Source organism: Pseudophryne corroboree, chromosome 5 (assembly GCF_028390025.1).
Source record: "Pseudophryne corroboree isolate aPseCor3 chromosome 5, aPseCor3.hap2, whole genome shotgun sequence".
NCBI lineage: Eukaryota > Metazoa > Chordata > Amphibia > Anura > Myobatrachidae > Pseudophryne > Pseudophryne corroboree.
In genome coordinates this window covers 213677225-213965582 of record NC_086448.1, presented here as the reverse complement: position 1 = coordinate 213965582, position 288358 = coordinate 213677225, and the positions used below count along the sequence as shown (strand labels likewise).

The following is a 288358-nucleotide window of genomic DNA, read 5'->3' as shown; positions in this document are numbered from 1 at the left end:
TCACTAATATTGTTCAGCACAGCACTCACTGCACACAGCATATAGAGCAAATTTGAAGTTGAGGCTATATTTGTGTGGATTACCGAGCTCCTTCAGAGCAAACATGTCCATGATTTAGGTTTCACCTGGGGGAGGGTTGTTGATGTCTCTTACTTTTAATTGAATTCCATTTACTAATCCCTGGCACATAAAAGCTATCCAGTCCTCAGCAAGAAGCTAATATAGCAATATATTTGATATGTGAAAGCCCTAATCTCCTGTTACTATTGTCAGTTATTTCACTTGTTGTTTCGTGGTTTCATTGGGCATTACTTTTTCATTTCTTACAAGCGAATGTTACAGTATATTGTTTTGTTTTTAAGATTTTTGATGGTTTCATTTGGTAACATAGTGAAATAGTATTTTATTTGACATCGATCAACTGTGAAAATAAATATATATATATATACTTCACAGGATTTTACAGAGGTTATTTTTATTCTGGGTCATCCACCCTAATCTAGGTCTTCTGAGGATAGTATTTCCAGGTAGAGGTGTGTGTGTGTGTGTGTGTGTGTGTGTGTGTGTGTGTGTGTGTGTGTGTGTGTGTGTGTGTGTGTGTGTGTGTGTGTGTGTTACCACACTGTTCGAAAGGCCTCCACTCTAGAAGCCTTCAATAATAGATTCAAGACTTACCTGTTTACTCTAGCATTTCATTAATATTCCTTCTTAGGCGTTTTGTATTTTGTGTTGTAAAGGCAAATGTAAAGCACTATTGGGGGGAATGTAATAGGGTGTGAAAATCAGGATGTGAGATATCTTGTGAGAGTTCTCTTGGTTTTTTGGGGGGTTTTTTAGTGGCAATCAACCAGGTTGATTTTGCTATGTAAATTATTACCACTTTGAAAAAACAGGAATATTATTATTAGTGTAACCAGAACTTTGTGGGCCCCATTTAAAAATATTGAAGGTGCTCCTGTCCCAATGTTTTTTGAGAGACACCTCTCCACAGCAGTTATTAATTTTATGTGCCATAATAGCACCCTAGTTCATTTTCTGAACTATAGTAGTGCACTAGTTTATTTTATGTAGCACTGTAGTTCCCTAGTTCATATGATGTCACATTGTAGGACTACCAGTGCACATTATGCCACACAGTATCCCAAATTCATATTACAGAGCCCCCTGTTAATACTGTGCCACACTAGAGTGTCCTCCAGTTCATATTATGCCATATTATAGTGCCCAAGTTCATATTATGCCACACTATAGTGCTGCCTTTCATATTGTGCCACATTACAGTGCCCCAATTCATATTATGCCACACTATAGTGCCTCCTTTCATACTGTGCCACATTACAGTGCCCCAGTTCATATTATGCCACACTATAGTGCTTCCTTTTCATATTGTGCACATTACAGTGTCCCGGTCTTAGTATGTAAGATTATAGTGCCCTCCACATCAGAATGAACAAATCAGATTATGACACATTACAATGCCCTCCGGTTCATACTGTGCCACATTACAGTGATAACCAGTAAAGCCCAAAACAGGTTGGTGGTAGTGAAGGATCCCCCATATACCCAGTCAAAACTCCAGTGGCTGTTGCATTCAGCTGTCTTTTCTGGGACTACTCAGTCCTGACCAAAAATCGTGGGGTACCCAGCAAGTAGAATGACCAATCACAATACACAAGCAAAATGTTACATGTTGTAATCTCCTGCTCATGCATTCTATATTTTACATTGGTGAACTACATTGTTTTAGATACCTGGAACAATTGGGTGAATGTAGCAGCTCCATCTTGAATCGGGAAGAGCGGGGCATAGCCTTGTACTACTACTTTTAATAAACTTGAAATCCTTCCACATACATAAAAATAATACAATTCATGTCACAGAGGGGATGTATTAATGATGTTGACAGTGCCTATATCAATGGCCAGCACCAGTATCCTGACACAGTTGTAATGGTACTTAAAGCATTTTTACCGTGCACCCATTACAACTTTATACAGGCTTGTAGTATTTTTATTATTATTATTATTATTATTATTATTATTACATTTTATTTATAAGGCATCACAAGTGGGTTTTTTTTCTTTGCTAAACACTGAGCAACATCCCCAAAAAGGTAATTTCAACTTTAAACTTGTCATTTATTTTGTACGGTCTGGACATGGCTACTAATAACAAATGAACAGACACAATTCTTAAAGTTATGTGTGCAAATGCTTGGAGCTTGGGAGACAAAATTCCAGAACTAATTGCGATAATGACAAGGGATAACTTGGATTTTGTCGCAATTACAGAGTCATGGTGCAATGAGAATCATGACTGGAACATAGCTATACCAGGATACAATTTATTTAGGAAGGATAGAATAGGAAGAATAGGAGGAGGGGTAGCAATGTATGTGAAAAAAAGCATAAATGCTACTTTAATATAAAATATTGAAGACAAAACTGAGGCCCTTTGGGTCACCATAGAAACCGGGGAGAAGGACATTATTCACATTGGGGTGATCTATAGACCACCAGGCCAGGGCAGGATTTGGACAGGAACCTATTATTGGACATCACTAAAATGGCTTTAAAGGGAGAAGTCATAATCATGGGAGACTTTAATTTACCTGATGTAAATTGGGAGGGGTCTTTTGCAAGTTCAGCTACAAGTGGCACATTTCTACATTCCTTACAGGGAGCATCTCTTAAGCAATTGGTGAGGGAGCCCACTCGCAAAGACTCAATATTAGATTTAATTCTTACAAATGGTGATAGGATATCCGACATATATGTGGGTGAGCACCTGGGATCCAGTGATCATCAAGCAGTATGGTTTAGTATAAAGACAGGATCCAACTCCTGTCACACAAAAATAAAGGTGTTGGATTTTAGAAATGCTGACTTTGCAAAATGGGGAGATGTTTAAGTGATTCATTGGTGGACTGGAGGAACTCGGAAGGAGTGCAGGAGAGGTGGTAAAAACTGAAAAGTGCAATACTAAGTGCAACAGACCTTTGTATCAAAAGGGTTAGGTAAAACACCAGGAAAAGAAAGCCAGTGTGGTTCACAAAAGAAGTAGCAACTAGTGTGAAAGCAAAAAAGATGGCCTTTAGGAAATACAAACAGACTCAAAATAATGATAAAGAATTGTATCTTGACAGACGGAAGGATGCTAAGAAAGTGATCAGACATGCAAAAGCAGAAGCTGAGGAGAAAATGACCCAGTCAGTAGATAAAGGGGGCAAAACTTTTTTAAGTATATAAGCGAAAGGAGAAAATCAAATGGAGGAATAATAAGACTTAAGACAGAGAGTGAGCATTTGGTGGAGGGAGACAAGGCAATAGCAGATCACCTAAATAATTATTTTTGCTCAGTATTTACTACAGAGGAAGGGATGGGGCCACAGTTAAGTTGCAAGGACATTCATAAAAATAAGGCAGATGAAAGTACATTTACAGAGGAGAAGGTCCTAACAGAACTTTCAAAACTAAAAGTGGATAAATCAATGGGACCAGATGGGATACACCCAAGGATACTCAAAGAGCTAAAAGTTGTGCTGGTTACACCTTTAACAGAATTATTTAACCAGTCACTAAATACAGGTGCTATTCCAGAGGACTGGAAAAGAGCAAATGTAGTTCCACTGCACAAAAGTGGAAGCAAGGAAGAAGCAACTAACTACAGACCAGTAAGCCTTACATCAGTAGTAGGGAAAGTAATGGAAAAACTATTAAAAGAAAGAGTTGTGGAATATCTTAACTCAAACAACTTACAGGATCCAAAACAGCATGGATTTACTGGTGGGAGATCATGCCAAACATATCTTATTGACTTTTTTGACTCTGTGACGAAAATAATAGATCAAGGGGGAGCTGTAGATGTAGCATATCTAGACTTTAGTAAGGCATTTGACACTGCCCCACATTGCAGACTGCTAAATAAACTTGAAAGCGTGGGGGTGGATTATAAAACGGTTAAATGGATAAGAACCTGGTTGCAGGATAGGAAACAGACAGTTGTAGTAAATGGAGTTCAATCTATGGAGGGAAATGTTACCAGTGGAGTACCCCAGGGAACTGTACTTGGTCCAGTTCTCTTTAATATCTTTGTTGGTGACATTGCAGATGGTATTGAAGGGAAGGTATGCTTTTTTGCAGATGATACAAAGATATGCAACAGGGTAGACACACCGGGAGGTGTAAAACAAATGATTGATGACCTAGGTAGGCTTGAGAAATGGTCAAGAACGTGGCAACTACAGTTTAATGCTAAAAAATGCAAAATCATGCACTTGGGCAGTGGTTCCCAAACTGTGTGCCGTGGCACCCTGGGGTGCCGCGGGACACTTGCAGGGGTGCCTCGGGTTGGTGGTCCAGGACCAATTCAAAATATTTATTATCCATGTAATAGGAAAAACTAGTACTTGTGGCTGCCAGTCATAAAATATGCGTGCAAACAGAAGCAAATCTTGTCCCTCACCACATAACTGAACCTAAGTATGACATATAAACATAATTTACTTAATTTCATATTTTTTTTATAAATTTCCCAATTAAAAACTTTAGGACTAGGGGTGCCGTGATAAAAATTCTGATACTCTAGGGCGCCATGATTAAAAAAAGTTTGGGAACCACTGCACTTGGGTCTCAAAAACCCAAAGGCTAAATATAGTATCAAGGGTACTACAATGGAAACTACTGAGGAGGAAAGGGATTTAGGAGTCACTATTTCAAGTGACTTGAAGGCAGGAAAGCAATGCAACAAAGCAATGAGGAAGGCAAGTCAGATGCTTGGTTCGCATAGGGGGAGGAATCAGTAGCAGGAAAAAAGAAGTGATAATGCCACTGTATAGGTCATTGGTGCGTCCCCATCTGGAATACTGTGTCCAGTTCTGGAGACCATATCTCCAGAAAGATATAAATACATTAGAGTGTGTACAAAGAAGGGCAACTAAAATGGTGCATGGCCTACATGACAAAACTTACCCGGAAAGGCTGAAAGATATTAACATGTATAGTTTGGAGGAGAGAAGGGAAAGGGGGGACATGATAGAAACTCAAATATATCAAGGGTCTTAACAAAGTTCAGGAGGGAAACATTCTTCAAATGTAGAGTAGTATTAGAACTCGAGGACATACACTGAGACTGGAGGGGGGGAGGTTCAGGGGAAATGTAAGGAAAAATTACTTCACAGAAAGGGTAGTGGATAAGTGGAATAGCTTCCCATCAGAGGTGGTAGAGGCAAGACTGTAGAGCAATTTAAACATGCTTGGGATAGGCATATGAATATCCTTACAAAGAATTAAGGTTCAAAAGGGGTTGAGATTGCCTAAAGCGTAAAAAAAGGGGCAGACTAGATGGGCCTAGTGGTTCTTATCTGCTGTCAAATTCTATGTTTCTAAGGACAGTACAGGGAGACAAAACTTAGCATTACAGTAAATAAATAACAGAAATTAGAGTACAGGTAACAAAGAGCACCACAATTCTCAAGATATAATACAGCTAAGATGTAAGTGAGGGAGTGATAATCGTACTACTAGGGGCTGGTGGCCATAGATGGAGATGAGCCTTTACCAGAGGAGAAAAAGAGGGTAAAGGTGGTCACTGAGTAGGGGAGAGCTGCAAGTAAAATGTGTCGAGAAGAGGGCTTAGATAACAAGAGGAAAGAGAGCCCTGCTCTGAAGAGCTAACAATCTAGTGGGAAGGGTCGACAGACAGATGACATGAGGTGCAAGCAATTGGTAGGTAGCCTGAAGGCAGTATGTAAGCAAAGCTGAGATGTTCAAGGCATGAGGCAGGGGGATGGAGGAGCGGCCTCAGGAGTAGGTTATGCATCGGGAGTGTATGCTTTGATGAATTGGTGGGCTTTTAGTGCCCGTTTGAAGCTTTGCAAGGTCGGGGAGAGTCTAATGGAGCGGGGGAGTGCGTTCCACTGAAGGGGTGCAGCACGGGCATAATCTTGAACTCGAGCATGGGAAGCAGTGACCAGGTCAGTGGAGAGGCGACAGTCATTGGCCGACCATAGGGGGCGGGAGGGAGTATGAAGGGAGAGGATGTTGGAGATGTAGGGAGCAGTGGAATTATAGATGGCCTTGCATGTGAGGGTGAGGAGTTTGAAGCGGATTCTATAGGGGAATGGGAGCCAGTGTAGATTTTGTCGAAGGGGGAGTGGCAGATGTGGAGCGGTGGGAGAGGAAGATAAGCCTAGCTGCGGAGTTCAGGACAGATTGGAGGGGAGCAAGATGGGAGCAAGCGAGGCCAGTGAGGAGAACGTTGCAGTAGTTGTGTCGTGAGATGACCAGTGAGTGGATGATAAGTTTAGTTGCACTCTGGGAGAGAAATGGCCTGATGTGAGCAATGTTGTGTAGCTGGAACCGACAGGATTGTGCCAGAGCTTGGATGTGGGGTGCAAAAGAGAGGGAGGAGTCAAGAGTGACGCCCAAGGAGCGGAGTTGGGGAACGGGGGAGATGGTGGTGTTGTCAACAATGATAGAGATATTGGTAGGGGGTATTGCTCTGGATAGGGGAAAGATGCTGAGTTCAGTTTTGTCCATGTTGAGCTTCAGAGAGCACTCAGACATCCAGGAGGAGATTGCGGAGAGGCAGCTGAAAACTAGAGATGAGCGCCTGAAATTTTTCGGGTTTTGTGTTTTGGTTTTGGGTTCGGTTCCGCGGCCGTGTTTTGGGTTCGACCGCGTTTTGGCAAAACCTCACCGAATTTTTTTTGTCGGATTCGGGTGTGTTTTGGATTCGGGTGGTTTTTTCAAAAAACCCTAAAAAACATCTTAAAACATTGAATTTGGGGGTCATTTTGATCCCATAGTATTATTAACCTCAATAACCATAATTAACACTCATTTTCAGTCTATTCTGAACACCTTACACCTCACAATATTATTTTTAGTCCTAAAATTTGCACCGAGGTCGCTGGATGACTAAGCTCAGCGACCCTAGTGGCCGACACAAACACCGGGCCCATCTAGGAGTGGCACTGCAGTGTCACGCAGGATGTCCCTTCCAAAAAACCCTCCCCAAACAGCACATGACGCAAAGAAAAAAAGAGGCGCAATGAGGTAGCTGTGTGAGTAAGATTAGCGACCCTAGTGGCCGACACAAACACCGGGCCCATCTAGGAGTGGCACTGCAGTGTCACGCAGGATGTCCCTTCCAAAAAACCCTCCCCAAACAGCACATGACGCAAAGAAAAAAAGAGGCGCAATGAGGTAGCTGACTGTGTGAGAAAGATAAGCGACCCTAGTGGCCGACACAAACACCGGGCCCATCTAGGAGTGGCACTGCAGTGTCACGCAGGATGTCCCTTCCAAAAAACCCTCCCCAAACAGCACATGACGCAAAGAAAAAAAGAGGCGCAATGAGGTAGCTGTGTGAGTAAGATTAGCGACCCTAGTGGCCGACACAAACACCTGGCCCATCTAGGAGTGGCACTGCAGTGTCACGCAGGATGTCCCTTCCAAAAAACCCTCCCCAAATAGCACATGACGCAAAGAAAAAAAGAGGCGCAATGAGGTAGCTGACTGTGTGAGAAAGATAAGCGACCCTAGTGGCCGACACAAACACCGGGCCCATCTAGGAGTGGCACTGCAGTGTCACGCAGGATGTCCCTTCCAAAAAACCCTCCCCAAACAGCACATGACGCAAAGAAAAAAAGAGGCGCAATGAGGTAGCTGACTGTGTGAGAAAGATAAGCGACCCTAGTGGCCGACACAAACACCGGGCCCATCTAGGAGTGGCACTGCAGTGTCACGCAGGATGTCCCTTCCAAAAAACCCTCCCCAAACAGCACATGACGCAAAGAAAAATAAAAGAAAAAAGAGGTGCAAGATGGAATTGTCCTTGGGCCCTTCCCACCCACCCTTATGTTGTATAAACAAAACAGGACATGCACACTTTAACCAACCCATCATTTCAGTGACAGGGTCTGCCACACGACTGTGACTGAAATGACGGGTTGGTTTGGACCCCCACCAAAAAAGAAGCAATTAATCTCTCCTTGCACAAACTGGCTCTACAGAGGCAAGATGTCCACCTCATCATCATCCTCCGATATATCACCGTGTACATCCCCCTCCTCACAGATTATCAATTCGTCCCCACTGGAATCCACCATGTCAGCTCCCTGTGTACTTTGTGGAGGCAATTGCTGCTGGTCAATGTCTCCGCGGAGGAATTGATTATAATTCATTTTAATGAACATCATCTTCTCCACATTTTCTGGATGTAACCTCGTACGCCGATTGCTGACAAGGTGAGCGGCGGCACTAAACACTCTTTCGGAGTACACACTTGTGGGAGGGCAACTTAGGTAGAATAAAGCCAGTTTGTGCAAGGGCCTCCAAATTGCCTCTTTTTCCTGCCAGTATAAGTACGGACTGTGTGACGTGCCTACTTGGATGCGGTCACTCATATAATCCTCCACCATTCTATCAATGGTGAGAGAATCATATGCAGTGACAGTAGACGACATGTCCGTAATGTTGTCAGGTCCTTCAGTCCGGACCAGATGTCAGCATCAGCAGTCGCTCCAGACTGCCCTGCATCACCGCCAGCGGGTGGGCTCGGAATTCGGATTTGGGATTTCGAAGAATGCACAGTTCTTTGCTGTGCTGCTTTTGCCAGCTTGAGTCTTTTCATTTTTCTAGCGAGAGGCTGAGTGCTTCCATCCTCATGTGAAGCTGAACCACTAGCCATGAACATAGGCCAGGGCCTCAGCCGTTCCTTGCCACTCCGTGTGGTAAATGGCATATTGGCAAGTTTACGCTTCTCCTCCGACAATTTTATTTTAGGTTTTGGAGTCCTTTTTTTTCTGATATTTGGTGTTTTGGATTTGACATGCTCTGTACTATGACATTGGGCATCGGCCTTGGCAGACGACCTTGCTGGCATTTCATCGTCTCGGCCATGACTAGTGGCAGCAGCTTCAGCACGAGGTGGAAGTGGATCTTGATCTTTCCCTAATTTTGGAACCTCAACTTTTTTGTTCTCCATATTTTATAGGCAGAACTAAAAGGCACCTCAGGTAAACAATGGAGATGGATGGATTGGATACTAGTATACAATTATGGACGGACTGCCACGGTTAGGTGGTATAAAAAAACCACGGTTAGGTGGTATATAATACAATTATGGATGGACGGACTGCCTGCCGAGTTCCGACACAGAGGTAGCCACAGCCGTGAACTACCGCACTGTACACTGGTTGATAAAGAGATAGTAGTATACTCGTAACAACTAGTATGACACTATGACGACGGTATAAAGAATGAAAAAAAAACCACGGTTAGGTGGTATATATTATAATAATAATACAATTATGGATGGACGGACTGCCTGCCGACTGCCGACACAGAGGTAGCCACAGCCGTGAACTACCGCACTGTACACTGGTTGATAAAGAGATAGTAGTATACTCGTAACAACTAGTATGACACTATGACGGTATAAAGAATGAAAAAAAAACCACGGTTAGGTGGTATATATTATAATAATAATACAATTATGGATGGACGGACTGCCTGCCGACTGCCGACACAGAGGTAGCCACAGCCGTGAACTACCGCACTGTACACTGGTTGATAAAGAGATAGTAGTATACTCGTAACAAGTATGACACTATGACGACGGTATAAAGAAAGAAAAAAAAATACCACGGTTAGGTGGTATATATTGTAATACAATTATGGATGGACGGACTGCCTGCCTGCCGAGTTCCGACTGCCGACACAGAGGTAGCCACAGCCGTGAACTACCGCACTGTACTGTGTCTGCTGCTAATATAGACTGGTTGATAAAGAGATAGTATACAATACATACAACAATATACTACTATACTGGTGGTCAGGCACTGGTCACCACTAGTCACACTGGCAGTGGCACTCCTGCAGCAAAAGTGTGCACTGTTTAATTTTAAATTAATATAATATTATGTACTCCTGGGGGCTCCTGCTATAACAACCTGCAGTGCTCCCCAGTCTCCCCCACAATTATTATAAGCTTTGCCTTTTATACATTGATGTGCAGCACACTGGGCTGAGCTGAGTGCACACAGACTGAGTCACACTGTGTGACTGGCTGCTGCTGTGTATCGTTTTTTTTCAGGCAGAGAACGGATATAGCAGAGAACGGATATATTATATTAAAATAAATAAAAGTTAACTAACAACAACTGCACTGGTCACTGTGGTAAACTCTGTCTGACTCTGCACAATCTCTCTCTCTCTTCTAATCTAATTTCTAATGGAGAGGACGCCAGCCACGTCCTCTCCCTATCAATCTCAATGCACGTGTGAAAATGGCGGCGACGCGCGGCTCCTTATATAGAATCCGAGTCTCGCGAGAATCCGACAGCGTCATGATGACGTTCGGGCGCGCTCGGGTTAACCGAGCAAGGCGGGAGGATCCGAGTCTGCTCGGACCCGTGAAAAAAACATGAAGTTCGTGCGGGTTCGGTTTCAGAGAAACCGAACCCGCTCATCTCTACTGAAAACCCGAGAGGACAGAGGGGGACAGATCAGGAGAGGAGAGGTAGAGTTGTGTGTCCTCAGCATAGAGGTGGTATTGAAGGCCAAAGGAGTTAATGAGTGCACCCAGAGAAGAGGTGTACAGGGAGAACAGAAGGGGGCCAAGGACAGAACCCTGAGGGACACCAACAGGAAGGATAGTAGGGTGTGAGGTGGTGCTGGAGGCAGACACAGAGAAGGAGCGGTTAGTGAGGTAAGAAGAAAACCAGTCAAGGACAGTGCTAGAGAGGCCAGCGTTTTAGAGTGTGCGGAGGAGGAGAAGATGATCCACGGTTTCAAAGGCAGCAGAGAGGTCCAGAAGGATGAGCAGAGAGAAGTGCCCCTGGATTTGGCCGAAAGCAGGTCATTGGTGACTTTCACCAGGGCAGTCTCAGTGGAGTGGAGTGGACGAAAGCCAGATTGTAGTGGATCGAGGATAGAGTTAGAGAGGTAGCTTGTGAGACGGCTGTAGGCCAGTCGTTCAAGTAGTTTGGAGGCGAAAGCAAGAAAAGAGATGGGGTGGTAGTTAGTGGGTGATGAAGGGTCGAGGTTGGGTTTTTTGAGAGTAGGTGAGACCAGAGCATGTTTGAATGGTGAGGGAGTAGAGAGCGATAGGTTAAAGAGGTGAGCAAGGTGGGAGCAGGCAGTGGGGGAGAGGGAGCGGAGAAGACGGGAGGGAAGGGATATGTACAGCGATATGTTTAAAGTTATAATGCCCACATGGTTAAAATGCTTAAAGTAGCGTTACAACCATGTCTGGATACTGGTGCTGGCTTCCTCATGACTACATAGCCATTGTCGCCATAACATATGTGTGCCCTCGCAGAGAAGCAGTGTCCAGAATAGATGCAGAGGGTCTGAATACTCCATAAAATAGTGATGCCACTTTTATTTCATTGTGACTTCCTATTATATACACATCCCATTTGCCTATGATTGTGTTAGTTGTCACGATTTGCCACCCTTTCTATTTCCTCATCTGCGGTAAAGCAATAAAATTGTTGCCTGCAGAGTATTATCTTCCTATTTGTCTCTGTGTCCTCGAAAGTCAGGGTTGATAAATTATGTCATCATCTGGTTATATGAAATCTGATCTCACAATAGTCGTCCGCCTTCTCCGTTAGGGATATATTCAATATACTCTGCTTTTGCTGATATATTGCTTTTTTTTTTTTAAATGTTTTTTGCTTTATAGCAAAATGTGGAATTTAACAGCTAGTTTTCTAGAAAAAAAAATCAATTCCCCCAATTGTGCTTTCCCTATGGGGAAGTCATATCAGAGAACGATATTTCCCTTCTCTCCTGCCTTCTGACAACCAGAAAACATTTGTTTTAAACGTTAATGTTCAAACCAGTTTAAATAACACACAAAATCACAGCTATTAATAGATATGCTAAATTAGAGGAAAACAATGATTTATTGGTTATTTAATTAACTGGATTAAATAAAAAAAATCTATACAATTTAACAAAAACATTTGTATTAATTAAAGTGAATCTGTCACTATAAATAATTTCTTATTTATATGTACAGGTTGAGTATCCCTTATCCAAAATGCTTGAGACCAGAGGTTTTTTGGATATTGGATTTTTCCGTATTTTGGAATAATTGCATACCATAATGAGATATCATAGCAATGGGACCTAAATCTAAGCACAGAATGCATTTATGTTTTATATGCACCTTATACACACAGCCTGAAGGTAATTTTAGCCAATATTTTTTATAACTTTGTGCATTAAACAAAGTGTGTCTACATTCACACAATTCATTTATGTTTCATATACACCTTATATACACAGTCTGAAGGTCATTTAATACAATATTTGTAATAACTGTGTGTATTAAACAAAGTTTGTGTACATTGAGCCATCAGAAAACAAAAGTTTCACTATCTCACTCTCGCTCAAAAAAGTCTGTATTTCGGAATATTCCGTATTTCGGATATTTGGATATGGGATACTCAACCTGTATTATAATTTCGCCCTTCATAGTGTCGACATCAGAATGTTGACATTTATGGTGTCAACATGATTATGTTAACATTGTAAATGTCAACATCTGGAAAGTGTCGACATTACCATCAATGGTTTACAATAGCTGGTGATATGACAAGTGATCATTGATGATTGCCAACTATGCAATGGATGACGATCGATGGCTTCACTAACCGATGGTCCTCCCTGTTCTTTCACTGACTGGCTCAATCAGAAACTGGGGTCAGGGCTTCATGGGTGTCAAAAGCAGAGTTGTGCTCCTTGTCCTAGCACCTTTTTACCAAATTGTGTTATGCTGTGCCATCGGTAGAGGGAAGCCACTGGTTCTCCCTCATCAATGGCGATGGTATTCGACATTGGCCATAAACTATCAATGATTAGGAATTAATAATGGTCAATGGCCATCCCTACAAAGGGGGATTAAGAAAGGGACATAAATACATAAATAGAAGTGTGTGGGGGGGGCAGCTATTGGTAGAGAGAGATGAGACATACTAAGGGGAGAGACATGTGTCTACATACCCACATACAATGTGGTGGTACTGGTGGGGGAGGCAGGGGCACACATGGTGAGACAGACTTAAACAACAAACCTACCTCTATTGATAGCAGAGAAGGAGGGAAATCATGTCAGTCGGTCTGCTCTCTCCTATTCTGCAGTATACATCACCTTGTAGCTGACTGGAAACATCAGCTACTCACTATTACATTGTAACAGTCTTCCTGCTCCCATCAGATGGAGCAGCAGGTGCTTAATTAATACAAACTCTTCTCTTTGTTTCCTCTGCTCCACACACAGCAGAGAGCACAGTAGAGAGGACCAGTAAAGGAACTAACTGTACAGCAGCACAGCTCAGCCTAGTAGCACTGGGGGAAGGGGCCAGATGAAGAGCCACATGTGCCTGGAGCTGACAGTGATCAAGGGCCTATTGTGAGAAGCAGAGGAGATGAGACAAGTGCTGTGTGGGTGTGGCTAGTGCCACGTGCACATCATACTTGTCTACTGGAACGGCGAGGAGGCTCCCAAAATGTGTGCAAGTCCTCCCGCATCACACACAGATTAGTACGGTAATGTGAGCATTGTAAAGCGGGGGAGGGGGCATGATTGCTTCACCACACCCCCAGACCACCCCTTATTCCAGAAGCATGCTACCCTGTTGTGAGATCTGACTGCTCTCTCCCGGAGGGAGCAGCCATAAAGTCATTAAATGTGGTGAACATTCCCTATACCAGGGGTAGCCAACCCTGGTTCTCGAGAGCAGCCAACAGTTCACGTTTTCCTACTCACCTAGCAGGTGCACAGGTTTAGTCATTACTCAATGACACATTTTAAAAGATGCACAGGTGGAGCTAATTACTTCACTTGTGATTCTGTGAGGAGACCTGGAAAATGTTAACTGTTAGTAGCTCTTGAGGACCACGGTTGGCTTTCCCTGCCCTACACTATCAGCCCCAGTGTCTCCATAAATACCTAAAAGTTGGAAAGTTTTGTCATTTTGTGAGGAAAATAGAAATATAGTTGTAATATTTATGGCTGACCATTATGGTCATGCTTTCATGATGAGGGACCTGTGTTAAATAGAGGCCTGGAGCTGTAATCCCACCTGCATCATTGTTAATCTGGCCCTGCTGGGGGATAGAGGATGGGGGGTGGGAGATGCGCTCTTCGAATGCAGTAAGTGTGCACTAGCCTTTCTTTACCCACCAATATGTAGTGTGTGTGGAATGCTGCAGCCAACAATAGGTGGTGTCAATCCCAGCACAGGGAGTTTGTAGGTGCCTTTAAACCCCCCCTAAGTGCGCCACTGGAATGGATACATGAATTTTTTATGAATTTCCTTCATATGTCTGGTTTTTCCTCACTCACCCCAAAAACAAAATCGTTGGTTAATTGGCTGCTGACAAAAAGAGTCAAAAGACATAGGGGGTAGTTCAGACCTGATCATTAGGGTGCGTTTTTTGCAGCCCTGCGATCAGGTAGTAGCCGTCTACAGGGGGAGGGGAAAAGTGTTGTGCAGGTGTATGATCGCTTTTCTGGCAGAGCTGCACAAACATCAGTTTGTGCAGTCTCTGCTCAGCCCAGGACTTACTCTGCCACTGCGATGGATTGCTGGTGATCGGGGCCGGAGTTGACGTCAGGCACCCTCCCTCCAAACGCCTGAGCCCGCCTGCGTTTTCCCAAACACTCCTGCAAAACGGTCAGTTGCCACCCACAAATGGCCTCTTCCTGTCAATCACCTTGTGATTGCCAGTGTGATCGATTTTTCCGCACCATCCCATCGCTAGGCACCGATGCTGGGTGCAGTCGCCCAACATGTTGGCGCATTGTGGCGCATACGCATGCACAGTTCAGATCTGATTGCCCACTGTGCGAAAATGCACAGCAGCAATCAGGTCTGAATTAGCCCCATAAATTTGTATGTGTGTATAGGATAAGGAATATAGGGGGATATTTACTAAGCAGTGATAAGAGTGGAGAAGTGAGCCAGTGGAGAAGTTGCCCCATCAACCAATCAGCAGCTCTGTATAATATTATAGTATGCAAATTATAGATGTTACTTCATTGCTGATTGGTTGCCATGGGCAACTTCTCCACTGGCTCACTTATCCGCTCTTATCACTGCTTAGTAAATGTCCTCCATCGATTGTAAGCTCCAGGGACTGATGTGCATGGCCAAATATTCTCAGTAGAGAACCATGGAATATGTGTGTTCTATATAAATAACTCTTAATAAATAAATAAATAATAAAATCAAATCACAATAGCGTTATACGATAGTACACATATAAAGTAGAGTTGTTGCTTGTTGTTTTTTTTATTTAGTCTTCTTTTTTAGTATTTTTTTTTGTCAGAATCCGATTAACCTACCAGCATGTTTTATCATATACTGCAGTCAGATGCCTCTTTGGGCTTATGAGGGTATAACCCCATCAACTTTGACAGTACATAAAGAGAAATGCTTCCCAGTTAATCCTTTGACAAAAGTTGACAGACAAGAATATTTTAACATTTTTATGGAGCACATTAATGGTTCTTTGTATATCTTATATGTAATTAACATTAGTTACTACACTGTTAGGGACATGTCCTTTTTCTACTTTTCCTGATTACTTGGAACAATCAACCAAATTAGCATACAAAATGACAAGCCGTCACCCATTTATCAGGTCAGTGTATGAGAACTTGTATATTGGAAATCTCAGAATGTCGTTACCCCATGATATAATGACATCATTCAAACAAGATAAACTATTAACTTTTTACATTTGTACTCAGCTAAGTAAACCAATTCCTTTATATTTTTGCTAGACTGTCTCTTTGACATTATTTATCTTATGCCTTTAATGCAGTCTCCACTATATCTTTGTGGTGATGCCAACATATTACAGGTCTACTTGACATTAATGGCTTGTTTGGAAACACATACATATCTTTGTACACTCTCTAATCTGCAGACACCCTGTTTATTAATTCCCTTTAAATTTGCAAATTCCTCAACAGATTTTGCAGCCTGTGTAATGGAATGCTGTGTCCTGGAAACAGATTAGAAAATACACAGGGGGCAGCTACATAATTATATTTTAAAATTTATATGTGATCTTTATTTATTTTTTCCATAGAAAATTGACCTTGCTGTCATGGCTGTCAATATTTAATTAAATAGCTTATTGTTGTGCCCAAATATAGCTTTGTAACGACTGAGCTTTAATTAAAACACATTCTATACATTCACTAGAACAAACTTCCTTATGTTTCAGTGATGTCATTGGTTACTAGTGGATAGTCTGCACAAAATGGCTGCAAACATCATGCATAAGTGGTACATTTATCATGTGTGCAAGGGCGTAGCTACCATAGGTGCCGGCAGTGCAGTGGCCCAGAGCTGGGAGGGGCCCACCTTCCCTGTCAAAGTTACATGTGTTATATACATTTTTCACCATAGTTAGGGGTCCTTCCAAACTTTTTCTTTGGGACCTGTAATATGTCTAGGTATGCCCCTAGATTTGCTTTTTGTAGTGTGGTATAAAATGAACTGGAGGGCAATTTAATGTTATATAATATGAACTGGGGCACTGTAATGAGGCACAATATGAACGGTGAGAACTATATATTATAATGTGAATTAGGGGTACTGTGCGGCATAATGTGTACTGGCAGCTCTGAAATGTGACATAGGGTGAACTTAAGAACTACTACGATTCATAAAAGAGACTAGGGCACCAATATGGTGCATAATATTAAATGAGGCTCTACTATGTTTCAGAAAATGAATCAGGGCACTATTATAGGGCATAAAATGAACAAATGCTGCAGAGAAGTGTCTCTCTAGAAGCATTGGGATGAGGGGCCCTTCAAAATGTTGATATGGGGCCCACAAAGTTCTGGCTACGCCCCTGCAGTATGTACATATATTATTCTGCCATACATTCTGAAATGTATTAGGACTGCATTGTGTCTGGAAGTCGTGGTCATTTTTCATCTTCTAAACAAGTTTTAACAGGAGTATCTTTTTTAGGACTAGATTATGAATATGACATAGCCAGGGCTGGAGTAATCCTTGGGGGATTAAGCGGGTGGAGGGCACTTAAGAGAAGGGGCTTGGGGGGAAGGGAGGGGTTTATATATTAGATTGTGCATACCTCACAACATGACCCATTCCAGAAGGGACAAAATGCTCTCTACCGGGACTCTTAATATACTGTATGATTGGCGGCACATGAGTTGAACTATTTCATTTGATAGGAAAGGTATTTCAACACAGGTGATGGCAATCATAAATTAAGAGGTAAGTCCAAATAGAAAGTATTTTGTCCCTCCTGGAATGGGTCATGTTGAAAGGTATGGATTGTGTATATTAAATTTAAATCAATGGTGTATATTACATTTAAACTGATAGTTTAATATTGCTTATTGTTTATAGCTCCAAACAATTGAGCGACAACTCATTTCTAAAGTTTTCTTGTAGTGGAACAAAGACAACTTAACCTTAAAATACACATAGAAAAAAATATATATATAATTTATTTTGTCACATGCAAGAATAGCAGCAGCAGCCTCTGTACTACTTACACACTGGGACAGGGTTCAGGAGGACTTTCTGTGTGTCTCTCTCTAGACCCAAATGCTCTTATTATAAAACAGGGTACACAGGCCCCAGACACCCAGATGGGGAGAAGAAGAAGCGGTGATCCCTGGGTCACTTACAGCTCCCCCTCTCTCCTATCTCTCCTCTGGTTGAGAAGCTCTGTCAGTAGCCCATGAAACCTGATACTCATGTGCCTTGTGTCCTGTGACCTCATATGTTGGAATTCACTTTATTTATATGTATGTGTGTTTACTCCTAAAAGAGTTATTGTTATGTTGTGAATAGCTTTTAATGCATATCAATAAATTTCATTTGTTTTATAACTGTATATCTTTAAGAGTGCCCCTACAAAGAGTTTATTTTTTCTTTCTCCTGTGCAATTCCTGATTTAAACTCTAGCAGCGCACCACCAGAACTTTTACCCTTACATTCAACCCTGCTAAAAAAAACTTGTATGATATTAGTTCAAAAATAAGAACTTATACTCACCTCTTAGGAGTCCCCCATCGGCGGCAGAACCCCTCTACAAATCACAAGGAAAATGGCACGGCGGACATTTTCTGGCATTTTGTGCATGTGCAGTAAGGAATTCTCTGGGAAAATAGCCGCAATGTCATTTTCCTGGAGTTCTGCGCATGCACAATACAGTCTGTGCCCCTAGTGCTCAGACATTACTGTGCTGCCATCTAGAGAGGAGGAGGCCTGGATGGAGGAGGCTGCACACAGGCCTCCTACTCTGTTAATATGGTATGTGGTTAACATCCCGGCAGTCAGGATACAAACGCCAGAATCCCGACACCCGGCAAAATGCCGGCAGTTGCAATACAGACACAAACCCGGAATTCACCCATGGGTGGTGGTTCACGCCACCACCCGAGGGGGTATATAATAGTGTGACGACAGAAGGTTGCCACCAGGCCCTATGCGTGGCGAGCGTAGCGAGCTTGCCAGAGGACACACTGCGCTCACTGCCAGCATTCCACCTGTCGGGATCCTGGCATCAGTCTCCTGACTGCTGGGATTCCCGCCATCGGGATTCCATACCGATCCCGTTAATACACCCCTGCAGCAACCATTTTCTTGTAGCACACATCCCCCTTATTCTTCTGCCTAGTGTATCCTCCATGTTGGGTGGAGAGTGATGATAACATTAGTGTGTCAAGAATACCAAGCTCAGCCTCAGGAACACTGTTAGCATCTTTAGGGAGTCAGAGAGATCACAACTATTTCAAGCTTGCGAGCAGGGCCTTCCTACCTCTATGTCAGTCTGTTTTTACCCAGTTTTGTTCTATTACTGTTGTTCTAATTGTAAAGCGCAACGAAATATGCCGCGCTATATAAGAAACTGTTAATAAATAAATAATAAATTGTGTCTCTATGACTTCTAAGGGAGAGTTGGCATGTACAGGGAGAGCTGGCATGTACAGGGAGAGTTGGCATCTACAGTACAGGGTGGGTTGGCATGTACAGGAAGAGTTGGCATGTACAGTATGTTTGAAAGAGAGTAGCTTAATTATACATCTCCTTAAAGGTGCATACACACTGGGCTATTTTCCTGCGCCCAGCGATGCTCACGGGGGGGGGGGGGGGTTTGAAGCACTTTCCACAGCAGGAGACCATGGAAAGTGCTTCACTCAGCCCGACGGACGGCGACGGACAGCGATGATGTGGGAGCGCGCATCACTGCTCATCCACGCAGCCATACACACTGGCCGAGTTTGAGCCAAAAGTGAGCTGATCTGAGCTCAGAATCGCCCGATGTGTATGGGGCTTAACTCTTCTTGTTATTTCACTTCTTGTTATTTCACTGAGGATTGTAGCAATTGTATCAATGGCAGCATGTCTTGTAAAAACAAACATTTTGTAACTACACCCAGGTGCAATGGATAGAAAGTGTCCTGAAAAGATATTTAAATATTTAAAATATACCTATGTTTCTACTAGCACATAAACTCCTGAACAAAGCATATGTCATAAACTGGTGGATATAGGAAAAATACTAATATTATACATGTATTCATTATATAGTTTCAATATATTAGTTAGATGAATTTATTGAGCACAGTATGCAGTTATACGGTATACTATTGGCACTAGTATATGATAAGATCTGCATAAATGCCTTATTTATGCAAAACATGTATTATACTCCATGGGCCTTAGGCACTGGTATATAGGCCGTTTTCCACTACGTAAAAAAAAAAAAAACATAAAAAAGGGTTAGAGTAACTCAGGCTGCTCTGTACCTAGGGGGGTAATTCCAAGTTGATCGCAGCAGGGTTTTTGATAGCAATTGGGCAAAACCATGTGCACTGCAGGGGAGGCAGATATAACATTTGCAGAGAGAGTTAGATTTGGGTGGGTTATTTTATTTCTGTGCAGGGTAAATACTGGCTGCTTTATTTTTACACTGCAAATTAGATTGCAGATTGAACACACCACACCCAAATCTAACTCTCTCTGCACATGTTATATCTGCCTCCCCTTCAGTGCACATGGTTTTGCCCAATTGCTAACAGAATTCCTGCTGCGATCAACTTGGAATTACCCCCCTAATGCAGCCTTAAGCCAAAACCTAGGTTGCATAATGAATAACCTGGATGTGTATTTATATAGCAACAGAATACCTTAAGGACTTTTCAATTAGTTATAAATGATGTTAAGGAATTTAAAATGTCAATTTGCATTGTACTACTTTAAAAAATAAATGTCATTCATAAACAAGAAAAAAACCTAAAAACACTAAACAGTTTAGGATATGTGCTGTATATAATTTGTTCCTGTTATGCTTCAGTAGAAAAAATACGTACAGAAATTGAAACACAGGACAATAATATTGTATTTATTCTGTGATATGTTCACTATTTATTTATTTATTTATTTATTTTATTCTGGAGGACAGAATGCATTGTATAGTCTGAGAAATGAAAACACAGGACAATAATAATGTGTTTATTCTGTGATATGTTCACTATTTTTTTTATTCTAGAGGACAGATGGCATTGTACAGTATATGCATGATGGATCTAAACCCCTAGTCTGAGCCTGACCTCATTGGGGATGCAGTCAATTTACCTCCAATCAAAATCCCGACGGTCGAAATCCCGACAGCAATTGACCGACGGTCAAAATCCTGACAAGGTCAAAATCCCGACATGGACAAAATACCGACATTTAAAATACCGACAAGATCAAAATACCGACATGTAAAATGCCGACAGGTCAAAATACCGACAGGTGTTTTTCATGATATTTTTCATTGAAACCGACTTGTTCATACTTTACCATCCCAGTGGACCTGGAGGAGGAATGTAATAGTGTGCCAAGCGCAGCGAGCCATGCGAAGGGATGCGGTACACTTTATATGGTGTCCATGTTAACCTATGTCGACATACACACAAAAAGCCAATGAAAAACGCATGTCAGTATTTTAACCTGTCGGCATTTTACATGTCGGTATTTTGACCTTGTCGGTATTTTAAATGTCGGTATTTTGTCCATGTCGGGATTTTGACCTTGTCGGGATTTTGACCGTCGGTCAATTGCTGTCGGGATTTCGACCGTCGGGATTTTGATTGGAGGTATTTCATACCGATCTCCCTCATTGGTTTTGCAAAGGTTAACTAATTTAAGAGGTGTGTTTTAGTTATTTTCTGTTAGCCTATGGCTGTTTAGTTGGGTGTATTTATTGATTGATTGATTGATTGATTAATTGATTGATTGATTGATTGATTGATTGATTGATAATATATAGGTCATGTGTGAGTGGGCAGCAGCACCACCGGTCCTGGTGGGCCTTTTGTGCCACTGGAAGGGGACGTGAATGCCTTGAGTTGTGGTGATGTGCTGCCAGTTAGCCCCGATTTGAGCCTGAATGGGATTGGTTAGCAGATGTCAATATTGCTTGATTATTATTATTATTATTATTATTATTATTATTACTATACTTACATTAAAAACGTAGGCTGACATCAGACAATAGGGCGTTTATGTGATTCACATTCTCAGTAACCATTTGTTTTTCAGACCTTAATATTAATTTTTTTGGTTGTAATGTTAACTTATCTATTTCTATGTAATAACTGTGCTTAACTTTTGCACAGAGCTGCACATTTGCTGCAAGAATAACAAAAAACAAATAAAGAGCTAAACATAGTTTGGGGTTTCCTGCCAAACACTTCTATAGTGAATGGAGAAGGAAGAGGGATGTGTGAGCTCAGGTTTCTGTCTTTCTAAACTCCCTTGATACATGCTGTTTTAAGTCACTAGCTCACAATTAAAAACTACTTGGATTGATTCTTATTTGAAATATCGGATTCAGCAACAAATGATATACAAAATACTTTGCAAATAATTGTATTATGAGGCATGTGTGTGTGGGGGGAGGGGGGGGAGTGTAGTAGGACAAAAATGGCTGCCTAGCTTTCAAATATGATCATCTTACTGCAAAGCCAGAATTATTACATACATGCAATAATGGACTCTGGGCCTAGATCAGCTTCATACGCTAAAGTGCGGATATCGCTATTCTGGGATTTCCACACTTCTGCCATGCGAGAGGACTTAAATTGTGGCCGCATTTGATTGCAGTCTAAGTGCCGGCGGGGGGCAGTGTTGCAACATTTTGTGTTCGTCAATGTGGCATTGGGGGGGTCTTGGTCCGAGCAACAGAGGCATGTCCGGAACATTTGCAGGACATCAAATGCAGCCGCTGCGACCCAAAACATGCCTTCGTAGCTAGGCTGCGGAGGTAGGAGGATACCCTAAAGATGCAAGTGCTTCCTGGAAGGACCCGGCATGAGAGGCGGACTTGTCCTGTGCTGGGCAGCCCCCTACATGCTAGTGGAAGGAGTTGTAGATTTGCAAATTAGGCCGTCGTCCATTGCAACATCACATATATCATAAATGTGAATCATTACACACAAATATCAATTCATTCATATTAATATTCTCCTTTATAGGGCGCCACAAGAGGTTCACAGTGGTGGTTATAGTGTACCAAAATTACAGTGCAAACATAATAGGACAAAAACAATATATAAATGGCACTCAATAACTACACATCTGTGCATAGAAATAGGAAAATTTAGCAAACCTTCTCAAGAGTGTAGTAGTGGACAAGTTGAAAAGTTGACCATAACCAATCAACTTCTACTTATCATTTTATATAATGTACTTGATAAATACTAGCTACAAGATGATTGGTTGATACGGGCAGCTTCTCCACTTCTCCACTCTTTACACTGCTTGATACATCTCCCCCGTAACTGTAAAATCTGACCTTAACACCAAGTTGATGAGAGCAGTAGGTTAGGCAGCTTTAGAGCCACTGACTGCAAAAAGAATACACTGGGGAAGAGGGCCCTGCTCGTGAAAGCTTACAATCTACTGGGGAGGGGCAGTCAGACATGGGTGAACAAGAGGAGTTGGTTAGGAGTAGAGCTTTAAAAAATAATTATTAAGTGTTATTCATTGACTACCAAGTCAGGTATGATTTCCACCAATTATATTTAGGGAACATTGTAATTAATGTCTGTCATATAAAGGGGATCCAGTTAGCATACCGGCGGTCAGGATGCTGGCAGTTGACATACTAACGCTGGAATCCCAACACTGGTCAGAAGACTGGCGCAGAGACAGTGGCGTAAGTTTGTCCCAGTTGCCCGGAGGCAAGATACATATTGGTGCCCCCCTATTTCCTATATTAAGGTGTGTGTGTGTGTGTGTGTGTGTGTGTGTGTGTGTGTGTGTGTGTGTGTGTGTGTGTGTGTGTGTGTGGTCTGAAAAAAATGTATATACTGTATACATTTAATTGTCTTATTTTAAATCACACATATCTCAGCAGTCATACCCAGGATTAGAACCCATGACCTGTTACACTGACAGCAGACACTTTACTGATGGCATTATTTGCTCCTGTAGAGAAAGCATGAGAATTGTAACTATATGAAGTTACGTGTAATTGTCAGAGAAGTATCTTCATATAGTTAAAATTCTCATATTTCCTATACAGGAGCAAACAGCTTCATCAGTAAGGTGCCTGCTTCCAGTGTAATAGGTTGTGGTTTCTAATCCTAGCTATGACATTTGTAAAATGTGTGTATTCAGTATAATAAAGAGGGTGTGATTAGTAAGGTGCAGGGAACAGTGAGGAAGTCGGCCACTGAAAAGACAGCGGCAGCTATCAATTAACTTAATTCAATGGTGTCACAGAATGGGAGGAGAGGTGCCCCCCTTCAGAGCAGGAGCCCGGCGGCAGATGACTCCGTTGCCTCCCAGAGTTCTGCCTCTGCGCAGAGATCCCGACATCGCTCACAATGCTGGCCCAGGAATTCCGATTGTAAGTATGCCGAGGAGGGTTGGAGTTAGGCTGTGGAGGGGAGGTTAGGTTTAGGCCCAAGAGGGAGGATTAGGGTTAGGCTGCTGAGGGGGAGGTTAGGGTTTAGGCTGCGGAGGGTGGTTAAGTTTAGGCACTAGATGGAGGGTTACGGTTAGGCTGCTGAGGGGGCAGGTTAGGGTTTAGGCTGCGGGGGGGGGGGTTAAGTTTAGGCACTACATGGAGGGTTAGGGTTAGGCTGCTGAGGGGGCAGGGTTGGGTTTAGGCTGCGGGGGGTGGTTAAGTTTAGGCACTAGATGGAGGGTTAGGGTTAGGCTGCTGAGGGGGCAGGGTTGGGTTTAGGCTGCGGGGGGGGGGGGTTAAGTATAGGCACTAGAGGGAGGGTTAGGGTTAGGCTGCTGAGGAGGAGGTTAGGGTTAGGCTGTGGGGGGTTAGGGTTAGGCACTAAGAAGAGGCGGTTAGAGTTAGTCACTATGGGAGTATGGTTAGGATTAGGCTGTGAGGGGAGGGTTGGGGGTTCATCGGGAAGAGTTAGCATATGTACCTGAAAGGTGGTGGGATCCTCACCATCAGGATACTGCTGTTGGTTTTCTAACCGCCGGCATCCCAAGCATTGGGATGTGGTTTGCCTTAACATTACTTGCACAAATTTAAAAAAAAAAAAATCATTCATTTTTGAAGTTTAGGTTTTAACAGAGGTATTTTTGATAGCATTTTTGTGTTCATTCTACTGTCGAAATTGTTGCAAACAATCTTCTTGATTCAGCAATAAGTTTTACATGCATCCAGTGTTTTTAGTTACATAGGTTTGTGTTCTGTTTTATTATTTTTCAATATGCTGAAAGTATTCAAATAATAAGCTTCTCGACTTGATTATTTTGGCAGACAGTATGTTATTTTGTCCTGTGTGAGATTATCATTTCTGAGAGACTTCACTGCATTTTCAGGCCATTCATTGAGTCTATTAATATTATTTTTGGATCTTCTTCTGATTCATTTGGACCAAAGCACGATGAATGTTAAAGGAATTTGACAGAGAAAAAAGCAAAGAGAAAATTAATGATATTCAGTGGTACTAAAGTGTTTCATTTCCATTTTTAAAAAACAAAAAAGTGAAAGGCAAATACATTTATATAACTAGACAGTTTTAGGTAATATATATGACTGCTTGCCTGTCGCTTGAAGAAAAAAATATAATTGTATTATGTTTCCTTGAAATAAATTACACTTTATAGTATTATAGTGCATACCCTTTATATAAATCATACAGATCCTTTAGTTCTATTACTGCGCCAAAACAAAAACTCTGTATAGTGATTGGTGGTTTCTAGAGTACAATGGGGGTCATTCCGAGTTGATCGATAGCTGCCGTTGTTCGCTGCGTAGCGATCAGTGTAAAAAATGGCTAATCTGCGCATGCGTATGCACCGCAATGCACATGCACGACGTACGGGTACAGAGTTATTTGTGGTTTTGCACAGGTTCTAGCGAGACTTCCAGTCGCATGGCACAACGCAGGATGATTGACATGAAGTTGTCATTTCTGGGTGGCAACTGACCGTTTTCAGGGAGTGTTTGGAAAAACGCAGGCGTGCCAGAGAAAATGCAGGCATTGCTGGGCGAACGCTGGGCGAGTGTGTGACGTCAAAAGCCAACCCTCCAACGTTAGAATCAACGCACATGAAGAGTAAGTCCAGGGCTGGTCTTGTTTTGCACAAAATGTTTTTGCAGGCGCTCTGCTGCACAGGCGTTTGCACTTCTGCAAAGTGAAAATACACTCCCCGGTGGGCGGCGACAATGTGTTTGCACGGCTGCTAAAAACTGCTAGCGATCGATCAACTCGGAATGACCACCCATGTTTGGAGCACAACTCCTTGCTGCTGGACTGCATACTCACAGTTATGGAGTACATGGCGGTGTGAATGCATGTCTTGTCCAATCGTAAGCATGCAAAAGAAGATTTTCAGGTGCTGGGTTTTTTTGTGTGTGTTAAATGTTTTCTCGACCTTCCTTCTAATTCTTGCAACTCATTTTCTATATATTAGATGTGGCCTTGTCTGATTACCTACAGATCGAATTTGACTATTTCCTGTGCTGTAATTTGACTATACCTGTATAAACCCAGCTAGTGGATCATGACACTGTGATGCCTAACCTGTGTGAGAGGGGTGGTGCAGTGCGATGCCTGCTGGCATGCAGGTGTAGACTGGCAGCTTACTTGGTGCTGCACCCTCTCACCTTCAGGCCATATAAATCCTGAAGGACCTGGAACCTTAACTGGACCTGGATACGATGATCGAGTAGGATGGAGATGATGTGAGTGCCGCTCCTCCTGACTGCAGACTGAAATGCCCACCGGACTAAGATGGTTCCCACAATAGGGATTTTGGCCTTAGGTGAAGGTCATCCTTGGCACTTTTGGCCTCAGAGCCCAAATTATCACCTGTCGGCTCTTGCGCACCAGGTGAAAATTCAGTCTTGCACTGGAGTGCATGGCTCACTATATGCCTAGAAGAAAGGACAATAGATAGGGACAAACGAACGCAGTGACAAGATGGACGTAGATGTTATTCACAGTTGCTAAACTTGTACACCCTCCGCTTCTGCACTTATAGGTCCCTGTAAGTAAACAAAAACACCACAACAACCGTGCAGGACCTATACCTCACCTAGTGTGCATCCGCTACACTAGCGTCATTAACAGAGCCCTAAAACTAGCTCTGGGTTATGTGGTGCAGCACAAATTCTGCGCACAAACATCAAACTTCAAACAGCATGTAAACAGCACACATCACAATAACGCAGTGCAAGAATAAGCACCGCCCTGTCTATTTACATCCCTGCCTTCAAGCTGTTACAACAATCCCTACCTACCTAGGCTGGCTAACCCCTTTCCTATCCCTGGCTGTTACGGCTATGAGTGTGGAGCTGGACTGCTCCTCCACACAGTGGAATGTACTTAATCTACTGGGGAATTTACTTATACAACTGGGGAGTAGGCGCTGCCCAGCCTGTCCACCTCCCCATGCACTTATTCTGGCCCGCTGCCCAAATCGTCTAGGCAGCTAAGACTATTGCCTGCCTAAACGGAGCTCAGAGTGAGCTGGGCCTAAAGCCCAGATCACTTTAGTTACATATAGGCTCAGTCCTCTGGGCCTGCCTACTTGGGGCACACTTGTGATCTGGGCCTATTACCGAGATCACTCTGTCAATTGAGGGCACTGGCACAATGCCCACCTAACCAGGGCTAGTTGGAGTGACCTGGGCCTAATGCCCAGATAAGGACAACTTTATCAAGTTCACATTTCTGCTATATCTGATAATATCTCTGACCAGGACAGCTCACCTGTGTCTATGTACTTCTCACTAGGGTGGCCAGTCTTGGATAATGGGATTAAAAAAAGGTAAATCCCGAGATTCCTGGGATACCCGGGATTGGTTTGTTTCCTGTGTCAACACCGCCCTCTGCCCCACCCCACACACATAACTCACCACCATGATACCTGCGAGGGTGGGCAGGTAACTCCCTCCGGTTTGGTGAGGTCTGAGGTTGGTGGCGGGCGGCTGGCTGCGTAGCATGACCTCTGACTTCACATCATGCTGCTCAGGGGGAGCCTGGAGGAGGGAGCAGGGCTGAATCTGAGCCTCCTGAGGACGCTCAGTGTTGCCCGGCATTAAAAAAACAAAGGACCGTCTTATCCCGAAATCCCCAAGATTGGAGGTTTATTTTTGGCTTAAATCCAGGGATCCCACCGATCCTGAGATTGGCCACCCTACTTCTCATTTGATGAATCTTAAGCAGTCTCTTTACCATAGCAGGAAAATGCCCGCTGCTCATGTGACATCATGGCATTACGATAAGGGTGCACAGCAGCTGAGACCACGAAGCTGAGTGTACGAGCATCCTTTCCATAACTCCCACTAAACCTCCACTATTCTCTCCTCCCACGTACTTCATTTCTCCCCAGTTCCCCCCTCCTCATAGGGATGGTCATTTCACAAAATCCAATTAGAGGCCATTTTTTACAGGCAAAATTGGACCCACGATCACACGAAAACACATGGGATTGGGGATAAATCCTGACATCATGTTTTATCACAGCTCCGGCGGCTGCTTATAACGGATTATACTTTACATGCCTCGATAATAGCTGATAAGTGCCGGCATCGGGGGGAAATTACGCCGGCACCGGGGCTAATAGGATAACCCCCGGCGATCCTATTACCAGCTGTAAAGTACCACTGCTAATAGGATATCCCCCTTAACATGTAAGATCTCACCAATAGGGCCATCCTTCCTCATGTTCCGACTAACTTTTTGCATGATGCTAGTGCTCATTTCGGGATATCCTTTTAGCAGCAGTACTTTACCGCAGCTAATAGGATCTTTGGGGGCTATGCTATTAGCCCCGATGCTGGCACTTATTGGGTATTATGCTTCATGTGCCTCAGGCACACAAAGCATAATCCCCGATAAGCAGCCATCAGAGCCACAATAACACATGGGATCTGGGACTTATTCCCAATCCTATGCATTTTTGTGCGATCGTGGGTCCAATTTCACCCATTAAAAATGATCTCTAATTGGATACCGCAACAATGACCATCGGTCATTAATTGCGATATCCGCCCATTTGTAATGGCCAAAATTGCATTGGGGCTAATAGGATGCCCCCATTGTCTTATCTCCTAGCATCTTTCAGTGACATTGATTCATGTGCTCACTCTTCATTGGGTACAGACTCGTTGTGTCCTGAACTGACATCCCGGTAGTGACTCACCTCCCCTTGCCTGTCAAGATACAGTGAGCTTCTCAACCCACACCGCTGGTCCAGATGCAACTTAATGTCAGCCTATTGCTCCATGTTGTTCCAAAGATATGAATAATTACAGTAGCTGTGTCTTGTTTTACTGTTATATTGTAAATAGTTTCTATGACCCTCACATTATGTGATGGATTTCTTTGTAGCAACCGAAAGAAGCATGTCCCATTGCTTTAAGTAGCCTCTTCACCAGCCTGTGTCATGCCACAGCCTCTTTTTGAGACCATGTAGAAAGAATCTTCGGGAACTATCAGATGATGTACCCTGTGCTAGATGATTCATGTTATAACTATTCCTGTTGCACTTTCCATGGTCTGAGAAGTTGTACAGTCCTGTGGCTTCTCCTGACTCATATTGGAGTATGGGGAGAAACAATGTCCGTTCTGAGATGTTTGTTTTCTTTGTGCAGATAGGATTATTAAGCACTGACATCTTGCAAACTATAGGAGACACCTCAACGATTAACCTCCATGGAACGTCTCTTCATCTTTTCACTTTTACAACATATACAATATACAAACAACAGGCAGAACACATCCCAAAAAAAATGTTTACGTAACAGACTGCTAGTAAAGGATATGACTCAGGAAACCAAAGCCTTAATATAATAGCTCACTTGTCAATTTGTACAAGATACAGAAATAAATTCAGTAGGTCCTGGAAATAGCAACGGATTAAAATATGTTCTTGTTCAGAACTATAGGCGTTTCTAGAGAGGAGGGGACCCGTGTGCAGACTCTGTGTGTGGGCCCCCTCCTCTCCCGTCCTGTAGCCGGCAGCGGCGGCGCTGTTAGCGCTCTGAGTGAGCACTAGAGACTCTGGCACAGTGCCAGAGTCTACAGCGCATGTGCAGGTTTCAGAAAAATGTTGCGGCAGCCATTTTTTCGGAGACCTGCGCATGCACTGTAGACTCTGGCACTGTGCCAGAGTCTCTAGTGCTCTCACAGAAATCTAACAGCGCTGCCAGCTACGGGACTCAGGAGAGGAGGGGGCCCACACACGGACACCGATGGACACCAGAAAGGTAAGTATAGGAGAAATAGGTGCAGTGTGTGCAGTGTGGGCCCTCTCTGTACCCAGGAGCCCATGTGCACCGAACACACTGCACCCATTATAGATATGCCACTGTTCAGAACTATCTTAACACTATATTCCTATACTATTTATTAGGTTTGCCCATATAAATTCACTTTGACCCTCAATGTGAGGAGTCACGAAATATCTCATGCCTCAGTGATGTCACTGGTTCCTAGAGATGTCCTAGGCCTATTTCACAAAATGGATAATTCTCCCACGTGTATACTTTTATATAATGGTGTATACTTTTATATAATGAAATCTTAACACATATGGTGGCTTAATTTAATATTCATGGTAACACAATTATTAACACAACGGGGGTCATTCAGAGCTGATCGTAGATGTGCTAAATTTAGCCCATCTACAATCAGTTTCTCAGACATGCAGAGGGATGCCCAACACAGGGATAGTCCGCCCCCCATGTCTGGCTCTGCCCCCCTCCAGCGATGCTTTTGCACCCACTGAGTAGCTACCTGCCAGTGCAGCTCCTGTGCGCTGGCAGGCCACTACTAGCTGCGCCCCAGGTCGCAGCGGCTGCATGTGATGTCACGCAGCCGTTGCAGCCCCCCCCAACTGTCCAGACATGCCTCCGTTGTCCGAACCGCACCCCGCAAACAGCGTTCTAATGCCGTTGGCATGCCCCCTTCTGCTCCTCGACTGCCTCTGCCTGTCAATCAGGCAGAGGCAATCAAAGCCCAGAGATGCTTTTAGTATCTCACTGGGCTCCTGGGGTGCACACGTGCATTGTGGCCGTTGCACGTGCGCACACCATAAAAAAATTCAGACTGCGATCGCTGCCACTGCAGCGATACAGTCTGAATTACCCCCTATATTATTATGATGAGAAGACTACTAAAAAGAAGAAGTATTGTTTATACTGCCAGTTTTGGGAGCCAGAGGGGGCGGAGGAATCTACATGGATGCCTCGTCACACTTTGAGAGCTCTTTCCATAGGAAAGAGCGAGCTTACGCCATCTGAAGATGGTGTTATCTGTCAGAGTCACTTTCAGAGCTTGGCATCCGTATAACAACTGGGTTCCAGGACAATTTACCAGAAGAAACCTGCACCACCAAACAAAACTATTCTGTCGTGGGTGGAAATATTGCGGCAAACAGGGTCCGTGGCTAATCATAATAAAGGACACTCTGGCAGACCCTGCAGCACCACAAACAATGTGTGAGGATGGGAAAAAGATTCAGTTACTTTTTATTTATTTTTTTAAACACCCTGGGGTAAATTTACTAAGATTCGTAATTTCCGAAAAAAGGTCAAAGTTCAATCACGAATGACATCGACAGTGTAAAACTGCAACTTTTTGAATTGATTACGATGGATTTACTAAGCTGTCGTATTCGGGTTTTTCTTTTCTTCCGATGTCGATGTCATTCGTGGTTTTTTACCTATTTTTACGGCAGTGATTAGCAAAACACTGCCGACTTTTTTTACAATCAATCTCGGCCGGATCTGTGTGATCAGTGCTGGGGTTTATTTATTTTTTTTTTTTTATTAAACACTGTAAAATAATTAAAAAAAATGCGTGGGGTCCCCCCTCCTAAGCATAACCAGCCTCGGGCTCTTTGAGCCGATCCTGGTTGCAAAAATATGGGGAAAAAAATGACAGGGGTTCCCCCATATTTAAGCAACCAGCATCGGGCTCTGCGCCTGGTCCTGGTCCCAAAAATACGGGGGACAAAAAGAGTAGGGGTCCCCCGTATTTTTAAAACCAGCACCGGGCTCCACTAGCTGGACAGATAATGCCACAGCCGGGGGTCACTTTTATATAGTGCCCTGCGGCCGTGGCATCAAAAATCCAACTAGTCACCCCTGGCCGGGGTACCCTGGGGGAGTGGGGACCCCTTCAATCAAGGGGTCCCCCCCCCAGCCACCCAAGGGCCAGGGGTGAAGCCCGAGGCTGTCCCCCCCCATCCAATGGGCTGCGGATGGGGAGGCTGATAGCCTTTGTTGTAAAAGAAAAGATATTGTTTTTAGTAGCAGTACTACAAGGCCCAGCAAGCCTCCCCCGCATGCTGGTACTTGGAGAACCACAAGTACCAGCATGCGACGGAAAAACGGGCCCGCTGGTACCTGTAGTACTACTACTAAAAAAATACCCAAAAAAAGACAAGACACACACACCGTGAAAGTAAAGATTTATTACATACATCCACACAAACATACATACATACTTACCTTATGTTCACACGCAGGTCGGTCCTCTTCTCCAGTAGAATCCAAGGGGTACCTGTTGAAGAAATTATACTCACGAGATCCAGGGGTCCAGGCTCCTCGGGAAATCCAGGGGTAATCCACGTACTTGCATAAAATAAGAAAACGGAAAGCCGAGCCACGAACTGAAAGGGGCCCCATGTGTTCACATGGGACTCCTTTCCACGAATGCCAGAAAGCCACTCTGACTGATGTCTAAGTGGGTTTCTTCAGCCAATCAGGGAGCGCCACGTTGTAGCACTCTCCTGATCGGCTGTGTGCTCTTGTCCTCACTGACAGGCAGCACACGGCAGTGTTACAATGTAGCGCCTATGCGCTACATTGTAACCAATGATGGGAACTTTCTGCCCTGCGGTTGACCTAAAGTGACGTCACCGCTGAGCAGAAAGTTCCCATCATTGGTTACAATGTAGCGCATAGGCGCTACATTGTAACACTGCCGTGTGCTGCCTGTCAGTGAAGACAGGAGCACACAGCTGATCAGGAGAGTGCTACAACGTGGCGCTCCCTGATTGGCTGAAGAAACCCACTTAGCCAGAAGGCAAAGTGGGTTTCTTGCATTCGGGGAAAGGTGACCCATGTGCAAACATGGGTCCCCTTTCAGTTCGTGGTCGGGACACCGTTTTTTTATTTTTGGCAAGTACGTGGATTAACCCTGGATTTGCCGAGGAGCCTGGACCCCTGGATCTCGTGAGTATAATTTATTCAACAGGTACCCTTGGATTCTACTGGACAAGAGGACCGACCTGCGTGGGGCCATAGGTAAGTATGTATGTATGTGTGTATGTAAGTAATAAAATTATACTTTCACGGTGTGTGTGTCTTGTCTTTTTTTGGGTATTTTTTTAGTGGTAGTACTACAGGTACCAGCGGGCCCGTTTTTCCGCCGCATGCTGGTACTTGTGGTTCTCCAAGTACCAGCATGCGGGGGAGGCTTGCTGGGACTTGTAGTACTGCTACTAAAAACAATATCTTTTATTTTACAACAAAGGCTATCAGCCCTCCCATCCGCAGCCCATTGGATGGGGGGGGGACAGCCTCGGGCTTCACCCCTGGCCCTTGGGTGGCTGGGGGGGGGACCCCTTGATTGAAGGGGTCCCCACTCCCCCAGGGTACCCCGGCCAGGGGTGACTAGTTGGATTTTTGATGCCACGGCCGCAGGGCGCTGTATAAAAGTGACCCCCGGCTGTGGCATTATCTGTCCAGCTAGTGGAGCCCGGTGCTGGTTTTAAAAATACGGGGGACCCCTACTCTTTTTGTCCCCCGTATTTTTGGGACCAGGACCAGGCGCAGAGCCCGATGCTGGTTGCTTAAATATGGGGGAACCCCTGTCATTTTTTTCCCCATATTTCTGCAACCAGGATCGGCTCAAAGAGCCCGAGGCTGGTTATGCTTAGGAGGGGGGACCCCACGCATTTTTTTTAATGATTTTACAGTGTTTAATTTATAAAAAAAAAAAAAAACCCCAGCACGGATCACACAGATCCGGCCGAGATTGATTGTAAAAAAAGTCGGCAGTGTTTTGCTAATCACTGCCGTAAAAATAGGTAAAAAACCACGAATGACATCGACATCGGAAGAAAAGAAAAACCCGAATACGACAGCTTAGTAAATCCATCGTAATCAATTCAAAAAGTTGCAATTTTACACTGTCGATGTCATTCGTGATTGAACTTGGACATGATTCTGGAAAATACGAATCTTAGTAAATGTACCCCCCTGTATGTTTGTGTGTACAGTATGTGCTCTGCCCCACCCTCATTACAATCTAAATCCTGATATAATGTACAATGCTGTTACGTAATACATGAACAGCGTGACTACCCTCAAAGCTTGAGACAATAAAAAACTCCCAAAGTATTGCTTCCTCCAAATAGGCCATTTGTGAAATGATAACAATAACATGTGACCATGACACAGTATACAGCAATTACAAAAAGTGATTTTGAAACTAGCATTAAATATCACAGAGTGGTTTATCATGACAAGAAATAAATGAACTAAAGTTTATTTTTAACTTCCCTTTCTAGACATTTGCCGCAGTGGTCTGTGCACAAGTAAATCCTAACACATACACTGTCAATATCCCCACTGAGGCTAATAGAAGCATTTATTGCTCTGTGACTAGGACTCTTTGCTTGCAATATTTTCGCCAAGGGCTTTATTTGTGGAGAGCTAAAGGCCGCACACACTGAAAACATTTTGAAAGTTCAGTGTGATTTGTGCAAAGTGGAATTGTATGTGGTAAAGTTGTCAAGGGGAGAAAGAGTTATTGAATGTGATATTGCAAAACGTCTCTAGTTTAGTATAAGCTGTGTTCTTTATACTCCTAAATATGCCTAAATGATATCTACTGTTCCAGCCAAAGCTTCTGTGAAAAAAAAAGTAATTTGGAAATAAAATCCTTGCTGACACTTACAGAGAAACCATCATGAAAAAGTATGTTTTAATGTTTTACGTTTCTTAAATTTAGGGCACCAGTGTTTGTCATCCATGTTACAAAAATAAAATGGCAAGTTAATAGTTTTCTGTGTTCTATTGATTTAAAATCATTATGGGGGTCATACACAAAGCGTAAAATAGCCACAAATCGCCTTAATCATCCACCCAGGCATATGGGATTTCTGACCAAGATGGTGGCAGAAACTGACAGAGTCCCAATGTCTCCCTAATTACAAAAAAATCTAAATATTGCACCATTTCTCTAACGTCCTAAGTGGATGCTGGGGACTCCGTCAGGACCATGGGGATTAGCGGCTCCGCAGGAGACAGGGCACAAAAATAAAGCTTTAGGATCAGGTGGTGTGCACTGGCTCCTCCCCCTATGACCCTCCTCCAAGCCTCAGTTAGGTTTTTGTGCCCGTCCGAGCAGGGTGCAATCTAGGTGGCTCTCCTAAAGAGCTGCTTAGAAAAAGTTTTTTAGGTTTTTTATTTTCAGTGAGTCCTGCTGGCAACAGGCTCACTGCATCGAGGGACTTAGGGGAGAGAAGTGAACTCACCTGCGTGCAGGATGGATTGGCTTCTTAGGCTACTGGACACCATTAGCTCCAGAGGGAGTCGGAACACAGGTCTCACCCTGGGGTTCGTCCCGGAGCCGTGCCGCCGACCCCCCTTGCAGATGCCGAAGTTGAAGAGGTCCAGAGGTCCGGAAACAGGCGGCAGAAGACTTTCAGTCTTCATAAGGTAGCGCACAGCACTGCAGCTGTGCGCCATTGTTGTCAGCACACTTCATACCAGCGGTCACTGAGGGTGCAGGGCGCTGGGGGGGGCGCCCTGGGCAGCAATGTATTATACCTTTTTTATGGCTAAAATACATCACATATAGCCCTTGAGGCTATATGGATGTATTTAACCCCTGCCAGATCTCACAAACTCCGGGAGAAGAGCCTGCCGTTTTAGGGGGCGGGGCCTATTCTCCTCAGCACACGGCGCCATTTTCCTGCTCAGCTCTGCTGTGAGGAAGGCTCCCAGGCTCTCCCCTGCACTGCACTACAGAAACAGGGTTAAAACAGAGAGGGGGGGCACTTATTTGGCGATATGATTACATATGTGAAAATGCTATAAGGGAAAACACTTGTATAAGGGGTTGTCCCTGTATAATTATAGCGTTTTTGGTGTGTGCTGGCAAACTCTCCCTCTGTCTCCCCAAAGGGCTAGTGGGGTCCTGTCCTCTATCAGAGCATTCCCTGTGTGTGTGCTGTGTGTCGGTACGTGTGTGTCGACATGTAGGAGGACGATGTTGGTGAGGAGGCGGAGCAAATTGCCTGTATTGGTGATGTCACTCTCTAGGGAGTCGACACCGGAATGGATGGCTTATTTAGGAATTACGTGATAATGTCAACACGATGCAAGGTCGGTTGACGACATGAGACGGCCGGCAAACAAATTAGTACCTGTCCAGGCGTCTCAGACACCGTCAGGGGCTTGTAAAAACGCCCATTTACCTCAGTTGGTCGACACAGACACAGACACGGACACTGACTTCAGTGTCGACGGTGAAGAAACAAACGTATTTTCCTTTAGGGCCACACGTTACATGTTAAGGGCAATGAAGGAGGTGTTACATATTTCTGATACTACAAGTACCACAAATAAGGGTATTATGTAGGGTGGGAATAATCTACTTGTAGTTTTTCCTGAATCAGATAAATTAAAGTGTGTGATGATACGTGGGTTTCCTCCGATAGAAAATTATTGGAGGTATACCCTTTCCCGCCAGAAGTGAGGGCGAGTTGGGAAACACACCTTAGGGTGGATAAGGCGCTCACACGCTTATAACAACAAGTGGCGTTACCGTCTCCAGATACGGCCGCCCTCAAGGAGCCAGCTGATAGGAAGCTGAAAAATATCCTAAGAAGTATATACACACATACTGGTGTTATACTACGACCAGCAATCGCCTCAGCCTGGATGTGCAGCGCTGGGGGGGCTTGGTCGGATTTCCTGACTGAAAATATTGATACCCTTGACAGGAACAATATTTTATTGACTATAGAGCATTTTAAGGATGCATTTCTATATATGCGAGATGCGCAGAGGGATATTTGCATTCTGGCATCAAGAGTAGATGTGATGTCCATATCTGCCAGACGATGTTTATAGACACGACAGTGGTCAGGTGATGCAGATTCCAGACGGCACATGGAAGTATTGCCGTATAAAGGGGCGGTCCATCGGACCTGGTGGCCATGGCAACAGCTGGAAAATCCACTTTTGTTACCCCAAGTCACATCTCAGCAGAAAAGGACACAGTCTTTTCAGTCTCAGTCCTTTCGTACCCATAAAGGCAGGCGGGCAAAAGGCCAGTCATATCTGCCCAGGGTTAGAGGAAAGGGAAGAAGACTGCAGCAGGCAGCCCATTCCCAGGAACAGAAGTCCTCCACAGCTTCTGCCAAGTCCGCAGCATGACGCTGGGGCCATACAAGCGGACTCAGGTGCGGTGGGGGGTCATCTCAAGAGTTTCAGCACGCAGTGGGCTCACTCGCAAGTGGACTCCTGGATCCTACAAGTAGTATCCCAGGTGTACATTGGAAATTCGAGACGTCTTCCCCTCACAAGTTCCTGAAGTCTGCTTTACCAACGTCTCCCTCCGACAGGGAGGCAGTATTGGAAAAAAATTCACAGGCTGTATTCCCAGCACGTGATAATCAAAGTACCCCTCCTACAACAAGGGAAGGGGTATTATTCCACACTATATTGTGGTACTGAAGCCAAACGGCTCGGTGAGATCTAAAAGATTTGAACAATTACATACAAGTGTTCAAATCAAGATGGAGTCACTCAGAGCAGTGATAGCGAACCAGGACGATATGGTGTCACTGGATATCAGGGACGCTTACCTACAAGTCCAAATTTTGCCCTTCTCACCAAGGGTATCTCAGGTTTGTGGTACAGAACTGTCACTATCAGTTCAGACGCTGCCGTTTGGATTGTCCACGGCACCCCGGGTCCTTACCAAGGTAATGGCCGAAATGATGATTCTTCCTAAAAGAAATATGGACGCATTCCTGATAAGGGCAAGGTCCAGAGAACAGTTGGCGGTCGGAGTAGCACTATCTCAAGTAGTTCTACGACAGCACGAGTGGATTCTAAATATTCCAAAATCGCAGTTTTTTCCGACGACACGTCTAATGTTCCTAGGGATGATTCTGGACACAGTCCAGAAAAGGATGTTTTCTCCCGGAGAAGAAAACCAGGGAGTTATCCGAGCTAGTCAGGAACCTCCTAAAACCAGGAAAAGTATCAGTGCATCATTGCACAAGGGTCCTGTGAAAAATGGTGGTTTCTTACAAAGCGATCCCATTCGGTAGATTTCACGCAAGAACCTTTCAGTGGGATCTGCTGGGAAAATGGTCCGGATCGCATCTTCAGATGCATCAGCGGATAACCCTGTCTCCAAGGACAAGGGTGTTTCTTCTGCGGTGGCTGCAGAGTGCTCATCTATGAAAGGGCCGCAGATTCGGCATTCAGGACTGGGTCCTGGTGACCACGGATGCCAGCCTGAGTGGCTGGGGAGCAGTCACACAAGGAAAAAATTTCCAGGGAGTGTGATCAAGTCTGGAGACTTCTCTCCACATAAATATACTGGAGCTAAGGGCAATTTACAAGGCTCTAAGCTTAGCAAGACCTCTGCTTCAAGGTCAGCCGGTATTGATCCAGTGGGACAACATCACGGCAGTCGCCCACGAAAACAGGGCGGCACAAGAAGCAGGAGGGAAATGGCAGAAACTGCAAGGATTCTTCGCTGGGCGAAAAATCATGTGATAACACTCTCAGCAGTGTTAATTCCGGGAGTGGAAAACTGGGAAGCAGACTTCCTCAGCAGGCATAACCTCCGCCCGGGAGAGTGGGGACTTCAGCGGGAAGTCTTCCACATGATTGTAAACCGTTGGGAAAAACCAAAGGTGGACATGATGGCGTCCCGCCTGAACAAAAAACTAGACAGATATTGCGCCAGGTCAAGGGACCCTCAAGCGATAGCGGTGGACGCTCTGGTAACACTGTGGGTGTACCAGTCAGGGTATGTGTTCCCTCCTATGCATCTCATAACAAAAGTACTGAGAATCATAGGAAGGAGATGAGTAAGAACGATACTCGTGGTTCCGGATGGGTCAAGAAGGACTTGGTACCCGGAACTTCAAGAGATGCTCACGGAAGAACCGTGGCCTCTACCTTTAAGAAAGGACCTGCTCCAGCAGGGGCCTTGTCTGTTCCAAGACTTGCCGCAGCTGCGTTTGACGGCATGGCAGTTGAACGCCGGATCCTGAAAGGGCATTCCAGATGAAGTCATCCCTACCCTGGTCGAAGCCAGGAAGGATGTAACCGCAAAACATTTTCACCGCATTTGGCGAAAATATGTTGCGTGGTGTGAGACCAAGAAGGTCCCTACAGAGGAATTCCAACTGGGTCGTTTCCTACATTTCCTGAAAACAGGACTGTCTATGGGCCTAAAATTAGGGTCCATTAAGGTTCAAATTTTGACCCTGTCGAATTTCTTCCAAAAAGAACTGGCTTCAGTGCCTGAAGTTCAGACGTTTGTAAAAGGGGTACTGCATATACAGCCTCCTTTTGTGCCCCCAGTGGCACCTTGGGATCTCAATGTTGTTTTGAGTTTCCTAAAGTCACATTGGTTTGATCCACTCACCACTGTGGACTTAAAATATTTCACATGGAAGGTGAAGATTCTATTAGCTCTGGCTTCAGCCAGGCGTGTGTCAGAATGGGCGGCTTTATCATATAAAAGCCCTTACTTAATTTTTCATTCTGACAGGGCAGAATTGAGGACTCGTCCTCAATTTCTCCTTAAGGTGTTTTCTGTTTTTCACATGAACCAACCTATTGTGGTACCTGCGGCTACTAGGGACTTGGAGGACTCCAAGTTACTTGACGTTGTCAGGGCCCTGAAAATATATGTTTCCAGGACGACTGGAGTCAGAAAATCTGACTCGCTGTTTAGCCTGTATGCACCCAACAAGATGGGTGCTCCTGCTTCTAAGCAGACGATTGCTCGCTGGATTTGTAGTACAATTCAGCTTGCACATTCTGTGGCAGGCTTGCCACAGCCAAAATCAGAAAAAGCCCATTCCACAAGGAAGTGGGCTCATCTTGGGCGACTGCCTGAGGGGTCTCAGCTTTACAACTTTGCTGAGCATTTACTTGGTCAGGGGCAAACACGTTTGCTAAATTCTACAAATTTGATACCCTGGCTGAGGAGGACATGGAGTCTCTCATTCGGTGCTGCAGGGTCATCCGCACTCTCCCGCCCGTTTGGGAGCTTTGGTATAATCCCCATGGTCCTGACGGAGTCCCCAGCATCCACTTAGGACGTTAGAGAAAATAAGAATTTACTTACCGATAATTCTATTTCTCGTAGTCCGTAGTGGATGCTGGGCGCCCATCCCAAGTGCGGATTGTCTGCAATACTTGTACATAGTTATTGTTACAAAAAAATCGGGTTGTTATTGTGGTGAGCCGTCTGTTCAGAGGCTCCTACGTTTGTCATACTGTTAACTGGGTTCAGATCACAAGTTGTACGGTGTGATTGGTGTGGCTGGTATGAGTCTTACCCGGGATTCAATATCCTTCCTTATTGTGTACGCTCGTCCGGGCACAGTATCCTAACTGAGGCTTGGAGGAGGGTCATAGGGGGAGGAGCCAGTGCACACCACCTGATCCTAAAGCTTTATTTTTGTGCCCTGTCTCCTGCGGAGCCGCTAATCCCCATGGTCCTGATGGAGTCCCCAGCATCCACTACGGACTACGAGAAATAGAATTATCGGTAAGTAAATTCTTATTTTTATTAACAAAATAGAAATAACATTTTAATACTTATGATTTATGGCCGACTGTGTGTACAACAGGGGCTGGCTGGCAACTTTCATCCTGGGGAGCACACACACAAGCAAGTGGCATCAAATGTTGGAGGTGTGGTTTGCTTAATGTGGGTATAGAGGGACAGGGGCAGCAGGACTGAGTGAAGAGCGCCACCCATCACAAACCGGCAAGTGGAACACAAAAAACGGCATCCCTGGAATCAGGGAAGGGATGTTGTTACCATGGCGCCATAAGTGATGTAGCGGGACTAGGTTAAAATGTAAACAAAGAATAAAAAAAACACAAAAATAACAATAAATACTCAAAATGCTAATAGGACTGAAGCGGTAAGTTGTGTACTTTAAGTTGTTAACATTACATCAATACAGTATATTCTCTATAGAGTCTTTAAAGTTAAGCTTTCATTACTTTGAGTTGATACATTTTTTTTCTATCTTTTGGAAACATTTTAAGAAAGCTTGATTGTAATTTTCTTTCTACATTGCAGTGTAAAAATAAGGCAGCTAGCATTTACCCTGCACAGAAACAATATAACCCATCTAAATCTCTGCACATGTTACATCTGCCTCCCCTGCAGTGCAGCATGGTTTTGCCCCCTTAGTGTGCTTTTTTTGTTTGTTTGCTAACAAACCTGAATAACCCGCCTTGTTCTTAAATTTTGCCTTTCACCACATGTTTTCCACTGACTGCATGTTGGCACCTGTGTTCAGATTTACAAAGTTCAGTAATTAACAGAAGTGGGCAGTAGACAGGTAACGGCAGGTGTGGGCACAAAACAGGAGGCAGCTGGCAGATAGCAGCGGCAGGCACATAACAGGAGGCAGCGGGCCGATAATGGCAGCGGCAGGCACGTAACAGGAGGCAGCGGGCCGATAATGGCAGTGGCAGGCACATAGCAAGAAGTGAGTAGCGGACAGATAACAGGAAAGATAAAATTGCGGGCAAATCACAGGAAAGATTCCTGCTTGCCTGTGGCTCTAAACAGTTACATTGTACCAGTTCGGGGGGCAGATGACACCCTGCTTCCCAGCTCAGTCCACCACTGGTGTCCAACTAGGCAGCAAATCATCAACATACCACCATGACAGTGGGCCTATTTTTATGTGGAGGCTTGGAGCTATATAGCGCCATTCGCCCAATTGTAAATCTGGCCCTGAACAGTGAACTATGGGTAAAGTGATTTTTTAATCTTACTTTGGAATGCTATTATAAACCATATATGAAGATCAACAGCATGAGTTCAGGAATTAACCTGAAAAGTTATTTTTCTTGATAGAGATGTATGTAAAGTGGTAGAAGTAGGACTTTGGTGTGACCTTTACACATTGGCACAATGCCACCACTGAAGAATTTTCTGCCATTCCCACATCTCCCACCATTCCAAGTGAGGGGTACAGGACAGGTGGCACAATCAAACTACTGATGAGGGATATCGTTGTCATGTCCCATATCAGTCATGTCCCATATCAGTCTAAAGTCCCTTCCAATAACACTGTCACTGCACTGGTGCGCATTCATAGCTGTTCTGCTGGGCATTCTTCCACTTCATATTTCATAAAGTACTTCTTTTGATCGGTGCAGATCCACCGAGTTTCCTAAAATGCAGTCAAATGTTACATAGAGGCATATTTATCACTATCCACAGTTGATGTCATAAATATTTATTAATATTAATATTTTCACGCAGATTTCCCAAAAAATAAGAATTTACTTACCGATAATTCTATTTCTCGGAGTCCGTAGTGGATGCTGGGGTTCCTGAAAGGACCATGGGGAATAGCGGCTCCGCAGGAGACAGGGCACAAAAAGTAAAGCTTTTCCAGATCAGGTGGTGTGCACTGGCTCCTCCCCCTATGACCCTCCTCCAGACTCCAGTTAGGTACTGTGCCCGGACGAGCGTACACAATAAGGGAGGATTTTGAATCCCGGGTAAGACTCATACCAGCCACACCAATCACACCGTACAACTTGTGATCTAAACCCAGTTAACAGTATGATAACAGAGGAGCCTCTGAAAGATGGCTCCCTAAACAATAACCCGAATTAGTTAACAATAACTATGTACAAGTATTGCAGATAATCCGCACTTGGGATGGGCGCCCAGCATCCACTACGGACTCCGAGAAATAGAATTATCGGTAAGTAAATTCTTATTTTCTCTATCGTCCTAGTGGATGCTGGGGTTCCTGAAAGGACCATGGGGATTATACCAAAGCTCCCAAACGGGCGGGAGAGTGCGGATGACTCTGCAGCACCGAATGAGAGAACTCCAGGTCCTCCTTTGCCAGGGTATCAAATTTGTAGAATTTTACAAACGTGTTCTCCCCTGACCACGTAGCTGCTCGGCAGAGTTGTAATGCCGAGACCCCTCGGGCAGCCGCCCAAGATGAGCCCACCTTCCTTGTGGAATGGGCCTTAACAGATTTAGGCTGTGGCAGGCCTGCCACAGAATGTGCAAGTTGAATTGTGTTACAAATCCAACGAGCAATCGACTGCTTAGAAGCAGGCGCACCCAACTTGTTGGGTGCATACAGTATAAACAGCGAGTCAGATTTTCTGACTCCAGCCGTCCTTGAAATGTATATTTTTAAAGCTCTGACAACGTCCAACAACTTGGAGTCCTCCAAGTCGCTTGTAGCCGCAGGCACTACAATAGGCTGGTTCAGGTGAAACGCTGATACCACCTTAGGGAGAAAATGCGGACGCGTCCGCAGCTCTGCCCTATCCGAATGGAAAATTAAATAAGGGCTTTTATAAGATAAAGCCGCCAGTTCAGATACTCTCCTGGCGGACGCCAGGGCCAGTAACATAGTCACTTTCCATGTGAGATATTTCAAATCCACATTTTTTAGTGGTTCAAACCAATGGGATTTGAGGAAATCTAAAACTACATTTAGATCCCACGGTGCCACCGGAGGCACCACAGGAGGCTGTATATGCAGTACTCCTTTGACAAAAGTCTGGACCTCAGGAACTGAGGCCAATTCTTTTTGGAAGAATATTGACAGGGCCGAAATTTGAACCTTAATAGATCCCAATTTGAGACCCATAGACAATCCTGATTGCAGGAAATGTAGGAAACGACCCAGTTGAAATTCCTCCGTCGGAGCACTCCGATCCTCGCACCACGCAACATATTTCCGCCAAATGCGGTGATAATGCTTCGCGGTGACTTCCTTTCTTGCCTTAATCAAGGTAGGAATGACTTCTTCTGGAATGCCTTTTCCTTTTAGGATCTGGCGTTCAACCGCCATGCCGTCAAACGCAGCCGCGGTAAGTCTTGGAATAGACACGGTCCCTGCTGAAGCAGGTCCTGTCTTAGAGGTAGAGGCCACGGATCGTCCGTGACCATCTCTTGAAGTTCCGGGTACCAAGACCTTCTTGGCCAATCCGGAGCCACTAGTATCGTTCTTACTCCGCTTTGCCGTATGATTCTCAATACCTTTGGTATGAGAGGCAGAGGAGGAAACACATACACCGACTGGTACACCCAAGGTGTTACCAGCGCGTCCACAGCTATTGCCTGCGGATCTCTTGACCTGGCGCAATACCTGTCCAGTTTTTTGTTGAGGCGAGACGCCATCATGTACACCATTGGTCTTTCCCAACGGTTTATTAGCATGTGGAAAACTTCTGGATGAAGTCCCCACTCTCCCGGGTGAAGATCGTGTCTGCTGAGGAAGTCTGCTTCCCAGTTGTCCACTCCCGGGATGAACACTGCTGACAGTGCTATCACGTGATTCTCCGCCCAGCGAAGGATCCTGGCAGCTTCTGCCATTGCACTCCTGCTTCTTGTGCCGCCCTGTCTGTTTACATGGGCGACTGCCGTGATGTTGTCCGACTGGATCAACACCGGTCTTCCTTGAAGCAGAGGTTCCGCCTGGCTTAGAGCATTGTAGATTGCTCTTAGTTCCAGAATGTTTATGTGAAGAGACTTTTCCAGGCTCGACCACACTCCCTGGAAGTTTCTTCCTTGTGTGACTGCTCCCCAGCCTCTCAGGCTGGCGTCCGTGGTCACCAGGATCCAATCCTGTATGCCGAATCTGCGGCCCTCCAATAGATGAGCCCTCTACAACCACCACAGAAGAGATACCCTTGTCCTTGGAGACAGGGTTATCCGCAGGTGCATCTGAAGATGCGTGCATTGATGTACAGACACCTTTCCTGGTTTTAGGAGATTCCTGACCAGGTCGGATAACTCCTTGGCTTTTTCCTCGGGAAGAAAAACCTTTTTCTGAACCGTGTCCAGAATCATCCCTAGGAACAGCAGACGAGTTGTCGGCATTAATTGGGATTTTGGAATATTCAGAATCCATCCCTGCTGCTTTAGCACCTCTTGAGATATTGCTAATCCCATCTCTAGCTGTTCTCTGGACCTTGCCCTTATTAGGAGATCGTCCAAGTATGGGATAATTAATACGCCTTTTCTTCGAAGAAGAATCATCATCTCGGCCATTACCTTTGTAAAGACCCGAGGTGCCGTGGACAAACCAAACGGCAGCGTCTGAAACTGATAGTGACAGTTTTGTACAACGAACCTGAGGTACCCCTGGTGTGAGGGGTAAATTGGAACGTGGAGATACGCATCCTTGATGTCCAAGGATACCATAAAGTCCCCTTCTTCCAGGTTCGCTATCACTGCTCTGAGTGACTCCATCTTGAACTTGAACTTCTTTATGTACAGGTTCAAGGACTTCAGATTTAGAATAGGCCTTACCGAGCCATCCGGCTTCGGTACCACAAATAGAGTGGAATAATACCCCTTCCCTTGTTGTAGAAGAGGTACCTTGACTATCACCTGCTGAGAGTACAGCTTGTGAATGGCTTCCAAAACCGTCTCCCTTTCGGAAGGGGACGTTGGTAAAGCAGACTTCAGGAAACGGCGAGGTGGATCTGTCTCTAATTCCAACCTGTACCCCTGAGATATTATCTGCAGGATCCAGGGATCTACCTGCGAGTGAGCCCACTGCGCGCTGTAATTTTTGAGACGACCTCCCACCATCCCCGAGTCCGCTTGAGAAGCCCCAGCGTCATGCTGAGGCTTTTGTAGAAGCCGGGGAGGGCTTCTGTTCCTGGGAAGGAGCTGCCTGTTGCTGTTTCTTCCCTCGACCTCTGCCTCGTGGCAGATATGAATAGCCCTTTGCTCTCTTATTTTTAAAGGAACGAAAGGGCTGCGGTTGAAAAGTCGGTGCCTTTTTCTGTTGGGGAGTGACTTGAGGTAGAAAGGTGGATTTCCCGGCTGTAGCCGTGGCCACCAAATCTGATAGACCGACTCCAAATAACTCCTCCCCTTTATACGGCAAAACTTCCATATGCCGTTTTGAATCCGCATCGCCTGTCCACTGTCGCGTCCATAAAGCTCTTCTGGCCGAAATGGACATAGCACTTACCCGTGATGCCAGTGTGCAGATATCCCTCTGTGCATCACGCATATAAAGAAATGCATCCTTTATTTGTTCTAACGACAGTAAAATATTGTCCCTGTCCAGGGTATCAATATTTTCAATCAGGGACTCTGACCAAACTACCCCAGCACTGCACATCCAGGCAGTCGCTATAGCTGGTCGTAGTATAACACCTGCATGTGTGTATATACTTTTTTGGATATTTTCCATCCTCCTATCTGATGGATCTTTAAGTGCGGCCGTCTCAGGAGAAGGTAACGCCACTTGTTTTGATAAGCGTGTTAGCGCCTTGTCCACCCTAGGAGGTGTTTCCCAGCGCTCCCTAACCTCTGGCGGGAAAGGGTATAATGCCAATAATTTCTTTGAAATTATCAGCTTTTTATCAGGGGCAACCCACGCTTCATCACACACGTCATTTAATTCTTCTGATTCAGGAAAAACTATAGGTAGTTTTTTCACACCCCACATAATACCCTGTTTAGTGGTACCTGTAGTATCAGCTAAATGTAACGCCTCCTTCATTGCCAAAATCATATAACGTGTGGCCCTACAGGAAAATACGGTTGATTCGTCACCGTCACCACTGGAATCAGTGCCTGTGTCTGGGTCTGTGTCGACCGACTGAGGCAAAGGGCGTTTTACAGCCCCTGACGGTGTTTGAGGCGCCTGGACAGGCACTAATTGATTGTCCGGCCGCCTCATGTCGTCAAACGACTGCTTTAGCGTGTTGACACTATCCCGTAATTCCATAAATAAAGGCATCCATTCTGGTGTCGACCCCCTAGGAGGTGACATCCCCATATTTGGCAATTGCTCCGCCTCCACACCAATATCGTCCTCATACATGTCGACACACACGTACCGACACACAGCAGACACACAGGGAATGCTCTAAACGAAGACAGGACCCACTAGCCCTTTGGGGGAGACAGAGGGAGAGTCTGCCAGCACACACCAAAAAGCGCTATATATGACAGGGATAGCCTTATAATAAGTGCTCCCTTATAGCTGCTTTATATATATCAAGATATTGACATTAAATTTGCCCCCCCTCTCTGTTTTACCCTGTTTCTGTAGTGCAGTGCAGGGGAGAGACCTGGGAGCCGTCCTGACCAGCGGAGCTGTGAGAGGAAATGGCGCCGTGTGCTGAGGAGATAGGCCCCGCCCCTTTTTCGGCGGCTCGTCTCCCGCTATTTTGTGAATACAGGCAGGGGTTAAATATCTCCATATAGCCTCTGGGGGCTATATGTGAGGTATTTTTAGCCTTTATATAGGTTTACATTTGCCTCCCAGGGCGCCCCCCCCCCAGCGCCCTGCACCCTCAGTGACTGCGTGTGAAGTGTGCTGAGAGGAAAATGGCGCACAGCTGCAGTGCTGTGCGCTACCTTTAGAAGACTGCAGGAGTCTTCAGCCGCCGATTCTGGACCTCTTCTTACTTCAGCATCTGCAAGGGGGCCGGCGGCGCGGCTCCGGTGACCATCCAGGCTGTACCTGTGATCGTCCCTCTGGAGCTGATGTCCAGTAGCCAAGAAGCCAATCCATCCTGCACGCAGGTGAGTTCACTTCTTCTCCCCTCTGTCCCTCGTTGCAGTGATCCTGTTGCCAGCAGGAATCACTGTAAAATAAAAAACCTAAGCTAAACTTTCTCTAAGCAGCTCTTTATGAGAGCCACCTAGAATTGCACCCTTCTCGGCCGGGCACAAAAATCTAACTGGAGTCTGGAGGAGGGTCATAGGGGGAGGAGCCAGTGCACACCACCTGATCTGGAAAAGCTTTACTTTTTGTGCCCTGTCTCCTGCGGAGCCGCTATTCCCCATGGTCCTTTCAGGAACCCCAGCATCCACTAGGACGATAGAGAAATCCTCTTGCTAGCAGACAGGCTATGATAAATCTGGAAGTAGTGTGATAGGGTAATGCCATTGCTTCCTGCTTCAAGTCCCCTCTCAGCTGGGTTCCTGCATTTCAGATCACACATTGATAAGGCCCTATTTAGATGTAAGTCCTTGATACATTTATGGAATGTGATAGTATTAGGGATGTTAGGGACCCATGTGATGAAGTCACCAGCTCGCGGTACATGGGCCCGCATATTTGCGCAAATGTGTGCTAAGAACTTCAATTATATTCCATGTTAATTGTGAGGGTTTATTTAAATTATTTTTACGATCAGTGCTCTTAGTGCTAGGAGTGTGCATCTGCATTTCTCTTCTTCCAGCATCAGCATGATAGCACCTCTTGATATCTTTAGTAATAGGGTGTGCAGTCCAGCACCCCTCCACCCCCCCACCCCATTTTTTTTTCAAGTCCCCTCTCAATTAAGGTAGTCTGCTAGAGGAATTTGTGTAATAGTGGCCCATAGGCTACTAAAGAATTACCTATCCCCCCTCCCCATGTGTTACTTATCTGGGCCGAGTTTGGTCAAATCTGGCAGCACAGAAATCTGCATTTGTGGATGAATTGTAGATATCTGCTGCGATCCCTCCATAGTATATATTGGGACTCCTTCATTTTTGTTGGTACCCTGCAAACAACTGTTTTCTGGGAATATCCTGCAAATGTTTAAGGATAAATAGGTCCCATAATAACTAGAGATTAGCGGGTTCGGTTTCTCTGAATCCGAACCCGCCAGAACTTCATGTTTTTTTTCACGGGTCCGAGCGACTCGGATCTTCCCGCCTTGCTCGGTTAACCCGAGCGCGCCCGAACGTCATCATGACGCTGTCGGATTCTCGCGAGGCTCGGATTCTATCGCGAGACTCGGATTCTATATAAGGAGCCGCGCGTCGCCGCCATTTCACACGTGCATTGAGATTGATAGGGAGAGGACGTGGCTGGCGTCCTCTCCATTTAGATTATAAGAGACTGAGAGAGATTTACTGGAGCTGACTAGGAGGAGTACTGTTACTGTAGAAGTGTAGAGACTGAGTGGAGAGAGTTTACTAGTGAGGACAGTGCAGTTTACTTTATAATCCGTTCTCTGCCTGAAAAAAGCGATACACAGCACACAGTGACTCAGTCACATACCATATCTGTGTGCACTGCTCAGGTTCAGGCCAGTGTGCTGCATCATCTATTATCTATATATAATATTATATATATCTGTCTGACTGCTCAGCTCACACAGCTTATAATTGTGGGGGAGACTGGGGAGCACTACTGCAGTGCCAGTTATAGGTTATAGCAGGAGCCAGGAGTACATAATATATTATATAGTGAGTGACCACCAGACACACAGTGCAGTTTATTTAATATATCCGTTCTCTGCCTGAAAAAAGCGATACACACAGTGACTCAGTCAGTCACATACCATATCTGTGTGCACTGCTCAGGCTCAGGCCAGTGTGCTGCATCATCTATTATCTATATATAATATTATATATATCTGTCTGACTGCTCAGCTCACACAGCTTATAATTGTGGGGGAGACTGGGGAGCACTACTGCAGTGCCAGTTATAGGTTATAGCAGGAGCCAGGAGTACATAATATATTATATAGTGAGTGACCACCAGACACACAGTGCAGTTTATTTAATATATCCGTTCTCTGCCTGAAAAAAGCGATACACACAGTGACTCAGTCAGTCACATACCATATCTGTGTGCACTGCTCAGGCTCAGGCCAGTGTGCTGCATCATCTATTATCTATATATAATATTATATATATCTGTCTGACTGCTCAGCTCACACAGCTTATAATTGTGGGGGAGACTGGGGAGCACTACTGCAGTGCCAGTTATAGGTTATAGCAGGAGCCAGGAGTACATAATATATTATATAGTGAGTGACCACCAGACACACAGTGCAGTTTATTTAATATATCCGTTCTCTGCCTGAAAAAAGCGATACACACAGTGACTCAGTCAGTCACATACCATATCTGTGTGCACTGCTCAGGCTCAGGCCAGTGTGCTGCATCATCTATATATATTATATATCTGTCTGACTGCTCAGCTCACACAGCTTATAATTGTGGGGGAGACTGGGGAGCACTACTGCAGTGCCAGTTATAGGTTATAGCAGGAGCCAGGAGTACATATTATATTAAAATTAAACAGTGCACACTTTTGCTGCAGGAGTGCCACTGCCAGTGTGACTGACCAGTGACCTGACCACACTGACCACCAGTATAGTTAGTAGTATACTTATATTGTGATTGCCTGAAAAAGTTAAACACTCGTCGTGTGACTTCACTTGTGTGTTTTTTTTTTTTAATTCTATAAAAATAAAACTCATTCTGCTGACAGACAGTGTCCAGCAGGTCCGTCATTATATAATATATAATATATACCTGTCCGGCTGCAGTAGTGATATATATATATTTTTTATATCATTTATCATCCAGTCGCAGCAGACACAGTACGGTAGTTCACGGCTGTGGCTACCTCTGTGTCTCTGCACTCGGCAGGCAGTCCGTCCATAATTGTAATACCACCTAACCGTGGATTTTTTTCATTCTTCTTTATACATACATAGTTACATAGACATCTTCTCTTTATCAACCAGTCTATATTAGCTGCAGACACAGTACGGTAGTTCACGGCTGTGGCTACCTCTGTGTCTGCACTCGGCAGGCAGTCCGTCCATAATTGTATACCACCTAACCGTGGTTTTTTTTCATTCTTCTTTATACATACATAGTTACATAGACATCTTCTCTTTATCAACCAGTCTATATTAGCTGCAGACACAGTACAGTACGGTAGTTCACGGCTGTGGCTACCTCTGTGTCTGCACTCGGCAGGCAGTCCGTCCATAATTGTATACCACCTAACCGTGGATTTTTTTCAGTCTTCTTTATACATACATAGTTACATAGACATCTTCTCTTTATCAACCAGTCTATATTAGCTGCAGACACAGTACAGTACGGTAGTTCACGGCTGTGGCTACCTCTGTGTCTGCAGTCGGCAGGCAGTCCATAATTGTATACTAGTATCCATCTCCATTGTTTACCTGAGGTGCCTTTTAGTTGTGCCTATTAAAATATGGAGAACAAAAATGTTGAGGTTCCAAAATTAGGGAAAGATCAAGATCCACTTCCACCTCGTGCTGAAGCTGCTGCCACTAGTCATGGCCGAGACGATGAAATGCCAGCAACGTCGTCTGCCAAGGCCGATGCCCAATGTCATAGTACAGAGCATGTCAAATCCAAAACACCAAATATCAGAAAAAAAAGGACTCCAAAACCTAAAATAAAATTGTCGGAGGAGAAGCGTAAACTTGCCAATATGCCATTTACCACACGGAGTGGCAAGGAACGGCTGAGGCCCTGGCCTATGTTCATGGCTAGTGGTTCAGCTTCACATGAGGATGGAAGCACTCAGCCTCTTGCTAGAAAAATGAAAAGACTCAAGCTGGCAAAAGCAGCACAGCAAAGAACTGTGCATTCTTCGAAATCCCAAATCCACAAGGAGAGTCCAATTGTGTCGGTTGCGATGCCTGACCTTCCCAACACTGGACGTGAAGAGCATGCGCCTTCCACCATTTGCACGCCCCCTGCAAGTGCTGGAAGGAGCACCCGCAGTCCAGTTCCTGATAGTCAGATTGAAGATGTCAGTGTTGAAGTACACCAGGATGAGGAGGATATGGGTGTTGCTGGCGCTGGGGAGGAAATTGACCAGGAGGATTCTGATGGTGAGGTGGTTTGTTTAAGTCAGGCACCCGGGGAGACACCTGTTGTCCGTGGGAGGAATATGGCCGTTGACATGCCAGGTGAAAATACCAAAAAAATCAGCTCTTCGGTGTGGAGGTATTTCACCAGAAATGCGGACAACAGGTGTCAAGCCGTGTGTTCCCTTTGTCAAGCTGTAATAAGTAGGGGTAAGGACGTTAACCACCTCGGAACATCCTCCCTTATACGTCACCTGCAGCGCATTCATAATAAGTCAGTGACAAGTTCAAAAACTTTGGGTGACAGCGGAAGCAGTCCACTGACCAGTAAATCCCTTCCTCTTGTAACCAAGCTCACGCAAACCACCCCACCAACTCCCTCAGTATCAATTTCCTCCTTCCCCAGGAATGCCAATAGTCCTGCAGGCCATGTCACTGGCAATTCTGACGAGTCCTCTCCTGCCTGGGATTCCTCCGATGCATCCTTGCGTGTAACGCCTACTGCTGCTGGCGCTGCTGTTGTTGCCGCTGGGAGTCGATGGTCATCCCAGAGGGGAAGTCGTAAGCCCACTTGTACTACTTCCAGTAAGCAATTGACTGTTCAACAGTCCTTTGCGAGGAAGATGAAATATCACAGCAGTCATCCTACTGCAAAGCGGATAACTGAGGCCTTGGCATCCTGGGTGGTGAGAAACGTGGTTCCGGTATCCATCATTACTGCAGAGCCAACTAGAGACTTGTTGGAGGTACTGTGTCCCCGGTACCAAATACCATCTAGGTTCCATTTCTCTAGGCAGGCGATACCGAAAATGTACACAGACCTCAGAAAAAGAGTCACCAGTGTCCTAAAAAATGCAGCTGTACCCAATGTCCACTTAACCACGGACATGTGGACAAGTGGAGCAGGGCAGGGTCAGGACTATATGACTGTGACAGCCCACTGGGTAGATGTATGGACTCCCGCCGCAAGAACAGCAGCGGCGGCAACAGTAGCAGCATCTCGCAAACGCCAACTCTTTCCTAGGCAGGCTACGCTTTGTATCACCGGTTTCCAGAATACGCACACAGCTGAAAACCTCTTACGGCAACTGAGGAAGATCATCGCGGAATGGCTTACCCCAATTGGACTCTCCTGTGGATTTGTGGCATCGGACAACGCCAGCAATATTGTGTGTGCATTAAATATGGGCAAATTCCAGCACGTCCCATGTTTTGCACATACCTTGAATTTGGTGGTGCAGAATTTTTTAAAAAACGACAGGGGCGTGCAAGAGATGCTGTCGGTGGCCAGAAAAATTGCGGGACACTTTCGGCGTAATGGCACCACGTACAGAAGACTGGAGCACCACCAAATACTACTGAACCTGCCCTGCCATCATCTGAAGCAAGAAGTGGTAACGAGGTGGAATTCAACCCTCTATATGCTTCAGAGGTTGGAGGAGCAGCAAAAGGCCATTCAAGCCTATACAATTGAGCACGATATAGGAGGTGGAATGCACCTGTCTCAAGTGCAGTGGAGAATGATTTCAACGTTGTGCAAGGTTCTGATGCCCTTTGAACTTGCCACACGTGAAGTCAGTTCAGACACTGCCAGCCTGAGTCAGGTCATTCCCCTCATCAGGCTTTTGCAGAAGAAGCTGGAGGCATTGAAGAAGGAGCTAAAAGGGAGCGATTCCGCTAGGCATGTGGGACTTGTGGATGCAGCCCTTAATTCGCTTAACAAGGATTCACGGGTGGTCAATCTGTTGAAATCAGAGCACTACATTTTGGCCACCGTGCTCGATCCTAGATTTAAAGCCTACCTTGGATCTCTCTTTCCGGCAGACACAAGTCTGCTGGGGTTGAAAGACCTGCTGGTGACAAAATTGTCAAGTCAAGCGGAACGCGACCTGTCAACATCTCCTCCTTCACATTCTCCCGCAACTGGGGGTGCGAGGAAAAGGCTCAGAATTCCGAGCCCACCCGCTGGCGGTGATGCAGGGCAGTCTGGAGCGACTGCTGATGCTGACATCTGGTCCGGACTGAAGGACCTGACAACGATTACGGACATGTCGTCTACTGTCACTGCATATGATTCTCTCAACATTGATAGAATGGTGGAGGATTATATGAGTGACCGCATCCAAGTAGGCACGTCACACAGTCCGTACTTATACTGGCAGGAAAAAGAGGCAATTTGGAGGCCCTTGCACAAACTGGCTTTATTCTACCTAAGTTGCCCTCCCACAAGTGTGTACTCCGAAAGAGTGTTTAGTGCCGCCGCTCACCTTGTCAGCAATCGGCGTACGAGGTTACATCCAGAAAATGTGGAGAAGATGATGTTCATTAAAATGAATTATAATCAATTCCTCCGCGGAGACATTGACCAGCAGCAATTGCCTCCACAAAGTACACAGGGAGCTGAGATGGTGGATTCCAGTGGGGACGAATTGATAATCTGTGAGGAGGGGGATGTACACGGTGATATATCGGAGGGTGAAGATGAGGTGGACATCTTGCCTCTGTAGAGCCAGTTTGTGCAAGGAGAGATTAATTGCTTCTTTTTTGGGGGGGGTCCAAACCAACCCGTCATATCAGTCACAGTCGTGTGGCAGACCCTGTCACTGAAATGATGGGTTGGTTAAAGTGTGCATGTCCTGTTTTGTTTATACAACATAAGGGTGGGTGGGAGGGCCCAAGGACAATTCCATCTTGCACCTCTTTTTTCTTTTCTTTTTCTTTGCATCATGTGCTGATTGGGGAGGGTTTTTTGGAAGGGACATCCTGCGTGACACTGCAGTGCCACTCCTAGATGGGCCCGGTGTTTGTGTCGGCCACTAGGGTCGCTAATCTTACTCACACAGTCAGCTACCTCATTGCGCCTCTTTTTTTCTTTGCGTCATGTGCTGTTTGGGGAGGGTTTTTTGGAAGGGACATCCTGCGTGACACTGCAGTGCCACTCCTAGATGGGCCCGGTGTTTGTGTCGGCCACTAGGGTCGCTAATCTTACTCACACAGCTACCTCATTGCGCCTCTTTTTTTCTTTGCGTCATGTGCTGTTTGGGGAGGGTTTTTTGGAAGGGACATCCTGCGTGACACTGCAGTGCCACTCCTAGATGGGCCCGGTGTTTGTGTCGGCCACTAGGGTCGCTAATCTTACTCACACAGCTACCTCATTGCGCCTCTTTTTTTCTTTGCGTCATGTGCTGTTTGGGGAGGGTTTTTTGGAAGGGACATCCTGCGTGACACTGCAGTGCCACTCCTAGATGGGCCCGGTGTTTGTGTCGGCCACTAGGGTCGCTTATCTTACTCACACAGCGACCTCGGTGCAAATTTTAGGACTAAAAATAATATTGTGAGGTGTGAGGTATTCAGAATAGACTGAAAATGAGTGTAAATTATGGTTTTTGAGGTTAATAATACTTTGGGATCAAAATGACCCCCAAATTCTATGATTTAAGCTGTTTTTTAGTGTTTTTTGAAAAAAACACCCGAATCCAAAACACACCCGAATCCGACAAAAAAAATTCGGTGAGGTTTTGCCAAAACGCGTTCGAACCCAAAACACGGCCGCGGAACCGAACCCAAAACCAAAACACAAAACCCGAAAAATTTCAGGCGCTCATCTCTAATAATAACATGTCTTGTTCCATTTACTCATGCTACCATAGTCTATCACTTTACAAGTAAAAGCAACTAATAATAATGATAGTAATTATTGCTTCTATCATAATGAAAGTTGACAGGTCAATAAAAATCAGACAAGTCAAAAACAGCTGAGGCTCCATCACTAATTGATTTTTTTTTTATTTTTTTTTAGCTTTGCTAGCTCACCAGAAGCTGTAAACTATATGTCTCTAAAGGTTATGTTTAAACATAAATTAAAATTATTCAATCTTGATGAGAGCAGCCCTTTAAATGCTTATCCACGTCTAAGTGTGAATGGCAGGCTCATCATATTATAAAATAATAAAACACCAACAAGCAACACTATGATGAACCCTGCCAACAGCAAAAAGCACAAAAATGAACACAACGGTACTAAGCACAAGTTAATGAGCAATTACCACCAGATGCTGCAGTTATCTGTTTGTCATACTTTGCAGTTATTTACTGCCATGGTTAGTCATGAAGGGGCAGTTGTAAGCTGTTCTGCTGTTAGGAGGAGGGAAGGGTCCTGTGATCACATTCTGCACTTTACAAGTCACTGAACCGTGATGAAATCCTGCAAACAGAATTCAATGCATTCACAATTCACAGAAGGTCTGTTAAGACATGTTTGCTAAAAGGCTTTTATGTCATTGTTTCTGTGACTAAGAATAGTTGGTCAGACCATAATTAACATAGAACTTTAATCCATGTTATATGTCCAGGTTTTATCTTTCCTTTTCATTTCCAAACTTTTTCTTTTACATAAAAGACTCAAAACAAATTATTGTGGATCTTTAACCCCCAGTTATTCCCAGTCCAGCATGTAATCCCCAGGCTAACACAATATGGATTTTAAATTCTAGTGTTCCTTATTGCTCTTCTAGAATTCAATATCTGTGGCTGGGTCTGGAACCCTGTCAGAGCGTGAATTATGACAGAGCTGTCAAAGATTGCAGAGAATATTATATGTGTCTGAGTGTATATATACGTTTTACTGCAACTTCCATATACGTGCCTAAAGAGTACAGCTAAATGGCCGTGTCTGGCTCCAGAATTATTAGGTCCATTTTCTTCTTCCATTACAAGCCCATTTTAACTAAGGATAATTATTCTGCCTGAGCATATTGCTCCATACCATCATAAACAACAGGACAGGGAATCTGTTTTAATAGCTTGAAGTGGTGCTGGTGGATTTTATATACTGCAAAGCAATTTAACGTTACGCAACAATGAATGACCACGATGTTCCCACATGTACTCTTCAATAAATATTTTATACACCCAATGTAAAATACATTATTTAAGAATAGATTTTGTTGAAAAGACAAAGATCAAGAGGGAGAACGGGAACCCACTAAGAGTTTCAGTGACAATCCATGGTCTAAAAAGTTTTTTCAGTTTCCAGTAGCCCTAAATAATAATAATAATAATAATGATAATAATAATAATAATAATAATAATATCTGGCATAGGGAATGCATAAAATACAAGGCTGATGTCTCACTAGCATCTGTTGTCGGAGACGCAGGTGCGCTAATATGCAAATGCTATTTTCAGCCTCCCCATTGTATACATGCCTGCTCCTGAATCTGCAAGCCTTGTTACATCGACTTTCAGCGCCCAGGCATGCAGTAACATCGATGGTAGATGGAGACAATCTGCACATCATTGCATGCATGATCATCACATGCACTAGCTCTATGGCAGATGCAGTTTCCCTGCCTGTACATGACCTCTATGGAAGAGACTATGCATCTAGGAACCCAACCACTTTCACAGACACGTGTGCAGCACGCCCATAACACGCTTACGAGCTCTAACTTTTTTTGCATCCACTTCAGGCCACCTCCAGTAACCCCAATCTCCTTGCCTCCCCATTTCTGATTCCACATGAGCTATACGCACCTACACTCAGGGTAATGCACCAGTAGCAAACAATGAAGATTGGCATTGTGTAGGCTTTGCGAGCACCTCTGAATCAGGGGATATCTGTGTTGTGCCAGCGTCACTCCCCATATAGGTATATGATCAAAGATTGCTTGCCTTAACAAACATCGCAGAAAACTGAATTGCCCCTCAGAGTCTTTTACAAGAAAAAAGAAAAATAATAATAATTCTAAAAGCAAATAAAGCAGCGTGTGCTAGGCTGTGGAGAAGAGCTGCGGCGGCTGCTGCCAGATAAGAGGGGAGTGGTGATGGACCAGGGCCCCCGCCGGGACCCTCTATCAGGCCTGAGTAATTAATACCCGCATCCCCCCCCCCCCCCCTCCCAATCTTGCCACCACTGAATGTGAAATGGAGTTTAAGCACACAGTGATCCATAATCAGGGCTTGCAGGTTTATTGTGGAACAGCAGGAACAGCAATAACAGTGGTTACAGCGGCAATGGAGGCAGTGGTGGTAAACCATGTAACAGTAACAGCTACTCATGCCTAGGACATGTCTGTGCAGCACTGAGACAGCTAACACAGTGACACACACATGATCGTGCATGCGCAATGACTCTCGGCCATCTTATACCGCTTTCAGATCGCAAATGCCGGATCCCACCCGGTAAGAGAAACGTGTCCTTACCGGGTGGGATCTGGCATTTGCTCTGCTATGGTGGCTTTCCGACCCGGCAATATACCGGGTCGGTTGCCATAGCAGCGGGGGGCGCAGCAGCAGCAGGGGTGGAGGTGGAGGTGGCACTTGAAGATAAGCTCATCTCCTGCGCCGCCTCTCCCTATGCTGTGAATGGGAGCCGTGTCGCATCGACGCGGCTCCCACTCACACTGTGCCTGACCCGGTATTCAACCCGGGTATAATCCTTCTTTTATACCGGGTTGAATTACCGGGTCAGGCGACCCGCTAATTCGCCGAAAGTGCTTTCATATCGCACACTGACCCGTTTCGACACGGCAATATGCCGTGTCGATACCGGGTCATTTGTGCGATGTGAAAGGGGTATCAGTAAAGAATGCCTGGCCGGCTTCACTAACCGGGAGATAGGGAGCAGAGCAGGTGTGCTGTTACTCCTCTGTAACAGTAACTAATCACAGCACAAGACATATTCATGACTCAAACCACTTACAATCCACTGTACACAGCGACTGCGATTATTTTGGCAATCTAACAAGAGATAGGCATTTTTCACTTTGTGCATTCCATACAAACAAAAATATAGACACTTGAAATCACGTTGGGTGTGCATATGGTTGCCTAGAATGGTATCTGTTTGGATGGTCTACCATGTTAAGGTCGACAGTCATTAGGTCGACCACTATTGGTCGACACTGACATGGTCAACATGGACATATGGTTAACACATGAAAATGGTCGACACATGACAGGTCGAAACATGAAAAGGTCGACGTGGCTTTTTTTTAACAAAAATTAGATTTTTTACTTTTTTTATGCTTTACCATCCACGTGGACTACGATTGAGAAAGGTAATCTGTGCCGAGTGTATCAGTAGCAGAGCGAGGCACCTTGCCCGCAGCATGTCGAGCAAAATGAGCCATGCAAGGGGGCGTGGTACACTAACTGGGGTTCCTGGTCATGTTACGGAAAAAATTACACCAAAAACAGTTTAAAAAATCCATGTCGACCTTTTCATGCGTCGACATGTCCCGTGTTGACCATTTTCATGTGTCGACTATTAGTCCATGTTGACTATGTCTATGTCGACCAATAGTGGTCTACCTAATGAATGCCGACCTTAACATGGTCAACCATTCATACCAGAACCCCCTAGAACACTAGGGGCCTAATTCATCTTTATGTGTAGATGTAATTGCAAGTGCGAGTTTCTACACTATGGAGCTGCTAGTGTGAGCAAGTGAAGCTTCCACCAAGGAATGAAGCAAGACGCCCACCGGAGCCATCACAAACTCATTCGCAATTGTACACATTCACAGACTACACGCAAAAATGAGGAACATTGGGGCTAAGGGTTGGCCTATGGCTACGCAGGCTGGACACAGCAGTAGTGACTCAGATACCATGGTTTTTGTACGTAAAAGCTCACAGCCGTCAGCATATACACGCCTTAAAAGTGGCCATGACACACCTGCATTCTCCCAACCACTCCCCATAAACACTCCATTTACACCTCCAAACAGTCACTTCCTGTTAATCACTTTTCCATGAAATCGTTATTGTGAGCGAAATTGCTGGTGACCTTTTATGAGTACGCACTGCAATGGCAGCATATGCGCAGTTTTTCAATAATCGCCCTGTTGCATGATAATTGGCCCTTGCCTACAAACATGGCCCTATATCCGTTCAGAGTTCTTAACCCCTATTCAGAAGGTGTTGTAGAGACAGGAGGGCAGGATTTTGGCACTGGATAACTCCTTTTCTTCTATGTAAGAAACTAGGCCATAATTGGCCATTTCCTCACTTTCCTTCCGCTCATTGTATGTCTGAGTATAGTTTGTATGGCCCACTTAACGTGATCATTTTTTTTCTGTTTGTAACAAAAAGAAATAAAGTATGTTTATCTAATCCATTGATTTATCTCACGTAGCCTCCAACATAATAACAAACAGGAAAGTTGAATTAGACTGGAACAATTTTTATTGATGTCTTCCTTAGCTTTGTGCAAGGGCTGCTTGATGCAAGATATGTTTACTACAATTCACTTTTCTGTACGTTTCCCCACCAGAATAAGACACAATCACTTTTCCTTGACCTTCCTAGTAATCAATTACCTGTTTAACAATGATCATATCAGGGAAACACAAACTCATGATTTATATTTTTAGAAAGGCTAATAAATGTTTTTATGCGCTTTATGTATTACTAGATATATTGATGGGTTACATTCAGAGCGGATCATTGTAGAACTGTACAAAGTGTGTGTGTGTGTGTGTGTGTGTGTGTGTGTGTGTGTGTGTGTGTGTGTGTGTGTGTGTGTGTGTGTGTGTGATGTATCTTTACAATTGTGCCTGTTATACTACAGTATATCCCAGTTCTGCCTTTTTATAGTCTGAGATGTGTTGTACAAATTGAGAAAGGACATCATGACTGTCTAATTAAAATGGCAAAATTTAAATTTTTATTTTTTTTGTATTTATTTCAAAAGTTTAAATTTGCTTATTCATTTAACTCTGTTATAAAATGCACTTACTGTATAGAAACTGGTGTTGATGCCAGATGCAGAGCCGCAGCCAAGTCAGCTGTAATTGCTCCTGCATGTGTTACGCAGGAAAGAATTTCTATATCAGCCTGCATCCAGCATTATACACATGTCAGACCCAGATCTGCTGAAAAAAGATCCGTCAAGCAGTCACAATGACCTATCACGTCACTGCATAGCCCACAATTCAATGCCCTATTACCAGCCAAGTGGTGATGTAACCTAGTTGCATACAACTGTGCACTGCCCGCACTTGCGTATGCTCTGTTCTAAAGCACAAGATAGATCTGTGAATCCGACTTACATTCAACTCCACCTCAGCCCCATCATTGTGCCGCATAGGTTTCTACCAAGGTATGGTGCACACGGGATCCTCTCAGGATGAATTAAAATGACGGCTGTGGGGGTGGGGGGGGGGGGGGGTTAGGCTGCAGGAAGAGAGGGTTAGGGGGTAGGGTAAACATATTTACTCGACCTCTGACGGGATTCTCTGCTTCAGGATGCCGGTGATGGTCATTTGACCACCGGCATCCTATCTGCCGGGGTATTGTATATATCCAATGCACACAGCTGCCTGTCTTCCTCAGCTAAAACTGCGAGATGGACCCTTCACTTTCAGGAATCAGTCGGGTCAGTCATGTGTTTATACCATATTCCATAAGAACACCTTATCTGCCCAGTGGCTCTCCGAGCAAACATTGCCAATTAATTTCCAAATATGCCATAATGGGAAACTGTGGGGGAAGAGCACCAGGACCAGGATCAGCAGGGACATCCCCATTGCGTCTGAGTATGCCCCCCACATTCTCCTACCAACCCGTACTAAGATCTGATCAAAATGTTATCCCACTCCTACTTCTGCCACTAGTTACCTGCTATTGTGTGTTTTTTTTTTTTTCACTCTTCATTGCTCGCTTCCAACCCACCATGTGTTTTTCCTGTAATGTTTACCTCCACTGATTGCACACCTTTCCATTGTGCCCTACATGCAGGGTACATCATACTACTACATAAGCATCAGTTTTCCCATATATGAACTTGGCCCTTGTATGGCTCACCTCCCACAGTGTAACCTTCAAATTGCGCCCAACATGGCTGCCCCATATGGTACACTTGTGGATGGGATGAAAAATACATGGACCTTGTGGTTTTGTTGGAACCCTACTCTAAACTGTAGGACTCTGAAATCACCCCCATTTTGTGTCATCTCTTCTAGGGGTAGACTATTCCACCCTGGGTAATCCTACGCTGAGCGCCCAAGATGGCTGCTGCACTTGGTACCTATGAGGGTGGAATATACAACCCTTGGAAGTTATTACCCAAAATGCCTGCACCAATCCTGCGTTATGCTTTCTGTGGGCTTAAGGTTTTTCTTTTATGTCTGTGTTGCTTGTCTATTGTTGTATTACTCAAATCCTCTGTATCATGTGCATTGTTTTTGATGTCTGTAAAGCGCCTTGAGTCCTGCTGGAGAAAGAGCGCTATATAAATAAAATTATTATTATTATTATTATTATTATTATTATTATTATTATTATTATACAAACTCATTCGCAAATAAGATAATGATTAGATAGATAGATAGATAGATAGATAGATAGATAGATAGATAGATTAGCAGGCACAAAAGGGGGTGTGACTTCACAAGATGGGGTCATGGCTTCACGGGATAGGGCGTGGTCTCATGGGAGGGGGGCGTGGCTCGCCATCCCAACCCCCAGTGTTTATCATGTCAGGTGTCCGGGAGGAGCATGCAGCTAAGATAAATAGATAGATAGATAGATAGATAGATAGATAGATAGATAGATAGATAGATAGATAGATAGATAGAGAGAGAGATAGATGCCCTTCTTTCAAGAAAAACACACATACCTACATTTTCCTGTGTAAATTAACAACAACAAAAAAAACTTCTGTGCAATTTACATTTTTTGCATAGTAAAAGTCACAAAATATAAAGCATTCAGTCACGGATTACTACAGTACTAATGAGTGTTTGTTATTTTTTTTTTGCCTTCAGTTATATAAACAGTTGTAAGAAGAGCAAGCAGTAGCCATTGAAGCCAGATACTGTCTCAAATGTGGGAGAACTTGACTCAGATCCTAATTACTAGAAGTATGTGGCCTTTGACATAGTGGATGCCATACAAAGTAACCCATTGTGTGCCAAATGTGGCCTGCAATAAAGCACAGCTCGCCACCAACCAGTGCCTGCATTAGCACTGAATGCATAGCAAGGCCGTTATATTAATTGCTATGACTTTAGTAAATATTATTATGCCTTATTTATAGCATAAGAATGCATTACGAGGTCTTCTGTGTATTCTGCAAATCTGAGATATTTGTGCAATAGTAAATGGTACTAATAAAACCATGGCCCTCATTCCGAGTTGATTGCTCGCCAGCTACTTTTAGCAGCCGTGCAAATGCATAGTCGCCGCCCACGGGGGAGTGTATTTTAGCTTTGCAGGAATGCGACCACCTGTGCAGCCGAGCGGGTACAAACACATTTTGTGCAAAACAAGATCAGCCCTGTAGTTACTTATTCTGTGCGATGATTGCTGCGACGAATGACACGTAATGACATCAGATACCCGCCCAGCAAACGCCCGTCCTCACCTACGTTTTTCCAAACACTCCCAGAAAACAGTCAGTTGACACCCAGAAACTCCCACTTCCTGTCAATCTCCCTGCATTCGCCAATGCGACTGGAAGCGTAGCTAGAACCTGTGCAAAACCACAATGCTCTTTGTACCCATACGCTGCGCGTGCACACTGCGGTACATACGCATGCGCAGTTTTGACGTTTTTTTAAATGAGCACTACGCAGCGAACAGCGGCAGCTAGTGATCAACTCGGAATGAGGGCCCATGTCCCATGAATAGTCATATGTCTGATATACAGAAATATATAGAAGCACAGAACAATGTTGTATTTCATTTGCAACAAAATAAAAAGCTGTTTTATCATTTGCTGGGAATGTTAAAATGATCAGTCTGGGAATCCAGCTAACATCATACAGTAGGTGCATCATTCAGTGATAAAAGAAAAAGAAGAATATTTGTTACACAGCAAATACTGTACACTCCCTTATTAAACTGTGGGATATTTACAGTAGCATTTGCCAATAGTGTTACTTTTCCAGTGGTACTGTAATGTATTTCATGTGGGTGTGGTTAGATCTCTATTGTAATACATTCATATTAGGCTATGGCTATAGACATCTCCGATTAAATATCATGAAATTAATTGTTTAGGAAGACAATACAACATTAAACTATTGTATGTGAGTTCTCCCAAGAGCTTAGTGGACAAAGACAAAATTACACAGTATATCTTCCTGTGTTCTCTAATTAATCGTTCCTTACCTATAATCACCCAAGATCGTCTAAAGGAGAAATTAATTGCCCATCCTATTAAACTGTAGTACGTTAAACACCTGAATTCCATGTGAGGAGATTAAATTGTGGTGTATTGGACAGCTAAAGGAGATCATTGTATTGCAAAGCCATTCAAAAATGCTTGTGTAGCACACAGGCAACAAAAGGTTAAATAATGCACAATTCACATTAGTGTATCCCAAACTCAGGGGCAGATATATTAACCTGTATTAACCTCGATAGGGCATAAGGAAGTGATAAATCAGTGATATGTGCAAGGTGATAAAGGCACCAGCCAATCAGTTACAATATGTAAATTAACAGTTAGGAACTGATTGGCTGGTGCATGTATCACCTTGCATTTATCACTGGTTTATCACTTCCTTATGCCGTCTCCAGGTTAATACATCTGCCCCTCAGTGCTCAAAGCATTTACAGTTCAGGTTTTAAGGATATCCATGCTTGAACACAGGTGGTTAAATCACAGTGACTGAGACACTAATGTGATCACCTGTGCTCAAGCAGTGATGTCCTTAAAATCCAGGACTTTTGGCGCATGGAGGCGGAGTTTATGATGAGATCAATCTGTTTAAATACTGTACAGTGTCTTCACTAAAAGCTGCCTAGGCCTTAAAATTCTGGTAAGTTACACAATGACTGATAGCTGTATTAAAGATGTGTTAAATCCATCATTTCTTTTTGCTTTTATGAAGGACAGCAAAAAAAGCAGCAAAAAGGTAATGTGACAAAAACACATATTGATCATATTGGTGCAATGCGCATATGATTTCTCTTTTTGTTAGAGATATTATTGTTTTATTTGTTTTGCTTTTTCTAGTAGGAAATTGTGTGCTGAAAAAATACAGAACCAAAGCCAGACGGTATCCGGTCTTTAGGTCGACCACACTTAGACAGTGGCGTCACAAGGGGGTTGCGGGAGGTGCGGCCCACCGAGTGGTGACACCAAATGCCGGTTCCTGCACAGTGACAAGAGCCGAGTGCTGCACTGTTATATTATGTGCAGCACTCTGCTCCTGTCACTGTATAGTAGCCAGCACTGCAGGGACAGCACCCCTGGGAGTCAGCCCTCACCTCCCACACCCCCCACACCCTTTTCGTGCCTTCAATGGGCTAAAAACGGATGCCGCCCGCGAAGCCCCGCCCCTCTATTTAAGCCACACCCATTCCACAAAGCCCCACCCCGTTTTTTCTCGCTGCCAGACCGGGTGTTACAGAGGTGAGTGACGCCTCTGCACTTAGGTCGACAGTCATTAGGTCGACCACTATTGGGCGACATGCATTAGGTCAACATGGTCACTAGGTCGACATGTAAAAAAGGTCGACATAAGTGTTTCACTTTTTTTCTTTTTTTTTTTTCTTTTTGATACTTTGCGATCGATGTGAACTACAATTGGGAATAGTAACCTGTGCGGAGTGCAGTGGTAGCAGAGCGAGTCACCTTGCCCGAAGCATGGTGAGTGAAGCAAGCCATGCGAGGGGACACGGTGCACTAATTGGGGTTCCCCGTCACTTTACAAAGAAAATGACACCAAATTTAAAAGAAAAAACTCATGTCTACCTTTTTTCATGTCGACTTGTTCATGCTGACCTATTTCAGGTGCCGAGTTAGTCACTGTCGACCAACATTGGTCGACCTAATGACTGTCGACCTAAGTGTGGTCGATTATATGATCCACACCCAGCCAGACATAACAAAATTTGAAAAGAGAGGGAAAAAATTTAAAATGTAACATTTCCAAGAGTTTCATGTGTATGTGTCATATTTATTTATATACAGCACTCCATGTCTTTTAAATAGTTATTTAAAAATGTATCAGAAAAAAAAAATCTAATTTTTCCCCCTGATACTTTGTCACGTTTATTGTGTGGCATATGAGGCATCAATTTTAGAAATTGTGTTAATTTTTTTATTTCATTTTCTGTTAATTGAGTATAATTAATTTTGATACTTGTAACATACATTGCTTGCCCTGGTTCAAAATGATTTTTAAATTCCTTGTCAACTGAATAGGTCACAAAGCAAAGGACAGCTGATGTGACTAAAATGTATTAAATGTGTATATGTTACATCAAACATTTGTAGACACAACAGTAGCAGAACAACACAATGCACTTGTACAAACAATTGTATACATTGTAGCACACTGTATCACAACATGATACCCATCCACCATTAGGCAGCCCCCATACAAACATCTTATTGATATGCTCTGTCATTCACTGGAATGTATGCAGATAAATGGTGCCTATGACACACATGGGAATCACTTTATCTATATCTGAAACTGTGGATAAATACATCATCTTGTTTATTCAGAGCACAAGTCTGCCCCCTGTTTGCCAGTGAGGAAAGTGTCCCAGAGCTGTTCATGTTATTAGACTCGGGCAGGGAAATGACAATATGTCACTTTCCAGTGAGCTCTCTCCCTGTGTCCTGCTGACACTATCCAAACCCCCCACCCCCCCACCCCCGACACCCCCTCCCTCCTGGGGTGAAGTCTCTGAGTTCTCTTTTGTTTTCTTAAATCAATCAGTTGGCTACTAGTGTACATAGTAAATAGCTTGCCCCCTAGGAAGTGACATGCCAACCCAAGGAGACACAGTGCAGATGGGACAGCTCCTCACAGCCTCTGCCCCAGGTAAGGACACCTTTCCAGGACCAGTAAGGCAGTTCTGCAGACACACTAGAGAACAGCTGTTATTGCACACAGCCCTTACATTACATAGCACAGTGACTGGAAGTCTGAAGACAGAGCTGTGAAAAAGTGACTGATCTGCACAGTCATCATAAAAGAAGGTCCTTCCCTCCTCCCCTGTGATCACTCTCCTCCTCCAGCCTCCTCCTCCTCCTTATGTGTAGCTTGCTGGGTTGTACACTGTACCCTCCTCACGGCTTGTTCTTCAGAGAGGCTCTGACTGCCAGTCTCTCCGCTTCCTCTCTCTCTCTCTCTGCCTCTGTTCCTCCCATCCCTTCTGTGCTGAGAAACTGTGATGTTACAAATCCCTTCCAAGGACCTGCATGTACAACCACTAACACACAGCTGCCAGCTATAGCCTTCAGCAGCGACAGGCACCCTAATCACCACTGACTCACATCTCACCCTGCCATGGCATCATCACCATAAGGGGAACACTGCTCCATCAGCTGCAGGTAAACTGGATTTATGTCTATATTCCTGTATCACATCTGTGCATGGCAGTTTGCTACCCACAGTTCCATCTGATGCCTTCAGTGTACACAGCCTATGTGCAGAATGCCTCATACAGAACACTACTCCGACAGGCTATGGCACCATCCCCTGGTTCTGGCCATGCGTAAAGGGATGCAATGTACCCAAACTTGACACTTGTCAGCTTCTAGTGTTTCTTCCATATTGTGCTTGGTGACACCCAGCACTTTCTTATCTATGGATAATCTTGCTGACAGATCTGTGCAGAGTGGAAGTGTGGAGGTTTATATATAGTGCCAAGGAACAGATGTGTCACTGGTCAGCACTCCTCTGTCTGGCCTTTTAGACAGTTCTTGTATTTTCCATGTTGGATTTGGGGGAAGAGACACCCCATGGGGCTTGAGAAGCAGTGGTTTGTAATCATGAAGAAACGCACAGAGAGCAGAGGAGCTGCGTTTAATTACAGAGCTTGTTACCTGATGCAGATGGGCAGGTCATGCCTTGTCAGTTCCACTTGCGTTTACCTGGCACAGGGGTGGCCGTGGCTCTCAGTAACGTAGCACAGACCTCTGGGGGCTGCACTTGCTCTCTGTTAAACAGTTGAAGTTCAGCGACTGGGATGATTAGTTCTATTATTTTGAGTCTTTTCCACTAGCTCTGGTCAGTGATCCTTGGAGATAAGAAGACTGGTGCTTATTTCTCATACAGCAGCCAGAGAGGTAGAGGAGGGAGAGCACACAGTACATTCAGCGTGCAGCGCAACACATCCTACTTGTTCCACTAGCCATCTATGGGGAAAGGTACTTTTTATGGGCTGTGCACTCTAATAGGGAGGCAGCAATTAAATGTGATTAATCTTAGATCATCCATCTAACAGCATTTGGATGCTGAGAGGGGCTTTCTGAGTAGAGGAGTATTCCTTGGCACACAATTTATGCCTTGATGCTGGCTCAGCTTCCAGCACAACCCTGTAAGACCCTCTATATAACAAAGGGACGTGAGAATGGATGATGCTTGTGCACACTGCCTGAGAGAGCTCCCAGGGACATACATGTGAAGGAGACAAGTCATTAGCGTGGCCACTCTGGTGATCGCTGCTGCTGCTGTCTCTGTGCGCTTTGCTAGGCAGCTGCTCATTAATCATATTTCTGTCCTTCCTTCCTTATTTCTCCAGGAAAGCCAGGAGTCGTTTGGTTTCCTTATCAGTTCCCAAAGTGGGTTGAGGAGGAGCTTGTCTTTTCTATTTCTTTTTGCTGTTTGGGGATGGTCACAGAAGACAGACCCAAGTGTGGGAAGTGCTGGAGGAAACCCTGAAGTCAATGACAGGATACAGGACACTGCAAACACTAATGGCACAATAGTCCCTGAGCTTTTAGGACGTATTTGTGTGTTTTCCTGGAGCTGAGCTGGGGAATATAGGATTTCACCGGAGATTGTTATCACTTGTGCTGCTGCTCCAGCCAGAGGATGCATAGCCGGCTGGTCTTCTGCTGCTGGGCGCTGATCATCCATTTATCCTGCGCTACCAAGACCGGTGAGTGCCCCAGATGTGCCCGTCCACCCAGGGATACCCCCATCTGATACCATTATTAGCTTCTGATCATGTAATAGACTACGCACATGAGCATCAGCCCACTGTAATACGTTTGCGCCTAATGTAATAAATTTACGCATAGGATTTTAGGCTAAGCAGAAAAAGTTTGCAATTGTCTGGTCCTATACTTAATAACGCATATAATATGTGTTTTATAATTCTGAATTTATTTTAATTCCACGCTCGTGTAAATCCAAAAACAATTGAGTAAATAGAGCGCTGTGGAAACTGTTTCTATTTACAGACGTATTTGCGTCATTGGGAATATCATGTCACTGATATAACCATTTTTAATAATAGACTATTTCGTTTCCACTGATGGATGTGCATCGTATGTTATGTTCAGTGATGGGTGTACTGTACCGGATGGTTATGTCCGGGAGGTTATAGTGTAGGATTTGCGCCTGGAGTGCGCTTAAAAAGTTAGTTTGCACTTGAAATGCGCTAAATCGATGTTTGGTTTGTAAAAGTAATCCGTAGAGATCTATGAATATTATTATCAACCAATCAGAAGTGAGGTGTGTAATAAACAGAAGCGAAACTGCCAGCAAATGAACGTGCTGCATATAGGTCAATTGAGACAAATATTAGCAATGGAAATGTATTGGCAAAGCCTGGGAATGATAAATTATTTCAATCTACAGTTTACTCCTGTAAACGTGGTCATTGCAAAGGGCAAAATGAAATTAGTCTCAACAGGTTTCTTTTATCCGTTACTTATAGTTAATATGTGAAAGTTATTTATTATTGTTCTGTACTGTGTTTGTTGTATCTAGTCTTATGTGTACTTTATGCCTTGTATGTGTTGTGTTACTGGTAACAATCCTTATACAATGGGAATAATATTCTTGGCAGGAAACAGAAACAGTACAAAGCTGCACTTTGCTAAACTATATTACTTGCAGACATGATCAGTTAGGGACTGTGTAATGACCTTACTGGAGTCAGCAGTGCCATTACCCAGCAGGGCAAAGTAACAGACCTCTAGAAAACAGTCCACTGCCTCCAAATACCTCAGTCTTTTAAATGAATTAATTAACCCTATTTAGGCCTAATGGTCAAGAGCCACCCGGAACCCCCCTTATTAATCTGTTGTGTTGGTGAAATTGAGCAGAGCCTGTAATAAATGACATTATCTTATTATTGTGTCACTTTCTCAGAAGTGGCAGATTAAAGAGCATGGCTGGTGCAGGATTCTGCGTCAATGTTGTCTGAAGTGACTCTGTCAAGTGACTGTGAAGGAGCCTGGTTTATGTCAGTTGTCTGGCAGATGCCAGATCCCTCTGCCATACTGTGTGATGGGATAAGGAGGAGGTTAATGAGACCCTATCAGTTCCCCAGGACTACAGCAGGAAAGTCTATTCTCAGATCGCAGTCTGTACACCGGGGAACATCTTCCAAGACTGGAAGCAATTTCAGATCCCCAACCTATACACAGCCTATGTATGTCTTTGTGATACAGTCACACCCCCCCCCCCCCATCCCCCCCCCCCCCCCCCCACTTATACTGCCTGCACCAGACAGAGAACACTTAGCTTAACTAACACTATAATTAAACTCATATTTCTTACTTTAATTCCTGACAAGTAGCATCTACAGTGCTGGGAGCCCTATGCATTTTTCATGTGCATATTCTTCCATTTCCAATTGACCTGGTTTTCTTGTAATAAAAATCTGTACATTTAGAAATTCATGCTGAGAGCCAGGGATGCTATTTCCCTTCCACTGGGAATCTATTAGGGAGAGAGTTTAGAATAAAACGCGGTCCCAATTATTAATGAGACCAGCGGTGTAAACAACCATAGCAGGTCCTTGGTGCTTTTACTGATTACAGTCACAGCCTCTGCGCCTAGATAGCCATGCACTATACCCAGTCACTGGGCAGATCTCTACTGTTCAGCCCTGGAGAGTCTGCTGTTATATAGACAATGCAACTCTCACTCCCCGCTTAATGTCATGCCATGTTTCATGTTTCAGACACTTTTCCTCCATAGACATATATCAATGTATGGGATTTTAGCATCACAGGTCTCATGCAGAATACCTGTCATGTTTGCTGGCCGTTCAGTGAGACTCTGCTAGGGCAGGTTGTTACTTTGATCTACTAACTAAACTCAGTGTCTGCTTTCTGCTTCACCAAATTTGCTAAAAGTCTGCTGAAAGGAGGCATGTAACGCCATAGTCCTTGCAGTCATGAGATGAAAGGTGGATGTGCCTTAGCTAAAACAGATACTGATGGCAAATGACCCAGCAAGGGTTTATCGTTTAAAGACTATGCAGGGGGGCAGACTGTATGGTTTTAGTGCACAGCCACTTAATACGTGTTGCTTAATAAGGTTACAGCGATCTCTAGGCTCTGAAGTGCCCGTGAGACTCGCTGCATAGACTCCCGCAGGCTGCAGGAGAGTGAGAATTAGCCGAACTGCTGCAGGCTGCTGTATATATGTAAGGCATGAATCCTTATTAAGTTGTAGTGTCTGCTCATTTAGATCACAGGTTCCAATTAGAGCAAGAATCACTCCTATCAAACCAGAGACTCAGTGCTGCAATTTGGGTGACATTTTAGTACATTACCATTTAAATCATTATTTCCCCCAGACAAGCACAAAAAAATGGCGCTGTAAAAATCCATTGCAAAAGGCAATTAGAGATCCAATTATACAACTCTTTCAGTGACTCCCGAGGTGACAATTCTGATTTCAGCTTCTTGTTTTAAATGCAGATAAATGTGGAGATACTATAAAAATCAAGGATCCCGGCTATGTTGTCTCCCCTGGATATCCAATATCATACCTCCCAAACCAGAGATGTGAATGGGTTATACAGGCCCCAGAACCATACCAGAGGATACTCATCAACTTCAACCCTCACTTTGACTTAGAGGAGCGAGAGTGCAAGTAAGTGGAATCAGACTGTAAGGTCTTGGGCGCCACCTGCTGGTAGTAAAACACGGTTTCATGGCTCTTGCAAACATTTCTCGTGTATCCCTAATAAGTGTCGTGTTTGTGTCATTTTGTGATCAATGGAGTATTGTTCTTTTAGCTGAAGTGTTAATATTATGTGCAACATGATATTTGCCTATTCCACATCTTTCCTCAAAAATGTCAACCTCAGATCTGGTGTTGAGGTTCTAACGGGATATTAAAGACATGAGTGCTGCCCCCTCCAAATCTGCTGTCCTGTAAAGTACTCTACAAAATATTACTTCTATAAAATGCATGCCTAATTTTGATAGTGAAGCCTCATACTAATTTTGTTTCCTATAAACAATGCATATATTTTACAATGTTCCATCTAAGCTTAACCATACCAAAATTAATTTTTCAAACTTTGGGGGACATTTACTAAGCAGTGATAAGAGCAGAGAAGTGAGCCAGTGGAGACGTTGCCCATGGCAGGCAACCAATCAGCACTGAAGTAACATCTATAATTTGCATACTATAAAATGATACAGAGCTGCTGACTGCTTGATGGGGCAACTTCTCCACTGGCTCACTTCTCCGCTCTTATCACTGCTTAGTAAATGTCCCCCTTTAGTCGATGAAAAATGAACATTGAAAAGTTGCATACAAAATAATCTGCTGTTCTGGGCAACTGTCTATAATGCATCATTCTTAGCCAGGAAAATTTTAATTGACAAGAGTGTGCAGTGGTTCACTTACTCTGAGTCCGTCAGATAGGTCACATATTTGGCTGCAATGGATGTACAGACAATGTTCTGTCTTATAACTGGTGACCTGCACGTTAGATGTGGCTCAGCCAGCTGTGCAAGGTGCAGCTTACATCAGAGAAGAAAGCAGCACACCTCTGTTCATGACAGGTAAAGCTAGCATTCATCACCATCTACATAATGCAACACATATTAATGGTGCTTGCGCATAGGAGAGTTGAAATGTCATGTTCATTCTGATTGGTTCCCCTTGGCAAGTGTCAACTCTTTAAAACCAGATTTAATTCTGATAAGTCTCAACTTTGGTAGACCACTCTGCAACACATTAAAGTAAGTGATGTTATGCTGTAAGTGGATGATTTCTGTTTAATTAGTACATAAGGACTGGCAGACATACAAAGCAGGTCATGTCTTTGTTGCTTTCGCAAACATAACTGAAAATACAATCATTTGTATATTGCACTGTGGAGAATGTATAGCTCAAGGCTGATGTGACTGTTTTATGTATCAGCAGACACCTGTTTTAGATTGTGATACAGGGATGAGTAAACACATTGTGTATATTGATACAGTCAGGTGCCTGTTGTGTCTCATTTCTTTAGAAGGAAAGCAATCCTCAGCTCGCAGGAATAATAAATCCACTTTTATCTCTGGAAAGACATGGATTGAATCTCCTGTTAGTGAATGCACTACTGGGCTGCCCTATCTCTGCTACTTGTTAGACATTTGCATAATGTAATATTGAGATAAGCCGTTATATTTTAGCTCTATAAAGTTATGTATTTTTTTTCTCTTCAGAATAACCCTGTGATTGATTGGGTGAAATCTATTACATAAGTTACTGGGTTTATAAAGTGCTGAAAACTAACCACAAACAGCCAATGAGAATCTGTCACTTTTCTAGTATAGCAAATAAAATGCCTTATTTGTTGCTGTCGGTAACTGCATCTTTTCTGAACCATTGGGTAAATTACACTTGAAGTGACATGATTTTAATGAATCCCTATTAGAGACAAGATATTTAACTGAAATGCAAACTATTGAAGTAACAGTTTCAATTCCTCAGACCTATCTAGACTTATAATGGAAATATGCTGTAGAACAGATAATGTGATTTTGAAACTACTGGTTCGTGAACATGTCTTTAACAGTCGGCAAAGGTTGAAAGGAAAATCAGTCCAGTCAATTTGCTATGTGTATATGTGGTATGACTGCATCCAAAAGTCATGCACTGCTGGTGAGAATTAAGGACATGTTTGAGAATTGCTGGCCTAATCCAGTAAAATTGACTTGGTTCCTCATTAAAAAATAAAAAGAGAAGCAAATGCTTTGTACTATGCATTCTCCTCTAAGTCTGTCATTCTATGCAATCCAGGAACTGTGTAACAGAATTCTACAACTGTTGTTGTTCTAGCTCAGGAAATGTCTCACTCTGGCACACGCCTATTTCTCTAAAAACTGAGATGCAGATCTTATACTTTCTAGACAGCCAATCTCTTCTAAGGCCTTTCTGCAGTATTGTATTTGATGAGAATATAAAATGATGGGTGTAACCATACAGAAATGAGACGTTCATTGTTGTGTACAAGTGCCATGCGTCAGTGAGCAGATCGTATGAAACTGGAAAACAGGCTGGGGAACGCATTGCATTCAGTCCTTTGGAACCTCACTGTTCTACAGAAGGGAAGCATGTGGTTTTTTGCACTTTCGGAAATTCCATTCAGCATTTTTTACTGGTCTTTTAATTGGTTCCCAATGTTTGGTTCAGAAGAGCGTCATCCACCATGAGAGTTATTCAGCCATAAAATAAATATGTGGCTTGTAAAATAGTTGTATTAATGAACACTGGTATGTTTATTTCTAGGTAGCCTAGGGCCAGGAAAGTTATAGCTTTATAGTTGATTAGTGTACATTCAATCATTCCCACACAAAATGCAAGTGGATCAGAATGCTAAGAGTTGTGATCTAGAATCTTTGCTAGACCTTTATCCCTCCTTATTCCTTTGACTTTTCAAAGAATAAATCCACCCAAAAGTAAAATTTACATTTGCATCAGACTTACATAAATGAACAACAATCCAGTATAGTAATTGCATGACGCCCCGTGTACCACCTAGCTCGATGGGTCTTGGGGTTGAACCATATTCCCATTGTAGAGAACTGGAAGCCTTAATGCTGGGGTAAATGTGCAGGTGATAGATGCGCTTTTGTACCAGGTAATAAGAGCTGGTATTCATTTTATACCCCCTTCACACCGAGCCTCCGATCCAGGTTATTACCAAAGCAACCTGGTGTGACCCAGGTTCTGAATAGTAGGCAGGTGTTTGTGCACCAAGGCTTGGTGTTGCCTGGGAGTGCTGCAGCGATGAACGGTTGTGTCTGCAGCCAACACGGATCTCGGTCACAATCATTACTAACAGACCTAGCACCGGACAGAGCGCAACGATCCATAGTATTGTATTATATTGACCCAGGTTCTGGTTCGATGTGAACGGATCGATCCGGGTTGTGCATGCCGGGGATGTCCTGGGTCTGCTACTGAGTTCAACCCGAGTCAACTGCAGTGTGAAAAGCAAACCAGGGTCATGCCGAAAAGTCACCTGAACTGTGTGCTCAGGACTCTTGGAGTAATTTCCAAGTGTTCTGCATTAACGGCGATGACCCGGAACCATCCAGCCAGTATGAAAGCGATAATCTGAAGCCCCAGCTCCAACCTGTGTTCAGTATCCTGGTTTAGAGCCAGGGCTTCGGTGTGGAAGGCGTATTAGTAAGTTATACGGGCAGTTTAAATAAGGTAGACATGAGTTTGCTTCTACAGTAATGATGTAAGCTTGTGACTATAGATTGACTTACAGATGTATGTAAGACACTCCATGCTTTATCCCTCTGTGCCTTTGTTACCAGCTATAAAAGTTGTGTGATCCACTTAGCTCCTTCAGGGGCATATTTATCAAGTTTTATGGCCCTTATATCATGCACATACACCAGTTATAACATGATTTTATTATTTCAGCAATTTATTAAAGGCTGAACACAGGCGATATCAAAAATAACTCCTGCGTTCATCTAAATAAAGCAGATGGCCTGATGGCCATGCAGGTGCTCTAGGCAAGCCAGGTCCAAGAAAGGCAGTAAAGCGGGTATCCGGACTCTAGGTTGACACCAATAAGGTTGACAACACTTAGGTCGACACCAATTAATCGACACACCTTAGGTCGACACCTGAAATAGGTCGACATGGACAAAAGGTCGACATGAACAAGGTTGACATGGAAAAAGGTCGACATGAGTTTTTAAAAGATTTTCATACTTTACGATCCACGTGGACTACAATTAGGAATGGTAACCTGAATCTCGCAAGCCATGCAAGGGGACACGGTGCACTAATTGGGGTTCCCGGTCACATTACGGAGAAATCGACACCCAAAAAACATAAGAGACTCACGTCGACCTTTTTCCATATCGACCATGTTCATGTCGACCTTTTGTCCATGTCGACCTATTTTACGTGTCGACCTAAGGTGTGTTGACCAATTGGTGTCGACCTAAGTGGTGTCAACCTTTTTGGTGTTGACCTTGAGTCCCAGACCCGTAAAGAGACAGCTTACAATATCACACTTACTCTTCGCCAGGTCAAGCTCTAATCAGAGTCACTGTCCCAACAACACCATATATTAAATAGACCCGGAAATGAATTCCTTTTGGCCATGACAAGGAAACATAATTTTCTGGGCTGTGCCAGGATTCTTAAATAGGCTCCAAGAACTTATCTTTACTTTTGGTTTTCACGGTCTACTGATCAGAGTTGAACCAATACTAATTTTCCAATCAAATTTAAGCCCAGATTTATCAAGACTTGGAGAGTGATAAATAGCACAGTGATAAAGTACCAGCCAATCAGCTCCTAACTGTCATATTTCAAACACAGCCTGTAACATGTCAGTTAGGAGCTAACTGGCTGCTACTTTATCACTGTGCTATTTATCACTCTATAGGAAAGAAGGGTTTTTGATCCTGCACCGACCTAGATTCTAACTACGTGATCAATCCAAAATTAGCCAGAAGTGGACAATATGTGTGGAAATTCCTATTAGTCCGTATGGCGGTGCGCCCAGAGTCAAAGAAAACAGTTGTATATGCACAAGGAGAGAAAGTATGACTCTTGTTTGGGCGCACTCTTATCTCAAAATCAAATGTTAGTTGTTGGGTAATGTGCCCAACCTAGGTGAGGTAGTCTTTTATTCTTGCTCTCTAGGATACATAGAAATTCATCCAGACATGTACACCATAGAAAATAATGAATAAATCCAATGGAAGGTGACTACTTCAAATTTATGGAATGTTCAGATCTTGATTATGCCTGGATAACCGCATATAGGAAGATAGCCACATATTATGCTACTTCCGTCTGCCAAAGATCAGTACAAAACTGTGTTTGTATTAATGAGCCCTGGTTGGGTTAGATATATCAGTGGGAAAACCCACATATGAATAAACAGTTGTATTTGTCGGCCAATATCATAGAGAGGTCGTGACGAATAGAGGTTCAAGAAATAGTAGGAATGAGTGTAAGTGGTGATACTGCTGTTGGTGTTGAGTCTATAGGGAAGATAGTCCTCCTACTTCACTGGGTATTCCCTAGAAGTCGCCCATCTAGGTACTGACCCAGCCCACCTCCGTTTAGCTTCCAAGATCGGACGAGATTGGGCGTGAGCACAGGGGTATGGTCGTAGGAAGGTTGGACCCTACAGCACCAATGAGAGTGCACCGAAATGGAGGGATGGAGTCCTCTGAAGAAGTGAGTGGGACTGGGTGAGGAGGGGGGATAGCAGGTGTTTGAATAGGTGTGAATCTGCTGTCCACGTTAGACTGAAGAGACGTGTCCCCTAGGGGGGCACGCTCCCCAGAATCGTGGATGAGAGTTCACAGAAGGAAGCCAAGTTAGGAAAGCGAGAGGGCGCAGAGTAAGAAGATATCTGCAGGGTAATGACGATAGTAAGTACACCTCTTGGATTGTATTAAATGAATCTCTGATATATTTGAGTATCACTTATGGTAGTGGTCGAGAGTTACACGTATGGTACATACAGTTTGAAATTTGCCTTAGGCAGATTATGCGCGAGACTAGGACATTGCAAATCCCCAATTTTAACGTCAAACAAGTGAGTACCTACAAAGGATATATTGGTAATCAGCCTCGCTGGAAATATCAGCTAAATTGGTTGCATGATTTTTATGGAAAATACAAAAAAATGCATTCAAAGGTACAGAATTGTACTACTATGGTATACAATATAGTATAATAAGGCATTACATACCCCCCATTCGAACGTCAAACAGGTGAGTGCCCATAAGGGATATATAGGTGGTCAACCTCGCTGAAAATATCACCAAAATTGGTTGCATGAATATTGCTAAAGCATAAATTCTTAATCAATAAAATTATTTATCACTCTCCAAGGCTTGATAAATGGGGGCCTAATTTTGTTAATTTACATACATGCACTGTTTATCTTCATAGCAAAGCAAATTGATAACTGTTAGGGCCCATATAGACGGGACGATGCAGGAGAGATGTGTGCTGAGCGTGCGGGGGGAGACGGGGGGGGGGGGGGGGGGCGCTCACTTCACCCAGCGGGCCAATCTAGCAGCAGCAGGCCAATCTAGCAGCAGCGATAGCGATGCGCGGGGGCTGCGCATCGCTATCGCTGTAGGGGGTACACACGGAGCGATAATGCTGAAATTCTAAGCAATCTAGTCAGCTTGCTTAGAATATCGCTTGGTGAGTACCCCCCTTTACAGTTAACTTTTTTTTATGCATAAGTAGAAGGATTTCCAGTGAGAACAAACAGTTCAATAGCTAATCTGCAGGGGGGTTTATAATTAACTTCAGCCAGTTTGCCCACTGGCAATGTATGACCTGAACTAGTGTCCTTTTACCTAAACCGTAGAAAATAAGAGTTAGTCCCAAGGCTTCCACCCTCCCTACTCACTCTTTATAGCAGCTCCCGTCATTGGCTTAGGCCTGCTTTCCCTGACAGCTCTTGAAATTCAGGGATTTGCTGGTAGACAGATAATGAAGAGCCTTCATGCCTCAATGTGAGCAGACAGCTGGCAGTAATGAGCTGGAGTTTAAATCTAAAGAAAACTTTCATGGGTATCAGTGACACTAGGCAAACAGTGTACAGTGATGTCACAGGAAAGATAACAGTGGATTGTATTATCGCAGATACTGGAAAGTGGACAGGAGTCTCTTGCTCCTGTGCAGTCATTTTTCCCTCCAGGGATAGATAAGGGTGATGTTCTCCATGCACAGTCTATCTCCAGCCCCAGTAAGGTATCACTATGGAATGTTATAGAGTTACTGTGAGCCTGTGTTCTGGTGAAACTATTCCTGTGTAATCATTAGTGTAGCTCTGGGGTTTCAGTAAATTCCCACTTGTATCACGGTGGTGATGAAGTAAAAGAATTTTATGAAGCTGCAAATGATTAAATGTAAATAACATTTTGGCGATAATTGTGATACAGTAAAAGCCTTCTTAAAACAGGATGTACTATTTATATACCTCTGCTATAAAAGAGAACACGGGACCACTGATCACTTAAGCAAAGGCAGATGATGGTAAAATTCTAGTGATTACAATTGCAAAGCTACAGTCAGACGTTGGGGTGAATTCAATTAGCCGATCAAACTTTTTGCGAATATCCCACAAAAGGTGCCATGAAAAGCTGCTCCCAAACTTTTTGCGAATATCCCACAAAAAGTGCAGTGAAAAGCTGCTCCTTGCGGGTATGCCTGCTCCTGCGATTTGACCTATTCGGTTGTGTGATAATTCTTGCTGGCAGAACCAGAAAAAAGTGTAGGTGAAAATTGGTAAATCTGCCTGTACCCCCTCCACACCCCACCAAAAAAAAAAAAAAATATATATATATATATATAGAAAAACAATATAGAAGTATATAAATGTTCAGACTAAAGCGATTTTTAGTAGTTAGATTGTGTCAAATGGCTGTTACATGCATTTTTCACAAAAAGTGTTAAAATTATAGAAAGGAAGTGTTTTTCAGAAAAATGAGTGCTCAGATTAAATTGGGGGCAAATAAAAATGGGTATAAGTACATATTTGGGTCATTTAAAAGAAAAAGATAACTCCCACCTGCAAACCTTAAAAGACTTGTCCCACTGATAAAGCACCCCAACATACCTGTCACATACCTTGTACCCCAATGTCCACCATTTTGCACTTTTTGACCCCAAAAATTGGGCAATTAAAAGTAATGAAAAACTTCTAAGCCTAAATAGTCATACAGGGGGTGTCCCAGGGGTTCTGAATTAATCCTGACATTTTTCCATCTTTTCACCTGCTCAGGAAGTGGAGAAAAGGAATTTGTGGTAAATCTATGGAAAATGATCGACTCAGCAATTTGCTGCTAATTAAATCCCCCCCATAGAGTCATATATCCAGCTTCCATACAGATTTATTATAGCTCAGTACAAGTTATAAGTTAGAGAATTTTATGGCACAGGACTTGAGGTAATTCATATTGTGAAACTATGAGTGGTAACAATATGGAGGCGAGGCAGATAAATGGACCTGGACCTACCTTGTGGTCTCAGTGATGGTGACACTGGCTGTGGCTGAAGTGCCCCATGCACCTCAAACGACAGGCAGGGGAAATTAAATGCCTGGACTACACCCTTCCTAGATAGTGCATGCAGCAATGGCTGTTGACAAAACTTACTCACAGGGTAAGAACAGGGGGACAGGTGATCACACCCTCAGTTATCAGTGCATCCATCAAGGTTAGTGAGCCACAAATTGCTTCACTATTAATAACCTTCAGTGGTAGCCTAATAACAACGTGTCTCTGCTATAAAATACCAATGCCTAACAAAAACAAAAACAAAAACAGTGCTTGGCAATGATAATTGTGTCACTGAGATCATTATTGCTGGGCTCCATTTTTATAAAATTATGTACATTTTGTACATGGAAATATACACTGGTCAATTGTAAGATACTGGTCAATCAATATAATTTTCTGTAGTATGGGAATGACAATTCGCAACTATCAGCATCCATAATACCAATGTATTAATTATTTACATAACAGGATCTACATAGCTAGATTAGTTTTTTCTAATTAATAATATATATATATATATATACTCCACAGTTGGTCCGGCTCTCCATATTCAAATTATTACCGGCCCGGGTGCCCCCACACCTCTTACAATAGAAATAGTCTCCACGTGCGGCACTCCTAGGCAAATAGCAGTCAACTCTTATATCGGCATATAGGGTAACGTTTCAGTGCCCCCTTCTTTTATTACATCGGCACTTTCATCAGATGAAAGTGCCGATGTAATAAAAGAAGGGGGCACTGAAACGTTACCCTATATGCCGATATAAGAGTTGACTGCTATTTGCCTAGGAGTGCCGCACGTGGAGACTATTTCTATATATATATATATATATATACACATATATATACATACATACATACATATATATATATATATATATAAATATATTAGATATATATATATATATATACAAATTCTTAACAGTATGGAACACGTTCTAACTAAATGGAAATATTCTGCAATTGATGGGTCCTGTGGTACAAATGTCTGAATTTTAAATCAAACTTGATGAAAGTTCCCCATCTCATATCAAACACATAAATGAAATATATTGTTAGTCAGTATACACAATATATGACTGTTCCTAATCATGTTCCTATTGGTTTCCCTTAAGTTCCTTGTTCTAGACTATCTAAGACTGAACTACAATAGACGCCTGTTATTCAGTGCGTGCTTCCTCAGGCAGATTTATTGCTAGACTACGCCCACATCAGAACTGAGTGTGGAATTCAAATTAATTATTTGCATGACTTTGTGTAAACATGGACGTATAGGTTATAAATTGTTATTATACATATTTAAAGAAATGTTGTATAATTCTAGCATATTTCCATTGCTACTTTGACTTGTTCATTACTATAAAAATGATATTTATTGGAGCAATAAACAAGAGTGCCCCTGATAAAGTGCTTTGTATCTAGAAAGTGCTGTCTGTTTCCCAGCAAACTGTATCAGTGTGATCATGTAGAATGTCTTGTGACAAACGCTGCTGCGAGGAGAGGTGGATGGTTACCATCAGGTCAGATGTCATCATCTGGGGAGCTTTAAAAATTTCACAGACACTGCATTATAGATGTTGGAAGACATTTCCTTTACACTGACAATAAAATGAATCACTTTAGTTTATTTTGTATAGAAAATCTGCTTTACATGAGGATGATTTGTGGGAGCGGCCATCTTGTCAAAGAAAGGAAAAGTGTGTTATTCTTAGGTTGTTCTGAAATAAATGCATTTTTAAATATTAAAAGTATTTCCACTATAGATTTATTTTTGTTTCAGCAATGGCCCAGCTCCTGTTTGCCTGGGTGAGTCCATCATGGCTCACAGATGCCGTGGATACACATCTCTAGTCTAACTCGCTTGAGACATGTCATGGCATGTCCTGTGTAAAGCAGCTTTAGTGGTCTATTTATCAAGGCGAGAAAAGCCCTTTCTCCAGTGTTTTCCTCTAACATTACTAGAGGTCTGTCAGGCCATTGGCTTGACCCAGTTTAGTTAGCAATGAAAAATTGGGCAGTGGAAAGGCACCTGTTCAGGGAGTGACATAGGCATGTATGTGTATTATTTTTTCACTTTTTTTTCTTCTTTTTCTATGGTATGTGACTTTTGCTAATCACTTATTTTTCCCTATGAATACAATACATAGGGGGAGATGTATAAATGGGGTCAATTTATTGGGAATAGAGCTGTCATTTGTTGTGCACTGCAACAATACTGATTGTAAGAGAACCCTGTGAATCAAATTTCTATTAAATTAAATAGCTTCCCAGTAAAAGTTACCATTAAAATGTACAGTATTATTGAACCAAAATAGCAGTTTGGGGTCTATCTAATTTCCAGTGAAGGGAGCGAGTTGACATTACAGTGGTGCATACATGCTGGCAAAAGCACCGAAATTCACCCCCCTCGAGGCCAAATCTCATGTCTGCAACAGCACAGAAATTCACCCCCCCCCCCCTCGAGGCCAAATCTCACCCCGTTATCAAGCATTTTTGTACAAAAATCTGCGAGTCCAGCAGCACCAAAAGTGCAGCATACAGCAGCACTTACTCGCGCCAAGACTTCATTCGGGGTAATTGAATTAACCCCTTTGTTTGATAGCTTCAACCCCTGCTCTGTAAAATACATAGATTGTTTAAATTGGTTCTAGTCAGGGGCGTCACTTACCTTGTGAACACCCGGTGTGGCGCCGGGAAAAAAGAGGGTGTGGCTTCAAGGAAGCATGCGTGGCATCGAGGAGGGGGCGGGGCTTCACGTTCCGACCCGTTTTCCGTCACTTGGGGTGTTCGGGAGGTGCAGTCTGCCTCCCGTAGAGTGCTGTTTTGGCAGTGGCGACTCCTACATAGTGACAGGAGCCGAGTGCTGCACATAATGTAACAGTGCAGCACTCGGCTCCTGTCACTGAGCAGGAGCCGGCATTTTAGTGTCACCCCTCGGCAGGTGACACCCGGTTGCGGGCCACACCACCCGCACCTCCCTTGTGACGCCACTGGTTCTAGTTGTTGAGGAACTATAAGGGCCGGATGTACTGAAGTCCGAATTGGCCAGAGGTGTGGGTTCCTGGCTGAACATGGATGTTTTCTTAAAGCAGTAATCATTTACAAGGCAAAACCATGCCTTGTAATGTAAATGATTGGTACTTTAAAAAATGTTTGAATTCGGCAGGAAACGGGCACTTCTGGCCAACTCGGACTACAGTACATCCGGCCCTAAGTTTCAGCAAGTAGTGAGGCCAATAGCTGAGTAACAGGAGAACATAAGTTACCTAGGCTGAAACCCTTTTTTAAAAATGAAATCTCCAGAAATGGATTTGTAAAACTACTTATGACCCAACGTGACATGAAACAGACCAGTCTAAGTACACAAGGCTCAGTACCTGCAAAACATTAATGGCCTCATAAAGTGCATACGCATTGTTTCTGGCAAATAAACTGACAGTTCTAATAAATTTAACCCATTTCTTGAGACTGAAATTGGTTTGCTCAAACTGTGCACTGACACTTAGTAAAAGTATAACTTTTTTATCTTTTTCCCAAGCCTATAATGTGAGAATGAATCCATAGATGTCATATGGTAGCAGTTTATATACACCTGGCCCGTAGCCTGGCTGCCATCTTGCTTTGGTATATGACTAATGCCTTGTCATAGAACTCTCTTTCCAAATCATAAACCCCGACAAAAAACATTGGCTCTGATTATACAGCTACAGTCTAGGACAAACAGGTTTGATGCCACTTACTAAATTTAGCATGGCGTAATTCTCACATTCTGCAGCAGCTCACACAGAATTTGATAGAGTCGAATAAATGCATTGTATTTCTGTTTGATGTTGAGACTACACTGTCTTGCACTTCTGTGTTTAATCTACTAGAAACCCATTTTAGAGCTTCTGCTTCAAAACTTCTCAGTTTATCATCAAATCATTCATGTACTTTGTTGTTGAAATTATGACAGAATATTATTTCTAGGCAATTACACCCATGGCTTGCGAATTAACACATATTTAATACAGAGCCAAGAGCAATAAGGGTAGAGAGGCACCGTGTATAGCAGCAGTACTGTAGGTGCTAAAATCTGATATTGTTACAGTGGGCGTATACATATGATTAATCTACCAGGCAGGAGGGCTGAGGTTTCCAGTAGGATCAAAATGAGTACACAAAGCTTAGAATGAGCATAGGATACTTCAACAAGTGGCATCTTGTACTAGAGGTCATATAGTAACAAAGGACATCACAGGACAGATAATAATAATAATAATAATAATAATATTTCTTCTTCTTCTTCTTCTTCTTCTTCTTCTTCTTATTATTATTATTATTATTATTATTATTATTATTATTATTATTTATTATTATTATTAGCCTTTATTTTTAGGGTTCCACACAGTGTCCCAGTGCTGTACAGTACATTTCTAAAGTAACAGGAAAACATGACAGACATGTCAATGACACAGTAGCTGTAACAACATAAAGAAGGTAACCAACAAACTAGGTAGAATGCGGAATAGAGGTGAGGGTTGGGGAACTCACTTTGGAGATATTTATCAAACCTTCTAAAGAGTGGACAAGTGAAGTTGGTACTTGATAAATGCTAGTTAGATGTTGACTGGTTGCTATTGCAACTTATTCACTTGTCCACTATTTTGAAGGTTTGATACATTACCCCAATTATCTCCATCAGCAATAGGAGGTGAGTCACAGGGAGGAGAAGGCAGTTCAGCACTCAATGAGCGTGTACCCACGAAAGGACTATACCAGTGGTTCCCAAACAAGGTCCTCAAGGCACCCCAGCAATCCAGGTTATAAGGATATTCATGCTTAGGCACAGGTGACTTAATTAGTATCACAGTCAGTTTGATTTTACCATCTGTGCGCAAGCATGGATATCCCTATTAACTGGACTGTTGGGGTGTCTTGAGGACCGCTGGACTATAATATACCATATGATATAAGGTGTGATTGAGCTATTCATATTTTGGGTTTCCAAGGTGAACAGAAGGGTGATGTATAAAATCTCAGAGAGACATAAAGTGGAGAAGTTGCTTTTAGCTATCATTTATCTAGTACAATCTATAAAATGACAGTTGAAGCTGATCGGTTTCTGTGGGTTTGATACATCTCCCCCTCGGTTTGTTAACACACTTTTCTCTTGGTACTTACACCCCCTGTGACTTAGTTTTCCCAGGAATTACCTAGTTTTTCTACCATTTTCACAAAATACAGACACCAGACGTATGGAAATTGTGTATCCATAATGCTGCAGCTTGATTTGGTCATTTTGGACCCATGAGTGCTGCTGTCATGTAACTGAATGCTAGTAACATTTTCAGTGGGCATGGGTAAACAACATGTCATCGTTTCTAGTGTCATATCCTTTCCATTAATTTTACTAGCATCAAACACGCTAGTAAAATACATGTAATAAACAGCAGATTTGGGCCCCAATAAAACTCAAGGCCAGAGTACAGTCAGTGATATTAAAATTCAATGTATGATGGTAAACACGTATACAATAACATCTCCTGCCATCCTGCTAATCTACAATTATTTCCAAGTATGCAATATCTGTGAGGTATTGTGACAAATTACTCATTACAAATTGCAATCAATTTTAATTAACCCAAAGCCTTTTTGTTTCCATTAATCACTTCTGACAATAGACAAATACAAACATCTGGTTATAGCACAAATAGCTTGTGTGTACACTTTCTATTGATATAAATCATCTATATTATCAATCATTTACCTTTTATATGTGTAACAAGCGTGACCAAGCTAGCCATGCCGCACAGGAAATCTAAGGTGCTGCGGTGGGATAGGCCACACTGGCATGTTTGAAGTAGGGGAGACCTGCAGTATGTAAGTTTCCTCTTTATATTTTATATTTATCCCTCTTTGATTTCATTCTTTCTTTCTTGGAACACATTGCATGCTGTACATTTGCTGCCCTGTGTATACTCCAGTAAGAAATGTATACATGAGTGGAAGGAATGCCGCTGACATGAAAACACCCACACATTCTTTCTCACTCTTTTGCAATGTCCTTTCCCAGGACTAGATGGTGACTAGTTACATCCTTATATAAAGGTCAGATGCAAATAGAGGTGATAAAAAAGGCAACAAGGAAAAGCAGCGGTTATTGCCTTCATAGATGTCCAAACAGCAGTTGTAATGCCACAAGTTTTTGAGACCTTCAGGTGTGTTGAGGACTGTTGGGATGATTGTATACAGACTTGCTGAGGTGATTGTGTAGCTCTGCTGAGGTGACTGTTTGCAGGACTGCTGAGGTGACTGTGTGCAGGACTGTTTAGGTGACTGTGCAGGACTAATGAGTGACTATGTGCAGGACTGTTGATGTGACTGTGTGCAGGACTGCTGAGGTGACTGTGTGCAGGACTGTTGAGGTGACTGTGCAGGACTAATGAGTGACTATGTGCAGGACTGTTGATGTGACTGTGTGCAGGGCTGCTGAAGGTGGCTGTGTGCAAGGCTGCTGAGGTGACTGTGTGCAGGACTGTTGAGGTGACTGTGCAGGACTAATGAGTGACTGTGTGCAGGACTGTTGAGGTGACTGTGCACAGGGCTGCTGAGGTGACTGTGTGCAGGGCTGCTGAGGTGACTGTGTGCAGGACTGCTGAGTTAACTGTGTGCAGGATTAATGAGTGACTGTGTGCAGGACTGCTGAGGTGACCGTGCAGGACTAATGAGTGGCTGTGTGCAGGACTGCTGATGTGACTGTGTGCAGGGCTGCTGAGGTGACTGTGTGCAGGACTGCTGATGTGACTGTGTGCAGGGCTGCTGAGGTGACTGTGTGCAGGGCTGCTGAGGTGACTGTGTACAGGACTGCTGAGTTAACTGTGTGCAGGATTAATGAGTGACTGTGTGCAGGACTGCTGAGGTGACCGTGCAGGACTAATGAGTGGCTGTGTGCAGGACTGCTGATGTGACTGTGTGCAGGGCTGCTGAGGTGACTGTGTGCAGGACTGCTGAGGTAACTGTGTGCAGGATTAATGAGTGACTGTGTGCAGGAATGCTGAGGGGACTGTGCAGGACTAATGAGTGACTGTGTGCAGGACTACTGAGGAGACTGTGTGCAGAACTGCTGAGATGACTGTGTGCAGGACTACTGAGGAGACTGTATGCAGGTCTGCTGAGGAGACTGTGTGCAGCTCTGCTGAGGAGACTGTGTAGAACCAATGAGGTAGCTGTGTGCATGACTTTTAAGGTGGCTATCTGCAGGACTTTTGAGACAATTAGATGCAGCACTGTTAAAATGACTGTGTGCAGAGCCAGATTTACAACAGGACAACCAGGGCGATCGCCCGGGGACCCTCACACATGAGTACATCACCAATGTGGGGGGACTGTGGCATATGTAAACTGGGATTTTTGTGTGGCATAATTCAGTAAGCATAGCAAATTCTGCTAATCAGCAGAAATTGCTATCCTTATGGCCGCATGCTGGGGGGCCGCCCATCGCTGGGCAAGGCAGCCCAGCACACTGACGGCACCTCCCCCCTTTCAACAAGCAGAAATTGCGATCGCTTCACAATACCTGCTTGTCGGCAGAAACTAAGGATGGCTCCTGCTGGCACAGCTTAGCTGCGCCATCTTATCCATCGCAGCAGCTGCGTGTGATGTCACGCAGCCACCATGATCACTCCCCCAACACACCCTCGTTCATGCCACACCGCCAACCATTCGCATCTTCGCCACCCCCCCACCCCCCGTGTGTAGAATACTAAGGCGACTGTGTGTAGAAATACTGAGGTGACTGTGTGTAGAATACTACTAAGGTGACTGTGTGTAGAAATACTGAGGTGACTGTGTGTACTATACTGAGGTGACTGTGTGTAGAAATGCTGAGGTGACTGTGTGTAGAAATACTGAGGTGACTGTGTGTAGAAATACTGAGGTGACTGTGTGTACTATACTGAGGTGACTGTGTGTAGAAATACTGAGGTGACTGTGTGTAGAAATACTGAGGTGACTGTGTGTAGAATACTAAGGCGACTGTGTGTAGAAATACTGAGGTGACTGTGTGTAGAATACTAAGGTGACTGTGTGTAGAAATGCTGAGGTGACTGTGTGTAGAAATACTGAGGTGACTGTGTGTAGAAATACTGAGGTGACAGTGTGTAGAATACTGAGGTGACTGTGTGTACAATACTGAGGTGATTGTGTGTAGAAATACTGAGGTGACTGTGTGTAGAAATACTGAGGTGACTGTGTGTAGAATACTGAGGTGACTGTGTGTAGAAATACTCAGGTGACTGTGTGTAGAATACTGAGGTGACTGTGTAGAAATACTGAGGTGACTGTGTGTAGAATGCTGAGGTGACTGTGTAGAATACTAAGGTGACTGTGTAGAAATACTGAGGTGACTGTGTGTAGAATACTAAGGTGACTGTGTGTAGAATACTGAGGTGACTGTTTAGAATACTAAGGTGACTGTGTAGAAATACTGAGGTGACTGTGTTTAGAATACTAAGGAGACTGTGTATAGAAATTCTGAGGTGACTGTGTGTAGAATACTGAGGTGACTGTGTAGAATACTGAGGTGACTGTGTGTAGAAATACTGAGGTGACTGTGTGTAGAAATACTGAGGTGACTGTGTGTAGAATACTGATGTTACAATGTATAGAAATATTGAGGTGATTGTAAATAATTGCAGTAATAATAACTGTGCAGCACTGACAGGGGGATGCAGTCAATATACTGGCTTTCGGGAGCCCACCTAATTATCTTACTGACTCATGGCCATTATCTGTAAAACAAAAGTGCCCTTCTGCCATTTCACACCCCTTGCCAGACCATACAACAGTGTCTAATCTTAAAGTCTATACAATAGCTTTCAGTAGATAATATACAAAATACAATGACATTTATTTGTGCACATTAGATATTATGTGTTAGCCGCAATCCACTAAATTGAAGGGTTGGGGAGAGTGAACACGAAAATATTCCAATCAGTATCATTTTCCAACACTTTAAAAAAAGAACGGGAAAAAAAAAACCTTTAGTTCAACCTGTGTAATATGAAACCATAATGAAGAGATGAATCTGCATTCATATTATAATGTCACTTTTGAATGAATTATTATTGCCTGGCTAGGCAATTTACATGCTTAAAGTCACCCTTTTATTATTTTCTGTTTGGCTTGACTTAGTGTATTTTTTTTTTCTGTTTGTTTGCAATCGTTAAGTGGATTTGTATAGTCATTTATCAGTCATAATCATTTAATTGTGGTTTGAAAAGTACAACCTTGCAAATGTACGGATACTTGGCAAGATGTAAAGGCTGCACAAGTGCATGTAATATTCAATTTTACAAAGACTCAAGGACGCAAATGATTCAGTATTCATTGTTTGGGATAAATACATTATGTAGGATCAATGTTGAATTGTGTGTTTATTGTTTGTTTAGATGGGTTTACATCACTACCCAGTACTCCTTGGCAAACATGTTGGTTTATTTTTCCATTTGTTATTATTTTTCCCATGACAAACTGGAAGAACGCAACAACCAGGTCTGAACTGGTGCTGGACAGAATATTGGGGGTCATTCTGACCCGATCGCACGCTGTCAGGCCACTATGATCGCCTCTGCCTGATTGACAGGCAGAGGCGGTTGCTGGGCGGGGGGGCAGAACACCGGTGTTTGGCCGCCATTTCGTGGGTGTGGTCCAGCCAACGCAGGCATGGCCGGACTGAACTGGGGGCGGGCCACAGCGGCTGCGTGACGTCACACGCAGCCGCTGCGGGCCGGGGAGCGATGAGTAGTTCCCAGCCAGCACGCTAAAGCTGCGCTGGTCGGGAGCTACTCTTGAAGTACAAAGGCGGGGGGGGGGGGGGGGGGCGGCTCTGACATGCGGGGTGGGATAGCCCTGTGCTGGGCTTCCGCCCGCATGTCAGTGTGAATGATCGTAGCTGTGCTAAATTTAGCACAGCTACGATCATCTCGGAATGACCCCCATTATTGCTTATTAGGGGGAGATTTATAAAAACTTGGAGAGAGATAAAGTACTAACCAATCAGTTTCTAGCTGTCATTTTACAGGCTGTGTATGAAAATGACACTCTCTCCAAGCTTTTATAAATCTCCCCCTTAATCTTTTACATCAAATGGAGAGTAAGTGGTCAGCTAGCTCAGCGGCAGTATAGAGAAGTGAGGAACAGCAGGAGGTAATGCACCATGCAGGCTAGACTGCCATTAAACAACAAGCTAAATCAGCTTCAAAAAGGCCTAAATAGGGTCATATATCAGACCAGATAGCACCACTAATCTACGTAAGTCTATATAAAGGTTGATTTCTTTTTCCAAGAGCTGTTGTAATACCCTGTTTGAATGAGATTAAAATGCAGTTAGACAAAGGATACAAGCTTTATAGCAGGACAAAGTGTCTAATGTTGGTTAATGTCAGTTATAACGGTTTCCTCAAGGTCCCTCCTCTGTAAACACCACTTGGAGTAATGAAAGAAAATGTTCAATAAACACACATCTAACATGTTCCACCCCAAGCAGAATACTGGAGGTCATTCCATTTGTTGAAGTTTAAATTGTAAATGGCTAAAACACAGAGAACGGAATGTTGCTACAGAATCAAGTGAATAGATTGAGAAGTTTTACTAAAAGGTATAAACAGGTATTTGTGAATGGGATGCAGTCAGTTTACCGGCCGATAAACCGACAGCCGGCATCCCGACACTCGCCACTAGGCCCTAAGCATGGCAAATGCAGCGAGCCCATGAGGGGACTCGCTGCCTCGCCGATGGTATTCCGACAGACGGGATGCCGCTGTTGGGATACTGACAGCCGGCATCCTGTCTGCCGGGATATCGTATGTATCCCTGGTGAACTATGGACCTCATTCAGGTTGGATCGCAAATCGCAATCCATCCACAGTAATGACAATGACAATGCTTAGGGCCCATCCTGCACATGCACTTGCATTTAGTGTGGGCGCCCTGCAGTATTTGCCTTTCAATCAGGCAGAGGCGTTCGCGGGGTGGCAGCGATCCGTTTCCAAGATGGAGTGTTGCGGGGGCAGCGACTTCCAAACGGAGGCGTGGTGGTGTTATCAGGGCAGCTGCGTGACGTCACACGCAGCCGCTCCTATCGAAACGATGGCAGGAGGCTTCCCTAATTTCTGTTGGTCGCAGATGGGGTAGGCGGCTGTTAGCATGCTGGCCAGCCTTGCCCGGCGATGGGTGGCCCACAGCATGCGAGTCAAAGGATTATAAATTCTGCTAAAAGCAGAATTAGCAATCCTTACTTAATAGGATCCTATATTGGACAAAATAGTTATTTTAAATTACCTGGATTATTATTGGTAACATTTTTAATTTCTTTCTGAGAAGATTTCCACACTAATCAGGATCTATATAGGAGGATCAAATATTTTCTTCTACCCTAAATCTGTACCGTTTAACTGTATAAATGTGTGGTCCAGTTATATACAAATCGAGCTTCCAATAGTTAACTGCACCAATAGTGTTCCAATAGTTAACTGCAGCACTGTTTCAGTGGGCCCATAGATGTGTCTAACAGTCCAAATAGTAGATCGGGTCTGATATACCGGCAGACGGATACCGGCTGTTACTATACCAACAGCGGCATCCTGTCTGACTGATTACCATCACCGAGTCCCTGTCTCGGTTCTATTCCCACTCGGTTGATGGCGTGGACCCACCAACCAAGTGGGAATTAGGAGTGGGTGTCGGGATGCCACCCCATCAGCATAATGCTGGCTATTGGGCTTTCTGCGTCGGTCTCATGGACGCCAGGATCCTGACCGCCTGCATGCTCTGCATGCAGCTGCTTCTCGATGGGTGCGACCTCAGTATGTACAGTGGCACTAATATTGAGTGCAGAACATATCGCACTTGCGCTTTAAATTTCTAAGTCAAAGCTGCCACTTTTTTAAATCTAGCCCTTAGCCTTTAACTGTCCCATGCGTTGCACTGATCACTGTAGCTATGAATTGGGCCATTGTTCATATTCCTGTTTAGAATTTCCACAATCATTTATGACAAAACAGGCAATGTGATTATGTCTACTTATTTGTATACACATTCATATGGGGAATATGTATTGTTATATATTAACGTTGTTGAAAGTAGTGCAGTAACTTATGGCAACCAGACAGGAAGCAATTCAAATGTTTTTGCACCCAATCTCCCATCTAAAGTGATAGGAGATCCTGTGGCAACTTTTCGCACATTTCGTCTTGCCACCTCAGGAGGCTACTGGCTGAAATGTACCCCCCACGGCTATTCGTGCTCCGAACAGAGAAACAATTGAATAGCTCCGTCGGGCATCATCTAGTAGCAGCTGCAGGGAAGAACAATTGAATCTACCACCCTCCTACCTCCCTAGTGTCTATCTGTATAGTATACTGTAAGCAATGTAGACAGTGAAAGCAGATTTCGGATGATGACTTGCTCTAGTTTAGTGTAGATTTGCAACGTTTAGCAATGTTAAAAAATAAACATCACCACTTCTGTGTTAAAAAAAAATCTACTTAAAAATACAAGAAGCTTTTAGATAAGTTGTTTTATCTTGACACGGGGAACTTGTAGAAGTAACCAGATAGCCCTCTCTAGGCAACATTATCTAAATGTATCAATATTAAAAGTTTACTGTCTTTTCACATGACTCTCAGTGGCTATAGTCTGGGGATTACTTTAAAGAGGTTATTCTTGGACATTTATGTGGAATCTGAAATTCCCTGCATGGACGTTAAAGCCAGACATCAAAGAGGCAAAGCCAGTGGAAGGCTTGTTTCATACAGTCAGACAGATCTGACTTCCTACCCACTAGGGAGGGGGAGCTTGTTCTCCAGTTGTAATTAATTATACACAATCTTTCAGGAACCATTTATCAAACTTTAAACCAGTCAGACCATTTTAAATAATTAAAGATAGGTAATGGGATGCAAAAACAAACGATTTGACAAACTGAAATAAAAAAACAAGCAGAATTCTGACCTCAGAGTGAAGTAAGTTAATTAAAAATGACTTTATAATACCATTTTCTTTTCCCAGGTTGATGGCATTGACCAAAAATTTGTGACCCATACGCCACAAGTTAGACATTTTAAGTGAAAATTAAGCACTAAAGTATCTTCCAATAGGGGTTAGAAGTATTTTCTTACAAGCTCCCCAAGAGGGGTTGTTTGTATATGTTGATAGATGTATGTCAGTATTTTTAGGGCTTTGCGGGAAATCATTAAGCAGCATTTAAAGGATGAAAGTATTATTGAAAACCCTGCAATGAGGTCTCTCGGGTAATACTTGGCTTTTGGTTAATAAATTACAATCAGTCAAGAACCTCCTAATGTATCATATAAAGGTATATTTTAATTTGCTAATCACTTCTATAAAATTCCTTAGTAACTTGTTTTTACCTTACAAACAATAAATTGGAGTATACAAACATCAAAGTGCACCTATCACCTACAGTGGTGGAAGCCGCATTGTTGGCTGGACATATATGTAGTCTGTTATTTGCTAGGAATTAGTGGTATAGTGACCATTACTCATAACTAGCGAGCAGAGGAGCTATATTTCTCTAACCATGGCAACTTCCACTTTCATTAGTCAATAGATACACGTTAAACTGTATTATATATTTATATGAATGGTTGTATAATAGTAAGATACTTACAAAATTGCTATTGTCACCTAAAATGTCCAGATATTTTCTTAGATCCCTCTAGATTATTGTCTTTGAGAAAGGATATCAGTTAACTTGTTGCATAGTAAAGCCTACTCCCCGTATAGAATACAAAGCGGTAAATGTTCACTGTACATAAAATGAAAGGGCCTTAGGACACCAGGCTATACATTCACTATTCTATACCAATAAGCCAGTTATTCTTAGTGTTAGAAGGTGAAACTCATGAAATGAGAGGTTTGGCACAATATGCTCTGTGAGACATCTTCTAGGGATTCAGATCACAGTACATGCAGCACTGTGGCACTATGGTTACTGTCCTATGTAACATATAGACTTGGTTAGTTGAATGGGATGATTACTAAAGCCATGAAATCAACGGGAAGGACATTCTATGACTGTAAGTCAGGACTGCAACCTTGTCCAGAGTGATTACATATCCGCTGTGATTATTCTGTTTCATTCTTTTGTTTTCTATATAAGTAAATAATTAAATGCAAACTTTGAGCAATGGTTTAACAGTTCCACTGTGGAGATAGTGAATAAGTAACTTAACTGTGGGAGATAGCTGGGGGCATTACACAGTGGTGCTGGGTAACTAGTCCTCACTCATTAACTCTTTTGTCTAAGTTGCTGCATTATGCTACCTACCCTCTGGCTTTAAGAGCCATGCTTTTTGTGTTGACATTAGTAACAGCATTTATATGAGGAAGAGGATGGAACCTACAGGTTCTAATGATACTATATCATCTTGTACCCTGGTGTTACAGTGTCTTTTTTATGATGTGTGCTCTGTTTCACATAAGGAGGTCATTAGAACGTCTGCCATTGACCAACCCACCTCCCAGTGCCAGGGTACACAGTGTAGGTCAAACATGACTGAAACTGTTATCCAATGTAGTGTCACTGTACTTTCTAACACCAATGATTAACCACCCTTGTTTAGTAAATCTCATGTAAAAGATGATATACAGTGTCCCTATATCATAACTGTAACATATTTTGCCCTCAACATGTTGCATTGCGAGACTCTCATAGCAGGTTTTGCTTTGCTGTATTTTGTAATATAAAAGGCTACAAGCAAAAATGAAAAGTTTCTATAGATGTCTTGCATATGGGTCTGGGACTGAGGGTCGACAGCACAAAGGTCGACACACCTTAGGTCGACGCCAATTGGTCGACACACCTTAGGTCGACATGGACAAAAGGTCAACATGGACAAAAAGTCGACAGGAACAAGGTCGACATGGAAAATGGTCGACATGAGTTTTTTATGTTTTTTTGGTGTCGTTTTCTTCGTAGAGTGACCGGGAACCCCAATTAGTGCACCGCGTCCCCTCGCATGGCTCGCTTCGCTCGCCATGCTTCGGGCATGGTGCCTTCGCTCCGCTACCGCTTCGCTCTGCACACTTTACCGTTCCAATCGTAGTCCACGTGGATCGTTAAGTATGAAAAGGTTCAAAAAAAGAAAAAAATCGTGAAAAACTCATGTCAACCTTTTTCCATGTCGACCTTGTTCCTGTCGACCTTTTGTCCATGTCGACCTAAGGTGTGTCGACCAATTGGCGTCGCCCTAAGGTGTGTTGACCTTTGTGCTGTCGACCTGGAGTCCGGATACCCTTGCATATGTCATCACTGTCAAATGTTAGGTTTTCAAACAATTACTGCCGTGTTACATATCCTGTATGTAGCATAGACAAAATGGATATGATTCACACTTAAATGTACACCTCAGAAGCAAATAGCAGTCATGACACCAGAAATAATCCTGCCATAGAATAGTCAACAAAAGCAAAGTGTCCTGCAAATATGAGCCCCCTTCTGGACAGAAATGGTACTGCTGTGACTGTGTACTGTATCTTATATTTTTAACAGCCCATACTGTACTTTGTTATTGAGGAAGAAACCTGTAGATACCTGTAAAGTTCTAGTAAATTGTTACCAAGAAAATTATTATTTTTACTTAAATTCGTGCAAAACAGAAAGAAATAGAAAAATGACCCAAAAGGTATTTAGGGTTATTTTTCCTTCTTGATCCCATACTTTGAAAAATACACCACACTGTTCTCAGTGTGACTTCTCAATGGCTTTGAAGGGAGCATAACAGCGTGAAGCAGCTATAAAAGGAGAGATCACAGAATATCAGTTCAAGTTGGGAGTTCAACATATAGAATATTTTCTTTTAAATATTCTTCTGCCCCAGGTATTCCAATATGAATTTTTGCATATCACAGGTAATGCATACGGGAGTTATGTGATGCTGATTGTATAAGTGCAAAGAACACTATTGAAATTGGAAAACATTTTGCCATTTGATAATGCAATCCTTAAAAAGGTGTTGCACTGAAACATAATAAAAATCTAAAGGCCCATACATACTAGATGAGAAAATAAAAGATATCGCTCAGAAGGACCAATCTGAGCGAGATCTTTTACAATCCCGTCTAGTGTGCACACTCAATGTCGTTAACATGTACAGATTAGGGAGGTCCTTGTTAACGACAGACATGCTGCAGATGAAGCATGGGCGTTGTTTACCCCGCCGGGTCCCCGTCGCTGCCAATATCAGCGTCAATGGGGGCTCGTCTAGTGTGTATGGGCCTTAAGAGGAGCACATTTTGTTTCCTTTTTTATTATGTATTTGCAAAATTGTGCCAATGATATACATTTGCCATCATCTGTCGAAAAAGTTTCCAAATGTTGCCTTTGTAAAAGAAAAACCAATCTTGCATGAGCTGACAGCTTGTTTTCTGTATTTATTTTCCAAGGATGTTATTCAGTGCACTGTAGGAGATTATGATCCAATAGGCTGCACGCACATGCTACATTACATAACCAGATAAAGATACTAATGTCTTTTCCTTATACATTATGACCAGAAAGTACATTTTATATTATCCAGGACACAGACAAGGCATGTTCACCAACCTATAGATAATGTCAATTAGATATATCATAAAAGGGGGAGTGTTTCTCTTTTCCATTATACCGTCTGTATAATATAATAAAAATGCAATTAGACAACACACACAGAAAAACATACAGCCTATTAAGTAAATGTACCCATGGGCTACACATCACAAGGCACTAGATGGCTGTATGAATAGTATCTAGGTGACAGGTATACTTTACACACAACACGCACTCACAGATAAATGTTCTCTGTTTCTCACTATCATTTGTGAATGGAGCTAAAATTAGAAGAAAGAATTCAGCTTTCAAATCGCTTTTGGTTCCCTGCAATTGGCAAGACCCAGATCAGATTCACCCCGATCACTTCCTATCGTTTGTTTGACGAATAGAAACGACTAGTTAATTGCATTCTGCACAAGCTATGCATTTCCCATATGATCCAGGTTTACCTAATGTCATTTCTGACACAATCATTTTTGCTAAATGAACATGTAGTGAGGGAACATTAAGGTACATTCCTCTGTTGTTCCAGCAGTATACTTGGTGCCAACATGTAGGGCTGATATGTATTCTTCATGTGGAAAGATTCCATGCATTAAATGACACTGACGGAGGACTATGCATTGTACAGTTGTCATCAGGTGCAGTTTTAGTCCCATAATGACCATGTACATCATAATCACGCGCATCATTATCAGCAAGGACAATAACACTAAGTAACTTACTCATATTTCATTTTGGATCTGCCATTTGGCTGGTTGGGTGCTTTGTGTTTCTCCCATAGGAGAGTCTGAGGCCTCTGCATGTGTTGGATCAGGGCCCACGTTCCGAGTTTTGTTCCCTGGTGGCCTCAGATGACTCTTGTGCACATACTACACACTTGACTATTGCTATGTTACCCGTGACCCATGTAAAGTATCCAAATCAGCAGTTAACTAACATTTGCGTTTTACTCCTTCGATTGCGTACTTTGTTGGTGCTTGGTGCTAAAATGATGGTAGATGATGAAGAACCTGCCGCCATGTCTGGTATTATGTTAGCAGTTTAATCTGTGATAAACCACACTTTGGGATAGGGCAGATGTGATAGGGCAGATGTGATTATAGTGGCAGGCAATTCTTTTCCAACACTTATCAATTGTCTGCTGAATGGCAGCTGCTGTGAATGTTCTGTTGATGTGTCACATAAAGACTAGGTGATGGAGCTACTGGCAGTTACAGACTCTCGTGCTCTGAGTCTGGGGTCTATTCATGAAGCAGTGAAAAGTAGAGATGTGCACTTGAAATTTTTCGGGTTTTGTGTTTTGGTTTTGGGTTCGGTTCCGCGGCCGTGTTTTGGGTTCGACCGCGTTTTGGCAAAACCTCACCGAATTTTTTTTGTCGGATTCGGGTGTGTTTTGGATTCGGGTGTTTTTTTTAAAAAACACTAAAAAACAGCTTAAATCATAGAATTTGGGGGTCATTTTGATCCCAAAGTATTATTAACCTCAAAAACCATAATTTCCACTCATTTTCAGTCTATTCTGAATACCTCACACCTTACAATATTATTTTTAGTCCTAAAATTTGCACCTAGGTCGCTGGATGACTAAGCTAAGCGACCCTAGTGGCCGACACAAACACCGTGCCCATCTAGGAGTGGCACTGCAGTGTCACGCAGGATGGCCCTTCCAAAAAACCCTCCCCAAACAGCACATGACGCAAAGAAAAAAAGAGGCGCAATGAGGTAGCTGTGTGAGTAAGATAAGCGACCCTAGTGGCCGACACAAACACCGGGCCCATCTAGGAGTGGCACTGCAGTGTCACGCAGGATGGCCCTTCCAAAAAACCCTCCCCAAACAGCACATGACGCAAAGAAAAAAAGAGGCGCAATGAGGTAGCTGTGTGAGTAAGATAAGCGACCCTAGTGGCCGACACAAACACCGGGCCCATCTAGGAGTGGCACTGCAGTGTCACGCAGGATGGCCCTTCCAAAAAACACTCCCCAAACAGCACATGACGCAAAGAAAAAAAGAGGCGCAATGAGGTAGCTGTGTGAGTAAGATAAGCGACCCTAGTGGCCGACACAAACACCGGGCCCATCTAGGAGTGGCACTGCAGTGTCACGCAGGATGGCCCTTCCAAAAAATCCTCCCCAAACAGCACATGACGCAAAGAAAAAAAGAGGCGCAATGAGGTAGCTGTGTGAGTAAGATAAGCGACCCTAGTGGCCAACACAAACACCGGGCCCATCTAGGAGTGGCACTGCAGTGTCACGCAGGATGGCCCTTCCAAAAAACCCTCCCCAAACAGCACATGACGCAAAGAAAAAAAGAGGCGCAATGAGGTAGCTGTGTGAGTAAGATAAGCGACCCTAGTGGCCGACACAAACACCGGGCCCATCTAGGAGTGGCACTGCAGTGTCACGCAGGATGGCCCTTCCAAAAAACACTCCCCAAACAGCACATGACGCAAAGAAAAAAAGAGGCGCAATGAGGTAGCTGTGTGAGTAAGATAAGCGACCCTAGTGGCCGACACAAACACCGGGCCCATCTAGGAGTGGCACTGCAGTGTCACGCAGGATGGCCCTTCCAAAAAACATTCCACAAACAGCACATGACGCAAAGAAAAATTAAAGAAAAAAGAGGTGCAAGATGGAATTGTCCTTGGGCCCTCCCACCCACCCTTATGTTGTATAAACAGGACATGCACACTTTAACCAACCCATCATTTCAGTGACAGGGTCTGCCACACGACTGTGACTGAAATGACGGGTTGGTTTGGACCCCCACCAAAAAAGAAGCAATTAATCTCTCCTTGCACAAACTGGCTCTACAGAGGCAAGATGTCCACCTCATCATCATCCTCCGATATATCACCGTGTACATCCCCCTCCTCACAGATTATCAATTCGTCCCCAATGGAATCCACCATCTCAGCTCCCTGTGTACTTTGTGGAGGCAATTGCTGCTGGTCAATGTCTCCACGGAGGAATTGATTATAATTCATTTTAATGAACATCATCTTCTCCACATTTTCTGGATGTAACCTCGTACGCCGATTGCTGACAAGGTGAGCGGCGGCACTAAACACTCTTTCGGAGTACACACTTGTGGGAGGGCAACTTAGGTAGAATAAAGCCAGTTTGTGCAAGGGCCTCCAAATTGCCTCTTTTTCCTGCCAGTATAAGTACGGACTGTGTGACGTGCCTACTTGGATGCGGTCACTCATATAATCCTCCACCATTCTTTCAATGGTGAGAGAATCATATGCAGTGACAGTAGACGACATGTCCGTAATCGTTGTCAGGTCCTTCAGTCCGGACCAGATGTCAGCATCAGCAGTCGCTCCAGACTGCCCTGCATCACCGCCAGCGGGTGGGCTCGGAATTCTGAGCCTTTTCCTCGCACCCCCAGTTGCGGGAGAATGTGAAGGAGGAGATGTTGACAGGTCGCGTTCCGCTTGACTTGACAATTTTCTCACCAGCAGGTCTTTCAACCCCAGCAGACTTGTGTCTGCCGGAAAGAGAGATCCAAGGTAGGCTTTAAATCTAGGATCGAGCACGGTGGCCAAAATGTAGTGCTCTGATTTCAACAGATTGACCACCCATGAATCCTTGTTAAGCGAATTAAGGGCTCCATCCACAAGTCCCACATGCCTAGCGGAATCGCTCCGTGTTAGCTCCTCCTTCAATGTCTCCAGCTTCTTCTGCAAAAGCCTGATGAGGGGAATGACCTGACTCAGGCTGGCAGTGTCTGAACTGACTTCACGTGTGGCAAGTTCAAAGTGCATCAGAACCTTGCACAACGTTGAAATCATTCTCCACTGCGCTTGAGACAGGTGCATTCCACCTCCTATATCGTGCTCAATTGTATAGGCTTGAATGGCCTTTTGCTGCTCCTCCAACCTCTGAAGCATATAGAGGGTTGAATTCCACCTCGTTACCACTTCTTGCTTCAGATGATGGCAGGGCAGGTTCAGTAGTTTTTGGTGGTGCTCCAGTCTTCTGTACGTGGTGCCTGTACGCCGAAAGTGTCCCGCAATTCTTCTGGCCACCGACAGCATCTCTTGCACGCCCCTGTCGTTTTTTAAAAAATTCTGCACCACCAAATTCAAGGTATGTGCAAAACATGGGACGTGCTGGAATTTGCCCATATTTAATGCACACACAATATTGCTGGCGTTGTCTGATGCCACAAATCCACAGGAGAGTCCAATTGGGGTAAGCCATTCCGCGATGATCTTCCTCAGTTGCCGTAAGAGGTTTTCAGCTGTGTGCGTATTCTGGAAAGCGGTGATACAAAGCGTAGCCTGCCTAGGAAAGAGTTGGCGTTTGCGAGATGCTGCTACTGGTGCCGCCGCTGCTGTTCTTGCGGCGGGAGTCCATACATCTACCCAGTGGGCTGTCACAGTCATATAGTCCTGACCCTGCCCTGCTCCACTTGTCCACATGTCCGTGGTTAAGTGGACATTGGGTACAGCTGCATTTTTTAGGACACTGGTGAGTCTTTTTCTGAGGTCTGTGTACATTTTCGGTATCGCCTGCCTAGAGAAGTGGAACCTAGATGGTATTTGGTAACGGGGGCACACTACCTCAAGAAATTGTGTAGTTCCCTGTGAACTAACGGCGGATACCGGACGCACGTCTAACACCAACATAGTTGTCAAGGCCTCAGTTATCCGCTTTGCAGCAGGATGACTGCTGTGATATTTCATCTTCCTCGCAAAGGACTGTTGGACAGTCAATTGCTTACTGGAAGTAGTACAAGTGGTCTTCCGACTTCCCCTCTGGGATGACCATCGACTCCCAGCAGCAACAACAGCAGCGCCAGCAGCAGTAGGCATTACACGCAAGGATGCATCGGAGGAATCCCAGGCAGGAGAGGAATCGTCAGAATTGCCAGTGACATGGCCTGCAGGACTATTGGCATTCCTGGGGAAGGAGGAAATTGACACTGAGGGAGTTGGTGGGGTGGTTTGCGTGAGCTTGGTTACAAGAGGAAGGGATTTACTGGTCAGTGGACTGCTTCCGCTGTCACCCAAAGTTTTTGAACTTGTCACTGACTTATTATGAATGCCCTGCAGGTGACGTATAAGGGAGGATGTTCCGAGGTGGTTAACGTCCTTCCCCTACTTATTACAGCTTGACAAAGGCAACACACGGCTTGACACCTGTTGTCCGCTTTTCTGTTGAAATACCTCCACACTGAAGAGCTGATTTTTTTGGTATTTTCACCTGGCATGTCAACGGCCATATTCCTCCCACGGACAACAGGTGTCTCCCCGGGTGCCTGACTTAAACAAACCACCTCACCATCAGAATCCTCCTGGTCAATTTCCTCCCCAGCGCCAGCAACACCCATATCCTCCTCATCCTGGTGTACTTCAACACTGACATCTTCAATCTGACTATCAGGAACTGGACTGCGGGTGCTCCTTCCAGCACTTGCAGGGGGCGTGCAAACGGTGGAAGGCGCATGCTCTTCATGTCCAGTGTTGGGAAGGTCAGGCATCGCAACCGACACAATTGGACTCTCCTTGTGGATTTGGGATTTCGAGGAACGCACAGTTCTTTGCGGTGCTTTTGCCAGCTTGAGTCTTTTCAGTTTTCTAGCGAGAGGCTGAGTGCTTCCATCCTCATGTGAAGCTGAACCACTAGCCATGAACATAGGCCAGGGCCTCAGCCGTTCCTTGCCACTCCGTGTGGTAAATGGCATATTGGCAAGTTTACGCTTCTCCTCCGACAATTTTATTTTAGGTTTTGGAGTCCTTTTTTTACTGATATTTGGTGTTTTGGATTTGACATGCTCTGTACTATGACATTGGGCATCGGCCTTGGCAGACGACGTTGCTGGCATTTCATCGTCTCGGCCATGACTAGTGGCAGCAGCTTCAGCACGAGGTGGAAGTGGATCTTGATCTTTCCCTAATTTTGGAACCTCAACATTTTTGTTCTCCATATTTTAATAGGCACAACTAAAAGGCACCTCAGGTAAACAATGGAGATGGATGGATACTAGTATACTTATGGATGGACTGCCGAGTGCCGACACAGAGGTAGCTACAGCCGTGGACTACCGTACTGTGTCTGCTGCTAATATAGACTGGATGATTGATAATGAGATGAAATCAATATATATATGTATGTATATATAATATCACTAGTACTGCAGCCGGACAGGTAGATAATATATTTATTAGGTAATGATGACTGATGACGGACCTGCTGGACACTGTCAGCTCAGCAGCACCGCAGACTGCTACAGTAAGCTACTATACTATAGTAGCATGTACAAAGAAGAAAAAAAAAAAAAACCACGGGTAGGTGGTATACAATTATGGATGGACTGCCGAGTGCCGACACAGAGGTAGCTACAGCCGTGGACTAACGTACTGTGTCTGCTGCTAATATAGACTGGATGATTGATAATGAGATGAAATCAATATATATATGTATGTATATATAATATCACTAGTACTGCAGCCGGACAGGTAGATAATATATTTATTAGGTAATGATGACTGATGACGGACCTGCTGGACACTGTCAGCTCAGCAGCACCGCAGACTGCTACAGTAAGCTACTATACTCTATAGTAGTATGTACAAAGAAGAAAGAAAAAAAAAACCACGGGTAGGTGGTATACAATTATGGATGGACTGCCGAGTGCCGACACAGAGGTAGCTACAGCCGTGGACTAACGTACTGTGTCTGCTGCTAATATAGAGTCTAGACTGGATGATAAATTATTGATAATGAGATGAAATCAATATAATATCACTAGTACTGCAGCCGGACAGGTACTATATATATTTATTATGTAATGACTGATGACGGACCTGCTGGACACTGTCAGGTCAGCACAGCACCGCAGACTGCTACAGTAAGCTACTATAGTAGTATGTATAAAGAAGAATGAAAAAAAAAAACCACGGGTAGGTGGTATACAATATTATATATGTATATATTATATACAATTATATATATATATATATATATATATATATTAAACTGGTGGTGATTGATTATTAAACTGGTGGTCACTTCAGGTCACGTTGCAACTTGCAACTAGTACTCCGAGGCCTAAGCAGACAATCACAAAATATATTATTATACTGGTGGTCAGTGTGGTCACAACAATGGCAGTGTGGCACTGACTCTGGCAGCAAAAGTGTGCACTGTACGTTATATGTACTCCTGAGTCCTGCTCTCAGACTCTAACTGCTCCCCACTGTCAGTGTCTCCCCCACAAGTCAGATAATACACTTACAGTCACACTATCTATTATCTAATCTATAAATATCACTTCAGCAAGTAGTATAGTAGTATACAGTATAGTAGTACTCCTCCTAATAATGCTCCCCAAAATACTGTGTCTCTCTCTTCTCTAAACGGAGAGGACGCCAGCCACGTCCTCTCCCTATGACTCTCAATGCACGTGTGAAAATGGCGGCGACGCGCGGCTCCTTATATAGAATCCGAGTCTCGCGATAGAATCCGAGCCTCGCGAGAATCCGACAGCGTGATGATGACGTTCGGGCGCGCTCGGGTTAGCCGAGCAAGGCGGGAAGATCCGAGCCTGCTCGGACCCGTGTAAAAAACCTGAAGTTCGGGCGGGTTCGGATTCAGAGGAACCGAACCCGCTCATCTCTAGTGAAAAGTGTGGAGAAGTGATCCAGTGGAGAAGTTGCCCGTGGCAACCAATCAGCATTGAAGTAACATTTATAATTTGCATACTATACAATTTTACAGAGCAGCTGATTGGTTGCTATGGGCAACTTCTCCACTGGCTCACTTCTCCACTCTTTTCACTGCTTTATGAATAGACCCCTCTATGTCCAAGGTGCAAGCGCAGAGGACTTGAATATGTGAATCACATGATCACAGTCCTGCACCTGCTGCGCAGTAATACAATTCCCATGGCGGAGTCTGACAAAAGAGAATGTGGGAGCTGGGAGAGTGACCTGCTCAGAATAGACAAGTATGCTGTGAAATCAGCCTGTTATGTATTTATATTCTGGATGTAGATTTTTGCTTGTGGTGTACTACAAATGGAGTTTACAGACACATATCTGTGCACAGTCTCTCTGAATCTACTTAACACCTCATTTACATTGAGAAAACGAAGTGTTTTGCAATTTCTTTCTATCCTGAGTATGGCAAGATGGATCTCAGTTCACTGTATTTAGCTAATGACATGTTCTCCAGAGAGCTGACAGTGTGAGGAAAATTGTAACTAAAATACCCACCCGTTCAATATGAACGGGTTCAGAAACACATCTGGGAAATCTGCTTCATGCATGCATTGCCAGAATTTGGTTTGAAACGTGTGGTCAACCAGGCTGAGGCAGCCTATGGCTCTCTGCAGTTGCGGGATGTCAACTCCCAGCATGCCTTGCCAGCCACAATGTTGTGCAGCAGTACTGCCCAAGTATTTACGTGAGGGGGCCGCATACATGTTATCATTGTATTGAACTAAAAGTACTTTATAGCAAATAGTGTAATGAGGTAACAGTGTCCTGCACAAAGTGCCAGCGATGCTGTTGCCTGCTGCTCCGCCATGTTGTTAGGGATAGACATTGTAAGCCGATATTCCCAATTTGACGGAAGTACTTTTCCCATCGAATTTCAGGTATTTAATGGTTGCCAGCCATCAGCAACTGCTTTCCGATGCCCATCCGATGGTTGGCTGCTTTTGTGTATATGTCTTCCCAAGTGCTTCCACCACCCCTAATCACTAGTAGAAAATTGTGAATAGAATACTACGGATTGCTCAGCAGTAGAAGATATGATGTGATGAGGCTGCTAAATGCGAAGAATATAAATTATGTGACGCTCACTTTTATTGTTACGGCTGTACTGTTCTGCATATGGAGTTTGGGAATTTATTCCCACATGATGTCAATTTAGTACAATAAGCTGTTTCACATTCTTATTATATGAATGAGCTCTTGGGCTTTTTATGCTATTTCTTTCTAGTTCCTTCTGGTGCTAGTATATTTTGGCAGATGGCAAACATTCAATCCTCTGATGATAATGAATGTGTTTTTCTTTTATTCTTGATTAAACCGTTCTGCACTTGAGTAGTTGTATTTATTGTCTGTCAGCTGCGCCACATATTTCATCGGAACAGGTAAAGCCAGGGAAAGTTGTGTGTTCTGAAAATAGATTAATTACACTAGACGGCCTGTGAGAAACATGACTGGAGTCAAATGCTTCGCTACTCTCTAACAATCAGCTCAAGGACAAACTGCAGAACTGGTGCAGAATGGTTAGGGACAAATACTGAACAAGGAAAAAGCTTTGATGTGAAGAATTGCACATGGATCAGACATCCTGTCAAAAGCTGTTGTAGATCAATAATTGTCAGCCAGAGGTATGCTGGAAGATGTAGTTCCACGCAAGCTAGTGGGCCATAGGTTGCCTACCTCTGAGCTAAACTATCGTATTGCACCTCATTGCTTCTTATTTAGAAAACGTGTTATATTTCTGTTGTGCTATTGAGTTTCATTATCACTAACAGATGTCACCTCTGCTTAAAATAACATAGTATACGCAAGTTTGAGCTATATTGTATTCTAATGCTATTACTTGGCACAGTGCTTGGCAAGTACTTTTTTATCACAATTTGACCAATAGGGACACTTTACCTTTAAATTCTATTAAGGTTATTTACTAATCTAAGAGCAAACATGTACAGTAATCCAATCAGCATTTAGCTTTATCAGACCCTTCACCATGACCTCCACTTGGTACAAAATGCTCTGTTACTGAACTTCCCACCTAATTCACTATTCTGTTACCTACATGTGCTGACTTAATTAACAGATGAGAAGATTATTTTTAAACATCAGTTAATCAATTCAGCAAAGGAAGAACACAATAGTAAATGAAGTGGGTAGTTCAGCAACATAGCGATATGAAGTTTGGAAGGGTTCAGGTTGAAGGGTCTGCTCAGTTTCATGTAATGCAAGATAGAGTATTTAACTTTGAGTGACTGGTTGCTATGAGTACCTGCCCTGGTTATATTTGTCCCTTAGTTAATAAATAACACCCTGTGTTTGATATTTTAATTTCACATGAACCAAGATATACATATGGTGGTTCCCACGCATGACTACATTTGAATATGCAAGACCTATACCCAATGGCAGCATTCAGAGCAATGGTTATTTGTGTTATTAGGCTGATTCAGAGTCCCACGATGCAGCAACTGCTTTAGCGTCCTTTGCAGTAGTAGCGTCTGTGAATTTGTACTAATGCAAATATAAGCTCTTACCTGGTGGTCTAAATGTGCAAGGGCTAAGACTCCCACTTTGTGCATTTTTAGACACAACAATCCTGCTTGGTGTGTCTTTAGACACAAACATCGGTCACACCATTAAAACTCGCAGAAGCCACATGCTGGGTGCTGATTCTCCATCAGAGTAAAGCCTCCAGTCCAAGCAATTAAGCATCTCAGTTTGCAGGCAGTCATGTGACTCACCCATAAGACAGAGTGTGCCTGAATAGTCACCGCCCAGGAATGCCTCATGCATTTCCAATAGAAGTGCAGGTTTTTAGAAGTGTTGGAGTTGCCCATAGCCAGGGCTGCCACCAGAAATTGTGGGGCCCGGGACTGAAAAAATAGGCAGCCCCCCCCCCCCTTCCCCCCACACACACACACGTTATACACTTTGCGCCAGGCAGAGCACGTTATACACTTTGCGCCAGGTAGAGCACTGCGACACATTACACCAGGTATTGCACTGAGACACGGGAACACTACATGATATGCCCCCCAGCCGTGCCAGCTACACATGATATGCCCCCCAGCAGTGCCAGATGCACATGACATGCCCCCCCAGCAGTGCCAGATGCACATGACATGCCCCCCAGCAGTGCCAGATACATAAATGCCACCACAGTGCCAGATAGATAAATGCCCCCCACAGTGACAGATAGATAAATGCCCCCCACAGTGCCAGATAAATGCCCCCCACAGTGCCAGATACATTAATGCCCCCACAGTGCCAGATACATTAATACCCCCACAGTGCCAGATACATTAATGCCCCCACAGTGTCAGATAGAAAATGCCCCCACAGTGCCAGATACAATAATGCCCCCCGCAGTGCCAGATATGCCCCCACAGTCCCAGATAAATGACCCCACAGTGCCAGATATGCCCCCACAGTGCCAGATACATTAATGCCCCAACAGTGCCAGATATGCACCCACAGTGCCAGATACATTAATGCCCCCACAGTGCCAGATATGCCCCCACAGTGCCAGATACATTAATGCCCCCCACAGTGCCACATATGCCCCCAGAGTACCTGCTGTGCCGCTATGAGGGAGGGGGAGTGCTGCTGTACATCTGTGCGAGCCGGTGCCTGAAATTGAAAGTGATCTATGCGCGCTGTGCGGTGCTGGTGTCTGACATCAGACGCCGGCGCCGCATAGTGCGCACAGATCACTTTACAGGCGGCGCGGGATGGACAGCTGCTACAGGACAGGGCTGGCGGCAGGGGTAGCGGCAGCAGGTGGGCGGCGGGGTAGCAGCCACGGTCAGTGTCACCGGCGGCAGCCGCCGCCGGGAATAGCCACGGCTATCTGGTTGAGCAGCCCGGGCCCTCCACTGTCAGAGTGGCCGGGCTCAGGACAACAGTACACAGGGCACCCCCTTGATGGCAGCCCTGCCCATAGCAACCAATCAGATTCTACTTATTTATCTAGAACCTTCTAGAACAGTGATGGGGAACCTTTGGCACTCCAGTTGTTGTTGAACACATCCCAGCATGCCCTTTTACAGTTTTAGCATGGCCAAATAGCAAAACTGTAGCAGGGCATGCTGGGATGTGTAGTTCAACAACAGCTGGAATGCCAAAGGTTCCCTATCACTGTTTTATAAGATAATAGCTAGAATCTGATTGGTTGATATGGGCAACATCCCCACTTCTATAACCCCATACTTTAGTAAATATACCTTCTTGAGTCTGAATCGCTACTGTCCTCTGTGGGACACGTGGGACCATGGGACACGTGCTGTTGAAAAATGCCAACTATTTGCACAAATATTGGCAATGCATGTGACGCAGAGTCAGGCCCTATTCATGAATAAACTGATATGGGTCTTATTTTGATAGATGTTGAAAGGTTATGTGGCGTTATGTAATGGAGTCTGAGATCGCCGCAGGTGCGGGATGCTGGACGATCTCAGACTTTTTTTAAAGGGACAATCACTTACAAGGAATGGTTTTGCCTTGTAAGTGTTTACCCCTTTAAAAAAGACGTCCAAGATCAGCCGGTATCCCGCACCTCTGGCAGTCTTGGACTCCATTACATTTCGCCGCTGGTAATCACGCCATGCTGATGCAGACATTTTGTTGCATAGATCAACAGGAACAGTGTCACCAGCTAAAAAAAAAAGCTATGAAAAATATTGTATATGTCATCTTCCAAAAAAAGTTTAGTGTTGAGGTGAATTGAAAACTTCAATGTGCTTTAAGACGAAACATATGTTTTGGATACATACCATGGGACGGACACTGAATTGCCATCTCAATCCTTATGCATCATAATGACTTCCACAAGACTGTTTAATAAAGTGCCGGGCCTACATGGACTGCAGGTGCTTATAAATCACTGACTCGTGTCAATGAGGTGCTAACTGGATTCAGAGGTACTTTGCAGGGCTTTGTCTACTAATTCTGAAATCCCACCAAGACGAGAGGAGAGTGAGGGTGCGGGGCATGGCAGCTACAGTTCTAATGTATAAAGCATTGGTCTCCACAGGTGACAATGAGTTCTCCGTGCACAAATGTGTTGTGCATTTTCCAATCCGTGCCGCGTGCCTCGTAAATATTTAATGCACTATTGTAAGTGGGATTTAAAAAAAAAAAACACAAGAGAAAGAAGTAGGTTAGGAATTCATAATAGTCACCCAGAAAAAGAGGTTGGAATAATGTGACGGTTTCTTTTTCTTTTCTTTTTTTTTAACTTTGGTTTGTTAGAATCCAGTTGACTTACTTGTACAATAATCAGAATAATTTCCAGCTGAAATACTTCCCCTTCTTTACATGCAGCAAACCTATAATATATTTTTATTTATATTTTATAGTATCATTTCTGTTAGTTCAGGTAACCAAATGGCCAATGCTTGATATTCCTAGATCCATTTTGCTCCAGTGTTGCAAAATTATCATTTGCATGTCAGTGAGCTTGCAGGCAATCCATTTTTCTAAGGGACCGATATAACTATTGTCTCTTTTGTACAGTAGGTAATACAAAGGAAGGGACTTATGTTTTACCAAAGACCTGCAAATATATTGTAAAAGGGCAGAGTCTTCCAAACTGCTGTGATTGTTTCACAGAGTTATTCATAAACATCTGTATTTATTTGAGCTTCTAGCATTACATGGAGACAATGCACAAATCACAATTGACAGTATGTAAATAAAAAAAAAAGAACCCTTCTCCCGAAAACACACATGTTCAGTGAAACCTGTGTGTTTTCGTGTGAAACAGCCCCGTTTTCGGATGAAAACGGGCTGTTTCCGGAGATTCTGCGTCGCCTGCCGAAGGCAGGTGAAACAAAATCCCTGATAAGCCGGAGCGTGCCTCGGTTTATCGGGGCTAATTAGCTAGCCCCCGGCGGGACAATTAGCCCCGAAAATGTACAGGGGCTAATTGGATATCCCCCTAAGAGTAGGTATATCCTGGTTTTCAAAGTCATTAAACTGTGGAGGGGTTTTGCAGCACCACCCCTTGAATAAACAACTCAGTTTATCAGTCTAAGAGGCCCAATTATCAAACAATATTTGTGGCTATGTTCCCAAAAACACTTACAATTATTATGCATCCCTGCAATGTATCCGATACCTGCTGTGATCCCTCCATGGCCAGGGGATGCGATGCTGCCAGATTTACCAATAACTGGAATGCGAAGCATTCCCAGTATTGGCCCCCGCAGCTACCACCATCTGAAGATGGTGGTAGCCCATTGTAGACTATGGGCTACTCACTGTGTTTGTAGCCGACAGAGGGTTCCCCCAAAATCCTCCATGGAAGTAGCCGCTGTGCAGTGCAGTATTAGCAGACAGTGCATGCACAGACGTGATCCTTTTTACTGCACTTGTCCTTGCGGGTGCTGAATAATACATCTCATTATGATCGCATATTGCAATGCGATCCTGGGCAGTAAGATCTATGCAATCTATGATAAATGGCCCCCTAAATGTTTTTACATGTCCCCAGGACAGTTCTATGTGTAGCACTGTGTTACTCCCTAACACTGTGTGTTGAGTTATATCAAGGTCTCTTGGACTACAGAGTTCCAGTATGAAAGGAATGTGTAGTTCTTACACTTTGCATGAATTCCCAGCACCATGTCCTTAAATGGTGTTTTTGGGCTGATTATTAACATGTGGGAGATATGGGAGATTGAGTTGGGAATGTTTACAAGTGAAAATTATCTGACCTCTTTGAAGACAAGCCTAATATTTAGGGTGAACGGCCATAGCTCCCATGACACAACATTCAATTTGTTTTTGCACACATTGCTGTGTCTCGCTATGTCATTGTGTAACTATATATTGACGCAGTCCTTAGAGAGCCATAACTTAGTAATGGCTTAGTAAGTATAGCAGCGATACAGTGGAAGTCTGCTGGAGTCATGCCTTGTATGTGACAACAAACATAGATTATTATTCATTAATCAAAGTTTACTAACTGACATCGGCGTGGCACAGCGTTACATGTCTGTTCTGTTTATTCTCTAGTGTTGTTCACTGAATACTCCAGAAATAAACAAAATCCGTCGGGATGCAGTTACATTGCCGGCAGTCGTGATCTCGGCGGTCAGGATACCAACGCCGGAATCACATGCACTGACAATGCCGCCAGCCGTAATCCCGGCTAACAGGGGCTATTTCCATTTGTGGGTGTCCACGAGACCCATAGAGTGGGAATAGAACCTGTGGCGAGCACAGCGAGTCCACAAGTGTCTTTGTTGTGCACGCCCCCCTGCCGGTATTCTAGTGGCCTGGATCCCGGCATCGGTATGCTAACCGCCGTGATCCCGGCTGCCGGCATCCCATACCCAACGCAAATCCGTCAGTGTAGGAAACAATGACTTCTCTCAAGTTGTAAGCATAAAGATTGTTGTTATACAAGGGTCTAAAGGGCCTTTTATCAAATTTCGCCCTTAAAACATGTGAAAACGTCTGTTTTTATGGTAAAATTAAATACTACCCTTTCTTTAAGAAGAATATAACGCAGGAGATATTGGAGTTCAGTGCTCCGGCAGCCGACCCCATAGTTCTCTGGGGGAACGATGTAATGGGACTGTTTAACATGCTCTGAAAAGTTCAACTTTGCATAGCTTGTCTCCGTTAGCTAGTGCCATAGAGAGAAGCCCGTCTGGAGAGAGATCTTATTATCTCTCCCCAGTGGTCTCGAGCTCCACCCTTCCCCCTGCCATGGCTTTGCTATCTGCATGTACTAGCTCATGCTGAGTGGGGCAGCTGAGTCTGAACCTGCAGTATAGTGATGATGAAAGCTACACTTTACTTTTATGCCTTCAGCAAATTTTTTAGTAAGAGCTACCCAGGCTCTACCATAATAATAAATAGCAATTAAACACGGTAATTTGGAAATACTGATAAATAGATCCCTAGGTGTCTATAAATGTAACTATTTCCCTGGACAAGAGGTGTTGAAATAGATTTACGAAGGCTTCTAAAAATAGTAGTGGTCTTGCCCATAGCAACCAATCAGATTCTAGCCATTATTTCATTACTGCATCCTAGAATTGACAGAATCCAGTAAGTTGCTATGGGCAACACTTTCACTTGTCTATTTTAGAAGCTTTAGTAAATCTACCCACTTGTCTGCTGGACAAATGTAACATTTGTAACCCTACAGAGTTCAACAACTTGGACATATAGGGGTCAGTCCAGTTCCGCGTGACTTTATTGCAGCACAAGTAAGTCCAGCTGTAACGCCAAACTCAGCCCCATGCGTACAAAACTCCACAAGTGAGATCGGGCAGCAAGCGGGGTGAATTGTGGTACTGTTGCCGGCATTTACACACCACTGCAATGGCAACTTACCCCTTCATGGATAATTGGACTGAGCCATTATTGTGTGATCACACTGAAAAGAAATGACCGGATATCTTTGTCTCTGGGACAAGTTATTTTCTGCCCGCCTTATGTGTAAGCAGAAACATACAAGATATAGTATCCCCCATAACATAACCACCTCTTCATTACAGTTATACTATGGCTGCAAATAAGGTTGTCCTACACTACTAAAGGGCCTTACACACTTAGAGATTTCAATGAATGATATGAACAAGAACTCGTTCATATCATTCAGTGTGCAGGCACCACCGATGAATGATGCACGGCCCCGCGCTCATTCATCATTGGTGCCTGGTTGCTTATGCATGCAGGCCAATATGGACAGTCTTGTCCATATTAGCATGCACTGCTATGGAGCCGGGTGATGGGTGGAGTGTAGAAACTTCACTCCCTCCATCACTGCCCCCCCCCCCCCCGTCGTCCTTCTGCCGCATCGGCCGTCGAGCACCTCAGCTGCATATCGCCTAATGTGTAGGGCCCTTAAGATTTAAGAAGTCATTATAGAATAAAAGTTGCTTATTATTATATTCTGTCTGGCTATCCCGGATCAGTGAAATAAGGGAATATCCAGGATCGGTATCGGATGCTGGCGCACGGGATGCCGAATGTCAGTATATCAGCATCCCATGTGCCAGAATGCCGGCAGGGGGGGGGGGGGGCGAGCACAATGAAGCCGCTCCCTCTATCGGTGTCCTGGACACCCACAGAGAGGAAATCACCTACTTTGCCGGTATTCCGGCAGCAGTATAGGACCCCTGTCGGGATCCCAGCGTCGGTATTTAGAAAACCGGGATCCTGATGGGCGGTATTTTAACCGCATACTGAATATCCATGTTTTAAGGGGAGCTTTGTTATTGCATTGTAAAGTGACTGTTAGCACTGGTAATCTGATGCCACTGGATAAGATGTATGACTGTTACACCTGTGTTAATAGATGCAAACAAGGATTTATGTGTAGAATCTATCTGACTGATTAACTGCAGCTCGAGTGCAATCATGTGTCACCTTTCTCCATGACGTTACACTCAAACCGCCTGCCCTGTTCACATTGCCTGCATCAGGCGTCATTCCAGGAGAGGGAAATCTTTACAATGACAATATATCAAAATATTTAATCTTCTGCAGGTGCATAGACACCAAAATGCAAAAATAATTTCCATGGTCAACTACCCGACGAGCGCGTGCCTCTAGAAATGCAATACACACTACTTCCTCTGTTGATAGCTCTTCATTGAAATCCCCATCATCATGACATGTTTATTAAATGTGTTTATAGTGTGTTTAGGTGTTGTTGTTGTTTTGCATTTTAAATGATCACCTTTAATAAATATTCAGTTTTAAAGTTCAGTGAGTAAGTAAAGATAGTGCTGATTGAACTTATGTAGCCTAGAATATAAAGAACTGTATGGTGCAGCTAATTACAATAAAACAACAGGAACTTTTCAGGGACGAATCTTTGAGAGCTGAGACAGGACAGTTGGCGACTATGCAGTTGACATTCATTTACGTTCAAATTTTGACAAATTGATAAAAGTTACATTCAGAACCCAAGAGTGAATACCTAAGTAGAAAGCACATAACAGCCTTTGATAGGTGTTGAGAATATAATTAATATTTCTTCTCTCTTTTTTTTGGAGCTTTTGACAAATTGCGAGCAGCGGGGCTTTTCCTTACAATAGAACTCAGCCTTTGTCAGATAGGCTGGTTTGAAATGATTTTGTACATTGAGTTACAATAGCCGAGTCTTGAATCCTAATTAGCACAAGGGTAAGATGTCAACTCCACCTAACGAAATACAGAAGAATTATTGCTTCTTTAATTGCTGGAAATGTGAACTTGGCAGTTTTATGGATTACCTAGTGACTAAAAAGGATTTAAAAGCTTTGTGTAAAGGTTGCTTTCTATAGACACCCGCAGACTGCTTATTTCTGTGTTGTGTTTTTTTCTTAGAAAAAACACCCAATAATTTATGTTACTTAAAAATGTATTGGCAGGAAAAAAGTCTTGATATTATTAAATCAATAACCTTTCCAGACCTGTGGCCTGTATTGAAAGGCATCACAGGGAGCTAGCGGGAGAGAGAATGGTGGGAGGAAAGGGTCATGGACAAATTATTAGTTGGGAATTCAGGCTTGCTTTTAACAGCATTAAAGCACCTCTGACTGTAACGCCATTTTTTAAGCAGTTAGTTCCAGAAAAAGGGCACTATGGATTCCACAGCAATACATAACAGGCACTTTACGCTTCTTCCACAAGGCTGAAATGCCATTAGTGAAACAGAGTCCCTTTTTCACTACTTTTTCAGAACATATTTTGTCATCTGAGCTAAAATAAATAAATAAGACAACTAACGTCATTGTATATACATCTCATTCCAATAATGAGATGGCGATAGCATAATACACCCATCGGTACACGTTCTATAGCTTTATAAGATGAACATAATTATAAGAAGAAGAAGAAGAATTTTATTTATATAGTGCTCTTTTTTCCACAGGACTTTGGGCCTGATTCAGGTTGATACGTATCTGAGAAGCGTTCGCATTATCCCCGGGTCTTCCGTAGTGCACACGTGCAGGATCTGCACTGTGCGTGCCAGGCAGATGTTATTGCATCTCACTATGCGAACGCCTCTGCCTGATTGACAGGCAGAGGCGTTGGTGAGGCGGAATGGGGCGGCGGCGTGGCATTGCAGGCACGGCGACTCGCCATTGGGTGGGAGTGACAGCAAAAATGGGGGCAGGTTTGGGGCAAATGCGTGACATCCCATGCAGACGCTGCAACCCAAAAAATGACTGCCCTGCGCCTGCCTTCACAGCCTGGCTGCGGAGGCAGGGAGGCATCCACAAATCAGAGATGTGATCGCAATTACATTGCGATTGCATCGCTGCAGGGCATTTGCATGCTGGGTGGTCACCCAGCATGCGATCGCAGCCAGTTGCAGTTTTGCTAAAATAGTAAAAATACAACTGAAGCTGAATAAGGTCCTATGCGCTAACACAAGAGAACACCTGCGATGACTACTCCCAGTTATTATTACTGCTACATAAGCTATATTTAAGAGAACATATAAATATATACATAACAATTATGCATAAAGCTAGGGTGAGTTTAAATACCATCTATTGACACCAATAGAACAGTGCCACCCAGTGGATCAATAAAGCGAAATACATGATATACTCTTGGTCATTATTTACTTTGCTAATATACAGTTGGATCACGTTAAATAAAGAGAGCAAGTTATTATATTAACACAAATTTAAGAAAGTGTTTATAAATGTCGTAAACAATTATAAACAACTATTAATCATTGTTCATTTTAATAGACTCTTTGTTTTACGCACTTTACTGTATGTTCTAGTAAAGAAAATCATTTTTCAACTGAACAGATATAAATGTGATTTCATAGTAAGGGTCATTGCACAATCCCCATGAAAGTTTAAGGATAATATATAGGCATGAACTGATTTTTTAATAGTTAATGTTCCAACTTGGCAATACATTGGGCTTTTACCAGAAAGATTCCTGAATATTAATTTCACAAGTCCCTACGCCTAGATGGGATTTTCAATCTCAATAAAACATAATCTTTGTTTGAATTAGGCAATAGTACAAAAGCATATTACATTTCAGTGGAACAAGCATACATCACTTTACAAATAGCCAAGACATTTTCAACAACTATGAAGGCAAGCATAGGGGGCAGGGGGAGGAGAAGGCGGGGTACGGGTGACCTTAAAATTCCCATGTGGCCAAACTAATAAAGACGACACACATTTCAATCATGTAAAGAGGCTATTTAGTATTTGTAGTGTGCCGTGTCAAGGGAGGGGAAAGGTATTCATGACAAACGAGTTCAGATCTCCAGTGAGAATGTTTGCACCGAGAATGGTCTGTTGAGTTTGTTAATTGTTATACGATAAAACGCAGCTAATCACAGAATATCAGACCCTTCTTCACATCTACACAAAGAGACGATTTCACTTTCATTTAATGTGGTATCCAATGACAGCAATAGACCGCCCCTCCTTTCAGTCAGTCTCTGCTTATGGATTTTAAATAAGGGTGTGTTTTCGGTAAACTAAGTGCCCAGGGAGTCTACAATGTGATCAGGCCATGAAGAAGTCATATATCATCTGGGCACACACAGGATAGAACAGTTCATTATACTGGGCCAGCTATCTCCTTGAAATCCCACATTGCATTACAAAGCTTGTTTGAATAGCACACATGGCTGGGAGCCAACGTGTCAGCTAGCTGTGATCTGGACGTGAACTTTTATGCTGTTTGCACTGTGTGACTTGGACAATTTGCCCTTCCTTTGGACATATTCCGAAGAAATCACTTTGTTTATGCATTATTAATATTAATACGGCGATGGTGAGATTAAGTGCTTGTGTTCTGTTCTGTACAGTATAGCTGGCAGCGGGGAAGGTTTGAAAATGTAAAATAACTGTCACATGCTTATGAAACTATGCTAAGCAAGGAGAAATTGGGGCACAGTTACATTAATGAAGGTCCAATGTTTAACAGTAATAAATAACAAGGTACATGCAGATGCATCTTAAAAGAGGAAGCCACCTAAAATGTTAAAAACAAAAAAATAACAAGGATCTTGTAATTAAAACTATTTATTTAAAGAAAACAATGTTTTGTTGATATCTGAGTAAAGGGTTTTCCCAGGTCTTCTTGAAAATATACTGTAAGGTCTTCAGGCAGTATTCTAACCCCTCTGTCACCCTTCTATTTGACCATTTGTGGGTACATCTGTGTACGATCCGCTTTGTGTGTGTCCATGCCTTTCTCCCTCTATATGTCTCTAAGTTTGTGTTTTATCTGTTTTTCGTGTGCGTTCTTTATTTCTTGCCGTTTGTGAGTCAGACCTTTTACCTCACTTGTATCTATCTCTCCACTTTCTATCAGTAGCCCACACCTCTCACTTTGGCCCTGTGGCCCACACAGCTCACTTTTTCTCCTGCCCTTCGTGCAGTACACACACCTGCTTTCACTTCAGCCCTCTTCACTCATAGGGAGAGGTTTATTAAAGCTTGGTGACAGATAAAGTGAAGAGAGCTAATTTGCGGGATGCATTAAAAGGGAAAATGAGGTAAAAGCCCTGTCTTTGGGGTTATTACGGCCAGGCTGCCGCTCAGGAGTGACATGTACAAAAGTGACTCACCATGTGGTAAGATTTGGCAGCTTTTAACAGCAAAGGCTTCCCTGTACCTGCTTTGCTTCTTAATAATATGTTCTCTTGGACTGTCCAGATACCTTCCCTATGGCAAAATATCTTGGGATCCAACCATTCATTCCCCAATACAACACTGCTCTCAATGGAGTTTATTTTCACTTGAACCTACTCCCACATTATGGCCATTCCCCTTCCGCACTTCATTATTTGGGAGGGGGGGGGGGGTGGCATGCATATAGCATGCACTTGCTCTGGGCGCCATGGCTTTACACACTTTTGCACGAGGTGACTCTGTTCTTGCGTGGCCTACCAATTCGTGGCTGGGCTGTTACTGTTACTAGATGTTTCCACTTTGCAGTCAGTAACTGCACTTATAAGACTTGGTCAGCTTTTTTAGAGAATGGGCATAGTATGACAGGACCACGTTGAAAGTCAATGAGCTCTTCAGTATAACTAACCCATTCAACTGCTAATGTTGGGCTATGGAGATTGCATGGCTGGTTTCTTGATTTTATGCACATGTTAGTAATAGATGAAGCTGAAATGACCATACAGTACACTAATCAGAAGGCCTGTCCAGTGTCCACACACATTTCATAGTTTTGTATAACTAGCATATGAGTATTTTGATGAAATGCAAAATTAGAATATCCCTTACAAAATTCTGCACTTGCCCATGTTCATATTCTCTTCAGAAATGCCCAAGTCTCCTGCATACCTTCATAGAGGGCCTGATTCAGATTTGGAACCAAGTTTGTATCTGGAACAAACCATTTTGCAATGCAAGGGAAAGAAATTACATTTATATTTTTTCTGTGCGGGGTAAATACTGGTTGCTTCTGCATGTAGCCTACAAATGTTAGATTGCTTTATTTTTACACTGCAAGTTAGATTTCAGTTTCAACACACCGCACCCAAATCTAAATCTCTCTGCCTGTTACATCTGCCCCACCTGCAGTGCAACATGGTTTGCCGAGTTGCTTAATTTTTTGGTTCACTTCCACATCTGAATAACCTGAATAATCAGAAGGTTATTTTGTGGGGGGCAGATTACCGAACATTTCAAATTAATGAATACTCCTACTTTTCATTCCCGAAGTGCTGCACACTACTGGTTATAGGTAGCAGAGGTTAACTATAAGGCCGTGTGGGCACAAAAATAGTAATTGCTTCAATAATTCGAACACCTTGTAAGGTGCTAAAACCAAATGTCCTGAGTACCTCTGTGTTATAAATTCTATGGAAAATTGGAACATAATTTTTTTACTGGTAAAGTCCTTAATACTGGACGATGATTAATAAACCTCACTACACCAATAATTATTGCTAATTAATCAGTGTATATAACCCAGCAAATTAGATGCCTACGGGCAATATTTAATGGCTGTGTAAAGCAGTTTTCCTGTTTCATGGAAATAAAATAGAATTACTGGTTTGTGATATCATTTTAATACAAACCATCCCTCGTGCTCCGGACTCACGTGACTCGCTTTATCAGCCGCTTCACATACTAATTAGAATTTCTATTTTATTTTTTTTACTCCCGTTCAGTATTACATACTAAAAGCACTAATTCTAATCATTAAATCAGTCGGCTACATCAAAGGAGACACTTAATGGATTTAGATTTTTTATATCCACAATTAAATGGTTATTCCTGTCTAATTGCACTAATTAAGTTATTTTAACTGTGCTGGCACAAAAGATCTGCACTTTGGGTTTATGAGATGGAACATAGGAAGAGTCAGCAGCAGCAGCAGCAAACATCTCCAGGTTGGCATCGGCGACACGTGTTTACTAAAGGTGATCACGCGACAAGACTGTTGTGTGATCTTTATGGACATCATACGCTTTTTGCAATTAATATACTGATATCCATTCACTTGACATGGACACTTCTCCCAACCTCTCCGTGGTTGTATTATATAATCCAGCTGGGATCTTTCCCTGACATTTAACACAGTATGTCAGAGTTGTCTATTTGCGTAATGAAGAGCACACAGACAATTACCATGTACTGCGGTCACCTTCTGTGGCATCGGATCATTCAGGATATCTGATAAACACAGCTCCCAGTCTTGTAAGACCAATCAGGTGAGGCCAGCACAGCTGGTGATTCTACATGTGATCAGATAAATAGGTACAGTGAGAAAATATACAGATATAACACAAAGCTCCCTTGGAAACTCTTATATGAAGCTTATAGTGTTATTAGGGCCTAATTCAGGTTGGATCGCAATACGCGATCCAATCGCAAAAACTATGATGAGCATGCGGGCGCATTCGCAGGGCCCATCCTGCGCATGTACCCGCAATTTCTGCGGCGCCTCGCAGAAAATGCAATCGCTCCTGCCTATCAATTAGGCAAATGCATTTGCGGTGCTGGGGGGGGGGGGGGGGGGGGGGGGGCAGTGCTCCGTTTCCAAGGCGGAGATGGAGCATTGCGGGGGTGGCGGTGGAGAAACAGGGTCGGGGCTTGGCCATGAACGGAGAGGTTGCGTGATGTCACAAACAACCACCGCGACCGTAAAAATGGCAATTTCAGCATGATCAGGGGGTGGGGGCGGTGGTTAGCATGCTGAGCGGCCTTATCCTGCGATGGGCGGCCCCCAGCATGCGATAATTTGCAGTCCTTACTGAATAAGGTCCTTAAGCACTTAAATAAAAGAATAAAAATAAAGAATGTCAATCAATGTGTTGTAACTAAATTGTGCAGGCATGGAGAAAATACCACTGGATTATTTACATTTTTTCAAGTTAAGATGATGTGATCACTGTTATGCTGTTATTAGCCTGAGTTTATTCCTGATACCGCTCTCATGGTCTAATGATGGAGATTACAGCAGTTTTGTATTGAATTCTTTACATACCTGAAAATACTCCAGCGATGCAAAGCAACGGCTTCTGGCACCAAAGGGTTTAACATGCAACCAAAATACCCAAATAATAAAATGTGACTGGCAGGACATGCGAGCAAATATTGAACGTTAAATAGCCGACTTGCATAACTAGCCCTGAGTTATTCACTATGTATTTTCGCCTTATCAATTAGTCTGGGCTAGGAAAATGAGGATAAATTACAACACTTTTTATTTGGTGGCAGATTGGCAAGAAGGAAGATTTTGCTCTGAGCAAGAGTTGCTACAAATGACTTTATAATACTTACCAGATGTCAGACTTTTACTTGAAAACGATATTCAGAGGAGTAATTTAGAATTCCCATAAAGATCTGATCTCCTACCTGATAGTGTTATCTGGAAGTAACTCAGGAAATTATGTTGATCCGTCACTATGAATAAACATTTTTAGATATGAGTATAGAGTATATAGGGTGAGTCCCGGCCAGCGATGTTTGTCAACGTTCGAGGGGGCAGTCAGTGTAGTGTGGAGTAAATCCATTACGTCTAGCAGTTGTCGTGGACATGACTGTTAATTTTCCATTTCCACTCTACTTGCTGGGTTACATTATGATGATGTCTGGTGGTGATGTCACAGTCAGTTAGCTTACTCATTATGACATCACACGTGATATACACAGCTGCTGCCTTGGTAATATCACTTCTCAATATCTTTTGCATAGTGAAGGAGTGTTATACGGTTTTAGGAGGAGATGTACTAAGCAGTGATACAAGTGGAGAAGTGAACCAGTGGAGAAGTTGCCCATGGCAACCAATCAGCTGCTCTGTATTCTTTTCTAGTATGTATTCTTTTCTAGTATGCAATTATAAATGTTACGTCAGTGCTGATTGGCTGCCATGGGCAACTTCTCCACTGGCTCACTTCTCCACTTTTATCACTGCTTAGTACATCTCCCCCTTAGGCAGGAAATAAAAAGAAGGCAGTGATAATAGCAGCCTGAGACTGAAAATGTCTCAAGGTGGGAAGAAAAAATATCCCAACCTCACTCTTATAAAACAGCCCTAGCCAGAGATAGGTGCTGAGAATTGTAACCCCTTCATCAGATTCCATGTTGAGACATTTCTCTAAACATTCAGATTTCAGCTTGACAATGAAAGAATATGATGTCCCAAAGGTCAAAGCCTATATTGGAGATAAAAGTGATGAAGGACATGATGTCACCACCAATGCTTAGACTTATATCCAAAAGGTCAAACTAAACATTGGTGATAATCAAGAGCAAGACTTCTCTGATATGGGTCGGTAAGGTAAATGCTAGAAGTAGGTGGGAGGACAGATATAATAAGAGGAAAAATGGGAGACACAAGGAGGAAAATGAAAATGATAAAGAACAAGTCATCACCAAGAAAAAGCCCATTTCCAATTTTTGTAAATGAATTTGATCCAAAATGGGCATAAGATCAAAAAAGTGCATCTAAGATCATTACAACAAATCAGACAAAAATAGAGTAAACCATCAGCAGATGTCAGTTATACCTTTAACAACCTAAAGATATACCACCAAAAATACACAAAAATGATAAATACAGTAGTTCTCTGAAATGTTTACCTAACACAGGCTATCGTTTGAAGCTATAATTTATGTCCTGAGTGCCGGCCACTTCCTGATTAACCTATATGACTCAGCAGTTCTGGCACCAGGATCCGTTGTACCCAGTGTCGGCTTGCCAGGCACCTATGCCTTATATATATATAGATAGATATATACATACACAAAGATATCGGCGGCACTCACGGCTTTTGAAACCCAAAAGACCAGACCAGTCAGTTAGCGCTAACTGACTGGTCTGATCTTTTGGCTTTGAAAAGCCCCTGAGTGCCGCCGATATCTTTGTGTATACATCACGCTGTTTGCTGCGGAGGGCACCCGGCAGGTTGTATCTTTGGAATAGCAGTGAGTGCCGAATGCCTTGTGTACATACAGATAGATATATATATATATATATATATAGCAAACACATATGCCCCGGCACTCCAATGACCTATCTAGGTCATACTGTGCTCCAGTGCCCTCCTTAAGGGGAATGCACCTCTAAATATGCATTGTTTGGAGGGAGGCGGCACTCTGGAGACTGTAAGCAGGCAAATCTCACCGAACAACAGTGTTTATTCTGTCAACATTTCGGGGCTCCAGCCCCTTCCTCATGTCCTGAAGAAGGGGCTGGAGCCCCGAATCGTTGACAGAATAAACACGGTTGTTTGGGGAGATTTGTCTGTTTACAGTCTCCAAAGTGCCGCCTCCCTCCAAACAATGTATATATATATATATATATATATATATATATATATATGAAACAAAAACCAAGTTGCGCTCGACAATCAAAGATGAAAAGTATTTATTTTAAAAATTATAAATCACAACAACAATTCTCCCGGGAGTACAGTTAAAATGAATTAATTGTCATGAAATCTATTAACTACAGCAACACTATGCCCAAATACATTGTAATAATGAAATTCCTATTAGGCAATGCCTGATATTTTAAAACAAATGGCCCCAAGAATGTTGTAATGAATACAGCAACAGTAATAATTTTGGACTTTTACAATTAGCAGATGGATCTGTATACCAATAGTGACTCACTTATTAGTGGAAGTCCCAAACAGTCCTTGTTCCATACAGACGGATGTCAATTCCAATATTCCTGAAGTAAAGATGACCCTTGCAATGTTATTATACCGCTCAAATAAATGCAAGGGTAAGTAGATGGACTGTGTCCAACAAAACCAGGCTGCTGTGGTGGTATTAGCAGGGAGAGCCCGGAGTGATATTGATGCAGCCAGCCGTTTACCCCCGCACGGAGGAGGGAGAGCAGTGTCTGCAGTAGCCGCCGGGTTGAGATGGAATACAGCCGTACTCAGACTGTCAGACGGCTGTGAGACCCGGACCGCTGGATGTTACCTGTGCGACACGATGTCAGTGGGCTCTCACCAGAAACGGCTGGACTGACCTCCCACGGGCAGCTCCGATTGAGCCTCCCTGCAGTACACCTGGTAAAGAAGAAGAATGGTGTCGGAGCCACAGATGTAATGCGCTGGCTACGTGTGGAAGCCCGCCGTGCTCTAAATAGCGGTGTTGGAGCTGCACTTCCACACTCGGTTCCAAATCAGCCTCACTAAGGTGTGCAGCCGGCAAGATCAAAAAGGCACCGGAGCCCCGGCAGCTCGGCAGTGGAGGGCTGTTATAATAGCGGCCGTTCAGGACTGAGCTCCTGTGGTGACTCAAACTGAGCCTGACTTCAGATAGTGGAAGGGTACACCTGTGTACAGGTGTACCCTTCCACTATCTGAAGTCAGGCTCAGTTTGAGTCACCACCAGGCTCTGGTGCCTTTTTGATCTCGCCGGCTGTACACCTTAGTGAGGCTGATTTGGAACCGAGTGTGGAAGCGCAGCTCCAACACCGCTATTTAGAGCGCGGCGGGCTTCCACACGTAGCCAGCGCATTACATCTGTGGCTCCGACACCATTCTTCTTCTTTACCAGGTGTACTGCAGGGAGGCTCAATCGGAGCTGCCCGTGGGAGGTCAGTCCAGCCGTTTCTGGTGAGAGCCCACTGACATCGTGTCGCACAGGTAACATCCAGCGGTCCGGGTCTCACAGCCGTCTGACAGTCTGTGTACGGCTGTATTCCATCTCAACCCGGCGGCTACTGCAGACACTGCTCTCCCTCCTCCGTGCGGGGGTAAACGGCTGGCTGCATCAATATCACTCCGGGCTCTCCCTGCTAATACCACCACAGCAGCCTGGTTTTGTTGGACACAGTCCATCTACTTACCCTTGCATTTATTTGAGCGGTATAATAACATTGCAAGGGTCATCTTTACTTCAGGAATATTGGAATTGACATCCGTCTGTATGGAATAAGGACTGTTTGGGACTTCCACTAATAAGTGAGTCACTATTGGTATACAGATCCATCTGCTAATTGTAAAAGTCCAAAATTATTACTGTTGCTGTATTCATTACAACATTCTTGGGGCCATTTGTTTTAAAATATCAGGCATTGCCTAATAGGAATTTCATTATTACAATGTATTTGGGCATAGTGTTGCTGTAGTTAATAGATTTCATGACAATTAATTCATTTTAACTGTACTCCCGGGAGAATTGTTGTTGTGATTTATAATTTTTAAAATAAATACTTTTCATCTTTGATTGTCGAGCGCAACTTGGTTTTTGTTTCATTGAGTGGTTTTCTGAGGGATTGGCATTCCCTTTCCAAGTCGCTGCTGACAATCACATACACCACCATTCACCGAGCGCACAGCTTTTTTGTTTCTGATATATATATATATATATACACACACACACACGCACACAAACAGGATTTATGTACACATATATAGTTATCTGTAGCTGAACCTTTTCTGCTATTTTTCATGTACAGAATGTTGACACATAAAATGATAACAGTCAATGTTGTCATTGCCAGAATATTGACATTTCAACAATGCGATTTTTAATTACTTTTCATGTAACAATAACCCTAACCACAGCCTAACCATAACCCTGATTGCAGCTTAACCATAAATTTTAGTGTCAACATTCTGACAATGGCAACATTATGTCAGTGATGACAAAGTACAGTAAATGTCTGCATGTTGTCATTCTATATATGTCGACATTCTGGTGCCGACATTCTGACTGCATACCTCTATTGCTATACATCTTACATACATGCCTCTCAGCTGTCGTTATTTAGGCCATCCTGCCAATCAGACTTTTGCACAGGGTCAGACTCTGAAGACTTTTAGAGAGTGAGTTCTGTGGTGAGCAGGTGACAAGAACATGGTGACTGGTGCGCGCAGCAAGACAGGTGCATTGGGGAGAATGGGAGGGGTTGGGGATGCCCCAGTATAAGTCACTCATGCCCTCTGGTCACCACATACTGAAACTGTGCCAATTTCCCAGCGGCAATGTTGGCAGGCATGGTTTTGGCTTGTTTTGCTATTGAGACTGCTGTCTGACATTGTAGCCATGGAGAGAAGACTGTGATATGGAAAGTACATGACACAACGGTCCTGTTTTTGGGCTACAGGATGGGCATGCGGTCACCACGACACCTTGTACCATATGCCTCAGTAATGTCACTAACTCCCAGTGATTTGATAGGCCACTCTCTCATGAATATTAGTTCAGCCTGCAGATCTCCCCCCCCCCCCCCCCTCTAGAAAACTGATTTCCAATATGCGCTGTCTTCAGAGACATATCACAGTCTGTGTACATAGTAATGATGTGATGAGCCCACGACGGACCCTGTACTGAACCTTATTATTTGCTGGAACAGACTGTGGGGACATACAGTAGGTATTTCATTCTGGCAGCGGAGGTAAACACACTGAGTATACAGAGATTTTGTTTTCCAAATGAAACTTTGTCTGCATTTGAATGAGCTTATTACAAAACACCATTTTATATGGAGATCAGATCAGCCTGTCTGTTTTATCAATATTTCTTTTTTGTTTTGAAATGGGCTTTTACAGATGCTGGTAGTACTGTTTAGATGGTCTTCAGTTTCAACCATGAAAAGTTTTTATGACTGGAGCCATGCTTAAGGTTATTTTTCAATGTCTCTTTTAGTTTTGGCTATAGATCATTATAAGCAGTGATATGAGCTGCAGCATTACACAGACTACTATAAACATTTGCGCATAAGTCATGTACGCTATTAAATAGAAATATTGAATTTCATCAGTGTTAGACGAATCGGTAATGGTAGAGAAGAAACTATTAATTCAGACCAGAGCCAGATTAACAACTCATGGGTCAAGTTACTGGCCTGGGGGTCCCTTACCTGTGACCTGTCCCTGCTAAAAAATAATAAAAGAAATACATATATTGGAAATGAAGGTAAGCTTAAGGGGGTACACACAGAGAGATCAGTGCTTAAATTCTAAGCAATCTGACTAGATCATCATACAACCCATTAAGAACCTAGCAATCTGGTGGACCATTATGCAATAGGTAGCATCTATCCTTGTGTATCAATGCCTATTTCCCTATAGATTGTAAGCTTGCGAGCAGGGCCTTCCTACCTCTATGTCTGTCTGTTTTTACCCAGTTTTGTTCTATTACTGTTGTTCTAATTGTAAAGCACAACGGAATATGCTGCGCTATATAAGAAACTGTTAATAAATAAATAAATAATTAACTAGATTGCTTAGAAGTTAAGCACAGATCTCTCCGTGTGTACCCCCCACAGCGATAGCGATGCGCGGTCCCGCGCGTCGCTATCACTGGTGTCTGATTGGCCTGCATGCAGGCTCGACCTAGCACATCGCTGATTTCACCCGCTGGGGGAAATGAGCGCCCCCGTCCATCCCCCTCGCTCAGCACACATCGCGCTGTGCTGAGTGGGGGGAGAGATGTGTGCTAAGCGGTCTGTGTTAAGATCGCTCAGCACACATCTCTCCCGTCAATACTGGCCTTAAGGAATGGCTGCTGGTGCCCCAAAACACAAAGGGTAGAGAAGCATATGTTCTCTAATCAGGGTTGAACACAATCTCGTGCACAAAGGGTAGATAAGATAAAGTGCGCCAGATGGCTTCCCCTTCGTCCCAAATGGAAAGACGTGTCACCTTATACTTAAAACCTCACAACAAATTCACAATTTGGCACTCGTATTTTGTTCTCTTTTTGCACTATAAATAAAACAAAGACAAAAGGCAACATATAGTGTGATACATTCATATAACATTCTATGTTCAGCTACTTGTGACAGATAAGCCTTGTACCAATATTCGTGGTCTACTAATTAAAGTAGACAACATACGTCTTTCAAGGAGCGGGCATAACCCAACATGGATAGCAGCGTTTAGAACTCCTCAACTCAAATGTCCTTCTCCCGCTGCAATAGTATATATGGAAAAACGGAAATCCTCCAATAGTGTAACGCTGTTTATTTAACACACCACAATATATACGCGAACATTTATATCAAACAGAGGGGTTTGGTTGGTCTCTCACCATTTAGAATGGTCTACAATGCAAGTAGACATGTACAGGAAGATCTTTGATGACAAAACACCACACGTCCCCGGAACAAGCTGCCTATCCAAACGTCGGTCCTCTGAATGTCCCTTCTTGTTGAAAACCAACTGCCCAACGCGTTTCAACACCAACTAGGTCGCACAGCCTCTCACTGTTACGCGCCTGTCAGCCAAGCTCCCATATGGCTTGAATTTAACCTTGTTTTAATACATTCTGCAAGTGGTGAAAAGTGGACCCCCTAGTGCTCACAATGTTGAAGGAGAGGGTGGATACACAGTTTGAGGGTTAGGTAGGGCAAACAGGATCCCCAATTGCACAGAGTAGTGATGCGAGGCTCCTGTGAAACTGATGCTGGAAGATTGTGACATCAAACACACCTCTATAGGACATGAAGCTCACAGTGGACATTTCCTTTAATTCTTTTTATGCTCTATAAAATGATACTGTGAGCCGGGAGACTTGATGTATACTACACTTGTTCTGCCATTTCCCCAGTGATCATGCCCTCCAGTAAACTCTGTAGAAGCAGCAAAAACAAAATAAAAAGGACAATTAGACTGCCAGTAATAACTGAGCCCTGTTCCAGATTTTATAAAGAACATTTCCTACGTTATATGTCTTTGTGAACATCTCTGTTCTTTCACTGTGGGCAAGTGATTAATTTTGACCCTGGAGGGATCTGCTTGCTGACAGCGCTGTGTATGTTCATTTTTCTTTTTGTTTTACTGTATGCCAAATAGTTTTCCCTGGCCCAGATATAAAGTTGTATGGAGGCCTTCTGCCTCAAAGCACAGAACCAATAGCAGAGGGCCTCTGTAGAAACGTCTACATATGCAACATTATTTAAATGATTTGGTATGAGTAAAGGAATGATGGGGTTTAGTCGGATGCATACTTGTCTACCTTCTCTGTGAATTCTGCCAGGAGAAATGACCAAGCTCTCAGATCCCGTCCTTCTACCCAGTAAAGTGGGCGGTGGCCTGATGAAATGACTGTCTTGTGGTGAATAGTGTCATTAAGCCAGCGGCCGTGAGATGCCGCATTTTGCAGTTCAGGAAACAATATGGCTGCCCCGCTGTGTGGGTTCGCTTTAGAAGAAACTTTTCATCACAAAGCAGTTTTTTTTTCTTTTTATGTAGTGGTTCATGTTCTGCGGCTTAACGTCTGACATTCTGCCTGTGCACGGGAGATTTCACAACCACTTAGGTTGTACAGCTAGATAATTTAGTTTACAATAATAGCAACATATGAAATGAAACTAAGCACTAATAAGCCCAAGCCGAACAAATGAAGTCCGCATAACTTCTATATCCTTCACGCACAACTACATTGCCAAAGGGATTGTGGAAAATTGTAACTTAGCCATTTAGCATACAGACTTACAGGAAGTGAGTTTTTTTTTTTGCAATCATTCCAGTTATATAGAGTTAGTTTACTGAGGAATAATAGATGTACTGTTTTGGGGCATTCCCTATCAGTCGGGAAAAAGCAGAACAGGCACAATGCTCATTAATCCTGGAATTCTAAATAGTTTTCTACTTCTAACCGGTTTTCTACAAATTAGTAAAAGCATGGTATATTTAGTCCAAGAGACACCAGAACAGTACAAATGCAGTGAGCATGTAGTTAATTCAATAATCCACGTATGCTAATGCTTGTGACCCAACCAGTGTCATTTCTCTTTTCTTTTTGATGCTCAGCAATACTGGAATGCATATTAACTTCATGAGGTAATGCTTTTTTCCCATGGAAGAGCCATTACCTGCCTACTCTAACCAGTGATATCATCTCTGCCCTGATCCCAGTGGACCTTCACTAAACATTCGTCTTGTGCTCAGGAAGGCTGAGTACAAGGATGTTGAAGGAGGCATTACGAATTATAAAAACATTTATTGTCCAGTCCAGCATCATATTTTTCATCATGGTTGGGTCAGCAGCCTTTCTTAATGAACCATCCTGCAATTGATGCCATAGTGCATGACTTTTTTCTAAAATGTTACATACTATATAAGAAGGAGGGAAAAATCAATTGTGGCACAAATGGGCGATTCCATCATTGTGTCTGTTGTATTAACAATTCAATTTTTATGTGCAGCTTAAGAGATCTAATTAAAATTCTGATAAATCTTAATGCATACAATAAATATCTGCAGTCATTTGACTTGAGTTATTGGATTTCATTTGTGAAATAAGTCATAGTACAGTATATTTGTGTGGAAATTATTACAACACATTTTTTTTTTTTTTACTTTTATTGTGCATTATTGCAAAATTAATCTTTTGTATCGCAGTTTGTGATTTGTTAATAGGCAATATCTTTTTGTTCAATGACTTAATTACAATTTATTTATTAGTATGCTTTATATCTGTCTGTGTCTACACATAACAACGTGTTCATCCTGAAATTGTGAAGCTGTGGACCAGCTTTCCTTGTTAGGTTATACATGTAGTTGTAATTGCAATCATATGTACAGTATGCTGTTTGTTTAAACAATACAGAGAATATCCATGGGACCACCATACAATAGAGCACAGGTTCTCAAACTCGGTCCTCAGGACCCCACACGGTTCATGTTTTGCAGGTCACCTGTACATTTTTAAAATGTGACAGTTGGTGATACACAGAGCACCTGCTGGGTGACATGGAAAACGTGAACCGTGTGGGGTCCTGAGGATGGAGTTTGAGAACCACTGCAATAGCGAATCCACATGATCGTCAAACAGTACAGACAACATCCCAGTAACTGCCATACAGAACAGAAAGCATACCAGTGACTGCCATACATAACTGAGTGCATCCCCCATTACAGCAGTATAGTACAGACAGCATCCCAAATGGCTGCCATAAAATAGACAAAATCCAAAGTCAAGGTGTGAGTTAATGAATGGCAGGACTGATTCATTGTGCCACCAATGGACATCTGGATTTAGCATTAGTCTAGTGGTGGTTTTATGTACCCAGAGAAATTAGATTTAAGAGGAGTCAAGCAAAACAGTCTAAGAAGGAAAATCTGATGTCATCATCAAAATACTCCATAACAGACAGTGGTGCAGTCCTTGGTGAATCTATAATGGGTGCAAGGTGTGCAATACACCCTATCCCCTGGGTCCAGGGGGCCCCACACCACTCACCCTGCAGCAATATAATTATACTTTTGACTCCGAAGCCTTGTGGCAGCTGGCATTGCAAACAGAAATTACGGGGAAAATGACATGGGGGCCATTTTCCCAGTGATTACCCTCATGTACAGTACAGCTGTCCCCAGGCACAATGCGCGGGCACCGTGTTCTCAGAGACCTGTGCATGTGTGGTAGACTCTGGCACAAAGCCAGAGTCTCCTGAGCTGACAGAGAGGAGGGGGCCCAAATGGATTCTGGATCCGATTGGATCTCCTCTCTAAAACCGCCCCTGGGTGCAGTAGTCTATTGGTGGATGAGCATATTATAAATTCCATGGGCTAAATTTACTATGCAGCTATGCTGCGGCTTTGAAAAGCACTGCATAGTAAATTTAGACCCATGTGACAAAAGTGAAAAACTTTCGGAAAAAGAAGCTGTCACACATAAAGGGGAGGAATCACATGGAGTGAGAGTCAGAGAAATCAATATGAGTGGACACAGAGTGAATGGCTCATACATGGGGGGAGCTAGTAGGAGAAGTGACAAACTATCACACCCAAGAGGGAAGGAGACAGGCTGTCACAGTGGAAGAAATAAAAGCTTGAGACAAAACCTGTGACACATGGGGGGAGGACTGGGAGACGTGTGAGGTGGGAGACAGAAGATGAAACATGCAGGGAAAGGTAGTGTGAGGGGAGAGGTATAGGAGGCAAAGGCTGCCATATATACGGGGAATGGAGGGGGAGGCAGGTTGACACACGCAGGAGAGAGAGGGGAGGCAGGTTGTCACACACAGTAGAGATGACAGTCTGCCACAGGTGAGAAGTAGGGGTAGACTGGCAGTAACACATGGGGGAAAGAAGGCTTAGCACTGTAATGCAGACACCTGAAATCTGCAAGCTCCCCCCCACGCAAGTTACCTACACCTAGCTGGTTGTGGGGCTGTCCTATGGGTGCTGCTTGATGTGTGTGCGGGGGGCAGACTGCCAATGGCCAGCTCCCTGTCTAGCTGTTTCCAGCAAAGTGATGGGACTGGGGAGGAGCTCTGTCTCGCTATACTAGACCTCGTGATGATAAGAGCTCCTCTTCAGGCTGCTTTGCTTGCTATGACACCCAACCATGGACTGCTTGTAATGCGAGAGGAGCACCACTACTGGGGGCAGGGCCATATATATTTAAAAAACTAAAAATCCCTTGGCTGACAGGTGGTCTCACAGCACGGCAGCCACCGGGTCCTTCCCACTGAGTTTTACAGTCACTCTGCCCCTGTCTGTCTCACATGTTTGTATCCTTTGGCTTCCTACCTGCTGAGTACCAAGCACAGACTTTTGAGCAAAGTATGTCATGTTCCAATAACCAAGACCATAGCTTTTCATAATTAATGCTCTTAACCATTTCACTCTTTTAAATAGAGCAAAAATAAACTTCACATAACATAAACCATTTAAAAAGTTTTATGAAATGTTTTATTACTTTTGCTTTTCAGTAAAATTTGCCAAGTTATGGGCACTGGTTCCATTTGATTACATAATTGCTTCTGTACTCAGCTGATGATGTCATTAGGCAGGCAGCCCTGAAAGTCACACAGCTAATTAATCATTAACCACAAGGTATTATCCAGGACTTTGCACCATTATTATAGCCAGCTCTGCATTCCAAATGTGTGAGCGAAACATGTATTCACTCCACCAACAATTCTGGTTGTACCATATTTATTTAAATAACAATGCTAATACAAATTAAAAAAAAAAGAGTGTTTACAACTTCCATGATGAAAATAAATTGTTCTTTCCAGTTCCATCTTAGTAAGTGAAACTTCATTTGAGAGTTTGACTTTAAAATAAAGTTTATGATTATTCATGATATAGGAGACCACAAATAGGTTGAACTCGATGGACAATTGTCTTTTTTCAACCGTAGATACTATGTTAAGTTTTATGTATATTATCATGATGGTTTTAAAATTCATGAAAGGAGATTTTATGTTTGGTCAATATCCATAGTACAACTGCTGAGGTCTGATTACTGATACCCATTGCAGCTCAAAAAGTTTCACAGAAATGGTTGCTCCTCTGAATATAGGGGATAATTCAGCGTTGATCGCAGCAAATTTGTTAGCAGTTGGGCAAAACCATGTGCACTGCAGGTGTGGCAGATATAACATTTGCAGAGAGAGTTAGATTCGGGTGGGTTATTTTGTTTCTGTGCAGGGTAAATACTGGCTGCTTTATTTTTACACTGCAATTTAGATTTCAGTTTGAACACAACCCACCCAAATCTAACTCTTTCTGTACATGTTATGTCTGCCCCACCTGCAGTGCACATGGTTTTGCCCAACTGCTAACAAATTTGCTGCTGCGATCAACTCTGAATTAGGCCTATCATGTATATGCACTTTAAAACTCTTCCTTTTATGCCAGAAATAGACACTGTTACCAGTACCATCACTAGTGGATTGTGACGGAACTGCAGTTGTGCTTTGGGTTAGATGGACTCATTGAAAAAAAACAGTTTTTCCCCATTTTAATCCTATTTAAAGGATAATCAATAAAGTAACCCTCTGTGAGATATCGACTCTGTATATAACTGCAAATACTTCAGAATCAGTTACATGTCTGACACATAGATAATACATGTTATAATCATTCAACATGTAAATAAGGGTAAATTCTGTCAAACTAAGACCCTGCTTTGTGTTTCTTCCATCAGATACGACTACGTGGAGGTCTTTGATGCAGACAATGCAAATGGCCGCTCCTTGGGCAAATTCTGTGGGAAGATTGCACCATCAGCACTGATCTCCACCGGACCTTCTTTGTTTATCCGATTTGTCTCAGACTATGAAACACATGGAGCTGGATTCTCAGTCCGCTATGACATTTATAAAACAGGTAAGTTCTGTTTTATATTTTTGCTTACCCCTGAGTTACTGCAATGTTCTGGAATGTGTTGCTTTGCTTTCATTACTTTGTCATGAAACCTTGGGATGCATTCCACTGTGTTTTGATAAATGTTGTTTGATTTTTCAAGGCTTCTGGCAATGCTCTTCAAACATATATATAGAGATCTGTTTTTTGCAATACAATGTTTAATAAATCTAAAACTCCCAGAACATTATACATTACAGCTGCAGTTTACAGATTACATATTATAGTTCTTCACTTTGATTATTCTGTCTATCTATTACTACATCTATCTATCTATCTATCTATCTATCTATCTATCTATCTATCTATCTATCTATCACTACATCTGTCTATCACTACATCTATCTATCTATCTATCTATCTATCTATCTATCTATCTATCTATCTATCTATCGTTGAACACTAGCCAATACAATTACCACATGCAATTCTTTTTATTTTCCAGCAAGATGTGATAAAATTGTGACTTTTACAATAAATATTTTTTTTCAAAATAATAAAACAACCTGAAGAATGTCATTGTTTTCTACATTTTGAAGGCCAATAAAAGCGATCTGCCTCTCATCATATACTGTGAGTCCTTAATTAGAAAAGAAGCAGTTCTATAAATATGTAAGCATGGCCTGGGTCTGAGGTCACTTTGGGTGTGGGATTAGGAGAATAATACATAAAACTTTTCGTAGCTTCTTTCTTGATATGCTGACCTTATATTATCATAGGATCTACAATTTCCTTTCCGTCCAACATGCTGGTACCCCTTAGAAATCCCATTACGTTCTCTCCATGCTCCTTCTAGCGACTAGTGAAGTGTGTTGTTTACACAGCTGTCCAACCCAACTGCACATTGATATTGAAAATACTGCAGTCTACTCCTCCGTTTGCTCCAGATGCCTGTAGTGAGCACAGTGTGGGATCATTTACAGTGGTTTACTATTACATTGTTAGTTCATATAATGCACTAGCTGTATTTGCCTCTGAGTGTAAGCATAATATGTGTGAGGGTACATTTCATGTCAAAGCTCATTTCATCTTTGTTGATTATAAATGTTGACAGGCCTACAAGAATAGGAGTCTATTCTGACGATTGGTAATCAAACTAATAAATATAAGCAAAAAGGGAACACCGAAAAATTATTCCCTTCCCATACTTCCCAGCTGTCCATATTTGTGAGCTACAAAATTGCAGAATTTTGGACCAAGGAGGAATGACTGGGGACATTTTTCCAAAAAGTGCAACAAAGGAAAATAAAGACAACTTAACATTGCCAAAAACAACACTGAGTTTATTTAATGCTTGTCTTGTGCCAGGTCTGACCTAGCAACACCCAAGAACCACTTTTTTGTCGCAGTTGTTACTTAGGTGATATTAAATAAATGCGGCACCGCAGAATAGGTTCTGTCAATAAGGCCGGCCCCTCTCCCTGCAGATCTATTGCCTGACTGCATTCATTACTGCAATATTAGTCTTTTACAATGCACTAACCCTATGAAAAATGAACAAGCAGAGAGATCACTTTGGTTATAGTCACAGCCAGTATGGCGGCAACAATAACATACCAAACAGAATATTGCCTGTTTTAGAATGTTTCTGTAGGACTTTTTTTGACTCTGTATTGGATAATTAAAAACCTGCTGTGTCTTGATGTGCATTTTACACATGTAATTTAACTTGAGCTTTGCCAGGAACTAATACCCCTTTTCCACTGTAGCACGGGTCACAGCCGTGTCGCCTGACACGGCTGCGACCCGTGCTACAGCCCCCTTTCCCACAGCGCTCACCAAACCGGCATATTGCCGGGTTGGTGACGCTGCTAGTGACGTGGCAGGGGTGGCGCTGGGAGATCACATGATCTCCCAGCGCCGCCCTCCCATACACTGTGAACGGCACACTAGACAGCTTACCGGGTTGAAGACGTGTTCAACCCGGCAAGCTACCCGGGTAGGATTCCCGGATCACTTGATCCGGGAATTTGCAGGGTGACCCTTTTCCACTAGGGAAAAACACGGGTAAATGCGCACCCCCACGCATTTACCCATGTTTTAAGGAGCTAGTGGAAAAGGGGTATATCATATTGCTGTGTAGAAATAAATAACAGAGGGATATCAAGCTTCATTAATCAAGGTAACTACTCATACCCGCAGCAGGTGATATAATGATACCTGTCTCAGACCCATCTAAAGCAATTGACTTTTCTCAAGTTCTTCAGACTAGGGGGTCTATTTATGAAGCAGTGAAAACACTGGAGAAACAGACCAGTGGAGAAGTTGCCCATGACAACCAATCAGCATCTCCCTTACATTTTATAGAATATACTTGAGAAAAGCTTTCTTCAAAGCTGATTGGTTGCCATGGGCTACTACTTTACTGGTCCTTTTCTCCACTCTTTTCACTGCTTCATGAATAGACCCCTTAGTATCTTCCAGAGAATTTGTAACACATCTTGGGCAGCTGAATCACCCACAATTGCTTATGTTCATAGGAAAATTTGGGGCATATATATCAAACTTGTAGAGAGATAAAGTGGAGAAAAAGTACCAACCAATCAGCTCCTAACTGTTATTAAAGTATTATTAGTTGTTACTTTATCTGTTTTCACTTTATCTCTCTAAGCTTTGATACATATGCCTCTAAATCACAAGAAGGGGTTTTTCACCTTTACATTATTTGAATGTATTGGTATGTGCACACCTTCCAGTGACATGTATGAAAAACATTGTAGTAAATGTACTAAAATGGGAGTTCTATTTAAGATGGGATGTTGCCCATAGCAACCAATCAGATCCCAGGTTTTATCTTCTAGAAGGTGTTAGATAAATGAAAAGTAAATCTGATTGGTTGCTATGGGCAACTTTCCATCTTAAATAGAACTGCCACCTTAGTAAATTTACCCCATTTGTTCTTACGTGCATCCTCCTGTGTTTTTCACCCATGTATGTATATCAACAGGAAGAGGGAAAGTCATTTGTTGGATACATTTTAATCTGATACACAGACACTTGTCATATCCATTTGCAACAAAAACAAATAAATGTGCCTGTTTGATTACCAGAGATGGATTCCAGAAAGATAAAGCAATGGCATGCTCAAAGCTTCAGGAGTTTTTGTACAAGTTAATAAATGAAAGTTGTCAGAAGGTGGCCAGTCTTTTAAATCTTTCTAACTTGTAGCATAAACAATATCACTAATCCCTATGATAGGGCTGAGCTGTAATTTATGTAACCTGACAAATTCTTAGATACCTTGATGTGGACAAACAGGATATTCGGATAATTTATGTATTGTGTACTCTAGCCGATTCATGTGAGAATTTTCTAAAGACTTATTTGACTATGGCTAATACTCCCGAAGGTTAGCAAATGAACACTGATGTGAAGGCCTTTTTGGCCACACTGCCTGTAATCGCAGTTTATCATGCAAGCACCCAATACAAAACACTTTACTGCTCCACCTGTGTCAACATCGCCACGAAACACTTACTCTCCCTGGATACAACCAAGAATTACCTTTCACATTAACGTTTTAAGAAGGCAGAGGTCACATCTGGCAAGAACGCAGAACCTAAAAAAAAAATCAGCCCTCTGCAGATTTTAAATTTCGCCCACTTGTACGGAGATTTCTCTGTAATTCAGAAATAAATGCCTGTCAACCTGCTGCCTTAAAGATTTAAGATTCAAGGGCCTATAATTATATCTCGGGGGATATGTCAAGATTTTTACAACATGAATTTTTATTGTTCCCACATGACTTAATATTTGTCATAATTCTTCTGCTTAAATTGCTACGTACAAATGGCAATTCAAATTTGACTAGCACAGGCGTGGAGACGTGTTAATACAAAACCCTTGCTGCTTGCAATTAGTTTTGAGACCTGTAGAACTATGAAATAAAATCTCCAATTTTTACAGTTGTATGTGTAAATTTCAGTCAGTCACATAAATTGTATCTTCTTTCTTTAGGTCCAGAGTGTTCCCGGAACATTACGGCAGCCAGTGGAGTAATAAAGTCTCCGGGATACCCTGAGAAATACCCCAATGCCTTGGAATGTACTTATATCATCTTTGCTCCAAAGATGTCAGAGATCATAATGGAATTTGAAGGATTTGAATTGGAGTCAGACTTCAATGCTCCTGGGGGGCGTTCCTGCAGATATGATTTCTTGGAAATATGGGATGGGTTTCCCGGAGGTAAGTAACTGACAAAATACATTTTCTTCACTTGATTCACTATTTGATTCATTTTTATAGGCACTTGTAGATATCCAGTTCACTGGCCAATGACAGTGACCCATTAGTACAAAAACCATTTGATGCTATTGACTCTTCCTGTTCTTTTGTACAGTTGGGATAAGCAAACAACAGAGTGGGTCAGTTCAGCAGGAGTACAGACCCAAACCACCCGCACACCTCCTTTGATATACAGTATTACTTGTAACTGTTTTGTTTCTAGTGATGTACTATTTAGGTGTTGCTCATGATTTTCACTTAAATCAATTGTCAATGCAAATTAGGGGCATAAAATTATTTTTTATAGTGGTGTAGGGTCAAAATAATCACGTGTGTATTAAGAGAGGAGGGGGCCAATGTCAAGTCTTCATCCAGGCCCGCCTCCTCTCTAGCTAACAGCGCATTTCTGAACACTAATAGACTCTTGCGCTGTGCCAGGTTCTACTGCGCTTGCGTAGGTCTCCGGGGGTAAATGGATTGTAGACACATACAGTAGGGGTATATTTACTAAGTTGTGAGTTTTTTAGAAGTGGAGATGTTGCCCATAGCAACTAATCAGATTATTGATATTATTTTCGAGAAGCAGTTAGATAAATGTGAAGTGGAATCTGATTGGTTGCTATGGGCAACATCTCCACTTCTAAAAACTCACATCTTAGTAAATATACCCCAAATATACCCCAAAGAATTTGATGGAAGATAACAACCTCTTGACCCATCTAGTCTGCCCCTTTTTCTTTTCTTTTTTTGGCAACTTCAACCCTATTTGTCCCTTAGGTCTTTGTAAGATTTGTGCAGCACTGTTGAAGTGGGACTCCGGAGAGGTAGCTATTGAAGAAATGGGTGCAAGGGGCCTGTGTTAACCACCCACTATGCATCCGTTCTAGACACACCATTGCAAAAATTCTGGTCTGATTAGATGATCATTTACTTATTATTATTATTATTATTATTATTAATATAATCATTTACGGACAACTTTGATAAATATATACACAGTACAAATACTATGAATTATAGAAAAGAACTGGTGCACAGGAAGCAGTCACAGTAACTCAGCAATAAGTTAAACATTTCATTTTATAATATGATTTCAAATATCAGTTTGAATCTAGGTTCACAGCTCATTCACAGCTACAGTAACTGTAACCCTGCAGCTTCAAAATTGTCCCTCTATTGAAAATGTAATAATCCAAGTTCACTCACTCAGTGAGATCACATTATAGTAGGCACCATTGTGCAACTTTAATCTTAAATTGTCAGGGTACAGCAGTTCTATCAACTTATACAGCAACTTGTTAAAAACAGTGTGTGAACTATAGCAAGCTTAGAAGGTGGAAATTGGCGCGCTGGATTTTCCATGTAGCTGCAGATAAAAAGCTTGGCAGTTCCTGTGACTTCTGCAAGCAGTAATGTGCAACCAACTGTTCTTCATCCGATTTGCAAGCTCTCGCTCGCAGCGCTGAACACAAAAAGCTTCATTCAGGCACCCAGTTTTCACACTTTGATTCCACTGACCACACCAGAGAACAATGCTGGGTCTCTTGTTTCCCCTCCGCTGTAGTTGGCATCTCAGAAAGCCTTTTGTTCAGAGGCACGTACAGTGTAAATATTCCCTAGATATGAATCTGGCTCATATCTGCTGACACAATCTTTTCCCAATCTTAGCGGAACATAAGATAGGCGCCAGGATGTCAGTATGGAGATTGGGGATGGGTGTACAGTAAATCAGTAACACCAGTAATTCTGGTATGATTTTGTGTTAGACAGGAAGCCTCTGAGACACATTTAGGACTGCATACGAAGGCTTACATGTAATTATTCAATGAAATTCAATGTCAGAAACGATCTGTATTCATTATAATCCGTTCTGGTTCAATGGACTTTAGTGACGGCAATACTAGGAAATACCTGTACTTACTTTGCAAGTGTAATTTGCATTTGAAAGCTAATTTGCATAATATGGGGCACCTATTAAATGTACGGAACAATATTACCATTATCAAACCTTCCAATGCTTGGCCTGGTCCATAATGGGCAGCATACAAAAGGGGGTGTTCTTATGCTTGCATTGTGTGCATAGTGACATGTCCTAAGCACGACTAGATCAATCACCCCGAAAAGATCTTTAAATTGATAAATTCACCAATAGCATCTGCGCATGTCCTTGTTCACTGTCTTAAGTGCATATCTTCCAATAGTCACACTTTTTACGGGACAGACCCAGTTTTGGAGGACCGTCTCGCCATCCTGGGATCAGGACATGTGGGGGTTTAGGAGATGGTGCAAATAATGTAAAATATCTGATAAAAACACTCACCATGGGAGCGGCCACAGCTGCTAAAAAGGGGACAAGTGTCTCCTACCTTGTAATGGGACCTTCAGTGGTGGGAGGCATGTAAATGGGGACATATCCATCTCCCTAGCATTTGGGGGTAAAGATCCCATTGATAGGAAGGTGGGACAGCCCCCTTAAATTGGAGTCTCCTACCAAAATTGATATTGTTGGTATTTATATTGTTGTTGTTGTTATTATTATTATTATTATTATTATTATCTTATAGAGCTCATGCAGTACTATACTCAGTTAATATACCATATTTACATATCCACTTTCTATGTCCAGTAAGCTCCCACAGTCAAACCATTCCAAATCTTTTTAACAATTATTTCTCTAGGGCCCACTTGGGCAATCTGTGTTTTTCAAGCAGTTGTTGAACTATGGGGGTAATTCTGAGTTGATCGCAGCAGGAAATTTTTTAGCAGTTGGGCAAAACCATGTGCACTGCAGGGGAGGCAGATATAACATGTGCAGAGAGAGTTAGATTTGGGTGTGGTGAGTTAAATCTACAATCTAAATTGCAGTGTAAAAATAAAGCAGCCAGTATTTACCCTGCACAGAAACAAAATAACCCACCCAAATCTAACTCTCTCTGCAAATGTTATATCTGACCCCCCTGCAGTGCACATGGTTTTGCCCAACTGCTAAAATATTTCCTGCTGCGATCAACTTGGAATTACCCCCTATATCTCCCAGCATGGCTTGACAGTATAAAGAGCCCAACTTCAGAGCATATGTTTTTTTAAATGTATTGTAAGTTTCCAATATCTAGTTATTGCTTATCCAAACTAAAATTAAATATTATTTTTGACATACACACTGCAATTTGTATAATTATTATAATAATTGAACAGTGTATGTGGGTGCCCAGTCTGAAAATATTGGACGATCCGCTGGGGTGTGGTATAAAATATTGACATTCAGTATGCTGATATTCAAGATGCTAACACCAGAATGTGGACATGGATGGGAGGTCGACATGTCAAATGTCGACATTAGTGATATACAAGAGATTCCAAAAAGCACCTAAAAAGATGTTAATAATCTCAATGTCAGATCTTTTATTTATCAAGTGTTTATAAAATATTCTTGTGTAGTTCAACTTTTTCTTTATTATTTTATTGTCCCTTAATCGTTAATATATGTTATGTTTTTATATCAAAGATTACTACGGGATGTGCTCCCACTAGTGCAGTACAATCACTAGAACCGAGAAAAAAGTGAATCTCTCTGAGGAGGCTCAAGAGAATGTCCCTGGTTTACCTCAATGTCAACTATTGAAAAGTTGACCATGTAGTTTTGCGTTGGCAAGGTATACCTAAACTAGAGATGAGCAGGTTCGGATGTAACGCCAGAATTAACGCCAGTTCAGTTTTATCCAGATTTTTCTTATTGACTATCCAAAACACGTGACATCCGTGAGCCAATAAGATGCCGTTTTGAGAACCGAGTAAATCCGAGTAAAACCGAACCCGCTCATCTCTAACCTAAACAGAACCATGGCCTAATCCTAATTGCATCCTTACCCAAACCTGACCCTACTACTGTTAAAACATCACCTTTCAATAGCCTATTGTCGACATTCACGATATCTACATTATCTCATGTTGACATCCCGTCATTGTTGACATTGTGAATGTTGGCATGTTGAATGTTGATAACATACTCAGCGTTGATATTCAGACCATGTTGAGATTCTATTGTTGACAGAATGTCAACATTATCAACAGGATGCCCAGGGGTCCAATGGGATTGTGAGTGAGATTATCTGGCCAAGTTGTTGGAAAAGAATGTTGAATATTTATGGGGAGATTTATTAACAGTAACCTTTAAATTAAACATCTGGATTTTACTCTATACGGTCTATAAAATGCATGGAAATCTTGCCTTATTAACATTATTGTCGCTGAAAAATTATTCCATTACATTTTGGGACAGGTAATAAATGTGTTTTTTATTGAACGTATACTAGTGCAGTTCTGTATGCAGAGCAATTTGGCACTGAATAACTAAGTAAAACTTATATTACACAAACCTAGATTTCCATCATGTTTGTTCCCCAGATATTACTTTTTCTTTTTGGGCTAAATATGGTTTTGGAAGGACCAGAAATTCATTCATTGCTGCTTGTCTATAGCAGCTAATGACATTTCTCACCTCTGCAGAGCAATATATTACAGTCAGGAACATTTCCTTCCCTGAACATAGACAGAGCTCTTACATGTTAATTAGTTCTCAGAATAATAGGAAAGCAATGTGTTATGTAGCTGAAGCTTGCATGGTAACAGGGGTGTGAGAAATTGTATCAACTTTAAATAAAATTAATGACATTTGCAGAACAGCAGTGACAGAAGCAGTCTGCCCATAACTACTAGTGTACCTTATAATCAGCATTTAATGTACAGTACGTGTGTGTGCGCAGAGGTGCCGATTTATGTTTTTGCTGGTGGGTGCTCAAGCCTGTGACGCCGGCCGAAGAGGCGGCGAGGGCTCTCAAAAATGGGTGTGGTCTCACCAAAATGGACGTGGGCTCGCAGGAAAAGACTACCTTACACCCCAGTTTTTGACCCTGCACCAACAGACCTCGGCCACCACAGGGAAAAAAATTAATTCCACCATATTAAGCCCCACACAGTAATGCCCGTTGCACCATATTATGCCACACACGGCAATACCCGTGATGCATTATGCCCTACAGTAAAGCTTCAAATTACTTTTAAATTACTTACTCATTGCCAAGGGTTTCACGCACTGGGTGTCATGCTCTTTGATGTCACATCACGAGCCGGCCTGCCCGCGGGTGTGAGGAGAGAGCGCGGTGTGACATCAGTGCGTCACATCGAGAGCCGGCTGGAGGATGATGATGGGTGGGCTGCCAACCACCCACACAGTGCCTGGACATGGTGGGTGCTTATCATTTTCCGTGGGTGCTTGGGCCGTCGAGCACCCACGGAATCGGCGCCCATGTGTGTGCAAGCATGTGGGATTGCACAAGCGCACACATATATATGCACATACACTCACACATTCACTCACTGGGGGCTGATTCTGAGTTTGGAGCAAAGGAGAAATAGCAAGTAACTTTGCACATTGACAAACCATGTTGCAATACAAAGGGCGCAACAGTGCTGTAAGAAGGTGACACAGCGCCCTGTGCCTGCCCCACCCGCTACACTTGTGATGTCATTATGGCACTTCTAAGTTTCAGGTACACTGACACCGCTGTCAGATAGGGAGTGGGGCCACCGGCTTCAGTAAGTAGAGCACTGAGGGGCAACGATGATGCCGCCCACAGGGCCCTGTACTCTGTGCCGTGGCACTGCTCACACACCCCTTGTTACAACACTGGCGTGCAAATACATTTGTTTGTTTATTTTGCATGCACAGTAAATACTGACTGCTTTTGCATGCAGCTTTAATTTTACACAGCAATTTAGACTTGAGTTGTTGGTCAAAGTAGGAATCAGAGTGCTGGTATGGTAAATGTCTTAGGGATTGTAATTAAATTCATTTTAGCACAAAATTAGAAGCTTTATAACACTGTTTAATAAAACACTAACACGTGTTAAATGATTGAAACTTAAGAAGTCTTTCTATTTAACTAAATGGTGTTACAAAGCATCTAAATTTGTTACTTTATCCCCCACTTCTTCTTTATGACGTGGAAAACATACAGTAGACAGAAACACACATGGGACTCTCAGACAGACACACACATGGGATACACAAACAGATGCAAAGAGATACTGAACAGAGACTAATAACATCCAGTATACAGAAACTGGCTCTTATTATTAGTACCTACCTGTCTCCAGAGACAGATGCTCAGAATGGTATTGAGTAATGAAGAAATAAATAGCAGAACTACAGTTTTTTTATTTAGTCGAGCGGAAGTTAGTAAATGGAGTTTTGTCAAGACATTTTTAGAAGAATTAACCACAATCTTAAATTGTATCTCTTTTACTAAGTTAGCAAGCAGCAATATTTCTAGAGACCAAAATACACTGAATCCTATGTAAATAGTTTACCCACTGTTGACTTCTGCAGTGAAGTCAAATTCAAATTCAGTTCACTAAGCCCGATATGCACAATGGCAGTATCACGTAGCAGGGGCACGGTTCAGTGGCGCAATTCAATGCAAATCGTGTCATCAAACCCACGGTGAAGTGGCTGGGATCCTGGAGTTTGGTGTACTCTCTCAGGATTCCAGGAGGACTTGCTGAAATTCAGGAGTTTCACAGACATGCTTAGAGGGTAGTTACTGTAAGTATGGCAAGAGGGCAGGGGGGCAAGATCAATTAAGGAAAGAGTGTGCAAAAGTGGGCAACCATATAGGTAAGCAGTCACTATATCGACAGCAGAATCCCAAGCGGGGGAAAGATTGACAGTCGGCATGCTGACTAACAGGGACTATTCCCACTCCTAGGTGTCCACGACACCCATAGAGTGGGAATAGAACCTGTAGCGAGCGCAGCGAACCACCGAGCCCGCAAGGCTTACTGACCTCCGGGATACCGGCCTCCGGTCTCCCAATAGCAACCCACCGATATACTATGGAACATTTTTTTTCATAATTTTTCATTCTGAAGCCCGGCAGTGAATGACTATGGAGGTCATTCTGACCCGATCGCACGCTGCATTTTTTCGCAGCGTAGCGATAGGGTCAGTACTGCACATGCACCGACGCCGTAGTGCGACGGCGCATGGCCGCCCGTCGCTGCACTACAATCGCCTCTGCCTGATCGACAGGCGGAAGGGGCGAAATGGCGGCATTTGACCGCCGTTTCGTGGGCGCGGTCAGGCCAACGCAGGCGTGGCCGGACCGTGCGGGGAGTGGCCCGCAGCGGCTGCGTGACATCACACGCAGCCACTGCGGGCTGGGGAGCGATGAGTAACTCCCGGCCAGCACGCTAAAGTTGCGCTGGCCGGGAGCTACTCTTGAAGTTCAAAGGCATCGCCGCTGTGCGATGCTTTTGCACTTCTTCGGGGGGGGGGGGGGGGAGAGGGACGCCACTGGCATGCAGGGCAGACTAGCCCTGTGCTGGGCGTCCCCCGCATGTCTGAGTTCATGATCGTAGCTGTGCTAAATTTAGCACAGCTACGATCAACTCGGAATGACCCCCTATATTGGTAGAACAATAGCAAAGTTTAGCTTATTTACACAATTCTTATCCACCTTCACCAATCATTTGTTGTCAAATTGCATAATGAACCTGTCACTCAGTGGTGGAGGGTGAGCCGCAGGTTTTGCCTGACTTACAGAAGTGAATTAATACTCCTCTGTTGCTCATGTATGTACCAGACTTCCATGTATCTGTGATGATCTAGAAGCAGAAGACAAACTTTTATCCACTCCCGGCAATGCCAGTTCTTTATACATTTATTTATGCTCTTATTTTACAGTCGCCACTGTACAATTTATGGCTCAGCAACAATTTCAATTATATTTTACCTGTGGCTTAGTTTTGTAGATAGTTAATTAAGTACAGCGATATTCACTTGGTAGTGTTGCATTCATTATTCATAGATTCCTATGTTCCAGGGCACATATTTGCATATAGCCTTCAGGGGCTCATTTAAGAAGTAATAACGGTAGAATTGGGTCACAAGCTTAAGAATCTGAATAAAGATCAACCTGTTGAAACATAAAAACAAACACATGCGTCCTTTACTCTAAGGTCAGGTGTAGAGCGGACGTGTACAGGTGTCTGGCTTCCTCATTTTTAGCCAGAAATCCCTTCTCGGAGATTCACAACATATTATTTTACACACGCAGCTGTAGGTCTCTTGCTAAAGCAATCTGCAGCAGGCACGTTGATTAAGGTTTCTCACCTCATGCTGGATCCGGAACACTTCACAAGTTTGTCACTTACACATTCTGCGATGGAAAACAAGTAGCCATTGTTATGCCAGCAAAGTGTATGCTGTCTGTATATTACAGTTATAATGCGCTTTTTATTGCTTCTCTACAAATAATAAATAAAAGATATTTATAATGTATGTCTGTCTGTGTGGTATAGGGTCTATTTTCTGGAACACTTGGGACTTAGTGATATGAATAAATAAGGAGTTTTTCATAATTTCGACCCTAATCCCTAAAATATACTAAATGACATTCAACATTACCCTAGGCCATCCTCATATTTGCTCTGTCATCCCCCTCTTATTAAATGATTGTAAGCTTGCGAGCAGAGCCCTCTTACCTCTTTGGTCAGAATTCAATCGCCCGCGGTAAATTACCGCCGGTAAAATTTGGGAGCTAGCCGCTAGCCTCTGGATTTAACAACTGGGACTTTTCATTTGTAATCCCTTTTTCTCCCGACAGCCTTGTTAACACCAATTAAAGTAGTATGTTAACGGACGGTAACATGAGTTAACGGGTGTTAACATGCAGAATCCGTGAAAAGCTTACGGATTTGCGGTTAACAAGATTGTGACACCCATTAACCTGCTAGTTATCTTTTTTTTTTTCGAGGAAGATGAAAAAATATCCCAATAACTCCTGCCTTTGGGTCTAACTGGATAGCCTCGGGGGATCAATTAGCCTGCGGTAATCTACAGCGTCTTATCCAGTCTTATTTTATTACTGTAAAGCACAACGGAATATGATGGTGTTATCTAAAAATGTACTGGTGCTATCTAAGTAAATAATGTGTTATAGCATCCCAACTTTGTGGTGGCTGCAGGAGGAACATTTGCACATGTGGAAGGTGTGCATTCGAAATTAGGGGGCGTGACCTTGTGGTTAGGGGGCATGGCTTCCTGGGAAGTGACATGATCATGAGCCACATCCCATTTTTATCACTGTGGGGGCATGCCCAGTGCTCTGTGAGCTGCTGGCATTCCCCCAGTCCCTCTCTCCCAGTGAAGCGCACAGCGGCTGTTCACTGCTGCTCAGCTGAGCAGAGCAGCAAGTGAGAAAGGGTCTCCCAACTGCCTCCCCACAACCGCCGGACACTGCAGCCCGCAGGTGGGACAGCAGGACAGTCCCTGGAAAATGGGACTATCCAGCCCAAATCGTGACATTTAGGAGGTATGATATATAAATTGTTTGGCAGAGCCCGTCAGTGATTGCCTACCTCCCAACATTGGGAGAAGAGAAGGAGGGACACATTGGCGCGTCGAAGCCATGCCTGCCCGGAAAGGGGCCGTGGCCTATAGAAAAGAGGGCGTGGTTTTGCAGGAGTGACGTGATCGCTAGCCACGCCCCCATTTTCCATCAGTATGGGGGCATGGCCAGCGCTCTGTGAGCTGCTGGCATGCTCCCTGTCCCTCTGTCTCTAGTGACTAGATGCTGTGCGCATGCACACAGCGTCTATTCACCGCTGTTCTGCTCTGAACTGAGCAGAGTACCGAGTGTCTGGAGCCTCCTAACTGCCCCACCACCACCACCGTGGGACACTGTGGCCTGCGGGTGGGACAGCGAAACAGTCCTACAAAAACAGGACTGTCCCCCGAAAATTGGGACAGTTGGGAGGTATGGTGATTGTAAGTGGAGATGACTATATCCCTATGTATATCGTTATAGTGAAAGGCATCTGGGTAATTTAGGATAAACTTTGTTGACTCTGATCTACCAGGGCAATGTCTGGGAAGCGGCCAGTACCATTCTGTTTATACATAGAAAGCACTTATTTACAGTTTACATGAGCAAGGTTTGAATTTTTTATTTTAATTGTTGGCTGCATGGCTTTTGTTATGTTACTCAAAGGCAAAATGTAATTGCTATTCCTTTGTTTGGTCTATCTGTGTAACCTGCGTTTTTTTAGGCCTGGAAACACTTAAAGTACATTATTGTAAGAGTTGGTCGTTTACAAGTATATGATCTGTTTCCTAAGTAATACAATTTTTCCGAAACATGTTATGTTTGTCTGATATGAACCTCTAAAAACATGACAGACTATGAAGGAAATCCTCACAGCTCTGCTGTGTCTTCAGCTCTCCGGCACTTACGGATCATGTCAGTGGTATTGAGAATAAAAAGTAATTTAGAATATGCATACAGTTTCAGAACTATTGGCTTGGCAGGGCTTCCGTGATTAAATCAATAAAATAAACACATTTCTGAATGAAGGCACAAAAGACAGTGTCTTCCAATAGATGTTAATGCCATAGCAAATTAAACGCTCTATTAATCTCTTTTATCTCAACTTCCTCTGCTTCTTGTCTAACTTTGCTGTCATTGAGACTTGCAGATCTCAAAGTAATGAGCATATATAAATGATGGAATGGAGTAGGCTAGAGATTACTGGACCAATCCAAACTGGAGCAGACTAAAAATAAATAAATAACCTGTAAACAACTTCATAAAGCAATACTTCAAATGTAAAAGAGCTGATAATGCAACTGTAGAACAATACGTGAAATATCTATAGGCTTTGTATTGATTGCAATTTTCACAGTCAATTGTTCGCTTTTATATTGTCATTTCCACATCATTGAGGATAAAACAATGATTTTAGATTTCTGGCAGTGTCCCAACCAAATATGACAGAGGTGCAGGTGGGGAGGGGGAGCATTTACTGGGAGGAGGCGTGGATGTTCCAGCAGGCTCAGCATGGACACCCCTCCTCCCAGTAATGCATCAGTGAAGAGCCGGCTTGGACAGCGCACAGCATAACACGCTGCGGCTGTGCGGCAGCAGAAAAGTCACCTCGGGTATCGGAGGTAAGCGCTCAATGAGGATTTGGGGGAGCGCCAATACGTATGCATACCTCCCAACATGACCCTCTTTAGGAGGGACATAATGCTCTGTTCCTCTTTATGTATGATTGCCATCACCTGTGCTGAAACACATTTCTTATCAATTTACCTGTTTTTCTACACATTGTTCTTCATTCCATGCTTTTAAGCATGAAATTAAAATATGATAAATGAATATTAATATAAATAGTGTTTATGATTGATTGATGAATGGTATTGTTTCTTATTTACATTAATTTCGGATCATATCTCAGTATGGTAAAATATATTTACATCTCGCTTATGGGAACTCCCATATTTCTAAAAATGCCTGTTTTGCGCCTGTATAAGGATAATGAGATACTGTAATGGATCTGATTCAAAAGGACATGCAGTGTAGAAGCCGGACACAGCGGATCGATTTTTCCACTGCACAGGCACCAAAACCACATTGTGCACGTGCATTGAATAATTAGTAATAGCATACGCACAGAGGATTTATTAGCAACGTGAGTAACAAGTAGTCAGCCTTTGGGGGAGATAACCGGAAGATGCAGAATCCTATCAACTGACTGGATCAGCAGTGCTAGTGCACATGCATGAACTTGGATTCCCACATGTGCCAAAGAACTCAGTGTCAGCAAAAGGAGCCGAACACGGGTGAAGGGATCTGATCAGATCCCTCTTCACAACCCCCGACCTCCTTCCTATAGAAAGGAGTAGGGGTGCTGAAACAAACGCCATCTGAAGATGGCAAAGGTTCCCGTTGTCAGGCTCCAAATATTTGGTGTAAATTTAACTCCCCCTTACTACTGTATTGGGACAGCGGGACAGATCGGGACTGGGTCTATGTACTAAGCCTTGGAAAGAGATAAAATGGATGGAGATAAAGTATCAGTCAGTCTGCTCCTAACTGCCATGTTACAGGCTATGTTTGGAAAATGACAGGAGCTGGTTGGCTTTCACTCACCAGAGTCCCAGGCTGCACTGAGTATCCAGGCAACACTTGGGTTCTCCAGTTGTAGAGGGTCTAGTGTGCCGCACAAGTCTCACCTGGAAGGGAAGGAGGTGGGACAGGAGAGGAAGACAGTGCGGTGTGCAAAGAAGGAGGGGATTGTGTACCTTGTGACCCTAGTGCAAGGATTGCCTACGCCTACAATATCTGATACATTTTTTCCATTGTCGTGGCCAGTGTTGGTCATCAATGGAAGACAGCTCATTTCATCTGAAGAAAAGTGACATACCACTGACATAAATACTGACTATATAAAGCTGCTTTTATTACTGCTTAATCTGCAGGCAGTACATCATGCAAACAGAATCTCCATTTAGTTTCCCTTGAATTGACAGTATATGGTTTATTCCAACTGGGACTCTTCGATAAATTGGAAAGTGAAAGGTCATATAAATATATGTATATAATTAGCTACAGGGAAATAAGCTGGGTTTAATTACTTCCTCTCATCTACCGTTGACTAGACATTTGGGCAACAGTTGTTAATTATAAGCGTTAATAATAGATACACTTGGAATCTAAGTGGATAATTTTCCATGGTTCGTGGATTCAATATGTCCAACAAGATTAGGAAATATGTTGTTTCTAGTAAACATGCAATAATAGAGTCATTTAAAAAATTCCACAGAAGAACCAGGAGCCCCACACAATGATAAAAGAATGATATTTATGCCATTGTGCGTATTAATTACAGTCATGGTGGAAATAGCATGATAGTATTTTTTTTTTTTTCATATTTGTAAGCCTGATTAATAATTTGTGCTTCATCCAGTTCTCTTCAGATCAATATTGTATTAGCTAGCTGGGGAATGCCCGTGCAAAGAAATTCAATACTTCTTTGTATGATCTTGTACTGCTGACTCCTGACTAAATAATCGCAGAGAGAGAAAAGCACTGAGATGTCCAGGGGGCAAAATCCAGACAAACTCAATGTAGACATCCCAAATAAATCCTTTAGAATTATAAGTCAGTGAGTCATAAACAGGCTCTTCAATCACAGCTCCCAACCCAACAACGTCCTTCTGTTTCACACTCAATGGCCAACTTGTCTATGCGTCAGAGAAGGCACCTGAGTTCAGTGACTGCACTCTTCCATCTCACAAGGCCAGAATGGCTTTCTTCTAGGACGAGAAAAAAAACTTTAATTTATCTGCAGCAGAAATTAATAAAAGATGGCCACTTGATAATTAATGTTTTTAATTACTGTAATTTTCATGTCATCCGTTCATCCTTTTTAGTCAGTGGCTCCATTCGTCATGAAAATATAATCTCTATTTTGTTAATTATTTTAATAGCTATTTTTTATATTTCTACCTATGTCGGTCGTTTTCTATTGTTTTCTATTGTTTTCTCTGTAAAATTACCCAATTTAACTTGTCTAATATTGTTGTAATGTTATCAATTTGTACTGGATAGTTAACATGTAAATTCACTATAAACGATTCATTCAAAATGCAGTCCGTACACAGACCTTCTGATTAAAACCACATGATCATAGCATAGTGTTCATGTGTTACCCTGTAATTTCTATACATAGAGGACTTAATTACTGCTTATTATACTGTCTGCTAACAAGTTATACTTGACAAGTCTTGCAAGAAGTAAAGTGAACAGTATTTGTATTACTGCCGAAACATGTATACGGAGAGTTACGTTTTATGTTGTTACATGGTTACAATTAAGGGCCCTACACACTCGGTGATCTGCCGCCGAGCTCCCCGACGGCGGATACGGCCGAAGGGCGACGGTGATGGGGGGAGTGAAGTTTCTTCACTCCCCCCGTCACCCGGTTCCATAGCAGTGCATGCTAATGGACAAGATTGTCCATATTGGCCTGCATGCATAAGCGACGGGGCACCAATGATTAACGAGCGCGGGGCCGCGCATTGTTAATCGTTGGTGCCTACACACTGCATGATATGAATGAGTTCTCATTCATTAATGAACGAAAACGTTCATATCGTGCAGTGAGATCTGCCAGTGTGTAGGACCCATTAGAGGAAAGCAAAAGATTTGCTTGTTTGCCTGCATAATTATTGATCTCTGTATACTGCACATATATACGTATATAAAGTCATGACAAATAGCCAGAATAAGAGGGGCACGCTATTCCCGCCATTGCTACTTATTTTTTTTTTGGCACTGGCCATGCGAAAATGTGCAAATTGCGCAGCTGCCAGGGATGTGTGCTGACACTCCCACAATCGGTGCCTCCATTTTGTGTCTTGCGTACAAAGACGCAACATTGACCTGAGTCTGATAAAGGCTCAGGTTTCTCAGAATGGCCATCTGAACTAATATGCCGGAACCAGTGAATCTGCATCGGAAGAAACAATTACTGGCAGATACTGGCTGCGACTCATCTGCCTTTTTGTCACTATTCCCTGTTACCTCCTCCAAATGCCCACAGTCTGTTAATAACTCTTCATTTTAATCCTGTTTGTGACCGTCATTGTGGCACATGTGCTGTGCGACACAGAAAAAGTGCAGTACTATAACCATCGGCCAGCTGTGTCCATATCGCCATTGCGTGTGCCCCTGAATCAGGCCCAAAGTTTAAAGGAGAACTCCATCCCTCAGAGCAGGAGGGGTGCCATGTTTAGCTCAGGATTTACCCCATTTGTGCCTCAGACCCATAATTCTCCAAGCTCACATCCATAGCTGATACAATTAGCTTTCAGACAAACGTGTCTTTAAATAGTGATGAGGTATTAGCGTGGGTTGGTATTTTCTCATCACGTGTCTCCTTTGGGGATACTAATTTGGCTGGTGTGGGGAGATTTTTGATTGAAGTTTTAAGTGCAAGAAAAAAAATACAATATATATTTTTTCCAACTACATTGTGTGTAAAGGAACTTGGCGCTACTGCTACTTTGGCGATATTTGTTTTCTAGTAGACATACTACATGGGTAGGCTTGCCATAATATCTCTTTCATCTGGAACACCTATGATTTACACAGGTTCTGGTGAAAAGCAGGTGAAATGCAAACTTGAATTTAGCCAGCCACAGGACCTATGTAAATCGTAAGTGTCCCAGATTAAAGAGATATTATATTTAGCCTATAAATAGGGCCTAATTCATGGAAGGACGCAGTAGCACAGTAGCTTTGTCTTTATATTTATCTACTGTGCTAAATAATGCTAATGCAGCAGAGGGCGCCTTGGGTAGATGCTTCCTGGCTGCTTTCTGTGATCCGCTGCTGCATCTGAGGACACAGCATCGCATCACTCTACGCATCAAGTTACTCAGAATGACCATAGCAATTCCTCTGCCGGGCAGACCTCGGCACTCCCACAACACGAGGCGACACACTTCTGTTTTGTGAAACACAGCCCATCGCCTCCCCCTCAACTATCACTCACCTGACGTCTGCAGCCGCACTGCATGTGAGGACACAGGACCAGAGCTGCACATGCACAGTACCGGTCCTGCCGATGCCCAGTTTTCCCACTATGGGAAAACTGTGTGAACATCGCTGCATAAATCAGGCCCATTGTGCGTGTTTCCAATCCCGTTGCTGATTCAAGGTAGCAAACTCTGCTTTACGGCCTCTTAGCTCAGATCAGTTCACAGAAAACAATTATCTTGTTTATGAACTATGGCCCAGATTTATCAAGCCTTGGAGAGTAATAAATTGCACAGTGATAAAGTACCAGACAATCAGCTCCTAACTGCCATGTTACAGGCTGTCTTTGAAAAATGACAGGTGCTGATTGGATGGTATTTTATTACTGTGCAATTTATCACTCTTCATGGCTTGATAAATTTAGGCCTATATCTGTTATTATTGGGACTGTGAAGTAGAGATTTTCCAGTCACTTGTGCTGCACATGACAATATCAGATATGTGTTTGTTGTTTTTGTTTGTTTATTTTATTGGATCATGCAGAAAGTTATATTATACAGGTTGAGTATCCCTTATCCAAAATGCTTGGGACCAGAGGTATTTTGGATATGGGATTTTTCCGTATTTTGGAATAACTGCATAACATAATGAGATATCATGGCGATGGGACCTAAATCTAAGCACACAATGCATTTATGTTTCATATACACCTTATACACACAGCCTGAAGGTCATTTTAGCCAATATTTTTTATAACTTTGTGCATTAAACAAAGTTTGTGTACATTGAGCCATCAGAAAACAAAGGTTTCACTATCTCACTCTCACTCAAAAAAGTCCGTATTTCGGAATATTTGGATAAGGGATACTCAACCTGTAATAATAATAATAATAATAATAATAATAATAATAATAATAATAATAAGGCACTCTAGTAAGAGGAAAGCCTACACTACAAACCAAAGCTCATTACCATAATAAGGAAGTAAAATATACCAAAATGTATCATCTCAAATAAGTATCACTGTCCATTGTTCTTCTTCCCAAAAATTTTTTTGCAACATTTGATTTTTTTTGGTCATGCAATATTAAAGATAAGGTATAGTTAAATGTAGAGAGCCTATGGTTTTCTAAGTGCTGTGAAACTACAAGTCCCAGCATGCTCTATTAACCAATAGCCACCAGAGCATACTGGCAGTTGTAGACTAGTTTCATAACAGCTAAGTTGCCTAGTAATGTATCAGTAAGTTATAGATGGGAAAAAGGTCCACTCTGCAATCAAATCATTGCAAATCATTGTTATTTTGTATGTAATCTGGGTGTGACAATTGCATTTGTGTCAGCAAAGTAAAGTGTCCAGGATAGGAATATTTTCAAGTCAGAGAAATCATTGAAGGTGTTTCTATTTAGGCCATTTTAAACAATGTACTTTATTGCCAATGCATTTAAAACGAGGCAGCACCTTTTGTACCACCTAATATTACCCACTGTCAATAGAATATACTTTAGTATCACATAATAATTGGGGCTGATCGGCCTTTGAGACAGATAACCAATGATACCATACAGAGCTGTGAGAACTTGGATTAGCACCAATACACTTTATGCATAAGACTTTCAGTGAAAAGTAATTTGTAAGGGACAAAATTATTATCAAATCATGTTTATATACTGTATGTGTGTGTGTATATATATATATATATATACTTCATTTTATAGATATGGTTGTAAATATATATATTTTTTAATCAATCTGTTTTTTTTTTTTTTTTTTTTCTTGTCTGCCAGTGGGTCCTCATATTGGGCGTTATTGTGGTCAGAACACTCCGGGACGTATTCGTTCCTCAACTGGAATACTCTCCATGTACTTTCACACGGACAATGCAATCGCAAAGGAAGGATTCTCTGCTAATTTCACCGCCTTGCCGAGCAGCGCAGAAGAAGGTCAGAACTGCATCATGTAGCTAACTATGAATTTGTTATATACTCTAGTGCATAACCAGTTACATAAAACATTAAATACACTTCTAAATAAATCAGCTATTCTCAAGAACTAGAGACTTATAAAACAAGCATTGCAGCATACATTAACAAACAGGCAAGATCATCCATTCGCTTGTTAAAGAGACAGTCATTTTTCAGATGTCTCATGTTTGTCTTGTAAATGCAATATCCACCAAATATTAATTGCTTCAGACTTGTTTCACTTTCCAACAGTGTCGAATTTGACAGAGCTATAATGGGTTCTATTTACTAAGCCTTGTATGGAGATAAAGTGGACGGAGATATATAAAGTACCAGCCAATCACCTCCAAACACAGCCTGTGACATAGCAGTTAGGAGTAGATTTGCTGGTACTTTATCTCCTTCTACTTTATCTCCGTCCAAAGCTTAGTAAATAGACCCCAATGTTTTCTATGTTTTATCCTTAGAGCAGCTGTGTCATGTCCAAACTAAAACAACATTAACTAGCTGGCATACAGGCCTTACTGACAAGCAAAAAAGAAATACAGGCCTTACTGACAAACAAAAAAGCTAGTTATTAGTTGCCAGGTCACTTCTTGTTGCACAACTACTGCAGAGAACAGGTCACCTAAGGGAGATTTATCAAGCCTTCTAAAGAGTAAAGAAGTGGAGAAGTTGCCCATAGCAACTAAGCAGCCCCTACCTATCAATTTATAGAATATACTATTGACAATGTCAACATTCAGGTGCTGACATTCTGAATGTTGACGTAATGACGAAATAACTTTTCTATAGAGCACTTGATAAATGCTAACTAGAATCTGATTGATTTCTGTGGGAAACTTCTCACCTTGTCTACTCTTTAGGAAGCTTGGAAGCTTGGTACACCCCCCCCCCCCCCCTCCCAATGTATCTGCCTCCACTGCCCCCAATAACCTTGTGCAAACAGCGCTGTGTGAGTAAAACATCTACTTATTTAGGAAAGGCACAGGAGACATTGCATTAATTGAAAGATCTTTACACAATGGCGTCACCTTACGTTTTGTGGGGACGTACTGATTAAACTATTTATGAAGCTTAAAAACAAGCACAGTCTTTCCCGTTGGCTCTCACCATGCACATGCTTGACCTAAGGTCGCACATGGACAGAAATACAGTAGCTGCTGTCAATCTCTGGTAAAGAAGCTTTAACATTTGCCAGAACAGCAGCCTTTTGCAAGCACTGCCCCAGCTGAAGAACAATAAAAAATGCTCCAAATGTTATTCCCATTGTAAATCATGGCAAGAAGGAATGGTAATGATCAACCATAATTTGCCATAAATGATAAATAGGCCGTTAAGTGTGAAACTGATGTAGACATAAGGACATAAACATGGAAAAAGATCTATGATTAACGTATTTGTTCTTCTGCCACCAGAATGGTGGTACTCTAGGCAAGTTCATCTCTATGCCAGTGTAGTAGAAACAGGCCCAGAACTGATATCTATAGCAACATGCACAACACCCATTACTAAAGCAAACATTATTTATAAATTTACATGGGATAGTGCCTCTAGTGGTTATAAAAAAATTGTCATGAACTCCATTAGTTTAACCTTGCAATCATTTATGGAATACTCTAGTCATGGTGCTCTGATTGCTTCATTGATCTACATCACAACTATAGAAATACTTATAGATTTGTTAAAGATGTCCTTTGAAAAAAGGAAATAAAATATGGACATGCCCTGTGGGGGCCGAACATAAGACCTGCTTATCTTAACAGAGTGGGCCTCTGTGATTCATTGATGGAGGTTAAGTTTGAGTTTTGTTACTTCTGAAGTACATGGTCAAGAACAACTGGAAAAGATTATGCTGTCCTTCGCAGTTCCGTTCCACTGTCATGGAAGAGCAATGCCCTGGCTTCCTTGCAGAGTAGGGTTAGTATTTGTAATAGCAAGCCAGTTAGCTTCAAAGCTCTCGTATGTGACCTCCAATTACACAGAAACCAAATCATATATTACTTTAAACCTCTGATAGATAAGAGTGTCATGTTGGACAACCCTGAAATCTACAATATAAATGAGACATAGGGCTGTATGCACAGCATGAACTGAAGAACATTAGCAGCACAAATATGGAGAACATAATTAATTGCTTCATGTTTTATGCATTATCCATTCTAAGTTCTACCTTTAGTTTTCTTCTGAATTATAGCACACCAGCATTACTTTGTTATCCCACCAAAAAAGCAATTTAAAGTCAACTGTAACATATTGGAATCTATTGACTAAGCCTTGTAGAGAGATAAAGTTGAAAGCTATAAAGTACCAACCAACCAGCTCCTGTCATTGTTTCAAACCCAACCTGTGATATGGCAAATAGGAGCTGATTGGCTGGTACTTTATCCCCCTCCACTTTATCACTCTCCAAGGCTTAGTAAAAAGACCTGTGTCTCCTTGTGTTGAAGTCAAGTGCTGCATGTTTAAGCAGATGGGACATAATTGGATGCAGCTATGCGACCTCCCCCCCCCCCCCCCCCCCCGGCATTCCGCTGCCGGGTTACTGGCGGAGGTATGCTGACTGGTGGTCTCCTGACCACTGGTCACACAATAATCACCCAATATAATATATGTTACAAGAAATCCAGCTGATCATGACCCACCATTGTATTTGGACTACATCGTTTCTCACTTATGCTATCCAATATGCCTAATTGACCTTATACATGTTTATTATTTTTAAGATTTTGAGTGCAAAGAACCCCTAGGAATGGAATCTGGGGAGATCACTTCGGATCAAATCACAGTGTCCTCACAGTATAGCACCAACTGGTCTTCAGAGAGGTCAAGGCTGAACTATAATGAGAATGGATGGACACCTGGCGAGGACACAGTTAAAGAATGGATACAGGTATGCTGTGGGTATATAAATAAATAATACATAAATAATATTACAGATATAAATATAATATATCATTTTTAACAGTTGTAATGGGAACAGATAAGCTGTATAAACAACAGCTACTTTTAAAATGCAAGCTGCTCTGTAAGAAAGGACTACATATATGTAGCATTTCTATCTGTATATTTCTTGTACCGAGTCTGTGTTCTGTGGAGAAGAACGTTTTCTGTGAATATACAGGACATATTTTTGGTATTCTGCAGGGTAAACATATATATATATATATATATATATATATGGAAGCAACTTGTAAATACTGTTTACCAGTAAATCAAGCTACTTAGGCCCAATGTGAAGTTTAAAATTGTTTATTCTGCATACTCTACATACTCTAATATACATGCTGCTTCCTATCCATATATACCAAACCTGATCAAATCACCCCCTGGCATTCAAAGCTTTAAACTAATGTAAATTTTTGTTAGCGTCTACCTAACTCCCACCTATCCTACCCATAGAATGTAGCCACACAATAGTCCCAATTTCCACACTTATATCAGCTGAACCCTTTGCCCACTAGGGCAGTATCCAATTACATTGACTGCGGGTAATTGTTTTGTCTGGGGGTACTCTACTAGCCCCAATAAGACGGCACAGTGAAAAATTTGGAAAATTCAAGTTTCATCGCTGGTAATCGGATACCGTCCTAGATTGTAAGCTGTCTGGTGACCATGAGTCCTCCTACCCTTTGTTTTTACAGTAGTAGTAGTAATAATAATAATAATAATAATAATACAAAATAACGGGCAGTTTGAGCTAAAGAAGAACATAAGATTATTGCTAGAACTAATAATAATAAGAGTGCGTACAACTTCAGTCATGTTATGGGAACTTTTCGGAATATCTGTAATGTAACTTGCTGATGTCTCACAGCAGCTAGGCTGGTATATTAGGGCTTATAGTTCTTTGAGAACCTTTCTACATTGTTGAGAACCTGCTATAAAGTCCCTGGTTCATTAGAGGATTGGAGTACAGCCAGTACAGGATGATGCCGCTGCTTCTCTGTCATTGTAATACGGTGCCTTTTACTGCCATAAAGCGTTACACAGAAAATTACTCAGCGTAATAGATGTGGGTGAAAATGTCAACTCTGATTAGTAAAACTGAAACCGGCAATAAAGTGTAACTATATATTTAGCATACAGGTGGAGCACCGTGTCTTGCAAAGGTTCTAAGAAAATGATTGTTTACTTTGATGAACTTTAATGAACTTTCTACAACTTCCATGATGCTGACAAGACTTTATTGCACAGCACAACAGGTCAATAATCTTATTTTCCTGATTGTTGGACCATGATATTACCAACATTTATCAATCAATCTATAATATTGATATGTTTAAAAATACTATTGGCATGTTTCCTATGTGTGAGAATTTTTGAATGGCAGAGAATAGAGAAAGATCATATTCATCCTATGAAACTATGCTGAAATCTCCGAGCTGTGCACAAAGGAGATTTTGCTGGATACAAAGATGCAGAGCCTGCTGAGAGGCTATGTGCCAGGCAATTACAGCAGGGATATTTGCATATTACATCATATGCATGATACAGGAGAAGCAAAGGATATTTTAATTAACATTTTTAATTTAGGTGTTCCCTGCTGTGGCATTATTACAGCAATATCTTTGCAAACTGTCAGTGTGGATAATAAATCTGAGCTGGGCTCTATATATTATTGATGCATCTCCATGAAATGACTTATTTTTTGGCTGTTTGTGGCCACCAGCTCAATTTCATGTTGATCCAAATTGCATCTCAGTGATTTCTTTAAACCACTGCTGTTGTTTCAGGGCTGTTCAGTGCAGATATTCCTATGATAATGAGACAACCTGTATTTTTTGCTGTGCAAGGTGGTAAAAATGAACTGACAAGCTACAAATAACAATGTCGAGTAAAGGCTTACAGACCTATTTACTATTTAAGAAATGTATTAGATCTGATGTTGTGGAGCTACCGGAACAGCGCTTTGGGAAGAGAGGATGTCCCACCCAAGCACTGTCCTCATAGTGACATTTTTGTGCACTTCTTTCCTGGTTAACCCTGCAGGATGCTATTGAGCATGCATGGCAGACATTCCGTGAATGCGCAGATTGCAAAGCCCATTGTTAAAGCTCACTTACATTATGGGAAATAGCTTTTAACAACGAGGCAGATGTATTAAGCCTGAAGAAGTGATAAAGAAGTGATAAGTGGAAGGTGATAACGCACCAGCCAATCAGCTCCTAATGTTAATTTTTCAAACCTGCAATGATTGGCTGGTGTGCTATCACCTTCCACTTATCTATCGCTACTTTATCACTTCTCCAGACTTAATACATCTTCCCCAACATTTGAAAATGGTGCTAATTACCCAGGAAAGTTTGGAAATGTTATGCCTTTCATACCATAATAAATTGGGTAATATTGCCTTTTGGGTATGCTATAAGATGTCGACACAAAATATTGATATGGTCTGACTGTCAACATTCATGATGTTAACATTCATATTGTCAACGCTGACAGTGTCGGCATTTTCAGACAGTCAACACTGTGAATGTTGAGAGTTAGAATGTTGAAAATTATATTTTAGCCTAAACCTAACCTCATTGCAGCCTAACCCTAAGTCTAAGTTATCGTGTCAACATTATGGCTGTCGACATTCACAATGTTGACATTCTGGCAAGGTAAGGGAATGAGGGCAAAGTAAGTGTCTCAAACCAAGTAAAGAGATTGTGACTTGTAAACGGGAACCCTGTCCGTAACCCTACCCCAGACACCTCCCCCCTCCCCGCCCCACACTTCTCCTTCACCATTGTTATTAGATTATCAAAGTCAGTTTGCTGGTTCTGCATTACACAAGTGTGGGCTCCAGCAGGGAATGGCGGCCTTTTACTAGGCGGTAGTGAAGCTTTAAGACAGAGCGTATCTTTAAAAACTACAACTTTCCAAATAATTTAAAAAACTGATCTGGAGTGCTCAGAATTAGAAAGATACTATGGATGTCACTTGCCTTTATAATGATTCTCACATTTATGTTATTTATTTGAAGAAGTCTAAAGTTCAGAAGACAAGACTGAGAAATTCAGAGCATTAATCTTTTATGTATCTTGCAGCAATTAGATTTCATTAGTTCAACTTGCACTAGAATTCCAGAATACTTCCTATGAACTTTGGAATAAAGAACAGCCTATAAAACTTACTTCTGTCACACTATTCTATATAATGGATGCTACATTTACTGGGAATATTGCCTGACAACCGAGCAATGCTTTTTTGTAAACAGGGTGACCCCCAATACTGCCGTACGTGACTGCTGTCTGCAAACTTGTCTTTTATGCATCAAAAAATGTTGATGTTCCTTCCCCCTTGACACAGCTAATGGGTAAACAATTCGACCTTTGAACTGCTACAGTTTCCACCGGGAGGAAATGGTACTTTACAAAAAAATGTTACAGCTTCAGTCGGTTGCTTTTAGGAAGAGATAAATCTGTATATGGCTCCTAAGGTTCTAAATGTGTGTATGTATATATATTGTGTTGCACAATTGTTACTGTTTGGTTTATGTACTTATAATGCTTAGACAATCCAAATTCAGACCCATATAAAAAAAAGGAGAACTTTGTAAACAGATACTCTATTATATACAGTATATATATATATATATATATATATATATATATTGAACTGGGAAGTAAGCATACTTCTATTAATGCAACTTTAGTTCAGTATGTTCACCGAACTGAAACAAAAGGCATCCCTCTCTTCCTGGTCTCGGACATCCCCCTCTTCCTGGTAACCTAGCTTCACTATTTCCAGGTAACCTGGCTTCACTACTTCTCAGACATCACACTCTTCCTGGTAACCTGACTTTGTTACTTCTTATACATCCCTCTCTTCCTGGTAACCTGGCTTCACTTCTTCTCAGACATCCCTCTATTCCTGGTTACTTAACCAGTGGTGTTGGTTTATAGAAAGATAGCAGTTATAGCTGTACTCACTGTTACATGTACACTGGTGATGGAGCAAAACTTGAGCAGAATGGGGTTTCATATACAGTAGCTCACCAGCCGGAGAGTGTATACTACAAACGGGTAGTGGTGCAGAAAGCTGGAATAACGTTGTAGCAGGTATTAATTGGGTCTCTCGTGGAGCCTAGTAGGAGACCTCTGTCTCCCACTATACCACTCTACACAGTCTTACACACAGTCTCAAAATGGCTCCTGCACATGCTCAGAGATCTCATTGGCTATCTTGGGATAGGGCATAAAGACTCCATAAAGAACAGAAAGACTGGAGTATGCAAAGTAGTGCGCTCCTCTTTTAACACAGACATCCCTCTCTTCCTTCCTGATAAGGGGGCTTCACTTCTTCTCAGGCATCCCTCTCTTCTTGGTAACCTGGCTTCGCTACTAGTGCATTGAGCATATTTCCTGTGCAGCTTATGATATCTTAATGAAAATGCATTTCACTACATTTTACCAACCGACTATTAATAATAAGGAGGCATAAAAATTTAACATACATGTCCAAGATGGTGTACATCTAAAATGACAGCTGAACAAGTCGTTAGGGAGATGAGGAATCAGGACTGACGTTCCGTCGTATATTTTCAGAAAGAGCTTGAATGCGCAATGAAACACTCGAGAAACCACATCATAGCAAAAGTGCAAACACCATCCTGCTGAAATGAATGTGATGAATAATGGATGGACAATCAGTGGATCTTCCAACCTTTTATACATTTAACAGCGGCAGTTCTGCAGACAAAAAAAATGTGATCTGTCTTTGCCAGATAACATGAGATTCAGCAACAATTACTCACTCATAAAGTCTGGGAGATGTGCATGGGAAAATGTGGGATGCGTTGGAATCGAGCGACGTGTGTTTCTTATTTATGGAATTATTCCTCACTGTCAGCATCTGTCACTTTATCTCAGTCCTCGGCCAACTCATTGCTGCACAACAGAGTGAAGATAGACATGAAACAAATCCCTGGCCTGCGTGATGGGAGAAATAAGAACAGGTTTTATTTTTAGAGCATCAAATGTGCTTTTAAAGGGAAATACACTGTGTTTAAATAAGATTAGTTTTATTCTACTTTCTGTTTTTCCACAAATTATCGGTAAAATACAAGAGAATAAGAGACCTAATTATTATATCAATTGCGTTTTGTTCTCGCTAACTTTCATCTGTTATCGACAGCGATAACAAATGAAGTAATGGAGGACAAACAAAGAACTCATGCCAGGACTGCACCTCAGATAAGAAGCTATCGCTGTCACTTTACTTCACGCTTCTGTTCCAGCCTAATCACAGAACATACATGGCCGGGAAGGGGGGAGGAACGTGCAGCCTGCCAGCGACTGATCAGAAGGTCCATCAGTACATTACACATAGGTGAATCCAGCTAATGCCTTCTTTAAGATTTTAGGAGCTTAATAGGTAACCCGTTTTGCCATCACCATAGAGAACTATGGGGATGGCTACAGCAGTTTTTTTTAGCACTGAACGCAGGAAATGACTTACACATCTTGCGTTACAGTATTGTTAAATAGTCCTGTTACTTAATATTGTGCTATTTCAATGAAACCATCGATTTTAGCGGGATTTAAGGGTTAAGGGACTTTGATAAGACGGTTCCTAAGTCTTTTTGCAAGTTATTCTTCAAATATATGATAAACTAGTGCAAGCTGCTTGCTGCTATATTCTGTTGACTTGACTAAGGGCCTGATTCAGAGATGGACCCAATGCCAAAGTCGGATACAGTGGAGTGATTTTTTCCAACTGTGCATGCATCTAAGTGGCATTGTGCATGCATCTAAGTGGTGCTGTGCATGCATCAAAGTGGCATTGTGCGTGCACTTAAGTGGCACTGTGCATGCATCAAAGTGGCGCTATGCATGCATCTAAGTGGCGCTGTGCATGCATCTAAGTGGGGCTATGTGTGCATCTATATGGTGCTGTGAGTGCTTCTAATTGGCGCTGTGAGTGCATCTAAGTGGTGCTGTGCATGCATCTAAGTGGCGCAATGTGTGCATCTAAGTGGCGCTGTGAGTGCATGTAATTGGTGCTGTGAGTGCATCTAAGTGGTGCCGTGCATGCGTCTAAGTGGCACTGTGTGTACATCTAAGTAGCACTGTGTATGCCTCTAAGTGGCGCTGTGCATGCATCTAAGTAGCACTGTGTGTACATCTAAGTATCGCTGTATATACATCTAAGTGGTGCAGTGCATGTATCTAGGTGGCGCTGTACATGCCTCTAAGTGGCGCTGTGTGTACATCTAAGTAGCGCTATGTATGCCTCTAAGTGGCACTGTGCATGCATCTAAGTAGCACTGTGTGTAAATCAAAATTGTGCTGTGCATACATCTAAGTAGCTTGGTGCATGTGTCTAATTGGTTCTGTGCATGTGATGTGAGTCTTCCGACACAGAGAAGATTTTTTTACAAAGTGATTGACAGACAAGGAGCGTTTGTGGGCGGTAACGGGGGTGGCCAATCAGATGCCACCAGTGGGGCCTCGCGACTTTTTGGGGGGAATGTCACAGCTTGTGACTGAGATCCCGTATGCAGTAAGAATGGCTCTGGCATCTTACTTAGAACAGCCATCCTGAGCGACCATAGAGTTACTTAGAAGGTCAGTGTTTGACCGATGTACATCCAATGGTTGTGTTTCATGTACAAACGGTGGATCTGACATGATGTGACATTTGCATATTCTTGTGCAACTGTTGAATAAAGATTACAGCTCCATCAGCATTTGCGTCCATCTCTGAATCAGGCCCATAGGATTCAATTGAACAGGATGTGGTCAAAATCCTGGCAGCCAGGATCCCGATGGTCAGAATCCCGGCAAATCCCAGAGGAAAGTACTGGGGTTGGGTTTAGTGTTAGGCACTTGGTGAGGGTTAGGCTGTGGGGGTGGGGGTATGGCTAGGCTGTGGGGTGGAGGAGGTTAGGCTAGGCTGTGGGATGGGAGGTTAGGGTTAGGCTGTGGGATGGGAGGTTAGGGTTAGGCTGTGGGATGGGAGGTTAGGGTTAGGCTGTAGGATGGGAGGTTAGGCTGTGGGGGTGGGGGGGTTAGGGGTAGGCTGCGTGGTAGGGGAGGTTAGGGTTAGGCTGTGGGATGGGAGGGCTAGGATTAGGCTGCAGGAGGGGTGGTTTAGGGGTAGGGTGAAAATACTTACCTGTATGTGTCGGGATTCTAGCCATTGGGATTCCGCTGTCAGTCTCACAATAGCCAGGATTTTGTACCCAACTGAAGTGTACAAATTTTCATAGACAAATTGAGGAATGCCTCGATGACTCAGGTATAGAAGTCCCATTGTTTTGTATTCCATACATTCCACACATTCTTTAAAATCATATTAGGGCCATTTGTAAAAGACTAGAGAAAATTAGAATTATCTGACAGTATCCTTATACAGAATTGGGTAATCTATTATAGGAAATAATAATGCACTCTTTCTAAAATAATGTACACAGGGTGGGATGTATCAAAGCTAAAACTGTAGCCACACCTCCAAAAATACAGTTTTCTGAGGTTTAGCCGCTTTTTTCCTATGCACCAAGCCCATACCCTCCAACATTTTACACATAAAAACCGGTACAAATCCAAAAAGGGGGTGTGGCCACGGGTAAAGCATTTTCCTATACTTTCAATGGAAGTTTGGAGAGCCATAAAAAAAAGGTACTGTACCTGCCAAAATGGTACAGTTGGAGGGTATGCAAGCCCCAGAATGCTATACATTCTGGAGCTTGGGCGTGGTGGGCCTGTGGGCTTCTTTTCATGTTTCCCCCTGAAAGGGATCTAGCCGGATCCCTCCCAGCATCCCCTGCAGAACGTGTCACTTGGCGCATGTGCAGAAGTACTCCCAGGTGCTAAACCCGGCAGAGGGCAACTTTTATGACAGAAGGCAACTCTTATGGGCCCTACACATTGGCCGACATCACTGCACGATATGAACGATCTCATTCATTAATGAACGAGATAACGTTCATATCGTGCAGTGTGGAGGCACCAGCGATGAACGATGCCTGGCCCCGCGCTCGTTCATCGCTGGTGCCCCGTCGGCTGTGCATGCAGGTCAATATGGACGATCTCGCCATATTTGCCTGCAGTTCTATGTAGCCGTGTGATGGGGGGAGTGAAGTAACTTCACTCCCCCCGTCATTGCCCCCCCGCCGCCGGGTCGCCCGTCTGCCGTATCGGCGGTCGGGCAGCTCGGCGGCACATCGCCGAGTCTGTAGGGCCCATTACAGGGAGCGCTGTCTTTTGCAATTCTCTTCAAGCACGGTGTTAATAAAGACCTTTATCCTTGCAATAGCTGGCGGGATACATTGCTTGCAAAATGTGATACGTCATGCATCCTGCCCAATATCCTTATAATTTACAGAATAAAGTGCATTATATAACATCATCCTCACTATAAGTAATAGCAGTTTTGGCCTGAATACCCAGCTTAGGTCAATGTATTCACAAAGTGCAGGTGAAATGGTGCAATATATATATATATATATATATATATATACACTGCTCAAAAAAATAAAGGGAACACTAAAATAACACATCCTAGATCTGAATTAATGAAATATTCTTATTAAATACTTTGTTCTTTACATAGTTCAATGTGCTGACAACAAAATCACACAAAAATAATCAATGGAAATCAAATTTATTAACCCATGGAGGTCTGGATTTGGAGTCACACTCAAAATTAAAGTGGAAAAACACACTACAGGCTGATCCAACTTTGATGTAATGTCCTTAAAACAAGTCAAAATGAGGCTCAGTAGTGTGTGTGGCCTCCACGTGCCTGTATGACCTCCCTACAATGCCTGGGCATGCTCCTGATGAGGTGGCGGATGGTCTCCTGAGGGATCTCCTCCCAGACCTGGACTAAAGCATCCGCCAACTCCTGGACAGTCTGTGGTGCAATGTGGCGTTGGTGGATGGAGCGAGACATGATGTCCCAGATGTGCTCAATTGGATTCAGGTCTGGGGAACGGGCGGGCCAGTCCATAGCATCAATGCCTTCATGTTGCAGGAACTGCTGACATACTCCAGCCACATGAGGTCTAGCATTGTCTTGCATTAGGAGGAACCCAGGGCCAACCGCACCAGCATATGGTCTCACAAGGGGTCTGAGGATCTCATCTCGGTACCAAATGGTAGTCAGGCTACCTCTGGCGAGCACATGGAGGGCTGTGCGGCCCCCCAAAGAAATGCCACCCCACACCATTACTGACCCACTGCCAAACCGGTCATGCTGAAGGATGTTGCAGGCAGCAGCATGTTCTCCTTGGCGTCTCCAGACTCTGTCACGTCTGTCACATGTGAGAACCTGATTTTATCTGTGAAGAGCACAGGGCGCCAGTGGCGAATTTGCCAATCTTGGTGTTCTCTGGCAAATGTTAAACATCCTGCACGGTCAGAGCCGGATTAAGACCATGGGGGGCCCGGGGCACTTAAGAGAGTGGGGCCCCTAATAGAGAAGGCAGAATATATATATATATATATATATATATATACACACACACACACACACCCAGGGCCTCGCAGGGACTAGTGGGGTACAACACAAGCCTAGAGCCGGCTGTATACCATGCCCCTTGTCAGCCTCACATACCCACTCCCCTGTGCCTCCTGTACCTGACACCCCTTTGGTCCCCGTCCCTCCACTGTATATCCCAGAGGAGGTCCCTTCCCAGGTGCGGGTGCGGGGGTTAGGAGGGAGTTTATGGGGTGTGAATGTGGGAGACAGTGGGAGACAGTGGGCGACAGTGGGAGTAGGATGTGTGGTGGGGTTAGAGAATTTGGGTGTATGTGGGGTGAACACGGGGACTAGGCTGTGGGGTGTAGAGGATTATGGGGTGTATGTGGGGGAATAGGGTGTGTGGCAGGGGTAGAGGGTTATGGGGTGTATTGTATGGGAGGACTGGAGTAGGGTATGTTGGGAGGTAGAGCGCTATGGGATGTATGTGCCCTGCACTCCCGTCCCCCCTGCCACACTGCAGATCGTATCTCTCTTCCGATCCGATCTGCGGTGCTGTGCTCCCCGGCTCCCGTCCTCACTGCAGCAGCAGCTGCGCACAGACAGGACAGCTGAGCTGAGCGACGGCTCAGCTGTCCAATAAAGTATGAATGAAGCAGCCTGCCGCTTAGTCATTGGCTGGGCACGCAGGCTGTTTCATTGATACATTATTGGACAGCTGAGCCGTCACTCAGCTCAGCTGTCCTGTCTGTGCGCAGCTGCTGCTGCAGTGAGAACGGGAGCCGGGGAGCACAGCACCGCAGATCGGATCGGAAGAGAGATCCGATCTGTGGTGTGGCAGGGGGCCCTTTTGGAAAGGGGGGCCCGGGGTACGTATCCCCCGGGCCCCCCCCTTAATCCGGCTCTGTGCACGGTGTTGGGCTGTAAGCACAACCCCCACCTGTGGACGTCGGGCCCTCCTACCACCCTCATGGAGTCTGTTTCTGATTGTTTGAGTAGACACATGCACATTTTTGGCTTGCTGGAGGTCATTTTGCAGGGCTCTGGCAGTGCTCCTCCTGTTCCTCCTTGCACAAAGGCGGAGGTAGCGGTCCTGCTGCTGGGTTGTTGCCCTCCTATGGCCTCCTCCACGTCTCCTGATGTACTGTCCTGTCTCCTGGTAGCGCCTCCATGCTCTGGATACTACGCTGACAGACACAGCAAACCTTCTTGCCACAGCTCGTATTGATGTGCCATCCTGGATGAGCTGCACTACCTGAGCCACTTGTGTGGGTTGTAGGGAGGTCATACAGGCACGTGGAGGCCACACACACTGCTGAGCCTCATTTTGACTTGTTTTAAGGACATTACATCAAAGTTGGATCAGCCTGTAGTGTGTTTTTCCACTTTAATTTTGAGTGTGACTCCAAATCCAGACCTCCATGGGTTAATAAATTTGATTTCCATTGATAATTTTTGTGTGATTTTGTTGTCAGCACTTTCAACTATGTAAAGAACAAAGTATTTAATAAGAATATTTCATTCATTCATATCTAGGATGTGTTATTTTAGTGTTCCCTTTACTTTTTTGAGCAGTGTATATATATATATAAAATAGTATTGTGTTGGACTCTCACTTTCCAGAGTAAGCAATGTATATAAAGGGGGTCATTCCAAGTTGATCGCTAGCTTCCATTGTTCGCAGCGCAGCGATCAGGCTAAAAACCGGCATTTCAGGTGTGTCGTACAGGTACAATGCGCATCATGGGTTTGTACAGAGTGTAATGAACATTTCAGTCGCACGGCACAACGCAGGAAGATTGACATGAAGTGGGCGTTTCTGGGTGGCAACTGACCGTTTTCAGGAAGCGCTTAGAAAAACGCAGGCATGGCAGAAAAAACGCAGGCATGGCTGGGCGTTCGCTGGGCGGGTGTGTGACGTCAAAAGCTGTCCCTCCGTCGTTAGAATCAACGCACACAAAGAGTAACTACAGGGCTGGTCTTGTTTTACACAAAATGATTTTGCAGGCGCTCTGCTGCACAAGCGTCTGCACTTCTGCAAAGCGAAAATACATTCCCCAGTGGGCGGCGACAATGCGTTTGCATGGCTGCTAAAAACTGCTAGCAAGCGATCAACTCGGAATGACCCCCATAGCCCCTTACAAATGCAAAATAACCTGGTTGCTATGGTAACAGCAGATGACAGGAAGAAAATAGAATTTACTTCTTAAACAAAATAGAACAAAGTGATAAACCATAAACAAGCAGCTGGCTATAACATATGTTATCAGATGTTTATTCCACTTTAATCTTTGAAAGGGACTTTTATACTAAATGCGCTGAATAAAAGGTACTTTTCTTTTGAAGTTTGCTAATACAAGTTCATTTAAATAGGAGAAAAAATTGTAGGTAATGCTGTTTATGTTGTACATAGTCACTTCGCCTTATGAGAGGAATAGCAGTGAGCACAGGTTTTATCCACAATAAGGTTATAAGTTGTCCAGTTATGGCAAATACCAACAAATCATACAAAACAAGCAGGACTGACATAACATTTTCACCTCCGTAGGCTGCTTGTGATACTTCCCCATTCTTCCTACCCATCCTTACTGCCCACCATGGCACCCTGTAAGCCACATGCCGGTGCTGTGGGACAGCGGTGGTGCAACCTACAGGACCCTCCACCACTCAGACACCACACGTCACAGCCTTGCTATGTATCGCTAAGTACCATAAAAAGGACCCTGTGTAAGAATAATTATAATGATACCAGCGGGGGGGATGATGAAACAACAGAACCCTGCAATCCCTAAAATGTTGGCCTTTATCGTTTTTCCAGAAATCTGGAAGACAGAAATACAACAGTACATCCTGGGCCATCTTAAAGTATTGGCACACTGGGCAGCTGCTGAGGGCCTCACAATCGAGCAGGGGCGGGTGGTGGTCACACAATCAGAGCAGCGAGGCAGCATTCTCTTATCTGCCTCCCAGCCTGCAGCCAGACAGTGAATGTCTGTCAGCATGCTGATTGGTGGATGGCTGGAGCTGAATAGGTGGTTAGGGGCCCCAGCGCATTACTTTGCCTGGGGCCTACAATGCTGTTAAGCCACTGCAGCAGAATGACTAGGAGTTCTAGCACCTTTTATGTTTGTTGCTTTATTTTCTGTATGTACCTGTGTGACAAGGCCCAAGCCTTATAGTGTCTGATGCCAGTAAAAACACTGTTTTGTAACCGGAAAACCTGCCTGAGAGACCTTATTTCAAGTACCCATTTTAAAAAGCAGAAAACGTATCCATTATAATGTGATATATTTTCATATGTGAATAGCCCCGTACCAAATAGATATAAATATGTGCTTACCTGAACTAGAGGGATATTCACTCTTAGCTTCCTTTCTTCAGTATAATTCTTGGAGTGGAAAGGGTCAAAGAAGAAACAAAATAATTAGTGAGACCATAGTGTAATATTTAATATACACACAGGTAAGTAATCTTTTAAAACAAAGGTGCCTTTGAGAAAGTCTGGATGAAACTGTGGAGGTGTCAGGACGAAACGCATCAGGCCTACAATTCTACCCTCACCTGAGGTCCTTTATCTGCATGATCTGTGTCAGATAAGCTTTCTATACCATACTGTAGATTATTTTTGAATAATGTCCATTTCGCATAATTGTCATTTGGAAATTTGGCTTTCTAGTGTAACAATAAGTAAGGACAGTGTGTGAATGAGAGTAGCTGTCTTATTTTATCATTCCTTTTTCCTTGCTATTCCACAAGAGTACTTAGAAGAACATTGTTGTACTGAGCTTTAGTTCTCATTTTATATATTACATGTGTTAAACACATTGAAGGTAATGTGTGTAGTAATAGTTCTAGGAAGCAATACTACAGATGTGTCCGCATACACCTAACGTGAGACGAGTGGTGCTACTGAGTTTGAATCAGTATACAAAGCACAGCGGAACTTGGCGTGATAAAAAGCTGTGTCCACTGTATCGTAGTACTTTGTATACAGACTCAGTCGAACACAAATATACAAGGTTTCATAACCAAATTGATCTGTATAGTCTTGTGAAGCATCTTTGTCGCATCTCATTGCGATTAATACACACATTCAATCAAAAAAAGCTATGGAAAAGCCAAGTTGCACAGAACCTAGGGTACCGTGACTGCAGCATTACTGTATGAGGACACATTATGTATGTATATTCTCACAGGACTTGTGCTGCCTACAGGGTTACTGACAGATTGCTACACAACACACAACACAGAGCCTATATATCCAACAACATTCAAAATTGTCAAGTGGTCAATGAACAGCGTAAACCTTACTCAGATCTCACAACCTTTGAACTATTGAATGTTGGTGTCAACAAAATCTGGTAAAAGACATCTTTTTTTTTTTACTTCTTACAAAGAGTCTGCTATTACCAAATGTCAATATGATTTCCCATCCCCCCTTAATCTATGGCCAGTCAGGCATCGATTGTTGGTTTTCGCTGATCTATAGTCGTGAACTTTTAGCTTTGTGTTTGACGGAGAATTGCATTATTGTAATGTCAGAGTAAATAAAATAGACTCCCCCGGTAATCTGTCTCTTCTGTGCATATGAGTTTAAGGTAAAAAGTGCATGGCGCTGCTTTATGGAGCTCAGATCATTTTTCAGCTTGATCTGCTCTGGGCTAAGATAAATTGGCACTTTAATGAAACACTAAAAGCAGTGACTGCAATCAGCTGAAAATGGTAACGTGAGAGATAGCTGAGCTCTGTACAGGGACACTCTTCAGTGTGTGATAGGAGCATGAGTAATGGGACATTATGAGTTTATCAGCCATCTTGGAGACCCTAGCAACATATATGCATACCGTGTGACAGTGCTAAAATATGACTCCATATCTTACTATCTAATGAACTAGAATGATTCACCAGGCAGCCTTTATGCACTCAAAATCTGGCACCCTATAATAATTACAATAAAAAGCATCTCTTTTTGTTATACATAGTACACAAGACACACTTACAGCAGGCTGCCCTAACAAGCGAATAGGCTGCTTCTTCCTTAGCACATCATTGGTTTTTGTTAAACTCGATTTAATAATTTAATAGGAGACAAGTTCATTTAAAACAAAACAGCAGCAACTGATATGTTGTAAAACGTGCAGGAGCTTTATTAGAGCAGAATATTATTTTAAGTGTTATCATTGAGAAGAAACTCTGATTAATTTATTTTTCCCTTCTGCAATATAACAAATTGACCTAATTGAAACAATATTATTTTGCTGTAATAAAGCTTAATTACATTTTGGAGTAGTTGTCCATTTAATAGTTCAAATATATAGCTCTGGCCTCTAGGTGAAACATAGGGTGTTATATTGGACGATTCACCATGGTGGCTTGGGCTAATAACATGACTATAGCAAACACAAGTAATAGGCCCTACACATTAGGCGATATCACTGAAAGATATGAATGATCTCATTCATTAATGAACGAGATATCGTTCATATATTTCAGTGTGTAAGCACCAACGATGAACGATGCGCAGCCCCGCGTCGCTTATACATGCATCCCAATATGGACAATCTCGTCCATATTAGAATGCAGTGCTATGGGTCCAGGTGACAGGGGTAGTGAAGAAACGTCACTCTCCCCGTCACTCCCCTTCCCCCCCGCCGCCGGGTCATCCGTTGGCCGTATCGGCCGTTGGGCACGTCAGCGGCATATCGCCTAATGTGTAGGGCCCTTAAACTTATAGCAGATGTGTCACAAGATAGCACTGATTGTGCATTAAATTCTTAGCCATGGTGCATCATTATCTGCAACAAATTCTGCTCCACCTGTTGCCACAAAACTATGTGGTTTAATGCAGGGGCATAGCCAGAATTTTGTGGGCCCCATAGTAACATTTTGAAGGGAACTCCTATCCAAAATCTTCTAGAGAGACACTTCTCTGCAGCAGTTGTTAACGTTATGCCCCTTAGTAGTGCCCTAGTTCATTTTTTTAACCATAATAGTGCCTTAGTTCACGTTATAGAACATTGTAGGGCTGCCAGTACACTTTATGTACCCCCCCCCCACACAAATTCATGTTATGACATACAGTGTCCCCAGTTCATATTATACCACATTACAGTGCCTCTTGTTCATATTATGCCACACTATAGTGCCTCATCTTCATACTGTGCCACATTACTACAGTGCCCCAGTTCATGCTATGTAACATTATAATGCCATCCAGTTCATTATACCACATTGCAATGAGTAGGTCCGAGAGCATAACTAGATATTTGTAGGCCTAGAAGGTAAAAGTTTGTAAGGGCTTGTATGTGCCACCCAATGGTGAAAAATGATTATAACCCATGTAAGTTTGATATGGAAAGTGGGACGCTCTTAGCTGCATTCCCTGCAGCCATGGTAGCTACGCCCTTGCACGTATATTGTGTTTTATTAATACAAAATTAAGTTTTAGTGTACCATTTAAAGAGAAAATTGTATTTATACATATTATAAATTATTATAAATTATTATAGAAAGTTATATTTTTCATTCTTTTACCATTGTTTACTTGTGTAATTTCTTATTCCCAGCATATGATACGTTTTAATCATTTACTTTATTGGTTGTGCTCATAAAAGATAAACATTAAATATAAAACTTTAAAGGGTAAACAGCTGGTTTTAAAATGCTTGGGGGGGGGGGTCTTCTTTTTCATACAACATTCCTTTCAGTGGTGAAAAGTAATATTAGGAAGACTTTCTCCTTTGATCACTAGCAAAGCAACACACCTGAAAAGTTGGACGTCATTTTCTCTTTTATAACATATGTCTCCTTGAGGAAAAAAAGGCCATTTCTATAACAAACAAACTTACAGCCAACAATTGCTGAACAGTTTGGAGCCAATCAGGACTGTGGGTTCCACATCTGTTTTGTGAAAGACATTCTTGCCTGTGGTATTTAAATGTTAGAGAACTTCTGTTATTGTCCAAGAGGGAAAATGTTAATGAAATCCATAACATTCTCAGATTTTATGATTGCAATTTCGAGACGTTGACTGTGAAGCGAGTGCTGATTTCTGTACTGGAAGCCATAATTGTCCTTCTGCAGAGATCATAAGTTAACGTATTGAGACTCAGCAGTTATGTTGACACAGTGCAGCACAAGAAATCATTACAAGGTAATAGCTCTCATATCTTGTTTTAAAAGCCTGTGGGTAAAACCTGTGCTTATGAAACTTTGTTGGCTATCAAAGATACATCTTATGGAATTTTAGACTGCAGGCCTGTGCCAAGACAAATGAAAACCTTATTAACAATGGGATTAACCTGATTTGTAAAGGACAACATTTATTTTCACTTGGCTCATTTACTAAATGTAGCAATTATTAAAACAATCCATTCTAGGGCTGACCTTTGGTGGGTTGACCATCGATGGTATCATTTGTCGTTAACCTCGATGGTATAAACCCATTCACAGGGAAACTATTGATGGTTTCATCCACAGATGGTTATCCCTACTCTAATGCTTGCTAGGCTGCCAGCCACTCAGTGCATGGGGGGTGGGGCTTTATGGGGCTGTCAGGGATCGAAGCTAGGCTCCGTACTCGACATTAAGTAAAACAAAAACACTATTGGGGTCAGGGACTAGAGAATCATTGGTTCTCTGCCATCGATGGCAAATCTATTTGTCATTGGCCAATATACATTGATGGTTTGTAATCATTGATGGGCGATGGCCATTCCTAATTCATTCAGGTTTCTGTCTTGTGTTTTCTAGGAAGAATCCTCAATCTTTGATTGTTTGTGTGTTTGGCTGGCAATACCGCTCAGCAGTGGGAGTCATTCCGAGTTGTTTGCTAGCTGTTTTCGTTCGGAGCGCAGCAATTAGGAAAAAAGCGGCACTTCTGCGCATGCATATACGGCACAATGCGCATGCGCGACGTACTTTCACAAAAGCCGATGCAGTTTCACACAAGGTCTAGCGACGCTTTTCAATCGCACTGCTGGCCGCAGAGTGATTGACAGGAAAGGGGCGTTTCTGGGAGGTAACTGACCGTTTTCTGGGAGTGTGTGTAAAAACGCAGGCGTGACAGATACAAACGGAGGCGTGCCTGGGGAAACGCAGGCGTGGCTGGCCGAACGCAGGGCATGTTTGTGGCGTCAAAACAGGAACTAAATAGTCTGAAGTGTTTGCAAGCTAGGAGTAGGTCTGGAGCTGCTCAGAAACTGCACAATCTTTTTTTGTAGTCGCGCTGCGATCCTTTCGTTCGCACTTCTTCTAAGCTAAGATACACTCCCAGAGGGCGGCGGCTTAGCGATTGCACAGCTACTAAAAGCAGCTAGCGAGTGAACAACTCGAAATGAGGGCCAGTGTATGATGCCATACAACAGGAGTGGCTTAATGATTGCATTTAAATGTTCATACAGTATGCTGTAATTAGATTCAGGTAATCTGATTTTAGCATTCTCTTGACTGGAAACGTAAATGAAATGGTCATCAACTCATATTTTACATCTTCTTTGTGAAAAATTCTACCCAGCTTCTGCCTGTCTACAGTCATAGAAGACAGCAGGTATGAACACATCACCCGCTTGCTCTCTTTCCTTTCATATGAGCATCAATTCCTGCAAAGCCAAGTAATTATAACAAACACCACGCATCTTATTGTCACTGTCTCTTTACAATCCTTGTACAGACAGCTATTCCAATACTACATGACTCTCTGCCTAATCTCCCTCCCAGGTACTATAGTATGCATCTTCAATAATGCCTCAAATACATTGGTGATGTAAAGAGATGATGCAGACATGGGGCATTGTTATTGATTATTAGAATAATGTAGTATAAAGTGTTGTTCTGTTCAACTATTTCCAGTAAGCTTCCAGGGAGCTGGGAAACCATGCCCTATAACAATACTGTCTGACTTCCCGGGTCCTATAAAACTCATGTAGAACTAAAGGGAGGTTCTACGTAATTCGGAGGAAGTGACATAATCCTGATACAATGTCATTTATAATCACTATTTAATTCTCTCATTTACTAGGGAGGTGCTTCTCCAACAGAGCATAGACAGAGTGACTGACAGCTTGGCAGACTTGAGTTGCAGAAATACACTGTGTGGATTAGTTTATGCATAAGTACAGGACCAGTGATGTCTCAGCTTTTTGACCTGTATCAGATCCCATAGTGATGCTCCCCTAAAGTGGTGAGAGGTGCTGTAATGCAGTGTGGAGGACACACTGTACTTTTCAATAGAGCTGCAGTGAAACGCCGTTTCCCCTTATCATTGTGTATTTTACCTTTATGTTTTAATATCAGAAAAAAATTTTTTTGCAGCATAGTGGAAATCGAAATAACACTAATACACAGCTAAATGCAAGCGTGATCATAACTTCAGGGCTCAGCCAAATCTCTACTACTCCCAGGCTAAACAAATGTTTGTGTAATGGACTTTCCTTCCCAGAATTACTGTAAATACTAACTTTTACCATAATGTCTGGTTTTATTGTACAATCTGAGATATTTTCATACAAGCTTACATCCTCCACATATTATTATAGAAGACAAGTGTTTGACTTGGCCTCACATTATCATTTGTGTTCACATTAAAGGGTGAGGTGAGATAACGTTGTACAGTTGAGTGCTGTGTTCCCTGATTTGGAAGGAAACACGTTGTAACCACTAGAAATGACTCATAATCTTATGTTTCTAGTAGCAATCTGCATTGGTGAGGCTGCTTTATGGAATAAATTGTTACAGATGAGAAGAAAACACCAACTCCCAATACTCTATAAACTCTTTATCGCTGTCCAGGACTCATCTGTTAACCCAGGCCCTTTATTTAATCTTATAGAAGCCAAAATGTGTTAAATTCTGCTAACATATTCAGAATTCTTAAGCATTGACCGGAAGATGTATCAAACCTTGAAGAGATATTGGGCCTAATTCAGACTTGAACGTAGCTTGCATGATGTGGGCGTGACTATAGGGTCTATGTACTAAGACATGGAGAGAGATAAAGTAGACAGAGATAAAGTACTAGCCAATCAGCTCCTAACTGCCATGTTACCGGCTGTGTTTGAAAAATGTCAGTTAATAGCTGATTGGCTGGTACTTTATCTCCATTCACTTTATCTCTCTCCAAGTCTTAGTACATAGACCCCATTATGGCTTGTTCACATTGAATCATATTGATGTGTCACACACAGATTAAATGTGTAAAACCAAGCAGAGCAAACAAAGAACAATGGGGGTCATTCCGAGTTGTTCGCTCGCAGGCTGCTTTTAGCAGCTTTGCACACGCTAAGCCGCCGCCTACTGGGAGTGAATCTTAGCATATTAAAATTGCGAACGAAAGATTAGCAGAATTGCGAATAGACACTTCTTAGCAGTTTCTGAGTAGCTCCAGACTTACTCGGCATCTGCGATCAGTTCAGTGCTTGTCATTCCTGGTTTGACGTCACAAACACACCCAGCGTTCGCCCAGACACTCCTTCATTTCTCCAGCCACTCCCGCGTTTTTCCCGGAAACGGTAGCGTTTTTTTGCACACTCCCATAAAACGGCCTGTTTCCGCCCAGAAACACCCACTTCCTGTCAATCACACTCCGATCACCAGAACGAAGAAAAAACCTCGTAATGCCGTGAGTAAAATTCCTAACTGCATAGCAAATTTACTTGGCGCAGTCGCACTGCGGACATTGCGCATGCGCATTAGCGACTATTCGCTCCGTTGCGACAAAAAAATAACGAGCGAACAACTCGGAATGACCCCCATTGCTTCAAAATAAGTCTATTTTTCATTTAAGTTGTGTTATTTTATTTTTCTCCAATGTGTCTTCTTCAGAGAGTAATACTGCTGCTATAAAAGTTGTGCCTCTCAGGACAAATTAAATTAAGTGAAAAATAACCTAGGTGGGATAAATTTTGCTAGGCATTTTTAATAAAGTGGCAGAGATTCCATGTTTTTCCCATCTGGCAATTAAATTGTAATTAAATTTAATACTGGAGTTACGTGGCTCTTATTAAACTGGCTTTAAAGATTTTGGATTTTAAATTGGTTGTCAGTGGTTCTATTTCTATTAGAACCAGGTGAAGAGTGAGTGCTGAAAAAAAACTTCCATTGCTAAAGGGAGTAGGGACAGTGTGTATTTGAAGATCTAACTGCATCTCATGATGCTCAGCTATGTTGCGTAGTCTCTGTAACATATATATATATATATATATATATATATATATATATATATATATACAGTATATATATAAAGCAAGTGACTGGTTTATTACCATAAAAACTTATTGATAACTACATCTTCATCTGAGAAAGCTACTATGATCTCTTTAAAATTGCGCACATTTAGCAACATCCACATCATCAATCTTCCATTCGGATTTCTTAGAAACCAATACATTTGTTCTGAATAAACCTACCGTTACAATAAAACACTAAGCAAAAGTTCTCTTTCCACATTCAAACACCGTTCAGTCATACAGCTCAGTGCCGCCATACATCCTGGCAACAATTCATAATATAATTTCACGGCTTCTAAAGAGTTTCCAAATGATAGGCACAACAGTGGCATTAAAACCACAACCCGTATTTTGTTCTCCCGATTACAGAAAAAATACACCCTTCCATCAGGTCCCAATTTTACCCTCATGAATCACTGGCAGTGTCTCAGATTCTTTTGTTCCGTGCTTGCTTAAAATGACTTTGACTTATTTCGCACAATAAGTCAAAGTGTTTCCTTTCAACAAAAAGGCCGTTTTAATATATAACCCAAAGCTATAATCCAGCAAAAAGACTCTCATTGCCTTTGTGCCATGACAATACATGCCTGTTGTAACTATCTTTGAGGCTGTTCATTTCACTCTAGTAGGCTCGGAATGGTTTTTTTTTTTTTTTTTTTGTGGTTTTTTTTTTGTTTTTTTTTCCAAATACTGTGACACGGCTGTGTCCTAACCTGGAGCACTGAGTTGCTTTTGTTTGCCTTTCACTGGAGTCCATTCTTGCCAATATTTTACGACTAAAACAGATTTCATTATTAAAAGAAAACCAGATGGAATGGAAGTTCAAAGGATCCATCTGAATTAAATATTTTGTCTTCCCTTGCTTCTGATTTATGCATAGAGAACACAAAAGCATTAAAGAGTAGAAGCATTCCGCACACAAGACAGACCGTCCCCGCAAGCATTGTCTTTTATAATCTCCCAGAAACACATTTAATTCATAATCTAGACTCTATTATTTCCTATGCTTTCTTTATAAGGTTGCGTTCTAAGAGCCTACGCCAGTGCTGTTTGGGTATATGCCCTACCCCACCATACTAGCTTCATGTTGAGTTTCTAAGATTTTTCTATCACCGTTTGGATAAGGATGTAGGCATTCATTGTGCTGAAATATATGTCCTGGAATGTACACTTGTCTCTGACTAATGGATGCTGTTCGAAATGAAAAACTCAGCACCGTGCCAGTTCCAAGGAAATCAATGGCTAAATGGTTAATTATTTTATGTTTCAATAGCTGGAAGGATTCATTCATAAGATCTTACATTTTATGACACAATTAAAACTGGAAGCTGCATGCTGCCTTTGTTACAAACCATTGCATCCTAATGTTTATATTACTCGTATCTTTCTTTTGTGTTTTTTTTGCTTTTATGTTATGTGCCAACTTTTAAGATTGTGCATAATGTGAGACAGGAAGATAAAGAGCTAAACTCTTTCAGCTCCTGTTGAGTAAGCCATAAGAAGTTAAATTTTTCATGATACATAGGTGTCTTTTTAGCATCTTGGAAGACAATAAAGAAGTACATATAGGGGTATATTCAATAAGAGTCGGGTTCATTCTGACATGCAGTTGTCGGAATGGACCCGACAACCCCTATTCAAAGAGTGGCCAAATCCGACTGTCGGATTTGGCCGCTCCTGGTGTTTTGTCCTGCCGCTGTTGTCAGCGGCTGCCGGGTGCGCTGACAGCAGCGGCGGTGGGAGCTGTCAGCGGCTCCGGGGTGATGTGGGGGGGGGAGAGCTGTCAGCGGCTGCCGTGTCTGTGGCAGTGGGGGCAGCAGCGGGAAAGCAGCGGAGGAGGGGAGACGGAGAGGAGGAGACGGGGCGAGCAGCGGCTGCATCAGTGGAGGCTCACGGCGGCGTCCACCCAGCTCCAGCAAGCGGGACCTCGCTTGCTGGAGCCGGGTGGACGCTGCCGCTGGGTTCCTGCTCACCCCGCTGTAGCACTGCTCACCACGTCTCCTGCTCTCAGATCCTCATCTCAATCCAACTTTTTTTTAAAGTCGGATTGAGATTGTCGGATACGGGGCTAAAACCTGTCGGGTTTGGCCCCGCTTCCGACAATGCACGCTGATCGGCGCTGATCAGCGTGAATTCCAACAGCATTCCGACAAGTCGGGTTTCCCGACTTGTCGGAATAAACGGGGCCCTAATGAATAGGTTGGAACCCCTTCCGACCTAAAACTGTTGGAAGCTGCCGTCTTTCTGACAAGACGGCAGCTTCCGACAGTTATTGAATATACCCCATAATAGTGAAGTTTTCAATGTACTATTCAAGAATAAGTGCACACATCATAAAAATACTAACATAGGGGGAGATTTATCAAACCTTGGAGAAAAATAAAGTAGAGAGATAGACACAACCTGTAAAATGACAGCAACTGATTGGTTGATACTTTATCTCTCTCCACTTTATCTCTCTCCAAGTTTTGATACATCTCCCCCATTGTATCAAAAATCTTATGACTCTGGAACCATAGGCCTATATAACAAATGCAGTGTTTAATTTAATATAGTCTGCCCTTTCCCAGTATAATGGTAAATATGCTTATTTTACCACCATTAAAATACTTCTGTAAGCCCTTGTACGTGAAATCATGATTAAAATTGCCATATGCATAGTTTTGTTTACCCAAATCTGTAACTATTGTGACATCTTTAAGCTGTATGTGGTGCTCCGTGTTTTTTCTACAGGTATTTGTAAATATGTTATTAAAGCAATGGGCCTAATTCAGACCTGATTGCAGCAGCAAATTTGTTCTCTAATGGGCAAAATCATGTGCACTGCAGGGGGGGGCAGATATAACATGTGCAGAGAGAGTTAGATTTGGGTGGGGTATTTTCAAACTGAAATCTAAGATGCAGTGTAAAAAAAAGCAGCCAGCAATTACCCTGCACAGAAACAATAGAACCTACCCAAATCTAATGCCCTCTGCACATGTTATATCTGCCCCCCCCCCCCCCCCCCCCCCAGCAGTGCACATGGTTTTGCCCATTAGAGAACAAATTTGCAAATTTGCTGCTGCAATCAGGTCTGAATTAGGTAGGGTGGCCATATTATCCCATTTACCTGGGACGCTTATGGATTACATAGGTTCTGGGGCTGATTAAAACCAGCTGAAATGTAGGCTTGAAGTCAGCCAGCCACAGAACCTGTGTAATCTCCTTGAGCGTCCCAGGTAAAAGGGATAATATGGTCACCCTAAATTAGGCTTAATGTGCATTTGGTGTGTATGTGTGATTATAAACATCAACCAAAACACACAAACACATTGCATGCTGAATTTCTCAGAGGGCCAATAATACAAAATGAAAATGTTACAAATTGCCTTTAAATGATAAGACTGATGCAAATCCTACCTGAGGGAGTATTGTCATTTTTAGATACAGTTGTTTAGTCCCAGGTCTCTCCTGAAGGCGCTGTATGAAGTGTTGCATTTTTCTTATTGGTTATAGTATGGCTTGCCTGAGCCAATCAGCCACTGGTGGACCTGCTGGCAACAGTGTTATGTACAAAATGTATACACTGATGCAACTCTCTGGTGTGACTGTTGCATCAGTCAGCCAGTTATAGGGAGACTCATTATAAGATATCTGTTTTTGTGTTTGTATCAAAAGCAGCTTTGGGATGGTTTTATACAGGGAATACACACAGTTCTATAGAGACATGGTTTAATACTATTTTTACCTGCTGCTATTTGTTATCCAAAATAAAAGCTTTGGGAGAACATAGAAAGTCTTGGCTGCTTCTCAAAACTATAATCCATTTTTGCAACATGTAGACTTTCCAGCAAATTTATTTTTCTAGGTATTGCTGTGTATTACTCGTTCTATGACATGTCCACAATTCTTATGAGGTGATGGAAAACAAAGTGTACAAGTTTCTTTTATATACAGTATACTCTACGAAAAATATTTTTAAAAAACAGTATCAGGAAAAGGTGTTTTATCTTCTAAAGGTAAAGAGCGACTCTATGTTCCAGCCCTATCTACATACGTGATCTGAGTCACACACTATGCTGATATTCACATAATCGGCCATTGTTTTCTCTTCTGCGCAAGCCTCTGAGTTACAGTACGAATTTAGATTTTGTTCATATAGAGTCAAGAATAAAATTTAGATGGCTGCAAAAATTTAAGGGGTGCTCCTGGATGGTGACTAAGTGGTAACTGGGGTGGGGTGCAAGGAGATGTTGCACCATATGGGAGTACCGCTGAAGCAGTTGTGTAAACAGACGCAAATTCCGTTCTCCTGCAACATAGTGTAAAAACAAAAGTAATAATTATTTTATTAGTTGGTAGTAATAATTTGACAGCATTATGGCACATTTGAGTATTTATTAATTATATTGGCACAACTCTGTCACCTGTCATTTAAGCAAAGGGATCTTATTGTGAAGTTGTGAAAAACGCCAGTGAATCGGTTTATCTCAATTTACCAATAAGTGCATTGTGGAGAAGTCACTGATTTCTCCAGGAGTACCTCTCTGACCGCTGTTTATTGCTGTACCTATAGACTTCTATGGGCGTGACAGCATGTGTGTCAATTAAACAAGTCTTGAAACGCATAGCTTCTCATCATTAGCTAATGCCACCATGAGATTCCATTCACTATACCTGGCAAGAGGGATCGCTGGATCCTTACTGGATTAAACAACTGTCGCATTTTATGTCAGTCACACATGCACATTTCACTTTATCCATCAATGTCAGGCTTCCTGTGAATGAGAAAAAAACTTTCACTGTGAAGAGTCCAGAGGTGATAAACTGCGGTACTACATTATGTAGGACCGAGACATGCAGCGATACATAGTGGTAGCTACCACCAGACATTATTAACAAGACCCCTACACCAGGATTTGTTTCTTAAACAAAATAGGAAATTGGGGGCCCAAACATCTGCTGATGTATTATTCTTATTCTTACAACTGATTGGTGGTCCAGGCTCGGGTGTGAGATTCTTACAGCCCACCCCGACACTGCTTACTCTCCATGCTGGCACATATATAACTACCCACATTTATTTTCCCTATTAAAAATGTTTTAAAAAGAAACCTTAGTACTACTGACCTGATTTCTAGTAAACTGATGGTTTGTGTCCACCACTGTATTTAATGCAAAACAGTTCCTAATCTATTGCACAATCATTTTCTGTGCTTTGCAGCTAATGAAGCTCAGTATAGTCAATAGATAGGTCATTGGGTGAAGTATGGAAGGCTTCAAAGTCTAAAAGCATTGCTGAGTGATCAGCCTAGTGCACTGGGATTATAGCCACTCTTAATAGATTAGTTTCAAGAGGCAAATCAATTAAATAAAATATATTTGCAAGCACGAGTTATTTAGAGAGGAACAAAAAATATAGACTAGCAGTTTAGGATGATGTACACTCTTTGTGTATAACCCTTCTACCTAGTGGGAAATGATAATTACTGCACTGGCATTATACTATGCTATAAGTTGCCTCAAACTTGTATACATCATTGCTGAGACCAAGGTTACAGACAACTTGTAATAATCCCTGTCTTGTCTCGTTGATGCTTGCTGGATATGAGGATCTGGTATAAATGTTTTTGAGGGCCTGTGAGGTCTTTACATAAGTAAGCTTAGCCACTGCCTATATCAGCGCATGGAAACAAAGTTCATGGGCTGGATGTAATGAAGTCGAGAAGGATGGAGGTGCGGGTTCCCAGCCAAACTCAGATTTTATTTTAAAGCGGCAAACATATACAAGGCAAAATCATGCATTGTATACGATTGCTGCTTTTAAAAAAAACATCCGTGTTTGGCCGGCATTCCACACCTCCGCCCAACTCGGATTTCATTACATCCGACCCCACATGTCTAACTCATTAAAAAAAGTATGGATGAAACCTATTATATCATTTTACAACAAATCAGTATTGACTCCTTTACATGAGTTCTTGCAAAACAAGCGATAGTGTGGTTCATGGGAGCAATTACTTGCAGGGATTTTAGGCAATGTCCCAGCAGCGAGCAACTATCATCAGTGTGGAAGTTAGCCCTGCCAGGGCCAGAATAATATTGGGGCAGATGGAGCTCCAGCCCCAGGTCTAAACATAAAAATAGGCCCAGCATTATGGCAGCAATGTGATGATACGTTGCCTAGCTAGCAACACAATCGGCCATAGATCATAAGTACTAAAATTGTATATCTAGTTTTCTTACAAAATAATGCAATTTTTATTTTCTTATGTATTTAGGGAGATAGTGGGACCACACTGGTCACAGATCTTCCCATCTTCAGTATATGCCCTTGAACATTTTCAGCTCCAGGCCCATGTGGCCCTGACTGTTCTACCTCTACTCTTATTTTGCGGACCTAAGGGGCTAAGCTGAGATGCTTAAGCTGCTGGGCAAATGTTTAGGTGGAGCTAATAATTCTTGGTGGATGGCATTCTCGTAATCCAGGTAAAGGCATACTGCAGGTTGTATGAGAACTATATCAGTCTGTCAAGGTATGATATGGGAAGTAGATACATATAGGCTGTAAGGTGTGTAATGCCAAAGCAGACATCCAACACCCCCCCCCTTCCCCGCACACACACACACACACACACACACACACACACACACACACACACAGCAACCCATGCTGATGTCTAGATGGTCCAGTAATCAAACTATGATTCTAATAGGAAAAGCTATTTACATAATTACCTGTGGTAGAAACCCATTAAAACTCTAAAAAACTGAGATAATTATCTCTACTTTTCTGTCAAGTGTCACTTGATGTACGGCATCTGATTCTCCAGTATAGAAATAGATGGATACTAAAGGTGTTTTGGTTTATTTTCCTCTTCTAATGTTCAAAGACATGAAAGTATGAAAGACGATAATTATACTCTTGTCAATGAAGTCAGGTTTTCAATTTGGAAAATAGGTCCTAAATTAAATCAAGTGAACATGTCCATTATACCATATGTGGATAGTTACTGCACCCTTGTCTGGCACTACAAATCATCCATGTCATAGATTTCTCTGGCCCGAAGCCATTACTAAAGCATTGATCTCCCTATGCATGTAATAGCATCATTCGATGAAAGTGGTTGTGTATTAGATGTACGGCTGTCTGTGTTACCAACCACTTCCTGATATTTTAATGGATGCATTTTACTTTATGGGTCTAATTAAACACAATGACTGGAATTTCTCTGAAATTACTGCCACTTTTTTTTCCCTGCCAGCAATAATGAATCGTTCCAGCTAGACAACTGGTCAGTAATTAAAGGTTTCTCATGAAGCTCTCACGTATCTGAATATCGGAGTCAGTTAAGGTGCTTGAAGCCTGAAAATTGTTGTACAAGAGAAAAAAAATGTACCATATATGTAATTATTCATTTTAATCAGAGCCATTACAGGTTTTACAACTGCAAAAATATAGCCTGGATACAGCTCGACGTTACACATAAATCAGATGTTATCCCCTTCATTAAAATAAGAGGGGAGAACGCATTTGGGAGCTGGGGAATAGGAATGTGTGTGTGTTTTGTTCGTATAATTTTAAAGTTACAACTGAAATTGGAGTAAATTAAATACTTTAGAATAGGGTAAGGCACCCTGTGGCTGTGATCCATCTGTTTGAAATATGTGGAAATGCTGGGATTTATAGTCCAACAACATCTGGAAAACCTCAAGTTGCCTATTTCAGCTTTAAATGAACCATTTGCAGAAACTTCCATGATTGAATATATATGTAAGCTAATTTAAACTGTGCTACATACTGTTCAATTGTTTATGAAAGTAGAAGTTTACCATGTATGTTTATTCGCAGTTAAATTGCAGTAAATAATAATGGTAATGTACAGTTTTAAAGTATAGCACTATACAAAACATATATTAAGAGGCAAAATATACTGCTACAACCAAGACTGAGGACTGGGGCATGCAGCTTTAGTTTCCTGTTTATAGTACACTGGATACAATGGCCCTGTTCGCTCGTTGCCGAGTTTCTCTATATTGCGATTAGTCGCTTACTGCGCATGCGCAAGGTTCGCAGAGCGCATGCGGTTAGTTATTTTACTCAAAAGTTTGGTATTTTACTCACGGCATAACAAGGATTTTTCATCGTTCTGGTAATCGGAGTGTGATTGACAGGAAGTGGGTGTTTCTGGGCGGAAACTGGCCGTTTTATGGGTGTGTGCGGAAAAAAGCTGCAGTTGCTGGGAAAAACGCTGGAGTGGCTGGAGAAACGGGGGAGTGTCTGGGCGAACGCTGGGTGTGTTTGTGACGTCAAACCAGGAACGAAACTGACTGAACTGATCGCAGTGGCAGAGTAAGTCTGGAGCTACTCAGAAACTGCTAAGAATTTTGTATTCGCAATTCTGCTAATCTTTCGTTCGCAATTCTGCTAAGCTAAGATTCACTCCCAGAGGGCGGCGGCTTAGCGTGTGCAATGCTGCTAAAAGCAGCTTGCGAGCGAACAACTCGGAATGAGGGCCAATAAGTGAAACCTGCAATTATTGTAGTTTTTGGTAAAGTTTATCATATACCGGGTCATCTAACCCCTCACGCAAGCTTCTAGAAGTTGGATCAATATCAAGTTTGCTCTGACAATTGTGTGGTCAGTCTAAAGCATTTTGAACATTCGATGCTTAAATCTGATACTGCACGACACAGGACGCTCGGACAAAGATCGTAGAAATGATTATAAATTGTCACTTATTCCCCAGTCGGATTTCATTGTCAGTCAACATCTGCAAAATCCAGATGAGATATTGTTGTGCTAGATAGGTATAAAGTAACCTAATTAGCTATCAGTGTATAGCCCCTAAGGATACAGTGACTCTACTGCTTACTTTCTAAGCAAATACTTCACAAAGTAGCTTAAGCTATAAGACCCTTAACAAAAATAATATGTCAACATTGATTTAGCTAGCGTTACACAGACGTCTTTTACATCCTGCATTTCACATGTATCCCATTGTTTCCACTTTGTTTATATGTCTTTGTTTGTTCTGTCCCACAGCCGCTTGAATTCAAAATGAAATCATTTTGAATCAACTTTCCTATTTTCAGTACAATCTGCATGACAGATCAGTCATGTTTCCATCATTTTCCTTTGTAAAATAATTGCTATACATGAAGTGTATTGACATTGAGGACTTAAACTGGAGAGCAGTAATTAAAATAAAGCTGTAAATTAAAGAGACTGTTAATGAGCTGTAGATATTTTTTGTCCAGGCCACTGTTCTGATATTTTATGCCACATAATTTGAAACTTAAAAGAACAGATCTTAGATGGAATGGTTAGGGGACATATCTGAAGGTAATTTGTCCTTACATTCATTCCCAGTAATTATTTTCATTAGACCGCCATACGTAACTAAAAAGATAATTTAAAAAAAGTGGGTAGAGGTTGGCCAGATAGAGGGTTTGGTTTGAAGCAAAGTGGGGCTAATTGGCAAGTCAGCTGTGTCACATTTACAACATAGAAGTCATTTTTGCAATAGAAAAACGCGAGCTAATAAGACAACTGTCCTAGTTGGTGTAAGTAGTTTTTTTGTGGGATTAACAAAAGCCATCGGTGAAATAATAAGTATCAGACATTTTTTTTTACCCCTCAGTTACTTTTCTTCTGCTATATTACTGCACAGCTATTTCTGTGTAACTAGTTTTAAAAAGGACCACCATTTTTCCTTCTCTTACTTAAACCATCTTCCACGCCATACTCCTTTCGATGGCACCAAGTCCCGCGGTTTTCTGCCGTCCTGATACTTATTTCAGTGTCATCTGCTAATGCAGTTATGTTTATGTGTCTTGTACTTGTCCTATATTGTCTTGAATTGTAAATCACTCTTTTCTTGTTTTGCTTATTTATGTATTCTGTAATTGGGCGCTGCCAATCCCTTGTGGTGCTATATAAATAACGGATAATATAATTCTGATAATAATAATAATAATAATTGTCTCTGTACAGTGAGCTGTACTTTGAGCGTGGTCAGTATGCTTGCTTAGCTCCTTCCAAAAGCCCAGTGGCTACTGCACTTACACTTTTTGTGATTACACTTTTTTTTCTTTACAAATGGAGGTGGTAAGGGGGGGCCTAATCAGTTTTGTTGAGTAGGGCAGCAAGTGGTCTTAATCCAGGCAATAAGTACTCTTACTGTAGAGGACTTTAGGGTTTATTTATTAAAACTATTAAAAGGGAAAATTGGCGGTGTAGTGTAGCACACAGTAACCAATCAGAGTCTTGATTTCATTTTCTAGATTGTACTAGATAAATAAAGTCTAGAACTTGATTGTTGCTATTTATAACACCTTTACTTTTAGATATTTTTGTCAACTGCAGTGTGATTGACACAATAAACCACTCTAAGTGCAAGGGGTGTCACCAACTAACCAAATAAGGTTAATATGTGATCATGTGAGCCATATATACAAGCATGAAAATGAGGAAAGCACTTCAGTGTTAGCTCTATTAGTACCATAGGGAATGAAGTGCTTTGTACATTGTGATACATTATAATCAACCAGCAATTAATCTGCTGCTATATTCAGTAGCATAAGTTTTGAGACTGCAACCACCTCTCCATTAGTTATACTGTATTGGTCCCTGAGAGAGAGACATAATTAGTGTTTTCTGATACATTTCAGTGGAACAATGTATAAACATATAACAAAAACAACATGCTCCCTGGTTTTGTGTATATTGTTTTATTTAATAGGATTGGTAATAAATAGATAAGGAAATAAAATGCAGCAAAAAAGAATATATTCCTAATTTATGCATATGCAACTGCTTTATTTAATGTAATAAATTATTTATTGAAAAATAAAACAGAATGTTTTTGATAAGCCAACATCATATTTAGTAGTAGATGGATGCCAGACACTGTGTTATAGTTGTGTTTTGGGTAAATAGGATTAAATCCACACTTCTAAAATGTTGAGTCAAGCAGTAAACATATCTAGTTACAGGTTGCATATAGATTTGATCAGAGTATAATCTGAGTTTTTCAGGTCATTCGATATATGTGCAGTATTAGCTACAATGTTGCAAGCTGTGTGGTCAGTATGAAATTGGATACACAATGAAACAATGACCTCGTTAGCCAACTGGTTACTTTTCAGACAGATTGGCTAGACAATGCATGGTGTGTGCCAGAAACTGTTCTGAAAAAGAGGTCGTTTGACTGGAATTTATGATCTACATCAATTGGTTGACTCATACTCAGGGGCAGGGCTAATAATGTTCCTATAACTCATCAGACAGTAGAATCAACTTTTCATATCACTGTCCTAAAGATGTGGGAGGAGCTTTAACTTTTGGTACTTTAATACTTTATTACAGAAGTGAAACTTGAAAGTAAAACAGGACAATATATTTGACCTTTGATAGCTGAAACATATTGAGATTAGCCAGGGGCGGATTGGGAGCAAAAAGCGGCCCTGGAAAAATTTGTACTAGTGGCCCCACATGGGCAGCATCAGAGGTGTAAGGTCTAGCCATGGGCCATAGCACCCTCCCCCCAAGACTTTCCAGATAGTGGGCATGTCCAGCATCAAGGGGGAAGTTAAAAATAAATAAAATTAAATATTATGAGCACATTATATGATACACCTTCAGAATTTAGGAAACTATATAATTCTTTAGAAAGATATATTTTCTTGCTTATTACACCAACCGTATCCCAATCACTATTCACTCAATCTTATATGTCAGCCAAGCAGGCAGACAGGGTATACACTAGATCAGGGCTGGCCAAACCAGTCCTTGAGATCTACCAACAGTTCATGTTTTCCAGGCCTCCTGGAGATCTGTAGAATTGCCAGTTAGGAATGAATGCAGCACATCTTAATTAGTAACGACTACACCTGTGCACCAGCTAGGTGGTCTGGAAAATGTGAACTGTTGGTAGATCTCGAGGACTGGTTTGGCCAGTCCTGCACTAGATCATCTGCAATCACAGGCTAAGTGGAAAAGTAATTTTCATATAAGCAAATAATTTTGCATCTTATTCATTATGTCAATAAAAAGGACATGTCCTCAAACAAAACAGGCCCTGCAGGTGCGTCGGCCCACCGGGAATCTTCCCTGTAAACCCTATGCCCAGTCCGCCTCTGGGATTAGCAGTCCTTTTAACTATTGCATTTTTTTCCTTTTGATAATGTCTGTATGTATGACTGCCAATATGTATTTAGACTTTAAAAGATCTTTAGATCAAGACCAATTTCACCAAGTGTTATGGTAAATTGTACTTATGTAATGTAAAGCAACCTAATTTTGTGTATACCTATCTACTTGTGTACTTTTCTGTTAAGACTAAGTAATCATTGTCCTGCAGTTAAACAAATAACTATGGGGGTCATTCCGAGTTGATCGCTAGCTGCCGTTGTTCGCAGCGCAGTGATCAGGCTAAAAATCGGCATTTCTGCGCATGCAATGCGCAGGTGCGTCGCACGGGTACAATAAGCATTGTGGGTTTGCACAGAGTCTAACGAAGATTCCAGTCGCATGGCCGAACGCAGGAAGATTGACATGAAGTGGGCGTTTCTGGGTGTCAACTGACCGTTTTCAGGGAGTGCTTAGAAAAACGCAGGCGTGGCTGGGCAAACGCTGGGCGGGCTGTGACATCAGAAGCCATCCCTACGTCGTTAGAATCAACGCACACGAAGAGTAACTACAGGGCTGGTCTTGTTTTGCACAAAATAATTTTGCAGGTACTCTGCTGCACAAGCGTTCGCACTTTTGCAAAGCAAAAATACTCTCCCCCAGTGGGCGGCGACAATGCGTTTGCATGGTTGCTAAAAGTAGCCAGCGAGCGATCAACTCAGAATGAGGGCCAGTATACATACTGTACATTTACATGTATAATATCTTTTAATTGAGCTTGATTTGTTGTATATAAACTAGTCAAAGCTTTTCACAAGTCTTATATGATAATATTTTTTCCTCCATGGAGACATCTTTGTACGATTTTCCAATTCATTAGTCAAAAACCCTGGAATAATACTATTAATTATAAGAATGAGTTCATATGCTGGCACGACAATGTTTGCACAATATGATACCAATATAATCCAATAAAAATGAATAAGTGTGAGGTAATTTATGGTATTTAACATGACCCTTCACAAGCGAGTCGTAGTTTCCGTTATCATTTATGAAATGTGAAAAAAATTATTAACTTAAATTAAAAATCTGTAATTTCTGCATAATTAATTTCTCTGGTTGCTATGTGAACCTTGGGTGTCTGCCAAGTGCGCAAACATGCCACAAGTCTTTTTTTCTTAAACAGATTTCATCATCGATTTATGCAGTTTATAAATGTTTGCCAGATATTTAAATATTGCATTTGATTGCTTATTTTAGGCTTTGCACTTTCTGTAATTTCTAAAGTGAAAAAAAAACACTCAGAAATACAAGAAGGCCTTAAATTAATTTTTTTTTTAAATAATGAAAAAAAAATGTTTTCATTTTGTTCCCCTGACCAACAAGTGTTGCAGCTATCCCTACCCATATCCCTTATACTGTGGACTTGATTAAGAGCTAGGTGTTAATACGGGATGCGGTCAAGATCCCGCCAGATGGAATCCCGACACCGGAATCCTGACTGGCACAATCCCGACATATTCTCCCTCTGTGGGTGTCCACGACACCCATAGAGGGAGAATAAATTAGTGTGCCGAGCGTAGCGAGGCACCGTGCCCGCAGCGTTGCGAGTACAGCGAGCATGCAAGTGGCTGCGTTGCGGTCGCCCCCCTATCGAGATTGTGCCGGTCGGGATTCCGGTGTCGGGATTCTGACCGCAGGGATCCCGTCCGGCGTTATTTCGTACTGATCCCGTTAATACAATTAGAAATGCAATTTTCTGCTTCGCTGAGTGTTGCAAATTTAAAAAGAGCAGATATATGTATAGTTGAGAGGGGGTACTCAACCTAGCTCAACTATTTAAAAAAAAAATCTTTTGCGTTTGTATCCCATGCAGTGCACCCAGAGCTGGATTTACTCCTAACTCTAAATGAGGACCTGTCTGTAGAAAAGTAATACATATTATCTGGCAGTAATAAAAAAAATGAAATTTTTTTTTAGAACCCCTGCCACTGCGGTGTTTGATCAACCAATGAACTTTGCAAATACAGGTGTACCCTCATACATCTAGCCTCAATACACCACGGAGCACGATATGCCTGGCGGGAGTAAGCTGCCAGATCTCGTGCAACTCTGTTAGTATTGGGCACCTTTTTTTTTTGCCTAAAGTGCAATACAATCTGAACTAAGACACACCCACAGGCTGTGCTGATTAATTTGATATGTGTCACTTCTATATATGTCTAAGACTGATTTTTAGGCTTACCCAAACTTAATTGCTACAAACAAACTATAACACCTTAAGAGCATGACCCCGCAGACCATAAAGAGCACAACGCGGGACATGAACTCCTTGGAAAACTATAAAGTCGCCTGGGAGGGAAAGGTTTGAATGACAGTGTGTGATCTTCCTGCAAGCATAGCGATTTTATAATAATCCAATAATGATACTTTTCAATCTTTGTATTATCCCATGTCTAGGCACAAAATACAGAATTCTCTAATAATATAAATTAACATATGAACAAATTAACAAGACGGTAGACAACAGCAATGCTAATTAACTAAAACCTAAAATTAATGATTTTATTGCATTTTATTAACGTGTAAATAAATAAAATGACTGCTTACTAAATATAGAAGTGTTGGAAGCAGGATGTGCTACAGTATCTCATGAAGTGAGCACTTGTGGAAGCAATCTGTCTGCTCTTACACTTCTGCTGAGACTAATGTAGCCAATACACTTGTGAGATATCAGGTACAATCCTTTGATTTCGACCGCAACTGTGAGAGACATCGAAGGATTGTATGCACATTTTAGGTACCTTGCGAAGCGATGCACGGGCACGCGTCTCAATCTCGCGTCTCAAGATAATATGTGCTGCACTTAATATTTATCGCATTGCAGTGCGATCGCATGTGTTTTTAAAAACACATGCAATATATCGCACTGCGATGCGCGATGGGCACCCGCTGGGAGCGGCCAGAAGCTGCTCCCACTCGGCGCTGACGTGCCCATCACATGATTACCATGCGATCTATCACATGATCGCATGGTATTCACTTTGGCAGTACAGGTGCGATTTCATTGCACCTGAACTGCCGATGCGATGCCCAGCGATGTCGTGTCGTGGGGCATCGCACAAGTGTATGGGCACCATTAGTAGAGAGCTCAGTATGGATAAAGTGAAGTCATCTGTGAGCAGGAAAACATGCATTGTGCTGCAAACACAAAATGAATGTCTGCAGCTATTTTCTGCCATGTTTCAATGAAGGAATTGTGTCCAGTTCTATCTGCTATAGGTTAGAAAGATAACTTGTTTTGTTTGTCCTATATGCGTGGTCATGAACTTACTGTAGCCATTCTTTAAAACCAGCTACATACAGATTTGGAGTATTTTGAGGTTGTACATACAGTACTCCAATCAGAGTGTTAGAATATTAACAACAGCACAGAACATTTCGGTCAACTCCTACATGTACATGTGAAGGCAGGTTTATAATACTAGCCACCAATACAACATGGTCGCCATAGCTCTGCTAGATCCCAGTATTGGGGGAGTGGCCAAATGTGCGGGGACTCACTTGAAAAAACAGAGCCTGTCATTACATGCTGCAGGGGGGCATGGTTGCTCCCCATGCAAAGCCCATGGTCATTGGTAGACAGGACAGTCTCGGACCCCTGGCTAGCACTAGTCCCATAGACCAGTAACACCCATACGCCCACCATAGGTGGTTGTCAGATTAATGACACATTCTACCAAAACCACCTATCCTTTATTTGTACAGACTTAACATACCTATAGCGGATGTAGGTTTCGTTACTGCAAGGCAACCTCACCTCATACAAATCCACTTTATAACCAGGTCAAACCATTCAGTCCCTTAATGCGATGATCATAAATTGATTCCAACAAGCCAATGTGTTTTCTCTGTTTGCATAACGCAGGTAGACCTTGGATTGCTCCGATTTGTCTCTGGAATTGGAACCCAGGGAGCTGTATCTAAGGAAACAAAGAGGAAATATTACGTGACATCATACAAAGTTGATATAAGCTCTAATGGAGAGGACTGGATTACACTTAAAGATGGAAATAAGCATCTGGTAAGAGTCAAATTTCTACTTTTTTTGGTCAGTAAATTAAAAAATCATAGCAACTAGTAAGAATTGAAAATAAAAGAATCATAACTAATATTAAAATAGCATGAAAGCCGTCATTAAACATAGATTCCATTTCTGTTTCATATCTCTCCAGTCACTTCCCGGTACTATACAATCGGGTCTGTGCAATTTAAAAGGACTTAGGAGACTCATACTTAAAATGCATGGCAAAGGAACTATAAAAACACAAAGGGCCCCTGAGCAGATGAAAAAAGACCTATTCTAGTAAAATTTAAAGAAAAAATAACTTAACACACATCATTCAAGTCTACGACTTATATGTGTATGTTTATAAAAAGCAGTTGAAATACATAAAAAATGATTTGTAGTAAATTGTTATTTTAGGCTGTTACTCACTTCTGTTAATGGCTCAAATAAAAAAGAATGTCCCTTAGGAGGGAGCCAATAAGTATTTTATTTTAGGTGGTATTACTGCAGCTTTCAGAAGAGCAATAGAGAAACACAGTTTAGACGCCATACATTGACCTATTTATTGCAATGAATATTCTTAAAATAAATGCTATTTTGTTTCTTTTATTTTACATATTTAAATAAAAATGGGGTATGATATTGTTGATGTAACTGTTAGAAAACACACAATAGAAGCATTGTGGCTGGGCATTAATGAAAGTGCAATTCAATATGAATCAGTGACAGACCTGAGGTATGTGTCACATAGTGACTCATGCCTCAGTCATGTCCCTAGTGGGTTGGTAGGCTGGGCATTGGGTCAGTGTACAATATGGCCGCCTCCACTGTGTGAACATGACAAGTACATATTAAGTGGTATTGTTCTCGTTGTGAATCCAATTACAAAATATTAAAATGCCTTTTAATTTGTGCTATAAATACGGTACCTAATGAATTTCCTTGGTTACTGCAGATATTTACAGGAAACAACAACCCCATCGATGTCCTTTATAGAGCTTTTCCCAAGCCTGTCATCACGCGGTTTATTAGACTCCGCCCTGCGACTTGGGAGAATGGTATATCGCTGAGATTTGAAATCTATGGCTGTAAAATAACAGGTAACAGTAGTATATTAGTAACATACAATTTATACATCTTGGTTTTAGAACTTATTTTGACTTAACCATTAGTTTTAAGATTAGTCAGACATGGAATGAGTTTTTATAATATATATGGAAAATAAAGATAGATTAGTAAAATACACACAATACAGTCATTACTATCATCAGGGAGATTTTCTATCAGTGGTACAGGAAACATTTATTCTGTAAGTGGACACGCCAACATTAATTGTAAAGAGGGAGATGGTAGAAGCACCTTTTACAAAGCCCATTCCATGAAAACCCTAGTACATGGCTCTTAGCAGAAGGGTGTTTAATCCTTTGATTGGCTACAGGTCACCTCTACCATTCTTGTCAAAGTGGGAAAGACCTTAAAAGATAACAACAGAAGATTTAAAAAAAAAGAGAAGCAATGACAGCTTAACCTCATACTATATATACACTATACAATACTCTTATGTATCAAACAAAATAAAATGAAAATGCTACACTAGGTGCATACTTACACCCACATTGCGTACACAGAGAAAAATGTGGATACGTGCCCGTATGATGAGTTGAATACATCTAGGCATCCCGCAGCCCCTGTCTGTGTGCGCTTGCTTACAAAGTCATCATCAATATCAAACCATATTCTTGGTGCAAGAGATCTGTCTAAAACTGCATAGCTCACAATTCTGTTGGCACACCCTCAACGTGACCGCCCCAAACTTAGCCTACTTCCAAACACCCCATTACAACCCACTTACGTCCCCATTCAGCCCTAGGTGGAGATGCGACTGAGTTGTGTACGAATCACACATACTGCCTGCGCTGAGCTATGAGGATCGGTCTCTACATTGGCCCCAAAGAATGTTCTTGTGCTCAATTGTCAATGTTTATAACAGGCCAACATACATATTCCTTGAATAATACCAATATCTGAAAGGTGTACATTGCTATGCTGAACAATCAATACTACACATTGGAATTAAATCCAGTTTCTTGACTTGTAGCATTCACACAATATAAATCTCTGTTGGGGAAATAACAGACCTTTTATCAGTCTCACAATAATTGTGGCTTACCCTTTAATCACATTGTAATGCAATTCCTTGGCCAACGCCGTACACTATTCCCTTTGCAATTACACAACTCCGTACTAATCAACAATGCTAAATGTTGTTTTGCTGCATTTGTTTTTTTTGGTGGTGTTTGCAAGGTAACTTTGTAGTTCAGCCTTCACGCTGATGAGACTGCACCTTTTGTTATTAATTGATACAATTACATATTCACACACACTACATGCAACGTTATTGTTTTGAGTTAGCAAGCCAATTTAGCACCAAGTGTACTGTACTGCTGATGTTCTCAAGGCCCCTGTGTGTGCAATTAAGAGTTGATTGCACCTGACTCCCACCATCTCCAGTCCCCAGATATCCATTTACTGTGATATAAACACCTGAGCACAGCTGTATAGCTTCATTTTGTATGTCATGCATACACAACACTATGAAAATGTTTAGGGGCTTTTCTTCACTTTATCTACAGCTGAAGCAAAACATAAAGACATTTATAATATTTTGTTATGCAGAACATCCAAATCTCTAAGATAAGCATCTAGCAGACTAAAAGTGATAATATCTTGAAAATCTTATTAAACTACCAATTATAGCTTCAGCATGTTCGTTTTATATAGAATTCTCAGATGGAAAATGTGACGAAGGATTTATAATTAAACTGTGATTTGATGCCTAGTTTGTGTGGTGCCTTTTGTTTCAGTTTATTTTTCATGATTATTGGTAATTATTAGAGGGTAAAGTTGAATACTATCTTTATTTTGTTGCTTAGTTAATTACTTACTATGAATACCTATTGTCCTGTATTGTTATGATTAATCTCTATGGGGTTGATGCAGAGTGATGCAGAGCATTGCTCAGAGCCATTGAGACATCCATGGCGCCTGGTGAAAGAGGGTGTGGCCAAACATGGGAGATGTGGCTACTACCTTCCAGGAAATGAAAACAATGTAAAATAGTCAGTACACCCCCCCATCCTACCTCCCATACCCCCCTCCTCTTGGCACGCCTGTGTTGCTGTATATTTTTGGACTGCACATGCTCAGAAAATTAGTGTAAATGAATGCGTGAATTCTGATCGTATATACACTTATGCAAAGAGAACAGGAACAATGTTAGGGAGAGACATTCTCACTTAGGCAGTATACAGTCAGGACATGGAACCGCAAATGGGGTCAGACGCAGATCTGGAGTAGCTTGGTGATACACCTCTTATTAGGCACGTCTGCTGCGGGTGCATAATCATATATGTGCTTATGATGATATTAGCAATAGCATTAGTTCTTTGCATTAATAAAAATAACACAAAGTGTCCTCTTCTGCCATCCAGACTTGCAGTTCACTTTGGAATAATGCAGAGGGTGGATATGGTATAACTATGACTCTTTTTTGTTGGCTCTCTGTTAATAGCCAGTTCTTCCAAGTAGATTCCTCCCTCTGTGCGCATGACTCCACCTGTTGATTGCAGGCCATGTCCACACATTAAGTAAATGGCTAACACAGACTGATTATCTTACATGAATAAGAGGTACAGAGCTTTGGGAGGAAATAATGGGACTGTACAAAAGCAAAAACAATATGTTCCGATGGCAGTGTGTAGAATAGCACATTACTTAGAATCTAGGTAAAACCCACCAACCAGAATTCTCTTATAGGTTAGTTCTGCTATATTCAGCAAGCACAAAGAATAACAACATATGGTATAAAATGACAAATTTTATTCATTTTCATCTTGCAGATTATCCATGCTCTGGGATGTTGGGAATGATTTCAGGATTTATAACCGATTCTCAGATTACAGCCTCTAACCCAGAGAACCGCAACTGGATTCCTGAGTATGCTCGCCTGGTGACCAGCCGCTTTGTTTGGGCACTCCCACCCGCAAACAGTCACCCTTATACCAAGGAATGGATCCAGATTGACCTTGGAGAAGAGAAAATTGTGCGTGGCATTATCATTCAAGGTGGTAAACTTAAGGAAAACAAAGTGTTCATGAAAAAGTTCAAGATCGGCTATAGCAATAATGGGACTGAATGGGAAATGATCATGGACTCCAGCAGGAACAAGGTGAAGGTGAGGAGGAAAGGCCAATAACTGAATGGCATATGTGCAGTTCATCTGTATATGTGGTCATGTGCCTGCAACACGTCCCCTTCATCTCTAGCCAAAACCTGCATTTGTAGTAGTATTGTAATGTATGGTTTTAAAAATATAACTGGTCATGTTCATCACTAATAGATTTCAACATTTAAAAATTAATTCTCTTTATTTTCCTGTCCTCCAAACCTGCATCTGCACCAATAGAGAAACATATAGATATAAAAAGTTTAAAAATCTGATCTAGTAATCATTCCATGCTTTAAAGGTTCCATTGAGTAAAATGCTGTACAATGCAACAGTCTGGTGGTACCAGAGATACAAAGTGACTTGGCCAAAGACACAAGGCCGTAGACACTGACAGTAGGAGGTTTTGTACAGTGATCTTGAAACGAGTCTCTTTGTCATTCCCGTAGTCAGTAGTTGGTACTGCCCACAGTAATCCATCAGACTGTATCTGTAATTGTCCATTATATATGAGTAGCTTCTTGTATAGTATTGAAAATAATTGGGATCGGTTCCATTTGAAACAAGTTTCACATATTTAAGCTATGGCTTCTACAAATGTAAGCCTGAAGATTATGTGGCCTGGAATCAAAGAACAAAATGATGAGCCTAATACAAGTTATGTAATGCTTTGATCTGTTTGAAATATTCATATTACACGATAGTGTCCTTTTAAATGTGTGACATTATTAATGAGAAATATTCAAAGAGCTTTTTAATAAAAGAGAATTTTTGAAAAAATCTCTGGGATGATTCGTCAGTCAAGTTTCAGGAATGAAGTTTAAAACTTGAGAATAATGAACTTGTTTGGCTTACAATCGAGGAATGAAGATCACTTACAGTCAACTGTCCTATAATTACATGACAAATTGCTTCTGAGTGGATCTTAATACTTTAATAAAGCTGCTCAGTGGAGTATGATTTGCGTTTCAAGGCAAGTTCAGATGCCAATGAATCCACATGTCAAACACTAACGTTTTTCATAAACGGATGTATGCTACCATTTTTCTTGCATTTACCAGATTATTGAACGTCACTCTATTGACTTCAATGCATTTAACCTGGGAAAAACACATTAAATGTAAAAAGGAGCATTAGTAGGAACCACAATGCTAACGCAATTTCCCAAATGCAAGTTAAAAGTTACACACAGTTGGATATGTTGATGTTGGAAATGAGTTCCATTGCCAAACAAAATTACAAGTATTCCGTAGCATTAAAAACGTTACTAAAGTAAAGCTTGGCATTCAACACCCATGCGTATGAGACATTACAGTTGGGCAAAGCAGGCAGCTGTTCAGGGCACTCTGAGAACAGGGGCAAATTTGTGTCAGCTGTTTCATGATTCTTTTCACTAATATAACAATTTCAATTTACAGCTGTTTACATTGTACGAATTATTGTAATGGATAGCATTACTGCCTCACAGCACTGAGGTCATGGGTTCGATTCCCACAACGCCCCTAACTATGTGGAGTTTGTATATTCTCCCCATGCTTATGTGGGTTTCCTCTCACAATCCAAAAATATACTAGTAGGTTAATTGGTGCCCAAAAAGTAACCCTAGTGTGTGCTTGTACATGGGCAGACTAGATGGGCCAAATGGTTCTTATCTGCAGTCAAACTCTATGCTTCTGTGTAATAAATGAATTGTGGAAACCAGCATTAGTAGACATGTCGGTATGCATGTACTGTTGTGTGTATTCCAATGAGTAACCTATGGTTAGAGATGAGATAATCACCCATGACTCTGGGGTAGTTTGAGCTTCTCGGACAGAACTTCTGTTTCAATAATTTAAAGGATCAAGCATTTTCTAAACAGTTCATCCAAAAAGTTATTTAAAATAATTTTTTAGCAGGACTATCGTGAATACTTTGCCGATCTCTTGTAGAAAGACAGAATATAAAGCTGTGTCAGAAACTTATTTAAATATTGACATAAATCCTCTTTCATCTTTGTAGACATTTGAAGGCAATGTAAATTATGATACTCCAGAATTGCGGACCTTTGCACCCATAACAACCCGATACATCCGTATAATTCCAGAACGAGCTTCTGTGTCAGGTCTGGGCTTAAGACTGGAACTACTGGGCTGCAACATTGAAGGTAACCAATGTCACATACATGTACTGTACAAGTCATACATTAGATGGGCATATATATTTCCTTATTTCTATTTGCCAAAGAATTAGGCCTGTCATATATATTTATTGTCCTTTCAGTTGAGTTACATTATCGCTAATGCTTTTGTGTTCCCTCATTGATAATCTATCCTATGGCCAATCTTCTAGGATTTACAGTTCTTAATAGAAGAGATATTAATTTTCCACACAATGTCCTTAGTTCCATATCCTGTAGATGGCCCATTATAGGCATTTGCATCTTTCATTATAGCTAATGTATATTGTTGAGGGGGGGGGGGGATGTCTAGCATCCATTCCAGTTAATGACCATATTGCATCCTGCACTTAACTAGTTAATGAATCAATGTAAACTGAAGTATAGTATTGTACAGTGTTCTGAGTTAGGGAAATCCATGTTCCCTAAAACATGTATTATGCAGACATAAAATAGGGAAGATATGAGTTCCGAACACTTTGGAAAAATGGCATAACTACAATGTAATCACAGAACATTATTTCCCATGACCGTGACGTGTGCTTTTTTGGATCAGCTACATAAGAATTGTATTAGATCAGAAGCCTATTATGTATTCAGACCTAGAGGGCATCTCCTCTTCTTATCACTACAAAGAAAGCCAGGAATCTGGCATTCCATTAACTACACCGAGCTGTATAGCACAGTATCTCTATTGGGAACCCGCTGGCTTAGAGGAGATATCGAAAAAATCTGCTTCCGTTCCAGAAAAAAAGCAATAGGTCACTTCTGGCAAAAAAAGTTAAACTTTAGAAGTGTTTTATCTTCCTAAAAAGAAAAACAAAGCATAGTGACCACAGAAGGCTATCACACTTGTAGTTCACTAAATAGTGCAATAGGCATAAATTATATATTATACCAGCTTTCTGTACTATGTAAATGCTTAGCTTCTAGCTAGCAACACATTCTGAGTCACTAAACTCATTAAATTCTGTTGTTTTGATGTATGAACCTGTTAGAATAGATATATCACTAAACTACAGTCTCTGCTTAATTTATTACTGACTGTTCTGAGTGAGGAACAATATACAATGTAAGCAACAAACTAATGCAATGGTTCATAAATTTTCTTGAATTACGATTCTCTAGAGCAGTGGTTCCCAAACGGGGGTAGATCTATTACCTTAAGATACGGGGTATAGCGGTACCTGCGGATGTTATGTGCCGCAGATGCCGCATCTCCTTATGAAAGAATCTTGTGTTGTCTGTTCAATGCTTGGGATGATAAGTTCCCAGGCTTTATCGACGCTTCTATCCTATAGATAGTGTGCCCAAATGCTGGGCAATGTATGAACAGTCAGTTGGTGCTGGACCAGCAACCTGTGGCATGCCTACAAGTACCCCGGAGCACCCCCAGGTGCCACAGCAACCAGTTTGGGAACCACTGTACTAATGAATAGAAAAACACCATGAATACTTTGCCTTTATTTTCCAGTACCTACGTCTATTCCTACCACACGGAACATCATTGTTGATGATAAAGACTGTGAGGATGGCGAGCTTATTTGTCCCAGTGCAACAAGTGAAGACTACAGGCTGACAGGTGCAGTAATTCTGAAACTCTTAGTACAGTTTTATGTGTTATTAAAAGATTAGATAGACAGCTGCAGAAAGCAATCTAGTGGCACAAACGTTCTATTTACTGCATGTAAAGAGTACCATTGGGAATTAGTCAGAAATGAGCCCTTGAGCAGCTAATAGTGATGGTATTATGTTAGGTGACATTGGTCTGATATCTGTCTTTAAATCGTCTCTTTGGTATAACAGAAGAACATGAGATCACTGTGTTATACCGGGAGGAAGTCAGGTGACCGACGGTCGGGATCCTGGCAGTCAGCATACCGACGCCGGGATTCTGGCCGCCAGGATGCCGGCAGGGGGCCTAGGGCTATCCCACTTGTTGGTGTCCACGACACCCATAGAGTGGGAATAGAACCTGTAGCGAGCCACCGAGCCTGTAAGGGGCTTCGTTGCGCTCGCCCCCCTGCCGGCATCCTTGCGACCAGGATCCCAGCGTCGATATGCTGACTGCCAGGATCCTGACCGCTGGTCACCCGACCCCAACCTGTTATACCAACTACGATTTCTCAGATATAATAATCGCATATTAATCTTAGCTGATCTGCTTATGCAGTATGTACTCAATGGAGGTCATTCCGAGTTGATCGCTAGCTGCCGTTGTTCGCTGCGTAGCGCTCAGTGGAAAATATGGCTAATCTGCGCATGTGTATGCACTACAATGCACACGCGTGTCGTACGGGTACGAAGTCCTTTGTGGTTTTTCACTGGTTCTAGCGACGATTTCAATCGCACAGCCGATCACAAGGAGATTGACAGGAAGAGGGCGTTTCTGGGTGTCAACTGACTATTTTCTGGGAGTGTTTGAAAAAACGCAGGCATGGCCGGGCGTTTGCTGGGCGGGTATCTGACGTCATTACCGTGTCACTCGTCGTAGCAATCATCGCAAAGGATAAGTAACTACAGGGCTGGTCTTGTTTTGCACAAAATGTTTTGCAGGCGCACTGCTACACAGGCGTTCACACTCCTGCAAAGCAAAAATACACTCCCCCGTGGGCGGTGACTATGCGTTTGCACGGCTGCTAAAAACTGCTAGCGAGCGATCAACTTGGAATGACCCCCAATGCACAGATTGTATGTAGAAGTAAATTAAACGAAATTCTGATTAGCTGTGATGAGTTGGGAAATGCAAAGTTCTGAAGTCCTTAGGTCACCCTTTTTGTCTGCAATTCATAAAAGTTTTCACACTGTTAACACATCACCTGCTTATTATTTTACAAATTGTATCGCATTATTTGGAAAAATATCTTTATATTTGTTGACCACAGGATCATTATAATTAACCAAACCCTCTCATTGTATTACAATAAGCTTGGCATTCCAAATAAAACCAAGCAGAAATATGTTGCTGTTGGCAAGGTCCAAGACATTTCAAATTTCACCCAATGTTAATTTAATTTTTAATTGTTAAAAATAAAAAATCTATATATTTAAACTGCACAAAAATTCTTGGAAAACATACCCAGCTCTCTGGAACTTAATAAGAACCATTTAATACTGTGACCTTAAACCACATGGTTCTTGTTAAGTATCAACATGGTATAACAAGAATGGATTTTTGTTTTTTACACAATAATTACTGGCTCATTATTAACATCTTTTCAGTCCCTGGCTTGAAAGTTAATTTTGTTAAATAGAGAGACGGACAAGAGTGCAGGATATTCCAGTTTCCCAGCAAAGTTGTAAAAGCAATAATCCAATAATTGCTTTGATTGCTTTCAGTTATATTACACCTGTTAATATTTTCAACAACTTACACAAACTGCCATTCATATGTAACCCAATAGTCAGACTGAGATCATTTGGGATAATTTAGTCCATGTAGGCTATAAAATTAATAAAAAACACATGATTGACACAAGCCCCTGATAATTGTTACCAGCACCTTAAGTGTGAATCTCAGTTTAATCTATGCCAGCTTCAGTTCGCATCAAAGTATATTACAGTAAACGTATACCTTTGATGTCATCGGCGATGAGTTTGTATTGAATCAAAGCGATACTTCTTTTTGCAATGATTTTAACAAGTATATGGTTTGGTTAAAAATATTGTTTAAATACCTCACCTTGCCCTTTAAAAATGAAATTTTATACAGTAAAGATGTTTTTTTAGAGTTGGCAATTGGGAAATATTTTTTTGCTTTGAACATTTTTTTTTATCAAATTGAGTATTAATATTTACTAGATGAATTAGTCCCCTGAGATAAGCAGTGAATTTTTCTGTGGCATATTTTATTTACTTTACTTAGTGGTTATAAAAGCTGTTTCATACAGACACATCTGATTCCCATAACAATTCACTTTGCACAATATAGAACCTAAAACGTCATTATATTGAAGTACTGCAGGGTTGTTGCTACATGGCTAATTCTCGAGCATTGACCAACACATGTTTTCTTGTAGGGATTATTGATCCCTACCACTAGAGCAGTTACTGTTTACCGGTAGTCCATACATGCCACATTTTAGAAAAGAAAGCAAGAAATGCTAACGATTGCTTCAAATGTTCCCTCAAAACTCACATATTCACTCTATCTTACCAGATCTCTGTCTGACCCCTTCCCTCCCACCTCCTTATCGCCTAGTATCTCCACAGTACCACCGATCTTTCCCCTACCATTTAGAGTGTAACCTCTCATGAGCAGGGTCCTTGCTACTCTTCATTTATTCCTTTCCCTTTAGTTGATGCAACTAAGCCTATAGATATGCACATGGAATTATGCTCACACGTGTTATAGTATATACAGTGGGGGGCAGGGTGCCATCTGCCTCCCCGGGCCACTGCATTTTTAGAGGGCCACCTTCTGCATACAGTATATATCGAACTGGCTGCAGGAGGCTGTCAGCTGTAGCTGCTGTAGTCTGCGGTCGCTCCCAGTCGCTCTCACTGTGCTATGATACCATTGGAGCAGCTGGAGCAGGCAGCTCCGCCTACCTGAGCTCTGTGGCTCAGTCTCACAGCAGCAGCGCAATTGTGACAAGAGCAGCTCGGCTGCACGCCACTGCAGGAGAAAAAGAGTGCTGGATAGGAACAGCAATTTTACACTAAAATAAAGAAGGTAATTTTCCTGTCGCTGCCAAAGGGAGTGCTATGGATGGGAACAGTCAAGGTGCTGTGGTGTAGACATTGAAAGTGCTGAGGTGGGAGGGGGAGTACTTTAGGGTGGACATTGAAGGGGATCGCTGGAGTAGGACATTGAAGGGGCTGAGGCGGGGGGAGAGCGTACTTTAGGATGGACATTGAGGGGGAGTGAGAGTGCTGGAGGGGGACATTAAAGAGGGGAGAGTACTTTAGGGTGGACAGTGAAGGGGGAGTGCTGGAGGGGAAGATTGAAGGGGTTGAGGAGGGGCAGTACTTTAGGGTGGACATTGAAGGGGGAGGGGGATTGTTGGAGCGGGACATTGAAGGGACTTGAGAGAGTGCTGTTATGTGCTTTTGATGATGGGAAGTGCTTTGAGGTGGACACTGAAGGGGCTGGAGGTGCTGTGAGGAGGACAGTGAAGGAGAGGGGACAACTGTGAAATTGAAGGGAGTGAGGAATTCTCTGAGGTGAACTGTAAAGGGGATAGTGCTGTGAGGGAGTAAGTGATGAGAAGAGGTAAGTGTGTGTCCTTGGGGGCAGGGTGTGAGCTATGATGGAGTCATTGAGGGAGGGGGTCAGTGAGTGCAGTGAGGTGGACAGAGTGCTCTTAGGGGCAAGTGAAGGGGTCAGTGTGTTCTGTTGGCGGGGCAATAAGTGAGATGTGTGGGGGTCAGTGAGTGCTGTCGAGGGGCAATAAGTCAGATGTAAGGGGTCAGTGAGTGCTGTGGGGGCAATAAGTAAGATGTGAGGGGGTTAGTGAGTGCTGTGAGGTGAGTGTTTGCGGTAATGCCCTCCGTGTTATATGTAAGGACTGGTAGTGAGAGAGCTATAAAGGGGGTAATGAGCAACAGGGGACAGCAGCATCCCAAACAGAATCGTTAGGTTTAGCATTAGGCACTAGGGGGAGGGTTGGGAGGTGGAGGTGTTAGGGTCAGGCTACGGGATGGTGGTGTAAGCGAACGGTTAAAATACTGCACAATTTGTTGGGATTCTGAACGTTGGCGTGCCGCAGCTGGCATTATTTCGGAATCCCAACTGCTGAGATTACATGGATATTTGCAATTAGGACTAAATGAGACAGCAAGAAGATATGCAGTGAGAGCGACAGAAAAGCCAAGAACACTTGATTGCATATGCCCCTCAGTCTGAAAGTTGCCAGCCAGCCCCTGAGTTTGTATATTGGGGATCATTCTGGCCCGATCGCACGCTGCAGTTTATGGCGCATGCCGGATGGCCGAAGGATCGCCACTGCCTGATTGACAGGCAGAGGCAGTTGCTGGGGGGGGGCGGCGGCATTTTGCCGCCGTTTTGTGAGCGCGGTCCGGCCAACGCAGGCGTGGCCTGACCGAACGGGGTGCGGGCCACAGCAGCTGTGTGATGTCACACGCAGCCGCTGCGGGCCGGGGAGCGATGAGTAGCTCCCGGCCAGAGCACGCTAAAGCTGCGCTGGTCGGGCGCTACTCTTGAAGTGCAAAGGCATTGCCGCTGTGCGATGCCTTTGCACTTCTGCGGGGGGCGACAGAACTGACATGCGGGGCGGGATAGCCCTGTGTTGGGCGTCCCCCCGCATGTCAGTGTGAATGATCGTAGCTGTGCTAAATTTAGCACAGCTACGATCATCTCGGAATGACCCCCATAGGCTGGTCCAATGTAATTTTGTGACTTTGCTTGCCTTGTTTGTATCATTGCTTTATACAGCACTGCTGAACTTTTTGGTATGCTATAAGTAAATGCTAATGATAGTAATAATAATAATACTTACGGAGGTTGAACATTCCTGCTCAGCAATTATACTAATATAAACTAATATGCATTTTACACTATTAATGATGCTCATATATTAAGGGGTCAATTTAATTAGGAGTGAGTTGCCATTTCAATAGCATAGAAACGCCAGCAATGGCAACTGTACTCGCCTCCTCACGGTTTGATCTCGCACTTACTTGCGCCTAATTGAATTGACCCCTGTATGACAAAACTAGCTAAGGCCTTCCGATATTTATTAATTGCAACAAATATTGTTATTTCTAAATTAGTTTTTCACTGTTTTGTGTTTGTTTCATTTATAGCTGAAACTACAATGCAGAGTACAGATATACCAACCAGAGAAGGCAGCACTGAGTCAGGTGAGATATATCCACTTATTGCAACCCCAAACCATTTCAGAGTTGAAAGCTAATTAACAAAATATACAGTATAACGGTTTCTAAATATTCACTTAGTACATGGAATTGCCTGAGGTGAAGGGGAAACAGGCAGACACGTCTTTATCTTTAGAGAAATATTATTTGCTATTGATAATGTCTGTAGAGTGATTTTTTGTATCTTACAATGATTTTGGCATATCCACCCTTTATAGAAACATAGATAGAACAGTGATTTCACTTGGGTCATATGACGCACTGTGAAAGTGATCTGTGATGGAATGTAAAGCTGTCAGTAAAGGTAAAACTGGACACAAAGGGCAAAATTTACTAAAAGTCAATTTGGGTCGATTTTGATCGATATTTGGTCAATTGACTGGTTAATGGTTGGTCGATATCTGGTTGATTTTCTCTTTCAGGGTCTAAATCACACATTTACTAACAGATGATATTTGACAACCTTAAAAATAAAAAAAATAAAAAAATAATCTGTTAGTAACTGGGATTTAGGGGTATATTTACTAAAAGTCGATCTGGGTCAATGTTTAATTGATGTTTGATCATTGCTTGGTTGATGTTTGGTCGAAATTTTTATTTCAGGGTCTGAATTCCACATTTACTAACAGATGATTTTTTTTCTTAAACAATGTCAAAACTCATCTGTTAGTAAATGTGTGATTTAGAACCTGAAACAGAACATCGATCAAAAATCGACTTTTAGTAGATGTACCCCAAGGGGTCACAATTTCTGGCTTGGAGCATAGTTCCCCTTTAAGGGAAAACAAACACTTTATTTTGATAGAGCTTATTCTCCTTACTCTAAATAAAACCATATTTTCTGAGTGAAATACCCTAAGCTGAAGGAGGATGGAACAATGTACCACAGACCGCCTGCATTTCTCTTGCTCTGTAAAGCTTCTTAGCATCTGTTCCCGTTCCTTCCATAAATATATTTGTTTCCTTTTATCTGCATGTAAATTCTCCATGGTGAACAAAGGAATGTGCCATGTTTTTGTGAATACTAAACAGAACTCAATTTACAACGAGCTGGTTTAACGTACCCTATTCAGAAATGCACATTTACCTCCCCATTTGCAATCTCAATTAAGTGAAGTGAAATGACAGAAATGTGGGTGACTATCACTAGGACTACTAGTAATAATGTGATGGATATATAATAGGACCTCTATTCATGATGATTGCTGCCATGTGGATGTCAGGTGTTGGTATGTGTAACACTTGAATTTCACAATCACATTTTTATTGTTTAACCTTTTCCATACAGTAAATTATTGATATATGCTGGTGTTGTAGCCTCTTATTAACTAATAAAGTGCACATACCAACCAGTCAGCAGTTATCTTTGGTTGATCAAGACTGGGCTGTAAGGAGGGGTGTGCAGCCGGTGTGCCCGCACAGGGTGGGACAGCCTAGGGGCGGTACTACTAGACGTACCTGTTCACGGCTGCAGGCCGCCCCCTTCTCCAGCTCACAGCTCCCTCACTGAGAGATGCTATGTCTTCTCCCCTAGTGCCATGGGTACTGTGCTGCTGCTTGGAGCGTCTGCAAGATAATCTGAGCAGCAGCTAGTGAGCAATTGTAATGAGACCCACACTCATGCCCCCTGTGTCGACCAGGGGCAGATGAAGCACAGGGCTGTTAAAGGTCTGGACATAGTAAGTGCCCTCTACAAATACATATGGTATAGCACATGTATATTTACAAAATCGCAGACTTTTATGAGTCTGTCTATTCATCCGTTGCGGCATACATTTAACCCAATGATGGCCCTTTTGTGCATATTATTTGCATTTTTCAAGGTCAGGTACAAAGTATTTATCTTTCGCAAGTCAGGTATACTCTGGACACAAGAGACCGATGTATTCAGTCTGCATGTGTGCCTGATGGTTAGTGCAGAAAAACGCAGATCGAAATTCCATGCAGATCCATTCAATGTGTATTTAGGAGTTGGCTAGCCTGACAAAATCAGGCCACCACAAGCGACTGTGACTGCCCACACTGGCATGTTCCAACAGACATTCTGTTCCTCAATATGGCTGGTGCAATTTCCGATGGGGCAACCGATGTGCCACTGACGATGCATCTTTGTACATACAGTGTTGGCTTAGCATCTCAGTAGGAAGACCATCAGCTACGGCATTCACACAAAGACCCAGACGCCTGCTCAGAAAGATGCAGTCATGACTGCAATAACATCCACCTCTGAATCAGGTCCACACTTTTCAGCTTATTTTAAAATAAATGTGTTTTTGAACAGTCAGGTACATCATAGAATTTATATTCCCGTCTAAAGGTTACATGCTCAGCAATGCACTGCACCATCCCTGCCAAGCTATTTTAGCTGGGTAGTCCAGATTAGACCATCCCGCCATCCCACAGTACAGCATTCACCATGATTGCAGGTGGTTGGGAGGTATTTTCTTATGGTGAGAAAGTGCTGCATTAGTGGAGGCAGGTGTCTCCATCGTGTGTGGCATTTCAACGGTTTTTCCAGAGGAATGGAAAGCGGTTGGGTGTGGCCTAGCACTTCAGAAATGCTAAAACGGCCACTGAAGACATGGCCACTCCCCTGCATCTTGAATGTTGGCAATTATGCTATATGCATTCATGCTCAGCTCCATAGAAAAAGATGCACCAGTCACAAATATACTTTCATGGCGTCACAATGACACACGCAGGAAGTTTGGACTGAACCTCTATAAATGGCCCCTAATAAAAGCAATGGCTGATTATTTGCTATGTTAGGCAGCACATCCGTACATCTGTCTGGCAGGTCCTTTACATATATTTAGGGCAAACGTGTATTTAAATTCAAACATGATGCAGGTCAGATCTCAAAACCACGAGTCACTGCAACGTTTTCAATTATTTTTTTATCTAGTCAGCCGCAATAAATAGCCGGGTGATTGCATATACTCCGGTAATAACACACAATGTAAGCAATGATTAAAGCAATGCTGCTTTTATTGCAGTTATATAGTAAGTAGCAAAGCACAACTTTTCCTCACACTTGGTTTAAAGGAAAATTATAACCAAGCATATGTTCTACTTAGCAACATTTATAAACTGTGATCCCTTCTCTGCAGCTGTTTATTATGTGTAGCTGAAATCTTCACATTTTATCAGCAAGAGACAACAGGGAGGCCACCATCATTCGCAAAGCATCCTTTGCTTCTGTTCTGTCCCTGACCTGTCTAGGGCACTTACCACTTAGGGCTCTATACAGCAAGCAAATTTCTACTTAAATTATGCGGAAATGAGCATTTCTGCATAATATAAGTATTCCCACTATTTAGCAAAGGGCAATTATCTTCTCCGTTAGTACACCGCTCCTTCAATATCGCACTGTAGACAGCAAGCCATTGCACTCTATAGTATTTTAACATTCTGTTATTTAAGTAGCAGGAAAAGATTAAAAAAAGAGTAAAAGCTTTCTTTATATAACGCCATCTCAGAATGGCGTTATACAGGGGCATCACTGCCCATGGTGACACCCGGTGCGGGAGGTCGCGAAATGGGGGCGTGGCCTAGCATAAGGGGGCACGGCCTCGCGGGCGGACCCCATTTTCGTCACTCCAGGGGGTTAAGAAAATGTTGGCTGCCCCCCCCCTCCCTCCCGGGAAGTGCCTCTATCCCTCATACAAGCCCACTCTGTCCCTTCCTCCCCCATCCCACCCCTTCTCCCCCTCCTAAGCCTGCAGCCTGGGGCTCCTGAGTCTCTCACCTGTGTCCGGTGAGTGTGCGGTGATGCCGGCGGGTGAAGCTGCGGCAAGTCTCTCGCGAATGCAGTGCCGGCTCCTTCACAGGGACAAGAGCCAGATGCTGCACGTATTGTTACAGTGCAGCACCTGGCTCTTGTCACTGAGCAGGAGCCGGCATTTTTTTGGTGTCACCCCTCGGCGGGTGACACCCGGGTGGGGGCCGCACCCTCCGCACCCACGTTGTGACGCCACTGGCCACTGGCGTTATATAAAGAAGAATCATTATTCAGCCGAAAACTGCAGTGACAGGAGGATCTTGTACAATCAGTTCCTGCAGCTGTATGAAACACCTCCTACTCTCTGCCTGCAGTGTTCCCGGCAGTGTATTACACAGCTGTGTAAAAATGCATGTATGAATAAAGTGTATATACAGGGTACACTCTTTCACACGGAGGAGCGTGTGGTGGAGGGAGCAGTATGTATTCAAGGGCAGGCACAGAAGTGCCGGGAAGGCCTGTATATACAGTGTACATGTAAATAAATATATATATATACCTGTGTCAGACAGGATGGCAGATTTAAAAAATAGTCCCCAAACAGCACATGATGCAAAGAAAAAAAGAGGTGCACCAAGGTCGCTGGATGGCTAAGCTAAGCGACCCAAGTGGCCGACACAAACACCTGGCCCATCTAGGAGTGGCACTGCAGTGTCAGACAGGATGAACGATTTAAAAAATAGTCCCCAAACAGCACATGATGCAAAGAAAAAAAGAGGTGCACCAAGGTCGCTGGATGGCTAAGCTAAGTGACCCAAGTGGCCGACACAAACACCTGGCCCATCTAGGAGTGGCACTGCAGTGTCAGACAGGATGGCAGATTTAAAAAATAGTCCCCAAACAGCACATGATGCAAAGAAAAAAAGAGGTGCACCAAGGTCGCTGGATGGCTAAGCTAAGCGACCCAAGTGGCCGACACAAACACCTGGCCCATCTAGGAGTGGCACTGCAGTGTCAGACAGAATGACCAATTTAAAAAATAGTCCCCAAACAGCACATGATGCAAAGAAAAAAAGAGGTGCACCGAGGTCGCTGGATGGCTAAGCTAAGTGACCCAAGTGGCCGACACAAACACCTGGCCCATCTAGGAGTGGCACTGCAGTGTCAGACAGGATGGCAGATTTAAAAAATAGTCCCCAAACAGCACATGATGCAAAGAAAAAAAGAGGTGCACCAAGGTCGCTGGATGGCTAAGCTAAGCGACCCAAGTGGCCGACACAAACACCTGGCCCATCTAGGAGTGGCACTGCAGTGTCAGACAGGATGGCAGATTTAAAAAATAGTCCCCAAACAGCACATGATGCAGAGAAAAAAAGAGGTGCACCAAGGTCGCTGGATGGCTAAGCTAAGCGACCCAAGAGGCCGTCACAAACACCTGGCTCATCTAGGTGTGGCACTGCAGTGTCAGACAGGATGGCACTTCAAAAAATAGTCCCCAAACAGCACATGATGCAAAGAAAAAAAGAGGTACAATGAGGTAGCTTTGTGACTAAGCTAAGCGACCCAAGTGGCCGAAACAAACACCTGGCCCATCTAGGAGTGGCACTGCAGTATTCTAGCGAGAGGATGAGTGCTTCCATCCTCATGTGATTCTGAACCACTAGCCATGAACATAGGCCAGGGCCTCAGCCGTTCCTTGCCACTCCATGTCGTAAATGGCATATTGGCAAGTTTACGCTTCTCATCAGACACTTTTAATTTTAATTTTTGGGTAATTTTACTGAACTTTTGTAGTATACTTGAATACACAGAGGTAGGTAGAGCAGTGTACTACTGTACTGTACTGCTATATATATTATATACTGGTGGTCACAGCAACATTCTGCACTGTCCCCTCCTACTATATACTGCGCACAACTAAAATGCAGCACAGGTTTGGATGCATAGTATACTTGACGACACAGAGGTAGGTAGAGCAGTGGACTACTGTTCCGTACTGCTATATATATTATATACTGGTGGTCACAGCAACATTCTGCACTGTCCCCTCCTACTATATACTGCGCACAACTAAAATGCAGCACAGGTATGGATGCATCTTATACTTGACGACACAGAGGTAGGTAGAGCAGTGGACTACTGCACCGTACTGCTATATATATTATACACTGGTGGTCACAGCAACATTCTGCACTGTCCCCTCCTACTATATACTGCGCACAACTAAAATGCAGCACAGGTATGGATGCATAGTATACTTGACGACACAGAGGTAGGTAGAGCAGTGGACTACTGTACCGTACTGCTATATATATTATATACTGGTGGTCACAGCAACATTCTGCACTGTCCTCTCCTACTATATACTGCGCACAACTAAAATGCAGCACAGGTATGGATGCATCTTATACTTGACGACACAGAGGTAGGTAGAGCAGTGGACTACTGCACCGTACTGCTATATATATTATACACTGGTGGTCACAGCAACATTCTGCACTGTCCCATCCTACTATATACTGCGCACAACTAAAATGCAGCACAGGTATGGATGCATAGCATACTTGACGACACAGAGGTAGGTAGAGCAGTGGACTACTGTACCGTACTGCTATATATATTATATACGGGTGGTCACAGCAACATTCTGCACTGTCCCCTCCTACTATATACTGCGCACAACTAAAATGCAGCACAGGTATGGATGCATAGTATACTTGACGACACAGAGGTAGGTAGAGCAGTGGACTACTGTACCGTACTGCTATATATATATACTGGTGGTCACAGCAACATTCTGCACTGTCCCCTCCTACTATATACTGCGCACAACTAAAATGCAGCACAGGTATGGATGCATAGTATACTTGACGACACAGAGGTAGGTAGAGCAGTGGACTACTGTACCGTACTGCCAACATTCTGCGCTGTCCTCCTACTATATACTACAATGCAGCACAGATATGGAGCGTTTTTCAGGCAGAGAACGTAGATATTTTCAGCACACTGAGCACAGATATTTGCAGCACACTGAGCACAGATATTTGCAGCACACTGAACACAGAAACTGAGAGAACGCTGCACGTCCTCTCGCTATCATCTCCAATGCACGAGTGAAAATGGCGGCGACGCGCGGCTCCTTATATAGAATGCGAATCTCGCGAGAATCCGACAGCGGGATGATGACGTTCGGGCGCGCTCGGGTTAACCGAGCAAGGCGGGAAGATCCGAGTCTGCCTCGGAACCATGTAAAATGGGTGAAGTTCGGGGGGGGGTTCGGATCCCGAGGGACCGAACCCGCTCATCACTAATATATATGTAATAGATATACCACTCTTGGGTAGACCGCACACCCAAGAGTGGTATATCTGTCTTATAAAATGATCCCTGTTGCATACCTCCCAACTGTCCCGATTTTCGCGGGACAGTCCCGTTTTTTGGGGACTGTCCCGCTGTCCCACCCACGGGCCGCAGTGTCCCGCGGTGGGGGGAGCATTTGGGAGGCTCTGTCTGTCGCTGCCCTGCTTAGCAGAGCAGCGGTGAATAGACGCTATGCGCACAGCGTCTATTCAGTGCAGACAGGGGGAGAGGGGGCATGCCAGCGGCTCACAGAGCGCTGGGCATGACCCCTCAGTGACGAAAACGGGGGCGTGGCTCGCGATCGTGGGTCCTCCCGCGAAGCCACGCCCCCTTTTCATAGGCCACACCCCTTTTCGGGAACGCGCGCGACTTGTCCCTCTTTGAAAGCAGCCAAAGTTGGGAGGTATGCTGTTGTGACAAAATAGTTCTATGTGGAGATAATGTAGGGTGACAGTACAAAGATGTTTGCAGATTCTGAAGTGGCTGCATGAATAGATAGATCATCATTGTACAAGTCATGTGTGATGAGGTCTAATGTGATATCATTTGAGTTATGTGGTAAATTTGGCATTTTGGTAAATGTTTCTGTCAGATATCAGTCATAGTGAGGCAGTGATGTGCTGCCCCCATGTGAGCAGTGTCTGTGTAAGAGCTAGTACTGTGTACACTGGTGGAGTGATACAGCTGTGGCTTTGTGATGAGGTTTCAAATGACAGTTGGAAGTACATCAGACCTGAGGTGTGTGGTCGTTGGGAAAACAGGATTTTGATAACCTACTGCTAAATCCTTTTCTCCTAGTCCGTAGAGGATGCTGGGGACGACATCAAGACCATGGGGTATAGACGGGATCCGCAGGAGACATGGGCACTCTAAAGACTTTTCATTGGGTGTGAACTGGCTCCTCCCTCTATGCCCCTCCTCCAGACCTCAGTTGTAGGAACTGTGCCCAGGGAGACTGACATTTCGAGGAAAGGAATTACTTAACTAGTGGTGAGATATCTACCAACTCACACCCTCAACCATGCCGCACACATGGCATTCAACATAACACACGCCAACAGGCATGAACTAATTGCAGCAACATGCTGAAACCAAGATAACACAACTTGTGTAACTGTAATAACTAAACTGCAGGTAAAGTACGCACTGGGACGGGCGCCCAGCATCCTCTACGGACTAGGAGAAAAGGATTTACCCGTAGGTTATCAAAATCCTATTTTCTCATACGTCCTAGAGGATGCTGGGGACAACATCAAAGCCATGGGATCTATACCAAAGCTCCAGTACGGGCGGGAGAGTGCGGATGACCCTGCAGCACCGATTGACCAAACTTTAGGTCCTCATCGGCCAAGGTGTCAAACTTGTAGAACTTTGCAAATGTGTTTAACCCTGACCAAGTAGCTGCTCGGCAAAGTTGTAATGCCGAGACCCCCCGGGCAGCCGCCCAGGATGAGCCCACCTTCCTAGTGGAGTGGGCCTTTACGGACGTCGGTAACGGCAATCCAGCCGTAGTATGAGCTTGCTGAATCGTATTTCTAATCCAACGTGCAATAGTCTGCTTGGAAGCAGGACAGCCAATCTTGTTGTGATCATACAGGACAAACAGAGCCTCTGTTTTCCGTATACGAGCTGTTCTAGCAACACAGATTTTCAAAGCTCTAACCACATCTAGAGACTTTGAATCAGTGAATGTGTCAGTAACTACTGGCACCACAATAGGTTGGTTTATGCGAAAAGCAGAAACCACCTTTGGAAGAAAATGTTGGCGAGTTCGCAACTCTGCCCTATCTTCATGGAAAATCAGGTAAGGGCTCTTGTGAGACAAGGCCCTCAATTCCGACACCCGCCTCGCAGATGTCAATGCCAAAAGCATCACCACTTTCCAAGTGAGAAACTTCAACTCTATCTTTTGTAGAGGCTCAAACCAATCCGATTGAAGGAACTGCAATACCACGTTAAGGTCCCATGGTGCCACTGGAGGCACGAATGGAGGCAGGATGTGCAGAACCCCTTTTACGAAGGTCTGAACCTCTGGAAGAGAGGCCAATTGTTTTTGGAAGAACACTGACAAGGCCGAAATCTGGACCTTGATTGATCCCAATCGTAGGCCCGTCTCCACACCATCCTGCAAAAAATGGAGAAAACGTCCTAAGTGAAACTCTTTCGTAGGAGCTTTCTTGGATTCACACCAAGACACATATTTTCTCCAAATACGGTGGTAATGTTTTGACGTTACTCTCTTTCTGGCCTGAATAAGGGTAGGGATGACCTCCTTAGGAATACCCTTCCTGGCCAGGATACGGTGCTCAACAGCCATGCCGTCAAACGTAGCCGCGGTAAGTCTTGGTACACACAGGGCCCCTGCTGCAGCAGGTCCTCCCGAGGAGGAAGAGGCCGAGGATCTCATATGAGTAACTGCTGAAGATCTGGGTACCAAGCCCTTCTTGGCCAGTCTGGGGCAATGAAGATTGCTCGAACCCTTGTCTTTCTTATGATCCTGAGTACTTTTGGGATCAGCGGAAGTGGAGGGAAAACATACATATTTTGGTAATAATAGGATATTGTGAGGATTTACCATCACCGGATTTGTACCTCATCTTGAAACTAATTGCTCCGGTCACTGTTCTTAATCTCAGTATATGCAATGATCATTTGGTTGGATCTCTGAACAACAGTATAGGCACAATTCTGACCTGCTGGCAATCACCTTGTTTAAAGTTCTTGATCTGTACAGGTTTCTCCTTCTAATTGTGAGGAGCGGTTACAGGTTTGAGACATAAGTGCAGTGATATAGCTGCTTTCATAATCAGAGCCGGCCCTAACCAATATGATGCCCTAGGCAAGATTTTGTCTGGTGCCCCCTAGCACCACCGCTGGTTCCGCCTCTGACCTTGCACCTCTTTCCCAGCACCATCAGCCCTCACCCATAACAGTCCTTATTTTGGTGTTTGTACCCCCTATATTTTGTTTGGCGCACAGCCCAAAAAGGGGGGTGTTTTTGCTGGGAAGGGGCATGGCCACACAATAGTAGCCCCAATTCAAATTACGCCACACAGTACTGCAACTTTATTCACATTTGATCATGCGATAGTGTCCATAATTTATATTACATCCCACAGTAGTATCACTTTACCTTATAAACGTTACTCCTCACAATAGAGCTCCTTATTCACATTACATCACACTGAATTGCTCCTTATTCACATTACACCACACCTTATTGCTCTTTATTCACATTGGATGACACAGTAGTGCCCTTTCTATACGCAACGCCACATAGTAGAGCACCTTATACACATAATGCCACACATTAGTAATGCCTTTATACACATAATTCCGCACAGTAATGCCCCTTACACATATGCCGCACATTATTAATGTCCTTATAAACATAATGACACACATATTGCCCCTTACACATATGTTGCACATTATTAAATAATTTTTACATGACACACATAATGCTCCTTACACATATTCCGAACACTACTGCACAACCAACCCACTCACATGCACACAGCACTCACACTGCCACTAACACTGTGACCGCTGCCTCTGCTTGGATACAGATGTGTCCTCATAAATCTTGCCTCAATGCTAACGTCGGGCACCTTTTTTTTAATGAAAATGCATCTTATTTGCATTGCTATGTGGCTAGGATGCACAAGCTGCTTCTGCTGATTAAAATTATATGCGGCATGCCTATATACTGTGTGAGACTGTGGCTGTATCTGCATATGAAATGCTACACACAGAATATAGGCATGCCGCATATCATTTTAATCAGCAGAAGCTGCTGATGCCCCTAGGCATATCAAATGCCCTAGGCAATTGCCTAGTTTGCCTATGCCTATGGCCGGCTCTGTTCATAATAGTGTAGAGGGGCCATTCACTTGATATTCTTAACCTCTCTATATACACTATTATTAATTGTCTTGCTACATTTGTAGATTGTGCAGAACAACCTTACTTGGTACCTAGATAGATTACAGCTTACTATGGCCGTACAGGTGTTCCTAGGATTGGCAATTCCATTTGTGGATGCTATGTGATAAAAATGTCTTTCCACATAATGGGCTAGTAATATACCTGTGTACTTTTTCTTTGGCTAACGTGTCACACAGTGACCAGTCAAGCGATTATATACAATCTCTTATGTTTTTGGCATTCACGCCTTATATGCCTTTGAACCATAATACTGTAGGTATACAGTGGTTATACCATATATATGTGGAGTGACCGAAAAGGCGAGCTTAATAATTGCGGTCATACCTCACTGGAGATGCCCAATCTCTTCTGACCTTGGAAACTAAGCAGTGAAAGGCCGGGTTAGTAATAGGATGGGAGACCACCTCTGAACACCCTGGTACTGCAATAAATTGGCAGCCTAACAGAGTGTCATTCACACTTTTACCACTTGATACTCGGTTTAACATGACCAATGATTTAATTCTCTGCGTCAATAATGATCCAAAATGGATATCTGCAGAATAAATTATGGTCATACAATACATGAGAGATGATATGCAATGAGGTTATAATTTAAGTATCACAGATACCTATCATTTCGGCATTTCGCACATTGTGATATTGATATCACCAATTATAGAGAATTTATTTTCATATTTTCGCGAAGCTATATATATTTTTTCCACGTATAATTACTCCTAAAAATTTAATTTTAATATTTACCTATTAAAAAGTTCTTATCAGTATTATATATGTTACATTTCCATCCTCTGAATTAGAGTGCTCCCACAAAAGAGTCTACTTTCCAATATTTCTTTTTTGGTTGTTTCGGTTTGATAATTTTTGACTCTAGGGAGCACCACTAAAAGCAACAATTGATAAGTATCAGGATAAACTATCCACATACACATGGTTGCTATATCCAGAAGTAATTCAGTATTAATTCAGTTTTTCAGAGGTTACTATTCGTTCGATTTTGGACTTGTGCGGTTCCCATTAAACTTCCTTCTCTAAAACATACACTGATGGAAACACCCACTGGGTCACCAGTGCATCCACTGCTACTGCTTGAGGGTCTCTCGACCTGGAACAGTATCTCTGAAGCTTCTTGTTGAGACGAGACGCCATCATGTCTATTTGATGTACTCCCCAAAGACTTGTCACCTCTGCGAAGACTTCTTGGTGGAGGCCCCACTCTCCTGGATGGAGATCGTGTCTGCTGAGGAAGTCTGCTTCCCAGTTGTCTACTCCCGGAATGAATATTGCCGACAGAGCTTGTAGATGTTTTTCTGCCCAGCGGAGGATTTTTGTCGCCTCTGCCATTGCCGTTCTGCTTTTTGTTCCGCTGTGCCTGTTTATGTATGCTGTTACATTGTCCGCCTGGATCTGCATGGGACGGTCTTGAAGAAGATGTACCGCTTGTTGAAGGCCGTTGTAAATGGCTCTTAGCTCCAGAACGTTTATGTGAAGGCAGGCTTCCTGTTGTGACCAACGTCCCTTGAAGTTTTCTCCCTGAGAGACTGCTCCCCAGCCTCGGAGACTTGCATCTGTGGTTACTAGGACCCAGTCCTGAATCCCGAACCTGTGTCCCTCTAGCAGGTGAGAGCTGTGCAACCACCACAGGAGCGAAATCCTGGTTTTTGACGACAGGATTATCTTTCTGTTCATGTGTAGGTGTGACCCCGACCACTTGTCCAACAGGTCCCACTGGAATACTCTGGCATGGAACCTGCCAAACTGTATGGCCTCGTAGGCTGCCACCATCTTCCCCAACAACCGAATGCACTGTTGGATCGACACACTTGATGGTTTCAATATCTGTTTTACCATTTTCTGGATTTCCAAAGCCTTTTCCCGCGGAAGAAATACTCTCTGAACTTCTGTGTCCAGAATCATCCCGACGAAAGACAACCTTGTCGTCGGTTCCAACTGTGACTTTGGGTAATTTATGATCCACCCGTGTTGTTGGAGTAGGGATATGGATATGTTTTGTAATAACTGCTCCCTGGATCTCCCCTTCATCAGGAGGTCGTCCAGATAAGGGATTATATTGACTCCTTTCTGACGAAGGAGGACCATCATCTCCGCCATCAACTTGGTGAATACCCTCGGCGCTGTGGAGAGACCGAAAGGTAATGTCTGGAACTGGTAATGGCAATCCTGAATCGCGAATCTCAGATAAGCCTGGTGAGGAGGATAAATGGGAACATGCAGGTAAGCATCCTTTATGTCCACCGACACTAAGTAGTCCCCCTCCTCCAGACTGGCAATCACCGCCCGAAGTGATTCCATCTTGAACTTGAACCTTTTCAGGAAGAAATTCAGATCTTTTAGATTTAGGATCGGTCTGACCGAGCCGTCCGGCTTCGGAACAACAAAGAGGCTTGAATAAAACCCCGCCCTTGTTGTGACAATGGTACCAGGACTATAACCTGGTCTTGACATAATTTTTGGATTGCCGCTGTTACTGCTTCTCTCTCTGGCGGAGAAGCAGGCAAGGTCGATTTGAAAAATCGGCATGGGGGAACATCTTGAAACTCTAGTTTGTATCCCTGGGATACTATTTGCAACACCCAGGGATCCAGGCCAGACAGAATCCAATCCTGGCAGAAGAGCTTGAGACGTGCCCCCACCCGAGCGGCCTCCCGCAAGGGAGTTCCAGCGTCATGCTGGGGATTTGGCAGAATTAGGGGTAGACTTCTGCTCTTGGGAACCTGGAGCCACTGTGGGCTTCTTTCCCCTTTCCCTTCCCGTACCTGCAAAGAAGGGGGAGCCTCTCGCCTTTTTGTATTTATTGGGCCGAAAGGACTGCATTTGCGGGTGATAGGTCTTTTTTGCCAGTGCAGGCGCAGAGGGCAAAAATTTTGACTTACCTGCGGTAGCCGCCGAGACTAACGCATCCAGGCCATCGCCAAATAAGGCCTCACCTTTATATGGGAGAGCCTCCATGTTTATTTTGGAATCTGCATCCGCGTTCCACTGGCGAATCCATAACGCCTGCCTAGCCGATACTGCCATGGTAGCGGCTTGTGAACTCAAGAGTCCAATATCCTTCATTGCTTCCAGCATGTAGTCGGCAGCGTCCTTGATATTCCCTAACTTAAGGAGTATCTCATCTTTATCAATCGTGTCAATTTCTGATGACACACATTCTGACCATTTTTCAATAGCGCGACTCACCCATGCGCAGGCAATAGTGGGCCTGAGAAGTGTACCATTGGTAACATAAATGGATTTCAATGTCGTTTCCATTTTGCGGTCTGCCGGCTCTTTAAAGAAGCCGTGCCAGGAGCAGGGAGAATTACCTTCTTTGTCAACCTGGAAAGTGCACTGTCTAACACAGGGGGTGACTCCCATTTTTTCCTGTCTTCAACCGGGAAAGGATAAGCTATGTGAATCCTTTTGAGAATACTAATTTTTTTATCAGGATTCACCCACATCCCTTCAAACAGAGCATTTAGTTCGTGTGAAGGAGGAAAGGTGACTTTGGATTTCTTTTCCTTACATAAATAAGCTTTCTCCTGAGGTACAGGAGTGCTTTCTGTAACCTCCAACACGTCCCTTATAGCCACAATCATATATTGTATACTTTTTGCCAATTTATGATCTATCTCTCTGGATTCACTATTGTCGACACAAGAATCAGAATCCGTGTCGGTATCAGTGTTTATAACATTTGCAAATGGTCTCTTATGTGACCCAGAGGGGCCGCCCGCATAAGGAATAACAGCATCCTGAAAAATCACATCTTCCACAGATTTTCTCCAGCATGCAGCCTTAGATTCAGACTTATCTAATCTACTTATCTAATCAGATGCATACTGTCACGTAGCTCTTTCACCCATGCAGGCTCTTGGTGTGCCGGTAGCGCCACCACATTACAACTCTGTGTCCCTAAAATGGCTTCCTCCGGGGAGGAACTCCCTGCCTCAGACATGCCTCACACGTGTACACCACACTCACAGACACACTGGGACTTATTTTGGGGACAGACCCACAGTAAAATCTGTCAGAGGGACACAGGATAGGAGCAGCCAGTTCACAAACCCAGCGCCAGTATTGCTTGTAAACACAGTATGTCCACAGCCCAAAAGCGCTTTTAACTAGTAATATACACTATCAAATGCACCACAATCGCTTTGTGCCCCCCCCCCCCCTTTATATCACCCTGTACTTGTCAGAAGTGGAGGAGAGGACCAGCGTGTTCTCTGCAGCCTGAATAGAGAGAGAAAATGGTGCTGAGTAGTGTGCTGGCTGCCTGAGGAAGAAGCTCCGCCCCTCAGTATCCATGACAATATTTATACTGGCGGGGTAGGGCTGTGCCAGCGGCATCTTATTCCCCCTTTTAGCCAGTATGAGGTATTTTTCTTGCTGCCCAGGTCACCCCCCCCCCCCGCGCACCCTGCAGTGCCTGTGTGTGTGGGCAGCAATGGCGCGCCGCGCTCCCGCCAGCCGTGCCGCACCTCAGCCGTCACTTACTTGAGTGAAGATCATTCTTCTCATACTCACCTGTCTTCTGACTTCTGGCTCTGTGAGGGGGGTGACGGCGTGCTGTGGGAGTGAGCATCTAGACACGGCTAGCGTTCAGTTCCCTTCAGGAGCTAATGGTGTCCTGTCAGCCAGAAACAGAGCCATGAAACTCTGAGGAAGTTGGTTCTGTTTCTGCCCCCTCAGTCCCACGAAGCAGGGTGTCTGATGCCAGCAGATCTCCCTGAAAATAAAAAACCTAACATAAGTCTTTTCAGAGAAACTCAGTAGAGCTCCTCAGAGTGCATCCAGTCTGCCTGAGCACATTTCTAAAACTGAGGTCTGGAGGAGGGGCATAGAGGGAGGAGCCAGTTCACACCCAATGAAAAGTCTTTAGAGTGCCCATGTCTCCTGCGGATCCCGTCTATACCCCATGGTCTTGATGTCGTTCCCAGCATCCTCTAGGACGTATGAGAAATAATGCATGGTCACATACCCTCCAACTGTACCTTTTTGGCAGGTACAGTACCTTTTTTTATGGTCTGTACGGATTTTTGGCTCTCCAAACTTCCATTGAAAGTATAGGAAAAGGGGTGTGACCACGCCCCCCTTTACCCCCTTTCCTATTTTGTACTGATTTTTATGTGTCAAATGTTGGAGGGTATGCGGTCATGTGATCTAATGTGACCAATCATGTGAGTGAAATCTGTCTCAATATATAGATACAGCAACCAGGGCAGTCAAGCAGGACATGGCGAACTAGATAGATAGAACGCCTGACTCCATCATCCTCCCCTGGGCTGCATCAAGTGCATACATTAAGTGCATACATTTGGATTTCCAGGTCCTATCTTCCCACCTGAGTCCATGAATTATTATCTGGAAAGCTGTTCTTCTGTGTAGTCCTCCTTTTACCACGGCAGGTTTTGATGAAATCAAATATATTACATGTTTCTACTATTCAATAAGCATGTTGATGTGATGTATTGCCGGTCTTGAAAAAGGTTCGTGATCAAACCGAAACGTCGGCTACAAGGCTTTTGATGACAACAATAAATAATTGATTTTAAGTTCAGTGGACTGATTTTTATTTGCGAGAGTGTACCCTCCACTTCGTGGAACTGCTGCTATTTCGAGTGGACCAGATAATGGTCTATTGGGAGCACCCACCATGTTGGAACTGATGAGATGAGATTGCAGGATTTGCTTGAATATATATATATATATATATATATATATATATATATATACCGCACACATCTGACAAGCTGCCAGATGTGTGCGGTATTTCTATTTTCCTGATGGCGCCGGAGCAATTTTACAACTTCTGAGGGTGAGTGCTGATTCAAGTTTTACATATATATATATATATATATATATATATATAAACCATAGTTGTGGCAGCACTCCTCAATCACAGTGATTACTTGCCTGGTGCCCTCCTAGGTACCTCAATAGCTGTAAAGTCCAAAATAGCAGATAGACGGGCGGCACTCAGAAATGATGACATGCAACAAGCAGGGTATAGCAACGTTTCGAAGTGTCCTGATGAAGAAGTAATACACTTTGAAACGTTGCTATACCCTGCTTGTTGCATGTCATCATTTCTGAGTGCCGCCTGTCTATCTGCTATATATATATATATATATATATATATATATACTGTGCAGGGATGGGATATGCGCAGAGCATGTATACATGAACAGACTGCCTGCGGGACTCCGTAGGACAATGTGTTAACGCAACCTTTGTCCATGAGAAGTATTTTCCTGAATACCAGGGAAGACAATGGAGAAAAAAAATATTGTGTTGATGTTTGCAGAAACAATAGAGCCATTATTTTCTTACATTTGTGCAGCTGTCCTCATACTTATAACCGCTATCTCACTTATTACATAATGTCTCAATCTTATCACAAGCAAGACTGACTTTTGGAAGTGAAAGTAGTGAAATGTGGTAAGAAGTTTTTTTTTAGTTTACACCCAGTCTATTTTACTATATCTATAGTTAACTGGCTTACAGTTAAATTATGTTGTAAGCAGGGGTGTAGGGAGGGTGGAGCGAGTGGAGCTTGAGCTGCAGGCGCTGCTGGGGACAGAAGTCGCCGGCTCCCTGTAACACAGCTGAGAGCCAGGATCTCAGGGTAGGAGGAGATGACTAGAGGAGAGGGAAGGGGTGACCACCACACTGCCTGCATGTTCCATGTCACTGATTGCAGTGCAGAGAGTTCAGTGCAGTGTAGTGTGGTGTGTTGTTAGGGAAGTTGGGAAGTTTGGAGGCTTGTCAGAAGAAGCTTCCTGGCTGTCAGGTAACTGCATTCAGTGATCTGGAACATGCAGGCAGTGTGGTGGCCACCCCTTCCCTTTCCTCAGTCCTTTCCTTCTACCCACGGAGCTGTCCTGCTGCTGCCCACTTGGTGAGAATTAATGTGTGTATACTGTGTTTGTGTATATGTGTGTGTATGTGTTTATGTCTGTGTAGACCTTGTGTTTATGTGTATATGTCTGTTTGTGTGTATATGTCTGTGTTCATATGTGTGTTTATGTGTATACATGTATGTGTGTGTTTATGTGTGTGTATGTATGTATATATATATATATATATATATATGTATACAGAATGTGTGAGTATATGTGTTTATGTATGTCTGTGTTTATATGTATATATATATCTGTCTGTGTATTTGTGTGTGTGTATGTGTATATAGCTGTGTATATGTGTGTGTTTATGTATGTGTGTGTTTATGTATGTCTGTGTATATTTGTATGTTTATGTGTGTGTGTGTGTGTGTGTGTGTGTGTGTGTGTGTGTGTGTGTGTGTGTATATATGAGTGTGTATGTGTGTTTATGTATGTGTGTGTGTGTGTGTGTGTGTGTGTGTGTGTATATGTGTGTATGTATGTGTATATATCTATGTATATGTGTGTGTTTATGTATATCTGTGTGTATATTTGTGTTTGTGTGTGTATATGTGTATATATCTGTGTATATGTGTGTTTATGTATGTCTGTGCCTAACTGTGTGTGAAGAATCTATGTATGTATGTGTGGTGGTGGTGGTGGGTGGGGGCACTGTGACATGACCCTGCTCCGGGTGTCATGTCTCCACGCTACACCTCTGGTTGTAAGTACTTTGACTTTTCTTTGAGCTTCCAGAAAATATCAGTCCCTTATGCCTAGTCTATGAGTTACCAAACGTTTTACATGGTTCTCTACTGAAACCTGGAGCAATTGCAGGGAAGCCCTGTTTTGTCTTTCAGTTAGAGAATGTGCAGAATGTATAGAATGAACTTCCATAAATGGCCATTAATTAAAGGATCATTGCATGAAAAGTCAGTTACAACAAAAAAACCTTCAAAAACAGTTGTCGCCTTGTACTTGGTCCCATTATAGCAGTGATTTTCAACCTTTTTTTAATCGCGGCACACCGAAAAATATTTAAAAATTGCCAAGGCACACCATCAGTTCCCCACAGTAAAAAACAAAACACACACATTGGCCCTCACAGTAAAAAAAAAAATCCACACATACATTGGCCTACACAGAAAAAACAATCACATTGCTCCCCACATAAATCATGTTGCTCCCTACATAAATCCTATTGCTCCACACGTCAATCACATTTCTCCCCACATAAATCCTATTGCTCCCCACATGAATTATTCACATTGTTCCCCCCATAAATCCATAAATTCTTATTCTCCCCACATAAATCCTATTGAAATCCTATTGCTCCCCACAGGAGACATAAAATAACAAATATTATCAGCTGTCCTCCTCCCTGTCCCTCAGTGGCGGGGGTTGTTCATAGTGCGGTTCTGCGAATCCTGAGCAGCGGGCGGTCGGGCAGGTGTGGATGTGGGTTGGCAAGGAAAGCTGTGTATGCAGGCGGGAAATGGAAGATGTGTATGCAGGCAGGTGGGCTGGGTGGTGAGACACGGCGGCCGTGACCTATGATATCACACCGTTTTCAAGGCATAGGTCACGGCCGGAGCACGACTGATCCTCTAAGAAGAGCCTGGGCCAACAGTTCACTCTGAAGGTGGAGGAAGCTGCTCTGGCTCCGCGGCACACCTTGCAACTGGTCGCGGCACACTAGTGTGCCACGGCACACTGGTTGAAAAAGCCTGCATTATAGTGTTAGAATTTGTAATGATAGCTTCATATTTATAGTCAGAACTTATTTGAATTTTTATACAAATGACAACAATTTCATTTAATCACCCATATGCAAATGTCAGATTGTTTCCAACGTCATACAGCACATTTGTGTCTAATATTCTCTGTACATACAGTCTATGTAGATCTTCCATTCTCCAAGTACAGTACGTGGATCCTATTTTACCTGGATACTATTTTACGCTTCTATGAAGTGGACTTGTCTGATGACGCAAATTGCATCATCACATCTCTCGCACCTGTCTCTTGGACCTCCCCTGCCAGACGCTGCTGAGTGAAAGTCCAAAAAGTAGGCAAATGCTGTATGATTTACGTGTCCAGCAGATACCTTTAACAGTTGATCCACACAGGGTGTGTCCACCATACTTTAAAAAAGAAAGTTTGGCATAACTAAAAGGGAAGGATAATATCAGTGAGACGGGAACCGCATGTTTAATTAAATCATTCCAGGTGATGTCACCATGTGGGTGCTTTCTATGCAAAATGCATTCTGCAAGCACTACAAAAGCTCTGCAAAGGCAGCAGTAAATGTTAAACACAGGGTGACACACTGAACCTGGCTGTAGCCAGTGTTTAAACATTGCCTGAAGCATTTGTGAAAAGTATTGAAAGTCTTCATGTCTAATGCTTTTGCATTGGAATCCATTTTTCATTGTGTAGGGGGAGACATAACCATGATGAGATGATTAATTCATTACCCGTGCCATTGTCTATTCTTTGTTTACACGCATTCATTTATTTCCACCCTGTTAGAGTTCTGCTGTGTAACAGAATGTGGACTCTCTAGAAAGCATCACTCGAAACTCTGGTGCACTAGAGCGGCTGTCACCACGGCAACAACAGCTTTACTCTAAATCATTCCTTCTGTCAGAAAGCAGAAACCATTAGCTGTTCCTGTTATTCCTCCTATACAGTTTCATTCATGTTTCCAGAGCTATTAAATACAGCAGTATATAAAGGAAGCCCATTTGATTTCCCTGTGAGCTCCTCAGTGGTAATAACTCTGGCACAGTCACAAGATGCCACTAGACATACTGACTTCACATTCACCCGATGTTTGTCAGGAGACAGGGAGCACTGGAAATCTTTCTGCTTTTCTAGGAAACAATAACATAGGGCTAAACACAGGAAGAGGTATTCATACAGCGTCGTGATCAGTTTTCATAAAGACATATTGTTAAAGATGATATAGTTGTGAACAAAAGCTGACGGGCATGCCAAAGTACTGTAGTGCCAGTTTTAAAAAACTTTACTGGCAACTACCAATGTTTACTGAAATATTATTTATCTCCTGTAACTATGGGGTAAATTTACTGAGATTGGAGTTCTATTTAAGATGGGATGTTGCCCATAGCAACCAATCAGATTCTACGTCTCATTTATCTAGCACCTTCTAGAACAGAGGTTCTCAAACTCGGTCCTCGGGAGCCCACACAGTGCATGTTTTGCAGGTCTCCTCACAGAATCGCAAGTGAAATAATGAGCTCCACCTGTGGACCTTTTAAAATGTGTCGGTGAGTAATTAATACACCTGTGCACCTGCTGGGTTACCTGCAAAACATGCACTGTGTGGGGTCCCGAGGACCGAGTTTGAGAACCTCTGTTCTAGAAGATAATACCTGGAATCTGATTGGTTGCTATGGGCAACATCCCATCTTAAATAGAACTCCCATCTTAGTACATTTACCGCTAGTATCAATAATGAAATTGTCGTCAAATTAGAGGCTCTCATTACATTACCAATAAGCTATTAACATTCAAACAAACAAAAATAACAGCGCTAATCTAAAACATATGTGTACTTTTTATTATTAAATGTAGTTTAAAAGCAATTTATACATATAAATACCAGAATCCTAAGTACCGATTAGACCCGCAAGCATGGGATAATCAACATAATTAGTACAATGCAATCTAGAAAAGCCTTGATGATAATTTAATCCGTGAAGTAATTAGTCACATCACATGAGTGTGGTCACTCTAACCTGACAGTCTCTTCCAGCAATGCTAAGATGATTTAGTAGAAGCCAGTCAATTAGTAGCAGCAATTAGTAGTATTAACAATTTCCACTGAGGCAGATTTATCAGTGGATTCCACGGTTCAAAGCAAGCAATGATGGATTAGTGCGTATTAAAATTGAGCTGTCAGAGATCAATGAAAATGTCCATGCAGCTAATGCATACAACCTGCCTTAGAGATTAAAATTTAACCTTTGTGGTCCGATGTTTTGGTATCTCCCGACTCCTGGTGCATAAATGGCCGTTGACATGGGTCTTATCCGGAGTGTCCAAACACGGGTCCAATTCAGAGCAGGTTATAAAGGCTTAAGCAGGCTTGAACAACCGGTACCGGGTATGGTGAATGGCTCTTACGCGTTTCTCCGCCTGTCACTTATTCAGCGGCTTCCTCAGAGAAATATATCACCATCTCTCCGTGCAGCGTTTAAATAGCGGACAGTCTCCCGCTCATAGGGGCGTCGTACGCATTGTAAGTCTATTCCAAGCCTCGTTTCCAAAAAAGTGAATGAAGCGCATACGTCAGCAGGTTCTCATGTGTTAGTGAGCATCGCTGATTATGTGTCCGTATCTCCCGTCTCAAGTACGGAGACAATCTAGTTTGCATTGATACAATATTAAAGTACTTTAGAAATATGCTACTTAGTTACCAAAGGAAACAGATAATAGTTCGCTGGATTTCCCCTTAATCTTAACATGGTTCGCTTATACGGAGTTGGAGTTTATATTTATAAACATATACAATATAAATAAAACGTATATATATGTAATAGCATAAAATTAATAAAAAATAATAATAACAAAATAATAACTAATGCACACACTAGATACATATTACCAAACATCTACTTGATACTGCCCAAAGATAATAACATAGAGATCCCTGATAATAACAGGGATCTCTATGTTATTATCTTTGGGCAGTACTAATTGGCCCATAATACCTATAATCCCCTGCTTATTGCATTAAATCCTCTCCCTTCAATTTGATTTTATATATATATATATTTATCAATCTAGCCCACTTGGATATAATGGGCTAATGAATATTTTCCTCTATATGCGAAACATCTGAGTGTTATATATAATAATGAATAGACTACGGCGTATGTTGATTTTAAATTAATAATATTTTAAATCACTAAGATATATAAAAATACTGACAAGTAGATGTTTGGTAATATGTATCTAGTGTGTGCATTAGTTATTATTTTGTTATTATTATTTTTTATTAATTTTATGCTATTACATATATATACGTTTTATTTATATTGTATATGTTTATAAATATAAACTCCAACTCCGTATAAGCGAACCATGTTAAGATTAAGGGGAAATCCAGCGAACTATTATCTGTTTCCTTTGGTAACTAAGTAGCATATTTCTAAAGTACTTTAATATTGTATCAATGCAAACTAGATTGTCTCCGTACTTGAGACGGGAGATACGGACACATAATCAGCGATGCTCACTAACACATGAGAACCTGCTGACGTATGCGCTTCATTCACTTTTTTGGAAACGAGGCTTGGAATAGACTTACAATGCGTACGACGCCCCTATGAGCGGGAGACTGTCCGCTATTTAAACGCTGCACGGAGAGATGGTGATATATTTCTCTGAGGAAGCCGCTGAATAAGTGACAGGCGGAGAAACGCGTAAGAGCCATTCACCATACCCGGTACCGGTTGTTCAAGCCTGCTTAAGCCTTTATAACCTGCTCTGAATTGGACCCGTGTTTGGACACTCCGGATAAGACCCATGTCAACGGCCATTTATGCACCAGGAGTCGGGAGATACCAAAACATCGGACCACAAAGGTTAAATTTTAATCTCTAAGGCAGGTTGTATGCATTAGCTGCATGGACATTTTCATTGATCTCTGACAGCTCAATTTTAATACGCACTAATCCATCATTGCTTGCTTTGAACCGTGGAATCCACTGATAAATCTGCCTCAGTGGAAATTGTTAATACTACTAATTGCTGCTACTAATTGACTGGCTTCTACTAAATCATCTTAGCATTGCTGGAAGAGACTGTCAGGTTAGAGTGACCACACTCATGTGATGTGACTAATTACTTCACGGATTAAATTATCATCAAGGCTTTTCTAGATTGCATTGTACTAATTATGTTGATTATCCCATGCTTGCGGGTCTAATCGGTACTTAGGATTCTGGTATTTATATGTATAAATTGCTTTTAAACTACATTTAATAATAAAAAGTACACATATGTTTTAGATTAGCGCTGTTATTTTTGTTTGTTTGGTTGTTTCAGTTAGAGGGTAGTGTACTCTCCCTCTTTTTAACAGCTGCCATCTAAACCAAGAGTGTTCTTTCACACTAATTTATGCACACACGATCTATTTGGCAATTAGCGCCAAGCTGCTGTTTGTTTGGAGCTATTAACATTACTGAGGCTTAGAGCATGATTCAGAGATGGACGTAAACCCAATATTTTCCCAGTTGAGCGATTATCGCAGCCTGTGCAAGTATCTGAGTCGCACTGCGCATGCATCAAGTTACATTACCGCCGGTGTTCTCAGGGAGGATTTGTGATTAACAGTCAGGGATTGCTTGTGGGAGGTAACAGGGGAGTGGCAGCTGAAACGCAGGCATGTCCTGATCTTTTTGGGGGAGTGTTCCAGACCGCAAATGTGATCCTGTATGCAGACACAATGGCGCAGGCGTCTCAATTTTGGCGGCCATTATAAATCTCCACATACTTTCCTACTTTAGTTGATTCCTCTCCAGGAGAAGCCCCGGAGAGGAGATGCAGATGGGCAGTGATGGGGGCTGGGCTGATAACATCATTAGGCCCCACCCCCTCATGGGGGAAAATAGCGCAATTTGGCACTTATTTGTAGAGGGGCGGGCCAAAATGTTGTGTTTCCATAGGGCACTCAGAACTCTAATAATCATCTGATCTCCATCTTTGTACGCAGTCAATTGGATTTGCTGTCATTGGATGCCTCAATACAAATCTCATTGGGTTCAACATTTGCATATATTTGTACAGCCGCTATGTACACATTTGCAGCAGTGATATTATTAGCGTCCATCTCTGAATCAGGCCCTTCATTTACTGATAATGAGCTTATCTACAGTTTGATAGTGTCAGTTTGATGTCACTATAATCAGTTTGTTTGTTTGTTTGTTTATTAATGACAGACAAATGTGTGACCTATGTACCTTATGCAATTTAGGCTGACCACCATGAGTACCAAGTCAGGGTCTCCACAGATCCTTAGGTTTCTGATACTACTGGGAGGCATGGCTAGGTGTGTGGTGGAGTGACCACACCCCATTGTGAATACTGCTGAAAGGGGCGTGGCTGTGCTACCCTGCCAGGCCCATGCCCCAGATATGGTGTCGCCCCCTCCCCCCCTCAGTATGGTGAATTTGGGTATTGTCTATGTAATGGGGTGTTGCAGATATTATTGTGTATGAATGCACACATCTAGGAGTTTTCTGCATTTATGTATTCATATGTATGGTGTGTGTTTTCTGAGCGTAAAGAGAACAATACTCAGAGGAAACACACTCCACACATCTAACTCTCTGGGCGCCAGAAGTGTTCAACAATGTTAAAGGAGCCTTCTCTGTAGGCTTTACAATGGGAGACAGAGGACAGACGGAATGTGAATACTGTTATTGAGGAAGCAGCTTTACGGTTAAGAAAATTCATCAAGGCAATTGTATTATATAAAAAATAGCCAGGGAAGGAAGTCTGCTTTCTAAGACCTTATATGACTTTGTTGTTAACAACGGCAACATTCCTGGAAGAATATTTTTTGTTCCTTCAGGTGGGTGTTTCCTTCCTTGGGCATAAACTAGTAGCCAGGGAATTGGGAGGATGTCGGGGACATGATTTTTGCAGCAGGCGGCAGTAGTCAAAAACATAAACAAGATTAGCTTTATCTGTCTCACACATCCTTCTATTCATCTTCCTAAGCCTATAGGGAAAAAAAAAGAAAGCAATTACATTGTATAAGGCTGTTCGGAAGCTTGGACTAAAGAGCACACCATTTTATAGGATCTCATCATAATGTCATCTATTCCAGCTCCCATGCTGTACACAAGAAGGTTTTCCAGCCTGCTTTGGCATTGTGCCGAAGCAAATTGTGAAACGTTGTTCACAGTGACATCTAGTGGTCCTTTGTATGTATTACACATCAGTGAGAATGCAATATATTAGTGCACTATGGACCAATAACTTAATTGATGAATAAAGTGATGTTGCTGCTTTCTCATGTATTCATAAGCTGTAATATCATGAATATTGGTTCAGCACAAGTTTTATGATGACACTTCATCACATACCGTTTAAATCACACATGTATATTATCTTCTCACAACATAGTGAGAATTCATCCACAAATTAACCACAATATAGCAACTGTCCCTCAATAACACTGCATTTTCTGTGTTTCTACAGATCCTCCACAAAGTGATCTTGATTGTACGTTTGGATGGGGATCACATAAAACAATCTGTCAATGGGAACACGATAACACCCCAGGCCTCAAGTGGATAGTACTAAACAGCAAAACTGGCCCAGTGCAGGATCACACAGGTAAGATTGCCATTGTCAGATATTCATTATTATTTAGAAGGAGATCGTACCAGCACAGCTTACACTAGGTGCCATAATACTGCCATCTAGTGGAAGAAAATTTATTGCATATGTCAGTTTGGTTCACTACTGCAGATGCCCTTTTACCATTTGCCCGCTGTACATTGAGGGTCATGTTGATAGATGGAGCCAACAATGACAGTTACAAGTAGAACGTCAGCAGTATCACTGTCCTAGGCCACAGCAGTAAAATCTAAAGTAATTTAATATCAATTCACTCCCCGACATCATTGTTTGTATTCTCTCCCCTCCTGTTTGATGGGCAGCATGCAGAAAATTAACATTGTGTTTGATGAATTGAGCTGGTAATGAAACATGATCTAATGTAGCTGAACGGCCAAGCTTTCTTCATTTTGGACAGTATGCCACACACTTCCCCGCAGCTAAGCATTAAATAGACTGATTATCTTTTCCACAGAGCTGATCAAGAGTAAAATAGCACAGTCATTTAAGCAGAGCTTAGAAACTTCACTGTAATCTACAGCAGATGATTTATGTATTAGATTTCTTCTTAATAAACATTTTCTCATTTTGCAACCAAGTGCAATATCTCTGTCCTATATCTGTAATGTATTAGCTGCTGCTGCATATAAGGAAACCAGCTAATAGGCAGTATCCCCCTCTAATGCCGCTTCTTGGTATGAGGTCCAAAGAACAGTACAGAAATATCCAGCTCAGCCTCTGATGAACGCTTGTTCCAGACTTCATGGCACAACTTAGACTGAAGACAGCAGGTAGATGAGAGTAAAGCTGGGTACACACTAGGCTAGTGTTCCGCAGACCTGTCTGACAATCGGTAAGTGCATAGATACTTACCGATCGTCAGCCTGATGTGATGTGCCTGATGTCACAACTTTGTAAAGTATTTACATGTGCCTGCTCAGTTGTGATGTCAGTCACTGGCGGACTTTAGTAAATATACCCCTAAGAGTTCACACTTGTGACTTTAGGTCATGTTAACAAGCAGCTGTAACATGTCTGTAAGACTGCTACAAATACAATGATTTACATGAACAGCTATACAGTAGCTTGGTATTTGTAATCCTAAATTGTGTTTTATTTCTTGTTTATTTCGTGGAATAATATTAAGTACACAAACCGAGACAGTTGTGGTAGAGCAGGGCTGGCCAAACCGGTCCTCGAGATCTACCAACGGTTCATGTTTTCCAGGCCTCCTGGAGATCTGTAGAATTGGGAAAAAAAGCAATTGGTTTCCCCCAGCACCCTGAATGTTAACAGTTACCAGATATAAATCCCACATAATCAGGGGCGTTTTAAGAGTGGAGGAGGCCCGTGTTCAGCCTCCTCCGTCGGGCCCCCTCCTCTCTGCCCGGAGCGCCGTAGAGTCTGAGCACTAGAGGGCTCAGACTCTACTGCGCATGCGCAGATCTCCGGGAAAATGGCGCAGCAGCCATTTTCCCTGAGATCTCTCTACTGCGCATGCGCAAAACGCCGTGTTCTAGTGCCGCTGCGGATGCCGGCGCTGGACTTCGGAGGGGTAAGGATTTTACAAATGGGTGCAGTGTGTGCGGTGGGGGCCCCCTCTGGACTCAGGAGCCCGTGTGCACCGCACACGCTGCACCCATTATAGAAACGCCAGTGCACATAATAATAGAATTCAGAGATCTTCGTTACACATATTTGCGCAAATGTGTGGTTAAGCCCCAAAGCCGCATCAAGGCGTATCTGTATATTTGGGGTCCCTAGCGCTATATCTATGTGCAGGGTGTGGCACCCCAAAACACTAGCATAAGCCAGAAAGCCCAGCGTAGCATACCAGTGAAAAAACTATAGTGTTAATAAATTAGTATTTAGGAAGCCGAAGCTATAGAGAGGGTGATACAAACATGAAATGTAATTAAAATAGAGAAATAGTGTTAAAAAATTAATAAGTGAAAAGTGTTAATAGAATGTAAAGGTCTGCCACACTAAAGCCATCCAGCTCAGCCAGTCCAGAGGCACCACACCTCACACCTCCATTACCCCAGATCTGTAGAATTGTCAGTTAGGAATGAATGCAGCACATCTTAATTAGTAATGACTACACCTGTGCACCAGCTAGGTAGTCTGGAAAATGTGAACTGTTGGTAGATCTCGAGGACTGGTTTGGCCAGCTCTGATGTAGAGGTTCCTTGTGAAAAGACTAACATTATTCTTGGATACATCTCAGTCAGTGATTCTATCTTGTTGGAACATGTGATTCTGGTTACCATGTTTCTTCTGCAGAGGCCTGTGCACTAAAAGAACTGTTTATGGTAGTTTAGTTAACACAGCTTAAGGGCACCATATCTGATGCCTCATAAAGCAATAAAGTGGACATTGTATACCATTGTCAGTTTGTCAGTAACAATACATTAACTCTGTCTTCTCAGGAGATGGCAATTTCATATACTCTGAAGCTGATGAAAGACACAGAGGTAAAGTCGCCCGCTTGTTAAGTCCCATGGTCGCCTCCTTGAAATCTGCCCAATGCATGACATTCTGGTACCACATGTCCGGGTCCCATGTTGGCTCTTTGAGCATCAAACTGGAGTATGAAAAACAAGAAGGATTTGATCAGCTGCTGTGGATTGCTAGTGACAGTGAATATCACGACGACCACTGGAGAAAAGCTCAAGTTCTCCTGCACAAGTCGATGAAACGATATCGGGTATGGTCAGCCTCAGTCTGTTTACCTGTGTGGTACCCAGATTAAGCTTCACTAGCAGTGATCAGTGAATACGGTAGTTACTGCGTTAGATTATCAAGGAGCATCCACAATATACAAAGGAAAGTTGGAATCATTTGCAACAAGTGAAACGGAATGGAGAATGGAGTTGCAGACGTTGTATAACCTAACCTGCAGCCATTGTGTAGTATACAGCCATTAAATAGTAAATTAACAAATTATTAAAACAACATTAACTGTTCACAATTTTTCTAATTAAAGGCCTGATTCATGTTTGTAAGTAAAGCAAAAAGGCAAGCAACTGAGAAAAACCATGCATCTGCAGGTAGGGCAGATGTAACATGTGCAGAGGGAGTTAGATTTGGGTGGGGAATGTTCAAACTGAAATCTAAATTGCAGTGTAAAAATAAACCTGTCCAACATTTGTGGGCTACATGCAAAAGCAGCCAGTATTTACCCTGCACACAGAAACAATACAACCCACCCAAATATAAATCTCTCTCACATGTTACATCAGCCCCAACTGCAGTGCAGCATTGTTTTGCCCAGTTGCTTGCCTTTTTGCTTTATTTACAAACATGAAACAGGCCCTAAAGATCTGTCACCTTTATCATTAGCCAAGGTGCACCAGGCACTGTAATAAAGTCTGCTACTTCTGCACACGCTTATTGGCGGCTTTTCATAGGCAGCAGTATTTCACTAATTGTTTATGCTTAGGTGCTCTGATTCTCAATACAAGGATTAGTAATGTCTTCTGAAGAACAGAACATTTGTTTTCAAGACATTTTATCATTTCAAAATATTGATTTATTGGTTTCGGAAATTGCAAAATGTTGAATGTCTTTCAGTAAATTTCTCATAAGAGCTGGCATGTAAATACTGTAGTAGTCCCAGTTTCCATTTTACTAACTCTTTCACGACCGGAACACTGCAGTTATTGTATACTTTGTCATCCTAAAGTCATTAGAATGTTCCATTTAAACTGCATGATTAGGTAGGTGCCAATTTATTATTTGTTGTCATAAATCTTTTGTAAGTATATCTGATGGCTCAGTTGAAGGCTGTCTGTGATATCTATGAGGTGTAATCTGTAGTGTTTTACTTATTTTAATACATTGTATTTCAATTACATAGGTGGTTGTTGAGGGCACAATTGGTAAAGGAAGTACTGGAGGAATTGCTGTGGATGATATTATTATTGCCAATAACATTGCTCCTGAACACTGCAAAGGTATGTGATGAAGTCAAGTTCAGACGTTTGTAAGTTAGTGCACACCTTGGCCTGGATATAATGAGTATCCTTAGCCAGTGGGCCGCTAACTTGCTACCAGGCTCGGACTTGCCCACATGGGAACAGGGGAAACCCCCGGTAGGCCCCATTGCCTGTGGGCCCACCTCCTCTGCCTGTGGGCCCACCTCCTCCTCTAGGGATTAGGTTCCAAACTATATCCTAGTGTACTTTAATTATACATATGTTACATTATACTGCACAGGACTATGGTGTATTTTCTACAGTGCATTGCTGTTATTAATCTGGTACATTGTCATAAAGGTTAGCCCAGCCTCTGTGGTGGTTGGCCACACCTCCACTATTCCCTGGCCACACCCTTAAGCATGGGCCCCTAGCACTGCATTTCCCCGGTGGGCCCTTCATGCCCCAGTCTGACACTGCTTGCTACTTTATGGAATGCAAAGTGAAGACGCACATAAACAGCAATCTGCAGTCCTGGTACTAACAAGCTATTGTGGCCCTCATTCCGAGTTGATTGCTCGCTACCGTTTTTTTCGCAGCGCAGCGATCAGGTTACTACTGCGCATGTATATGCACCGCTATGTGCACACGCGTCATATGGGTACAAACAGCATCGTTGCTGTGCAATGCTTCTAGCGACGAATCCATTCTCACAATCGATCGCAAGGAGATTGACAGGAAGAAGGCGTTTATGGGTGTCAACTGACCGTTTTCTGGGAGTGTTTGGAAAACGCAGGCGTGTCCAAGCGTTTGCGGGGCGGGTGTCTGACGTCAATTCCGGGACCGGACAGGCTGAAGTGATCGAAAGGGCTGAGTAAGTCCAGACCTACTCAGAAACTGCAAAAACGTTGTCGTCCCGCTTGACTGCACATGCGATCGCACACTTGCAAAGCGAAAATACACTCCCCCGTGGGCGGCGACTATCTGATCGCTGCTTTGCGAAAAAAAGCTAGTGAGCGATCAACTCAGAATGAGGGCCTGTGTCTCATACTGTGTTACCTAGCCAGGTGTATTAAGGAAAAACAAAATGTAGAAAAGAGCACACCGCAGCTGTATTTACTAGTTATAAAGACATAGAACATGACTACAAGTATAAACTGTTATTAGAAAATGACCATGCTGATACAGTATCAAAAAGAGAAATACATTAAAAGTATCAGAAGGAAATAATTCAGATTTGCAGAACTTCTTGTCTCAGTACACATGTGGGAGGTATTTTGGTTGTTTTTTTTACATTTTAAGAGCTTTGGATTTCACACTTGTGGATTCCGTGGCTGTTATGACTTTATTTTTTTAATAAGGAACAGCTTGAGATGCAGACTGCACTAATATTTACACCGTGACAGCAGTCTAAACTGAAATCTGACTGCTATTAAGTAACAGTCTGGAGTCACATCAGTCCCTGTCACTGTCAGACATCATTTATTTATTTATTTATTTATTTATTTATTTATTTGCAAAACAAAATTACATCTTAACTGAATTCAGATGTTGTAGACTCTAACTGGTCATTGTAATAATATTAATTCTGTTTTTTAGGCTCTGAACCATCAGAATCTGGACCAGGAACTGAGGATATTACACATAATAAACCAGGTATTCCTATTTTCTGAGATAGCACTGTAAAGTGGTACAGCTATTACATGTAATGTAATGTAATGCTGGCCACATACTCTGCTGTATCAGCAGCTATATTATGATATATCCGAAAATGGGTGCATTGCATTATAAAGGGGTGGTATTTAGTATGCCGGCTGTAGGGATCCCGGCGCTCAGTATACCGGCGCCGGAATCCCGACACCCGGCCTACTGACAACTATTCTCCCTCTTGGGGGCCACGACCCCCCTGGAGGGAGAATAAATAGCACCGTGCCCGCAGCGTGGCATGCTCGCCCAGCTGCCGGCATGCTGGCGGTCGGGATCCCGACCGCCGGCCACTCATACCCTTATAAAGATCTCATGGAAAGTGAAAGGGTCATTTTTGGGGCATTGTGGAAGGTGCCGTCGTATTTAAACATACTAACCGGCCCTGGTGATGCCGGAAGTAATCCAGCCTCTTGACCAAGGGCTATACAGGTGTATTTTATCCAATTTCTACAGCAGTAGGGTCAGTCTATACCTGGACAGCTTATAAGTTGTAAAATATATTTATGGCATGGCTGTTGTAGCTGGGGACCATTTTATAACAGAGACACTACTTCCCACCTGTAATACTAAAGACTGAAATGGAAAATACAGTGTCCCATCATAGTCTAGTATCTTCTACACTTCAGACTACAGTTCCACCATCAACCTGACTTCTTCACTTTTATTTCAGTACATTCGATTCCTGTTTGCTTTTAGGTAAAATCTGTGACTGTAATGTAAACATGCTGCAATATCCAAATTTTTACTTAACACTTTACTTACACTGTGCAGAAATAATGAATATTTTGCTGTGGACTAAGCAATAATGAAGAAGATATAATCTATTTGTTGAAATCAAATAAGAGATTTTTTTTTTACATTAAGCGTACTCACTGACGTCACCAGGAGGGTGTGGACCACAGCGGGTATCACCCTACGAGTGGGTGACACTAAAATGCCGGCTCCTCCTCAGTGACCGGGAGTCTGCACAGTACATTATTGTGCATGCCCCCAGTGTGATGAAAAAAGGGTGTGCTGTGAGACCATGCCCCCTTCCCATGAGGCCACTGACCCTACAGACTCTATATTAAATACATCTGGTTTTGTATTGAATATTATCTCTTTGAATCCAGTGGCCGAAACAACTGAAGATGTGGTTCTTTGAAAAGAGTAGCTTAGTAGATTTAGCCCTAAACTGTATGAGTTTCTTTGGTTAGTAGGTTACAAATTATAATTCTGGAGAACAAAAATCTTGGAAATATATATATTATCTGCAAGCCAAAAAACACTCTGTCATTGTTTTATTGATCTTTATGAATGTTGGAATTAATTACTATATACAGTATATATATATATACCTATATATATATATATATATATATATTGTATATATATATACACACCTAAGAGCTTTTACAACACTAGAAAATAAATCATTAATGATAAAAAAAACCCTGTATATTTAAATTGGTCATTCTTTGTTTCAGGAATCACACCTAATTATCCTGGCAATGAAAAATTTAACGAGAGCATCTCCAAGAAGCCAGGCAGTGTACTCAAGACATTGGACCCCATTCTTATCACCATCATTGCAATGAGTGCCCTGGGAGTGTTACTAGGTGCCATATGTGGAGTTGTCCTGTACTGTGCCTGTTGGCACAATGGAATGTCAGACAGAAACTTATCTGCCCTAGAAAATTACAATTTCGAACTTGTGGATGGTGTCAAGTTGAAAAAGGACAAACTAAACACACAGAATTCATATTCAGAGGCATGAAGCAGCAATAGGAAAATAATGTTGCAGATACATTCAGTGGAAAGACTAAAGTCATTTTTGGTGGAAACGCACCGATGATCTTTTACTGTTTAGGCTACAAAATGCGTTGGTTGACGTGAAGCCAAACTTCTCTCAGGAGCTTCAGTGAATATACCTGAAAACTATGAACGTATATACAATCTGAATCATGTACAGCTGGCTTTTTCGTTTTTGTTTCTGTTATGTTTTTTTTTTTTTTTATAATTAGATGCTGGTGTTGAGACCAATTATGATCAATTTTATGGTTTTGTAAACTCTGTTTCGTTTTGTTGCGTTCTCCTGCTGCGGATAATTCTTGGTTGTGCACAGAACCCAAAGTGCTGAAACAAAATGATCCTGAGCGAGGTTCTTTACATGGACACATAGTGGTGTGTGCCCTCACTCCAATTTATAGGACTCACAGCACAAATCTTTTCATGTTTGTGCATATTTGTATGTGCTGTAACAAAGGCTTTGGAAGTTCTAAAATGTGCCACCATGATGTTTTTGGGCATTTTTAAAGCAAAGCTATCCATTATTGTTGTGTTTCAGTGTTGTTCTGAAGCATAGTGCTTAAAACGTCTTAACAGTACATGCACCATCATCAAATGGAATGGGCAATAGAGGGTATGACCTACCCTTAAAGAATTGATGTTGGCACTGGCTTAGTGGATGTCCTCTCAAGTGCCTTTTTGTGTTTGTGTTAGTTTTGACTGTGTTCTATCTGATTATAAAAATGTTTTTGGGATTTTTTTTGAATGTTCATATAGGCCCTTGTCTCTTACTGTGTACTACAGTGGCCAAAAATCTTATCCCCTATGGCCTATAAAAAGGCAAGGGCTATGGTTGAACCATCAACTCGGCTAAAAAGCTTTTATTTCTGAATATTTTTTTAGTTTATTCATGTTTAACTCTAATCCACAACTTTACTGTAAAAAGCTGCAATATCCCATTTCTTTTGTTTCCTCTGTAGAATGTATTTAACAATTTATACTCAACTCTGAGTAGACAATGTAATTTTTTTTTGCCGTAAACTCATAGGCAAAATGTAGCTCTGTCGCTCATACAAGTGATACAGAGATCATACTTTTGTTAAATCAAATAAGGGAAATTTCATACATTAACCCTACAAAGTCTAACTTTGGCTTTCTATCAGGATGTCAGAAGCCTCGGTATCATTTTTCCCAAAAAAAAATAAAATAAGCAAAACTTAAGGGATTAGTTTCCCGGAGCAAAGAGCAATGATGTGCTGTAACCCACAACAGCCAATAAGGTGACAGCTTTTAATAGTGTAGTGAAGTCATGCGAATGAGAGCTGTTGTGGTTGTTGTGTGTTACAGCGCAAAAATGCCATTTGCACTATGTTATTGAATAAGCGTCACAAGTTGATGTTTTACGTTTATCAGTAAAAGAAGTACTGAACAATCTTGTGTATTGCCCACTGTACTTGAGTTAATGAATATGTAGTATTAGTTTAGTATCATCTCATGATACAATGCATCAAGCAGAGAGAAAAAGGGTTGTGACAAATATTACTGTTCTAAAAATGATAAATATGCCATAAAAAAAAATTGGATCAATAATAATGAAAATCCAGGTTATCATTGTGCTAGGAATTGGTGGTATTGCTGAGAATTTATCAATATTATAGGAATTTATGCAGGGCTGTCCTGATTTTCAAGGACTGTGTTGCCATCCTGAAAGTAAGGACTTTCATGCTGACTCCATGGGTTGTTGGAAGGTGTCAATATTTAGGACCGGGTGTCATTGGTTCACACGGCAATACAGGGTTATTTTTAGGTTAGTGGGGGGAACATAGTACATCGGAAGTGCTAGGCAAGCCTAGGACCGTGGCATGACCCAAAGTGATGTGACCCCAATGCAATATGACCACAACGTGTCAATAATTGTTTGTGAATTGATAGGATGAATTTTAGTTCAGAACACAAATCGACTGTCTCCACTGTGTCTACTTATCATGTATATATATGTATATATATATATATATATATATATATATAATATGGTCATTGAATCACATTCATCATTCGCCACATTTGTTTGTACTGTATGTTTCATGGCAGTTTTCTTTTACTGGTGGAAGTTGTACATTTACCACTTTTATTTTGTTTTAATAAGCAGTAGTATTTTAGGCTCCGCATATTCACGATTAATAGTTACATGAATTCTTATTTATTACTTTTTTTTTTTTTATTAGATATTGTACTCCCTCCTTCCCCCAAATAATTGTAACTATTGTCCCTACTCCTGGTGAGTAGAGAATTGTGAAGCTTTCCTGTGTCGTTCTTAATTAATAATATAATTAACCATTATATCAAAATAACAGCAAGGATTTCACTATTGGCTATTATATACTACACTGGCATTTACCTGGTAACATCTCAAAAGCATCACACAAAAAAAGAGACAGTAGAATAGCTACATTTCTATCTATCCTATGTCATCAAATAGGCAATGTCTGTCCTAACCAAATTTGTAATTAGCAATAATTTAACTTAGAAAATTAATATTGCTTCATTATGCCTAGAACCAGAGGACTCAAGAGACTGACATTATGAAGATGTGCCTTTATAAAGGATGTAAACGAACCTTGGGACTTATAAATGTCTCCTCTTTGTCGGGTCTTTTGGACTACAAACCTGGTCAGAAGCCGAATGATGTCCAATGATCTGATGCCCTTTACACTACACAATGCTCTCAAGTTGGAAGACCTTCACAAAGGGACAACATTAGCAGGAGTGTTTTTTTGGAAGAAACAAGAAGGATTAGTAGGCAGAACCAAAAACAATGGCTCGATTCTTGCAGGGGTTAGCTTAACTAGGGTTAGATACTCCTTTGTAGAATCTAAGTGACATAATGAAAATAAAATTATACATTAATGTCTTATCATTGATATTAGATAAATACAAACTTACTGTATCAAATAGGCAGAGGGGTAAATTTACTAAGATGGGAGTTCTATTTAAGATGGGATGTTGCCAATAGCAACCAATCAGAATCCAGGTATTATATTCTAGAAGGTGCTAGATAAATGAGAAGTAGATTCTGATTGGTTGCTAGGGGCAACATCCCATCTTAAATAGAAATCCAATTTGCCCCATGGAGTCTGAAACTTCCTTATTATGTTCTGTAGCGACTAAACCCAGAGCCTAGGAATATTTAGTAACACTAGTAATTGACAGAAAATTACATTTAATAATTTTAGGTGAATAATTCCTATAAATAAATAACTAAAAAAATAAAAGCTTTTAAACAGCGCCCACTCATTGCTGGACACTATCATTTTAATTTAAACTTTTGGGCACTTTCGCCAGCCTCTTCATGTATAGTTTGTATATTGTCTTCATTTGCATTTATTCATTTTGCTGAAAGTTTATGGCAAAATAAATAAATAAATCAAAAGCAACTTTTGTCCATAATATATTTCAGCACTCGCTCATATCTGCATGAGTTGAGGTGAACAGTGGAAAAATGATACTGAATCTTTAGAACCGAGAGAAAGGAACCTTGCACTGAAATCTATATTTAAAATTCTATGTTGATAATGTTATTAACCCTTTTATCAGTCAAAGAGGGCAGTATCTGTTTGCGTGGCAGGTCGTTGCCGCTCTCTCTTGCTGGGGTAAAGGGGTTCGTTTGTAAAGGCAGTGTTAAAGAAAATTGTTCATTTATATTTGTTTTTAATTGTTTCATAATTTTTAAAATGTAAAATAACATATTTTTTTCTTTATTGAAAACTATTAAAAAAAACTTTTCTGTAGTAAAATGATTTCATTTTACTGGTATATTATTGCTTCATGTTTTGTATCATCATGAACTTTTGTGCAAATTTTTTTACAGAAATTTTTATTTTATATGACAATATGACACTTGTAAACTGTTGTTTTGGAATGAACTGCAAAGCCTTAACTTTGAATGACATTTGTATTCTTGGACATTGAATTGCATAATATCACATAAAATAGAACTGTAATTTAAATCCCAAACGATGACTACTACATTCCAAAGATACAGTTGAAATAAACATTTTCATAAAATATTTTACATTTTGTTATTATTTTTTTGATATCTATAAATAGTCTCTCCAGATCCAGAGGTCAGTGTTCTACAAGTAGGGGTAGATATCTGATTAGTCACATAAAGGCATCTGCCTACATACATCTGCAGAACACGGAAACACGAATTCCACTCACTTAAACACTGGCTTGTTCTGTATAGAACTGATGATGATCATGCAAAATTGTTGATCACATTATGGCGGTGATTCAGATATGGTCGCTGGGCTGCTACATTTGTTGTGCTGCGTTCAGATAGTCACCGCCCAAGGGGAGTGTATATTCGCCGTGCAAGTGTGCGACTGCATGTGCAAGAGCTGCAAAAAATCCCTCCCTCAGCAGACAGCTGCAAATCCATTCGCACCTCACTCACCATCTAATGATTTTTCCAGTGTGTGCGCAGCCCAGGGCTTACTCCTACAGTGCAATCAGAACGGGCAGATCGGGTCCGGGGCTGATGTCACACACCCTCCCTGAAAACACTTTGGCATGCCTGCGTTTTCCCTGACACTCCCAGAAAACGGTCAGTTACCACCCACAAACGGCCTCCTGTCAATCAGCAAGTAAATGGCTGTGCGATTAGAATTTTCGCACCACTCTGTCGCTGACCAGAATGGTGCGAAAATGTGCAGTTTATCCAGATCGCCCGGTGTGCAAAAACGCACAGCAGCGATCAGATCTGAATCACCCCCTATACACTTTCTTCGTGTACAAAATAAGCTTATTACCCCTCGATGTTGAATCGATTTTGAAATTTTTTGGTCTGGACATATTCCAACATCAATATCAGTATTTATTTAAGAACCATCCACACAAAATATACCTAAGACTTTGCTTACTTCTTACAGTGAAAAGAAAATCTGGCCAAAGTGCCAAAAAACAAAATTGCAAGAAAGTGAACTAATAGCAAGTATATGTAATCTTCAAACCATTGATAAACAGTACAGTACATATATTCATAGCCCCTCAATGCACACATACCACCCCAATGAACCTATATCCATGACCCTTTATATACACATACCCCAATGTACTGTGATTATGTACACCCCTCCTATACATACAAACAAATTTCCTACCCTGGGTACCAAATATGGGGCGTAATTCAGACCTGATTGCTGGGCAGCGATTTTTGCTGCCCTGCGATCAGATAGTTGCCGCCCACTGGGGGAGTGTATTTCTTTTTCATCCACTAGGGGTCACTGGAGTACTCTTGGGATATGGACGGCTCCCGCAGGAACAGGGCACTGGATATTTAAATTTAGAACTCTCCACCCCTCCATATCCCAGAGTACCTCCGTGTTTTTTCTGTACTCGAAGTAGCAACAAGGCTTGTGTGGAGCTCCCACACTTCTTTTGAATATTTTTTATTTTTTATTTTTCATTTTCACTTTTTACAATCTTCAGCACATATCTTCCCAGTTTATAAAAAAACGTGGGTCCGGGATAGTGCCGCTGCGCGGAGGCAGCGCATGGCGTGTCGGTCCTCACATAGAGCACCCTCACATCCACAAGCAGCTCACTCCCTGACCTGCAAGAGCTGAACGGAGCTTACAGAAAGAAGCCCCGTCATAGCCTCACTACAGGACAAGGTATGCTGGGGGGACGGGGCAGTCAGCGCACGCTGCCGCCCCGCTGTGAGGGGAAACCCACCGCTCCTAACAGGCCGCCCGCACCCGCCGCTCCTAACAGGCAGCCCGCCCAGCCGCTCCGTCCGCCGCTTTACGAGCATTAGCACAACGCTCCAAGCAGTGCCGCCATGACCCGCTCCTCCGCCGCTAAGACCCGCCGGCCTCCCCTCACACCCGCCGGCCGCCGCTGCAGGACTGCTCTCCACTACAGCGCTCCCCGGCTCCCTGCACCCAATGTCAGACTGTCGGATACCCGCTCTCCGGTAACTCCCGCTCAGACAGCGGTACCCAGGCCACAGGGGAGGGAGACGAAGGGGGGGAAAGTAAGGCTGCATGCATAATATCAGCAAAGGGCTGCGTGGGTTACAGCAATAATTACATAGGCTGTTAAGCCTATATTAACAGGTTACTTTGCTGCAATAGTTACAGGTTATAAGGAGTATACCCTGCACTGTGATTAGGACTGTAAGCATGGCATGGGGGCCATTTTAACCATGCTTCCTGTTATTCCTGTTTGTGATTCCAGAACGTTCCTGTCCTACAACACTACTCCACCGGATGGCGCAGGGGTGTTAGTGGGAATTTTGGATCAGATTTCATATAGTACTGGCCACATGCACTGCACTGCAGCCATATATATATATATATTATACACTCCTTAGTACACATTTACTGAGTCGTGCAAGTGTCTATCCTTATATATTGTATTGTCTGTCTGAATAATGAGTAAGGCACCAGCCAAATCTAAAAAGCTGTTTCACTGCAAGGTCTGTAAGAGTGTGTTACCGGATGGATCTACCACATGTTCAGTATGTTTTGTGGATTCTGTTACGAATACAATTTCCTCTCCGGTTTCTAAGCCGGTTTCATCCCCGGATCCTCCATGGGCTATGCTAACAGATGTCACGGCTGGGTTGCAAACAGAATTGGCCGCTGCTCGACACGAGCGGGAAGTGGCAAGATCTGAGTTGCGGTTGAGATCTCCAGAACTACCGGAGGGGTCTCAGCCTTGCCAAAGGTCCAAGTCCACTTTGGGTAGAAGAGATAAATATCATTTTTCTTATGATTTACCAGTTTCTGCTATGTTGCATTCTGATGATTCTATGCCAGACCTCACTGCGCAGGATGAGGGTGAGGAGGGCGAATTAGACCAGCAGTCACATAGTGAAGATTTTGACAGCCCAGGCATTGATAATCTCATTAGAGCTGTGAGTCAGTCTCTGAAGTTTACAGAGACTGAGGAGCCACTGACAAATGATGAAGTCGTATTTACTAAACGACAAAGATCTCCAATGTATTTTCCTGTTTCGGAATCTCTTAATAAGATGTTAGTTGAAACACGGAAGAATCCGGATAAACGGTTTTCTATACCTCGCCGATTTAAGTCTAGTTACCCGTTTACAGAGTCTGTGACATCTACATGGGAGAATCCGCCAATGGTGGATTCGTCTGTGTCAAAACTTACAAAGAAATTAACCATACCAGTGCCAACGGCTACTACGCTTAAAGACCCTTCCGACCGTAAAATAGAAGCTATGCTAAAGTCCATGTATATAGCAGCAGGAGTGTTGCTTAGACCTGGGTTGGTTGGCATTTGGGTCACTAAGGCACTAATTGTATGGATAACAGAACTCAAGTCTGCCCTACGTGACGATCACCTTATACTTCTCGCTGATCAAATCTGTGAAGCTGCTGACTATCTATGTACAGCTTCTACTGACGTCTGTCAGCTCACTTCTCGCATTTCATCATCGCTAGTTACAGTACGACGAGCACTCTGGCTGTGTTCTTGGCAAGCGGAGGCAGAGGTCAAAAGAGGTATAGAGGCATTGCCTTACGTGGCGAGAAGTTGTTTGGTCCTGAATTGGACAAATGGATTTCTGAGGCTACGGGAGGAAAGTCTGTTTTCTTACCATTGCCTCCGACGGTACCAAGACGGAAATACTCTGGTCCGGCATTCAGATCCTTTAGACCTCAGCCCTTTCGGGGCTGTGGTAGAGGAACAGCCACGCCTGGTAGACGAGGTCGAGGACGTGGTTTCCAACAAACCAACACCAGTCGTCAGGACGCTAAGGTCACCGACAAGCCAGTGGCATGACGGGCTCCCAGCCCATCTCGGATCTCCAATTGTTGGAGCACGCCTTTCAGACGTTCCATTTGGCGTGGTTCTAGACATCCACAGATGGGTGGATCCGCAATTTAGTGTTAAAAGGTTACAAAATAGAGTTCGACTGTCTCCCTCCACTGCGGTTTTTCAAGACAGGACTGCCTCTGTCGGACGACAAGAGGGCGGTTCTGCAAATTGCCATTCAATCCCTGCTGGATTCAGCAGTGTTGATTCCAGTCTCTGTACAACAGCAAGGTTAGGGTTATTAGTCCAGTCTGTTTGTGGTACCAAAGCCGGATGGCTCCGTCAGGCCAATATTGAACTTAAAGGGTCTCAATCAGTACGTCACTTACTACAGATTCAAGATGGAATTTCTGCGGTCAGTAATTGCAAGTTTAGAGCCGCAGGAATTCATGATTGCGCTAGATCTACACATTCCGATTTGGCCACCTCATCAGACGTTCTTGCGTTTTGCAATACGGCAGAACCATTACCAGCTTCAGGCTCTACCGTTTGGCCTCTCGTCAGCGCCTCGGGTATTCACCAAAGTGATGTCTGTGATGATAGCTCATTTCAGATCCCTGGGAGTGATAACAGTTCTGTACTTGGATGATCTGCTCATCAAAGCTCCGTCTCAACAGATGCTCCTCCAACATGCGCTGCTAACGTACAATGTACTAGTTCAGCACGGTTGGATTGTCAACTTCAAGAAATCACATCTAATTCCGTCTCAACGACTTCAATTCCTAGGTATGATTCTCGATACGGTAAATCAAAGAATTTACCTACCAGAGCAGAAAGTACAGATTATTCGTCATCTGGTACAATTAGTGCTCAAGCCACGCACAGTCTCGGTACATTTGTGCATTTGCCTCTTAGGCACAATGGTGGCGGCTTTCGAAACGCTTCAGTTCGGAAGATTTCACTCACGTCCTTTTCAACTGGATGTGCTCGCACAGTGGTCGGGCTCGCATCTGCAGATTCAACATAGGGTGAGGTTGTCGCCACGGGCCAGGGTATCTCTACTCTGGTGGCTCAAAGTACACAATCTAACCGCAGGGAAATGGTTCGGCGCCTGGAATTGGATAATTCTAACGACGGACGCGAGTCTCAGAGGTTGGGAAGCTGTAGTTCAAAATTGTCAGCTCCAGGGTCTCTGGGTGGATCACGAAAGATTGCTGTCTATAAATGTCCTGGAACTCCTGGCAATTTACAATGCACTATGACAAGCAGTGCACATGCTTCGGTCTCAGACTGTCCAGGTGCAGTCAGACAACGCGACGGCGGTCGCGTACATCAACAAACAAGGAGGAACGAGAAGCCGCATGGCCATGTGGGAAGTAGCTCGAATACTCAATTGGGCCGAGCATCACCAAGTGATATTGTCGGCAGTGTTCATTCCGGGAGTGGACAACTGGGAGGCGTATTATCTCAGTCGTTGGGATTTTCATCCAGGAGAATGGGCATTAAATCCAGTTTTTCACATGTTGGTCCAAAGGTGGGGTTACCCTCAAGTGGACCTGATGGCATCTCGCCACAATCACCAAACGCCCCAGTATGTGTCCAGAACGAGAGATCCAAAGGCAGTGGCGGTGGATGCTCTCAGAATCGCGTGGCCGTACAGCCTCGTGTATCTGTTTCCACCATTTCCGCTGCTCCCTCTGTTGCTAAAACGGATTAAAAGAGAGTCCACCACAGTCATTCTAGTGGCGCCTCATTGGCCTCGGAGAGCTTGGTTCTCGGATCTCCACGGACTACTCGCAGACGATCCTTGGCCTCTCCCACTACATCCAGACCTGTTACAACAGGGTCCATTCCTTTACCCCGATTTAGCGCGGCTGCGTTTGACGGGGTGGCTGTTGAGACCGCCCTCTTAAGAAGAGAGGGCATTCCAGAATCGGTTATACCAACCATGTTACGTGCTAGGAAGCCAGTTACGGCAGCTCATTATTACAGAATTTGGCGTGCCTATATAGGTTGTCCCGTCTTTTGTTATTTCTACAGACGGGGTTAGATGGAGGACTGCGTTTATCTACACTAAAGGTGCAGGTCTCTGCTTTGTCAATTTACTTTCAAAGACGATTGGCTCTATTGCCGTCTGTACACACTTTTCTGCAAGGTGTCCTTAGAGTACAGCCTCCATTCATTCCACCTACAGGACCATGGGACTTGAATCTGGTTTTAGATTTCTTACAGTCTTCATATTTTGAACCCTTACAACAAGTGGATATTAAGTTTCTCACTTGGAAAACAATTTTTCTCCTAGCCTTAGCTTCAGCAAGGCGTGTTTCAGATTTGGGTGCCTTGTCATGCAAGCCACCGTATTTGGTGTTTCATGATGACAGAGCGGAACTTCGGATGAATCCCGCTTTCTTGCCAAAGGTAGTGTCATCTTTTCACATCAATCAACCAATAGTAGTTCCTGTGTTAACAGAAGTTTCTGGAACTTTGGATGTGGTACGCGCACTACGCGTTTATGTATCCTGTACGTCTACAGTTCGTAAGATGGATACGTTGTTTGTTCTCTATGATGCTGCCAAAATGGGTTGGCCAGCTTCTAAGCAGACCTAATCCAGATGGATTAAACTGACCATACGTCAGGCTTACCTTCATGCTAGGTTACAGCCGCCTACATCAGTAACAGCTCATTCCACACGTTCTGTGGGAACTTCATGGGCAGCTGGCCATGGAGCTTCTACGACACAGCTTTGCCGGGCGGCTACATGGTCATCAGTGCACACGTTTGTGCACTTTTACAAGTTTGATACGTTTGCAGCATCAGCATCTAGCTTTGGCCGCCTAGTGTTACAGGTGCCAAACAGCTCTCCCGCCCACGTGGGAAGCTTTGGTACGTCCAAAGAGTACTCCAGTGACCCCTAGTGGATGAAAAAGAAAATAGGATTTTGGTACTTACCAGTTAAATCCTTTTCTTTGAATCCATAGTGGGCACTGGACGCCCACCCAGAGCAGTTTTACCTGGTTTGTGGTAAGTTCAGGGGATCTTATGGTAACACATTTTCACCGACTGGTTCAAAGTTTCAAGTTCTATCGGTTATAGTGCCAACTGTTTAGTTGTCAGTAACGTTATGTGTCAACTTTATTGTAATCCGTTATGTTATATGTAATTCTCCATTGTCAACCTCTCTATAGCTCCTGTTCGGCTCAGTAAAAAACACTGAGGTACTCTGGGATATGGAGGGGTGGAGAGTTCTAAATTTAAATATTCAGTGCCCTGTTCCTGCGGAAGCCGTCCATATCCCAAGAGTACTCCAGTGCCCCCTATGGATTCAAAGAAAAGGATTTACCTGGTAAGTACCAAAATCCTATTTTTAGCTGTACAAGTGTGCAAACACATGTGTAGCAGACCTGCACAAACTGACTTTAACGGTCAGTTGCCACCCACAAATGCCCTCTTCCTGTTGGTCACCTTGCAATCGCCTGTGCGATAGCTTTTTTCGCACCATCCCGTCGCTATGTATTGATCCGTGTTGCTGTGGTCCATCGCACCTGCGCATTGCGGTGCATATGCATGCGCAGTTCAGACCTGATCCCAGGCTGTGAGAAAACGCAGCCTAGCGATCAGGTCTGAATTACCCCCATGGTCCACACTGCTCCAACACACGCACAACAGTTTACACTGCACTGCTCCAGCACACTCACCAGGTTACACTGCACTGCTCCAACACACGCACAACAGTTTACACTGCACTGCTCCAGCACACTCACCAGGTTACACTGCACTGCTCCAGTACACACACATACACCAGGTTACTCTGAACTGCTACAGCACACACACACACGGTTACACTGCACTGCTCCAGCACACTCACCAGGTTACACTGCACTGCTCCAGCACAGTCACTAGGTTACACTGCACTGCTCCAGTACACACACACACACACACACGGTTACATTGCACTGCTCCAGCACACTCACCAGGTTACACTGCACTGCTCCAGTACACACACACACACACACACACACACACACACACACACAGTTACACTGCACTGCTCCAGCACACTCACCAGGTTACACTGCACTGCTCCAGCACAGTCACTAGGTTATACTGCACTGCTCCAGTACACACACACACACGGTTACACTGCAATGCTCCAGCTTACACACACACACTGGGTTACACTGCAATGCTCCAGGACACACACACACCATAGGCAAACGTTACTTTTGGCAACTGGCTCAAATTACGACAACAATAGCAATGGTATATGATACGATTACTCAAGCTGCCGCCACTTCATGCAGTTTAAGGGACAGAGGAGAGTTGCTGCACATACACAGTAGTAGCAGCTTCTACTACCAAGTTTGCTGTGTGTGTGGATCTGAGTCCTCAATCAGTGCACTGGATCAGAGAGCAGCTTCCAGGAAGAAGAGACAGGAGGCCTGACCATGAGGTAGAGAATGTGCTTAGAAAGTGTAGTACTGGTTCTATTATGTTTGTGTATTTATTTATTGTTATATGTTTAACCTTTTCCTAACCACTTACCTTATTTATATTATTTAAATATTTTGATACAGCCTATACTATAGAGTCTAAACCATCTTTAGTGTTAAATATTAATACTGCATTCCACACAGCATCCAGTGTATAAAGACTCCCGCAGTTTCTCCAATACTCTGCAGAGTCGGAGATTGTGGATTGCATCTGGAAACTCCACTCCAAAAATCCTGCATTTTCCACTGCGACACACACTGGGTTAGACTGCACTGCTCCAGCGTGCACACACACACACACACTGGGTTACACTGCACTGCTCCAGCACACACACAACATACACACTGAGTTACACTGCACTGCTCCAGCACACACACACACACACACACACACACTGGGTTACACTGCACTGCTCCAGCGCACACACACACACAAAACATACACACTGAGTTACACTGCACTGCTCCTGCACACACACACAGGGTTACACTGCACTGCTCCAGCACACACTGGGTTACACTGCAATGCTTCAACACACACACAAACACGGTTACACTGCATTGCTCCAGCACACACTGGGTTACACTGCACTGCTCCAGCACACGCACACACACAGGGTGACACTACACTGCTCTAGCACAAACACACACACACGGTAACACTGCATTGCTTCAGCACACACACACACACACACACACACACACACATACACACACACACACACACACACACACACACACAGGGTGACACTTCACTGCTCCAACACAGACACACACAGTGACACTGCAGTGCTTCGGAACACACATATACACACCACACACATACAAGGTTACACTGCACTGCTCCAGCATAGACACATTGGGTGACACTGCAATGGTCCAACACACACACACACACACACACACACACACACACGTACTATATATGTATAGCTGTCCCTACCTTTCCAGACTTGCAGTGCTGCTCTGCTGAGTCAGTCATGGCTCCCCTCCTCTATGTCTCAATTGCTGAAGCTGCACCAGCAGTGGATAGCATGTGTGTATGCCGGTTTATGTCAGCAGATCTCCAGAGGGGCCCGGCGCAGCAGAGCGGGAATGGCGCCTCTTCATGTCTATGTGTCGTTTATGTCAGCGGATCTCCGGAGCAGCCCATCACAGCAGAGCGGGGATGGCGCCTCTTCAACCCTGCTCCATCCTGCAATACATGCCCCCCACTTACCGCCTCGCACCAGCGCCCTCTCTAATTCAGAACCTGTGTCGCACTTATTCACATTATGTCACACAGTAGAGCCTGTCTTCATTTAAATAAAATATTGGAAAACAAAAGTTATTGTTTATTGGTCACCCGCTACATTAGTACCTTATCCTAACAGTAGTGATAATTTTGGCATTATAATTAAGTCCTTAAATGTCATTAAAATGGCTACAGCACCGATTTCCAACTCCAGTGTGCATGTGTGAAGAATTCTGTTAAGATAGAAAAATGCGCATGCGCAAAAAAAAAACAGCTTCTAGGGGCTGCATCAGGTGCAGACCTTAGAAGCCAGGAAACACGTAATATAAGCAGAAATGGCTTCCCATTGGGAGCGAATTCTGCTAATGGCAGTGCGGACTGGCAGTCCCAGGGGGAGAAAACACTTTCCCCTGGGACTGACAGTCTGGCGTGCTGCTAGCAGATAGCACTTCCAGTGGAAAGCCTGCCAGTTCAGACAGATGGTTTATCTTTGGTAGATTTTCTGGGGGACTAGATAAAATACGCCACTTACTGAAAGTGTTGCTTGGAATATATACACTGGGCAAGAAGTTAATCAAGTCTTTTAACAGTCCTAGGTCTCTTGGATACCTCTTCTGATCTAACCCAGGCATCCATGGCCTTAGAAATGAAAAAATTATTAAATATGGTTTTCCCTCCCAAAGCATTTATAAATATAAGAAATACAAACAAGAGCCATCCCAGTCAATGCCAGAGACTGACCCTGCTTCATACTTGCTTACTCTACCGGAAAGGCCAGGAGGCTCCTGAGAATCGGGTGGCACTCCTGGGCCCCCTGGGGAAGTAGGCAAGTCTCCCGCATGCCGATCACCCCCCACTGCATCCATACCCTCCAACATTTTACACATAAAAATCGGTACAAATGAGAAAAGGGGGCGTGGTCAAGGGGGAAAGGGGGCGTATACTTTCAATGGATGTTTGGAGAGTCAAAAATCTGTGCAGACCATAAAAAAAGGTACTGTACCTGGCAAAAAGGTACAGTTGGAGGGTATGCTCCATCCCCCACTCGCCTCATCCCCTTGCGCAGCCGTGGCTGCACAGCATCCCGTCACACAGAAGGGGATGATGAGATTCATGTTAAATTGTGTTATTGTAGCCCTGCCCCTCGCTTTACAGTGCCATTAATGTTGGCATTGTAAAGCGCAGGTGGGGCTACGATGATGAGATCGTGTCACCACGCCCCGTACTGCCTCCTTCACACTCCTTCCTATATGACCTGGCTGCACCCTCACGGAGGGAGCAGCCAAAATGCAGGCCTGCTTATATAAGATCCCGAAACAAAAGTTCTCAGGCTTTACTCGTTAGTATCACCTGCACATAAACTGCATATCTCCCAACATGACCCTCTCCAGGAGGGACAGAATGCTCTGCTTCTGGACTTCCCTCTTAATGTATGATTGCCATCACCTGTGGTGAAACACCTTTATTATCCATTAACCTGTTCAACACAGGTGCCAGCAATCATAAATTAAGAGAGAAGTCCAGGAGCAAAGCATGTTGTCCCTCCTGGAGAGGGTCATGTTGGGAGGTATGAAACTGGAGGAGAGGAATTGTTCTCATTCCTTCTAGGCTGCTGATTAGGACCATCTAATGGATAGTTCCATAGCCATGGCAGCCAGTCCCTCTAAACGGGCTTCATCATCTGCTATGCAGAAGACCAACATTTTTAACCCTGAAGCCTTAATTTCAACCACTGCAAACTCAAAATCACCTTAGAGATGCAATTGTCTAATCCTGAGACATGCTTAGCTGGAAAAAAGACAAGCTACCGCTGAGCGATCAATCTCTGTAATTTGTTCATTGATAATAACAGCAACCTCAAATCGTGTCTATTTCAATGCCCAAGTGAGATAGGCAGGAAACAGGTCCCTCTGTCTTATCATGAGCAAAAGACACGCCATAAATCCTATACAAAGCTTGTAATAAAATCAGTATTTCTACAAATCCCGTTACCCTGAGGACATATCACCAGAAAATCATCCAAGTAGTGGGTGACCAAAGTATGACCAAGGCCTCCCTCAATACACCATTGAAGAAAGGTACTGAACCTCTCAAAGAAATCACAGGAAATGCACCACCCATGGGTAAACAGCGGCCTACAACATATTGCCCTTTTAATAAAAAATCTGTCAACCTGAATGATTCTGGATGTAAAGGCAATAGACAAAAAGCTGATTCAATACTAACCTTAGCTATCAAGGCCCTCTGATTAAACTGCTGTGCTGTTGGGTGGAGAAATGCGTCAGCTGACCCATGGAACGCAGATGGAATGCACAACCGGGAGCCGGAAGTTCCAAAACCAGAAATCGCAGAACATGAGGTCTGCAGCGTTCCCTGGTTTGACAGCAGTGTGAACACTAGCAGGAGCTGTGGTCAAGGAGAGGAGGCCCCCTTACACAGGTATCAGTGCCTCCAGCCTTCCACAGTGTACTCAGCCCTGGTACCTGGCACCAACAGTATAGCAGCAAGTGGCATCTGTATTTCCTCCCCATCAGTACAGAGTTAAGAACTAACAGCACACAGTGTCCACCTAAGCATTCAGCCAAGTTGTTTCCAATTGGAGCAACATATTTCTGTGTGTTACGACAGTTTGCTCTCCGTCACATTATGAGATATTGAACACAAAGCACTTTCTGCACTGTCTATCTGATTCAGACTAATATTCCCATTTGGGAGCAGGACTTTAAGCAGCAATTTTACTGTATCTTCATTTACATTTTAAATGTGGAATGTTTTGTTCTTTTAATAATTTTTTTGTTGTATTAAATTCTTTAATCATTTAATATGTGGATTGCTGAGACCTACTCATTTCATACGTGACCACTAAGCGCTTTATGTTCTTTTTTTGTGACTTTCTGCACTGTGCCTTGTTGCATTCTAGCCGCCCCAGTTGGTTCTAACTTGGCGCTATATTCCTCCAAACCTCCTCTGCTCTGTCACTTCTAACCATGCTTCTACATCTTTAAATCCCAAAGACATAGCAGTATGGCCATCCTGCTTCTTACAAAATTCTTCATCATAAGAACATCAAACTGTGTCTTTTGATTTACCATACATGCCATAGACTAAGTGCATGAATTTCAAAATGCTTAATTAGTAAGAAGACCTAGGTTCTAATAGCATGCAGCAAATGTACTACAGCAATAGACTACACAGCCTCTATGGCAGGGGTGGAGAACCTCTAGCACGCGGGCTTTATGTGGCCCAGAAAAGCATTTGGCCCAGCCTGGGGCCATGTCAAGGCAGCCGCAGAGTATAAAGACATCTGCCGCGCATCATGGGAAATTTAATTTTCTCATACTGTGCACTGTATAGAATGTACAGTGTGAGAAAACTACATCTCCCATGATGCAGTGCATGGCAGACGACTCCGGGCGGTGATGTGAGGCAGCTTTGGAGAGAGATCTCAATGGAGTTCTGCTCTGCTGGCTGCGGGCGAGTGGGAGGAATGGCTGTGCTACAGTACGACGTTGGCCCAGGACCTGGACCAGTGGTGTGCAGTAGTCTGGATGGGACCTGTCATGTAGTGGTGGTGAGTGCCCTGCTGGCACTATTCTGAGGCATTATGTGTACCTGGCACTACTGGGATCATTATGTGTAACTGGCACTATACTGGGGCATTAAGAGTATCTGGCACTACTGGGGACATTATATGAAATGGCACTATACTTGGGCATTATGTGTAACTGGCACTATACTGGGGCATTATGTGTATCTGGCACTACTGGGGACATTATGTGTAACTGGCAGTATACTGGTGCATTATGTGTAACTTGCACTATTCTGGGGCATTATGTGTATCTGGCACTACTGGGGACATTATGTGTAACTGGCACTATACTGGGTCATTATGTGTATCAGGCACTACTAGGGAAATTATGTGTAACTGGTACTACTGTGGGCATTACTGGGGGCAGTATGTATAAGCAGCTATTACTGTTGCCATTATGTGTAAGGAGCACTAATGTGGGCATTATGTGTGAGGCCCTGCCTACTTTCTTAGGAGAGCACACGTACTGAGGGGTGGGGGGGCGTATGTCACAAACGGCCCGCAAATCATTTTGAAAAAATGCAAATGGTCCTTGACAGAAAAAAGGTTCCCAGCACCTGCTCTACGAGGAAGGACAGGGAATTTCATCTGACTAACCACACAATGCCCTTCCTCCAGTACTGAGTTGTCTCCCTGATAAAAATGCACTCAAAATGGAAAAAGAAGTGGTTTGAAAAAATATATCAGGAGGCCTCTGGGCACCCCAATAGCACAATGGCTTGGTAAAGCCTATGTCCAATCTGCCCTTGCCCACCACAATATTCAGCCCACCATTTAGTGAATAGCTCTCACCAATAAATGAGGCTGCCACATAGGGGGATGAATAGGAGTAAGAGGGAAAGGCTGTAGAAGGAAACAGCTGTAGAGGCTGTCATATGTGGAAAAGAGGGAGGATAGAGACAGAGGAATGCAAAGTGAAAGTAAGAAAGAGTGCAGACTGTCACACAGTGGTGTAACTATAGCAGGTCACACAAACTGCAACCAGGCGCTTGATAGATAATTAAATTCAATTAATATATCATCAATTAATTGTTTTCAAGCTGCAATACAGAGCTACTGACTTGGGGTCTTCAAGTCAGAATAATTAGCACAGGTGTTCCCTGTGCTGATTCTCAAAGCTACTTTACCAATTAGCTCTCTGCGCTATTTATTATGGTATGGATGATATTCAAATGATCAAACTACAAAATTTTACTGTATTTCATATGTTTTAATACACATAAAAAATTAGACCGGTCTAAAATATCATGAACAATGTAAAATAATAACAATCAGTATTAAAAAATACTATAGACTTAACACAAGGAGGTGGTTAATACAATTTGTCCATAACTGGGCATAGAGTAGCTTGGCTCCACCTCCTTGTGTTAAGTCTAATTTTTTATGTGTATTAAAACATATGAAATACAGTAAAATATTGTAGTTTGATCATTTGAATATCAGCCATACCATAATAAATAGCGCAGAGAGCTAATTAGTAAAGTAACTATAGTAGGTGCATGGTCTGGGGGGAGGGGGGTTTGTGGCTGTCTGTGCAAGCTGTCACTGGGTCTGGGGGGAGGAGGTGGGTTGTGTGTGCCTGGAAGCTGTCACCGGGTCTGGGGGGAGGAGGTGGGTTGTGTGTGCCTGGAAGCTGTCACTGGGTCTGGGGGGAGGAGGTGGGTTGTGTGTGCCTGGAAGCTGTCACTGGGTCTGGGGGGAGGGGGGGGTTGGGTTGTGTGTGCCTGGAAGCTGTCACTGGGTCTGGGGGGAGGGGGGGGGGGTTGTGTGTGCCTGGAAGCTGTCACCGGGTCTGGGGTGGGGGGGGGGTGGCTGTCTGTGCAAGCTGTTGCTTGGTATGGGGGGTTCACAGGGTTCAGGAGGGTTGGTGGGCTAGCTGACACCGGGTCAGTGGTGGGAGAGGGTCTGTGCAAGCTCTCACTTGGGGCGGGATGTACTAAAGCAAAAATGCGGTAAAACCCCCGAAAACGGGGGTTTTACCGCATTTTCATATTTACTAAGACCCTACCGCAGCGTTTTCGGCGTCCAGGGTTTCGCCATCTCTGGATGGCGAAACCCTATAGAAGCCTATGGGCTTCTTTTCGCCGACCGCCGCAACCCGCCGACACCGTCGACCCCCGCCGCAGACGCCGACCCCCCTTCCCCCTGGCTTACCTTCCTCCAGGCTGCCCTGGACCCGGAAGGTAGTGTCCTCCTCCCCCTAGCAACGCAGCCGGACGTCCTTCCGGCTGCAGGGGGGAGGAGGAGGTGCCGGGGGCAGCCTGCTGCTGCTTCCCGGCATCTAGCCAGTGTGGGGACCCCGGGGAGGTGACGGAGACCCCCCGCAGACCACCTAACAGGTATCGCGGGGGGCCTCCGTCACCGCATCGCGATGTTGATCGCATATGTTAGTACATATGCGATCAACATCGCTGCGGTAACCGGCGAGGGGCGGCGATGTATGTTAATACATCCCGCCCTTGGTCTGGGAGGGTGTCTATGCAGCTGTCATCTGGAGGGGGAGGGGTGCAGGGGGTTTATCTCTGCAAGCTGTCACAGGGTCCGGGGTGTGTTTGTGTGTATGTGTGTCTCTGCAAGCTGTCACAGGATCCACTGGGGGTGGACCCCCATAAACTCAAACCGCCTCCCCCCTTGCTCCCCATCACTCTCACGGAGCGCAGAGGGAGTCTTTCAAAATGTTGCTATGGGCCCACAAAGGTCTAGTTACGACCCTGTACTAAGCCTTGGAGAGAGATAAAGTTGATGGAGATAAAGTACCAGCTAATCAACTCCTAACTGCCATGTTACAGGCTATTATTAAGAAATGACAGTTAAGGTGGGTACACACCTGACCTACACGTCAGCAGACCCGACGTCTCACCGACTGAGAGGCCGATCAAGCTACGTGTACACACTTCCCTATCAGCAACAGTATGTGAACAACGCCTTTAAAATACATATTGGGAATACACACCCGCTGACAAACTCACTTTATATTGGCCGTTTGCTTGAACGGTCGATATATCAGTCAGAGTGTACCCAGCATTTGGAGCTTGTTGGTTGGTACTTTAGCTCTGCCCTCTTTATCTCTCTCCAAGGCTTAGTACATGGGGGGTCATTCCGACCCGATCGCACGCTGCAGTTTTTTTCAGCGGTGCGATCGGGTCTGAACTGCGAAGAAGGCGATTGCAGCGGCGATCGCAAGGTGATTGATAGCAAGAAGGCGTTTCTGGGTGTCAACTGACCGTTTTCTGGGAGTGCTGTGGAAAACGCAGGCGTGTTCAGGCGTTTTCAGGGCGGGTGTCTAACGTCAATACCGGGACCTGACAGGCTGAAGTGATCGCAGTGGCTGAGTAAGTTCAGAGCTACTCAGAAACTGCACAAAAACTTTTTGCACAGCTCCCCTGCACAAGCGATCGTACACTTGCTATGATAAAATACACTCCCCCATAGGCGGCGACTATGTGATCGCACGGCTGCAAAAAACTGCTACCGTGCGATCAACTAGGAATGACCCCAATAGACTCCACAGTTTCACTCATGCTGAGGGCTGGGAGGTGGAGAGAGGGTTAGGCTGTCACATGTTGAGGGTAGGCAGGGGGAGACAGTAGTTTTAATATAAAAATGGAAGGGATCTGGTTGGCAGAGGATTTCACACAAATTGGGGCGGGAGGTAAAAGTCAGGGGAGAGGCGTTTATATGCAAAGTAGAGGGAAAGGGCAGATAGAAGCTATCACACACAGAGAGGAGGGGGACGGAGACAGTCATCACACACAAAGCGGGGAAATAGGTCTGTCATATGGGTAGGATAAAGAAGCTGACACACATTGGGTTAAATGATGATGATACAAAAGATTCCACAACAAAGGGGATTAGAGATAAAAACTGCCAAAACACAGAGGGAGTGGAAGAAACAGCAGCTGTCACAACATATAGGGGGATCGAAGAGACAGAACCTGTCACAACACAGGGGGGGGGGGGAAGGACTGGAGACAGAAGATGTAACAACACGGGAGAGGGGAGGAGACTGAAGCTGTCACAACACATGAGGTGAGGAGGAGATGGAAGCTGTCACAACACTGGAAAGGGGAGGAGACAGAAGCTGTTGCAACACGGGAGAAGGGAGGAGACAGAAGCTATCACAACACAGGGGAGGGGAGGAGACAGAAGCTGTTGCAACATGGGAATGGAGAGGAGACAGAAGCTATCACAACACAGGGGAGGGGAGGAGACAGAAACTGTCACAACATGGGAGAGGAGAGCCTGGGAGGAGATAAAAGCTGTCACAACATGGGAGAGGGGAAGAGACAGAAGCTGTCACAACTCACAACACAGAGGAGAGAAGAGGAGACAGAAGCTGTTACAACAAAAGGAAAGGAGAGGAGATGTGGGAGAAGTTGTCAAATGTAGAGAAGGAGATGCAGTGTGAAGCTGTCTTACACTAGGGGAGGGGGAGGAGACAAAGGGGTCTATGGGGTCTATTCATGGGGGGTAATGCCAAGTTGATCGTAGCAGGAAATTTTTTAGCAGTTGGGTAAAACCGTGTGCACTGCAGGGGAGGCAGATATAACATGTACAGAGAGAGATAGATTTGGGTGTGGTGAGTTCAATCTGCAATCTAAATTGCAGTGTAAAAATAAAGCAGCCAGTATTTACCCTGCACAGAAACAAAATAACACACCCAAATCTAACTCTCTCTGCAAATGTTATATCTGCCTCCCCTGCAGTGCACATGGTTTTGCCCAACTGCTAAAAAATTTCCTGCTGCAATCAACTTGGAATTACCCCCATGGAGCAGTAAAAAGCCCTTTAGCAGTGATAACAGGGATTTTCACTACTACCTCCTATTCAGAAAAGGGGTTACCGTTGAGAAATCTCAGAATCCTCTACTTTCTGTTTCACTTCTTTAAAAAAATTGCCACTGAGATGGCGTAGAGAGCACTAAGAGGGAGGAAAAAGACAATGGTTACTGCAGTCTCTGTACCTTCTCCCCATTCTCTCCGCTGTCATCAGTGTCACTGCCCAATCAGGTGTCTCCTCGCCAGACGATCTGCCCCCTTCAGTGTCTATAATGTTTAAGCAATGGGTAATAAAGATCTGATAGATCTTTTTAACCCATTGCTTTATCTCAAACAGTCCCAACAGCCTGGACCCAATCTTCTAGCATATATTGTGACCCTGCATATTGTGACACTGCATATGCTGGATCACTCATTCTGCCGCTGCCCCACCCCTCTGCAGCTTTGTTCTGTGTGTGCCAATGATGTGAGGCAGGTGAGGCAGAGTCTTTCCTGTCATACTAACGTATAAGCCAGAGATTTGACTATATAAAGTATATGAAAAATACAAAGAATATATTAGAAATATCTTCTTTATATTATTCTAATTTTATATCAAATCTCTGGAGTAAAAAGTCTATGGCAGGTGAGGCACTGCCTATCTTTTCAGCACATCTCTGATCAACACTCACCAAATTTCCAGCAGTATATACTGCTGCACCTGTGTATAATGCCCATGTGAACCCATGGGCTCATATATTGGGGGATATTCAATTGTTGGAGAAGTCAGTTGGGCATTTTTTTTCCTTATCTAACAGACAGGAAAAAACAGACACCCAACCGACTTTTCAAACATTTGAATTCCCCCCATTGTGTGTAAATCTGGCTCTGGTACTAGCCAGTGCCTCCTCAGCCATTTACCTTACCACATATCCCTGGTGTATACTGTATATCTGAAGTGACCTGAACCCACTCGTTCTGTCCCTGATCAGCACACACAGGTCCAGCTTGACAAGACCGGAGGACCACAGCAGAAGACAGGATCATGGGAGCGTACTTTTTCAGATCGCTTCCCCGGAAAGGTAAGTATACATCAATTGTTACTTACCAAAGCTATATGTCGCATCGAACTGATGCAAAATATACTGAAAAGTAACAATTCTCTTTTCACATTCTTTATGAACAGATCCCTGTATACCAAGCTTCGGAGAGAGAGAAAGTGAATTGAGATAAATAGCCTAATTCAGATTGCACCACAATTTTTGAGAAGACCCTGCTGTGCGCACATACAGGTCCCGTCCTGCGTGCACAAGCAGTGTATGTGAATGTGTTGCACTAACTGCGAACGCCTCTGGCTGATTGACAGGCAGAGGTGTTTGCAAAGCGGGTGGGGGGGCGGCGTCAGAGCATTTTTCGGGGTGGCGCCGGCAAAACGGGGGCGTTTTGGCTGCATTTTCGGGGTGGCTGTGTGTTGTCACACGCAGCTGCTCCGATCAAAAAAATTGTGATGGGGCCCCAGCTGTCGTAGCAGGGCTGCGCCGGCAGGATGCTTCCATAGTTTCTGCAACCACGCTCTAATTGCAGTGCAATTGCAATTAGAGTGTGATCGCAGTTGTAGCATGCTGAGTAGCCTTACTCTGGGATGGGCAGCCCCCAGCATGTGATTGCTAGAGTAGCAGATTCTGCTACTCGGTTGTCACCCACATAATTTGGAACCAGTCTTCTACCATCTGGAGCCAGTACCCAGGCGTTATTAAATTATTAGTTTAAATCTGATATCATGGCGAGAGGCTCCTGGTACCTGATGGAAGTAACCCACCTGTATGGCATTTACTTGCACCTTTCTAGTGCTTAACCCAGTCCATGCTTCACTGTGTCTAGGACTCTCCTTGATGATAGTATCTTTGTTTGCTAGATTTAACATTAATAATATAGTTTGAGTACTAGGAAGACTTGGTTGTCCTACGCTACCTTTGCTACTTGATAGTTCTTCCTCCGCCGCAGTAATGATTCTTTATTGCAATAACAATGCTTGTTTACTTTTCAGGTCTTTAATTGTATCTATGATAAGTTTCTGCAGATCTTGTTCTGATTTTATAATTTCAGGATTTTGCTATTGCTGAGTTACTGCTTTCTTATGTTCGAAGGTTTAGAGACCCTGGGTGGTGGTCACAGCTGCCCTACCCCAGTTGGGTCGGTCTGCGTGTTCTTATTGGTACATTGGTAAACCAGTTTTACCTGTGCTTTCCAATAGCAGACATTTGCTCTTTATGTTTGCTTAAATTTATACTACTGACTGTGTGTTACTATGGTTCTTGCTATTTTCTACTTTTTTCTCACATTTGTATAATATTTTGATGTTTTCTTTCCCATTCTCTATCTCACATTTCATTAATTGTCGTGACCCCCTTGAAGGGTAAGTTCTCTTTTCAAAGATGTGTCTCCCAAGGGCTCTCCTGTGCATATTCTGTAAACCCTGTCAAACCCATTATGGCCTCTCTAAAAGCATGGGCATTAAAATTGTGCTCCTTCAATGTTAAAGGATTAAACATTCCTGAAAAATGTTCCACCTTTTTGAGGGAACTTGACTCGGAAAGGGTTGATGTGTCCTTTGTACAGGAGATGCATTTCAAACAAGATGTTGCCCCTACTCTTAGAAAAATAATTACCCTCACAGGTTTAGTAGTGATAATCCCACTGGCAAATCATTGGCCGTGGCTATACTCCTTTCTCGCCTTCTAGTTACTTCGGATGTCACACACCATGTTTTAATATCTGGGAGGTGTCAGGTTTTAAAGTGTAAGATTTTTGACCATGTGTACACTCTAGACCAGTGATTTTCAACCTTGTTTTACTCGCGGCACACCGAACAATATTTTAAAATTGCCAAGGCACACCATCAGTTCCCCACAGAAAAAAAAAAAAAAAACACACATTGGCGCCTACAGTAAAAAAAAAATATACAATACACACATACATTGGCCTACACAGAAAAAACAATCACATTGCTCCCCACATAAATCCTATTGCTCCACACATAAATCAATCACATTTCTCCCCACATAAATCCTATTGATCCCCACATAAATCATGTTGCTCACACATAAATCAATCACATTTCTCCCCACATAAATCCTATTGCTCCCCACATGAATTATTCACATTGTTCCCCCCATACATCCATAAATTCTTATTCTCCCCACATAAATCCTATTGAAATCCTATTGTTCCCCACAGGAGAAATAAAATAACAAATATTATTATCAGCTGTCCTCCTCCCTGTCCCTCAGTGGCGGGTGTTGTTCATAGTGGAGTTCTGCGAATACTGAGCAGCAGGCGGTCAGGCAGGTGTGGATGTGGGTGGGAAGGAAAGCTGTGTATGCAGGCAGGAACTGGAAAACGTGTATGCAGGCGGGTGGGCTGGCTGGGTGGTGAGACGCAGCGGCTGTAACCTATGATATCACATCGTTTTCAAGGCATATGGCCGGAGCACGACTGATCCTCTAAGAAGAGCCCGGGCCAACAGTTCACTCTGAAGGTGCAGGAAACTGCTCTGGCTCCGCGGCACACCTTGCAACTGGTCGCGGCACACTAGTGTGCCACGGCACACTGGTTGAAAAAGCCTGCTCTAGACTCTAGTAAATATTCTCCCTATCAGAATCAAAGGAAATTCTTAGCTAAAATACTGCGAATTTTAGAACATCTGAGGAAAGTTTGTTTAATATTGGGGGGGGGGGGGACTTGAACTGGACACTCGACCCCTTGCTTGACTTTTCCTCCAGGTCCTTTCAACGTTATTCGTAGGATACATCAACTTTTACATGATAGTCAGTTAGTAGACTTGTGGAGAATACAGCAACCCACGGTCAAGGACTAGAGCCTAATTCAGTCCTGATCGCAGCAGCAAATTTGTTAGCTAATGGGCAAAACCATGTGCACTGCAGGGGGGGGGGGGGCAAATATAACACGTGCAGAGAGAGTTAGATTTGGGTGGGGTGTTTTCAAACTGAAATCTAAATTGCAGTGTCAAAATAAAGCAGCCAGTATTTACTCTGCACAGAAACAAAAGAACCCACCGAAATATAACTCTCTCTGCGAATGCTATATCTGCCACACCTGCAGTTCACATGGTTTTGCCCATTAGCTAACAAATTTGCTGCTGCGATCAGGTCTGAATTAGTCCCTATACCTTTTTATCTGCCCTCCATGCTATGTACTCCCATATTGACCATTTTTTAGTAGACCATAGACAATTACAGTTTTTCCTGATAGCCATATACAGTAAGCCAGATTACATGGTTGGACCACGCTCTAATATTTGCCTCAGTTTGCTTTTATGATACTCTTGTGAAACCATGGATGTGGCGATTCAATTAAACTTTACTCCATGATCCTCTAATACGGAATAGTCTCCTTCAGACTATTACTGACTATATTTCCCTTAACGATTTACCTGACACGTCTAAAGTGGTAATCTGGGAAGCACACAAATGTGTTGTTAGGGGTAAGTGAATTCAATTGGGATCCCTGTTAAATATGAAGAAAGAGAGGCTCAACGCAGGCAGCTATTAGAACGTATCGAATCCTTGCAAATATCTCACAGTCACTTGATGAGAGGGTGCTGCATGATCTCACTGAAGTGAGATTGGCCTTTAAAAATGTATGCAAGGGAAGACTAAATTTGAACTGCAAAAATATTGGGGGTCATTCCGAGTTGTTCGCTCGGTAAAAATCTTCGCATCGCAGCGATTTTCCGCTTAATGCGCATGCGCAATGTCCGCACTGCGACTGCGCCAAGTAAATTTGCTATGCAGTTAAGATTTTTACTCACGGCTTTATCATCGTTCTGGCGATCGTAATGTGATTGACAGGAAATGGGTGTTACTGGGCGGAAACAGGCCGTTTCATGGGCGTGTGGGAAAAAACGCTACCGTTTCCGGAAAAAACGCAGGAGTGGCCGGAGAAACGGGGGAGTGTCTGGGCGAACGCTGGGTGTGTTTGTGACGTCAAACCAGGAACGACAAGCAGTGAAATGATCGCAGATGCCGAGTAAGTCTGGAGCTACTCAGAAACTGCTACGAGGTGTGTAATCGCAATATTGCGAATACATCGTTCGCAATTTTAAGATGCTAAGATTCACTCCCAGTAGGCGGCGGCTTAGCATGAGCAAATCTGCTAAAATCCACTTGCGAGCGAACAACTCGGAATGACACCCCATTGTCACAAATACTGTCAATGGGGAGATAAACCTGGCTCTATGTTTACGAAGGCCCTGAAATCCCAGCGTCAGAAGTCTTATGTTCACTCAGTCCGAGACTCGGGGGGAAATGCGGTCCAAACTTTTCTGCAAATAGCGAAAGCATTTCAATCTTATTACATGGATCTCTATAATCTTAGGAAAGGTCAATCTCCAGATGATATGCTTTCGACTTCAGAAGCGATTAAAGATTATCTCTCTTCTGTGGATTATCTGCAGTTGTCAGAGGAGCAGGGCCGGCGCTTCCATTAGGCAGCTTTAGGCAGCTGCCTATGGGCGCTGGGACCCAAGGGGCGGCCCAATGTGGCTGCCTATTAGAAAATGTAGAATGCCAGTCTTCTTCTTGACGAATGCCCGACTGTCCCCTCCCCTCCAAGGAAGACCGTGTAACTGAAGTCCCTCCACACCCCCGCCCCCCCCCCCCCCTCCTCCTTCCTTGCTGCCACACTTGGTAGCAGCCGCCAACACCGGGACCCCGTAGCTTGCACTGAAGCCGCTGCTGGAGTTTTCCATAGTAGCTGGGAGTCACTCAGACTGCATGCGAGCAGACCGGATCATCCCCCCAGGAAAGCGGTCCCTCCTGTGAGAAGAGGCAGAGGACGCATTCAGCCGGAGAGGCTCCTGCTCTCCGGAGATGGAGCCTCCAGCAACCGCTCAACCCAGCCTTCCCCTCACAGAGCAGAGGCTCCCCCCGTGCTCTGCTGGGGATCGCTGAACAGCTAGGGCTGTCCCCGCTAAGTTTGTGCCCCATACCGGGGGCCACATAACGAGAGGAGCTTCCCTCTCATTGCTGCTTTACCCTGGCTGGCAGAGGTGGGGTTTTTTGTTTTTGTTCAATGTTGAGATGGCGGAGGGGAGCTACGGGTACTCTGCAGCAGCAGGAGCAGAGGGCACTCAGAAGAAACGTGTCTTCCAGCTCAGGTGCAGATGCTTAAATGAATGTCTATGAGTGTGTATGTATGTAATTGTATTAATATGCGTGTGTGTTGGTGTTGATTTTTTTCACATATCTGACCCCCCCCCCCCCCTATGAATCCAGCATTTATCACTGCATTTGGAGGAGATTCCTCTCCTCCCCCCCCCCCCCCCCCACACACACACACTTTACTGGAGGAGACCCCCCTCACTGCTGCCATCCCCTATGTACAAGAACCCAATCACTGCTGCCCTCCCATATGGAGGAGATCCCCTGACTGCTGCCCTTCCTTCTGGAGGAGACCCCCCCCTTCCCACTACTGCCCTCCCATATGGAGGAGACCCCATCCTCTGCTGCCCTTCACTCTGTAGAATAAACCCATCACTGCTGCCCTTCCTTCTGTATAAAACCCCCATTATTGCTGACCTCCTATATGGGGGAGATCCACTGGCAGATGCCCTTTCATCTGAAGGAGAACTCCCCCCCCCCCTTCCCTTCCACTGCCCTCCCATATGGAGGGAACCACCTTCACTGCTGCCCTCCCCTCTGAAGAATAAAACCATCTCTGCTGCCCTCCCCTTTGGACGAGACCCCCCCCCCCCCACACACACACACACACACACACACACAAACTCTGCTGCCCTCACATATGGAGGAGACTCCTCTGCTGCAATCTCTTGTAGAGGAGACCCACCTCCACCTTAATAGTGATATTTTCTCTTGAGGAGACCAGCTAAATATTGTCTTCTCCACTGGAAGATACCCCCTCTTACTGTTACCTTTCACTATGGCAGGGTTTCCTACAATAGTGTCCTCATTGGTAGACTGGAGCACATGGACATTGACTTTTGGTTAAATGAACCATTTGTTTCAGTACAGCTGGAGAACTGTAGTGGAGGTGTCTGCTCTGTCCTGTACTTTCTCTATGGGTGGATACCCATAGGTGCTTTCTTTGTGCCCGTGTTGAGATCAGCCTGGACAATCTTTGACTGTTAAACCTTTACGTAATTTGACGGTGTATACATAAAAAGGGCAGTATGTAATGAAGTCCAAGTTAAGCTCTTTTAAATGAGTGTCCCTTCAAAAGAAACGTCCAAGTTCAGCCGCTGTACTCTGACTTCATTACATCCTGCCCATAGAATTCACTGTAGATAAATGACAACTGATTTGATAAAGATCAGACTGGATGGGCCATATTGTTGTAATCTGCCGTCAAATTCTATGTAATAGAGGGATCAGTATTGTCACATCATAGTAGGGAATAGTAGTGTGACATATTAATGGGAAGTAGAGGGAACAGCAGTAGCAGAAAATTGATGGAATGGTGGTGTGACAGACAATAGGGCAGCCGTGGCCAACCTGTGGCTCTTGAGCCGCATGCGGCTCTTTCTTTATTTAAATGTGGCTCCCGACACTCAATCACCTGACCTCAACAGATCCTGGAAACCGGTGCACTCCAACCAGACACACAGCAGCACTACAGCGACTGAAAACTGAGGGAGCCAGATATTGGGCTGTAGTGACATATGAGGGTGGGCTGGAGTGACACAAGGGGGAGCTGGCTGGAGTGACACAGAAGGATCCTGGTAGGAGAGACATAATGGGGGAGCTGACTGGAGTGATACAGGAGGGTGCTGGCTGGAGTGACACACGAGGGTGCTGGCAAGAGTGACACAATGGGGAGCTGGCTGGAGTGACAAACGAGAATCCTGGCAGGAGAGACACAATGGGGAGCTGACTGGAGTGACACAGGAGGGTGCTGGCAAGAGTGACACAATGGGGAGCTGGCTGGAGTGACAAACGAGAATCCTGGCAGGAGAGACACAATGGGGAGCTGGCTGGAGTGACACACGAGGGTGCTGGCAAGAGTGACACAATGGGGAGCTGGCTGGAGTGACAAATGAGAATCCTGGCAGGAGAGACACAATGGGGAGCTGACTAGAGTGACACAGGAGGGTGCTGGCTGGAGTGACACATTAACACATGGGGGAGCTGGCTGGAGTGACACACGGAGGAGCTGAAGTGTATTATGTGAATATGGCTTTTTCAATATATTTTATGTGGATCTGGATTTTTTAATTATTTTATGTGGAAGTGTCTTTTTCAATGTATTTTATGTTGAATCTGGCTTTAAAATTAATTTTATGTGGATCTGGCATTTTCATTGCCTTTTATACCAGGGGTGTGGCCTAGCAGGCACAAGGTCACACCCCAATTTTGCACATTTGCCTTTGGCTTTTATGTCGGCTCTTTGACGTACCTAACAAGATTTTTTGTCTCTCTGTCTCTGACTGGTTGGCCACCCCTGCAATAGGGAATAGAGAGAACAGCAGTGTGACATGGTAGCAGGGTATAAAGGGAATAACGGTGACATAGGCCCTCATTCCGAGTTGATCGCTCGCTAGCTGCTTTTAGCAGCAGTGCAAACGAAAAGCCGCAGCCCTCTGGGAGTGTATCTTAGCTTAGCAGAAGTGCGAATGAAAGGTTAGCAGAACTGCTACAAAAAAAGATTGTGCAGTTTCAGAGTAGCTCGAGACTTACTCCTAGCTAGCGATCACTTCAGTCTGTTTAGTTCCTGCTTTGACATTATAAACACGTCCTGCGTTCGGCCAGCCAATCCCCCGTTTCCCCAGGCACGCCTGCGTTTGTATCTGACACGCCTGCGTTTCTCAGCACACTCCCGGAAATGGTCAGTTACCTCCCAGAAACGCCCCATTCCTGTCAATCACTCACCAATCTGCAGTGCGACTGAAAAGCGTCGCTAGACCTTGTGTGAAACTGCATCGGCTTTTGTGAAAGAACGTCGCGCGTGCGCACTGCGCCCCATACGCATGCGCAGAAGTGCCGATTTTTAGCCTGATCGCTGCGCTGCGAACAACGGCAGCTAGCGATCAACTTGGAATAACCCCCATAGTGTCAGTGAATAAAGTGGACAATAGTGTGACATGGTAGTGGTGGGTAATACCATGTGGAGTGACTGCATTAGACTATAGCAGGGTAAGTTCTGTGTTGTTGTTTTTTTACATTTATTCCCATGAATGGGTGTGTGGGGGCCCCAGTGCATTGCTTTGTCCGGGGCTGCCAATGCTGTTAAGATGGTTCTGTGTGGCATGCAGGCCAGTCTAGCAGAAGAAGGTGAGCATGAACAACAACCTGACCAGCCTGCCTGGGGGTCACTGGTTCTGCTTCCTCCAGTGCTGCCGGAGATCTCTATCTATCGCTCTATCCCTGGTTCCATGTACTGTGCTATATATTTATATTCTTCCCCTACACTACCTGGGGGTCCCTGCATCTGCCTGGGGGTCCCTGCATCTGCTTCCTCCAGGGTGAGTGCTGCCCCAGACCACTCAGCTCCATATATATATATATATATATATATTTGTACCCATCAGCTCTATATATATATATATATATATATATATATATATACACACACACATCCCCATCTCTCTTTCTCTCTCTCTCTCTCTCTATAATGTGTGTGTAGCCTGCCTTTGTCCGTGCCCCCTTCCCTACATGCCAGGGGGTCCTCACTACCCAGCATGAATGAGGGTCCTCAAAAAATATTGCACTTAGTAGGTTATTGTATTTTTTTTTGAGGGGTTGTTTCAGTATCTGACAACTGCAGCTTTTTAAGAAGCCATCTTTATACCCAGGGGAGCTGGAAAGTGGGTATTGGTGCGTGAATGTGGTGGTGGTGGTGCTGGTGGTGGTGGGGCAGTTGTCAGATTGTTTGCCTAGGGGGCTGGGAAACCTTGCACCGGCCCTGCAGAGGAGGATGTTGAACTCCTGGAGAGGCCCTTTGCTATTGAAGAATTAGAATTGTCCCTCTCAGCAACGCCACTTGGGAAATGTCTGGGTCCAGGTGGTTTCCCAGTGAGCTATTATAAATCATTTCGGACACCCCATATGCCACTATTTTTAAAAGCATGCAAGGCAATAAATGCTGAGACTGTGTTTCCTCCCCAATCTCTAGAGGCGGCTATCTCTATAATCCCTAAAGAGGGGGAAGATTCTACTCATTGTTCCAGTTATCAACCTATCTCTTTATTAAATAATGATATAAAACTATATGCAAAATTGCTAGCTAATAGGTTGAATCCGCTCCTGCCAACTCTGATTCACAGAGACCAGGTGGGATTTGTGAGGGAAAGAGAAGCTAAGGACAATACCACAAAACTTATTGATCTTATTCCTCATGCCACGTGTAACGGTAAGGATTTGATTCTTCTATCTACAGACACGGAGAAGGCCTTTGATAGGATCAATTGGCAATTCATGGAGGCTCTTCTCCATCATCTAGGACTAGGTCCCCACTGTCTCCACAGAATACTTGCTTTATATAACCGTCCTTCTTCACGGGTACGAGTCTATGGAGCATTATCTGAACCCTTCATGATTAGGAATGGTACACGTCAGGGATGCCCTTTATCCACCCTTATTTTTGTTTTGTGCATGGAGGCAGTGGCAAGAGCAATCCGATCGAATATATAGAACACAAGTTTGCTTTATTTGCTGACGATCTTCTTGCCACTATAACTGCCCCAGTGACCTCTCTCCCTGCCCTTATGCAGGAATTCCACAAATGTAGTCAAATGTCTGACTTCAAAATAAATTATTAAAAATCTGCTGCGATGAATGTTTCGGCTCCTCACTCTGTGGTGACTGGTTTTAAGCGTTCATTCCCATTTCTCTGGAACCCGACCCAACTTAAATATTTGGGGATCCTTTTTCCCCCTAATAATAATAATCTATTTAGAGTTAATTTCCTTCCACTGCTGAAACAGTTTAAGGCAGACTTTCAAAAATTGTCCTTATTGAAGCTATCTTGTTTGGGTAGATTAAACATTATTAAGATGAAAATTCATCCCAAGGTCTTTGCAAGCTAATTACAATACCATTCTCTTTCTTTAAGGATCTGCAAAGTGTGGTGGATCGCTTTATTTGGGGGTAACTCGGACCCCAAATATCTCGGGCCAATTTAATTCAAAGTCGTGCCAGAGGTGGCCTTCAGCTATCCTTTTTTAGCATACAGGTTGAATATCCCATATCCAAAATGCTTGGGACCAGAAGTATTTTGAATATCGTATTTTTCCGTATTTTGGAATAATTGCATACCATAATGAGATATCATGGTGATGGGACCTAAGTCTGAGCACAGAATACATTTATGTTTCATATACACCTTATACACACAGCCTGAAGGTCATTTTAGCCAATATTTTTAATAACTTTGTGCAGTAAACAAAGTGTGTGTACATTCACACAATTCATTTATGTTTCATATACAACTTATACACACAGCCTGAAGGTCATTTAATACAATTTTTTAAATAACTTTGTGTATTAAACAAAGTTTGTGTACATTGAGACATCAGAAAACAAAGGTTTCACTATCTCACTCTCACTCGAACAAGTCCGTATTTCGGAATATTCCATATTTCAGAATATTTGGATATGGGATACTCAACCTGTATTACCATGCCACCCATCTTGCTAGAATTGTAGAGATGTCCAGATCACCCATTGTAAAACAATGGCCGCTTATTGTGAATCATGCAGCTCCTGCTTTGTCAGCTGTTCTCCCGTGGATTTCAGAGTGTCCTCGTTTTACTCACCCCACTCTGCACCCTACACTCCAGTGTTGGAACAAATATAGAAACCTTTTGGCTTTTAAATCTAAGAAATCGTTGCTTTGGCATTTAATGAAAGCTGCAAAAGCGACAATACCCTGTTATTGGAGAACCACATCATGTCCTCCCATCTCTCATTGGTTTCACAGGATAGACCATTACATGCTAATGGAGGATTTATCATCATCATTCACGAAATCACCCTTGTGTAATTTTACAACAACTTGGTATAGCTGGTTGGCCTTTAAAGACACACCAGCCTATAGATAACACCTTGCCTCCCCATTACTTGGTATTACGTAACTGTCACGGTTGACTCTCTAGTCACTTTCTTCCCCTCTACTTTCCTCTATCTTTGCTTTTTATGTTTCCTACTACTTACCTTGTCCGTATTCCCTATGACGTTGCATTGTCAATTGCTATTTTGTAATATGTTCTTGGACTGAGTATTGCATTTATGATTATGTGGTTGTATTTGCTGGAATACCAATTGTTCTTCTTGTCCTATCTGTTTACAGCCTCAACGACCTTGTAACTGTTTCATTGTTGCTTCTTTAAACTAATAAAACAGATTGTACTAAACAATGTATTATTTTGAAAGTAACATTTACATGTTTCCTCCGCTTCCCTGTTTGTGGATCTTGCTCCAGATTTTGAATGATGTCAAAAGTGAATGTAGTTAAACAGCATTGTAATGTGCTTTATTTATAATTATGTTGGCATTTTAAAATCAAGACATTTAAAAAAGGTTTGTTTAATGAGATTCAGATGAAACTGTGGCCAAAGGTCAGACAACTTGTTGCTTTTGGTATTTTAAATGATCCGCCTGGAGGTATACTGTAACATAGCCATAAATGTGAGGTGTACTGAGGACCTTAAATGTAGCAATATCTATCTTTTACCTAATGTTCTTAACAGGAGCACAAATACAGGAGACAATGGAGGCAGTGTGGCATCTCCCTCCTTTGTTGGCACTTTCCCCTCACACACTGCTGCCTCTGCTGTAGCTGTGGGAGCCGTACACAGCAAGAACAGAAGACCCTGATCAGCAACATTTAGGGGGCTATTTACTAAGCCTTGGATGGAGATAAAGTCGCTGGAAATAAAGTACCAGCCAATCGGCTCCTAACTGTCATGTCACAGGCTGTGTTTGAAAAATGACAGTTAGGAGCTGATTGGCTGGTACTTTATCTCCAGCGGCTTTATCTCCATCCAAGGCTTAGTAAATAGACCCCTTAGTATTTGAGGTGCTGCTAGTTAATTGGGGTAGAGTGTTTGTCTGGGTTTGGTATGTATGACCGAGGTACGGGATGCAGGCTGTCCATATCCCAACAACGTTAGAATGCCGGCAGCTGGGTGAGCACTAAGAGTCCCCTTGCGAACTCACTGCACTCGCCACAGCATCTATTCCCACTCTATGGGTGTCGTGGACAACCACGAGTGGGAATAGCTCTGCTGCGCCGGATTCCAGCTGTCGGTGTAGGTATCCTGAACGATGGGATCCCGACCGCTGGCAAATTGACTGCATCCCGTTTGTCTGGGTGCTGCTGTAGTGTTGGCAGTAAATGCATGCCGGGGGCGGGGGGGGGGGGGGGTCTGTGTGTTTGGGTACTGCTGGGGTGTTAGTAGTAAATGCAGGGGGAGTAGAGTGTGTATCTAGGTGCTGCTGGGATGTTATTAGTGAATGCAGGGTGAGTAGAATGTGTTAGTGTGTTGCTGGGGTGTTGGCAGTGAATGCAGGAGCGGGTAGAGTACGTTGCTTGGGTGTTAGTATTGAATGCAGGGAGAGTAGAAATGTGTCACGGTGCTCCTGGGGTGTTAGTAGTGAATGCAGGGAGAGTAGAGTGTACGTCAGGGTGCTGCTGGGGTGTCGGTAGTGAATGCAGCGGGGAGAGAGTGTGTCTGGGTGCCAGGGACGTGCGGTGAGCTAAATGGCTCAGGAGGCACTGGCTAGCGCCAGAGCCAGATTTACACGCAATATATGAGCCAAAGGGCTCATGTGGGCATTATACACAGGTGCAGCAGTATAAACTCATGGAAATTTGGTGAGTTTTGATCAGAGATTTGCGGAAAAGATAGGCACTGCCTCACCCCACCACATGGCACTGCAGTGGATGCTGCTGTGGTGTTGGAAGGGAATCATACATGCCTACTTTAAAAATCTGGTATAGGTAGCTGGGGATGGAGTCGGGGCCAGACTATTTGCATCATTAGACCCCACCCTCTGTTGCAAAATGCAGCAAATTGCATGTATATGAATAGGGGCATCGCCAAAATGATGCAAATAACATAGAATTGCAGTACTAGGTCCTGACCCCTTTTCATGGACCTCGATTCAAGGTATTATTCTAACCATTGACTGTGTCAGGGTGCTGCTGGGGTGTTAGTAGTGAATGCAAGGGGAGTAGAGTGTGTGTCAGGGTGCTGTTGGGTTGTTAATAGTGAATGCAGGGAGAGTAGAGTGTCTGTCAGGGTGCTGCTGGGGTATTACTAATGAATGCAGGCGGAGTAGAGTGTTTGTTAAGGTGCTGCTGGGTTGTTAGTAGTGAAGGCAGAGGCAATACAGTGTGTGCCATAGTGCTGCTGGGGTGTTAATAGTTAATGCAGGTGTAGTACAGGGTGTCCAGGGGGAAAGGGTTGTGTAAGCCTAGATGCTTCTGGGATGTTGGCAACGGGAGTGTGTCTGGTGTGTGTCAGGGTGCTGCTATGGTGTTGGCAGTGAATGCAGAGGAGAGTGTGTGTCTGGGTGCTGGATATGAATCCTATTAGCCTACTTTAAAAATTTGATACTGGTGGCCGGTGATGGGGTGGGGCCAGACTATTTGCACTATTACGTCCCATCCCTTTGTGGCAAAATGCTAAATGGAACAGTGTGTGTCTGAGTGCTGCAGGGATTGGGGTGTTGATAGTGAATTCAAGTGGAGGGGGAACCAACAACTATCTCACCTCCAGGCTCCTGGGGGTATATTTACTAATATTCGTGTTGGTGTCGATTTGTAGGGAGTTTGTTCTCAAATTCTATCGGTCGTATTTTCCTGCAACTTTTTGAAACCATCTTCGGTAATTTACTAAGCTGACGAGTTTTCGTATTTCGTATTTTCCGATGTCGATAAGATTCGTATTTTTTCTAATGTTTTTACTGCCGATTGTGTAAGATGTGTTTTGTGACGCATGTTTCGTATTTTTTTAAGATGCAGCAGAGTTGTTTAGTTTTCGGCCGTAATTTTAGTGATGGCGTCGATTATGTCGGTGATGCGTGATTGGTTGTGAGGAATACGTGGAAGTGGCTGATCACAGTCATATAAATACGCCCCAAAACGGCCAAACCTCGTGGGTTTAGTCAGTGGAGAGGAAAGAGGTAGTGTTGAGAGGAGCTTGGTGAGTTGTTGTGGTTTTTGGAGTTAGATTTCTGAGTGTTGTGCAGTGAAAGTTGTCTTGTCTTTGTGGTTGTATTGTTACTTATTAGTGTGTCTTATTTAGAGATGAGCGGGTTCGGTTCGTCGAGATCCGAACTTCCCCCGAACTTCACGTGTTTTTCACGGGTCCGAGGCAGCCTCGGATCTTCCAGCCTTGCTCGGTTAAACCTAACGAGGCCGAACGTCATCATCCCGCTGTCAGATTCTCGCGAGATTCGTATTCTATATAAAGAGCGGCTCGTTGCAGCCATTTTCCACTCGTGCATTGGAGATTGAACGGAGAGGATGTGGCTGCGTTCTCTCCCTGAAAAGCTCCGTAATCTGTGCTCAGTGTGCTACAAATATCTGTGCTCAGTGTGCTGCAAATATCTGCGCTCAGTGTGCTGAATATATCTACGTTCTCTGCCTGAAAACGCTCCATATCTGTGCTCAGTGTGCTGCAAATATCTGTGCTCAGTGTGCTGCATTGTGGGGACTGGGGACCACCAGTATTATAGTAGTACAGTACAGTAGGCCATTTCTGTGTATCTTGCAGCTCTGTGTCAAGTATACTATCTCTGTGCTGCATTATTGTGAGCAGTATAGTAGGACAGTGCAGCATTTTGGTGACCAGCAGTATACATATATAGTACAGTACAGTAGGCCATTGCTGTGTATCTTGCAGCTCTGTGTCAAGTATACTATCTCTGTGCTGCATTATTGTGAGCAGTATATAGTAGGACAGTGCAGCATTTTGGTGACCAGCAGTATACATATATAGTACAGTACAGTAGGCCATTGCTGTGTATCTTGCAGCTCTGTGTCAAGTATACTATCTCTGTGCTGTATTATTGTGAGCAGTATAGAGTAGGACAGTGCAGCATTTTGGTGACCAGCAGTATACATATATAGTACAGTACAGTAGGCCATTGCTGTGTATCTTGCAGCTCTGTGTCAAGTATACTATCTCTGTGCTGCATTATTGTGAGCAGTATATAGTAGGACAGTGCAGCATTTTGGTGACCAGTAGTATACATATATAGTACAGTACAGTACAGTACAGTACAGTAGGCCATTGCTGTGTATCTTGCAGCTCTGTGTCAAGTATACTATCTCTGTGCTGCATTATTGTGAGCAGTATATAGTAGGACAGTGCAGCATTTTGGTGACCAGCAGTATACATATATAGTACAGTACAGTAGGCCATTGCTGTGTATCTTGCAGCTCTGTGTCAAGTATACTATCTCTGTGCTGTATTATTGTGAGCAGTATAGAGTAGGACAGTGCAGCATTTTGGTGACCAGCAGTATACATATATAGTACAGTACAGTACAGTACAGTAGGCCATTGCTGTGTATCTTGCAGCTCTGTGTCAAGTATACTATCTCTGTGCTGCATTATTGTGAGCAGTATATAGTAGGACAGTGCAGCATTTTGGTGACCAGCAGTATACATATATAGTACAGTACAGTAGGCCATTGCTATTGATATATTACTAGCATATAATTCCACACATTAAAAAACCACTTCCACCTCGTGCTGAAGCTGCTGCCACTAGTAATGGCCGAGACGATGAAATGCCATCAACATCGTCTGCCAAGGCCGATGCCCAATGTCATAGTAGAGAGCATGTAAAATCCAAAAAACTAAAGTGCAGTAAAATGACCCAAAAATCTAAATTAAAATCATCTGAGGGGAAGCGTAAACTTGCCAATGTGCCATTTACGACACGGAGTGGCAAGGAACGGCTGAGGGCCTGGCCTATGTTCATGGCTAGTGGTTCAGCTTCACATGAGGATGGAAGCACTCATCCTCCTGCTAGAAAACTGAAAAGAGTTAAGATGGCAAAAGCACAGCAAAGAACTGTGCATTCTTCTAAATCACAAATCCCCAAGGAGAGTCCAATTGTGTCGGTTGCGATGCCTGACCTTCCCAACACTGGACGGGAAGAGGTGGCACCTTCCACCATTTGCACGCCCCCTGCAAGTGCTGGAAGGAGCACCCACAGTCCAGTTCCTCATAGTCAAATTAAAGATGTCACTGTTGAAGTACACCAGGACGAGGATATGGGTGTTGCTGGCGCTGAGGAGGAAATTGACAAGGAGGATTCTGATGGTGAGGTGGTTTGTTTAAGTCAGGCACCCGGGGAGACACCTGTTGTCTGTGGGATGAATATGGCCATTGACATGCCTGGTCAAATTACAAAAAAAATCACCTCTTCGGTGTGGAATTATTTTAACAGAAATGCGGACAACAGGTGTCAAGCTGTGTGTTGCCTTTGTCAAGCTGTAATAAGTAGGGGTAAGGACGTTAACCACCTAGGAGCATCCTCCCTTATACGTCACCTGGAGCGCATTCATCAGAAGTCATTGACAAGTTCAAAAACTTTGGGTGGCAGCGGAAGCAGTCCACTGACAACTAAATCCTTTTCTCTTGTACCCAAGCTCCCAGTGCAAACCACACCACCAACTCCCTCAGTGTCAATTTCCTACTTAGACAGGAAAGCCAATAGTCCTGCAGGCCATGTCACTGGCAAGTCTGATGAGTCCTCTCCTGACTGAGATTCCTCCGATGGATCCTTGAGTGTAATGTCTACTGCTGCTGGTGCTGCTGTTGTTGCTGCTGGGAGTCGATTGTCATCCCAGAGGGGAAGTCGGAAGACCACTTGTACTACTTCCAGGAAGCAATTGACTGTCCAACAGTCCTTTGCGAGGAAGATGAAATATCACAGCAGTCATCCTGCTGCAAAGCGGATAACTCAAGCCTTGGCAGCTGTGTTGGTGTTAGACGTGTTCCGGTATCCACCGTTAATTCACAGGGAATTAGAAAATTTATTGAGTTAGTTTGTCCCCGGTATCAAATACCATCTAGGTTCCACTTCTCTAGGCAGGCGATACCGAGAATGTACACAGACGTCAGAAAAAGAGTCACCAGTGTCCTAAAAAATGCAGTTGTACCCAATGTCCACTTAACCACGGACATGTGGACAAGTGGAGCAGGGTAGACTCAGGACTATATGACTGTGACAGCCCACTGGGTAGATGTATTGCCTCCCGCAGCAAGAACAGCAGCAGCGGCACCAGTAGCAGCATCTCGCAAACGCCAACTCGTTCCTAGGCAGGCTACGCCTTGTATCACCGCTTTCCATAAGAGGCACACAGCTGACAACCTCTTACGGAAACTGAGGAACATCATCGCAGAATGGCTTACCCCAACTGGACTCTCCTGTGGATTTGTGACATCGGACAACGTCACCAATATTGTGCGTGCATTACATGTGGACAAATTCCAGCACGTCCCATGTTTTGCACATACATTGAATTTGATGGTGCAGAATTTTTTAAAAAACGACAGGGGCATGCAAGAGATGCTGTTGGTGGCCCGAAGAATTGCAGGCCACTTTCTGCATTCAGCCACTGCGTGCCGAAGACTGGAGCACCAGCAAACACTCCTGAACCTGCCCCGCCATCATCTGAAGCAAGAGGTGGTAACAAGGTGGAATTCAACCCTCTATATGCTTCAGAGGATGGAGGAGCCGCAAAAGGCCATTCAAGCCTATACATCTGCCTACGATATAGGAAAAGGAGGGGGAATGCACCTGACTCAAGTGCAGTGGAGAATGATTTCAACGTTGTGCAAGGTTCTGCAACCCTTTGAACTTGCCACACGGGAAGTCAGTTCAGACACTGCCAGCCTGAGTCAGGTCATTCCCCTCATCAGGCTTTTGCAGAAGCAGCTGGAGAGATTGAAGGAGGAGCTAAAATGGAGCGATTCCGCTAGGCATGTGGGACTTTTGGATGGAGCCCTTAATTCGCTTAACCAGGATTCACGGGTGGTCAATCTGTTGAAATCAGAGCACTACATTTTTGCCACCGTGCTCGATCCTAGGTTTAAAGCCTACGTTGTATCTCTCTTTCCGGCAGACACAAGTGTGCAGAGGTGCAAAGACCTGCTAGTGAGACACTTGTCAAGTCAAGCGGAACGTGACCCGTCAACAGCTCCTCCTTCACATTCTCCCGCAACTGGGGCTGCGAGGAAAAGGCTAAGAATTCCGAGCCCACCCACTGGCGGTGATGCAGGGCAGTCTGGAGCGAGTGCTGACATCTGGTCCGGACTGAAGGACCTGCCAACGATTACTGACATGTCGTCTACTGTCACTGCATATGATTTTGTCACCATTGAAAGAATGGTGGAGGATTATATGAGTGACCGCATCCAAGTAGGCACGTCAGACAGTCCGTACGTATACTGGCAGGAAAAAGAGGCAATTTGGAGGCCCTTGCACAAACTGGCTTTATTTTACCTAAGTTGCCCCCCCCCCCCCTCCAGAGTGTACTCTGAAAGAGTGTTTAGTGCAGCCGGTCACCTTGTCAGCAATAGGCGTACGAGGTTACTTCCACAAAATGTGGAGAAGATGATGTTCATCAAAATGAATTATAATCAGTTCCTCCATGGAGACATTCACCAGCAATTGCCTCCAGAAAGTACACAGGGACCTGTGATGGTGGATTCCAGTGGGGACGAATTATTACTCTGTGAGGAGGGGGATGTACACAGTGAAAGGGGTGAGGAATCAGAGGATGATGATGAGGTTGACATCTTGCCTCTGTAGAGCCAGTGTGTGCAAGGAGAGATTGATTGCTTCTTTTTTGGTGGGGGCCCAAACCAACCAGTCATTTCAGCCACAGTCGTATGGCAGACCCTGTGGCTGAAATGATGGGTTTGTTAAAGTGTGCATGTCCTGTTTATACAACATAAGGGTGGGTGGGAGGGCCCAAGGACAATTCCATCTTGCACCTCTTTTTTTTATTTATCACTGCATCATGTGATGTTTGGGGCTAATTTTTTTAAGTGCCATCCTGTCTGACACTGCAGTGCCACTCCTAAATGGGCCAGGTGTTTGTGCCGCCCACTTGGGTCGCTTAGCTTAGTCATCCAGCGACCTTGGTGCAAATTGTAGGACTAAAAATAATATTGTGAGGTGTGAGGTGTTCAGAATAGACTGGAAATGAGTGGAAATTATGGTTATTGAGGTTAATAATACTATGGGATCAAAATTACCCCCAAATTCTATGATTTAAGCTGTTTTTGAGGGGGTTTTGGAAAAAAACACCCGAATCCAAAACACACCCGAATCCGACAAAAAATTTTCAGGGAGGTTTTGCCAAAACGCGTCCGAATCCAAAACACGGCCGCGGAACCGAATCCAAAACTAAAACCCGAAAAATTTCCAGTGCACATCTCTAGTCTTATTTACTGTCCTTGTTTTTTTTTTATAGTCTCATGTCGGTGTGTTTGTGTGGGTGTGTGGTGTGTGTGCTGTGTAGAGGTAGAGGAGGTTTGTGTTTTGTGTTTTTTTCATTATCTGTTCTGTGTTTGTTATCAGCATGTCTGAGTCTGAGGTGAGTGAGGTTGGGGAGGTGCAGGAGGTTAGTGAGGGAAGTGAGGTGGAGAAGTTGGCAGAGGAAGCGCTTGAGTCCTCTAGTGAGAGCGATTTGGCTCCGCATCCACGTATGAGGACCAAGTCTGGCCGTAATGTTAAATTTACCTATGCAGAGAATGTTGCCCTGGTGTGGGTGATAATGAAATATCATCGTCAGTTGTTTGGTCAGGATGCTGGTAAGGTGTCAGCAAGGAAAAAATCTTTATTGTGGCAGAAGGTGGTAGATGCTGTGAATAGTGAGGGGATTGTGCGGCGAACAGAGGAGACCTGCAGAAAGCAGTATTATGATATTAAGCGGCGTGTGAAAGCCAAAATGTCGAAGGAGGCCAAGTCTGCGCGCCGAACAGGAGGTGGCCGCCCATTTGTAGCCACCTATTTGGAATATGAGGAGTCGCTGCAGAGCCTGATTCCCCTGGAGGTAGTGCGGGCCACATATGTACGGGACTCTGATCACCCCAGGGTGTCTGGTAAGTTTGTTTTTTGTGTTATTATTTTGTGAAACAAACAATATGTGTTGTATTGTCTCTTATTATATCTTCAATTGTGTATGGTGTATTGGCCTAAATGTTTGAATCGTAATCTATTTAAATAGAGGTTATGTTTAAACTTGCTTCTTTGCCCTTATCCTTAGTCAGTTTCGGTCTGGGGCATGATGGGCCCACCGGTGGATGAATATGATGTTTGTGTACTATTTTTTTTTCTGTGTTTGTTTGTTGTATGTGTCAAGTTTTTCGGCCTGTTAAGCCCACATTTGCTGATGTATGTGTGCAAAACGGACTTTGGACATCTTTGTAGTTAATTCTTAACTTCTAATGTGTACATTTTTTTTGGTCTTCATATGTTTAGCATAATGTATTTTCTGATAATGTATATATATATTTGTGCAACATTTAAAAAAAACACAGACTAAGATATGTAGCTGAAAACATATTTTAGTCCTAAAGGTGTCCATTATATAGTGTAAAGTTTTTTTGTATTATGTGAGTGCAAAATATTAGAGACAGTAACGTTTGTAGGATGCCTTTGGAAAGACATTTTCATTTGCATGCTGGAATAGAGTTTAGACATGCTGTTTGTTTTTTTTAGGGACAATTCCTTTGCGCATGCTCAATATTTAAACTAATAGAAATGGAGATGTTTATTTGCAAAAAATAAAAATAATATAAAACAGGATAAGAGTAACATTATAAATCCTTTATGTTTGCAGCGTCCAAAAAAAACACATACACCTTCTGGCCATGCTAGAACTTTGTCTGAAGCAGAGATGCAGATGGAGGTAAATTCATTACCATTTGTTGAGTTTCACACTCTATGGGAGAAATTTACTAAGATGGGAGTGCTATTTAAGATGGTATGTTGCCCAGACAGGGTGGCTCTCTGGCTGATGTAATCACCTTGATTAGAATATGTATTGTATTCCAATGCTGTAAAATCCTAAAACAAAGACGTCACACACACCCCTGCAATATGAAGCTTCTGGGTGTATAAGTAGAGCTACCCAGAGAGCTGAAAGAGAGATTCTTTGATCCTAGGCTAAGAAGTAATGTTCTGCCAGGGGAACCCATTATATTGGATTTATCTGGGACTCTGTGTTGCTGGGAGAGATTCTCTGCTTCAGGACTTTGTGGTGGGAATTGTCATGTAGAATTGGATTAAAGAAGTGTGCTGAACTATTTATAACCCATTCTGTTCAATAAACCATGGTTGGTTTTTCATCTACTACCGTGCCAGAGTGATTTGGAACCCGGTATCTTCACATTTGGTGGCAAGCAGAGGGATCACTCAGGTTGCAAGCATGGAAACAAGATATCACAGCAGAATGGAGGCAGCAGCACAATCCTACAAACACAACAAGAAGGGAGTCCTGCAAGAACTGTGTCATGCAAGAAAAATTGTATTCAACACAGTGGATACCAAGGGGTCCCTAATTGGAAAATTGGCTCAATGGGACTTGGAGCACCCTTGTGATGAGGAGCAAGAGGAGTATATGGTCCAGGACCTAGCAGAGGGGACAGGTAATGGAAGCAGGGCAGTGGAGCTTGTGGATGGAAGTTCGTCAGCATATCGGCAGGCTGGGAAGCCGGATATGTTATTTATATTTACCAAGATGCAGTACATTTGGGAGTACTGGAATGAAGCTCAGCGGGTAATCAGCAGGTGGAGAGTATCCAGCATACAGGACAAATTGTGTCATCTGGGGAATGTGTTCATGCACTGCAGAAATGAAGCAACCACATGGAATCTGCTGGGGGAGCCAGAGTTCATGGAATTCAGGGAGGAAGTGATCGCCACAGTGGCCCAAATGACACAAAGAATACAATATACAGAGACAGAAGGGCAAGTCCAGAGTAAATTGTCTTCCCGGACAGAGCCAGAGGAAGTGGCATTGGATTGGAGGCCCCTGGATACCCCAGCATGGTGAGACCAGTGTTACAGGGTGGGTTCTGAAAGGCACCATCTGCAACAGCTTCTTCCATACCCAAGGGAAGAAGCTGCCCAGTGTTCTATACGGAAGGAAGCACGTGTTGAAGTGAAGAAAGCAGTGACCACAATCCAGGCCCCTCTGACGTCAATTCCGGGATCTTCATCACTGGATCCATCACACAGGGTAAGTAACTACAGGGCTGGTCTTGTTTCAAACAAAACTTTTTTAGCATAGCAGGGCTGCACAAGCAATCGCAGCCTTGCTATGCTAAAATACACTCCCCCATAGGCAACGTCTAGTTGATCGCATGAGTATATAAACGTCATAGCTCTGATGCTCACAGAAACTCATATCTTTCAGCTAAACATATTTATGACACCTTCTTAGCTGAACATGCCCAGACGTTTTATGATTTCAGCCGGAATAAGTTTCATAAGTGGGGTAATAAATTGGGGAGACTCTTGGCTAATCTAGTCAAAGGGCCAACTTCTCACTCGTGGGTTAACGCAGTTTATGCGTCTGACTCTATTGTTACTGACCCTTCTGCCACTTGTGATGAATTCATGCGGTTTTACAAATCTTTATGTGCTGGTGAGGAAGATAATGTTGCTAATGGCCTCACCTTTTTAGAAAAGGCACAACTACCTACACTCTCCCAGGAAGAAAGGGACTTCCTGGATGGCCCCATTATGGAATAGGAACTTCTTACCATCAAATCTCTTCCCAATAACAAAAACCCCGGACACAACGGTTTTGGAGCCGAATACTATAAAATGCTCTGCGCTGAATTGGCACCTACCCTTACCAAACTTTACAATCATATCCTTTAATCCAGTGAGTCACCCCTTTGTTGTAATGAAGCCATGATCATAGTGCTGGCAAAACCTGGGAAAAATCCCTCCCTCGTTAGTTCTTATAGGCCGATATCACTCCTTAACCAGGATTTCAAGATTTTGACTAAACTAATAGTCAAATGACTACAGTCCTGTCTTACTCATTTAATCTCCCCTGCGCAGCTTGGTTATATTAACAATAGAGCAATCAGTACAAGGCATTAGGGACGCAGTGGCAGCCATTACTCAGTTGCGTCTCCACAAAAAAGAAGATAATATCCTTGTTAATTTAGATGCTGAGAAAGCTTTTGATAAAATAGCTTGGCCACATCTTGCTAGAGTGTTACATCATCAACGTTTAGGCCCGTCCTTCTGCGACCTGATACATGCCTTGTACAATTTGCCTATGGCACAGGTGGTGGTTAGCAATGTTTCCTCCCTCCCTTTTACTCTGAAACGAGGTACCAGGCAGGGCTGCCCCCTCTCTCCTCTCCTTTACAATTTAGCCCTTGAACCCTTCATACGCTATATTACCCTTTTGCCAGAGTTTAAAGGAATTTCAATAGGGTGCAGGACGTTGAAAGTAATTGCGTTTGCAGATGACAGTCTTCTCTTTGTATTTGATCCTCTGCATTCTGTACCAGCGGTTATAGATGCTATTACCAAATTTTTCTCTTTCGCAGGCCATATTTGGACAAGCGCGCTCAAATTGGGTTACTGCTTTCCCCTTCCGATGGGTCGGTTCTCATATCACATACCTGGGTATCCCTCTTCCTCCTAATCATATCAACCTCTATTCTGCTAA

The 288358-nt window shown here is 43.1% G+C and overlaps 1 protein-coding gene and 2 pseudogenes across 1 annotated transcript; 2 read left to right on the top strand and 1 right to left on the bottom strand.

Moving 5' to 3' along the window:
- Positions 1 to 66431: 66431 nt before the first annotated feature.
- NRP1 (neuropilin 1) lies at positions 66432 to 245862 on the top strand. Its single transcript, XM_063922105.1, has 18 exons — positions 66432 to 66708; positions 67902 to 68261; positions 71044 to 71218; positions 133272 to 133453; positions 137447 to 137674; positions 154887 to 155042; positions 157790 to 157956; positions 194746 to 194901; positions 195842 to 195986; positions 198786 to 199120; positions 201113 to 201257; positions 202744 to 202851; positions 208038 to 208094; positions 234264 to 234401; positions 236834 to 237111; positions 238264 to 238360; positions 239921 to 239977; positions 241495 to 245862. Exons 2-18 carry the CDS (start codon positions 68195 to 68197, stop codon positions 241782 to 241784), a joined length of 2781 nt encoding a protein of 926 aa, XP_063778175.1. The 5' UTR covers positions 66432 to 66708; positions 67902 to 68194; the 3' UTR covers positions 241785 to 245862.
- On the bottom strand, positions 76608 to 76726 carry LOC134930201 (5S ribosomal RNA; annotated as a pseudogene).
- Positions 219449 to 219568, top strand: LOC134929837 (5S ribosomal RNA; annotated as a pseudogene).
- Positions 245863 to 288358: the final 42496 nt, after the last annotated feature.

Bases quoted from the DNA above. Each gene is read 5' to 3' on its own strand.
- NRP1 (XM_063922105.1), top strand. From the start codon at position 68,195: ATGCATAGCCGGCTGGTCTTCTGCTGCTGGGCGCTGATCATCCATTTA. The intron at 71,219-133,271 runs GTAAGTGGAATC...TTCTTCCATCAG, and splicing joins TTAGAGGAGCGAGAGTGCAA to ATACGACTACGTGGAGGTCT. The intron at 202,852-208,037 runs GTGCAGTAATTC...TTTCATTTATAG, and splicing joins TGAAGACTACAGGCTGACAG to CTGAAACTACAATGCAGAGT.